We start from the raw sequence: 239,239 nt of genomic DNA on the forward strand, positions 1-239,239 counted from the left end.
TCACTGACACTGTCATGATCCTGAGGTGTTTTAGGGGGGTGGTATTTTAAGATTTCCTTGCTGTTCATTGTGTTCTTCATTCTTTTCTGCTTCGTTTCTGGTTTATTATTGTGTTCTATTCTTTATATATTTAGTAGGCTATTTATGTCTGTTACATCCTTGTTTACCCTCTCCCCTTGTTTATCTCTGTATGCCAACTCAGCTTTCTGTTAATCAGTCTCAATCTCCTTCAGCTGCTCTCACTGTCTCTCGTCAGCTGCAGCTCATTCCATCTGATTAGTTCTTCTGGTTTCCTTACCGTTTCTCCTCAGTATATTTAAGCTCCCAGTTTGCCTTTGTTAACTGCTGGATTTTACTGTTTGCCTGCCTGCTCCATGCTTGTACGTTTGCACATGCGTTCGGTCCTGGACCTTGTGTGTTTTCTTTGTAGGTTTGCTGTGTTAGTTATTAATAAAATACATTCTTCTCACCATGTTGCTTCTGAGCTCCTGTATGTGCTTTGGTCCTATAAACAACTCACACTTTATGACAGACACCCATTACAAGGCGGGTTTAGCCACAAGAGGTCATTGCTGAAGAAGCTGGCTTTTCACAGACTGCTGAACTCAATAAACACCAGAGATCAGCTGATCGCCCTGAAGCTGGAAACTGATGAAATCCCCATTTAAATATCTACAGAATGCCGGTGCAAGACACAAGGGGATGCAGGGCAAATGAAAACCAATGGAGGAAAAGGGTGGCTTTGAAACAGTGGTGGCTCATAGAGGGGGGTTTTAAGCCGAGGCTCCCCGCCATCGTCACGGGCAAAGTAAGATCACTAGAAATCAAAATGGACAAACTGATGGTACTGTTGCACAGTCAAAATAAATGAGTGTAGTTTAATGTGCCTTACTGAAACATGGCTACACCTGGACATACCAGATTACAACGCTTCAGCGGTGGGGTTCCACATGATCCTAGCAGACGGAGACTGTTGCTGGAGCGACAAGAGCAAGGGAAAAGGGCTTGCCATTCTTGTTAACAACTGGTGGCACAATCCAGCTTACATTAATGTGAGGGAGTGCGTACTGTATGTGAACCAGAAACAGTGTGCTTTTGGGTTACACCCATATTATCCGTGGAGGGAGTTCTCATATGTTGTCTAGTTGCTGGTATACGTTCCCCTCAAACTCAGGGATGGCATGTAATATCAATTATTCTGCAACAATACCCGATGGCTCGTGAGGCAGCTGTCAGGCACCGTGAGGCCAGGTGCAACTCGCCCAGTCGGTTGCAGAGACAAAAACTCGGAGCGAGAGTTTGGTGAGGCAATGGAGAAGAGCTATCAGTCGGCCTCGAAGTGATTCTGTCAAACTGCCCTGTGATGGCCAAACCCATGGACACATTCCATTAATGTCGGTAACTCCCTTATTATTCATTCAAACACAACACCACTTTAGTTTGCAATAAAATGTTTATTAGTTGGTTTAAATACATTTGTTCTATTTGTAAGCGCGCACATTTAGTTTACTTATATATTTTTCTCAACCCATGGTTCATCTTTGTTTGTGCTTCTGATTAATTCTTGTTTCTTTTACCGGTACTTACCTGCTGTGATCCCTGGGAGTTGCCTGATAAAAAATGCTGGCCAGAGCTGAGCACACTTAAATACAATGGACTGATTGGACAGCAAAAAACAGTTCCTGCTGGAGAGGGGGTACTTGGAGTTTTATAGTTAAACAAGCTTTTCCATTTAAGTAAATATTTGTATTTGAAGTTTAAGACTTTTTGCTTTCTATTTTTTGGTGTTTAGTTTATTAACAAACTTAGCTGTACTGTGTATTCTGTGGATTGTATTCTCTTTAGTTACCCCTGTTGTGTGTTAATGGTCTGATCAGCCAGCATATATACCTTTGTGTGTCATTCCTTTGTTAGGTCAGTTATGTTTTGTTTGTGCAGCTAGTCTGTTTGTTCACATTTTTGCCTGAGTTCAGCTTTGTTTCCTTGACATCTTTTATGAGCTCAGCATTTTGTAATTTCAATTTTTGGTTTAAAATAAAAACCCAATTTTTCGAATAATTCCTGTGACTCCTGTTTTCAACTCGGTCCCCCACACGCCCTGTGTCTCAGGGTGGGCAGCTACTGACCTTGATGGTTAGACAGTTATTGTACGGTGGAAGGAGTACTTTGAGGATCTCCTCACTCCCACTGTTGTGCTTTACGGGGTGGAAGCAGCTCGGGTTTGGGGTTCATTGAATTTTACTGCTTTTTGCAGAAGACATGGTTCGTCTGGCTTCCTCTCGCCGGGATCTACAGCATGTGCTGGAGTGGTTTGGACCCAAATGTGAAGACAAAGGAACGAAGATCAGCTCGAGACCATTTCAACCAGAAAAATGTGGTTTGCCCTCTCTGGGTTGGAGAAGAGTCCTTGCCTCAAGTGGAGGAGATTAAGTATATTGGGGTCTTGTTCACGAGTGTGGGGATAATGGAGCAAGAGATTGACAGACGGATCGATGCAACCTCCGCAGTTATGCGAACTCTGCACAGGTTCGTTGTGGTGAAGAGACACCTGAGCTGAAAGGCAAAACCCTGGATTTACTGGTCAGTCTACGTTCCCACCCCCACTTATGGCCATGAACGTTGGGTCATGACTGAATGAACGAGGCCCCGGATACAAGAGGCTGAAATGAGCTTTCTCTGCAGGGGGATCGGGCACTCCCTAAGAGATAGAGTGAGCTCCTCCTGGCCATCCAGGAGGAGCTCAGAGTAGAACAGCTCCTCCACATCGACAGGAGGCAGTGAGCGGTCCCACTAGAGAGGGCAGAATGATAGACTGTACTTTAATGCAAGGGATATGTACAACCAGTTGGAAAGTAGGATTATAACCTGGTTCACCTTTACCCCTGATAACTGCCTTTGGTAAAGCGCTTGCTTAAAAACTATGAGGAGGTAGAAAGATGGGCTCATGAAGACACTGAGGGACCGCTTTGAGGTGACAGACTGGTCAGCACTCTGTGAGCTCCCTGCGAGGACATTGATAGGTTCACAGAGTGCATCACTAAATACATCAACAAGGACCGTTACATTTTACCCCAATAACAAGACTTGGGTGACTATACATTAAAACATTATTTAACAAAAAGAAGAGGTTCTTCAGTGCAGGAAACAAGGAGGAGGTGAAAGGTACTCAGTGAGAGCTGAAAACTAAGATCAGGGAGGCCAAAGAGAAGTATGGGAGGAAGCTGCAGTGGAAACTGCAGCACAACAACACTAGGAATGTCTGGTGGGGCAAGAACCACAGCAGCTACACCATCTACAGGCCGAAGAAGAAGAGTTAATGGTAATGTTAAGCAGACAAATGATTTGAATCAGTTTTTCAACAGACTTGACACTGTGACCCCATAACAACCCTTGTTAACAACTCTTCTGCTTCACGGCAGGTTGCGGCCACTCCACACCCACCCAGCTACTGGTGACAATCTAAATTGTGCCATACTCTTAAGTTTATTAAGGCATTGTGGTTTTTGTATAGGGACTATTTATCTTAAAAGAGAAGTAGAAGAGTGTAACAACAGGAATTTCCCCTGGAGGATTAACAATTCTAATTAAAACAACTTTTAGTATTAGTTTTATTTGATTGCTATATGAAATAAAGGCATTTTAAATATCTGAACAAGGTCCGATTACTCTTTCTTTTTGCTGGTTTGCCCATGGTTTAAGTCTGCTTCATGTTTCCCTCCTGTGTTGTAAGTGTGCCTCCATCCAGCAGTTTTCAGTTTGATTCTGTTGTCCTTCTGCCTGTGTCCAACTTGACAACAAACCATGACACAAACTTGAGAAGATTATGGGGCAAAGCTTGCCCTATTGTTTAGGGGAAGATTCACAGGACGTGGACTGTGGCTGGGGTCATTGCACACAGATGCATCCAGGACATGGGCTATAACTGACACATTTAATGTGCTAAGTGCTCCTGAATCAGACACAATGTCAGAAGTGTCTTACCTGGGACAGTGACTGGGCTGCTTTTCATTGGTCCAAAATCCTATTTTAAGATTAAGATACGAATTTGCCCTGCATTTGGAAATAAAGATGGCACAATCTGGGTCAGAATGTTCCCAGAAGTCTTAAATGGGATTTTCAATCTTCTTAATGCAGTTTTAATTTTCAGTTATTATGCTTGGATACATTACTCTGGGAACAGCCAGTCTATTTAGTAATAACCTTTTGTGACTCCAACTTTCTTGCATTTTTCTAACTTAATTACTGAAATAAATTTACTATTAGATGAGATTCAAATTTATTGAGATGTGCCTGCAATTTATGATTAAGTCTGAAAATCCTATATCCAGGAGCTGTACTATAAAACTTTTATTCAGGTGAAACTGGGACTGAGTCATAAGAGGCAAAACAAAACCACATAGATAAATAACTTCAAAATAAAGATAACTTCTCTTTGAAATGTTTCGTTTGATTTCTTATATATTCATATCAAAATAAGTTTAGCAGAATAGGTGGGGGTAGGACATTTATAAAGATAGCATTTGGTACTGCCTTCCCTGCCCACTTGGTGGGGTTATTGAGTTAACATTCAATAAAATATTCATAGTTGAACGATGATTCAGTTCAAGTTCACGATCAATTTACAGTACACATCAGTCCTATTGCGGTAAAATAAAACTATCTCAGTTCAGTGCATGCAATAAATAAACAAAACAAGACAGGTCATAAAAACTGTCTTTGGATCTATTCACCATGTTTTCAGTTTGTACCCCTTTGTCGAAATCACACATTGGTCTTTTGGTCTGAGGACCGGTAAACAAACTCTTTCATTCCTACAGTGCCATGAAGTATTTGCACCCTTACACATTTTTCAGTTTTTGTTTTTTGTGAAATTTAAATGTTTCAGATTATAAAACTAATTTTATAACTTAACCTGAAGAAAATATAAAAACCAGTTTAGGAAAAAGCTGCCCAAAACAACTTTGCCCTATGTGAAAATATAACTGCACCCTACACTTAAAAAACTGTGACAATTTTGGTCCACTCTTTTTTGCAGAATTACTTTAATTCAGCTACATTTTAGGGTTTTTCCAGAATGAACAGCTGGGTTATAATTATGCCGCAGCATCTCATTCGTGTGTAAGTTTAGGCTTAGACTAGGCCACTCCAATGCCATCATAATGTTCTTTTTTAAGCAGTTAAGAGGCAGACTGTGTGCTTGAAACGTTGCCCTGTTGCACAACCCAAAGGTGTGTGAGCTCACCAACTAATGTCTGGACACTTACTTTTAGGTTTTTCTGCTAGAAAGCACAAATAATGGTTTTATAAAACATGGCAAAGTAGCCCCAGACCATTACAATACCACCACCTTGTATGAGTGTTGGAATATGTTTCTGAAATGCCATGCTAAATAACAAATCTCTAGTTTCTCTAAATGCCCAAGCTAGTGTTAGCACAACAGGAAGGCAATTTGCTACTTTGATGAAGTAACAGTTTAAAACACAATTGGCCTTTGCTAGAAATATATAGTTAGCACCCTTAAAACAGACAGAAATGAATATAATGCAGCTAACACTAAATCTCCAGTTCCTGTTAATGCATGTTAATCCTGTTAAAGCTAGTGGTTCACTGCACAGTTAGATGCTACAGGAATTTACAAAGGTTTTAAACTTCACTGATGCCTTATTTTATGAAAACTTATGCTAACTAAAAGCCTTTAGCTGTGAAGAAGAGGACAAAAATAGAAATAAAATGTTAAAATTTAATCCTCCTATCATATTTTTCAATTTGATTCAAATTCAGAATGGCAGTGTATATATGGGCATGGCACAGGAGAAGCAGTGAGACTGATTGGCATGGTGCAGGTGGAGGAAATAAGACTGATTAACACAGTGTGGCAGGAGTGAACAAAAACATGGCTGGAACTAAACAATAATAAAAGGACACTATCAAGCCTAAGGAACCTCTTACAGACAATGATCAGAAGCAGGATCCAAACACTTTACAGAACATATTCAGAGAAAAACCTTAAACAAAAAACATCCTCAAATCATGACAGTTTGATCATTAAAGGCTTTATTTGTGAGAAGGAGAATTTTAAATTCTATTTTTGATTTAACAGGGAGCCAATGAAGGGAAGCTAAAATAGGAAAAATATTATCTCTCTTTTTTAATTTTTATCAGAACTCTTGCTGCAGCATTTTGGATCAGCTGAAGGCTTTTAACTGCATTTTGTGGACATTCTGATAGTAAAGAATTACAATAGTCCAGCCTTGAAGTAATAAATGCATGGACTAGTTTATCAGCGTCACTCCTCGATAGGATATTTCTAATTTTGGCAATATTTCGGAGGTGAAAGAAAGAAATCATAGAAACCTGCAATTAAATGACATGTTCTGGTCAAAAAATAACACCGAGGTTTTTTACTTTTATTGACGGAGGTTAATTTAATCCCATCCACATTAATTGATTAATTAAACAGTTTCTTTTTCAAATACTCCTGTCCAAAGACGATAACTTCATTCTTGTCTGAATTTAGAAGCAGACAATTTTAAGTCATACAAGTTTTTTATGTCTTCAAGACATAAAATCAGGTGGACTCATCAGGATTTATGGATAAATAAAGCTGAATATCATCAGCAGAACAGAGGAAATTTAACCCATGCAACACATACATATATATATACATACACGTACAGACAAACATGTACCTCCACATATGTACATGTAACTGCACACATGCATACCTACACACACAGAAACACACCACACATCAGGCCTAAATCCACATTAACACTCATGTATATCGGCAGTCAGAGACCCCCCCCCCAAACCCCCAATCATCAGAGCCACAATCCAACACCACAGCTCCACCACCAGCTCCCCCCACCAATCCCAGCCCTACACCCCACAGTGCAAAGAGGCAGACAAGATCCCCGGAACACCCCTGAACTACCAAGCTGTCCACAAGAGTCCCCTGAACCCCGACCTGTTCCCCACCACCACGAGGCACAGAGCGAGGAGCAGCGAGAGAAGCCAGGCTTCAACAACTGCAGCGTCAGGCTGCAGCCACAGAGGACCACAAGCAGAGAAGAAGAGGGCCCAGCACCCCCCATGCACCCCATGCAGACACACAGTTTTAGTCTTTTTTTAAACAGACTCATGCTTGGACATTGCTTCAACTCTTTTTTGGAGTTTATTCCAGACCTTCACACCACTGACTGAAATGCACATTCTCTTCATGGTGGTTCGAACCCTCAAGGTTCTGAAATTGAGATTGTCCCTATAGTCATAACCCCCCACTCTATCAGTGAACAGCTTTTGAATATTTTCTGGTAGTTGTTTATTTCTAACTTTATACATCAGCTGAGCTGTTTGAAATTCTATCAGATCTGGGAGTTTGAGGAGGCAGGACTCTATAAATAGTATGTTAGTATGGTCGTGGAATCCTGCCTTATGAACCATTCTGATGGCCCTTTTTTGTAATGTGCATAACGGTCGCAGTGAGGTTTTATAGGTGTTTCCCCATATTTCCACACAATAACTCAAGTAAGGTAATATAAGTGAACAATACAGAATATGAAGAGCAGCATGATTTAGAAAATATTTAGCTTTGCTGAGAACAGCAATACGTCTGGATATTTTTGTTTGAATGTATTTAATGAGGTCTCCAGCAGATCTTATTGTCTATCATTACTCCCAAAAACTTAATATATATATATAGATTTATATATAGATATATATATATATTTCAATTGTTAAAGAACTGCCATGTATGAAACAATGATAAACCATTTTCTGATGCATAACTTTTCATCTTCAGCTTCCGTCTTTTCTTTTGAACAAATAAGTTATTGTTCTCTGCATTGTAGTCAAGTTTTGTTTTCATTTAAATAAAAACTTTGACAGTTCGGTTGTTTTTGCGGTTTTTATTTAAAAGTCTGTAGATGGTAAGTGATTTATTGTTCGTCCTGTCCTAATGCAAGCAGCGGTTTTTTGTGTCTGTGCACCACCTATGTAAAATCTCCCAGTCCATTAAATCGAACGCACCGATCTCCTTGGCAACCGTTCTGTTTTGGAGGTAAGCGCGTATGCGCTCTCGTGTAGTGTGTGTGACATCTCGGGTCGTAAGCGGTGTTTTCGAGCTGTACTGTGTTGTTGTAATTCAGCAAAATAACATGAACCACAACTAGTTTCTCTCCCTTTGCTTTTAACGTGGGTATTTAGCAGCGAGCAGACAAACATTAAACGTAACGGTGCTTGTTTTAAAGGCTGGCCATTCACAAAATCCTCGAGCTCCGAGGTGAGAGAAGCAAAGCAAGAGCATTGAGGCTCCAGCATAACAAAACAGTTCAGAAACTATTTGGAATGAGGGGAAAAAAGCTATATTTATAAACAGATTAAGTCATGTTTTCGACTGCCTATTGGTAGCGGATCGGATCTTTGTGTGCTAGTGAATTTTCGCAGCGGTAACTGGTTCATAGCAGACAGCCGTTCTTCCATCCTCCCGGTAATGCGTACCAGCACAGAATCTTTTAGTGGTACACAGTACCGGACCGAACTGGCTCATATTCACCCCTGGGTACTCCACAATTAACCCTGAAGTTTGAAGATGATTTATCATTTACATAAACAAACTGGAATCTGTCAGAGAAATAAGATTTAAACCAGCCTAGTGCTGTTCCCCTAATCCTTACAGAATGTTCCAGCCTTTTTCTAAGAATACTGTAATCGACTGATCGACAAATGCAACACTAAGATATTACAGAACAAGTACAGACACAAGTCCAGTATCTCAGGCCTTGAGAATATCATTAATGACTTTCACCAGTACTGTTTCTGTCACGGTGGGGTTTTGGGGTGGACCGAAGCGCAGACAGGAGCTTGGAAGCAGCATCTTAAATAAATCCTTATTTTATTTGAAAGATCAAAAAACGTAACAAAATCACTGCAGGGACAACACAGAACCGGAATCCAAAAACTTACAAAGCTGCGACACTGCAGGAACAAGGCAAGGACGAGGGTAGGCAGAACAGAGTGTAAACAAACAGAGGAACCAGCAGGGAACAATGAAACAAAACCAACTAATATACAGAGGGAGAACAAAGGCAGGTAATCAAAGGAACTAAGAACAGGTGAGAAAAGGAGGCAGAGGGAGCAGGTGAACCCGATAAAACCAAAGCATGAGGAAAGGGACTAAAGACAACACAGTAAGCAGACCTAAATGAAACTATAAGCCAAGATAAAAATAAAGCATAAGAATCAAGGATAAACATGAACTGAAGGAAACTGAGAAACTGGAGGGAACACAACAACCTAAGCACTTAGCAAAACAGAAACCATAAGGAAACCCTGACTACAAAGTAAAGAAACCTAAGTAAACAATAACTAAAGCTAACCTATAAAGGAGAGGGTGAAAAACAAAGATGAACTGGAGGAACAAAGCTAAGAAGAACTGGAGAATAAAGGGAACTTAAACTGAGTAATAACTAAAAGGGGAAAACAAATGACGAGAGGAGTAACAGAAAATAAACTAATAAATGAGAGTGCCAGAGAACTCTGATAAATAATAATAATAATCACAAGGAAACCATTCTAAGAAAATAAACAGGAAAGCAACACCAAGGGAACTAGGAGAGCACACTGGGGGGCAGAAGATAACCCAAAACAGAAAACCACAACTAACATGAATACAAAACACAAGTAAGAAACATCTAGCTAAAAGGTAAACAAAAACACAAAACCACAAAGTCCAAAATGTCACACCCTGACAGTTTCAGTCTTACGATGAACTCTGAAACCTGACTGAAACTCTTCAAACAGATTATTGTTGTGTAAATGCTCACACACTTGATTACAAACTATTTTCTCAAGAATTTTAGATAAGAACAGAGGATTGGATATAGGTCTGTAATTTATTAAGTCATCTTGATCAAGTGAAGGCTTCTTAGGTAAAGGTTTAATTACAGCTACCTTAAAGGCATTTGGTACATATCTATTTACTAAGGATATATTAATCATATCTAAAATGGGGTTGGTAAAAGGAAACACTTCCTTAAATAATTTGGTTGGGATTGGGTATAGATCAAGTTTAGATGAAGCTAATATTTTTGATAACTCAGGAAGCTCCACTGGATCAAAGCCGTCCAAACATAGATCAGTTTCTACAATTATTTCCAATAGTGCCTCACTTAGTGAGGATGAAGTAATCATGTTTGGCAGTATGCCAATGATTTTGTTTTTCATAGAATCAATTTTATTTAAAAAAGAATCCCATAAAGTCATGACTGCTGAGAGCTAAGGGAATGGATGGCTCAACAGAGCTATGACTCTGCGTAAGTTTAGCAACTGTTCTAAAAACCTAGAATTATTTCTGTTGTCTTCTATTAATGATAAGAAATAAGCTGTTATAGCTTGGTGAAGTGTCTTTTTATACAACAGTAGACTATTTTTTCCAGATTCAGTAGGAGTCCTCTAGGTGTGCAGAGTGCCATTTTTTCTACAATTTTCTAACATTGCGCTTTTAAGTATGCAGCTCTGAATTAAACCAGGGAGCCTGACTCCAATGGATAATTGCCTTCTTTTTCAAGAGGGCTGATTGTCTGATTTTACCACACAGTGAGGAAGTAACACTATGAACAATTTATTTCTGTTTTTTTGGCAGTAAACAAAATGATTGCCCTCCACTGTGTTTTTCTGTGATAAAGGGCAAATGAAAATAGAACAGATTCTTTAAAGGTTGTAACAGCATTGCCTGATAATGATCTACTATAATGAAATTTTCTTTTAGGCGTGGAGTACTCAGTTAAATTAAACCCAAAGGCTATTAAAAAGTTGTCAGACAGGACAGGGTTATGAGGAAATATTATTTATTTACACTCAATGCCATATGTCAGCACAAGGTCCAGAGGATGAAGACAAAGGTGGGTAGGTTTGCTAATGCTTTGAGCAAAGTCAAATGAGTTTCAGATAGCATTGAAGGCTATATGAAGGCTATCACTTTCAGTGTCAACATGAATGTTAAAATACCCCACTATAATGACCTTATCTGTATTTAACACTAAATGAGATAAGTAGTCTGAAAACTGATCCAAAAATTTGAGAATAAGGGCCTTGTTTATGAACAAGCTAGTGTTAGCATTACAGCAAAGCTACAGCAACAAAAAGTAGCAGTTTGAAACTAGGGTGACTAGGGTGATTTAAAAAAACAATCTACAAAACATGTGTGTATACTTGTGCATAAAAAAACAACAGACTATTTACAAGAAAAAAAAAAAACTTTGCAAATAACGGCAGGGATGTAAACCCTTACTGTTGGGAGCCGTGCTGGTATAGTCAAAAACAGCTGCTGGGAGGAAGGATCTGGAAGGAAGGATCTGTGATAATGCTCCTTTGTGTATCTAGGATGCAACAGTCTGAGACATTGTCCAACGGTAATTTTTGCCAGAGTTCTTCTGTCTCCCGCTACCTGCACTGAGTTGAGGGGGCATCCGCACAAAGTCCTGTGTTCACTCTCTGTACTCTGAGTCTTCCTCACCTATGATAATGTCAACTACGGCGGAGTCATCAAATAACTTTTGTAGATGGCAGCCAGGAGAGTTAATGGAGAAATATGCAGTGTAGAGGATAACAAGAAAATGTGCCAGTATCAGTCCCTGCAAAGCTGCCCTACTGCAGACTAGCATGCTAGAGACGCAGCCCTGTGACCTCACATACAAATAGTGTCTTACTTCCCACTTTTTGACTAATGAAATTCGAAGAGTTATTGGTCAAAATTACAACCAAAGACCATTAATATGCAATCAATGAGAGAAGCAGACTGTTAATCTGCTTTGAATGATTTCAGCTTCAGATTAAAGGTGCTTAAACCTTCCTCTGCGATCTGTTACTCACATTAAAGAGGCTGAAAGGTATTTCATGCTGGATTCCTCTCTAATCCATGTTTCTGTGTGCCTGTTTTAGCCATTCAACATAAGCTCCTGGTTGCAACATTTATCATTTTTACTGTTTAATTAAACATCCATCTTGTGCAGATTGTTTTTTTTTTTTGGCATATAAGATGTTTGTGGGGATTTATGGTAACTGATGCTGTACCAAGATGCATTTCAAGGAGAATTAAATTTAATAAAAAGAAGGTAACAAAATAAAAACCAAGATGAAAAGTCTAATCTTTTATCAATGAACATTTTACTTTGCTCATGGGGCATTTTATTCAAGCATAAGATGGAAATGTTTTTTTTTTTTTGGAAAAAAAATATGAAAGTATGGAAAAGAAGAGGCTGAAGGAAATCCAGGAAATGAAGCATGAAGTACAGGTGGAATATACTGCAAACAGCAAAACTAAGTTGTTTCAGCAGTTATGTATTCTGCTATTTTACTCGTTTTAAATCGAGTTCTTGATTGGCCACAGATTCTTAGCTGGAATCAGGTCTGAACTTTGACTGAGTCATTCTAAAACATAAATATAGTTTATAGTAGCCTGACCTACACTTCCTTGTAGGTCAGGCTGTTTGTTAAGGGTGTTCATCCTGCTGGAAGGTGAACCTTCATATAAGTCTCAAGTATTCTGCAGCTTCCAAGTTTTCCTCCAGGATCGTCCTGTATTTAGCTCTGTCCATCTTCCCTCCAACTCTTATCAGTTTCCCTGTCCCTGATGAAGAAAAGTATCACACCATGCAGCCACAACCATGTTTCACTGTGGGGTGCTGTGCTCAGGGTAAAATCTGGTGTTGGTTTTCTTCCATACACAGTATTTTGCATGTAGGCCACAAAGTTCAATCTTTGTCTCATATGACCAGAGCACCTCATTCTAAATGTTTGTTGTGTCCCCTACATGGCATAGCAAGCAGGACTTCTTTTGGTCTTTTCTTAACAATGATTTTTTTATCTTGCCCCTCTTCCATAAAGGCCAGATTTGTGGAGTGCATAAGTACTATTTGTCCAGTTGGTAGATGTTCCCACCTTAAAACGATTAAGTCTATTTTTTCCAGTATTTAGCTTTAGGTTGTCGGCCATGTTTGAGCAGGTTTGCAGTTGTGCCATACTCTTTTCATTTTCAGATGATGGACTGAACGGTGCTCTCTGCTTAATAAATTGTTTTATAATCTAACCTTGCTTTAAATATCTCCTCAACTTTCTTCCTGGCCTGTCTGCTGTGTACGTTGATCTTCATTATGCTGTTCTCTAATGTTTTCTAACAATTCCCTGAGGCCTTCGAAGAATAGCTGGATTTATACTGAGATTAGATTAAATACAAATTACCTCTTTTTACGAATTAGGTGACTTCTGAAGGCAACTGGTGGGAATGGACGTTATTTAGGGGCATCAGAGTAAAGTGGCCTAATTACAAATGCACACCACACTTTTTTTATGTAAAGATGTTTGCTAACCATGTACACTTTTCCTTCCACCTCTTAGTTTTGCACTACTTTGTGCTGGCCTGTTATATAAACTGCTTGTAACATGACAAAATGGTCAAAAAGTTTTAAGGAGAGACACTTCTTTTGTCCTTCACGTGTATAGTTTCCTTATTTTTTAAAACACACTGAACCACCACCACATAGTAAACAACATGGTGCCTCAGTCATGGTAGAACACTGTACCAAAGAACAGCCAAAATCAGAAGAAATAGCCTTTGGAAGTCTGAAGAACAACTGCTGAAAACCACTATAAAAGATTGTAATAAAGACTGACTGCTTGGAGTGAGAACAAAAATGAAATTGGGATGACTCAAGACTGTTGCACAGCCCAGTGGATGTGAAACTCTGCATAACTGAATCATAAATGTGCACAGAACGTTGAGCTGGAACACAAAAGATCAACAATGTTGCAATACATTTTGCATTGTGAATCAAAATAGAACCATTGTCTTTGTCCTGCTGGGATGGGGTTTTATTCAAAACATCAGAAAGAGATTTGACTCAGACCCTGGACTAATGTTAACTTTTTACTGGCAATCGATGCTAAAAAAAAAACCATTTCATTCTGTGTTGCTGGACAGACATTAAATCTTGAGCCAACAACATGTTTTGCTTTCAATAATATGTTTGCTTAGTCATGACGGCTGACTATAACTTGTGTTTATTTTGGAGTTGCAATCTGCATCTGATCTATGTACTTCAGTCAGTGTTTCAATTGAAGCTGATGTTTACAGATTTAAGATGCAATGATAAAAACTGATAAAATGGGTTTCTTTAATAACAAGCTGGTTTTGATTTGTTTGTTGTATGTAACTTTGTTTAAATTTGAGGACATCAGGTCCAGATGATTGTATTTTCCCTGTGTGGTCTCGTAACTCTGTGAAATCTTTGACCCATGATCTCAGCTCCCTTTCTATCCAACCCTCCCAGCATAACTCCAGTACGTCCTGTTTGCCATCCAGGTCTGGAACAATGTGTGCCTTTGGCTTAAGAAATGGTATTAAACAATATCCAACAGCAAATTTTATTTTAAAGTGTGGGCAGCAGTGGTTCTGCAGTGGGTGTGTAGTAAGAGGGAAAAAGCTCGACTCGTTAGTACAGAGATTAAAGTGACTAAGCAGTGCGGTTGGTATGAGAAACGGATGAATTTATGTTATGTGTTGCTTGGCATGTAGGAAACTAGGAGAGAAGCATGACTTGATAAATTTGTTTTGAGGTTTTATCTCTGGAGACACTGCAGCGGGTCCATACAATGCTGAATCCCAGAGTTTTTTTAAACCAAGGTTAAAAACCCACTTTTTTGAGTTGCTTTTGATTGTTCAATTTCAACAATTAACAATCATTAACATCATTAATTTCAGCCTATAGTCAAACTTTTCTTTCCTTTCCTTTAGCATGCCACTGCAGCATGTAAAGCACCTTGAATTGTCTAGTTGCTGAAATGTGCGATATAAATAAACTTGCCTTGCTTATAAACATTACCAGTGCTACTGTTTGGTAATGATGCAGCTCATGATGTCCAAAAGCTAAAGTAGAACATTTAAACTTAGCATGTAATTACATTCAGAACATTAACAATGCACTATTTCTCCTCACAAATGCAATACAAATAAAATTTACAGGAAGAAAATCACAATTATCCACATCGAAAACAGGTGTGATGTGAAGTTGTAAAAAGGTTACAACACAAGCAAACAGAGTGCCAAAACCACTATAAACTGAATGAAAATCAGCATTATAGTTCTGCACAAAAGTACCGAGCCATTCCTTGGGGTTAAATTTAGGCTTTCTTGCAATTGTTTACAGTCCAGATAAGTCAGAAAAAAACTGTTTTACTGCAACTTGTGGACAATTTAATTTCATTCATATTTTCTAAATATGGCTAAAATTCTCACCAGGTAGACAAATGGGAATTGGAAGCCATTATGTGAAAAGACTTTCTAATTTCACTATTCCTTAGCACAGTTCAGTCTTTGTTTTACTCAACGATTAAGATTAAATTAAGCTCTAACAAAATCTATCATTATTTTGTAATCCATTTAATTGCTTCACCAAGAAAATGGGTTTTGAAAGATTTTACAGGCAAAATAAATTACAGCTGCTGCTGACTTGTATTTAATAACAGCATGGAGAAATGTCTGGATTCTTTGAAACCTGAACCTATGATTAAGTGTTTTCTATACATACATTCATCAGTACCCAGATAAGGACACAGCCTAAATAATAACTTCTTGAAATAGGCCCTCACACTGTCTTCAGTGCTCAGACTGCTGGGGTTATAGAAGCCCCTTCCCTCAAACAATCAGGTGTTGTTCTCCTTCACTGCTGTTTTTCCTTCTTTTCACCAATTAAAGCTGGGAAAGCAATAAAACTGAAACAAGGCTTGTATTCAGGGTTAGAGCACAATTATTTAGGAATAAGAAATCCCATGATACACAGCACAGCTTACCAAAAGGAAGACATTTTTCTACAAAACTGTTGGTAAAAAGAAGGATTAACAGGGGTCTAATTGATCAACCTGTTTATTTACATTCTAGTTGTCAGTTTATGTTAAATGTCATCTGAAATTACAAGACGTCCATGTTTTATACTCATGTTCATTAAAAGAAATCCAATTCTTACTGATAAAGGTTTGTATTTGGTCCATTCAATTTTTGGGTCTCAAACTTTGCAAAGTACAAAAATGGGAAAAACAATAATACAAACACAAAATGGTAAACTTTGAAGTTTGATTTTTATTGTCATACCAGCTCACATTTACATGTTAAGGTTCGAAATTGGTGACTCAGGTCACGGTTAAGAAGCCTAATACTAAAAAAAAAAGAATTAAGGAGACTGTTCAACCTGATGATCCCTTTTAAGGGCTTAAGGATTGGGGTGACAGGGAGTTTTTTACTGTCAGTACCCCCACTGTGTAATCAACTTAGCTCAACCACTGACAGATGCATCTTTACATCTAAACTTAGACTTATTTATTTCAGGCACGCTTTTAATACCAAGTAGCATGGCGGCATATTAGCTATGATTCCTATTTTCCTGTTATCTGTTTTTATGGTTGTATATTTTTTATGTTGTAGTGATTTTCAGTTTGATTTTGTGATGTTAATGTTAAGAGCGTTGGTCACCTTAGTTAGTTGTTTTATATAAATCAATAAATCAATGATTTAATGATTAAGATCTCAACTTAAACACCTCATGTATTATCTTTATAGGATTACAATAAAGTAATATATATATAAGTTGCAGAAATAATTCCTTGTTCATAAAAACTACCTCTGTTGCCTTTGTCCGGTCTAAGGGCAATTGTTGGGTTATTCCAGTGAACCTTAATTAGTGTCAATATGAAATTTCTGTTTTTTAAGACTCTCAGTCTGTTTTTCATATCGCTTACAACCTCAATACCTCTGAGGAGTTTCATCAGGAGTGTGATGAGGAACAGCTTGTGAAAGGTTGGCATTCATAAATCCTCTCCTGGGCAGCAGCAAAGACAATTTTCCACAGAGAAGTCTCTGCAGAGCTCATGGTTAGTAGAAGAACATCTGTCAGAGGGAAGAAGTCTCTCAGCTTGAGTTGATTCAAATTCCTTTTGACAGGAGGTGGCCATGAACGAGGGCAGTGAATTAGATTTACTTTAGATCTTTCAACATGTTTCTTATTCAGCAAATAAATATGACAGTTTGAAAAGGATTAGGTGCACTAACACTAGGAATCTTTGTATCTTTGATTTAAAAACAGCTGGATACAAATTCTGGGAAAGTTTTTATGCTTAAAGTTGGAAGAAACAAAATACAAAAACAAGCAGTGGACACAAACTCGATGGATAAAACTGATTTTATTAAGTTCAAAAAGGTAATTTTGATGTGTGAGCTTTTAATACCTGCATCCCACAACTCTTTTATATATAAAACCATTTAAGTCAAATGAAAATAAATACATCATTGCATTGAGGACAGCTGCAGAGGCAAACACAGCTACCCAGCGGTTTTCCTTAATCAACACAGTGAGGAAGAATCCTGTTCCTGCAATAATTAATAAAAATGCAAGGGTTTAAAGTTCCTTGCATCCTTCCTTTAAAGTTTACAGCGCAAGTCATGAACGTTTCTACCAGCTTTGCATATCTACAAACATTTTCTCACCCATTGTATTTTGTAAAACAGCTCAAGCTTATTCACAATGAATGGAGATCATCAAAAAAGGTTTTTGCATCCTTTACTAGGTTTTCTTTCCTGTTGTCCTGGATTTAGTGTCTTCTGTATTCCAATAAGCACTGACCAGATTCCCGGTTCCTGCTGAAGAAAAGGATCCCCACCACATGATGCTGTTAGTGCCATGCTCACATGGCGTGTTAGTTTCTGCCACACATTGCAATTTACGCCAAAAAGTTTAACTTTGGTCTCATCTGAACAGATCACTTTCTCCTGTATGTACATTGTGTTCTTGACATGGTTTGTGGTAAACCACAGAAAACACTTCTTATGACTTTCTTTCAATAATGGCTTTAATCTTTCCACTCCATAAAAGCCAACTTTGTGGTGTGCAAATTATTATTCGTCCAGTTGACAGATTCTCCCACATGTGCAGTGGATCTCTGGAGCTTCTCCAGAGTTACCATAGTTTTGCAGTTGTGCCTTCCTCTTTCCATATTCAGATGATGGATTATACTTAAAATGTTGTTTTATAACTTGACTCTTTGGTAAACAGCTTTATTCATGACCTGTTTGCTATGCTCAGTGGTCCTTATGTTGCAGTTTGTTCTCTAATGTCGACTTTCCAACCCCTGAGGCCTTTACAGAACAGTTGGATTTACATAGAGATTCTGAAGGTACTCGGTTGCAATGGATTTTACTAAGGCGCATCAGAGTAAAAGGGGCTGAATATAAATGCATGGCACCGGGGTTAGTGGGAATTAACCGTTCCCCCTTTCCTCATTCAATTTAACTACAGCACATCTGCATACAAACAAATACAGACACACATGCAAACACCAGATGAACACATGGCAGCAGGCGCAATCACAAAATTATATGCACACACAAGCATGCAGCATGTAAGAAACTGGCTAGATACTGCTGTATCTCTGAGTGCAGTAGACACATTAGGATCTTAAATCTTTTATTCTGATGATCATTGTTTTTGTTGTTTCAATATGATTTTTTTGGTTTTTATTCAGTTTTGTTTGTCTTTTTGTTATAGTCATGGCCTGTCCAATTTGCTGCGTGAACCAGATACATTCCCTTGTTCTATTAATTGAATAAAGACATCTGTGTAAAAGAGAAAATATTCTGCTTTTCCTATTTTGTAGCATCTCTTACTCAGAGAGCTTTGTAGCCATTTTAAGGCTGATGGATGTCAAAGGCATTTGTTCTTGAATTTCTTGATATGCTGTTTTTTAAAATCTTTTAGCCTACTTCAAGCTGTCACACAAGTTTTTCTTAAGTCTGGGAGTAGTCAGGCCTGGGTGCAGCTAGTGAAATCCAACCAAAAAATGTGGTTAATCATAATTAATTGGTGATTTATTTTTGGGGACCAGGTTGGTTTGGATAACAATTTTTTACCTGAATAAAGGTGGTAACCCTTTTTCATTTCTAAGGATATCTTTGTGAGGTAAAACATTGTTAGCTGATCTGAAAGATTTATGTGTGAAAAAAAAACAAATTTGTAAAAAGGCCAAAAATATTTTTTCACAGCACTGAGAAACAAAGCTGGAAACCTAAAAAGAATCCCCTATGTCCTTTTCATGCTTTGTAAAAACTATTTCCTATATTTCCTTCAGAGAGACGTATCGTGATCCAAATACAATTAAAATATTTTGAGAATTGAGCCTTTTACCTGAACTTCACTACAAACCTTAACAAGGATCTTTTAGCCTACTTCATGCTGACCGACAGGTTCTTGTTAAGTGTTTTCTTGATTCAGCAGATCAGGCCCTCATCAGGCTGGATGAGGCTAGTAAATCAGGTTAAAAAAATAGTTAATTAAAAATAACTCACTTATTATTATTATTATTATTATTATTTATTAAACTGAAACTTTTAAGTGTAACAAAACAACAAGGGAAAATACTTTTCACAGCAGTGTAAGACAACCTTTTACTTCAACACTGGATTTTGTGCATTAATACAATGTACCTTTACTGACATGCATCTGTTGTTTTTGTCTTAGTAGCTTAATATTTAACCTTTGATGAATACTTGTGCTAATATACGAACAGAAAAGTATTTACCAACTGTTTTGCAGTAATTTGGAACCAATTCTGTCAATTTAAAGATTACTTGCCGCCTTTTTGTGGTTCTGCTGGCCTTTCTTTAAGTGTTGCTATTCAGCTATATGAAAGCAACCAAAGAGAGAAGGGGAAGAGGAGCATCAAATGGGTTGGGAGTTCGACCTTGTAACGCTGCATTATGGGACTTTCCCAGATAGAGCCAATATAAATCAAGCCCATACGTGAGAATAAGACTAAACCTTTTCAGAATTCTTTAAATGTTGGATGCAGACCTGAATTAAATCATTAAAGGGTGGACAGAAGTGGCATATGGGAGGGCAGACTGGGATGAGAGAGCTGCTCTTTTTTTGTCAGCTAATTTTTCTCTTAATTTCCCAGGATGACTGAAGTTCTGAACAGAAGAGCTGATTAATGGAGCTGGGAAAGAAAGAATGAGTGCACTTCTCGATCAGCTTAATTTAAAGCTGGTTCTATCAGAACTAAAGATCTGTCTTCAGAACAGATGACAGATTATTAATATTAATTTGTACAGTACCTTTAAAGAGACCCAAACATGCTTCACAAAACAAACTGAAATGAAAAGGAGAGCAGAGGGAAAAACTAAACTGAATTAAATGTCTTGGTGCAAAAGAGGAGGGAGAACATTATACTAAGTAGAGGCTGGCACACTGAATGCTCCATCACCGAAAGCATAATGTTGTGTCAGATGATGAGGGTGTACATTTATACAGAAAAACAAAGCTTTTCATGATTATCAATTCAGTTGGGTGCAAAACTAAATACACCATTGCTGCTTACAATGGATTTTAGAAGGAAAGTATTGGGAGTGGCAGTGATGCAGTGGTAAAGTGTGCGACCCATGTACAGAGGCTACAGTCCTTGGCGCAGCCGTCATGGGCTTGAGTCCCAGGTCATTGACTTTTGCTGCATGTCTTCCCCTCTCTCTCCCCACCCCATTTACTGTCGATCAACTTATAAAATAAAGGCCATGTGTGCCACAGAAATAAAAAAAACTAAAAGAAGAAAGAAACATTAGTACATTAGTACATTAGATGCCACAAATCAAATTTTCTAAATTAACTGATCATAATCACTGTGAGAACCTCTGTAAACCTGGCCTCTGGATGTTTCTTCTTTTCCTGCTCTCGGTGGAGGTGGACTCTTTTCCTCTGTCTCCCGCACCCCTCCCATATCTGCCCTGCTTCAGCTCTGTGTCTTGTCTTTTTGGAGCCTCTTTTTGCACATCTTCCAAATTCTTCCAAAATATGGATTTGGTCAGCTGGTCTCTCAATGCAATTGATCAAATTTTCTCGACGAGAAGACAGGGGTCGGGAGAGCCCGCTTGCCCGGACGGGACATTTTTCTCCGGATACACGATGGACTCCTGGCAGAAGTGGAGGATTGTGTGTTTGTCGATAATGTCAGTCGAGGATGTGGATGATGTGTATATAATTGGATGTTTGATATCAGGATTTCTGCTTTTTGGAGTCAGCGGTTACCTGGCATATTGAGAAATTCGGAGAATGTCAGCAGCTGTTCTGGCAATTGTAAGGCTGCCTGGCATGTGTGATGGGATCTTCAGAGCGATCAGCACTCAGACTGAGATGTTAGCTGAATCGCAGACTGGATGTGATCCTTATACAGGATCGCAGGCAGGTTGCGGTTCCTGGACTCAGGGGTGAAATGGGATAAATCTTGGAGAAAGTTGTTCGCTTGGATCTGGCAGAAAGACCAGGAATTTGGCTGTTTAGATTCGCCTTTGTGAAGCACCAGCAAGACTCTCAAGGCTGACGGAAAATTAAGAGTCAGCCTAACCCAAATAATTATTGTTTTTCTGAATCTGGCTCCCCTGCACGGCCTTGATGGCTGGCTATCTTCAACCTCTCCTGGAAGTTATGTAAACATGACGCTCTGCTCCCTCTGCCCCCTCCCTTCCCTGAGAACATCTGTGGACCTGCTCAGAACTTTGTGGCCGGTTGATGAACATTCCAACGAACCATCAAGGACAATGGCCTCTGTGACAGTGCTTCGTGGACTTACTTGCACACACTCACTTGCACACACACACATGCTCAAGATAAACATATGCACCCCTCACACCACCTTCACCGTTCCCGGCATGATGTTGTTTTGTCAACTGTTGCTTCTTTGTGCTGAGGTTTTTTTGCAATCTCAAACTGTATCCTGCTAAGGATAAAGTGTGAAATATGATTTTTTCCCTCTACTTACCTAATGTGGCCTCTTTTCTCATCTAGCAAGGGCAGCGCCTGTGAGTGGGCAGCAAAGCCTCGGTGACCCGTCTCCCTTGTCTTGTGTCATGATGTATGTTTGGATGGGTTGTACTGGAATTCTAATTTCCCCTCGGGGATCAATAAAGTATCTTTGAATTTGAATTGAATTGAATTGTTTGGTGCTTTGGAGCATGCATGTCCATGGTAATACAATGACCACACAGTGGAGACCCCAGAGAAGCAACTGTTGCTCATCAATATGGGAAGTATTATAAGGCCATTTCGGTCCACCCTTCAACTGAAAGAGAGATTATCACCAAGTGGAAACATTCAAGAGAGCCAAAACCCAAAGCTCTCTTCTGACTCTATGGACCTCATTTGGCTTAGCTATCAAACTTGAAGTTTGGCTTGCTTGGATAGGTTAAAGAAGAAAACCTCTTATCTCTAAAAATAATATAGCAGCACAACTTATGTTTGCAAAGTTACGTCTAAACGAACCAAAAAACCTCTGCAACAAGGTCCCTTGGACACATCCGACAAGAGATGTTTATCCATTATGCATAGCACCATGTTTGGAGAAACAAAACATGTCAAGTCAAGTTTATTTATATAGCGCTTTTCAGCAACAAGCCACTCAAGGCGCTGTACATAAGAAAAAACATTACAATAATACAGAAAATCAAACAACAGAGGTAATAAAAAAAAATAAAGAGAATAGAATGATGGACAAGAAAATGAAAGGAAAATTGGACTGAAAACTTAACTAATAATGTTTAGATAACACGGTCAAAGGCCACTCTAAACAAATAAGTTTTTAATCTTGAGTTAAAGCAACATAGGGTTTCGGCGCTATTACAGTTTTCTGGCAGTTTATTCCAGATTAGTGGAGCATAAGAACTAAAAGCTGCTTCTCCATGTTTGGTTCTGGTTCTGGGTATGCAGAGTAGATTTGAGCCAGATGACCTGAGAGGTCTGGGTGGTTGATCCATTGACAACAAGTCTATAATGTACTTTGGTGCTAAGCCATTCAGTGATTTATAGACTAACGGAAGTATTTTCAAGTCTATTCTGTGAGCTACAGGGAGCCAGTGTAGGGACTTTAGAACCGGGGTGATGTGCTCCACTTTCTTAGTTCTAGTGAGGACGCGGGCAGCAGCGTTCTGGATCAACTGCAGCTGTCTGATTGACTTTTTAGGAAGACCTGTGAAGACACTGTTGCAGTAATCTATTCTACTAAAGATGAACGCATAAATTAGTTTTTCAAGGTCCCGCTGAGACATTAGTGCTTTAATCCTGGAGATGTTCTTTAGGTGATAGAAGGCCGACCTAGTTACTACCTTTATGTGCCTCTGAAGGTTCAGGTCTGAGTCCATCACTACACCCAGGTTTCGAGCCTGACTGGTGGTTTCTAGCTGTATTAACTGAAGCTGTGTGCTAACTTTTAACCACTCTTCCTTTGGTCCAAATATTATAACTTGTTTTGTTTTGATTCAGCTGAAGAAAATTTTGGCACATCCAAGCATTGATTTCTTCTAAGCATTTACCCAGCGCTTGAATGGGTTCATTGTCACCTGGTGACATCGTAACGTATAGCTGTGTGTCGTCTGCATAGTTATGATAACTTACGTTGTTGTTTATTAAAATCAAAGTTAGGGGGAGCATGTAGATATTGAATAGGAGGGGCCCTAAGTTGGACCCTTGGGGAATGCCACCTGTGATTTTTGTGGTCTCTGATTTAAAGTTACCTACTGACACAAAAAAGTCCCTGTCCTTCAGGCAGGATTTAAACCAGTTGAGTGCTGTACCAGAAAGGCCGACCCAGTTTTATAGGCGCTCTAATAAAATGGAGTGATCAACAGTATCGAATGCCGCACTAAGGTCCAACAATACCAGCACTGTGGTTCTTCCACAGTCTGCATTTATACAGATGTCATTGAACACCTTGACAAGAGCAGTCTCTGTACTGTGGTGAGCAGGACGCCTGACTGGAAGACATCGAAGCGGTTGGTCGTTGTTAAGAAGTCGTTTAACTGTTGAAACACAGCTTTTTCAATAATCTTACTGATGAAGGGGAGGTTTGATATAGGCCTGTAGTTCTGTAGTAGAAGCTTGTCCAAGTTGTTCTTTTTCAATAAGAGGTTTGATAATTGCTGTTTTCACAGCCTGGGAGAAAACACCTGACAAAAGGGATGTGTTTATTATTTGTGTTAAATCAAATGTTATTATGGGCAAAGCTTTCTTAAGGAAAGCTGTGGGTAAAACATCGAGATGCTTTCAAAAATAACAGACAAGTGGTTAGATAGGGCAATATCAGTTACAGACACCTTGGAAATATTTAGACCCTTAGTGATAATCAAGTCCAAAATATGTCCCTGTTTGTGCGTTTGTTGTTTAACATGTTGAGTCAAACCAACATTTCTAAGAGTGTCACATAAATCTATTGCACTTCTGTCTTCAGGATTGTCCATGTGAATGTTGAAGTCTCCCACAATAATTAAACAGTCATAATCAACACATATCACAGATAAAAGCTCATTAAAATCACTGAAAAAGTTTGTCTTGCACTTAGGAGGCCTGTAAATATTCAAGAACATGGTTCGGACCGGGCTCTTTACCTGGAGAGCCAAATATTCAAAAGAGTCAAATTTGCCCAGAAATACTTTTTAACACTCTAATAAATCTTTAAACAAAGTGGCCACCCCTCCACCTTTTCTTTGCTGTCGGCTCTCACAAAGAAAATTGTAGTTTGGAGGCATCGCCTCTATCAGAATGGGAGCTTCATTAAATTCATGTAACCATGTTTCTGTTAAAAACATAACTTCAAGATCGTGGTCAGTAATGTAGTCATTGATTAAAAAACATTTTCCTGACAGAGATCTAATGTTCAGTAAAGCCAGTTTATATGACTTAGTTGCTGTTAATAACTCTGTGTCTGGTTGTACCTGACAGTTTTTGGCTTTTGTTGATTGTTTATTACTGTCTCTTATCCTTTTGGCTTTGTTCTTTCTGTTTTAAGCACAGAGATTTTACAACTATCTCCTATTAGGGGCCCAGGTTTTTCCTGGTCATGCTCTTTTCTGATAGGTACCACTGGGACCCAGACTGTATCACAGAGAAGTGATTTGAAGGTCCTGATTAGGAGGAGATAGATTAGGAGGTGGTGGGAATGTGCGGCATTTGGAAGATGTTGTTTCAGTAGCAGGGCCTCGGCCACGGGGGGTGTTGAATGGAGAAGAGGTCAGAGACAATAGTTGAGCTCCTTTCATGTTATCAGAATCCAGTAAAGCAAAAAGCGGGCTCAGTGGAGAGATGGGAGAGTTTTGTGCGGTCTGGGTCGGGGTATGGGGTGAGGGGGGTATAACGGGGGTGTCCACCTCTCCTGTGGATTTCAACGGGGAGACCTTTTGTGATGACCTCTCTTTCTCAGCCGACTGGCCGATTGTTTCTGCTGGAGCTGTTGGAGGCAGCGTTATCATTGTTGTTGATACTCCATGTTCTCTGCTGAAGGTCGAAGCTGCTGGCAGATTATTTACTGAATAGAAGATATTAGATGTGAGACGTCTGGCTCCCGGCTTGTTCAAACAGAAACCATCTTGCTTGAAGAGTTGTCTTTTTTCCCAAAAAATATTAAAGTTATCAATGAAGTTCACAGATGTAGTAGCACATGCAGATTTATTATAGTTTTTTTTTAAATCTGACTCTGGAGGGTGCAACAACAAAAGGCACTGGGAAAGTTTAAAAAAGTTTATTTTCAGGCGACATGAACACAGCTGATTCTTCCGGGTCTCGGCCGGGCCCAAATACGTCACTGAGGGCGAGAGAGAATGTCAGTGTGGAGTTCTGATGATTAATGTGATGAAGATGACCAGATTAGGAAAGGAGAAGTTGTTAGCTTACTGTCAGAGAGAGCTTGAAGAGATCAGAGGGGAATGAGCAGACTCACAAAGGCTAAGACCAGCAGGTGAGTGTGTCTGGTGGCAGAGGTCAGTATTAAATCTGTGGGAATGCTTCCACCAGAGTCGGGTAAGTTCAAAGGGTGGACAGGCAGGTGATGGATGGTGGATAGCAGCTTGGACTGAGTTCAGGAGGAGGTTCTGTGGAGCTGGGAGCAGATCAATGGTAAGGAGTGAGGACTTCCTCAGCCGTCTGGGAGGATCGTGTCGCACACCACGTCAGCAGCTCCTCAGACAGACACTCGGAGTGAGTCCTAAAAAGAGGGAGGACATGACTCTGGTAAGTTCAGGGTAGAAGACATGAAAGGAGAGCAAAGGGAGCCCTGATTACCACACAGTGAACATGAACAGTCTGGTGTCTACCTTTAGAATCCAGCTCTTCTAAATACTCCTCCTGATTACTCCAACAAGCTGCAGCTCCAAACACAAGCCTGCCAAACACCCCTCACAGAGGAAGAGAGAGAGGCCAAACCACAAAACACCTGCACACATCTCTATGAGTGTGACAGAAATGTGTAAATGCATGATTCAAAGAAAAAGGAGCAGTCCAAAGACATGGAGGATGTACAGAAGAAACCAATCTTGTTATGCGACAGGTTAAACTTGAATAACAACTCCATAACCTCAACCAGAAAACAATCTTGTCAAATAACTGTTTATTTTGAAGAGAAAACCTGCCCTGGCAACCATCTGCTCCATCTGGTATGCTTGAAATGCCACACCAGGACATGTAAACAAAACAAACCAAAACAAAACAAAAAAAAATTTCTTGACTGCATGAACAGATATGGCCACAATGTAGTCTACCACTGTCAGTGTGTTAATGTGTGTATGGATGGGTGGATGACTGATTGTCGTGTAAAACACTTTGTAATCCTCGAACTACATAAAGAGCTACAGGTTCTTCTCAAAATATTAGCATATTGTGATAAAGTTCATTATTTTCCATAATGTCATGATGAAAATTTAACATTCATATATTTTAGATTCATTGCACACTAACTGAAATATTTCAGGTCTTTTATTGTCTTAATACGGATGATTTTGGCATACAGCTCATGAAAACCCAAAATTCCTATCTCACATAATTAGCATATTTCATCCGACCAATAAAAGAAAAGTGTTTTTAATACAAAAAACATCAACCTTCAAACAATCATGTACAGTTATGCACTCAATACTTGGTCGGGAATCCTTTGGCAGAAATGACTGCTTCAATGTGGCGTGGCATGGAGGCAATCAGCCTGTGGCACTGCTGAGGTCTTATGGAGGCCCAGGATGCTTGGATAGCGGCCTTTAGCTCATCCAGAGTGTTGGGTCTTGAGTCTCTCAATGTTCTCTTCACAATATCCCACAGATTCTCTATGGGGTTCAGGTCAGGAGAGTTGGCAGGCCAATTGAGCACAGTGATACCATGGTCAGTAAACCATTTACCTGTGGTTTTGGCACTGTGAGCAGGTGCCAGGTCGTGCTGAAAAATGAAATCTTCATCTCCATAAAGCTTTTTAGCAGAAGGAAGCATGAAGTGCTCCAAAATCTCCTGATAGCTAGCTGCATTGACCCTGCCCTTGATAAAACACAGTGGACCAACACTAGCAGCTGACATGGCACCCCAGACCATCGCTGACTGTGGGTACTTGACACTGGACTTCTGGCATTTTGGCATTTCTTTCTCCCCAGTCTTCCTCCAGACTCTGGCACCTTGATTTCCGAATGACATGCAGAATTTGCTTTCATCCGAAAAAAGTACTTTGGACCACTGAGCAACAGTCCAGTGCTGCTTCTCTGTAGCCCAGGTCAGGCGCTTCTGCCGCTGTTTCTGGTTCAAAAGTGGCTTGACCTGGGGAATGCGGCACCTGTAGCCCATTTCCTGCACACGCCTGTGCACGGTGGCTCTGGATGTTTCTACTCCAGACTCAGTCCACTGCTTCCGCAGGTCCCCCAAGGTCTGGAATCGGCCCTTCTCCACAATCTTCCTCAGGGTCCGGTCACCTCTTCTCGTTGTGCAGCGTTTCTGCCACACTTTTTCCTTCCCACAGACTTCCCACTGAGGTGCCTTGATACAGCACTCTGGGAACAGCCTATTCGTTCAGAAATTTCTTTCTGTGTCTTACCCTCTTGCTTGAGGGTGTCAATAGTGGCCTTCTGGACAGCAGTCAGGTTGGCAGTCTTACCCATGATTGGGGTTTTGAGTGATGAACCAGGCTGGGAGTTTTAAAGGCCTCAGGAATCTTTTGCAGGTGTTTAGAGTTAACTCGTTGATTCAGATGATTAGGTTCATAGCTCGTTTAGAGACCCTTTTAATGATATGCTAATTTTGTGAGATAGGAATTTTGGGTTTTCATGAGCTGTATGCCAAAATCATCCGTATTAAGACAATAAAAGACCTGAAATATTTCAGTTAGTGTGCAATGAATCTAAAATATATGCATGTTAAATTTTCATCATGACATTATGGAAAATAATGAACTTTATCACAATATGCTAATATTTTGAGAAGGACCTGTACATAAGTACAGGCTATTTACTAACTGCCTTAGTAAGATCGGAAATAGCAAGAGGCCTCTCAAGGTTATGAGCCACCTCCTGATCAGGTATGTCCAAGTCGCAAAAAAAGTTATTAAAGTTGGATATAGAAGGAGTACATTCCAAGGAGTACAATGCAATTAAAAGTCTTTGAAGGCCAGATTAAATTTAGCCAGGTCAGTGTTGTTCAGAAATCCGACTCAATGATGATCAAGCCAGCAGTTAAAATCTATGCCCACGATTAGATGATATGGTGACATGTCTGGGAGTAGACAAAAAAGTCATTTGAAAAAGTTTTTGTCATCACAATTGGAAACATACATATTAAAAATTCCTGTTTTCCTTCATAGAGTATTAGAAATGACTCACGAGCCTTGTGAAGAATATCGTACTTGAAACAGGTTGACCTGGACAACGAATGGGCACAGGGGGTTCCCCCTTTTATAGCTTGGCCATAACGATGAGTCGGGTGGATGACAGGTTTAGCATCAAGGTTGAGTAAGCCCTGAAGTAGACCGGCCACAAACTCAGTAGGATGAGGACCTTCAAATAACTCTGGTATTCCCACCAAAAGTTTATTGTTTAATCTGGAGCAACTCTCAAGGTCATTGCAATTCTATGAAAACGAGGCAACTAAGTCATTTTGCAAGCTGACTAAGGCCTGCAGGCTAGTCAGCCTCGCGTCTTGATCAGTAGCTGCACGCTCTATATCCGGAATAGCATTCCCAAACAAGGCAATTTTAGCGTCTAGTGGTGTCACGGACACTGTTCTCTCCCTCCAAATCACATCCTTAACAAGGTTCTCAATCCTGCTGATGAGATTGGTGTTTGACTTGTCCAAAATCACGGAGTCCCCATTTTTAAGGCTGGTACTTTCAAGATGGATATCAATCAAGTGTCAAGATTCACGACTAATCAGTTGATCCATCCATTAATTTTCTAAAACTGCTTCTTCCATATAGGGTCACAGGGAAGCTAGTGCCTATCTCCACCGGTCTGCGGGCGAGAGGCAGGGTACACCCTGGACAGATTGCTGGTCCACTGCAGGGCAACACATAGATACACAGGACAGACAACCATGCACACACCCATTCATACCTAAGGGCAATTTAGAGAGACTAATTAACACTCATGTTTTTTAACTGTGGGAGGAAGCAGGAGTACCCGGAGATGAAGCATGCATGCACAGGGAGAACATGCAAACTCCATGCAGAATGGCCAGGGAGTCGAACCCGGGACCTTCTCGCTGCAAGGCACCAATGGTCCAATCCGGGTTAGACCGGTCTTTTTTGCCACTTAACACTTGTGTCATTTAACGTTGTATTGTTGCAAAAAAGCATGGACATTTTTCTCTTTTATGTTTTAAAAAAACAATGAATATTTCATAAATCTCAAAGTTTGTTTAAAAAAATCTCTTTCAGCATATAACAATTTGATTGAGATTTGACCAGCAAAGGTTCATTAGATTTTGAACTATTGCTGACTAAACACAGTATAGACCCCCTAAAAATAAGTGAAATAGCCCTTTAATTTAGCACTTAAAAGTCATTTTGAAAAACATACCAACTTCGATAGTCAGTTTTGGCCAGATTTTCCTACAGTGTTTACCCAGGATACAATAAAGGGTTGCACCCATTCCCTATTGACATGAATTGATGATTAGCAATAGACAAACTGCACAGGGTTCAACTGATAACTTTTTTATTTCCCTAAGTACTCACCCTCTGACAGAATGGCACCTTGGGCAGTGAGCCATGTCAGCCATATAGCAAAAACAGCAGTGCTTGAAGTAGTTAGTTGACATTAAAGATAAAGCTTTTTTATTTGTTTTTACAAGGGACAAACAGAGAAACCTCACTGGTCAGCCATAAAATGTCTGGTTAAAAAAGAAGATTTTTTTACAAGAAAAACTAATACTTGAAAAATAATTATGATCTTTTTAAGGTAAAAAAAAAACCGGTTTGTAAATAACTTTACTCTTTGGAAGGGAAGAGGTTATGTTTCTTTCACTTTTTTTAGAATCACACAGTCCAAAACTCCTATCAACTAGTTTTCCAATCTGCAATCATTTTTAAAATAATTACAAATGTCTGGATATGTACATGGGAGTTTGCATGTTTAACATAAGGAGCTGTAGGATTTTTGAACCTCACAGCTGCTGGTATGCTCTAATCCACCAGTAGGGGTCAAAAGAGAGCTGAAGACGAATGTTTTGTGCTGAATGTCACCTTTGTCAAACTGCATTTGGTCTAAATACACTCTTTGAATCATATGTCATATGAGATTAGTGCAACATGCCATCAAGTAAAGGGAGATAACACACCAAACTATTACTGCATTTCATCTTTATTTGTGGAGTCATGATTACAGAGGTATGTAGGGCCTGATTAATGCTGTGGAGTTAGATGTAACCAAAACCAGACTTTTAATGGCATACTTACACCTGTTTATGATTTCCTTATAATCTGCATGATTTATTTTGTGGTTTCCTACATCCTTTGTTATTTTAAATTGTAAGACCATCTGCCAACATATTGACTGAATTTGAAGAAATGTTTTCAGTATTGTTTTTCCTGCAAATTTGAAAAAAAATGTTTTTTATTTTTCCTGCAACACTTCTTTTTTGCTCATTGCAAAAAATAAATGTCCTGCTTTTACTTTTTCTGTTAGTTTAGGCTTTTTCTCATAAAAAAATTATGAAATATAGCTGCAAATAGTACATTAAAGTTCAGCTGGGGAGAAAAATCAAAAAGGTAAAATTTTCCTGCAACTTCCAATACCACATATAAAAAGGAAGCTTTTTAAAGATTCAAATTTTCATAAGGTTTATACAGTACAGAACAAAAGTTTGGACACACCTTCTCATTCAAAGAGTTGTCTTTATTTTCATGACTATGAATATTGTAGCTTCACACTGAAGGCATCAAAACTATGAATTAACACATGTGGAATTATATACTGAACAAAAAAGTGTGAAACAACTGAAAATATGTCTTATATTCTGGGTTCTTCAAAGTAGCCACCTTTTGCTTTGATTACTGCTACGCACATTCTTGGCATTCTGTTGATGAGCTTCAAGAGGTAGTCACCTGAAATGGTTTTCACTTCACAGGTGTGCCCTGTCAGGTCTGATAAGTGGGATTTCAAGCCTCATAAATGGGGTTGGGACCATCAGTTGTGTTGTGCAGGAGGTGGATACAGTACACAACTGATAGTCCTACTGAATAGACTGTTAGAATTTGTATTATGGCAAGACAAAAGCAGCTAAGTAAAGAAAAACGAGTGGCCATCTTTACTTTAAGAAATAAAGGTCAGTCAGTCCGAACAATTGGGAAAACTTTGAAAGTGTCCCCAAGTGCAGTCGCAAAAACCATCAAGCGCTACAAAGAAACTGGCTCACATGAGGACTGCCCCAGGAAAGGAAGACCAAGAGTCACCTCTGCTGCAGACGATAGGTTCATCCGAGTCACCAGCCTCAGAAATCGCAGGTTAACAGCAGCTCAGATTAGAGAACAGGACAATGCCACACAGAGTTCTAGCAGCAGACACATCTCTAGAACAACTGTTAAGAGGAGACTGTGTGAATCAGGCCTTCATGGTAAAATAGCTGCTAGGAAACCACTGCTGAGGACAGGCAACAAGCAGAAGAGACTTGTTTGGGCTAAAGAACACAAAGAATGGACATTAGACCAGTGGAAATCTGTGCTTTGGTCTGATGAGTCCAAGTTTGAGATCTTTGGTTCCAACCACCGTGTCTTTGTGCGGAGCAGAAGAGGTGAACGGATGGACTCTACATGCCTGGTTCCCACCGTGAAGCATAGAGGAGGAGGTGTGATGGTGTGGGGGTGCTTTGCTGGTGACACTGTTGGGGATTTATTCAAAATTGAAGACATACTGAACCAGCATGGCTGCCACAGCATCTTGCAGCGGCATGCTATTCCATCTGGTTTGCGTTTAGTTGGACCATCATTTATTTTTCAACAGGACAATGACCCCAAACACACCTCCAGGCTGTGTAAGGGCTATTTGACCAAGAAGGAGAGTGATGGGGTGCTGCGCCAGATGACCTGGCCTCCACAGTCACCGGACCTGAACCCAATCGAGATGGTTTGGGGTGAGCTGGACCGCAGAGTGAAGGCAAAAGGGCCAACAAGTGCTAAGCATCTCTGGGAAATCCTTCAAGACTGTTGGAAAACCATTTCAGGTGACTACCTCTTGAAGCTCATCAACAGAATGCCAAGAGTGTGTGGAGCAGTAATCAAAGCAAAGGGTGGCTACTTTTAAGAACCTAGAATATAAGACATATTTTCAGTTGTTTCACACTTTTTTGTTCACCTGACCATGAAACTGGCCTCCACAATTAAATGTGCCTCACTTATTACCCTATACATTTTCTTTACGGCTGCACTGTGGAGCAGTGTATTTAACTGCATACAGGTTGACCATGATTTGCAAATTATTGTATTCTCTTTTAGTTATGTTTTATACAACGTCCCAACTTCATTGGAATTGGGGTTGTAAACTGGTAAATGCAAACAGGGTAACAGACAAACAGGGAACCTAAAGTCAACAAAAGGATCCAATGGAGAACAATAAGAAAAACAGAGCTCATATACCGAGACAGGGTGGGAGAAATGACAGTCAAAGCAGCAGAGCTCATCAGGAGCAGTAAGTTGCAAATGAGGGAGAGGGAAGGCAGAGCAGCTGAAGGAGGGAGAGTAATTGGCCAGATCAGAGAAAAAACAGAAATACAAAGAAACCCAGGGGGAATTATTTAACTGACATCTAAAAGAAAATAACTCAAGAATAAACTAAATACAAAGAATGAACTAATAAGAAAAACACCTAACAAAATGAGCACAGAGAAATAAACTAAGAAAGCAAGACCTAAAGAACAAAATAAACAGCAAAGAAAAAGTCAAAATACACACAGGTCCGACTTAGTGCCGGCAATGCGAACCAAACTCCTGCTTCGCTTGTACAGAGACCGGATGGCCCCTAGTAAAGGGCCCCCGATTCCATACTCCTGGAGCACCCCCCACAGGGCATCACGAGGGACACAGTCGAATGCTTTCTCCAAGTCCACAAAACACATGTGGACCAGTTGGGCAAACTCCCATGAACCCTCGAGTACCCTGTAGAGGGTATAGAGCTGGTCCGGTGTTCCACGGTCGGGACGAAAACCACACTGCTCCTCCTAAAGCCGAGGTTCGACTATTGGCCGGACTCTCCTCTCCAATACCCTGGCGTAGGCCTTACCAGGGAGGCTGAGGAGTGTGATCTCCCTGTAGTTGGAACACACCCTCTGGTCAACCTTCTTACGAAGGGGGACCACCACCCCAGTCTGCCAGTCCAGAGGCACTGTCCCCAACCGCCACGCAATGTTGAAGAGGCGTGTCAACCATGACAGCCCCACAACATCCAGAGACTTGAGGTACTCAAGGCAGATCTCATCCGCCCCCGAAGCCCTGCCACCGCGGAGCTTTTTAACCACCTCTGTGACTTCAGCCTGGGTGATGAAAGAGTCCAACCCCGAGTCCCCAGCCTCTGTTTCCACCAGGGAATGCGGGATGGCAGGATTGAGGAGAGCCTCGAAGTACTTCTTCCACCGCACGATAATGTCCCCAGTCGAGATCAGCAGCTCCCCACCCCTGCTGTAAACAGTGTTGGCGAAGCACTGCTTCCCCCTCCTGAAGCGCCGGACGGTTTGCCAGAATCGTTTCGAGGACAACCGATAGTCCTTCTCCATGGCCTCACCGAACTCCTCCCAGGCCCGAGTTTTTGCCTCTGCCACAGCCCGGGCCGTGGTACGCTTGGCCTCACGGTACCCGTCAGCCGCCTCAGGAGTCCCACAAGCCAACCACAACCGATAGGACTCCTGCTTCAGCTTGACAGCCTCCCTTACTGCCGGTGTCCACCACCAGGATTGGGGATTGCCACCGCGACAGGCACCACAGATCTTACGGCCACAGCTACGGGCAACAGCATACACAATAGATGCGGAGAACATGGTCCACTCGGACTCTGTGTCTCTGTGTGAAGCGGCCGGGATGAGGATCAGCTCCTCCAAGTCCGAGGCCATGGTTCTCCACCGGAAAAGGGTGGCTTGTCCTCTTCAGGTTGGAGGGGAGTTCCTGCCTCAAGTGGAGGAGTTTAAGTATCTCGGGGTCTTGTTCACGAGTGGGGGAAGAATGGAGCGGAAAGACGGATCAGTGCGGCTGGCGCAGTAATGGGGTCGCCGTGCCGGTCCATTGTGGTGAAGAGAGAGCTTAGCCGAAAAGCGAAGCTTTCTATTTACCGGTCGGTCTACGTTCCTACCCTCACCTATGACCATGAACTTTCTTCTTTAGAGATAGGGTGAGGAGCTCGGCCATCCGGGAGGGGCTCGGAGTAGAGCCGCTGCTCCTCCACATCGAGAGGAGCCAGTTGAGGTGGCTCGGGCATCTATACCGGATGCCTCCTGGACGCCTTCCTCGGGAGGTGTTCCAGGCACGTCCCACCGGGAGGAGGCCCAGGGGACGGCCCAGGATACGCTGGAGGGTCTATGTCTCTCGGCTGGCTTGGGAACACCTTGGGCTCCCCCCGGAGGAGCTGGAGGAGGTGTCTGGGGAGAAGGACGTCTGGGCGTCTCTGCTGAGTCTGCTGCCCCCATGACCCGGTCCCGGATAAAGCGGAAGACGACGAGACAAAACGAAATGAAACGAAACAAGGATATTTTATTTTATCTTTTAGTGACAAAAGTTGTAGATCATCAGACAGATCATATCAGACAAAGATGCCTTGAGTAAATAAAAATAAAGAAACACTTTTCAAATGATGAGAATAGGTATAGAAATCGAAATTACTGTTTGTTTTTCTCAGGTTTTGTGACAATAATTAAACAAAAACAAGAAATCAACAGGGGGCAAATACTTTTTCACAGCACACATCCCGTGCCCTTTCATTTTTTTGTTTTTTTTTGTTTAACATTGTTCCTTCAAACAACCATATTCATTAAATTAGACTGTTATTGAAAAGTTAACTTATTTCAGTAACTCAGTTCACTACTGAAACACATTATGTAGATTAATTACACACAGTTTTCAAGCCTTTATGTTTAATATTTATGATTTTAGAATATTACACCAGACCAATACAAAACATTGTAGTACAGAAATGTGGGTTTAATGAAAAGTATTTTTGATATCTGCTAAAAGGTTATTATTTTCAAAAAGTACTTTTAATCTGACAAACAAGCCTCATTGGGACACATATTCTGATTAACTGAATATGACTGTATATGAAGTTATTAAAGTAGCATATTGACAAACATTCAAATGATTTTAGTTGGTTTTGACTGTGCTTTCTTGTAAAAGTGTTATGATACAGCATTAGCTTCATGTACATGTAGCATGTGGTTGCTTTTAGCTCTACATAGGTTGAAAATCTTGTACCTTATGTTTAACAGTTGAAAAAACTTTAAACTTTGATTTGTATTGATCTATGAACTCTTATTCATGTTTCAGGTTTGTGGTTTTATTGGCATGAAGGCATTTTTGTTTTATTTATTTTTGTTAGTGGTTTTAGGGGAAACATCTGTCTTTGTCATTGGTACAGCACCTTAAGTCCAAAAAATAGTTATATTTCACATTTGTAATTGTGTTTATCCTTTAATTATTAACATACTGAAAAGGAATAACAAGGTTTCATGGCTAAATTGGACCAGCCTGGTAGCCAGTCTTCATTGATTGCACATTGCACCAGTAAGAGCAGAGTGTGAAGGTTCAATTAGCAGGGTAAGAGCACAGTTTTGCTCAAAATATTGAAATGCACACAACATTATGGGTGACATACCAGAGTTCAAAAGAGGACAAATTGTTGGTGCACGTCTTGCTGGCGCATCTGTGACCAAGACAGCAAGTCTTTGTGATGTATCAAGAGCCACGGTATCCAGGGTAATGTCAGCATACCAAGCAGAGTGTGAAGGTTCAATTAGCAGGGTAAGAGCACAGTTTTGCTCAAAATATTGAAATGCACACAACATTATGGGTGACATACCAGAGTTCAAAAGAGGACAAATTGTTGGTGCACGTCTTGCTGGCGCATCTGTGACCAAGACAGCAAGTCTTTGTGATGTATCAAGAGCCACGGTATCCAGGGTAATGTCAGCATACCACCAAGAAGGACGAACTACATCCAACAGGATTAACTGTGGACGCAAGAAGAAGCTGTCTGAAAGGGATGTTCGGGTGCTAACCCGGATTGTATCCAAAAAACATAAAACCACGGGTGCCCAAATCACGTCAGAATTAAATGTGCACCTCAACACTCCTGTTTCCACCAGAACTGTCCGTCGGGAGCTCCACAGGGTCAATATACACGGCCGGGCTGCTATAGCCAAACCTTTGGTCACTCATGCCAATGCCAAACGTCGGTTTCAATGGTGCAAGGAGCGCAAATCTTGGGCTGTGGACAATGTGAAACATGTATTGTTCTCTGATGAGTCCACCTTTACTGTTTTCCCTACATCCGGGAGAGTTACGGTGCGGAGAAGCCCCAAAGAAACGTACCACCCAGACTGTTGCATGCCCAGAGTGAAGCATGGGGGTGGATCAGTGATGGTTTGGGCTGGCATATCATGGCATTCCCTTGGTCCAATACTTGTGCTAGATGGGCGCGTCACTGCCAAGCACTACCGAACCATTCTTGAGGACCATGTGCATCCAATGGTTCAAACATTGTATCCTGAAGGCAGTGCCGTGTATCAGGATGACAATGCACCAATACACACAGCAAGACTGGTGAAAGATTGGTTTGATGAACATGAAAGTGAAGTTGAACATCTCCCATGGCCTGCACAGTCACCAGATCTAAATATTATTGAGCCACTTTGGGGTGTTTTGGAGGAGCGAGTCAGGAAACGTTTTCCTCCACCAGTATCACGTAGTGACTTGGCCACTATCCTGCAAGAAGAATGGCTTAAAATCCCTCTGACCACTGTGCAGGACTTGCATATGTCATTCCCAAGACGAATTGACGCTGTATTGGCCGCAAGAGGAGGCCCTACACCATACTAATAAATTATTGTGGTCTAAAACCAGGTGTTTCAGTTTCATTGTCCAACCCCTGTATTTAACGTGTATTAGGCTCCTTTTAACATGTGCCAATGGCCATTCTGAGAGGATTAAAAGGGAGTTACTTTGCTTCGTTGCTGGTTACTGAATTTGAGTATGACTGTTTTGACAGAAAAAATGTATGACAAGACTGAATGAATGGAATTACATGATTCATGTCTGATAAGTCAAAATATTTCTTCCTCATTGTAATGGAAATTCTTTTAAGTGCTCCAAAGTGTATGACCTTTAGGTTACCTCACTCCTCAGAACATCTGTGTTAGAGGAGGAAGCTGTAAAGCCATTATCAGAAGTTTAATGGTTAAAACCCATCATTTAGGGTGATGTCTCGGGAATAGCAGATGGGTCTGTTCCTAGATAACTTTGTCACCTCTGAGTTTAGAAACATGTAATCTTGTACTAAGCTTTTTCGGATCACTAAACATCAGACCCAATTTATATTGCTGTACCAACTCAGGATGAGTGTTGCTGATGATGTTAAAATGTCTGTGCCACTCGAGTGTCTTCTATGTTTTTGATAAATCCCCGCATAGCCTGTCTGCTCAAAAATTAGCATATCCAGGCCGATCTCAGTGGAACTTAGCATCTGCTTCCTTGCATGACAGATTAGGTGTGAAGATAGGAGAGAGAGCCAAAACATCTCTCTGTTTGGGGCTTTAATAAAAAGTTGCAGCAATGCTGGGATTAGTTTAACATTTTGCAAAATTATATCAGCTGGTTTTAACCAAAAACAGATTTATACTGTATGCATTACAGGCTGTATGTTGATGGCAAGGATGATAGAAGGCTTAAACATTAATATAATGTGAATGCCTGCCAGCTGGAAGGGTCAGGTAGTACATAACCTTCATCATAGATGATCTGGATCCAAACATCCATAATAGCAAAAGTTTTTGTAATATTCAGAGCTTAACAGATAATAAGTTACGTCTTCCCACAAAGTTGGCAAGATGCAATGTTCTTCTTAAAAACAGAAGTATTTGTCTTCCTTTAATCTTTTCCCTAAATCCTTACAGATTTACAGTCAGCTGGTGATTATATTATTTTGCTGTTAGTGTGTGTATGTGCGTGTGTGTGTTCCTGTTTTGGCATCACAGTAAGAACCAATTTTCCGATTTCACCATCAAATTGAGGACCAGTTGTACCACTTTGCTGGTCCTCACGACCTATTTTGTTCATGGTTAGGTTAAGAACTAAGGTGTGAATTGAGTTTAGGTTAAGGTTAGGGCTAGGCATGGACTGGTAATGGCTAGGTTTAGGTGAGTTTAGTGTCAGGGTTAAGGCATAGAAAGGGTTGAAAATGACTGAAAATCAATGGAAGTCAATGGGAGTCAACACATGGTCCTCACTACATATAGCAAAAAAGAGTGTGTGTGGGTGTGTGTGTGTGCATGATTGTGTTGTCTCTGTCTTGGTCCTGTTATAGACTGATGATGTGTTTAACATCTTGCTCCATGACTGCTGGGATAAGCTCCAGTAGGAGAACATATGTTTTATTCAAATGTATTTATTTTTTCTATTGCGCTTGTGCAGGTAAATCTAAATAATCTAGAATATTATTTAAAAGTTAATAGATTTCAGCAATTTAGGTCAAAAATTGGAACCTAGATATAAAGATTATAAAGACAGCTGGAAGCCCTCTATCTTGCTTTGACACATACAAAGACATCCAGCACCTATGTAAGGATGTTAATTGTGTACTTCAGGATTTAACACTGTGATCCCTCACAAGCTGGTCTCCAAACTCCATGACTTGGGCCTTAGTTCCTCACTATAGTAATGGACCATAGACCTCTTCTTGGAATGCCCATAGCTGGTCAGATTGGGAAAGTATCCCTTCTCCACCCTTACTCCCAGGACCGGTACTCCTTAGGGCTGTGTGCTGTCCACTACTTTTCACACTATTCCCATCTCTGTTTACCCCTTACATTACCATAATTAAATTCGCTGATGATACTACAATTGTGAATATGATTTCAGAAAAGATCAGATGGCCTACAGAAGTGAAGTGTATCACCTCACACAGTGGTGTGCCTACAATGACATCATCCTCAATACCTTCAACACTAAGGAAATAATCAGGGACTAAGGCCAGATCACACACCCCTCTACATTCTAGGAGGATGGTGGAAGAAATGTATAACTTGAAGCTTCTGGGAATTACACTGACAAACAGGCTGATCAACAGCAGAGCAACTGGTCAGGAAAGACCTGCAGAGACGTTTTTCCTGAGGAAACCAAGATGGACTAACCTACAACCAAAACTATTCCAGAACTTCTACAGAAGTATAAAGTTCATCCTGACCAACAGCACAACAGTCTGGTATGCCAGCTGCACAGCAGCAGAAAGCCACAACCTTTATCGGGTGGTGAAGGCAGCACAGTGGTTCATCAAGTTGGAGCTCCCTGAATTGGACATTCTGTAGCTACATCATCAAACTTCAAAAGAAAGCACACATCATCCTCAAGGACACCACACACCCTGACCTATTCATGTTGGAATTGTTTCTTTCTGGTAGAAGGTTTTGGAGAATCAGAACAAAGACAAACAGACTGAGAAACAGTTTCTAACCAAAAGCTGTAGCCTCCATCCACCCTGAAATAGAAAATGTGTTTATGTTTTATGTTTTTATCCTTGTCTGCAGTCTTGTTACTGCATCTATTTCAATATACCACTGCTCCCACATCTTCTGTTTTTCTTTACAACTTCTGTTTTTCTGTTTTTAAGAGATGTCAATGAAAGTTTCATTTTACTTTGTATACTGACAATAGTCAATTATTTTTACACTCATTGGAAAGACTGTTGACTTGAAAATTGTAAAGCAGACAATCATGTACATGATCCACAGGGAAGGTAAGCCATTAAAAAGCAATTTTGAATTAACCTGATTCTTCAGATTGCTGTATCCAATCATATTGATGAAAAGTTAAGTGGAATGAAAAAAATGTGCCAGAAAAAGGGATACCCACAGCCTTGCTAGGATTATTAAGCAAATCCCATTCATGAGTTTTTTTGTGAGATTCACTTGGTGTGGACTGCTGCTGGACTTAGAGCTTCAAGAGCCATAACACTAAAACATATGCAGAGGTTGGTCTAAAATTGTCCCATTTCTTGTGTTAGGACATGCCTGATCCAGAGGCAGCTTCATAAGTGTTTTATCCAGGCTAGGGAGGGAAAGGCCTCAACTGTTGCTCAGTGAAACAAAGGCCTCTTTTCAGATTAAATGAATTTTGTATTTCACTTGAAAATCAAAGATCCAGAGTTTGAAGGAAGAGTGGAGAGGCACAGAAACGAAGTTACTTGAAGTCAAGTGTGAAGTTTCTATACAGTTATGATTTAATGAGAAATGGCATTTGCTGGTGTTGGTCCACTGTGTTTTATGAAGTCCAACGTGCCACTGTCTGCCAGTAAAATTTAAAGCACTTCATGCTCTGCCCTGCTGATGAGCTTTAGGGAGTTGTTGATTTCATTCTAGCAGAACTTGGCACCTGTCCACATTGCCACACGCATTAATATCAGTTTTAATCAATGTAATAGGAATGGCTTTGACTGGGTAGCAGTCTAGCCAGACCTAAAGCCCAATGAGAAAGTATGGAATGTTGTCAAGAGGAAGATAAGACACTAGACTGAACAATGCAGACAAGTTGAAGGTCGCTATTAAGGCAACCTGGGCTTCCTTAACACCTCAGCAGAAACACAGGCTGATCTTCTCAATGGCATGCTGCACTGATGCAGTAAATAATGTAAAATGAGCCTTGACCTCTCTGCTTACATGTGATTTAAGATGGCACTGTACGTAGTTCAAATGTCTGATGAAGAGCAAAGTGACTGAAATGTCACCTTGCTGCTATAAATGGTGCCAAAAAGGTGTCCAGAATGGATCTCTGCAGTGTGTAAACATTTGTCCTCAGGTCAGACAGATCTTCATCTGCATTTCGGCTGAGCACCATGTGTTTCTTTTTCATCTGTGTATCATAAAGATCTAACAGAACTGACAGAAGAAGATTTGTCACAATGTTTTGTTCAGGATTTGTGCGTGACAGTCAGTAAAATCCTTACCCTAACCAGAATTTTAACAGAAAATATGATTTGCTTTGCATGCTTACAAAAAAGAAACAAATATGGGTGCACTGGTATGTAGCTGTCATTGATTAAATCCTTCTTGTTACTTGTCCGTTGGTCCAGTTTTAGGTTTCTCAACACACAGAGGGCTTAATTTACTAAGATCCAAAAACAAGGGCCGCTAAATTGCATGTAAAAAAAACAATAATTGCATGTGCAGTTAGTGGGTGTGTTGTGCGTGATCTACAAAGATTGCTTGCACAAATAAGAGGTGCTAAAGTATTGCAGACCACCCTATTTAAATTAGAATTTTACATATGCTACTGGTTGCCAACATGGACAGTTTGGAGAGTGGTTGTATAAGAAACATGAAGTTCGAAGACATGGAGTTGGAGCTCATAATAATAATAATAATAATAAAAATAAGAAGAAGAAGAAGAAGAAAAAGTTTGATGTAATTAACTTTTTAAAAACATTTGAAAAGATGAAAATGACAGCTGAAGCTAAAGTTAAAGCTGAAGTTAAAAGATTAAATATCAATTACTAAACCTGACTTTGTCAGCCCCCCCACCCCGATTCATATTAAGGGATATGACTCGTTAGACCCAATGCAATCAAAGGTAGGCCCATAATAACGTTGTTTACATTAAACATGAATGTACTTGTCACCCAGTCTGTGAAGGAACAATTAGGGAAAAAAAAATCTCTCTTGTGCACAAGATTTGAATGTCCAATTTCGGGAGTGCCCAGGACAGTTTTTTTTAAACAGTTTTTTCCTTCAATGTCACTTTCCTGGTCTATGATGGCTATTCATGTTCAGATTTGTTTGTTTATAACACACCACAATATTTAGGTTAGGTCATGTTGTTTTTCATTTTGTTTCAATTTTATAAAGATTATCTGCTGTCCTTCTGGAAACATACAGCAGACAACTATAATCTGCGCCACATTTTCTGGACTACGTAGAAGCGCTCCTTTAGTACATCCAGACATGATGGTGTCCCATAACGTGATGGTCCACTGTAACTATAACACTGTAGCTCCAAAATGGCATTGCTGTATAGATATCTCTACCATTTTTTAAATTTCTGACAGATAAAATATGTTGGCATGTGCACAGAAGGTTCTATTTCTCTGTTGTCTGTCATTGTACCTATGCCTCCTTCTTGCCACAACGACCACAGATATTTTTCCATGCTGTTTGCACCTGCCTTTCAAACGTGCTAATATAGATGCAGGAACTACACTCGCAATGCGTTTCAGGTTTGATAAATCGTATTATGGGTGGGAACCAAATGCATTTGCATATCTTCCTTCCACTATTTTGTACATTGTGATGATCAGCCTATGTTCTGCATATTCATTAAGGCAAATCCATCAGGGCAAATATGCTAAATGGATTGCGTCTTCCATTTTGCTCATTTCACAGATGCAATCCTTGTTGCTCCTGGTTAGTAGATCAGCGTTGCGCGATCAAGTTTGCACATGTTTTTACACACACAAACCTTTAGTAAATCAGGTACTTATTCTCATTCTTGTTGTTTGATAACCAGCCTTGCTCAGCATCTATGGTTGTTATTTGTTAAATTAAAGCTTATAACCTGTGTTTGTTGTGATTTGGGGTTGTTTGGTTTCTGTTTTTTCTTACATGTTTCTCACAGTTTTTGAATCATGCTTCTGTTTTTTATTTTCCTGGTCATGCTTTAGTTTTTGTCTTCCAGTTCATGTTTTGTCAAGTTTGGTTTCTGGATGTGGTTATGCTTTAGTTTCATGTTTTTCTAGTTTCTATTAGTTTGTATTCAAGAGTCTCTGTTTTGCTCCGGTCAAATTTTGTTCTCTCCTGTCTGTTAGTCAACTTTATTCGGTTCACCTGCACTAAGCAAATCTGTCTCCTCGCTTCACCTGGTTCACACTCCATATGTACACCTCCGTTCTGTTTATTCCGCGCGGAAAAATTTTCTGGGTCATGCTCATGTCTTGTTTTCTCGATCATGCTCATGTCTTGTTGTTCAAATCATGCTATGCCTGTCTTGCCTGCCCATTTTTTGTTTTGTTCACGCCAAGCCTGTTTTTCCCTGACCGTCCATGTCTGCTTCTGCCTCCACCTGTAGGTGAGTTTTTGTGTTTTTCAAAATATTAAATCAATTCACTTACCATCATGCATCTGCTCGTCTGCATTCTGGGATCCTACTCTGCACTCAGCCTAACAGTCTTTCTCTAAAAAGTTTTTAATTAGGTGCTTATTGTAAACATCAGAATCAGAATCAGAAAAGCTTTTATTGCCAAGTACGTTTTTGGACATACAAGGAATTTGTTTTGGCGTAGTCGGTGCAATACAGTACAAATTAAACAGTATAAACATATCTACAATATAATATAAATATATGTGCACAGTTTTAAGTGAGTGAGAGTAAATATAGAGCAGTATAAGATGCAAGAGCAATACAACAGTGCAGGTGATCATTGTGCAAGTAAAGCAGTGCAAGTAAAGCAGGAGTCCAAGCTGAGCGTTAATGTAACACATAGAGTTACAAGTTACAAGTGTCCTGTCAGCAAAAAAAGGGGGGGTGTGGGGGAAAGGGACAGTGTCAGGGTGGTTTCCGGGCTTTGTTAACCAGGCTGGTGGCAGATGGGAAAAAACTGTTCTTGTGGCGTGAGGTTTTGGTCCGGATGGACCGCAGCCTCCTGCCAGAGGGGAGAGTCTCAAAGAGTCTGTGACCGGGGTGGGAGGGATCAGCCAGAATCTTCCCTGCCCGCTTCAGGGTCCTGGAGGTGTACAGTTCCTGGAGCGACAGTAGACTGCAGCCAATCACCTTCTCAGCAGACCGAATGACACGCTGCAGCCTGCCCTTATCCTTGGCTGTAGCAGCGGCGTACCAGATGATGATGGAGGAGGTGAGGATGGACTCAATGATGGCTGTGTAGAAGTGCACCATCATAGTCTTTGGCAGGTTGAATTTCTTCAGCTGCCGCAGGAAGAACATCCTCTGCTGGGCTTTCTTGATGAGGGAGCTGATGTTTGGCTCCCACTTGAGATCCTGGGAGATGATGGTTCCCAGGAAGCGGAAAGATTCCACAGTGTCAATTGTGGAGTCACAGAGGGTGATGGGGGCAGGTGGGGCTGGGTTCTGCCTGAAGTTCACAACCATCTCCACTGTCTTTAGAGCGTTGAGCTCAAGGTTGTTCTGGCTGCACCTGTCCAACATGACAGATGATAGACATAAAGTTTTTAAGTGTTAAAAAGGTAGGGGACAGGGTGCGGCGCGGTGCGTGGTGGTAGAGCGTGCAACCCATATATGGACACTTCAGTCCTCAACTCAGCCATCTCAGGTTCCCTAGAAGCCTGTGCTGCATGTCTTCAACCTCTCTCCACCCCGCTTACTGTCTGCTTACCTTGAAAAAAATAACAAAAATAAAAGTGCTGGAAAAAACAATTTAAAAAGGAAATAAATAGAAAAAAAAGAAGGTAGGGGCATGTAAACATAAACAATTCCCCTTTTGTAAATTTATGTTTTTATATGGAGCCCGTAATGAATTAATCTATTCCAAATTTGTGCTGAAGTTCTATTAAAGGGTCACAGTGGTGAAAAGTTTAAAATGTTATTTGGTGCACTAAACAATATTTCTTCGGCAAATGTCAGAAGAAATTATCTTAGCAAATCATAAATGGGATTTGTTGTAATTATGAATATGAATATATTATTTAATATTAATACTTTAATATTTATTAAATAATATTCTGGTCTGTTAAGGGTTGTCCTGTGAATACCAGCCTAATGGTGCGTTCACACCGAACGCGGATTCTGTGATAGGAGCCGCTGATTTACACGTTATCCCTATGTAGAGGCGCGTTCAGAAGTGGAGCGGCGCGAGGCGGTGCGAAGGAGACGAAGGACGCGGTGCGGAAGGCGCGCCGAGCGAAGCGGGAGTGGAGCCAAAGCGATGGACGAGTTGAAAAATCGGAACTTTTTCCTAAATTCACCTTGCGTCAACCAATCAGGGACTGGATGTGGCTGTGATGTAGGGTGAAAGACCGCAGTGGAGAAGAAGCGGTTGTCAGTGAAGATGGAGGACCAGATCATAGTGGCGGTGTGCAGCAAGCCAGAGTTGTATGACTCAACTAATTACTTTTACCGAGACAAGTACAGAAAGGACCTGGCCTAGTTATGTTTAGGCACAAATATCTTATATTTCGGAGATGTGGACATTAAAAGTTTTTATTGAGCGGAGATTTATTTACTCACCGAAGACAGATGGACAGGTGTTCAGTAGCGGGGATACAGCACTGGTAGTTGATGTCCCGGAGGCCGATTCGTCTCCCAAAGTGGGACAGCAGATCTTCGAACTGGGACCTGGATAGACGCAAGTACCGCTGCAATCGACCGTCATCCAGACCCAGCTCCTGGAGTAGGTGGTGGTAATCTCCAAACTGTTCCCGTCCCTGAACAATCTGGTGAACTCAGGGCCGTCGAAATCGGCGGCGTTTTTCGGCTCTCCACAGGTAAAACACCGTAATTAGGTCCGTGAAATCCATGTCCGCCATGTTCAATTGAAACCAGCAGGCAGCAGATAGAAGCTCCTCCTATTTGATGACGTGGCGAAGCGTTGCCGTTTGTTTCCATTTAGCAACGCGGAGTTCACGCAGAATGTGAAGCGAGCAACAGCATACAAATGACGCAAGATATTCGCAGAATCCGCTTTCGGTGTGAACGCACCATAATAAGGCGGTGGTATTAGAACAAAGTTGAAAGGGTGAGCCAAGCTCTGAAATTATTGAACAGTAAAACTCTGCACACACATAAAATGAATTCACACAATTTCTTAAAATAGAAGAATTTATTAACAAAAATAAGTCAACTCAAAGTCAAACATATTTCAATCAACAAACTCTTCACCATGCTAAAACAATCCAACTAAACTACCAAGCAGAATTAAAGAATAAGGAAGACTAATGGGCTATGTACAATATGAACAAATTGATCAAGATGGTTGAAAACCCTGACCTGAAGAGTGATGCAACATAACCATGCAATCTTATATATGTTTGAGAACCAAGGATTATCTTGAAGAATCTGTAAATGAAGTTAAGTTAGTCTTGGAACTAACTTAGGCATTAACTGGTATACCTTTAAACAACCATTCACAATGCAAGATCAGATAAAATATTATTTTAATAAAATAATATTTTAAGAATGATTTGCTGAATAAAACCATCTTTCTGAATGACCAATTCTCAACGGTGTTTAATTAGCTGCCTTTATTTAGTAAAATAATGTTTAAAGAAATATTATTTTGAATAAGAACCAAATTTTTCTGGAGAAATGGGCTTAATGGTGTTTACTTAGTTTTCGAGTTTGGTAAAATAATATTTAGGGAAATATTATTTTACTGGATTGAAAACCAACAACCTTTTTGGTTAAATGATCAGCACTTTGATTGTCTCGTTGATGAAAAGCGCTATATAAATAAACTTACCTTACCTTACCTAGCAGGCAAGCATGTGTTCTTAGCTGTTAGAAGTTAAAGCTAACAAAAGAAGCGTATAGCTTATCAGAATCACACATCTACCTTTAAAATACCACTAATAAAAGGGGTTAAAATGCATAAGCATGGACAGCACGTTATGGCTGACCTGTGTTCAAAATCACCCTTTAAAAAAGTTTTCTTAACTTTTAAAACAAGCACAAACACAGAACACACAAACTGAGCACGTGTGCTGAGCAGATAATCTGCTAGCACTAAGATGGCTGAGTTTCAACACAAACAAAACCAAATTCATAAAATGAAAAAAATATTTAGATTATTTCATTCTAAATTACTTCTCTCTCTCCGCCCAAACCCAACCTCTCAGGTGAACCATGCTGAGGAAAAGTTGTCTGGGCGTTAAATAAAGCATCCACAGTGAAGAAAAGGGTTAGCTGCAGCTAACCTCCGTAGCTGTGGGGGGGTGGCTCATTCTGTCGGCCGGCCAAACTGCATGTTACTGCTGTAACCTCGGTGATGCGGTCCCGTTGTCCTTCCTTCAGACCGGGAAAACTGCTTCACTCGGCGTCATAGAGACAGGGTTTCTGCTGGGAACTTTCTATAACACAGTTTGATCTGTAGGCCTCAGAGAGAAAAGTCAATTAAGCCACGCTTGTACCTTAATTACCCCGTTCATGAATGAATACTGGATATACAAACAGCAATTCATTCGTACTTAACTCAGTGCATATGGTCGCGTGATCGTATGACACTCTTGGATCCCGTTTGAAGATTTATGTCTGTTTCCCAGCAAAGAGACATTAGCCTCTCTCATTAGCCTTTGTCTCTCTTTGTCCAGACCCCTGGAGAACCCGCGTAGAAGAGACAGAATGTAGTAAAAGCAGTGCTTTTATTTGGACAGTGACGTCACGGGAAGTCCGCGGTTACCCCTTTTTCCTGGCTGTGCTGGAAATAGGTTAATGCGATTTATTTTGAAAGTTCCAGAAACGTTTGTACCAGACTTTCATGTTGTAACCATGCCTGGGGTCCCAACAGATTAAAGGAGGTCTTCTAGACATGTTACTGCTGTTGTTTTCTGATGATGTACAGCATTTCAGATTGCAACCACAGTACTGATTTTTTTTTTTCAAGTTTTTGCCTTTTTCCACTCTTACATTTTTTATAATAAACAAAATTTTAAAACCTGTTCACATGATGGTTCTTTAGTGAAAATGTAAATGTTTTGTTGTGTTTCTACTGTTTGTGTACACGACAAAGACGCGTGTTTTCTGTGAAAATGCCACGACTGGAAAACGAGTTTCAGAGTGTAACCTTTTAACAGAAAAAACAGAATGTTCCAGTATGGGAAAGCCCTGGCATATGCACTGTAGGACTACAGTCAGTAGAAATAATGGTCACATGAACAGTTTAAAATCCACAGAAGAAGAATATCAGAATATATCAACAATAACAATGAGAACTGCAGAGTACAGTTTGTGCTGCTGACTCTTTTCAGCATAACGATGGTTCGTCAACAAAGTGCTCATTTTCTATCCTGTTTTTTAAGCAGGGAGTGTTTGTAAGCATGCACATGAAAAACAATCCCAGTTTCAATGGATTCTCATGTGCGAAGGGCCAAAATGTTTTCTAATTATCATTTCCTTTATTATGAGAAAAAAGCTATTCAAACCAACCTGGCTGGTAAAGTAACTGCGGTTCACCACATTTTAGTTTGATGTGATTAGCCTGATAACTGCCTGATCTGTAGAAGAAAAACCTGTCTGACAACATGAAGTATGATCTAAAAACATTTAAGAAGACATGAGAAACAAAGTCATTGGCATCTATCAGTCTGGAAAGGGTTACTGCAGAACATTGATGATAGGTTTTGCTGCCAGTGGTGGCAACCAGTTATTTTAGCTTTAGGGGGGGCAATTACTTTTCCACATAGGGCCTGGTTGGTCTAGATAGTTTGTTTCCCTTTATAAATGAAACTTTCATTGGAAAAAGGCTTTTTGCTTTTACTTGGGATATCTTTGTCTCATATTAAATTGCTTGATGCTTGATGATCTGAAACCTTTAAGTCTGCTTAAAAAGCAGAGGCAAAAGCCATCTATAAGGGTGCATATACTCTTCCCTGCTTTGTATATTATTTTTAATTATATGGCATTTAAGTATTTTTATTTGTATGGTATTATCTTTCATTGTATTTTTGTGATGCTTAAACCTTTCCTTTTGTGGTTTATTGGTTCTTAATTTTTTACTGTATATGCATCATGAGGCAGTTTTATAGGAGAATCAGTACTACACTATAAATTCATGAAATGGATACAGCCTCAGTCCCATTAGTGAGTTCCCAGCATTGTTACTCACATGTATCTGCAACCCTTTATATCTCAAATCTGTCACTTTTTTCACGGCTAGTGATTCCCCCTGTCATTCTAGGCCTGAGTTCAGCTTTGAGGGTTACTGCGACGTGTTCTGCCACACTAGCAGTTTCCTCACAAAAGCCCTGTCCGGCTGACATTTATGCAGAACAACAGCCCCGGTGTGTATGCGTGATAATTAAAATGTGTACACTACAGAGCCTTTTCACATCTCCTTGAGTCTCTGGGTGTGCTGCCTGCTGGGGGGACTGTTATATTTAGCTCCTTGGTCTTTGATTAAAATATGACTCTCCTGATGACCTTCACACCTGCCGCAGCTCTGCCAGGTCCTCAGGAACACGATCGGTTGATAAATACACGGCTGTTGGGGCCACTAGAACCGCTGACAAAGACATAATCAATCCTTCACAAATTGCGCCTGTTCCTCACTATGCAGTATATGTGTAAAGCTCTGTTACTGTGTAACACTGGCAGCGTCAGCCTGTGTACTGGACCGTTGCTGTGGTTCAGCACATAGATAGATATAGAATTCTCTATGTGCATCCATGTTCCCAAGCGTTGCAAGGATTGGCATTTTATTTATCTCTGCAATTTTCTGTCAGCACCACTGTAAACATTTAGTGATTCATTTATTTGGATGTCTTGAAGGGATTACTCTCCGTATCCCTTATCCATCCATATTCCTCAGGGTGTTAATATATTTCTTATTCTGATGAACCACTGCATTTTCTTTCAAGGTTTTAAAATGCTTAATATGTCTCACTTGCCTTGACTAAAATCATATTTTGGGATTATACATATTAATGCTGCTTCCCATACAGTGCGGTGAAAAAATATTTTCTATCTTTTCTTGTTTTTGCCTTTTTATGATTGGCTCACTGGAGGTTTTTGCATGAATGGCACCCTGGGCATGGTCTTAATATTGCTGCACCAATTATGCGTCTCGATAATGGGGTAAGATTCCTTTTTAAACTGGTCAACGTCTGAATCACGTGCCAGAGACTTCCTGGTGCTTTGTACCTTCCTACTAACTTCTTCTAGGAGACCCCAGGTCAGCAATGTCTGTCATGGAGGGATCTTTTACAGTGAATTGCTTTACGGCTTTAGGTGGAAAATCCTAATTAACCTTTGTTCCCAGTAGAAGCTCTCACCAATATGTTTTAATTAACTGTTTAAATACAAGAATAAAATCCCATGATGAGAGGGGTGAAAAATCCTCCACCTCAAAAGAAGATGGCAAAACTACCATGGTCATTCTGCTTGCTCTTCATATTTCAATATGTCAAATTAAGCTACCTGCCTCTTTCCCTCATCCTCCTGACCCCCTCTGCTCATCCCCTCAGTGTCTCTTGGCACTGCCCACTTTGACGGAATTTTTCAAAATGTGTCTGTGGCGGTGTTATGCTTTTACATTAGGTTTAGTTGAACTTTAAGGTCTTTTTTTTTCTGAGATACAGGCAGCCACATTAAGGACTAGGACTGGGAAGATGTACTCTTCTTTCTTACTTTTAGTGAGGACACGGGCAGCATCGTTCTGGATCAGCTGCAGCTGTCTGACTTTTTAGGCAGAACTGTGAAGACACTGTTGCAGTAATCAATTTGACCAAAGATAAATGCAAGGATGAGTTTTCAATATCCTGCTGGGACATCAATCTTTTAATTCTGGAAATGTTCTTCAGGTGATAGAAGGCTGGCATAGAGATTGCCTTTATGTGCCTCTGAAGGTTCAGGTCTGATTCCATCACTACACCCGGACTTTGGGTCTGATCGGTGCTTTTTAACTGTATTAACTTAAGCTGAGTGCTGACTCTTAATCCATCCTCTTTTGGTCCAAAAATAATTACTTCAGTATTATTTTTATTCAACTGAAGAAAATTATGGCACATCTACGCATTGATTTCTATGCATCCAGCCAATGTTTGAATAGGCCTCATAATCACCTGGTGGCATTTTAATGTAAAGCTGTGTAAAATCTGTGTATGGTAACTTATTTTGTTGTTTGTTATGATCTGAGCTAGGGGCAACATGTAGAAATTCAATAGGAGGGGTCCCAGGATGGAACCTTGGGGAACCCTGCTTGTGATTTTTTTGTTAGCTCTGACAAAAGTTACCTATTGACAAAAAAAAGTCCTTGTCCTTCAACTAAGACTCAAAGTGCTGCACCACAGTTCTCCAGTCGCTCTAGTAATATACTGTGATAGCGTAATATAGAGATCATGACTCTAACTCCAAAACTGGGAAACAAAAAAAAATACCTCAATTTCTAATAATGAACTCACATCCATCAATTGAATTGAATAACATAACCAAAAATCTAAGACTTTACATAAATACGTGGAGTAATGAATGTTCAGTTCCACATAAAGGACACTTGTTCAATCTCTGGTAGGATTTTGGTATTGTGGGATCCCTCTGCACACTGACATTTTGTAAGCCTCCTGATTACGTCTGCAAGTCTGTTTCCTTGGATTTTTATTATCTCTTCAATCTTCCTAAACTATTTTTCCATCTTTTTATGTCGATAATAACAGATATCAGTTGTCGTGGGAATTTATTTTTGTCTGGGGCTATAATTGATTGATGCAGGGGGACACATCAGTATAAAGCTGGTGCTCATGGGTTACATTAAATATGAAAGTAAAGTCAGGGAAACTGCACATAGATTTTTATTCTGGTGTCCACATTTCGAAATTTAACCCCAGGATTTTCAACATATTCTGTCTTGAGAATTTAAATACAGTTTTAATTTAAATAAATAATGCTTATGTTGACTTACAATCAGTGGTGCAACTGAATATTAAGACATTAAAGTGATACTTCACAGGCCCGTTCTGCATGCAAGTGTCAGTGGTCCATCGACCCTTTATCTGATATCTGCTGTAAGTTTGCTTTTTCAACACATACAGTGTTGAACAGTGATTCCCCTGACCTTCAACTGAACTTTGTTTTTGGTTCAAATAAGCAAATGTAATGTCATGATAACAGGCCAATTAGTAAATAGAGTAAAGGACAGGGCCATAACTATACTGACATTTATCCTCTCTGTGCCTGTTAAATCATTGTTTACAGAGCAGTCTTCCATCTATTTTTCTCTGCTAATAATTTATTACAGTGTGAAATTCTGTGATCATTCATTCAATGAAAGCATATATTTCAACAGGAACATTGATTCAGGGTTGTTATCCAGACTTTAGACAGATATACTGATTTGCTCAGACACAAAAATTCAATGGATTCAATGGAGCAGATAATTGAATGGCAAATATTAAAGCACTTCAACCTGCGGCATTATAACGTTCACTTACTAAAGGTTTTGTCACAGTATGTAGGACACAGACACACTTCTGATGTCCATATGTATTAGGGACACTAGCATCAATTCACCAGGGATTACAACTGCTTGATATCTTTACTTATTTATTAATTTACATGTGTGTCTCTTGTCGTGTTTAGTATTAATGAATAAAGAGAGATCTGATGCAGATGTTAAATCAATTTCAACAATCTGGTGATTTAAAAAAGCATTATTCACAAAGATTTGGAAAGTTGTATAAAAGCTTTATAATATAATGTACTAAATACATATATTGCACTGTAGATGTTTAGACTTTGTTTAATTTTAACATCATTCTTCTTCAATTACACATTACCTACTATTGTATGAAGCTTCACAATATTTTAATAATTAAAACTTTGTTTAATGTGCTGATGGTGTAGGGGTTAAATGCTCGACCCATGTACAAGAGGCTTTAGTCCTCGACGATTCAGTCCAGGGTTTGAGCCGTCATTTGCCACATGTCTTGCCCCCAATTCCAGTCTACTGTCAAAAGACTCTGGGGGAAAAAAAAGCCACTAGTGATGCAAAAAAAATCTTAAAACAAAAAACTTGTTTAATTTGCTGTTGCAAAATTTCAGCTTGTTTAGTTTGTTTATATATCTATATTTTCTGTTCATGTTAAAAACTTTCCCAAATCTTAAATCACATTCCAGAGCTCACAGATTAGCTTCCAGGAATTTTAAAGGTTATTTTTATTGAATTTAGGATTTATGAGTTACTTTCTCATAACACACAGGTTATTATCGTGGAATCAATTGCTATCCCAATGGCTGCAAGTTGCTTACTCAAAAATGTACATGTTAGTTTTCAGAACTTACAGGTCTCTTTTGGGAACTTGACCTGTACATTCTGAAAAGTACCAGGTCTAATTTGACAGCCTGGGTCTTGAAAGTAACCTGTAAATTCTAAAAAGTAATAAATTAGTTCCATAAAGTACTCTGTAACACCCCTTTTCCATTAGCACCTACTCAGCGTGGTTTGTCTCGGGTCATCTCTACCCAAGTCAATTGCAAGACCGCCCACAGTCCTAAAAATAACATGATGAGATGTGACAATGCAACAATGGAAGACATGCTGTATGGCTTTTGTCAGACTCAGAGGAATGAAGAGACAGAGAAGCCTGTGGATAAGCACAGGTGAGAGAGGGAAGCCATGGAGTGGTTCAAGATAGAGGATGTGTGTAGGTAAGCTGATGTTACCTAATGCTAGCTTGCTATAGTTGTAATATACACTATACAAATACACTACAGATAAAAAATCCCCCACTCTGAACATTCCAGGAAACACATAATTTCGAGGAAGTAACCTGTCATGTCTTGAAACTTTAATCTTTATGATAAAGAAATTACCCTGTAAGTCCTAGAAAAGGAGTAGCTTGTAAGTTCTAGAAAAGCAAATATGTGAAGTCATGAAAGTACTCTGTAGATCCAGGAAAGTAACCTGTAAATTCTATAAAATATAATCTAAATGGTCAAGAAAGTACCTTGTAAATTTCAGAAAAGTAACCTTCAAGTTCTTGAAAAAGTGATATGTTCAATCAAAAAAATACTCTGTAAATACAGAAAAGCACCCTGTAAGGTCTAAGAAAGTATCCTGTAGATTTCAGAAAATACCTGTAAGTTCCTGTAAAGTAAACTACAAAAACGTAACCTGCAGGAATGTAGCCTGTAAATTTCAGAAGCTCAGGGACCATATTATGTGTTTCCTCCACAATAAATTCCTTTAATTAATTTGGTTTATGTACATTTTACATACATATATCCAAATGTATTATAAAGTCACTGAGAGAGTAATTAACTATAATCAGTGGATCCACTCCAAAGTCTGCAACACCAGAAAGCTTTATAAAAATGAAAATAAATTCCTAAAATATACGTATATTATTATCATCATAAATGATGTATCTCACTCGCTTTACAAAAACAAAAATGTGTTCAATCTTAGATGTTTTAAGTTGTATTTTATACTGACTTATCTTTTTTGTTTTTGTTCTTCACTCCTCATAATACCGTCGGTTATGTCTGACCCAGTTCGGTGTCCTTTTATGGCTAAATGGGCAGTTTCAGCACAATGACAGCTATCAGAGTGCAGAGGCTGCAATTTTCATACAGATTGTTATCATCTTACACAACCACCACTCCTGTCTCTGTAATTTCACCACTGTTAAATGATGCCAGTAAAAATGCAGGAATGAAGTACATTTTATCCCAACATGACAGTTGGGAAGTAATCCCCAGAATACATTGGAAATGAAATGCCGTCTCTGGCGGAGAACTGTTTTATTTGCAATCAGGTGATGATAGTCCATAGCTCTGTTACAGTACCTCTCCTTCACAGTCGAGATCAAGGTCTGCACATACCGTAAATGTCATGGCTGCCGGATGAGAAATGCTAAAAAGGCTACTCATGTACTTTAACAAAATAATAGGCAGCATGGTTTTAATGAAGCTACTTGCGTCCTACAAAGGTTATTGGTGCTTGTGAGCACAAAGGCCACCTTTGTTAGGTGACCTTATTAACATTCACAGAGGTGTGTCACAATTGGAGGGTGCTACTACATCCATCCCTGTCAGAAAATCGATACACCATCTTCCGAAGGCTTTTCCGATAACTCATCCTGGCTTTGTCACAACTCTAGTTCAAGGACCGGCTCTTGAGGTTGTTTACCTCATTAAATGTGTCTGATTGTGGGGGGATGGAGCAGTTGGAAACATTGCTCATCACTAATATAAAGTGTGTTGTTCTCACTTAGAGCAATATGCAGGGCTATCTTTCTTTCCTCATCGCAAACCCTTCCTGCCTGCAGATTGTTTGAGTGTGTTTTACACCGCTTTGTGTTTGTTTTCATTGGAAGAGCTCCTGAAGTGTCGCTCTGAATGTACTAGTAAGACACAGTGCACAGATGCGGCAAAAACTCAAAACAAGAAACAGCAAGAGCGAACAAGCCCACAGACGCACAGCGACTCTTTAAATAAGAAGCCGATGCCTTTTTCTAGGTCACCATCTGAATGACTTGACAAGTTTTCTTCACTCCAAGAGCTTTTTGAAGTTTCTGCTGTGACTGCATGAATGAAATTAGGATTTACTGACAAATGGGGTACTTACAGAATCCAACCAAATTATTCAATCTAAATGTCCGGGACCTCATTTGCTTTGAAGCTTTTAACTCAATCACATATTCACAAATTACGCTTTTGGACATCTTTGTTATTTTAATGAATATTACTTTAGAATGAGGATTAAGAGACATCAGAAATGGCAGAAACACAGTAGTTAATGCAAATTTGGCCTTTTCTTCAGCTGATTCAGTGTCCTGAAAATGTCAGTAATTAGTTTTCTTAAGTTTTTGCTTTTGGTTTAATCAACATTAAGGAGAGAGGTTGAAAATAAAGATGGACCGGCAGGGGATTCTGATGATAGAAGTCTCAGAGTGGGGTTTTTCTCAGTTTTCAAATGACCTGGCCTACTTAAGACCCAACCAACAGGTACATAAGGAAAAATGACAGTAGAAATTTAAATATAGGGAGGACCATGCAGGTCATTGATTATTTTTTGTCAAATCTTAGTAAAATTAAACTGCCTGAGTTTGCCACAATTAAATAGCTTTGGAAACATTATACTGTACATAACATCAGGATGGCTAGGGGCAGCAGATCCTTCCAAAAGGTCAGATATTTTTTTATTGTTTGAATTTGGCAATCTCTTTTAGTGTAGGGCCCTCTTATTTTTCCTATACTTGAAAACAAAGCACACAGTCTTCAGTAGCTTAGTATCCTATATTTTTGCTAGCGGGTTTATTTGCTTTATTTGCTTTCCTGCCTGGTTGGAACTGTAGCTGATGAAGCAAATGTGATGCCCATCTCTTCTAAAGCTTATAGTGCCTCTTATGAACTCAGTTGCCAGTAATATAGGACACTCAAGCTTTACGTTTAGTGTTCAAAATTTGCCTCCACTTGAGTTATGACTAATTTGGTCATATTATGACCTGGTTCAGTCAGTTTACTTGACAGCTTGGTTAAAACCAATTAAAATTGAATACAAAGCAAATAATTTGGTTTGGAAAGGATTCTAATGATTGCTGTTTTCAGTTTTAAAAGACTGACCGTGGGTGCGGGTATTTATAAAACCTGTATATCTCAGGTAAAGATTTGTTTACATAAGATATCCATCACACTGCATTTTCATAAAGAAAACTTTCAGATGAATAAACTGAACCACAAGGTGTGCAATGTTTTGAAGCTTTCAGACTTATCACAGTGGCTTCAAATCTTTGCAGTATTCTGTATTTAATCCAACATGAAAGCAAAACAACAATGTTTATGAAGTCAAGTTTTATTCAAGGTTTTATTTCGCGGGGACTTTGAATTATATTTCAAAGCAAATGTTGCCTTGTTAAATCTTCATCTTTTCAGTCCAGACTCCCGTGTTAATTTTGAATAAATACTTGCAATACTTGCACGTGCAACGTGTACCGATCCACCTAAAGCCATCCCTGCATAGAAACCTTAAGCAGACTTTTTGTGATGATGCATCTTAACTTGGTGAAAAAAAATATTTATAACAAAATAAAAAAGGGCACACCAAATAATTACTGGATGGAGAGGGTTGTAGCAGTTCAGATTCAGAATAAAGGTTAACAGCTGATTAACGTCCAAAGTGGAAATATTCAATATTTGCTCCATATTTTAAGCGAGAAGCTTTTTGGTTAGGTGCAATCACTAAAAATGGCTTTGGAATTAGGCTCTGTACGGTATATGGGTTGGATGGCTAACACTGTCTATAAAACGCAGTTAAAACTTCACATACATATTAAATGCAAATGTTTTGCTTGTTTTCTACTAGTACTGGCAAAAATAACTAAACTACAGAATATTCTCTGGGCAGTCTTTTGATACCTTTAACCACTGAAATTTCGTTCATCTAGCCTTTAATTTTTGTTTTTTCACCAGAGCAGTTTGAGTTGTTTGCTGGACCCAGAAAGCCACCCTAGAACCACATTTTTCTGTCACTAAAAGTAAGTCTGACAACCAAATGTTTGATCCCACTCAGTGGTATTCTGGATTTTGTGTAGAGGATCACAGTGCAGGGAGACCGTTGTTTCACTGAAATAACATTATTTGACCTAATTTACAATAACAAAAACTAAATGTTTGCTGACCATTTTACAGTGGTCTTTAGTATTAATCAGTGTTAACAGCCTTTGAAATGGTTATTTCTTTCCTTACTACAGCACACCTGAGAGAAGGTCTTTGATTTTCAACTGCATCAGCCCTAAAGTAGCATTGCCCATTTTGTGCATTCCTGAAAGATTGGTTTATTGATTTATTTTCTACAATCATACTTCATCTATAATTTCATGCTTTCAGCAGCATTTCTTTGCTGCATACCAAATTATTTTACTTTTGCAGCTTTTCCTGTTTCAATTAAACTATAAAATATTATCTCAAAGCAGGTTTAAACTCTTTTAGATGACAGACAGACAGACAGACAGACAGACAGACAGACAGACAGACAGACAGACAGACAGACAGACAGACAGACAGACAGACAGACAGACAGACAGACAGACAGACAGATAGACAGATAGATAGATAGATAGATAGATAGATAGATAGATAGATAGATAGATAGATAGATAGATAGATAGATAGATAGATAGATAGATAGATAGATAGATAGATAGATAGATAGATAGATAGATAGATAGATAGATACAAACTAAGTGATCTTGACAAAATCCAGAGCAAAAGCCTCAATTGAAGCAGTTTTGAGGCATCAATCACCTCACAGCTAGAGCGTGTACATAATACAGATTCAGAGTCAACCAGATGCACTCTAAATGTCTAATTATTACCTTGATTGTTATTGTACCGCCCCATCCTTATTCCTGGTGTCACTCATTAGATTTTTATTCAAGCGTACATATTAGGAGTCGATTGGATATCTGAACTCTGAATGACTGGAAACTCTTTGAAAGCTTTGAGTCTTTTTCACAAAAATGAAAGCTGGTTGTTTTAAATCCATCACAGCTGACGTGAATGCATTCAAGTAGGAGAACAAGTGAGAGACGATTACTTTGTGAGCTTTTTTGAAGGTGCAGAAGGAACTTCGATGCTATTCAAATGCTGGGGGAATTTTCTTTTATTTAAAGTAATGTTTACTGGTTGAATATAAAAGTTTGTTTCTTTAATATGCATAAAAGTAATGAAGAAGCCCCTCACTACACAGAAACAAATCTTATTTCTGTCATGTGCCAGTTTTTAAGTTTAATTCAAAAACATATCTTTAGCATGTTTGTAAGGATGGGATGACCAAAATTTGGAGTGCAGTTTCAGTGCATGTTTTCTTAATTCATCTATAAAATCCTGCAGCTCAGTTGGAGGAGAGGAGATGATTTACAGTCCAGATTTTAGTGGGATCCAGTTTAAAAAATGTAGATAATTAGCCAATTCAGCTATTTAATTCAGGTGTGTTGGAGCAAGGACGCATTCAAAGGTTGCAGCATAGAAGCTCTTGAGGACTGGAGATAGGAAGCCCTGATCTAAACATGGTTGTAACATTTCTGTATCTATGTTTTATTATGTAATATTCAAATTTTCTAAGAAGTTTTCATTAGCTGTAAGCCCAGTGGCGATTGCTCTAAGACTTCAATGGAAGCTCAGCTTCCCCTAAAATGTCAAAAAATAAGTGATCAAATATATACTATTGTGTGTACATGTCATTGACTAAATATGCGCTACAATGCGCTCAACTTTTGTTCAGAATCAGCTTATCACTGGTAATGACGCTGCTTTCCTCTCACTCATTCCCGCAGCTTCACATCGCTTTAAACATTGAGTTCAACAGCGAAGCAAAAATGCTGGGTTTTGTCCCGCCCATCAGACGCTCAGCATCTCTGGGGGTCTATGGGGCCGTGGGCTGCCCTCGGCTGGCCCGGACACTTAGCTTCTGCATGATGATTGGATGATCTGTCTGAGGCTGAATCCCTTTTTGATTGACAGCGAAATGAGCGAATCAGCGAATCAGCAATCTTGAAATTGAGCCAAGATAGACCTAACAAAATCAAAGACAGAAGACACTCAGCTAAATCTGGGTGTCCAATTTTCTTAAAATAAAGCCAATAGAAATGCAGAAAATCCTCATTTTATTAAGAGCCTCTCTACAATTTTGCTATCTGCAACTAGAGTATTATTTCCATCATTGTACTCATCAATCAATCATTTAATTTTGCTCCCACCACAATATCTTCATGCATCAGGTTTGTCTGTGCATCCCTGAGAACCCTTGGAGAGAAAAGCGTTCATCTGAACCTTTGTAGGGACTGATCATATGTTGATTACATAAATGCGGGGCGAGCAGTGACTGCTTGCTTTCTCATCCCGTGTGATTGAAGATAAATTGTGTTTCAGATTAGACCAGGAAGAGGAGGGGAACCCCTCCAGCTGCAGGAAAAAGGGATTAAAAAATGTCTTACACAACCGTCTTGAGTTAATCCAGGCGGCCGCTCAGAAAATTCTGACCAGGACCGAAGCAAATGGTTCTGATAGAGCGAGTCAGGCACCTGTCAGGTTAGGAGGATACTTTTCAGCACCTCCAAAGGAGGTCTTACAGACGGGTGTGAATATTGTAGGAATACTGTGTCCTACAATGAACAGGCTTGTACTAAGTTGAAACAGTATCCTAAGCATAAAACCCAGTTTGCCATGGGTTCCCTGTAGCTTCTCCTGACACTTTATGAGATGGCACACTCAGGGGAAGAAACCGTCACCTTGAATTAAAGCTGCTTTTTAATAATGCCCCCATGCACGTCACTGAGTCTAAAGAAAGCTGTGCATAAAGCATTTGTGTGCTGAAAGCCTTAGTGGTGCACACATTAGCATCCATGGTGTGTGACTGTCACATCAGATAATTTAACGTTTAAAACTAATTTGGATTAAAATAATAGCCACAGGAGCCCTATGGGGAAAGGCTCTCCAATGGTTTCATACTTGAACTGGGCCAGCAATTGTAATAATTTAAATCTGGAAAAAACGTTTGAGCTAATAAAGTGAAATAAATTTTGTTTTCAAGACTTTCATTTTTAGATTTAAAACCAACCGACTAAAAAGGAAAAACTGGGACAGACAATATGTGCCACTTTTATACAAATGATACTTAAACCTGTGCTTTCACCTTGTTTTAGCTTGTGACATTTTTAAAAGGGGCTGCATGGTGGCGCAGTTGGTAGCACTGTTGCCGTGCAGCAAGAAGGTCCTGTGTTCAACTCCTGGCCTGGGGTCTTGTTGTTTTTCCATTGACTCGCTGAGGGCTAGAGCTACGGCTTGCCCTGCCTCCAGGTGTCAATGTAGTGTGCTGTCCCGCACACTACATGGGGGGGCAGAAGAAGTGGAGAGGAGAGACGCTGCTGTCTGGACTGGTAATGCTCCAAAGGTTGCCTGAAGAAGTTACAGTTTTGGCAATAAGGAGGATAACCTTTGACCACAGTGAAGTTAGTTTTAGATTGGATATTGGAGTTTCGTGCTTCGCAAATTGAGTGGGGTCTTCCTCCAGTTTGACCTGATGCAGCCAGTGTACTCTCTGCCTGCTCCCTCTGACACTGGTTTGCTTAAGGACCATCAATACATTTCCTAACCAAACACGCTGTTTCATTCTATTATATTTCGATTTGACCTGCTCCAGCCATTGTGATCCTTAATATTATTGTAGTCACTCTTGAGTTCTATTAACTTTTCCCTCCACTACCTCTTCAAAAACCTTCTAATTCTCCTTATCCCATGGCCAAACAGTGAACATCTGACTGTTTATGTCACATGCTGATGGTACCTGCTCAGGAGCAGGGATGAAAAAAGGAGGTACCGGTACGGATAAAACTGTATTGGAAACTCTCACAAAATGGGCCGAGTGGAGTGGAGCCGACCTAAATAGAGCCAATGGAGAAGGGGAATAAGTAACTCCAGACTCAGGTAAAGCAGCAGGGGTGGAACTGCAGCAATGCTTACAAGTAATTTTTTCTGAGACCAAGTCAGGTCTCATGTCTGAAGAGAAACCATGAATGGGGGTTTCAGAAAGCACAAAATAAGCAGTATTTACACAGGTCTAACACCAAAAACAATGAGTGATACTTGATAAATATTTACATAAATAAAAATCCTTAAAGCTAGGCAAATTTAAGGTCACTCAAAACAATAAATAAAATTTAACATTATTATTTTAAGCACTACCTTCCTAATCTCATTGGTTTGCTCCAAGAGCTTTCAAGCAGCACCTGGAGCATGTCTCTCCCTTTTGCTGCCCCTACATTGTCTTTGTACAGGAAGGATGGCCAGTCGCTCTGCTTCTCAAGAATATCTCCCCAAATGTCCAAACACAACAACAATAAAGAACTTTAATAACCAAGGTTTTAACACAATCATAATCACACAATTTCAGTAATCACATTTCATGAAGTAGTTGAACCCCTAGTCTACATTGCAGACATATTAATAATGTGCTTTTATATATTTATTTTCGATATTATCTACATATTTTGAAATAACATGTTATACATTATCTTTACATATAAGCAACAATACTACTACGTTTAAAAGCAACAACAACAACAGCAGTAAGAATAATAATGTTTTATGCATGATATTCATTAATAATCCTTTTTTATACCGTGATTTAAACAGTTTAATGTTTGGGCATTGCTTGAGGTACAAATTCATTCAAGCTTCACCCCACACACAGAAATGCAGAAAGTTTTCTTTGTTGTTTTGGTGATGTTGATTTAAAGCTCTTCAATTACAAACTCCTTCTCTGTCCTTCTTTTTTTTTTTTTATGTTTTCTGGTAGTCTATTATTTTTAGCTTTGAACATAATTAGTGCTGATTCTAGTTCAACTATATCCTTACATTTAATTGTTTAAATAGTGGTTTAGTGTGTTCTAGGTACCCAGTCTTGTTAATTATTCTTATCGCTCTTTATTGAAGTATGATTAATGACTCTGTTGTAGTCTTGTAATTGTTTACCCCCACTCTCTGCAGAGTAATTAAAATAGGGTAAAACTAAAGAACAGTACAGAATCTGAAGTGCTCTGTGATCAAATACATGTCTGGTTTTGTGCAATACAGAAATGCCTTTTGAACATGCCGTTTATTTTGAACATACCCGATGTGAGGTTTCCAGTTTAGTTTGTCATTAATAATAAAACCAAGCAATTTGTTTTTATGTATCATTTCAAAATTCACCTTATTTTTTCTGTATTTTATACTCAATGATGGGTCTACAGTTCCCAAGTAATATTATTTTGCTTTTGTTCAGATTTAAAGGCCATTTATTACACTCAAACCACTTTTTAATGTGTTTGTTTAAGCAATTAATTTCTGTAACAGTTGTTCCAAGTTATTTCCAAAACAGAAAATTATTGTGCCATTGACAAATAATAAAAGTTTCATTATTTCAGATATTTTGCATATGTCAATTACATTTATTATGAAGAACGTACGACCCAGTACTGGTCCCTGAGGAATGTCCAAACACTCAGAGCACACATCTCCCGCTTTTACATACTTTCTCTGTGTACTTGGAGTTTCAGTTTGGAAATATGAAATTCTGACTCGGGATGGCGACCTACGACTTTCCCAGTTGAACGTGTATGTTGCTTTGTTGCTTTGACAACCATGATAACATAAATGTCATAGCTGATGAAATTATTACATAAAGAAAGTTATACAAATTATTAAAAATACAAAAACAAAAAAAACGGAATGGATTCTGGGAATTTTCACTGGAATGGTCCCTGTTCTGTACTGCTTTTAGCTTCACTTCACAGGTAAGATATTGCCTTCTTATCACTACAACACAAGACCCATTTTAGAAAAATGAATGGTCCCTTTCAGAACAAGAAGCTTTTCCATGTACAACTTTCCTATTAGGATTTATAGCTAAGATGGTTTTCATGTTTTCATATTTAATGCTGTTGGGAATTTGCAGATGTGGATGTTTAGACCTGTTTTGGGTAAGCGGTTTTTGACTTCGGGGTCTATGATTTTATACACCAGATGGAGATAACGTGTCAGTCTGTGGCCTCACTGAAGAAGAAGTATTTTTTATTTCTCATTACAAAGTTGACATTTTTCACATCTGTGGGATCTCTGGGAGATCATTTTTTCAATCAGTGTTTATCTAAAAGCACTGTAGACTGACATCTTTAAAATGAGAGTGTAATTCTCACCTATGCAGTCATTGCACACTTGGAAGGAGGATTACTTTGGTCTTTTTCATCAGAAGGATTCTCAGAGGCATAAGAATCTATTGTTGCTACATTAAAAGGCTTCATGTAATATTTAAATGTTATTAATATTCATGGCATAAAAAGAAGAGCTGGTTGTAACAAGAATATGTAGAGAATGTTGAAAATTTGCTACATTTTACTGCCTGTACCTGTTCAGGTTCGCAATAATTGAAGTTACAAATACAGTAACCTTCTATAATTTCTATAGAAGACTTGTTGCTAAAAAATTTTCTCTTAGGTTTTTCTCATTTTATAGTTTTATTTTAAATGTAATGATACTTTAATGTGCTTTATTCTGTTTGCAAGGATAAAATGTCAGGGTAGCATAGCCCTGTTCCCAAATTACTGAGATCTCCAGAACCAACGTATTACCAAACGGGTTTCCAAATCTGACACAAGCCCTAAGAAGTTGAAGATTTCAGAGAAAGATCTAGTTTGTCTTGAATTGTACAGCTCTATTTTTTTCATGCACAAGGACATACAAATTGCTCCTTCCTTGGAGCTGCCATGACACGAGCTCTAACCAGTTTAATATATACAGATGTTTGAGGCAGCCAGTTATTTCCTTCTATTAATCTCTTACCTGGCAGTGACCCATGTGTGGGACTTCTTTGCTTAGTTTTAATACAAGGCCATATGACTTTTTCTAGGGGCAACAAAATTCAATACTACACCATTATGGACACCTAGCAATTGCATAGTCCAAAGGGTTTATGATCAGCATCTAATTTGGGTATGCTTTTTTAAAGGCATTTTATGCATTTTGGGGTTGACTTGTGCGGTGTTAACTCCAGCACAGGATTTAGAAAAATGTAGGCCCCCGGAGATAGAGACAGTTTTGGTTTCCTACCTACACAGGTTTTTTTTTTTGGTTGGTTTTTTTTTTAACAAATGCAAATCACAATAGATCCTCAAGTGCGCACTGAATTCAAATTTTCTAAGTGTTCTGTCATAGTGGCAAACCAGGAGACTCTAGTGTGAGCAACACTTACAGAGGCAGAGTTCAATTAAACTGGGTCATTGATAAACAGGAAAATGCAACGGAGTCGTCAGGGAATCCGGGTTCTGCTGGTTGGTGCACTGAGGAAGAGCGGTAAGTGAGTACAGATGGCTGGAGGTAATGTGAAGTGTTTGTAGGACAGGTCTTACTGTTAGGAAGAAGTGGAGTTTCCAGGGGAAGCTGAGTAATGACACGTAGAACGAGTTTGACAAGTGAGGCTGTGGTGAGGTGGTGATTTTTCCTTTGGGTTTCCTTCCAGATGGTGTATGTGAAGTTGGAGCGTGGACAGGCAGGAGTCTTGCAAGCAGATGATCCAGAGGAAAGGTTAGTGCCTTCTTTGGGTTTGCAGGTTCCAGGAAGCTGAAGGAGCCTTTCGATTGGGGAAGCACAGTGAAGTGTCTTCGCCAAATGCGAACTGGGGCTCGGAACATGGACGAAGAGAAACCAGGTCTGGGTCTTCAGAGTCCCTTTCCACTTTACAGAGGGGAGTGTGAATGTGAGAAAAATGTGTAAATGTAAGAAACAAGGTCACAGAGAATGAGAGCCAGAGCCAGAGCTTAGTCTGCTGGTCTGATTACCACTCAGGTGAGTTAACAATCTGACGCCTCCTTCACGGTTCCTGCTGCTTAAAAAGCTACTCTTGATTAGCCCTGATGATCTTCAGCTGTGTGGCTGCACCAGCTTGTCGCACTCTGCAGGATGAGGTGAGAGAGAAACCACACACACACACACACAACACAAACCTGTGCTCAGCTCCGTGGCATGACATTCTTCTCCTGAAAAGTGTTCTGCTGAAATGATTTTTGTACTTTTTCCCTTCTAAAAAGTTTCTCATAAACATGGAAACATTTCAAGAAATATGTTTTCTTTCATCCTTTTAAAAAATAAAATCAACCAAAATGTTAGATTATAGCAGGCTGGTAGTGCTGACAATATAATTGCCCTTTAAAACATTTTGTTTTTCATTTCACACTTGAATGTTTCAGATCACATAATAGAACCTGTCTGACAACATGAAGCAAGCTACAATGTCTGAAGAAGCAAATATAATTCCTATCTAAAGAGATTCAACTACAGATGAGAAACAAATCAATTTGTAAGAGTTTGGGAATCTAGTCAATCGCAGAGAGTGACATAATCCACAAATTAAGAAAATATGAAAGAGTGATGAATATTCCCAGAAATACCAAAGTTACTTCAAGAGCGCATCGACGACTAATCCAGGAGGTCCCAAAGGTATCTAGAACGTCTAAAGCACTGCAGTCCTCACCTGCTAGTTAATCTCAGTGTTCATGATTCAATATGAGAAAGAGACTGTTATGAGATGCTGAGTTAAATGTCATGGCATAACCCAAACAGACCATTCATACTCGAAAACCATCCAATGTGGCTGAATTAAACCAATTCTTGAAGGACGGTGGGCCCAATATCCTCCACAGTGATTTAAAAGTCTCACTGCAAAAGCCTTGGTATTTTTATTCAAGTTATCTTTGCCTGAAATTAAAATTAGTTTGATTTTCAACACCTGTCCAGGGTGTACCCTGCCTCTCGCCCATAGGCTGCTGAAGAAAGGCACCAGCTCCCCCGTGTCCCACTATGGAATAAGCGGTAGAAAATGACTGACTGACTGATTTTTAACATTCAAATGTTAGAAATAAGCAAAAAAAGACACCAAAAAGAAACCTGTAAGTGGACTTTTCCATTGTGCTGTGTGTGGTTATGTTATGCACTTTAATATGCTAAACAAAACAATAAAGAGAGTATGGAAAATGCATGTAAAGCTTTCTGTCGTTAAATGTAACATGTTGGATTGAGGGAGAAGGTGGGGCTGTGACATCATCATTTTTAATTGTTAACAGTTTATTGGTAATATAATCAGAAATCCAATGAATAAAAACACTTAACAGTGATTTAAGCATGCACTTTCAATACTTCAAAATAAGTATCCTGGAGCCCCACACAACTGTCCCTGTAAGTCCTTACTAAGTCTGGCCCAGATAAACTCATGCTTTTCACACTGTTTCCCCGTATGAAAATGTATATGTTTTAAGACATTATTATTTGTTTTAAAAACAGACAGTCTGACATAATCCAAAATCTTTTGCAGTTTTACCTGATTTAGGATGAAGAACCTTTATCTTATAGAAACACATATAATCTCCATGCAGGAGAAGAAAAATGGCATTTTGTGTCTGTCAAAAGATTACATTTCTTGTTTTACCACATTTACTTGCTACAAACAAACTGATTTTTTAAGCCTTTTGCATTATTAGTTATATTAGCTGTAATTACTTAACTAAGAGAAGAGCAGATTTGTGTGGTCTGAGTGATCTGGCGTGAATTTTTAGCTCTTCAAGTTCTTTACTTTAAAACTATTATGTGTTACATCTAAACACAGTTTAAGCAGTCTTCTACAGCAGGTAGGATGTTAACTACTCGTAGGTTTGTCGCAGAAACCCATGTAATACAATTTGAACTATCCCTTTGATGTAAATCATAATATTGGCTCAATTTCCCCACAGCCTTAAACCTTCTTTGGAGGGTAGCATCAGGCCAGTCATGCTGTGCTCTTTTTTAGTTCCTGTTATTATGACTTTATATTTTTCAAATAAGGCCAGGTTGGAATGGTTAACTTTTTCCATTAATAAACAAAATCATGATTTGAAAACTGGATTTCAAATTTGAAGATCTAAAACCTTTAAATTTGACTTGGCAAATTTCTCTATAAAGATTTTTTCCCCACTTTTTCTGATTCAAAACCATTGGGCAGTTGTGCTTGTGCCATCTTCTTTTCCTTGCTGATCTCACAAGTTTTGCTTTTAATAAATACATAAAAAGATGTAAACATTGTTTTAAATGTTTTTACTGTGATTTTAGGTCTTGCTTTAATTTCCCTATTGTATTATGTAATTAGTGAGCCAAAGATAGATTATCCACCTATAAATATTCATCAACGATTTTATTGTATTCTGTTCTACTGAACAAAAAATGACATTTAAGTTGATATCCAAACATTTTCCTAAAAATCTGCTTCACACGAGTGAATTTTTGGTAGCATTTATTCTACTCAAATGTGAGGTGTAGGTTACTTCTGTTGCCCTCTACCGGCCAACACAACAAGTTCTTTATTTTTATTTTTTATGTTATGACACTGATTAAAATTAAATCAGGACACACTTATAACAAAAATGTAATCGGGACACATTTTTTAATTGTATGCGCTTTTTATGTGCTCTGAACCGGCAGAGTTTAGATTCATTTGGGATATCTGTTGGACTTCCTTTAAAAAGATCCCGGGGGATTCCTCTTAACTCTACTGAAAATCCGGACCATCTGTCCATCTAAACTCACAGCCAAATCTGTTAACTGGGCTCTTTTAGATAAACTCTGGGACACAGTTTACATTTTTTTTTCTTTTAAACAGACCCCTAGCAGGTTAATCGCTTATTTTAAATTAAACCAGGGGTTATTTCCCTTCAGAAATTAGCTCAGATTCTTAGTTTTTATTCCTCGCAGCGGAGTCGGGGTTGCAGATGGATTAAAGATTAGGAGCAGCGGAGGAATCCAGCGTTTCCTCTCCGGATAGAGCCACTCCACACAAAGTGACACAACGTGGGCGGCGCGTCGAGGAGCAGATGCAGCAGCGGCGCGGCGGCTCCACGCAGTAGTCAGGGGCTGGGTGTGAAGCTTAGTGGAGGTGACGGCATGGTCCTTTCAATTTGGTGACCTACGGAATAAAACATCCGTGTAGGTAGAGTTGGAGTCGGGTTAAGGCTGAACGGTTTTTCTGGTGGAGCGCGTCTTACCAAACTGGATCCTACTTTATTAGAAAAAGGAAACAACCAGGGCTATGCTGTTTTTATCCGTTTTCAATCTGAGCATTTGAAATATTCCCGCTCATGTGCCGCGGATGATAAACTGGATATAATCTCTGCAGAAATAATTTTTTTGAAGACGCGATTTGCGCCGCCTTCGCGTATTTTCTTTTTGATTTCCAGCCACGACGCGTCTTTGGCACTCCAATAAATCAAATAAATGTGTTGCTGCGAATTTCTTTTGCCAAATTGAACTCAAAGGAGTGCGACCAAGAGCCCAGAGGTGGATAAAGGTTTTCTTTTTTTATGAAGTGATAAGAAGACATTTATGGCCACATGAAAATTAGGTAAAAAGATCTGGAGATGCGGCCCAAATACTTTTATCTGCTTCAGGTAAGTTTTGTTTATTTAAATTGTGCGCTTACATTTAATTTCACTGCTTTTGGGTGTTTAATTAAAACTCGCCCGTCCTGATGAACTGCTGGTGAGTTTAATCATGATGCAAAGCGATTGAAAGTTCCCACCAACATGTCAGGGAATTGTCACCATAATGTCAAGGAAAACCCTTACAATACTCGGAGATGGGGGTTTATGGAAGTAAAATAGTCTCATTAGAATCATATTTTTCAGACACTGACATTTTATCCTGTGCAATTATGTGTGATTTTTTTGTACTTAAAATTTGCCAGCAAAAATTCACCTGCAGAAATTCGCCTGCAAAAATTCACCTGCAGAAATTCACCTGCAGAAATTCGCCTGCAAAAATTCACCTGCAGAAATTCACCAGCAAAAATTCGCCTGCAAAAATTCGCCTGCAGAAATTCGCCTGCAGAAATTCGCCTGCAAAAATTCACCTGCAGAAATTCGCCTGCAAAAATTCACCTGCAGAAATTCGCCTGCAGAAATTCGCCTGCAAAAATTCACCTGCAGAAATTCGCCTGCAAAAATTCACCTGCAGAAATTTCGCCTGCAAATGAGTTGACTTTCTGGTGACTCAAGCCAAAGCAATCAGCACTCGATCGAGTCGAGTGTCTTTTAGCCAATCAGATTACGCTTATTTGATCACGTGACACACAATTGCCTTGGGCAGAGGGGAGTCTCTTAACAGTTTGCTGGATAGTGGCTTAATGAAGATCAGTGATGAGATTCAAATGGGTATTAATTACCTGGGGTTTTGTAATAATATATTTTTGGCAGAAAATGATCTTCATTAAGCCACTATCCAGCAAACTGTTAAGAGGCTCGCCTCTGCCCAAGGCAATGGTGTGTCACCTGATCAAATAAGCGTAATCTGATTGGCTATAAGACACTCGACTCGATCGAGTGCTAATTGCTTTGGCTTGAGTCACGAGAAGGTCAACACAATTGCAGGTGAATTTTTGCAGGCGAATTTCTGCAGGTGAATTTTTGCTGGCAAATTTTAAGTACACAAAAAAAATTTACATACATAATTGCACAGGATAAAAATTCAGTGTTATAAATTCAGTGTCTAAAAAATTTCTGATTCTAATGAGACTATTTTACTCCCATAAAACCCAGACATTTCTGACAAAGTTTGGCCATTTTTATGTCCTAAACGAGGCACAGTTTCCATTAAAGCGCCGAGGCAGAGTTTACTTGAAAACATTGAAACTTGAACTTGGATTTTCGGATCATAAACCATCCCAAGAGGCGTGATTCGGTATCAGACGATGATGCTGAGAAATACAAATCTGGCAAGTGCACACCTCTATATTTCATTCACATTTCTCTCCTCTCTGACAGTGCGCCCTTGAAACGAGTTATCTGATATAACCACGTTTTGCTCCTAAACGAAGCCTGCAGAGGTAACAATAAGGACACGTGATGTGTTGACCTCATATAAGAGAAATACTGATGTTGGAGACGCCTGAGGTGCAAGGTCGGAATTAGGTGGATGTGGGAAGCTGGGATGCGGGCTTCTGGTCTAGAGTTGTTTTTAGTGCCCTACCAAACCACAAGTTTCTCTTAGCAAAAAGGTGCAACTCAGTTATTTCAAATATTATATAAGAATTATAGAATCATTACACACAGTCAAATATTTTAAGCTTTTACGCTGGTAATTGTGACGATTGTGGCTTACAGTTAGTAAAAACCTAAAATCCAGTTTATCAGAAAATTAGAATATTAAGTAAAACCAAATTTTAAAAGCATGTTTAATGCTTGAATACTAAGTTATGGCCAACACATTCATGGGTGCTGTTATTGACATTCTCACATAGGCGGGTAAATCAACAAATGTCATTGCGAAAGAAGCAGGCTATTTGCAGTGCTGTATCTAAGTATATTAATGGTAAGTTGAGTGGAAGGAAAAAGTGTGGTACGATAACATGCACAACAGAGGTTATCACACCCTTGAGAGGATTGTGAAGCAAAGGTCAGTGTTTCAAAAGTCACCACAAACAAGTGTTTGCAGGGCAGGGGCTACAATATTTTTTGTGTTAAGCCACCGCTGAACCAAAGACAACATCTTCACATTTCATTTGGTCCTAGAGTCTGGGGGAAGATTGAATAGTGTTAGAAAAACGTTTCTTGAAGTTTCCACATTTAGCAATGTTTTGGGGAGCATGTGTCGTCTCCTGGTGTTGGTCCACTGTGTTTTATCAAGTTCAGAGTCAGTGCAGTCATCTACCAGGAAGTTTTAGATCCCTTTATGGTTCTCTCTGCTGACAAACCTTATGAAGATGCTGATTTTATTTTCCAGCAGGACTTGGCACCAGCCCACACTGCTAAAAGTAACAATACCTGCTTTAATGACCATGGTGTTTCTGTGCTTGACTAGCCAGAAAACTGGCCTGACTTAGATCCCACAGAAAATCCAGAGTACTGTCAAGAGGAAGATGAGACACCAGAGCCATCAATGCAGACAAGCTGAAGGCCCCCTTAAAGCAACCTGGCTTCCTTATTATAGCAGAGCAGTCACAGACTCATTGACTCTATGCCACGTTGCATTGATTTATTAATTCATGCTAAATAAATCTCAACCAAGTATTCAACCCGTACTTTACAGCAGCCTGGCATTTCTGTAAATTAGGCTTTTTTTGGCCTTATAAATAGTTAAGTACACATGAATGTCAGACTCTTGGACAAAATATAAGCCTTGTCCCAGTGATCTTTTAAAAAAAATAATAGTTAACTATTTGTCCTTTCTAGAAAGTTCATCATAAACCAAGAATCCTTCCAGCAAAAAAATATAAAAAGTATCTAATTTTCTCCCACAAATGTAATTCTAGTCATTATGGCCAAACCTTTACGTTTAATGTCATAAGACCACAGGACATGTCTCCAAAAATTAAGGTACTTGTCCCAGATTATATTTGCAAACTGCATTCTGCCTTTTTATGTTACTTCTGGAGTAATGGCTTCATCCTCTCTGAGCGCCCTTTCAGTCCATGTTTTTTACAGGACTCTATTCATTGTGGATAATAATACTCTCTCACCAGCTTCAGCCAGCATCTTCACACGGTCTTTTGCTTTTGTTCAGGGGTTGATTCGCATATTTCATTCCATAACATGTTCTTCTCTGGGAGACAGAACCCGTATCCCTACTAAATGGTGGATTGCTGGACATTCCCAGCTGTGTACTTGTGTATAATTGTTAGAATGAATGTGGGACCTTCAGGGACACAATGTCACACAAGAAAGCAGCATGCTTGAGGAGTTGCCTTTAAATACATTCACGTTAGCCTCCAATTAAATCAGTTGTTGTGAATTAACCTATCCAAAGCTTTCAAAAACCATGGTATCATCATCTGGGCTCTGCCAAATTGTTTAAAGGCATATATTATTTAAATGAGTTATATTTTTGACTAAAGGAAAGTAATTAAAAGATCTCCAAAATATTACCTCTCATTATTGTCACATTTTGCAAATAGAATTAATTTTGGTAATGCTAACTGACAGGAGAAAAATATGTTTATTTTTATACAGTAAAATATGGGGTTTCAGCTGCATAAAATGCTGTTTGCAAATCATCAATTTCTTCTTAAAGGAAAAGCTATTTTAAAACCTCAGGCACCTGAACTACTGCCCAGGTAAGCCTTGCAAACGTCCGATCCAGCTGATGTGAACTTCTTCATGCACCTCCTTCTATTTGTGAGAGGAGAGTTGCTGCACTAAAAATAGTCAAGAATCTTCTGTACAATCCCTTCCCTGCTTTCTATTTGTGTACCCTTCTCTGATGATTTAAGGCCCCTCACTCACAAACAGACACACATACCACATGTCTGTAAAGGTCACAAAACAGCTAATCATCATAAAGATGTGAAGCTTTCAATGAGATCAAAATGTTGTATAACAAATAATAAAGACATTCATATTTTACTTAAAAAACCTAAAAATATAGTTAAAACTAAAAACGGGCTTGATAGACATTTTTATTGCATTTTGTTGCATTAATTGTGGATTAGCAAATCAAAGCATTAACTAATTTTACTCAGCTAATTTGTTCAGGTTCATTGTGAGTTTTAGCCCAAACTCTTTCATATTTTAAACCCTTATTTGAGAAGTATTGTATTGGTTTGTTTGTCATATACAGGTAGACACACAGTCAATTCAATGAAATGCTGGGAATAAGAAGAACTATTTAACTCAATATGAAAACAAAAATACTAATGCCCTGCAATAAAAAAAAGTATACACATGAAAGTATACAAGTGTCACAAACGTGTTTTTATTTTTGGTATTCGTGAAGTGCTCTTTCTATACAAGAAGACAGGATATAATATCATACCAGAGGTGCCACACCTATTGGTGTTCTTTGTACAAAAAGAAAGACAATCCCTTTGAGTTTGATCATTTGAGACAAGTCACTTTGTAACCAGGGACACTTGTATCAAGAACATTATGTTGACGTCATACCATATTGAATCCTGAGTAACTTGGGGTCATTGTTTTGTTTACATGACTGGTGAGGATCTGATATGCATATATAAAGCCTGAATTCCACATAGCCCACAAATAACATTCTGAGGTGAACTGTAATAAATTCCTGAATTTGTAACTAATTCGAATTTTATCCTTAATCAGTTCTTGCAATTTTTGAGTCATCTGGAATTCATGTCAAAAGTTTTGAGCTGAACTCCCGAATCCAAAGAAACCTCACTAAATTGTTAACAAATTCCTAGGTAATTCTTAGGTATCGTAACCGATTTCTAATTGATTCCTAGGCATTCTTATGCATTCTTAACTCAATCGGGGAATCGTGAAACATTGTCTTGACAGTCAAGACTTGACCACTCAGTGTTATGGAGTGGTGGTTTCTTGCAGGACCAAAATGCAAACAGGAGTTGTAAGCAGAAACGTTTTATGAAAACGGAACTGGTTCAAGAGTTCAACTTGGGATGCTGGTTGACCAATTGACCATTGCATCATTTCCTGCTGCAATTCTATTGGCAGATTAGTAGACATAGGTCATAACAGCTGTCACACTGTTAGATGGTCATTCTAAATATCTGATATTGTTAGATATTTATTGTTGGGTATTTTTGGTCGCAAGATGCTAACAACAGCCAACCTTAACCTGTCTCACAGTGCGACGTAAGATTGAGAGCCAGGACCATTGGCTCTAAATTGTAGCATTCTCTACAATTTTCCTACAATCCTCATCTTTTGTCTGTGACGGCCCAAAATCGCACAGTGTATACAAGTGAGGATAATGTTTTTTTTTTTATTTCTCCAGTGCGTTTAACAAAATTCAACCTAATTTGGTTTGTCAGAAACTCCAGAAGACTCAGGTGGAGGCCTCAACAATCTCCTGGATCAAAGACTACCTGACAAACACACCACAGTTTGTGAGAATGAAGGGTTGTGAGTCTAACCAGGTAGTCAGCAGCACAGGAGCACCACAGGGGACTGTACTCTCACCATTCCTTTTCACTCTGTACACCTCAGACTTCCAGTACAAGACAGATTCCTGTCATCTGCAGAAATACTCGGATGATTCTGCAGTCGTAGGGTGGACCAGAGATGGACAAGAAGCTGAGTACAGGAAGGTGGTGGACCGCTTTGTGGCATGGTGTGGAAACCAATCATCTCATTTTGAACGTGACTAAAACAAAGGAGATGATTGTATTTCTATCATGGGAGAAGACGTGGAGGTGGTGGAGGAGTATAAATACCTTGGTGTTCACCTGGACAACAGACTAGAGTGGAGATGCAACTGTGAAGCCATCTACAAGAAGGGACAGAGCAGACTGTACTTCTTGAGGAAGCTTAGGTCCTTTGGTGTTTGCTGCAAGATGCTGCATATCTTCTTTAAGTCTGTTGTGGAAAGTGTGATCTTTTCTGCCATCATCTGCTGGGTAAGCAGAGCCAGGGACTTAATAAAGCTCAACAAGCTGATAAAAAAGGCTGGTTCTGTTCTGGGGACTCCTCTGGAACGTTTGGAGATCATTGTTCAAAGAAGGATTCTTCATAAAATGAAGCACATTATGGAGAACCCTGAGCATCCTCTTCATCAGACTGTTGTACAACAGAGTGTCTTCAGTCCGAAGCTTCTTCAGATCTGCTGTAAGACAGACCACTACAGGAGATCCTTCCTGCCCACAGCCATCAGCATCTACAACAGCTTTTTAAAGAAGCCTGTATAAAATTAGCTACAACAACAAATAATTTCCCTTGTCAAGAAATAAAGTATTTTTGAATTGAATTAAATATACATTCCAATTACGACTAATTAGAAAACAGTGCAGTCAGATTCAGTTTATTATTCAAATTGGTTAAAAAGTTTTTCTATCTGAGGAAACCCAGCAGATTGTATCAAGTCAGTGACTCGTAGCAGCTGGATCAGCATGTAGAGACAGTGGACAGTCACTGGCGTTGACTTTGCAGCAATCCCTCATACTGAGCATGCATGTAGCGACAGTGGAGAGGAAAACTCCCTTTTAACAGGAAGAAACCTCCAGCAGAACTAGGTTCAGTGTGAACGGATATCTGCCACAATCGACTGCGAGTTTGAAAGAACAGAGCAGAGACACAAAAAGAACACAAAGGCACTGATCTAGCAGTACTTTCTATGGGAAAGAAAAGTAAAACGTTAATGGGTGTAGCTCCTTTAATGGCTTAATCTAGGAGGGAAAGACAGTTAAGAAGATGAACTCTGAGCCAGTTTTCAAGTCTAGAGTATGAAAGAGAGCACACACAGTTAGTCACAGTAGAAGCTCAGCCAGTAGCTATGTCTAGGAGAGACGGGGTTAAATACTGAAAGACGGAGCCAAGTGTATCATTGGTACAAGGTGAGCATGAAGTTGTTGGCAGCAGAAGCTTGGCCAATGTCCCTCTCCGGGAAGGTGTCACAGCTTAACAGAGTCAGGCCAGTTGTAGCTTCTAGAAAGAGAAAAAACAGAGTGAACAGTTAAAAGCTGAAATAACTGCAAATAACATAAAATTGGAGAGGAGTATGATAATGTAGCATAGAGAGTGAAAGTCGTCATTATGTCCTCCAGCAGCCTAAGCCTATAGCAGCATAACTACAGAGATAGCTCAAGATAACCTAAGCCACTCTAACTATAAGCTTTACCAAAAAGGAAAGTTTTAAGCCTAGCCTTAAAAGTAGACAGGGTGTCTGCCTCACGAACTAAAACTGGCTGCTGGTTCCACAGGAGAGGAGCCTGATAACTATCTGCCTCCCAGTCTACTTCTAGAGACTCTAGGAACCAGCAGTAAACCTGCAGTCTGAGAACGAAGTGCTCTGTTAGGAATATATGGAACAAGGGGGAACAGGGAAAAAGGGAAGCTAAAATAGGAGAAATATGATTTCTCTTTTAATTTTCATCAGAACTCTTGCTGTAGCATTTTGGATCAGCTGAAGGCTTTTAACTGCATTTTGTAGACATCCTGATAGTACAGAAGTACAATAATCCAGCCTTGAAGTAACAAATGCATGGACTAGTTTTTCAGCATCACTTCTGAATAGGATATTTCTAATATTGGCAATGTTCCGGAGGTGAAAAAAGGAAATCCCAGAAATCTGTTTAATATGGGATTTAAATCACAGGTCCTGGTGAAAAATAACACCAAAGTTTTTTTCTATTATTACCAGAGGTGAATTTAATGCCTTCCACATTGATTGAGTAATCAGTTTGTTTTTTCTCCGGTCCAAAGACGACAACGTCTGTCTTGGCTGATTTTAGAAGCAGAAAATTTTAAGTCACACAAGTTTTTATGTCTTCAAGACATGCTTGTAGTTGATCTAACTGGTTGGATTCATCAGGATTTATGGATAAATAAAGCTGAGTATCATCAGTATAACAGTGAAAATGTATCCCATGCTGTCTGATAATTTTACCTATTGAAAGCATATATATAGTGAAGAGAATTGGCCAAAGCACTGAACCTTGTGGTACTCCACAATTAACCCTGGAGTTTGAAAATGATTTATTATTTACTTGAACAAACTGGAATCTGACAAATAAGATTTAAACCAGCCTAGTGCTGTTCCATTGATCCCTACAGCATGTTCCAGCCTTTCTAAGAGAATATTGTGATCGACTGTATCAAATGCAGCACTGAGATCTAAGAAGACAAGTACAGACACAAGTCCATTATCTGAGGCCGTAAGAATATCATTAGTGACTTTCAGCAGAGCTGTTTCAGTGTTATGTTGAAAACTGAAACCTGACTGAAACTCTTCAAACAGATCAATGCTGTGTAAATGTTCATACACTTGATTAGCAACTATTTTCTTAGGAATTTTAGATAAAAACGGAAGGTTGAATATAGGTCTGTAATTTATTAAGTCATCTTGATCAATCAAGGGCTTCTTAAGTAAAGGTTTAATAACAGCTACCTTAAAGGCCCGTGGTACATATTCATTTACTAAAGATAGATTAATCATATCTAAAATGGCGCTGGTAATCAGAGGGAACACTTCCTTAAATAATTTGTTTGGAATTGGGTCTAACATACAAATGAAAGTTTTAGATGAAGCTAATATTTTGATAAGTCAGGAAGCTCCACAGGATCAAAACAGTCCAAACAAATCAGGTTCTACAATTATTTCCAATGTTGTCTCATTTGGTGCAGATGAAGTTATCATGTTTGGGAGTATGCCAATGATTTTGTTTTTACATAACCAATTTTATTTAAAAAGAATCGCATAAAGGCATTACTGATGAGAGCTAGGGCAATGGATGGCTCAACAGAGTCAAAAGTCTGAAAATTCAAGATCAGAGCTGAAAGAAAACTGGACATTGTATTGACCAGTAAAAGCCTGATGGATATATTGTATTCTGATGCATGTACACTGTGGGGAAAAACTAATACTGGCTATGTAAATCTTTTTTTGCTTTGTGGATTTTTTTTACTTTTCTAGACCCTCTGGTGGCACATGGTATTGGGACTTTTCGTGACTCATGAAATGTCAATAAATTTGTGTGTTTTGGGGGAAATGTTTGTGCGTCTAAACAACTGATTTTATGTGTGAGCTGATGGTTTAGGATGTTATTAAATACTGCCTGCGTGTAATTCTGGAGTCCTTTTTCTTTTCTTTCAGCCTTCGGGCATGGTTTATAATTTGTTAATAGTAAAATCAGTGAACAGCAGTCCGTTCACGGTACATGTAGTCCTTTTTCACCCCCGACGTACCTGCTCCTGAGCAGGGACCAAGAAAGGAGGTACTGGGCCAGAAAAAAACAGTAATGGAAATGCTCGCAAAATGGGCTGAGTGGAGTTGAGCTGTGCTAAGCAGAGCCCGTGGACAAAGGGCATTAGTGTCCCTGGGTGGAATAATTAGGACAGAAAACTACCTCCAAATTGAAGAACTTCACGTTAATTATATTTTTGCATGTTCCAACAAGACACTGATCCGAAACACTTATCAGGATTGGCTCTTGAATGGATAAAGTAGGATAACATTAAGCTTTTTGTGTGACCCTGACATCAGATTAGATAAAAAACATAAGTGAACTATGCTAATTCTGGTTAGAAGAGTGATCAAATATTCAACCAGAATTGTTTCAGTAGCTTGGCTACAGGAGCTTGGTGGTGGCTACAGAAAGCATATGGTTTTTCTACAGTTTGCTAAAGGAAATTTACACTGGTAATGAGGACTGAGCGTATAATTGAGCCTGTATGTATGATTTCTATCCCTTGAAGATTGGAGAAATACATTCATACATACACTCATCTTGTAAAGTTCTGACTGGCAAAACAAAATCTTTTAAAAAGAGTTGTATTAGCTGTAATCTGACTGCTAACTGTATCTGCCAAATGAGCTGCTGGTTTAACATGACCCTTTGGTTGTGTCTGGAAGTAGTGACCCAGTTTAAAAACAGCCTGCAGAAGCTCACAGAGCTGCTCATGGGTAAAGAGGACTGGTATATGCACTGTCTTAAGTGTAATTAGTCCAAGCAGCCAGGCACATCAGTTCAGAAAAGGCAGTGAAGGTTAATGGAAACAACATAGATATATTATTATCTCTCTCATGCAATCACAGGACAGTTTAATGAAGCATTGATCAGACACCAGTTGAAGTACTTGGGCCTAATGGAGCATCTCAGAGTGAGAGGTCTTGCATGTCGTCAAAAAGACTTGTTAAAGAGACACCTAAAAACGTGTTTTTCTCCTTGAAATTGTGCTTGACAAAAAGGATATCTGAAGATGAAATCGTAATTGCGTGATTACCTTTATTAAATCAAGACTGGATCCAGCATCAAAGTAGGCAGGCCATGTTGATTTAATAGTATAATGGTAACTTGTATGTGAATGACCTTGAACCATTTGGATTATCTGTGTCGGTGGGTGGGTGTGGATATGCGTGTGGGTGATTGTTTGTGTAGAAAGAAGTGTTTGTGTTGAGCGGGTGTGAGTGAGTTGGTCACTTAGAGTTGCACAGTTGTTAGAACGATGACAACGGTAGAAGGATTGCAACACACAAGAGTAGCAAAGGACAGGTGGAAACGACCCTGGAAGGCTGCAGCATAGGGGAGTCAACCATATTAGGACCATATGCATTCGTGATACAGGTCTTTGTTGTTTATGGTTATGTTATGTTATGTTAATAATTACCACTCCCTTCTGGATGAGATGTGTCTTTGCATGTAAACTGTATTCTTTAATTAATTAAAGTAGCTACCCTTCTCTGTTTGGGATTATAGTTAGCAAACAAAAAAAAATTATAATGAAATTCTGGTGTACTTAGTGCATCTAGGCCAGATTTGTATATGTGGGTTTCCTGAAGTAAGACACCAGCTGCTTCAAGTTTTTCTAGTTGATCTATTGTTATACTTTTTAATATTATTTCCAATTCCATGTACATTCCATGTGACAAATCGGATTGCATTCCAATGACTAAGTGTAAGGTACAAAATAAATTTGTATTGTCTCTTCCTGTGTGTGTGTGTGTGTGTGTGTGTGTGTGTGTGTGTGTGTGTGTGTGTGCATGTATGACAGAGAAAGGGGGAGAGATTGTGTGTGTCTGTGAAGAAGAGAAAGAAAAGAAAACGACACATTAATCCAGTCGTGATCTAGATGTGATCTATACCCCTAAATATTAGTGTGTAAGATTGTCAGTCAGTCAGTCATTTTCTACCGCTTCTTCTTCTATAGTGGGTTGTGGGGAAGCTGGTGCCTATCTCCAGCAGTCAATGGTGGGAGGCGGGGTACCTCCTGGACAGGTTGCCAGTCCATCGCAGGGCAACATAGACACGCACAGGACAAACAACCATGCACACACTCAGTCGCACCTAAGGGCAGTTTAGAGAGACCAATTAACCTAACAGTCAAGTGTTTGGACTGTGGGAGGAAGCCGGAGTACCCGGAGAGAGCCCACGCATGCACGGGGAAAACATGCAAACTCCATGCAGAAAGAACCCAGGACCTTCTTGCTGCATGGCAACAGTGCTACCAGCGCCACCGTGCAGCCAGTCCAATCCAATTTTATTCCTAAATTACTTTTAAAAGCCATCAAAGGGAACAAAGTGCTGTACAGTACAAGTAGGAATAAAACTCATAAATATAAGAATAAAACTAAACATAACAAATTAAAAGGTAGAGAAAGCCATAGTAAAAAGATAAGTTTTAAGTGAAGATTTAGAAGCAGCTAATGAGGAGGCCTGTCTGATAGGTAATGGCAGGTTATTCCATAACTTCGGCCCCAACACAGCAAAAGCTATGGAGGAGCAATAAAATCACAATCACAATGATTAACTGTTTAATCTTACCAGCAGGTGTAGTTAGTAAAGCCACGAGTAAATCTCCTGATCCAAGAACAGCTGTCCATTTACATAAAAACCATCAACCGTGACACCAGCACGTAATCCCTTCGCAATGGGCATCTTCCTCCCAGGAAAAAGAGTGTAACAGCAGTCAAGAATCTCCTTTGAAAATTGATCGTTCACACTAGTTCGTACCATGCAGTTCCCTACCGCAGCGTTTGACTTGTCCTTTGTGTTTACAATGTTCGAACTTTGCTGTAATGGATCTTGCCTGGGGTTGTTGGGCTGCTTTGCTCCCAGGCAATGCACACAATGGAATGTTATGGACTTTACGGTGGTGCTCGGTATCTTAAACTGGAGGAAATCTGTCATGCTCAGGAATGACGGGTCAAACAAGGTTGTCCAGCATGCTCCCCGCTTGGACATCCTTAATAGATGTCGCTGTCAAGCTGGGTCATCCCATTTTAGTACATTTTCACTTGGCATCTTACTCTCAGTCACCAGCGTAGCCAGTTGTTCCAGGCTGTACTCCAGTGATTCCCTCAGGGCCTGGAATTTGTTTGTGCAGAACCTCTACCAGGGCCAGCCTGGCATCAAGGCTGGTATGCTTCTGGTCAATGGGGTTTAAAATGTCTGTGTAGCTCTTATCTGATATGGTGGTGATACTGCGGGAGCATTCAAACTGGGCCTGCTTTGATGTTGGGGTGGCCGTCGCTTTGTGTGGTTTTTCCATTACGACTCTCTAAAAAGGCTTGCCAATGTAGCTTTGCAGACTGTCAACAGTTTCCTCTTTCTGTTTGTTGTTCATGGGGAAAAGAACACAATGCTTAACATTTTAAATTGCATTTGATATTTGGCTCTGTTTTATTGGCTTGTTTTGGACAGATGTTTGTTTGTTAGTGCGGCGACATGATGTATACTTACGCACCAGTTTGAATTGTGATGCAAACTGGTGAATGAAAAGATTATCGAGCACAGAAAGAAAGTTCTCATCCTAACTACCTTTGTTTTGTCTGCAATTAGCAGGGAAAGACGACAGTGGAATGAGCATTGTATTTTGCAGATGAGCCACACCTGTAACCTGCAGCTATTTTGTCAAACACTTCTGCAGTTTGTTCATGCTGAGGTTAACAAGTGTCTGACTGACTTGTTCTGCAACACTTGCAGGTCACAGGATGCTATGCCAAAACAATAATCAGCTGCGAACAGATCTAAACTGAGTGCAGTAAATGAGTCAAAAATAGATATACTGTGATTTTATTAAAGAGGATTGCGCATCAAAGAGACTCATGAGAGACACAAGACCCGCCACCTCAATCATGCTTAACTCTGGAAATCAAACCCTACATAAGTCAAAGCAGGGAGTAAAAAAAAGAGAAGGGAACTGTAAGCTAAAAAAATAACCACTTAATAAGCTCAAAGTGTGCAAGAAGTGAGGCACAAAATGCTTGCAATAGAAAAAGATTTGGATCAGCAGCTCCTATGGACAATAGCATGTTTTAATACTTGGCTTCAGGCAGCTTTCTGAGTGTTTTAACGTATCCACTTGGGAAGGTTTTTCCTCCTCTTTGCTTCACTGCTTTTTCATGAAATCCTCATATGGCAGAAACATGCGAAAACACACCTCTGTTGCATGAGAGCCAGCAGATATTCTGCTGTAGTTTTATCACTATCTGCCATTAGTTTTTTTTACATGTTTTAATGTTGTATTTCAAACGTAAAAATGTTTTTGATAAGATTACTTATTTAACTTTTATCAGCAGACATAATTACATTTTATGCAGGTAGCACACTCAAATGTTTTGAGGGAGGTGTGTTTGCTGTTATCCTGTGTAACCTGTTCTTTTCCAGGTTGGTGAATAAGAAAATCAAGTGTTGCAGTTTTACAAATGAAATCTGATTATCCCTGTTGAATCAGTCTGTGGTTGTATAAGCTGTCTGATTATCCTCTGCATTATTCTCAAAATATTTTTTTTTTATTGTAGAGCCGGACCTCAGGGCATTCAGACACTTTTCATAAGCCATGCTCCTGGATGCTATGCAGCCTGAGGCCTTGCATTGTCCTGCTTAAATAACCCCACCTCGTGGGAAAAAGCATAGATGCTTTTGCATCAATGGTATCTTCAAAAATATGCAGGTCAGCTGGGCAGTGGATTCTGATGCCAAGGCAGATGCTAGCTTTCGCACCTTTTCCTGATAACAAGCTCGATTGTCTTTGTCTTTTATCTTTCACTTGCTGGACCTGATGCCCATTGATGCCAGTTTTTAAAAATAAATCCAAATCTAAAATGTCCATCTCAGACGAGCTCATGCCCAGAGAACTAAGTGGTGTTTCTGTGCAGACTTACCTGTTTTGCAATACAGTTTTAGGGTACATTTCTCAATGAAGCAACAAACTGTGAGGAGTGACATTAATTTTCCAAGGTTCTCCTAAGCCCATGTGGCTAAATTGGTCTCAGAGATGGTTTCTCTTGCAATGAGCTCGAAGAAAGAACAAATATATCAGGATACCGAAAAGGCTCTTGTGCAAGATTTACTGTGATGTTTGCTCTGTGTCTTGGACACGGCAAGCTTTTTCAGTCTACTAAGTTCTTTTGGACTGAGCCTCCTTCTTTGAATACTCACAAGTTGTCAACCTATATAAAAGAATGCATCTGTTCATGAGCGTGAAACAGGCATAGGACCACTTGAGGTCTTGAAAGTCACCCAACATTGTCTTGAGGTCTTTACACGGTGAAATTAGCCCTTTATTCCATACTTTGTAAATATTGAAAGTTTGGGTATGCTTTAATGTGCCATTTCATATTTTCCAGAAGGAAAAAAAAAACGTATTGTATAACTAAAACGTCTTCTGGGAATATATTTTGGTTTTCTGAAGCATTTTTAGTTCCTTTCACTGGAGCTATAGAGCCAAACCTAACTCCTGGAAAACAGCCCCACACCCTAATCCCTTCTGCATCAAACTTTACACAATGCAGTTAGGGAAATGCCCTTCTCCTGGCATCAACCCAACCTAAACTCATCCATTGGATTGCCAGACAGAGAGCGATGATTTGTTCCTGCAGAGATGATGTCTCCACTGCTCTAGAGTCTAATGGTGGCATGCTTTAGACAACTACATGTTATGCTTTGCACTCAGTAATATAAAGTTTCGAGGTAGCTACTCAGCCATAGAAACCTCTTGCTTGATGCTCTCTGTGGATCTTATCTATAAGACCCATGAGGTTCAAAGATCTGTAGCTATTGGCTCTGCAGAATGTCTATGCCTCAGCAGCTGCTGACCTTGCTCTGCATGTTATACATGGACTTCAACTTCGTGGATGAGTTTTTGTTTTCCCAATTCCTTCCACTTTGTTATAAAACTACTACGGAAACTGTTGACTGTGGAATATTTAGTAAGGAGGGAATTTATTGACTGTACTTCTTTCTCAGGTGGGATCCTTTCATGGTACCAGGCTAAGAGTAGTGTTTTAGTAACGATTGCCTCAACTGAGATAGAAACCTTTCTGTCTATGTGGTTTGTATATTGTTCTGTTACAAGTTGGAGTTGAGGATTCTTTTGTTTTATAAAATTAAGCCTTGTTTTGAATGTGGAACTTCTGCTTTTTAGTGTCAATGCAGCACCTCTGTTACCTCGGTCTGCATCATTCCCTGAGTGATGCAGAATTATAAAGTGATCCGTTACTCATATAGACCTGATGTCATTATCCTATTGTGAGGGTATAGTAAAATCAGCCAATTTATTTTACATTGAAGGATTTCCCACTGTGCCTGGGTCCTGTCCCGCAGAGTAGCTCTGAGAATTATTGTCCCAATGAGTCCCAAGAAGAAGCCCAACAGATTTACTTACAAGTGAAGCATTACACCATTCGCTAAAATGCTCTGCTTGATGTATATCAAAACTTTATTAGAAATTACTTTGGGGTTATTTCAAATGCAGTGGACACGGAGATGGAAATGAAAGGGAAAGAAAGTTGAAAGAAAGGGAGAGAGGTGTGGCAAAAAGTTTAAAGAAAGAGAATACGATCGGAATAGAGGAGAGAAAGAAGGATAAAGAGAATACATAATGACACCCTAGAAGTCTGCTTCTATGCCTGCAGAAAGAGAGAGAGAAGGAAGAAAAAAACATGGGGACAACAACAAATGTGTATATATAACAACAATAACGTTACAGAAAATTACACGGTACTAATTACTACAAGATGTATTTAGTGGGAATAGAAGCTCGAAATAGAGTATATCAGTATATCTATGTATCTGTAAACACCTGAATCCAAACACTTGGATGTATGTGGGAGTGTGCTTGTGTATTTATTTCTCCATAAGAATATTTGATAGCAGACGTGAGGAGCCACAGACCTTCCCCCCAGGACCAGACATGGAGAAGGACCCTAAGAGCACAGGAGCCCCTGGGAGAACTACCACCAAGAGTATCCCCCTCCCCCCCCAAGAACACCATTGAGAACCACCAACACACCGGTTGGCAGAAGCACCGGCCACCGACAGGGGGAAAACAGGCCCCGCATTTTAGTCCCCGAACCCAGGAGGTGGTCCCCTTCACTCTGGGGTGGAGACAGACAGACTGCACGAGCCACTAGTCCACACTAGGGCAGGGAAGCAATACCCGGATGACCCTGGCCCTGACCCTAGTGACCCCCTCACCCATCCAGAGACGGGTCAAAAAACAAAAAAAAAAAAAGATAAGGGCTCCACCTGGTCCAAATGAGCCAACCAGAGCAGCCCCAGGATAAAACAGTCCCAACCCCCCAGTTAATTTCAATCTTAACCCCATGACACTCCCACCCCCATGAATCACAACATGAACCTCATCACAGGACCACCCCCAACAAGGACACAGATATTTAATACATGCCCTGAACAGAAAGCCATCAATCCCCTCCCCACAGGGGCACAGCCCACAAGAGACCCAGACGGTCCTAATCAAGATTTTTTTTTTTTGTCCTCTTGTTATTTTCCTTACTAGGACATTCATTTCTCTAGGGCCTATTAATTAAGAGATACGTATGAAATGGTTTTTTTGTATTTTATTTTAATTCTCATAGTATTTTAGGGGTCTTAATTTTGCAGTTTAATTGTTCTTTTTCTGGGGTGAAATGATTATACAACAAACAATTTCAACAATTCCTAAAAACAAGAAGTGTTTGAATTTATTGTGAATTTTCTCTAATCCATACATGGTTAAAATTATACATAAAGACTGAAATTTATACTTAGTCCAAGTAATACTTAAATGCCTCTTAGGAAGTTAAACTTCAACCACATGCTTTTTGTAGCCATTGATGAGCTGCTGGCATCATTGAGGTGACAACTCTTCCTGGCAGAATTGGTAGAAATCATTTAAACTGATTGGTTTCCTGGCATGGAACTCACTTTAAGTGTAGTCCACATGTATAAGTTCGGAAGCAGTGGTGGGGTCATACCAGGAGCTTCAAGGTTCTTTTCAAAGCTATATTTAACTATAGAACAAATATAAATAACCAGGAACAAATCAAATAAACACATATTGAGAATTCTGATGCTTTTGGATTATAAAAAGGATGGAATAAACACATTTCTCCTTGCATTTTAAGATGCATCTTTAGCCAGATGGTAAAACGCCTCACCTTACTATTTATGGAAAATTACATCACCAGAGGGCAAAACCTACAGGTACGTCTCATAAAATTTGAATATTGCATAAAAGTGCAATATATTTTGCCGGTCATCTCAGAAACTGGCATTCATATATTATATAAAATCATTACATATAGAGTGAAATATTCCAAGCCTTTGTTTCTTGTAATTTTGATGTTTATGTTACACAGGTAAAGAAAATCCAATATTCAGTGTCTCAGAAAATTAGAATACTGTGAAAAAATTAAGTATTGGGCACTCATGGTATCACACCCTAATTAGCTAATTAACTCAAAACATCTGCAAAGGTTTCCTGAGCCTTTAAACGGTTTCTCACTCTGGGTCGTAGGCTACAAAATCATGGGGAATGCGGCTGATGTGACAGATGTCCAGAAGACAGTCATTGACACCCCTCACAAGGAGGATAAGCCACAAAAGGACATTGCTGAAGAAGCTGGATGTTCACAGAGTTATGTATGCAAGCATATTAACAGAAAATGAAGTTGGAGCAAAAGGAAAAGGTGCACCAGCAACAGGGAGAACCACAGCCTTGAGCAGATTGTCAAGTGAAATCTATTCAAGATTTTGGGGGAACTTCACAGGGAGTGGACTTAGGCTGGAGTCAGTGCATCAAGAGCCACCAAACATAGACGAATACTGGACATGGGTTACAAATGTCACATTCCTCCTGTCAAGCCACTTCTGAACCAGAGACAACGTCAGAACTGTCTTACGTGGGGTAAGGAGAAAAGGAACTGAACTGTTGCTCAGTGGTCCAAAGTCCTGTTTTCAGTAAGTTCAGTAAATTCTGCATTTCATTTGGAAGTCAAGGTCCCAGAGTCTGGAGGAGTGGAGAGGCACAGAATCCACGTTGCTCTAAGTTCAGTGTAAAGTTTCCAGAGTCAAAGATTGGTCAGGGTGCCATGTCATCTGCTGTTGTTGGTCCACTGTGTTTTCTGAAGTCCACAGTCAATGCAGTCATCTACAAGGAAATTCTACAGCACTCCATGCTTCCCTCTGCTAACAAGCTGTATGGATGCTAATTTTATTTTCCAGTAGGACTTGGCACCTGCCCACACTGCCAAAGGTACCAACAACTGGTTCAATGACCATGGTGTTCCTGTTCTTGATTGGCCAGCAACTCCCCTGACCTTAATTCCATAGAAGATATATGGGCTGTTGTCATGCAGAAGATGAGAGACACCAGACCCAACAAGGCAGAAGACCTGAAGGCAGCTATCAAAGCAATCTGGGCTTCCATTACACCTCAGCAGAACTATAGGCTGATTGTCTCTCTGCCATGACACATTGATGCAGTAATTCATGCAAGAGGAGGCCCAACCAAGCATTGTGTGCATTGAAATGGGCATGCTTTTCAGAGGCCTGACACTTGTGCTTTAAACATCGTTTGTTAAATGGTCTAATGTGATATTCTACTTTTCTGGGACACTGGATTTTGGGTTTTCTTTACCTCTAAGCCATAATCATTAAAATTACAAGGAATAAAAGCTTGAAATATTTTACTCTGTGGAACGAATCTCTATAAAATAACCGTTTCATTTCTGAAATGGCTGGCAAAAAATATTGCACTTTTACGCAATATTAAAGTTTTTTTAGATGTACCTGTCTGTTGTTAGCACAGTAAGCTGTGTGGAGGGCTTGTGATTTTTTTTTCCATTTTCATTATTTTCATTAACATATGTTTTAGTGTGGTCATCGTAAAATTAGTTTGCCCTGAAAGAAAGAACAATTCAAATAAATCATAAAAAATATCCAAATTTCATATGATTTTCCTTATGTTACTGTTAAAATTTTATGCTACTTCCTGTATCTTCTACCCTGATTTTCTGTCGTCCATCGTGTTATTTATTCTTCTCAGTTTAAGTTTTAACTATGTTAATACACAGCTTTTGTAGCTTAATTAGGTGGAATGGCGTAATATGATTTTTTGTGATTCCTCTGCTGTCTGCAGTATGCTGCAAACAAATGAAAAAGATTTTGTGCATATTTTGTATTTTACAATGGGACTTCGCTGCATTTTTCCATACACACCAAACTATACCTTTAAAAGGTGTTATTGTGGCTTGACTGCAGCTCCGTGCGAAGAGTAGTTGTCTTACAATCCAAATGTTTTGGGTTTGATTCCAGCTTCCTCCTACCACATGCCGGTGTGCCCCTGGTCAAGGCACTTCATCTCAAGTTTCTTACCAATCAGTATATTAATGTGAGTGCAACTGGGTCAATGTGACTTTGGTGTAAAGCACTTTGAATGGTCGTATGACTGGAAGGGCGCTTTATAAGTTCAGTCTCTTTGCCATTTATTAACCACAAAGCTGTTATGAAAGTTTAAAATAGTGAAATCAGGATGCCTTCTCCTGCTCAGAATGGCGTATGTCCAAGGTTATTCACTGGTTATAGATATTTTTGAAATATTGAATTCTGTATGTTTGCGATGCCTGTCTGGATTCACGGAGCGTGAAAACAGATGTAACAAGCCATTATGAACCCTGCTCTGAAATCTGGGGCACTCCAGCATTTTTCTATGATTTGACCTGACAAACTTCTGGTATTTCACACCATTGTGACTGCTGTTATGAACGCAACCCTGATCAAAGGATGGCACATTTAAATAAAAATAAGTGGTGAATCGTGAGGAATGTAAAGTTACATTTCCCACCATGTTCTCTTTTAAAAAGGTTTTGCATGATAAATTATCGATGGGAATGTTTTATTTAAGAAGTGAAACATGGGCTCTATAGGTAATTGTAGCTGACAGGTTGTGTGTTCAGGAAACTGTTCAATTAAGGAAAGCTGTACTTAAGTGTAATGCAGTGTAAAGTTAGTTGGAGAGGGAAAAAAGGCCAAACTGAAATCTATCTTTTTTTGTTATGAAGCACCCCAACATGAGCCGTGTGTGTGCTGGCTGTGAATCACTGACTTCCAGATGTCTCCAGTGCGACACGTAACACAATCCCCCTCCTTTCTTGTCGCCAGGCTTCCTGGATTGAACAGTTTCCAGCACGGCCCCATGTCCAAAGCAAAGGAAACCCATTTAGGATCAAAGCGTGTGGATACAATATTAATCAAAACACCAGATTCCTCTTCGCTGTCATTCAGTAAAACCACAAATACAGATTTTGTTGTTTTTTTGTCGTGTGTGAAAGAGAAGGGCTGTTTATCTGATGTTGCTGTCGTGGTGGAAACACAACTCTGTCACACGAGACACAGCTAACAGAGGATGCTGCAGTTTTTTAATTGTGTATTTTTTAAGGTTTTTTCCCATCTGCAGATGCAAATTCTCCTGATGCCAAAACAATTTACAAAGAGACTTGAATTTACCAGTACACCCTTGTAAGATCGAATTTCCTTGTTTCTAAAAACATGAAAGTGGTAAAGATTGGGAGTGATTGCAATTAAAACAGATTCATGTTTTGTTTTTTTTTATTTAACCTTATGTTGGTAAGAAAACAAGGAACAAAATTATCAGAGTTTAAGAATACAATGAAAGAAAATAATACAATCATCCATTGTCTATACCTTCACATCCACTTAGGGTCGCTGGGGGGCTGGTGCCTATCTCCAGTAGTTATCAGGCAAGAGGCGAGGTACACCTAGGAGAGGTCACCAGTCCCACACAGGGCAACACAGAGAGACACAGGACAAACAACCAAACCTAGCGGCAATTTAGAGAGACCGATTAACCTAAAGGTCATGGAAAGAACATGCAAACTCCACGCAGAAAGACCCCAGGCTGGAATTTGATCCCAGAACCTTCTTGCTGCAAGTCAAGCAGTTAATAACAGTGCCTACTGTGCAAATCTTAAAACAACCAAAAGGCAGCTCTGTACAAATATCAATTAATAAAACAATTTCCGTTTTTATTTACATTGCTTAAAAATGAATGGCTTCAAGAAAATTATGTCAACCCTTCACAATCAAAGGCAAAATCTTTATTGGGATTACAGCAGTCAAACCCTGTTTATAATTGCTGACCAGCGATTTTGCATGCTTTCACTTTTGTTGATTTATCTTTGATTATGCTCTCCAAGTCTTTGAGGTCGGAAGGCATCCTAACCAACCTAATCTTTAGCTCCCACCACAAATTCTCTATCATATTGAAGTCCGGACACAATAATAATAATAATTTAAGTGTAGTATAACAAGAAAGAGGGGCAAGAGGAGCTTTTAAAACGTGCATATGTTCCTTTTAAGGGCACTAAAGGTCAGTGGCCCTGATTTACCTGAAGTTTATCTCTAATAAAGGAATTAAAGATTCATAGAGCTGGTCAACGAGAAGACATGTTAATATTTGATTCTGTGATTAAGCCTGACCTCTATCGCTTTTCTCTCCTCTGCTTGCAGGTGTTCACCTTTGTGAGCATCCTCCCCTCGGCCTCCTTAGCGGATCTGACATGTGAAGCTCTGCTCATGCTGGCAGGGAACGTCTCGCGTAAGTCAAAAACAAGCATTAACTCAATGCTTATTACAACATTGCAGTCTTTTTTTACAAGCAGTTATTTCCCAGAGCTGTCAGACCCAAGTGTGTGAGCTGCTTGCCGAGCTGCTTGCCTGTTAGCGCACTTGTAAGATTAAATTGATTTTCAGTCTTTTCTTCTTCATGTCCATAACCTCTAAATGCCAAAGCCTCGTCTTTAGTCTCAACTTTGGCCTAGTGAATATTGGCAAACTGTCTTTTTATATTATTTAATTTCCATGTAGAGCTCACAAGTAAAAACAGACTAGGAAAAAAACAGAAAATGTTAAAGAAAGATTTTTTCCCCTGATCAGTTTAACAAATATGCCCCAGGTTCTTCCTAATGGTTTGATTTTATCACTCCATTTCCTAATACTGGAGAACAACTAATTGCTTATATTTCAAAACAGAAATGAGACTATTACAAGTCAGATACTGAAAAATCTGATTTTCTTTCTCCTATTTATAAAATGTATCAGGACTAAGCAGATCCACCATTTGACGACTATAAAATGAATGAACTAATAATATACTTTAATGCAGATTTAAAAACATTTTTTTTTTTATAAATCTTGATAAATGTTAGAAACATATGCTTTCATGTACAGCCTAAATGGAGGTTGTCTTGTGAGGCCATCATTTTCAAAACTACCTCAAAGAACCTGCTGCAAGTTGATTTTACTATTATTTTGATTTCGATGCGCAAATAAACGTACATAGACCAGAAGAACAGGGGTGTGTTACCAGTCACTGTTTGAAAGCAGTCATCTATTCAAGGACTCATGAGAGACTGCTTTTAATCAGTACTGGCTTAAATATTTTGATCATCAAAATTGAAAACCTGCAATAAAACTTTAACTCACTGTCGGCTAATGCACTGGAAAGCCAGTCAGTCATTTCTGTATATATCATGGTTTATTTTAAACAACTGCAATCATCAGAAATATTGATCAATAAATCTAAAACACAGCTGAATATACAGCAGACATGTTTATTGTGATGAATATTATTTGTTGTGCAAATCTGCTATTTTTAAAGTAGAACTGGGAGCCTGACAAGTTGATGGGGCTGCTGTGGTTAAATTTATATATCAACAATCTTGTTTACCTGTCCAGGGTGTACCGGTCTCCCGCCCATAGACTCCTGGTGATAGGCACCAGTTCCCCCGCGACCCACTATGGAAGAAGCGGTAGAAAATTACTGACTGACTGACAATCTTGTTTGACAAGTATGGGACACTAATATTTCTGGGTATGGAAAAAACTTCTAGATCACAATACAGAAAGATACTGGATAGGAGGTTTGCGATAGTAAGAACAGATTTAAGCAACATTTTAGGGAGAACTAAATATTTTTCAGTGAAAGTAAGTATTCCATCGCTGTGAATTCCACATCCTTGATCCCAATAGAAATGCTGTATTCAGGCTGGGAAACTATCAAAACAACACATACTAAAATGATGAAATGATGTTACACAACATCCTCTTAATTTCCAGACATTTAGGTCTAATTACATTTTTTACTACACCTTCATGCATTGCAAGATCGGAAGGAGTGAGCAAGCAACTTGAGTGTTTTAGATTCAGAAGTAGCATGGATTAAAAGCATTTTTTTTCTCATTAAATGCTGACCAGCTCTTTAGTGTACTACCAATAGAACGCTATGAAGCACATACCAAAATGTTGGCTTACTTTCAGAACTGGTAGCTGACAAGTAGTTGGGATTCCTTTTTGTAAATCAATAGAATTGGTCTAATTTTTTTCACACAAATAAAGGTTTTAAAAAAAAATCACACCTACTGGAATCTGCTCGGTTTTAAATTATCCAATCTGATAACCCCGTCAAATTATTGCCCTCTGTTTCAATGGTATTGGAAGGCACAATATTCATCCATCTATGCATTGTCTTCCACTTATCCAAGATCGGGTCGCGGGGGGGAACAGGTCCAGGAAGCAATCCCAGACACCCTTCTCCCCAGCGACATCCTCCAGCTCATTCTGGGGGATTCCAAGGCATTCCCAGGCTACACAGCAAAATCTGTAGTGTTGTTTTTTCAGTGTTAATAATTTTGAGTTGGTGGGTGTTGATTTAGGAGTTGTTTTAACACTTGTAGCAATCTAAAAGCTCTACAAGCGTTGTCAATCAGGCGAGTTAAATGTTAACACCTGTGACTGAGTTAAATTCACTCCAGGTGGAGTTGATCACAACATCCGGTTTGGACGTGCGCGCCTTTTCACTTACATTGGTTGATGAAAGAAGAAGACGGAAGACAGCGAAGAACTTATGTGAATTTTTCGGCTTAAACAAGGTAAGAACCGAATATATTTACTTTTACAGGTTGGTAATCACTGTACGAAGTTGTGATAACATACCATGGAGTGTGAAGCGACTAAATTGTCATTGATGCTGGTTGAGGCAAGTGTGGTAGGCCTGCATCCAAAATATGTAACCACATTTTATATAACAGTATAATTATTATTACATATCCAATTAATACTATAATTACTATTACAAATTCATTTAGTAGAAATTATAACAATATTGTAGAGAAGCAGAACCTTTTTTACTATTGTGGTCTAGCTCTCCCGCCTGCATAGAGCGGTTAGACTGTCCGCATGTTTTACAGGGGGAAAGGAAATAAAATCGTTGTCGTGGTCCCTGAGTAATTTGGGACCCGTAACACAACCTGTTAATTACGTTCATGTTTGAGTGGCAACTTATTTATCTGGCCAAATATCAAGTGTTAAGGTAAAATAAAGTTGTTTAAGAGTAGGCCTTACACCTGAGGTGGATTAACTAAAGTTATTTTTATTTAAATGGTTGTTTTGTAAAATTTAAAACTGCTTGAAAATGGGATGTTGTTGCGCTGATGTTAAATGAACGAGTCTCAAATAGATCGGTTCCCCTCGTTCATAAAGAGCTGAATCGGGTCGTTGGTTAACGTTACATCACAAGCAGGATGCAAAAATACTGTTAACATCTTGCCGCCTGCTCCGTTTTGGAGGTCAGAACACGTTACAATTCCTAAAAGAGACGGTTTGTTCTTTGCTTCAGTGGAGCACAATGGGCCCATCTCGGTCTCAGAAATGAATTCCTTGCATCTGATAAAGTTTAACAGCCATGTTTCTCCACCTTTTCCACAAGCTGCAGTATAAAGATGTGGCAATGTTGTTCAAGGTGAAGTACCAGAATACCAAGAAGTACATCCGGCTACTGTCAGGCTTCACCTTTTTGGATTTCATCGCTCAAGGTAAGTAGCCATCTCAAAGTTGCCCTCTTAAAAAATGAACACAAGGATTTATGTATTTAGGATGACTAAATACATAAAGTTTTCGTTTTCAATTTGAGTATCGACTGGCCAAAAAAATCCTTATTGTATTTGTATTATATTACTGGTGTTGTTAATGACCTAAATTTAAAAAGTAGAGCTATTCAAACTTTATATTCAGAAATGCAAATCGCTTACTGCACCTTAAGATCAGCATAATGTATTTCATTTTTTTTCCGTTTTCATAATTGTCTTCCAGTCAGATACAAGTTTGGCCTTCCTGATGCCACTGAGCTTGATGGTTTTGATGAAACCAACACAGTAGTTGAAGAAGATATATTTTCTGAACCGATAGAGGCCAGTCCAGATATATGCCTGACACTGAATTCCTGATACGGGTAGGTATATTTCTGTTATCTATAAATTGATAGAAAAAAAAATAAAATCAGATATTGGTTGTCACAGTCAGTGAAAAGTGAGGAGTAATCTACTTTGATATTCATTAGAACATAATTGTCATAATTTAGAATTGGCCAAATCAATCAGGTACGGAAAATAAAAAATAAACTTCCAGCATAAGTCTGATTATGCCATTTCATTTCTTGACAATAGCTGTTTTATAGACTTTAGTGCAGTCCTTTTATAATCTAACTGTATTCTTTACTCCATTTTATATCTGATAAAAAGTGTGTAGTTATTTTTTGTAACCCGATTCTGATCGCATGACATCTATTGACCACCTAGTTGTCTTTATTTTCATGACTATGACTATTGTAGCTTCACACTGAAGGCATCAAAACTATAAATTAACACGTGTGGAATTATATACTGAACAAAAAAGTGTGAAACAACTGAAAATATGTCTTATATTCTAGGTTCTTCAAAGTAGCCACCTTTTAATTTGATTACTGCTCCACACACTCTTGGCATTCTGTTGATGAGCTTCAAGAGGTAGTGAGCTGAAATGGTTTTTACTTCACAGGTGTGTCCTGTCAGGTTTAATAAGTGGGATTTCAAGCCTTATAAATGGGGTCAATGAGAAAACCACTGTTGAGGACAGGCAACAAGCAGAAGAGACTTGTTTGGGCTAAAGAACACAAGGAATGGACATTAGACCAGTGGCAATCTGTGCTTTGGTCTGATGAGTCTTGGGACTTTAGTTAAAAAATGTCCTGCTTCAGATACTTATCAAAATAGATATGACATCCCTATATTCTTATATTTGTAAAAAAAAAAAAAAAATAGTTGACACCACCTACATCTAGCAAAATAGTTGAAACTTGAATATGCTAGAAAGTTCAACTCTGCCATAAGGATTGTCATTAGGATGCAAAATGAGTGAAAATGGTCTCTTGCAATTTGAATGACTTTGGTCAATGGGGTACTACACATGAATTAGAAATTGGCAAACCTACTTTAAAGTGATTATCCTTTTATTAATACCGTTACCACATTTTCTGTAAAACCATTTAAGACTTTTGTAATGTTTTATAAATATCTTAACAGGAGCACTTCTATGATGCAGAGAAAGGCACTGGATATTTAGCATGGCGCCTTAAGACTATGTCCAGAAATGCCGAAGATTGGAAGCCACTTTGCCTGAGCAGCTTGATGGAGATGCCTGCAGGGAAGCCATATCATTTCTCATTCATTCTCAGGATAAGGCAAGTGTGTTTCAGAAGATGACCTTTCAATATCACCAAGACCTTGTGCATGACCCACAGAGAACCACAAATGTCTTTAAAACATTTCCACGTTTTTTAGATTTCAAAGGGCTGGTGAGCTGACCTTTTCATTTATATGCACTCCATTGTTTTGTTGCTTGAATGTACACTACTCTGACCACTTGGAATTTTGTGTATTTATATGATTATGATCAACAGCTGAAAGAAGACTTCCTTCTGCTGTTTGGAGTTGAAACAACCTCCAAGATGCTTGAAAAGTGGGACACAACTTTCAGGCCCAAGGTTATCAATGAGGCAAAACACCTGACTCAGTCAACTGAGCTATGCCGACCTCTAAAAGCTGCTGAGAAACTGACAGAGAACGATGACACCAGGGGGCTAATCAACATGATTTTGTTTTGGGATTTTTTTTTTATGACGATAATGGCTTGTTTCACCTCATTGTCCTCCTGAGAGGCTGGGACAGTGACATGGCGTCTCTGCTGCTACTCTTCCATCTCCTGCAACCCACAACTGGATGGAAGAGGACCAAGATAAACACCAGTGATGCAGTGGACAAAAGCATACTTTCCCAAGGTATGCTGGTCTTATTTATATCCAATTAGCCAGTACTTTTATATGTATAAAATCAATTTAAAATTACTTGAGAAGGCATTGGCAAACAAAGGACCGAACATCTTCATGTTGGCTACAATTCCAACAAGTCTTCAACAGCGAGGACTTCTTTGACTGACACACGCACACAGTTTGCCAGAAAACATCTAAACTTTTCTGGTGTACAGACCTAAGTGGCCAGTTAAACTTCAGTGTAAGGTGTTATCCTTCTGTTTTCAGTCATGCTGCAGCTTGGATGAACACCTTCAGAGAACAGATGGTAGACAACCATATATCCTTGCTGTTGGTCGAATCAGGAACAGGATTGACACTTTCTACATTGTTTTGGACAAACAGCTCATCCCCTGCCAAGCCACTAGCTCGCTGGGTGCATTTGATGAACTGTTTAAATCCCACTACGTGTTCAATCTGTCATACGATGAGTACCTGGGCCAGCTCTTCACCTTCATGAAAACCACAGTCTACAATACCGATGTAGCAACAACAAATGAATCTCCCAGAGTTCGTGAGTTTTGAGCTAAAGTCTTCAACTAAAGTACTTAAATGTTGTAAGTGTTTCATTTGTCAAGCTTTGGATGTTCCTTGCCAGACCATGATCTCTCATTAAAGACTTGACCACAGTTTTTATCCTAGCACCAGGTTTAAGTTGGTTTGTGCACAAGATTGTTGTAGGTATCAGTTTTTTATCCTATTCAGGTTTCAAAAAACATTTAATTCGTTCTCATAAGAAGGTTTCTTCTAATGATGGAGATGCAGCAAGGCCAGGGTCATTTGAAACTAATTTCCACATGCTCCAAGATACCTCAGAGGTTGCTGGAACAAGTGTCATGCAGAACACAGTCTTTTGATGACAATGGATCAGGCAAAAGAAACAAAAGACAGAAAATATTTGTGCTTCAATTATTGCTAAACTACAAGGAAGTGACATGCAAATAGTGTTGTTCCATCAGTTGTTGGTGATTTCGAAGATCTTTCTACTGAACTGCACTCTCAGGTGCAGTTCAGGTTAAAGATTTCTAGGAATTCGATTTGATAGGCGAAATAAACAAACAGGTACTTATGATCAAGTCCCAGTGAACATTACATTTGTTTACATACCAATTTTGGAAACTATAAAATTCATTAGCCAAAACACTGATATTTGTAATCTGCTAGGGGAAACTTGTACATCAAAACCAGACAGATACGAAGACTTTTGTGATGGAAGTTATTCTAAGACACATCCATTGTTCTCTAAACACCAGAATTCTTTACAAATCCAGTTGTTCTATGATGACTTGGAGACTGCTAACCCACTGGGTTCAAAACGCGGTGTTCACAAAATAGGTGCTTTGAATTTTGTCCTCAAAAATCTGCCACCAAAGTTCAACTCTGCTCTGATCAATATTCATTTGGTTGCACTGTTTCACACTAAAGATTTTAAAAAATATGTCTTTTATCCTATTCTAGAGCCACTGATTAATGACATCAAAACACTTGAGAGTTGTGGCCTTGATTTGCAATTTTCTGCATAAAAAGTCCTTGGCAATATATACAAGGTAACTGGGGACAACTTGGGGCTGCACACAAATCTAGGATTTACAGAATTTTCAGTGGATGCAATTTTTGTTGTTTATGTTTGATAGAAAAGATGATGCCAAGAATGTTTACAATGAGGATGACCCCAAAATAATCTTGCCTGGATAGGAACTTTTTGAAATGCACTGCAATGAATTGCAGTCAGACCCACATAAGCAATCTGTATTTGGTTTAAAAAAGAAGTCGTCTCTTAACAACATACAGTTCTTTCATGTTTGTCATAATTTTTCTTTGGACATTATGCATGACATTCTTGAAGGTGTGGCTCAGTATGAGCTGAAATTACTGCTGTAATATCTCTCAGAAACTGTTTTGTTGAAACCTGATCTGTTGTCTAGAATTTATGCCTTTGACCATGGGTATGTGGAGCGTAAAAAATCAACCTACAGGGATTAACTTGGACAGTAGTGGCAATAATATAGGGCTCAATTCCATTCAGACTCTTTTTCTTGTAATAAACGTTCCTCTACTTTTTGGTGACATTGTGCCAGAAGGAAACCAAAACTGGGTTTTGCTGCTGCTTTTACAGCAGATAATGTACATTATTTTTTTCTCCATCTGTAACATTTGGCATGACTCTGCTTCTTAAGCATTTGATAATGGAACATCATGAGTTGTTTAAAGAGCTGTATCCCGATAAATACCTGATCCCGAAACATCACTTCATGATACACTACCCATCTTGTATCTGAAAAATTGGACCACTAATACATATGTGGAGCATGAGATTTGAGGCAAAACCGGGACTTTTAAAAATACTTTAAAAAAACTTAGAAAACATCACAAAATCTCTTGCAAAAAACATCAAATGTCTATTGCATGTCATTGGGAGACATCATGTTCAAAATGTATGGAGTTTGGACCAATGAAATCTATTTATGTTGACAATGAGGACTATGGCGATCTGTTGCTCAAGCTTTGCATGTTGAGTCTGTATTACAAGACATCCATGCAACTAACTGGGTTACAATCAGTTGGACAGAGTACAGAGCAGGACTAATAATTTGCAGTGAGACTGAACATGAAATGCCTGTGTTTTGCAGAATAGAAAAAAATTATTGTTGTTGATGGTGTTATCTGCTACCTTGTAAACAAGCTTGTGGTTGACCATTTCTGTGAACATTTTCATGTGTACAAAGTATTTGAAAGTAATTACAAAGATGTTGTTAAAGCAGATAGTCTTGTGATTTATAAGCCCTTTAATTTACAAAGTGCTTATGGTGGAGATGAGAGCCAATATATTGTGCCATTATTTTGTTTGTAAATAGTTGTCATGTCTGATCTTATTTTGCTAATTCCTATGGTGCTGCAAAAGTGATTTACTCTTTTCATTAAAAAAAAAAGTTTTTTTTTTTTTACTTGCCTACTGTTGCTGGTCAACACACTTGAATTTATGATGTAACTGTAAAGAGTGTGTTGTGTATGTTCTGTAACCTTGCAGGTGACTACTGAATTTTCAGATTTGGTGACCTTTGTTAGGGTAGACCACACAGAATGCACTCTTAATGTATTGTAAAACAATGAATGTTAACATATTAGTGAAAGGAAATGACACCATTTTTGTGTGAAAATACACTTCAGTGTGTCATAAAATAACACAATGTATGTTAGTTTTTTTTAACACAGTGAAAAAGAATAACACAATTTTGAGTTAAACGTGCACTTATGTGGTGTCATAATCCTACTTTATTGTCATTAGCAGCTAACAGTTTGCTGTGTTTTATAGTGTTCTCATCATAGGCCACAGACTGAAAGCTTGTAGCAACAGGTAGGAAACAAAACACACAACTGTCTTTAGCACCTCATTATAAACAATTTAAATTGCAGGCCATTTATCAGACAGGATTTCATTTGTGTTAATACCATGGATTTTTAATATCTTCATAAGATAAGATAAGCTTTGTCTGAAGGAAATTTATCTTGAATACAAACACTGGCTACTGCTTAAATATAAAATCTAATAAATAAATACAATGAAAACATAAATTTTAAATTCTATACTTCTGCAATCACAGTTTAATGGGCGTGATGCCATTTAAGGCTTTTATGGAGAGTGGAACAAATGAGTTCTGGTAGCGGTTCAATCTGCATGCAGGAACTCTGACACCGACCAATGGGAAGATGCTGATATTCTGAAGGATTAAGTGGGGTCTTAGATAATATCCTTTACTTGTCTGGTTATTGCTTCCTTAAAAATGGCCAAAGTAAAGGAAACTGCTTGACTCCCATCAACCTTATTGCTCTTTGAGTGAGCCAGGTGAGCTTGGCCTTCGTTTGGACTGAACCAGGGTGAAATGCTGTACCTATGATGCTCTCCATTACGGCATTGTAAAAGAGCAGCATCACCTTCTGACTGAAACCAAAGGTCCTCAGCCTGTGGATGACGTATAGTCGCTGCTGGACCCTGTTGCAGACTTGGTCAACCAGGAAAGCATGCACCCAGGTCACCAGCAGAGCAGCGCCACCATGTATCATAAACTTTGCCTATTCATGCGAAAAAGATTTGGACTTAAGGTGAATCAAGTGAAAAAAACTCACACAGTTATGCAGATTTTAATGATGTAATTAGAAATCAGTTAACGTATTAGCAGTTGTTTACAAAATGTCTTCCACAGATAAAATTTAAGGTGGGTGTCTTTTTTGCTAGCTCTAAACACATACATTTACAAATTCTTGCACTAGGGAATCCTAATTTTGACTGGCTCTTATTTTGTTTGTCCAGCCATCCATTTTCAATACCCGTTTTTTTTTTTTTTTTTTGGTATAGGGTCACGGGGGAGCTGGTGCCTATCTCCCGCGGTCTATGGGCGAGAGGCGGGGTATAGCCTCGACATGTTGCCAGTCCATCGCAGGGCAACACAGAGACACACAGGAAAAACAACCAAGCTCACACCTTAGAGCAATTTAGAGAGACCATTTAACCTAACAGCCATGTTTTTGGACAGTAGGAGGAAGCCGGAGAACCTGGAAAGAACCCACACATGCACGGGGAGAACGTGCAAACTCCATGCAGAAAGACCCCCCACTGGGAGTCAAACCCAGGACCTTCTGCTGGAAAGCAATAGTGCTACCAACTTCATCACCATGCAGCTCTTATTCTTGTTTCTTGTTTGTTTAAACCCTAAATAAGTTTGCCAATAAAAATGAAAAATGCCCTTTTTTGCTATAAAACGCTGCAGTGTTAGGTTTATGTGCTTACTTTTAAAGGTGATTTTAAATGAAAGAAATGCTTTTTATTCACCTTTTGCTTTGTTATGTGGGTACAGACAATTGATACACGATGAACAAACCGATAATTCCTGCAAACTAAATTGCTGGGTGGTTGTTTAGCAGTGCTTTCCTCAATGATCCATTTTCTGGTCCAACACCCACATTGGCAGGATTACAAGGACATCCAATCCTCTAAATTAAACCACACAATACATCCCACTGTGCAGCAGAATGATGCTAAGGCACGATGGCATAGCTCTCATACAGCCCTAAATATCTCCACTTGAAATGACTTGCATTCCCAATTTATATTACCGTATAATATGAGGCACAGCTGAACTCCAATTATGAAACTTCAATAACTTTAGACAAGAATGTTCAGACAGTAGTTATTCACTATTTATTTTTCTAAATTATACCATCAGTTTAACCAACTTTTCCTTTTCAGCTGTGTTCCGCTTGTCGCACATGACAATTCATTGTCATGTCATAAATCAAGAAATATAAAAAAACAAATGGTGAAAGAAGATAGTGGCCGTTGTATATGGAATGGCGAACTTGGGCATTATTGCAAAATACACACAGATCACACCAGATGAACTCCGTTCATAAAGTGAGGATTTGTATGTCATTTTAATCAGTGAGGAGAAGGATGTCTGGAGAAATGTTCTCTGAAAGCAGGAACTTCGAGACCAAACAAAGTGGCACCCTTTGGAGGGATTCAAAGTGCAGCGAGGCTTGTATTTTACTGCAATGAAGAAGGAACGCTTTTGATAAAAAATATAACTAGCAAGCCATGCAGTGGTTGTGCAACATTTCTCCACATAACCAGTCCTCATCTTATATGTTAGAGCTTAATTGTACACTAATGTAGGTGTGGAAACATCTTTCTTAAGCTATACAAGTCTGTCTACAGACTGGATAGAAGAAGAGTTAAAGCACAGATGCACTCATATTTTCTCCTTCATTTGGCTCAGATGCAGTGGAAGAAAAAGATGCTTTTAATGAAGACTTATTAGTTTTTACGCAATCTGTAGATATCAGCAGATATTTGTGGTAACTGAGCAGACATGCTTTAAAGAAAGCTTTTTCTTACCTGGTAAATTTGCTCACAAAAAATAATCAGTCACATAGGTGGTCTGGCTGTTGATAACCCGAGCAAGCTAGGTGTTCAATTGCGACATAAATTGTTTAATTGTAATCCCTTGGCTTTGGGTTGTTCTTTCTTTTAAAACATAATTGTTTCATGATTGTGGGGCAAAAAATATTTCCAACAGATAGAAATCAATGTTTCCTTTGTGGATCATTTTTGTAGCAAACGGGCTGTCTATTCTTCTGTCACCGATAAGCAGCCCCACATATTTTTGACATATTAGTAGAATGTTTTTTTTTTTTGGAGAAAATGGTCTGTTTATAGTAATTGAGTGACAGACTTCAAGATGATGTGAATAAAAACATTACTTTATGTTCAAGATATGGACGCGCTTTCTCTTTTACAGGGCGTGATTTAAAAGGCTCCTTTTGTTTGAGACGATGTATTAAGAATTGTGAAAAGGCAGATTGTGATTTCTTTTATGTTTCTTCTTTTTTGCTTTTTCTGGCTTTTAAAGTTAGAACACTAGAATCAGATGGAAATTGTCCCTTTGAGAGTTTGAAGTTATATTATACTACTTTTGAAATTGTAAAAAAACGTTTCAGGCAACAACTTGTTTTGTTTTTAGTCTCTTTAGGACATTTTTTTCATGTTTTTTGCACCACACACGTGCGAAAACACCGGTTACAGGAAAAGGTGATGAAAGCTCAATATTGAGTACCACCTTTGCCACAGGGGAGCGCTCCTTATTTCCGGATGTTTTTTTTCCAAATCCTGTGGAGCTATTACAGAAATAATGGCCTTGACCTTGAGGGCACATCTAGTTTCATGTTTGCAGATGGTGTCCTGGTAATGCTCCAAGAAAGGTCTGTTAGTGATATTTAAGTTGCCCTTTAATCCTTCTCTCTCTGGCTGTAAAAAACTATTTAATAAGATTTTCATAACCTTGAATAAAATGTGCAAATGAAGACTGAGTGTGCTGATACAGCTGTTTCCCTTTTGATTGCAGTGCAGTCCCTGTTCGCCTCCTGGAACCAAACCTTGAGCAACACCACGAGCCATTGGAGCGGTAAGTTGGACACGTTGCACCCCTCAGATGTGCTAAACTGATTCCCCATCAATTCACTACAAAGCAGAGTCGCTGTGGAATACCACACAGGGGAAACAAGTTAGACACAAACCGAGATTATTAAAACTAACATCAAAGACAAGAGCAGTGCTGGAAATAGATCAGGCACCAGAGACGACGTTCTCAGCTCAGCGAAACAAAGCACAGGAGTAATCATTAAAACCTGTTCACACGCAAGCAGGATATTCAACACCACGGTTTATTTCCAACAGGATTGCTGCATTGTCAGAATTTCATGATGTCTATTTGTAGTCGGAGATGTATGCACAACTGCAGCTGACAGTTTTTTCTCATCATTCAGGCTTGGGAATCTACTGTGAAACCTCCATTGATGGCATCGGCACCTGCTGGCCCAGGAGCAGTGCCGGCCATATGGTGTCCCGGCCCTGCCCCGAGATGTTTTACGGCGTCAGATATAACACCACGAGTAAGTCCTGGCTGTCATACTGTCCCAGTAAAAATCTGACATTGAGGAATATATTGAAAATTTACAGTGCTGTGAAGAGGTCTATACCTCCTTACAGATTTCTCCTGTTTTTTGTTGCACTTAAACATGTTAGATGATCAAAATCATTTTAATATCAGACAAAAATACCCAGAGTAAATGAAAAATACAATTTTTAAATGATTTTATTGATTAAGGGAAATAAGCTATCCAAACCAACCGGTGGCTGTGTGAAAAAGTCAATGCCCCATAAACCTCATAATTGATTGTGCTACATGTGGCAGTAAACATTGCCATCAAAGGTTTGTGATAACTGGTGATGATTATTTTATATCACTATATTCTTCTTTGCAGAATTGTTTTAATTCAGTAATATTGGAGGGGGATTTCAAGCATGAACTGCCTGCTTAAAATTATGCTACAGCATCTAAACTGAATTTAAAGTCCATACTTTGACTAGAACACTCTAAAACTATCAATCAGAGGTGGTTTTGAGGGTGGTCTTTAGATCATTGTCCTTCTGCATAACTTAAGTGCGCTTAAGCTTAAGGTCATATGATGCCTAAATATTCTCTTTCAGGATTTTCTGGTAGAAAATTCATGGTTCTTTAAATTACGGTGAATCATTCAAGTGCTGAAGCAGCAAAGCAGCCCCAGACCATCACACTACCACCTTGCTGTCTGCATGATGTTCTTTTTCTTCATGGGAGGTTAACCAGTGTTCCATTTTTTCCATCTGTGAATATTGTCTCTCACTGTGTTCCACTGGAGTCCCAAAGACATTTACAGACTGATAGATGTCAAGGTGTTTGTTTCTCATATATATATTGTATCTTCTTAGTAAAGAAGCTTAGTAAAGAAGTCCAAGAACAGATTAATATGGGTTTTATGTGTTATCTTCCCACCTACTTCATGCTGTCAGACAAGTTATGTTTGGTTAATTCTGACAGTAATAGGCATGGTTGTGACTAATAAAATTTCACTCAGCTTTTCAAAAACAGTGGGGAATTCATTAAGACATGATTTAACAAAGGGGTGATACATTTTTCCCGTAGGACCTGTTTGGTTTGGATGACTTTTTTTTAATCTAATAAATTAAATCATTATTTGAAAACTGCTTTTTGTTTTACTTGGGTTATCCTGCTCTGATATTGCAATGTGTTTGTTGATCTAAAACACCTAAGTATGACAAAAAATCAAAAACAGAAGATAAACTGTAAGGGGCCAAATTTAACAGCACTGTAAACCGGCCTCTCTCACACCCAATTCCTTCTCTCAACTTTTACCCCTCTGGGCAAATCCTGTTTGTGGTTGCAGAAATTACCATGAGCACACAAATTAGCAAGAAGACATGGAAAATTTTAAACAGATGAAGGAAAAATGTCATGGATGCACAAAATATTAGAGAGCAGGACTGGAAGATTAAAAAAATGAGGTAGAATAAAATGTTTCTGTCAGGCCTAAATGGTAAAAAGAGGAAAAGACTGTATCTTAAAATGAAAGCTAAATTACTGACGTCTGAAACACTTAAGCCAGATAAGTCTGTTGTTTGTGTTTGTTATTGTGTCAAAGAACGAAAATAAAGTTAAGAATTAAAAATCTAATTACTTCTGAAGAAATTACATTTGTTTGTTGCACAAAAACCATGGATGGCTTATTTCATTACTGTACTTTATTGTGACAAGAGATTTGAGGTAGCAGCAGAATACGGAGTAAAAGTTGAATAGTTTATTCCTTTTTTATTGTTTTCAGTAAGATCTACACTAACCAATTTAAAATCCTAGTGCCGAATAGTCCAATTTACATTTATTCTTGGAGCCTCTGGGGCTGAACTTTTTTTTTTACTTTCTTGTAAAAATGTTTCGACTAAATTCTTTCTAACCGACGCTACCGTGCTGTATCAACTCTGCAAATTTCATTTAATCCTCTCTAAGGGAAAAATTCATTTCAAAATTAATAATTCAGAGATACATGTACCATCTGTGACAAGCTGTTTTGTCTCACCTCGTGTCTCTGTGTCATCATGACAAATTGTGCTCCTGAATGGGATGTACAGGAGTTGGACAATGAAACTGAAACACCTGTCATTTTAGTGTGGGAGGTTTCATGGCTAAATTGGACCAGCCTGGTAGCCAGTCTTCATTGATTGCACATTGCACCAGTAAGAGCAGAGTGTGAAGGTTCAATTAGCAGGGTAAGAGCACAGTTTTGCTCAAAATATTGAAATGCATACAACATTATGGGTGACATACCAGAGTTCAAAAGAGGACAAATTGTTGGTGCACGTCTTGCTGGCGCATCTGTGACCAAGAGGAAGCTGTCTGAAAGGGATGTTCGGGTGCTAACCCAGATTGTATCCAAAAAACACAAAACCACGGCTGCCCAAATCACAGCAGAATTAAATGTGCACCTCAACTCTCCTGTTTCCACCAGAACTGTCCGTCGGGAGCTCCACAGGGTAAATATACAGGGCCGGGCTGCTATAGCCAAACCTTTGGTCACTCATGCAAATGCCAAACGTCGGTTTCAATGGTGCAAGGAGCGCAAATCTTGGGCTGTGGACAATGTGAAACATGTATTGTTCTCTGATGAGTCCACCTTTACTGTTTTCCCCACATCCGGGAGAGTTACGGTGTGAAGAAGCCCCAAAGAAGCTGTTGAAGTGTCCCTTTAACGGGGCCTTCTGCGCGTTCGTTTATTCACCATAACCTAGAGGAATTCACAACACATTAGAATAAATCACACTCAGACACCGTTGTATTCAATTTAAATACCTGGGCCCAGGGGAAGACAGAGCTCATGTGTTCAGGACACACCGAGATTTCTTCTGTCTCTCTCTCACTGGGCTCATTTCTTTTATTAAAACACACACGAAACTGGGCAGCGCCCTTGTTTACAATATTTTCTACACATAGTCACGTACACACTTTTCCGGCTTACCATATTTAGACAGGTATTGTCCCACAGCTGCATCCCATATCTACTGATGTAAGCAGGGAGTAACTCAGTCAGTTGTACTATCTCAAATTTTCACACACATGCAGTTCTCAGTAATTTTCCACTTTCACCATACCCCTGAGAGAAATACTTCTGCAGGCCACACAATGTCTTATACTAACACATGTTACACATTTTATTTCCCACACTGGTTTTGAACATTGTAAGGATGCACACACATAATATATTTCCACAATTTCCCCCTTTTGAAGTCTCCTAAGACTTCACCCTTATTTGAAGAGGCTTCATAAAAGATTTTAACAGTCATTACAACCTGTGGAGCAGAAGGAAATGTTTGTCATCATGCTTTTTGACCCTGCCTCCAATGCCATGCCATGTGCCCAGGGACTATTGCCTGTCCGGCCTTTGTAGTCCCAAGGATGCTTACAACCTTCTAAGTCTTGACAGGGAGTATTGACCCCTCTAACTGGAGGGTGTCTATCCGTGCTTTATTCCATAGTCTGTCCAAATATGCCAATGTAATATTCTGCCATCCTTCTGCTCCCTAGACAGACATATCAGACGCCCTGTCAATTTCAAAGGTACCTGCAAAGGAAGATAAGGATTAACAATATGGTGAAACACAAAAGACCTTTTGTTCAAGTTAAGAGTGTTCAGTTCAGTTCTTCGGTGGGAGAGCAGCTACGACCACCAGTGAAAGAGAGGAAAGCTCAATCACATCCGCCTCTTCTGTGTGATGTTCTGGTCTTCACTCACAGGTGTAGACTGACCTGGAGCTAAGTGGTCACACCAGGGGATTATTCTGCCCCTATTGGTGGGTCCACTGATCTGACGGTGCACCTAAGGTGTAGACTAACCTTTAGGTGTAAATGAACGCTTTCTCACCCTTGAATTGGGTGAGAAGGGTCTTCTGGTGTGCTCGTGTTGTCCCTCAGGTTCTGCTGGACCTCTGGCAGTGATCTCTGTGGTGCCTCTTCTGCTGCACACTGGCTCCAATGATACCACGTGTCTCCTTTGCCCTTGACCCTCACCGCATGTGAGGTTCTCTCTGTGACCTGGAATGGACCCGTCCACCTGGGCTCTGACCACTTCCGTTTGATGACTTTCAGAAGGATCCACTCCGCGTCTGAGGTGGTGGTTCGAGCCTCGGATGGTTGGGCGGCCACCTGTTTTGAGAATGCTGCAACCAAGCTGTGGAGAGATCTATAGTAATCACGGTGAGATATAGATTGTTCACATTCAGTCAGAAATGGCAACCTGGTATGTGGGCGTGGAAAAGGTCTTCCAGTCTGTAGTTCATGGGGCATCAACCCATGTCTTTGGCTGACTGAGCTCCTTACTGACATCAAGGCTAAAGGTAATGCTGTGACCCAATTCATTTTAGTCTGTGCACAGATTTTAGCCAATTTGGTTTTGATTGTCTGGTTCATCCTTTCCACCTTCCCTTGGGATTGGGGATGGTACACTGTTCCAAAGGAATGCCTCAGTCCCAAGAACTTTTCAACCTCTCTAAGTTCTTCATTTTTGAAGTGTGTGCCGTTATCTGACCTGATTTTCGCAGGAAAACCGTGCCTGGGGATGTAGTGATTAATCAGACACTTCACCACTGTTTTGCTGTCTTCCTTTTTTGCTGGCCCGACCTCTGGCCAATCGGTGAACGCATCCACACACACCAAAAGATATCTGAACCCATTCACTCTCAGTCATGTCTGTGTAGTCTATGATGATTTCCTCACCTGCTACCGGTTCCACAGGGAACTTACCTGGTGCAGGCTTCAGAGTGGGTCTCACATTGAATTGTTGGCAGGTGCTACACGAGCTTATCCAATGACCTACCGTCTGTTTCAGGTATGGATGCCACCAGTGCTCAAGACTCTTCATCATTTGTGCAGTTCCTGCATATCCCGGTCCATGTGCTTCTTCCAGCGCTGGTGTGGTCAACCCTGGGGGTAGGATGGGACGTCCGTCTGGACTTCTCCATAGTTCATCCTGGTCTTTTCTTCCCCCTCTTGCCTTCCAGACTGATTTCTCTTCCGGTGAGGCCCCCTTTTGCAGTCTACTCACCTCCTCCAGAGTCGGTTCTGGTGTCCATTCAACTTCAGAGTTCATCAAGATGTGTATGGGCAGATATCCAGCTTTGGTTTTGGCTGCTTGGTCTGCAGCTTGATTTCCTTGAGCCACCCTAGTGTAGCTGTTATCATGTCCTTTGCATTTTATGACCGCTACTTCTTGGGGAAGTAGTAGGGCCTCAGCTAATCTTTTCATTTCTTGCTCATGTTTAATGGGTTTTTGTCCTGCTGTTCTAAACCCTGCTCTCATCCATTGCTTTAGTTCCACGTGCACTGCTCCCGTGGCATAAGCTGAGTCTGTGTAGATGTTCACTTTCTGTCCTTCCCCTAGTTCTAGGGCTGCTATTACTGCTAGCACCTCTGCTCTCTGTGCTGATTGGGTGTGTGTCAGCCCTTCTGCCTTAAGAGTCACAAAGTTCGTTCCTGTGACTTCCACCACCGCATAGGCTGCTTTCAGACCCTCTGTGTCATGTCTAAAACAACAGCCATCTGTGTACAGGTTTCTTGCTTCTGTCAGTGGTTCTCCTTGTAGGTCTGGTCTGATTTTCTCACTTACCTCAACTTTTTTGGCGCATACGTGGGACTCTCCTTCTGTCATTCTGTCTGCCATGTTGATCCCTTCATGGCTGTAGATGATATTTGGAGCCTCCAGCACCTTACTCAATCTCTGTTGTCTCAATGGTGTGAGTGTGAAAGTTTTGGAATTGACAAATGCCACTACTCCATGTGATGTTAGAACATGTAGTGGATGTCCCATCACTACGTGGGCTGTTTTTTTTATTATTTTTGCCAACCCTGCTGCATGTCTGGTACATTCATGGTGTCTTTGTTCCATGTTGTCAAGCATCACGCTAATATACATTAGCACTGTTCTTACTCCCCCTTTTTTTTGAAACAGCACTCCGTTCGCGGTGTGTGCTGTTACAGAAACATCCAGGTGAAAGGGCAATGTGTAGTCTGGATGTGCCAAGTGAGCAGCTTGGGAAAGGCTGGTTTTAAGAGCAATAAATGCTTCCTTTGCTTCTGTTGTCCATTCTAGAGGCGCTGTCAAATGGCGCATGCCCTGTTTCTTCACTAAGTCGCGGAGTGGGGCAGTTAGGTCAGTGTATCCTGGAATAAATGACCTGCTGTATACGGTGAGTCCCAAGAAGGAAAGCATGTCCTTCACCCGCACCGGTTTTGGATGAGAAAGGACAGCAGATTGATGTGAAGGGGACATTCCTGTCCCGGGCTGAGAGATTACCCTACCCAAGAAATCCACCTGTTTCTGGCAAATTTGTAGTTTGGCTTTGCTGACCTTGTACCCAGCTTTTGCTAGGTGTGATAGTACCACAGCCGTGGCCTCCAAGCATTCAGAAACAGTGGGTGTTGCCAAAAGAATGTCATCCACGTATTGGATCAATGTGGTGTTTGGTGGGAGGGGACAATCTTGGAGGGAGTCCTTAAGGACCTGATTAAATATCCCGGGTGACAGAGCAAAACCCTGCGGCAAATGTGTGTACCGGTATCTGTAGGATTTGTATGTGAAGGCAAAGATGTCTCTGCATTCTTCCGCTAGAGGCAGGCAGAAGAAGGCATTGGCAAGGTTGATGCAGGTGAACCATGCATGTTCGGGGTTTAGATTGGTAAGAGCAACATAAGGATTGGGCACTGGAACTGTAGGAGTGGAAAGTACTGCATTTACAGCTCTCAAGTCGTGGACCATTCTTCATTTCCCAGTGCCCTTCTTTTCTACTTGTAAGATGGGTGTATTCCAAGAAGAGCCATCAGCTGGTTCCAGCACCCCAGCGTTCCACAGCCCTTCTATGGTGTCAGAAATTCCACTTTCGGCTGCTGGTTTGTGAGGGTACTGGGATTTCCAAATGGGTCGGTCAGTGTCAAACTGGAAAGTGATGGGAGAGCACTGAATGAGTCCCACGTCCGTGGGGCCCTCAGCCCAAAGTGAAGATGGCATGCTCTGAACTACAGCTGCAGCCATTGGATGATCTGTTTTTTCTCTCCCATGATGTCTTTCAAGTTGCACATGTTCCAAGGTGCCAACGTCTGTGGACATGTTAGTAATGCGATAGGTGTTACATGAGGGGGAATAAGATAGATTGGGTGTGGATGAAGAATGCCAGTCAGTGAGAGCTAGGGAGCGTTTTAACACTCCTCCCAGCTCGCGGGCTTCGTGAGCAAGGTGGAGCACCAGTAAAACATGGGGTACACCATCAGACCAAATTTTAAACCAGTTCTCCTGTTCTGTAGACAGCTGCATGGAGGCTACGACACCTTCAGGAGCTACATAAATGTCTGCGGTGGCGATCTCCCAGGAAATCCCCTCCAGCTCCTCAGCAAAGCTTTCCTGATAACACTCACAGTTATTCCTGTCATAGAAGAGGGTGACATGTGGCGGGTCAGGGCAAGGGACGTAGGGCGCCAGGGTCGAGATCCAGGATTTCCATCGATGGAAGGACGAGAGGATGCCTCCGCCCGCTTTGGTTTCTGGATGCAGGAGGACCCAATATATGTCAGCCATAGGGTCAGCCAGGGGTTGTATGAGATACTGTCCATGAGAGAGGCAGGAATTGTTGCCACAGGCTAGTTGAGTTCCATTGGGCAGATGCACAGACAGTCCATCAGGTCCACATAAAATGGTGGCTCCCATTTTAATCAACATGTCTCTGCCCAATAAGTTGACAGGACTGTCCGCTGACACCAAATAGCTGTGGTTCAAAGTCTGTTCCCCTAACTCGGTTTTTAGGGGTTTGGTGTAAGGTAGGACCTGTTTAGCCCCAGAAAACCCCATGACAGTGGTAGTCCTTGTGGAGAGGGTGGTAAGAGGGGCTCGTTGAATAGTTGAGCATGTGGCCCCAGTGTCCACCAAAAAAGGAAGAGTTTGTCCATACACTGTCACGGACTGCAAGGGGTCCTCAGTCCCTCTGTCCGGGGGGTTCTGTGGGGGCCCTCAGTAGTGGTCTGGCCCAAAGCTGGGTTCATCCCAGGCTGGCAGCTGAAGTGAAGGTTGCCGCTGTTGACCTCCACGTAGTGGACCACCCCGTCCTCGATAAGGGCGTCACCCTGGGCCTCCTCTGGGTCCATACCCACGCCCATATGCCTCAAGGTTAATTTTAGGGTCCCATTCAAACTTAGGAATGGTGCGTCTCCTGGTTACAGGGTATGCTGTTCTCAATGCATCACCTAGCCAGTGGACATGCTGGGTGAAGAGGTCAGAATCCGGGGCTCCTGAGGTGTAAGCAGCAGTCTCAATCTCTCTACATGTGTGGTGTGGCATGCACCGTCCTGCCACTGCTCTATAATCTCCCAATGCTAGCGTGGTGCCTGCCATCAGGGTGTCTAAAGTCTGGAGCCACACTGCTGCTCCTTCAGTTATGGGGGGCAACTTGTCACAGAGAGCCGTAATGTCGCCCAGAGAGAAAGGTTTATACCTAGGGGGGGCTCCAGAGCCTTGTTGCTGTAAAAGGGGATAATTGGCTTTTGGGGCATAACTAAAGCCTTCTGGTTTAGCTGCTGCTTTGCGGGCTAAATGTTCCCTTAACTGTACAACTGTCTGACTGTGTATTGGGGGTCCGTCCTCAGGATGGTTTTGCTGCAGATCTGCTCTGTCTTCTCCATCTTCCTGTGGTGGGCTGTGCCTGTTTTCCTGCAGCTCTACAGCTGGGGTAGAGGTGTAACAAGGTGTGGGTGTGAGAAAAGGATTGGGACACAAAACCCTATCTGGCCTCCAGGATCCACTTAGCAATAAAGCCACTGATCCCACCGGATCAGTCCCTGCTCCTTCTAAGCCAGAGCTTGGGCCGGGTGTCCCGGGTGGGCCCCGTGCCCCAGCCTCTGAAATTAGAGAAGCTGGTTGGGAGGATTGTTGTGGGGGTGAGCGAAAGAGATTTGTTAGACTGATGCCTCCTTGTTGTTGTTGTTCTTTTCTTTCTCTTACCTCTCTGTCCTGAAAGGCTGCTTTTTCTGCATCCTGAAATGAGCCAGCAGATGCTGACATAGATAATCCGGAACTTCCACTGACAGATCCAGCCCCCCCTTCTGGAATGTATATATAAATTCAATCGGAGAGTTTAATAAAATAGGCTCTACCTTACCTTGGATGATTTATGGGCGCCCTAGATGTCAGGAGGTTCGGATGTCACAGTCTCTTTTTATCCGAATTCCCTGATTCAGCCGTGAATCACGTCGGGGATCACCAAATTGTTGAAGTGTCCCTTTAACGGGGCCTTCTGCGCATTCGTTTATTCACCGTAACCTAGAGGAATTCACAACACATTAGAATAAATCACACTCAGACACCGTTGTATTCAATTTAAATACCTGGGCCCAGGGGAAGAGAGAGCTCATGTGTTCAGGACACACCGAGATTTCTTCTGGCTCTCTCTCACTGGGCTCATTTCTTTTATTAAAACACACACGAAACTGGGCAGTGCCCTTGTTTACAATATTTTCTACACATAGTCACGTACACACTTTTCCGGCTTACCATATTTAGACAGGTATTGTCCCACAGCTGCATCCCGTATCTACTGATATTAGCAGGGAGTAACTCAGTCAGTTGTACTATCTCTAATTTTCACACACATGCAGTTCTCAGTAATTTTCCACTTTCACCAAACCCTGAGAGAAATACTTCTGCAGGCCACACAATGTCTTATACTAACATATGTTACACATTTTATTTCCCACCTTGGTTTTGAACATAGTAAGGATGCACACACATAATATATTTCCACAAAGCGTACCACCCAGACTGTTGCATGCCCAGAGTGAAGCATGGGGGTGGATCAGTGATGGTTTGGGCTGCCATATCATGGCATTCCGTTGGCCCAATACTTGTGCTAGATTGGCGCATCACTGCCAAGGACTACCGGACCATTCTTGAGGACCATGTGTATCCAATGGTTCAAACATTGTATCCTGAAGGTGGTGCCGTGTATCAGGATGACAATGCACCAATACACACAGCAAGACTGGTGAAAGATTGGTTTGATGAACATGAAAGTGAAGTTGAACATCTCCCATGGCCTGCACAGTCACCAGATCTAAATATTATTGAGTCACTTTGGGGTGTTTTGGAGGAGCGAGTCAGGAAACGTTTTCCTCCACCAGTATCACGTTGTGACCTGGTCACTATCCTGCAAGAAGAATAGCTTAAAATCCCTCTGACCACTGTGCAGGACTTGTATATGTCATTCCCAAGACGAATTGACGCTGTATTGGCCGCAAAAGGAGGCCCTACACCATACTAATACATTATTGTGGTCTAAAACCAGGTGTTTCAGTTTCATTGTCCAACCCCTGTACCTTCTGTAAAACCAAAACCACTGCATGCACTGTTTTCACTGCTTTTCCTATATGTACAGTGCTGTGAAAATGTTTGTGCCCCCTTACAGATTTGTTCTGTTTTTGCTTTTTTGTGATGATTCAAATCATCAAACTAATTTTATAAAAAATAAGCTGAGTAAATACAAAATGCAGTTTTCAGATAATGATTTCCTTTATTAAGGGAAAAAAGCTATCCAGATCCACCTGGCCAAATGTGGAAATGTAATTGCGCCGTACACCTAAAAAATGGTCGTTTTGCCACCATGGCAAGCACTTAACTAAGATAACGGAGGAGGTCACAGTGGAGGATGTTTGGACCACTGTTTTTTGTTAAATTTCTTTAAATTAACCTCATCAGGGACTATTTAAGGTCATGCCACAGCATCATCATCAGATTTATGTCAAGACTTTCACTAGGCCATTCCAAAACCACAATTAAGAGGTAAACTTGTTGGTTTGCATCAGAATCACAAATGACAGCCAAACTTTTTATCATATAGGATTTTCTGCTAGAGAGCAGAATTTATGGTTCCATCAATTGGGGAGAGAAATCCAGGTCTTGAAACTGCAAAGCAGCACCAGACTATCACACTCCCACCACCATATTTGACTGTTCGTATGATGTTCTTTTTCATATCAGAAAAAGAACATCTCAACATGATTTAGAAAAGTATGAAGTGTAAAACAGCTGGTTTTGTTGCCATTGCACCTAAGTAATTATAGCATGACTTCAAATATTTTTATTTCAGTAAAAGTCAAAAGTAGTCATCCAAAAAAAACTACTCAAGTACAAGTAAAATGTATTTGGTAAAAAGGATACTAAAGTACTAACTTTGATCTTAAGAGCTTGTTTAATTTGCTTGCTTGTTTAATTTAAATGATATAATCAGACAGACAAAGATAAACTTATGTATGAAGGCTGGCATTTTAAACAATGCTATAAAAATAGAAAAAAATTTATATCATTATATAATAACTAATTAAGGCAGAAAAGACACAATTTTTCACAACATAACGTTTTTGAAACCAATACTTACAGTATGTAATGTATAGAACAGTGCAAAATACTTGCACTGACAGTATCTACTGTTTATTGTATATTCACCAGAGCTCTATATAGCTTAGATGGCTCAGCAGATAGAAAATCCAATTAGAACACTGAAGCTTGTGCACAAACAATAAGTCTCGCTTTAACATATACTGTGTAGGTTGGTATGTGTCTGGTGCATCTTTTGTTAAAACCTGCTTGTTCTTCATTCAGTGAAGTAACCAGAGCTGGGTAAAGCAGCCTGAAATTGTAAGAGTAGTGTAACCTCAAAATAATATCACTCAAGTAGAATTTAAAACATGGTGCAGTAAAACTACTCCTAGAAGTATTGCAAAAGGTTACTCAAGTAAATGTAACGGAGTAAATGGAACTAGTTACTACACACCTCTGGCCATAAGACATCTAGAATATAACTAGGTCTGGATCTGTATGGGTGGATGAACCACAGAATAAAAGCAAAACCACAACATTCTAGTTTCCACTAAATCGAGGCAGAAATTGTTAAATATAATAATCCAAATTATATGTCTACATATTGATTCATTCAATCACAGTGTATCGTAATTTAAAAACTATCCAAATAGAACTTTATATATTTATATTTGATAAAAATGTGATTAATTAGGATGAATTCATTTTAAATCCTCATTTGATACACTGATGATTTTGTAGATTTTCCCACTTGCAAAGCATGTAGAAGTCTTTAATGTTTATGATGGGTGCTCTTCAACTGAGTGACGGAATATAAAACAAAAATCCAGAATTGCTTGACTTTTAAATAATTACTTTGCATTTTATTGCATGGTATAAGTATTTGATCACCTAACAACCAGTAAGAATCCCAGCTCACACAGGTCTGTTAGTTCTTCTTTAAGAACCCTCCTGCTCTCCACTCATTATCTGTATTAACTGCTCCTGTTTGAACTTATCTGTATAAAAGAGACCTGTCCAAACATTAAAACTCCAACTGCTCCTAAAATGCAAATGAATTACTTTTTGTTCTTTATTCTGTCACTCACAGTTGAAGAGTACCTATGATAAAAATTTAAACACTTCTACATGCTTTGCAAGTGGGAAAACCTGTGAAATTGGCAGTGTATCAAATACTTGTTCTCCCCCACTCTAAATAGATCTATTGTTTTTAATCATGTCCCATATATATATATATATATATATCGACCAAGTTTCAGCAAGTATTTTCACAAGTTAGTTTGCATCTGTTCTGGGGTGGTTACGCACCAAAACATTTTCATCTCTGGGACACAGAACCTGTCTTCTTCCTTAAATATATGATGGCTAGACATTCCTGTGCTGTTTGTACTTGCATATAATTGTTTGAACAGATAAAAGGGGAACCATTTAGGTGTCTGGAAATTGTTCCCAAGGATAACATCAGACTTGTGGAGGTCAACAGTGCTCTTCCTTATGTCTTTATTTATTCCTTTTTTCCATTAGGTAATGAAAAATAAGTTCTGCTTAGATGTTGAAATCACCCCTGTTGCTCAATGAGAATATACAGGCAAAATAGATGTCTTTTAGATTTGCTCTCTACCACTTTCTAAAGGACATGTTGATCCTATAGTTCATAGGTGATTTACACTCATCTCTTCTCTGTGTGATGTTAAACCGAATTGACTTTTTTTTATCCTTTTTTTCTTTGAAAATCGGCCAGCTGTGGTGTAAAACAAAGCTGTGAGGGTGCAAAGGGTGAAGTAAAACAAAGAAGTTGAGTCTCAGGTGGATAAACAATGACTTGATTGTAACTATGAATCTCTCCAGATGCATAAAGTGGAAGACTTTGCAAACCACTGACTGACAAACTATTTCCATAAAATAGTGTGAAACCCTAAATAATAGAGTATATAGCATACAACAAAAATGTTTTACATATCAACAAAGAAAAACTGTTATATGGGTCTTTCCTGCAGCTAGATTTTGTTAAAGGAAAACCATAACATGTTGCATTATGTTCCTGCTCATTTAAGAAAATCTGATCCCCAAAACTAAAATGTGGGTCAAGCAGCAGCTAAGTGCAGCTGGTCAAACACATTTAATTTACTGATTATCAGGACCGGTGAGCAACTCCATAAAAGTAGAAGTTTGGTCTGTGTGGAGAAAAATACAGCCTCAGCTGCTGGAAAAGAAAATTACAATCTGCAGCTCAACAATCCGTTCATTCTATTTTGTTCTATGAAAATTAAAATGTATTCTAAGAATGTCTTAATGCAGTGTTCAAACATCAGTTAGCACAGCTGCCTCATATGTTTCAGCAGCTGAAAACATTTTTCCATTTTATATATTTCATAATGTTTTTTCTATGACTCTAAAACATTTACTGAAACAAAGGAAAGAAAACACATTCACATTCCTTACAGAAGAATACATTGCAGCATCAAAAGCTCCTTACTTGGAAATGTAAATGGTAAGGAACATTTTTCATTTCAACCTGTTTTGTATCTGGATGAACATATTTACAAAGCACAATGTTTAGCCTTTGTAAAAGGTAGAAGTCTTTGACACAGCACATCACAGGAGGAGTTTGCCCATGAAATGTTATAAACAGGAATAAAACTGATGTTAGAATAGAGACTTATGCAACTTCAATGAATGCAACAGTTTAAACCCTTCCAAACCCTAAATCCCTAAATACTTGAACAAAATAAAAATGTGGACAGCACACTCAATATCCCCTTTTCCACCAAATGTCCCTGGATTTAAATACGTGGGATTTTTTTTTTTACCTGAGTAAAGGGAATCCAGGGTAATTTGTGTGTTTTCTATTAACACTGCTCTGAAAGGCTGCAAAAATGTATTTAAATCAGCCTAATGATATATGGGGGAAGTTGGGAAGAAAACTGCACTACACCTCCAGTCCAGCGGGTGGCGGTAATAAGAACCTTAAGGCCAAGCAAGCAAAGACCATCCATATAGTCTCTGGACCTCATCATCTGTCCACCTATCTTACCTATCTTAGCTTCCTTTGGTCTTAATCACAAAAAGTATCTTGTATAAAGAGGAAAACAACAACAACAACACGCAGGTTTTAAAATGGTGGTTGAGTGGTAGTCACAACACTGCAAGAAAGAGTACACCAATCATCGCTGCTCAGACATAACCCGTCCCCTCAACAATCTCAGGGTAATCTGAAAATCCCACCCCTAGACCAGGACCTTTTATACAGGAAAGTGTGGACCCGGTAAATTTAAATTACCCGAGTAAAATTGTGTCGAAAAGCCCAGAGGGCTTTCAAAATCCCAGGTAATGGCTGAAGGTCCAAGCAATGGAAAAGGGGAAATTGAGAGTGTTATGGCTTCTGTTGAAGACTTTAAGAAAGGTAACAGAATTTTCTTGTCTACGTTTTCCTACAGAGCATTCACAAACTGAAACTTTGATGCAAAATCTGCATTTATAAAGTAGCTTTATGGTTTCAAGACATCTGTTTGCAGGGCTAACATCTCCAACACAGGTCGTTTGCCGGGGTTTTATAGAAAGCATTTACCACTACTGTATCTGTGGCACAAAAAAAACACAAAATTACGTAAATGAGATGAAAGCAAACATTTCTTTGCATTTTTAAAGTGTGAACTCCTGAAACTTGAGGAGGCTCTTTAGAGAGAAAGTTAGCCATGCTCTATGTAAGTTGCAGCACATCAGTAATTTGACTCTGTGACGTTTGTTGCACTTTCAGAATTAAAATAATCTCCACTCATGCATGGCCTAAAAGCCTAAAAAATGCCCAATAGTTAACTTTAGCGGTGAAGGTCAGTAGTTGATGTTTCTTTGCTTCAAAACGTTCCAGTGCACATGATTAAGCATCTGTGGTTCCAATGCTCAAACTCTTTGTGGCATAAATAAATTAAAGAGATAAAATGAAGTATCCCTGTAGCAACTGTAGTGTTTAATTCAAGCAACATCTTGACAATTTGTGACTCCAGTCAGTAATGTGGGCATACATTGTTTTTGCTCAAGGTCACCTGTTCCTTTCCTTAAGCTGAAGGTTGGAATCTTTTAAAATCATGAACACCTAACAAAAGGCAGCAAAACTTCGCCATGACATTGACGTTACTCAGTAAACACTCAAGTGCATAAATTTCAAAAGGGAACAGGTAAAAATCGGGGCTTTCAGTGGTGTAGTCATGCAAAAGGTTTTAGATTTAAATGCTAGAAGAAATAACCACAGGTTCATAGTCGTAGTTGTATAAGTTAAAATAGGTTTAATTACTAGAATTGTGTTGTTAACACAATAAATCTTGAACTTGATGGATTTGTTTGCAGGGTAATTATAAAAAAAGGATCATCCTTCAGTTTGATGCTATCATAGCTGAATAATAGTATTGATTTAAAATGAATAACACTACTTACAAAAAGTTAGGGATATTTGGCTTTTGGGTGAAATTTATGGAAAATGTAAAAGTTCACGCTGCAGTAATTTATCATAAAAGTAGAACATTTAAGTAGAAGCACTGTCTCAATAATGTGTCATGTGCTCTTGAGCATCAACTACAGCTTGACTGAATGATGCGAGATCAATGAGCTGGAACATTGTTGTCCATGTAGAGGAAATTACAATTGAGGACAAACTTACAGTATTGGTCCCCATCTAAAAATCTTGTTTTAAATGTGTTTTTCAAGTGCTTTTAAACAAAGTCTATATTTTACACAGCTTTTCCAAACATCCTAGGTTTGGTATGGACATACAGACTCACTACTTGGGTTGAAATTAATATGCCTTTAAAGAACTGCCCTTTTTATTTAGCAGTACCACAAACCACTGTTGTACAGTGATGTGCTTTCACTTTCAAACCTTGTATGGCCAAGTTGAAAACTGAGAATCACACAGCACAGAACAAGCCTGGCAGAGGTAGGACACAGAAGATTTTAACGATCCCATATAGAAAACTAGTGAGATATACTTCATCTCTAAAGACCCTACTGTACCCATGGTAAAACATGGTGGCCTTTTGTCAAGATGGAAAGAAACTTGACCAAAGCAGGATATTGTCATGATCTCAGGGCAAAATGAAATTCAGAACAATTATAAATTTCAATGAGTCCTGAATTTCATAATTGAGAATCAAAGTGAAGAGGGAACACTGTACAACAAGGGAAGCTTCTGTAATCGTGGTTCAGCAGCTTCTGGGGGAAGAGAGTAACAAGTTGCGGTGAAACTGACCACAACTGAGTCAGATAAACTGAGAGGAAATGGAAGCGCTTACTGTTTTGGAGTGAGTGGTGAGCGTTGAGGGGAAGGAGAGCCTGTTGGCTTGTGAAGTGTGGCTTGGCAGCAAGGATTTATAGTTGCAGAGGGTGTTGCCGATAAGCGGAATAGGTGAAGGTGGGAGATCCTGACAGGTTGAACAGAGTGCTGGAGAGCAGGCAGGCAGGTGACGGCGGGAGAAAGCAGAGCGGCAGTGGATGACCGTTTGAGGAGAGCTGGAGACACGAGTTTGGTGTGGGAACTGATCAGATGTTTAACCTGAAAGGCACAGAAGACACAGGACTAGGGCTGAAACAATTAATCGGAATTATCATGATTAATCGATTATTGTAATAATTGTCAGCTAATTCAGTAATCGAATAATTGTTAACTGGAGTATAGAGACTCTAAAACTTGCCATTTGCTGACAGAACAACCCACTCAGAGATGTAACTAGGCCAAAACTGTACAAAGAAATATACATTTGGCATTTAAGATGAAAAAACATCTTTGTCTGTAAATTTCAAATTCTGTAAAATAAATTTCCTCTTAAGCGATTTTGCTTTATATGATTATTAATGAATTAAATGAAAAAATTGTCTATTAGATTAATCAATTAGCAAAATAGTCATTTAGTTGCAGGCCTGCACAGGACGTGAGCTCTAGACGAAGTAAGCAAACAAACATGAGAGGTCCATTTCTTGGATCTTGGCATGACTACCAGGCTTGACTAAGAGGAAAGGTTTGAGCATCAGGCAAAGTCTGGTTGTCCAACAGCTCCACCCCCCTGCAGCAAAATCGAAGATTGCTGGCAGGTGTGCAGCAGACCCCCACCTGTTGAGTTAATCTGTTTCAAGAAGATCTGACACACGTACACAAAACCACACTCACACACCAAGATCATGACAGATATGTGACGGTTTTTTAGGAAAATCTGAGGCAATCTGACTCCAAGCTACAGTAGTCAATTTGTCTTCCAACATGACGGTGAACCAAAACATACATTGTCTCTGGTAAAGAAATACCACCAGAAGACCAACGTGGATGTTATTTATTGACCTGCAACAACGCCATTGAAAATCTGTGGGGTGAATGGAAGATGGAGGCCATCACATCTAAAGAAACTTGAAATGTCAGCATACAATAATAATTAATGCTGCTTTCCCTGATGACACTGCACAATGGAAACATATAATGTTTTAAAGGTGTTAGACCTAAAATTGTACCCTGCTGAACACCACAGCTTCAGCACTGAGTCATGAGTCATTACCTATAATCAGAAAAAAAAACCATTTTGTCCACATTTAGACAACAATATCGTCTTTTCTGTTTTTACTGTTAATAAGATGTAAATGTGCAAATGTGGGCATTTGCACGTTGTATTTTCTACTAAATTTAGCTCAGGGGACAAAGAGAAAATCTCAGTAAATATAATTAAAATGGTATATTCAGAAAAAAAAAAACAGTTTGAAAGGTTTCGTAATATATTCATGTTTGGAGAGTCATTTAGGAGCCAGAAGATTCGGTTGCTGTTGTTGGTTTATTAAACCAAACAAAGCGGACTCCAGAATAGAGTCATAATTTCCATCACTATAGATATTGATGGTATTCAACACCCAGGAAGTTGTTTTTAGTGAAAACAGCCAGAAGTCATACAGTTACACTCCGTAAATAAACATAGTTGTTAGAAGATTGTAATGTTTACTGGAAGCGTTCTTCAGTGGCAGGATTTTGGAAAGAAACTCCTTTTTTTACGCCTTTATCTCAGATATTTTAAATGGACTTAAAGCAACAAATAAACAGATCTGGGTAATTTTTAAGTAGTGACTGAAATCGAATATTTAACTAATGTTTATTTATTTTGATTACATGACTTGTCAATCTATGATAGTTGTTCTGCCTGTACATATTTACACAATTTAAGCTATGTACCACAACATCATTAATTACTGTCTTTTCTCACGGAGAGCACCAACAAGCTTTTCTGCCTGAATCTCAATGTTCAGATGTTTAAAGCAGAAACATCTTATTTATCTTCATCGAGACACTGGATAGGTTTTGGAAGCTTTATAAGGTATTGCCTAAAATTAAAGAGAGATTTGCAGCAACCAAAATAGTCACTAAGGAATGCAGAGAAGCACACAGGGTGTATCTAATTTAATTTTAGTTGCAGCTGAGAATGTTCTCTTACTCACCAATGTGATTTTTGCACAATCCTTGCTATAATATTTACACTATATTTCCAAAGTATTGGGTCAATCCACCGAATCAATAAATGTCAGTGTTACTATTACCTCCATGGCTGCAGGTGAATAAAGTTTGGTGTGGAGAAACTTGACTGACCTGCACAGTCAAGCTGAGTCCTGTTCTCAACCTTTTTGAACACCTTTGGGATAAATTAGAGTGGAGGCTGCAACTCTGGTTTTCTCTATGTTTACGGATGTTTACAGAATAGTTAAAGATGCTGGCAACTGGGGGTCCATCAACAAATTGGACCTTATAGATAAAGAATAGGAGAAATACTTTTGGCAAAATAATGTAGATGTAAACACAAAACAGTTTCTTTGATGAGGGGAAACTCTGGAAATTGACACACAGTTGAAGCCATATTTGTTCATAAGAATCCAATCTATGGGCGTGTATGGTCCAGTGAAGCTGCAATGGCTCTGCAGAGTTCATGGCTGTTTACGTGGAGCTGAGGGAGAATTCATGTCCTGATCTAGCTCAAACTGAAGCAGAAGACAGATTTGTTGTACCAGAACATACTTCAGTGTGTCTGTGCTCCACAAAGAAAAACACAGAAGCTGCAAAACACAGAAAAGGGGGCCAAAATGTTGCATGCAGAGATACCGGATCGCCTTTCTTGTATAACCTTCATGGTGCCTTTTTAGATCAGAAACTTAACTTTTAGGGTTAAACCAGAGTCTCAAGTAATTTATCTTGAAAGTGTTTTGGTATGAATGCAACTGCGAACATAATAGATGGAAGACATACAGATTCATCTCATTCATCATTGATTAGGAGAAATAACGAATGGTGCCCTGTAAATGCATTCCTACTTCTTTAATATTTCCACAAAGGAAAACTTCCAAGGAATTTTATCTGGATTTATTGTGGTAGACCTGCTCAAAGTAGAGCATAATTGTGAAGGGAATTTAAAATTATGTATATTCAACACAAAATCTGGGGTGCGTGTGTATTAGCCCCCTTTACTGTGATACTCCTAAATAAAATCCAGCGTCTGCCTTCTGAAGTTAGCTGATTAGTTAATAGAGTTCCCCTGTGTGTAATTTAATCCCAGTTGAAGGCCTGAGGTTGGTTAGGAAACATGGTGGTGACAACATCATGCTTTAGGGACGCTTTTCCTCAACAATGACAGGGGCTCGTCAAAGTTGATAGGAAGATGGATGGCGATGAATACCAAGCAGTCCTTTAATAAATCCTGTTAGTGGCTGCAAAAAAGTTGAGGCAAGATTGGAGATTTACCATCTAGATCTTGGTAAAAATATACTCCAAAGGATTTGCACCTGTAATTGCATTGCAAACGTTCTCATAATTATTAACTGGGAAAATAATGCTTTAAAAAATATACAGATTTAACTAAATTAATTATTATATATAAAAGAGGTATTCATACTTTTTGTCTTCCAGGGATTTTTCATTTTGATTTTTTGAGATAATGATTGGTGTGGTGCAATTACAATTTTTTCATTATAATCATTTAATAAAAAATATAATTTAAAATCATAATTAATACTTTATAATTCTTAAGATAATCCACAATAATTAGATATTAAAAGTACACTATGGGATTGTGATTATTGGGTAACTAGTAACAGTTATAATTATAATAATTTATAATGACTGTAATTAAAAATGAATAACTCTTAGCCAAAATCACAATAAATGTAACAGTAGTATCAGACAAAAGTAATGACACAAGCACTAGCCTTGCTGACAGCAAATCCCTCCAATATAAAAATCTGCATAAACACATTTCTCTTTATCTATGTGAAAATGTATTAAACAAAATAGTCCCCTCTTACAGTCAAACTATTCAGGTTTAACAAACTCTTCAATAAAAGTATTGTTAAGAGTAAACATGCAAAAATTGATCATTTTATAAGGAATGCACACTGAGCAAAAATGTAAATCAAACCAGCAAATTATGGGCAAAGGTGGAAATAATCAAACAACAATGTGGAAAGCTACCATGGGCATATATCCACGTGGATGAGAGTGTTTGGACCAGCAGCCGCCAGCCGACAAAGAGGGAACCCGGCCAACCTAGCAACTAGTTGGCGCACAAGCAGGCTAGCTCCCACTGGTTCAAACAACAGAATAAAACTCATGCGAGAAACCAGTGGCGAGAGTAACAGGTATGAGACAAAGAAATGATCAGACACAGCAGCCCAAGACTCAGCTACGGGATTACTGTAAATTACTTCTATAGTAACTCGCAGCTGACTTTAAATTGGCCGGTTTAAAACACAAATTAACTTTCAAAAACACAGTGACAACATCAACATTCAATAGAAACGTGCACAAAAGCATTCAGCTCGAGGTCTGTGCTCAAAGTCTAAGGCACATCAAATTAAAACAGTGACAACCCTGGCTCATCTTACTTACTAACCTACTTTATTCTGCCCAAGCTACGAAAAGTTACAAAAGAAAGATTTAATTTGAGTGACATCTTCTCTCTGTCAGGACCAGAGGTTTTGAGCATCTGTGATGCAGCTATAAGAATGGTCAACTTCTCCTCCTTCAGCAAAAGGTGTGTTTCACCACCTCTGCTGTTGGATGAACCATGTGTCAGAGTTGCAATGAATGGGAGGTGTAGTTACATTCCTTTTCTTCTGTTAAGGCCCAACAATTGCGAATAAAACTGTTTTAATATTTCTAATAATGAGATCATCAAATAGGGCTTGAACTCCTGGAAATTAGTTTTGCCCAAAATAAAATGTTTCTGTGTGTGTATGAGAACATTAGATGGCAGTGAGGATTTTAATATCATGCTTGAAAAAAAGGGAGAAGTAGCAGACCGGAAATACAATAAATATCTGATATAGTTTGTTGTTTTGATGAACACAACAAAATATAAGAAGCCACATGTGCAAAGTATTTTTTTTTGCTTGAAAATGTTTTTCTTATAACTGTAAGACTAAATGAGAGGATATTAAATTATTCAAATGCAAATGCGAAGGAGCCTCTTTTACTCCAACACCCCAAGAAACAGAACAGAGATGACTCTTTATCAATCTTCAAGTTTATTTTTGCTTTAACAACTGGTTCTCATCAGCATACATTTAAAGAAATAATACTTACAAAGGGACACAGTAATATGCAAGCAATTGCATTTATTTCATTAACCCTGAATGTCTACACATCCTGTATAAATCCATGTTGCAGCAACATTAAAGTGCTGTTTATTTCCCTTCGCAGAACAGTATTTTTTCTTCCCTCAAAATCCCATCATACCTTGTCCTCATTCCTAGTTAAGATGAAAGGAAGTGTTCAGAAACAGTTAAAGGTAATTTTTTCCATGTTATATTGTACCCAGGGGTGCTAAAGTGACTTCAACAGTAAATTTAACATAATAAGCAAGAGAGTGGGGAAGATGGCCTGTGTATGGTGCCTGCCATCTCCTGCTGTCTACTTTTTGTACATTCAAGTTGATTCTTATATGTATCATCATGTCCGTTCCATTCTGTCATTTGGTTGCAAGAGACTCATGGAGCTTCGCCTATCTGCAGACTTACTGGTGTGGTTTGGTAATAATGGACAAAGATTTGTGTTTCCGCTTCTGGCTGAGGTATCAGCTCACCTACTCCGTATTCCAGCCCCACCTCTCTGGAGGAAGTGATGCAGACGCCAGCGTACGCGCTGCTTGTGTTTTACCAGCTGAAGGACTGGCTGTCCTGCTCTCCCAGAGAATGTCAGGCTTTTTGCAGGTCTTTTTCCTCAGGACAGGAACCAGCATGCCATGGGGCAAGTAGCTGAGTTAGGTGTCTCAACCTTTGCGTTTTCCTCTTTGATTCCTGCGCTGGCAAGGAGCAAACCGGCAGAATTTGCACACTGTGCCCGATACTGAACCCGTGAGCCAGTGTCCATAAGGATGGTTTTCGGAAACGTCAGGTCAGTGTCAAATAAGGTTTTATTTCTTAAGGACTTGTGTTCCTCTCGTGGTCTGGATTTCTTTTTAACTGAGACCTGGATTTCCCCCAGTGAGTAGAGTATTTTTGCTGAACTGCTGCTGGGCAATTGAGCATATTTTAATTCTCTAAGATCTTCTGGTCCTGGTGGGGGTGTAGCAGCTGTTTCTATAGATCAAACTTTAACTGGAAGCAGCTTCTCTTGCCTGCCCACAATCCAAGCTTTGCGCTTGTTTAAGCTAGCAGAGCCATGGTTAAATGACAACACTCGAGTTATCAGAAGGGAGTGCAGGAGGAAAGAAAGCGAGTGAAAAAAAGACAGAATTCAAGTCTCATTTTAAATGTTATAGAAAAGCTGGAGTTCTTATTAGAGAGCAGTAACTTGTTAATTTATTTACATTTTTGTGCTAGTGGCCTTTATTTTGAAAATGAACCCTCAAGTCAGCTGACCAAAAGCTGCTGGTGGTTCCTATGTCACAGAGGAAATTGAGAGGTGCTCAAACATTTTGACAAGCTACCTCAGTTTATGTTGGTAAATCTCACTTAAAAACACAATTTTACTCTTTGGCTTTTAGCACAATGTGAGTCTGACATCAATTTTACTTTTTAATTTGATTTTAATAAACGTTTAACACTTCCTTGTTTTTACTTGTTGTGCAGCACTTTGGTCAACTATGTCTTGTTTTTTTAAAGTGCTATATAAATAAACATGATTTGTATGGTATGGTAAATATATAATGTTTGTCTACATATGCTGCTAACAGCATTTAGTTTGGCTAATAGTGTTTGCACTTACCAAGCACTGCACAGAAGTCACAAAAGATGAGTCATAGAAAAGCCAAAAACTTTTTTTTCTCTCTGCTTTGTATGTATGTATGTATATATATATATATATATATTTATATATATGTATATATTTATATTGTAATTGGAGGTTTTTAAGTACAAAGCACCTAACCCAGGATTTATTTTTGTCACATGTCCAAAACCAGTTAAATTCTTTTAATTCTTATAACAGAACAGACATCAGCAAGCATGTTTCACGGCAGACTGTATCTGGGTCGGAGATGGAGTCGAAAGTGGCATTGCGACCGTAATGAGTGGCTTCAGGTGAAGACAAGGACAGATCACTGAGACTTGAGTGGGCTCTTAAAAACCTGAGTGGAAGTAGCTGCTTGCATCAGATCCAGAGGGAGCTTATTCCAGAGTTCAGGTCTTAAAGTGCAGAAGTCAACTTTTTTATTCATCTGAAGTGTAGTTACAGGAATGGAGCTGAAGATCTGAAAGACGTTTCAGCCGCAGATCTGATCTTGAGCAACAAATCAAAGATTTAAAGCGTACAAACTCACTCCTTATATTTGATATGGAAAGTCACTTAAAACAATAGTGGGATAATAAAACTTATCTCTTCTCCTGTAACAGATAACATGAATCAAATTAAAAACTAAACATAATTTTGCTAATAAACTTGCCCTCATCTTGACTCACAACAGGATATTAGTGACAGATAAACAGGTCCCCACTCCGCTGAAATAAATATTAACATCCATTCTAATGGAGCTATAAACAGGCTCCCTGTTGTGAATAGCTGCACTTCCATGAATCAGGACTTTGTGGCACCAGGCTGGAGTTCCAAAATTAGATCCAGATAAATCCTCTGTTTGCTGCAGAGCCAGACAGGAGCAGCAGGTCTGCATGACTCCCATCATCAGATCTTTTGAAACCAATCAGTCCAAAGGTATAAGAAAACTTAGCTGATGCTTGAAGACTTTTTTACAGATGCTGTAAAAGAGACATCGTTTTTTTTTAATAGGCTCTTTTTGAAGTAGCTGCCACTGACATCATTTTTGACACTGATCTGACCCACATGCAGAAAGAACACAAGTAGAAAGCATCAAACGGTGAAAAGAAGTTTATTATTTCTAAATTCTAAACGGGGATGACAGGGATCTGGTCTCTCCAACTGTGCGAGAAAAAAGAACTGATAAGAAAACAAGACGGCAATGTATATATAAATATATAAATACAGGTCCTTCTCAAAATATTAGCATATTGTGATAAAGTTCATTATTTTCCATAATGTCATGATGAAAATTTAACATTCATATATTTTAGATTCATTGCACACTAACTGAAATATTTCAGGTCTTTTATTGACTTAATGCGGATGATTTTGGCATACAGCTCATGAAAACCCAACATTCCTATCTCACAAAATTAGCATATCATTAAAAGGGCCTCTAAACGAGCTATGAACCTAATCATCTGAATCAACGAGTTAACTCTAAACACCTGCAAAAGATTCCTGAGGCCTTTAAAACTCCCAGCCTGGTTCATCACTCAAAACCCCAATCATGGGTAAGACTGCCGACCTGACTGCTGTCCAGAAGGCCACTATTGACACCCTCAAGCAAGAGGGTAAGACACAGAAAGAAATTTCTGAACAAATAGGCTGTTCCCAGAGTGCTGTATCAAGGCACCTCAGTGGGATGTCTGTGGGAAGGAAAAAGTGTGGCAGAAAACGCTGCACAACGAGAAGAGGTGACCGGACCCTGAGGAAGATTGTGGAGAAGGGCCAATTCCAGACCTTGGGGGACCTGCGGAAGCAGTGGACTGAGTCTGGAGTAGAAACATCCAGAGCCACCATGCACAGGCGTGTGCAGGAAATGGGCTACAGGTGTCGCATTCCCCAGGTCAAGCCACTTTTGAACCAGAAACAGCGGCAGAAGCGCCTGACCTGGGCTACAGAGAAGCAGCACTGGACTGTTGCTCAGTGGTCCAAAGTACTTTTTTCAGATGAAAGCAAATTCTGCATGTCATTCAGAAATCAAGGTGCCAGAGTCTGGAAGAAGACTGGGGAGAAGGAAATGCCAAAATGCCAGAAGTCCAGTGTCAAGTACCCACAGTCAGTGATGGTCTGGGGTGCCGTGTCAGCTGCTGGTGTTGGTCCACTGTGTTTTATCAAGGGCAGGGTCAATGCAGCTAGCTATCAGGAGATTTTGGAGCACTTCATGCTTCCATCTGCTGAAAAGCTTTATGGAGATGAAGATTTCACTTTTCAGCACGACCTGGCACCTGCTCAGTGTCAAAACCACTGGTAAATGGTTTACCGACCATGGTATCACTGTGCTCAATTGGCCTGCCAACTCTCCTGATCTGAACCCCATAGAGAATCTGTGGGATATTGTGAAGAGAACATTGAGAGACTCAAGACCCAACACTCTGGATGAGCTAAAGGCCGCTATCGAAGCATCCTGGGCCTCCATAAAACCTCAGCAGTGCCACAGGCTGATTGCCTCCATGCCACGCCGCATTGAAGCAGTCATTTCTGCCAAAGGATTCCTGACCAAGTATTGAGTGCATAACTGTACATGATTATTTGAAGGTTGACGTTTTTTGTATTAAAAACACTTTTCTTTTATTGGTTGGATGAAATATGCTAATTTTGTGAGATAGGAATTTTGGGTTTTCATGAGCTGTATGCCACAATCATCCGCATTAAGACAATAAAAGACCTGAAATATTTCAGTTAGTGCAATGAATCTAAAATATATGAATGTTAAATTTTCATCATGACATTATGGAAAATAATGAACTTTATCACAATATGCTAATATTTTGAGAAGGACCTGTATAAATATAATGAATAATGATAAATGCTCTTACTAGAGAGTGAACGGAATCCGCCAGGGGAGACGGGGTTTAGGAGAACTGAAGTAGAGCTCACAGCGAAACGTGCTTTCTGTGGAAAGCGAGCGGAAGGTGAAGCAGGAGTTACGTAGGAGGGTGGACAGGTCTGCAGGAGAAGTACGCTTGTCGTAATGTAGCACAGATCCAGTAAAAGGTGAAGATTGCTCAGTCCAGAAGTGTACGTAGAATTCCAGACAAGTAATCCAAAAGGCTCCAAGCGCTCGAGGAATAGTTAGAGGATCGATGCACATCGAGGTTACTGATACCTAAGGCGAAAACACAAATGTCAGAAAAGAACAGAGCAGATCAAAACCCAAAAACTGGCTCGAGATGGTTACCACATAGGCTCAACACTCAGGCGACGAGTAGCAGGCAGCCACGGCTTAAGTAGCGTACACGGCGATCAGAAGATGGGAAACACCTGTCCACATTCCTCCTGTAGCTCAACACCCTCTGCTGGACGAATAAGGTTAGCAGCAAGCAGAAAACAGACAGGCTCCCAGAACCCGACAGCCACTGTTTAAGTTAGAAATAAAACAGTAGGTTGTATGTGTTTTTGATTTTTTAGATTTTACAAATTTTAAAGCGTTTTAGTCAATAGCCAGACTAGATTAAAAGATCAAAGATTTTTGCTTTGGTTAAGCAAAGTGGGGATTTTATTTTGTGAATGTAAGTGCATTTTTGCAGATGGAAATTTCTGAGAGATGCTCATGAGCATTTGTTTAGGAGGACAAAAATTAAGTGATTGGTGGCATAATCAGAGCTGAAAATAATCTCTATCTACAATGAAAGAGATGTTTAATTATCCATCTAAGAAAAAAACACCAGTGATACATATTTTCTTCACAAAACTACAGTATATAAATACACTTAGCAAACGGCCCTTTTTTAGTCGACTTAATTGTAGGTAAAAATACAACTGAATAGTCTTAACAGTGAAGCATGGCAGTGGGAATGTGATGACACAGTACGGCATGAATAACCTGCAAACTGCAAGGGTTAATACTGTATGGATGGACCTTTAGTCGCACTAAAAGCAAGAAGATCTTCAGTCTGTAAAAGCTTGAAACAGGAGGATTACTAACTGAGCCACAACATCAGAAGCAAACTATGTTCTACAGAAAAAAATATAAAATAATCTGTTTAACAAGTGACTTGGCTCTAGTTAGAAAATAATGTAACCTCTACAACGTCATAACATCTAAGATGTCATTTTTTAATCTTTTATATGTCCCTGCTACTTTATTGTATCGTACTTTTTATGATCCATGTTATTATGACCCACATGATCTGAGCTCCAAAAGCAATTCAAAATGTGAACCCATATGTTTGGTCTAGACTGATGAGCTTGACCTGATTTTAAACATATATAACACACAACACTGTAAGTCTTCATTGTTGTCAGGGCCCTAAAGGTGATTGTGTCACACTGTGATATCTCTATTTCTTATGGAAAACCCTAAAAACAACTACAATCCCAATCTCTGCGCCACTTATTTAAATCTCTTTTAAGGATTTTTTGTTTTTTAAATAAAGTTATTGTTGCTTCCCTGATCAGGTCACTGGAATTAACTCTTACTACCCTAAAAAAACTGTAATGAAATGACTTGACATCCTGAAAAGCTTTCCTTCTCCCTCCCTATCACAAAACAGCTATGACATTTCTGGCATGAACATGAACCTCTTTTTGTTTTGTTTACTTGCAAAAGTAATAATCCTTAAATGTTCTTGTTTAGTTATGTTACAACCACAAACGTCAATGTATTTTATTAGGATTTTAAATGAGAGACCAACAAAATGTAATGCATAATTGTGAAGTGAAAGGAAAAAGATATATTTGTTTTAAATATTGTTACAAACAGTCAGTCATTTTCCACCGCTTATTCCATTGTGGGTCGCGGGGGAGCTGGTGCCTATCTCTAGCAGTCTATGGGCGAGAGGCGGGGTTCACCCTGGACAGGTTTGCTACAAACAATTAATGGGAATTTAGGTTCAGCTTTCCATTGAGTACTTGTAGAACAAACCTTTGCTGCAATTGATCAAACTGAGATTTTATCCAGTTATTTGCAATATGGCTGAAGTTTAGTCAAATACCCTTTATTTTCATTTGGATTGAGGTCAGACTCCACATAAATACGATTTGATCTGAACCATTACACTTTAGCTTTGGCCGGGAAGGTGAACCTCCAAGACAGTCTCGAGTCTTTTGAAGCCTCTAATAAATTTTCTTCTGTACTTAGCTCCATTCTATCATAAATTGCTTAGATAGTCGAAGTAGAACAAAACCAGAGGATGAAACAGACTCAGCACACAGGATGAGACGGTAAATGAGGTTTATTTCTACTGTAGACTTTGTTTAAAGAATCTTGAGTTGGAGTTGTCCAGAAGCCAGAGGAGGAGGAGGTAAACCCAGGAATCCAAGGAGAGAGAGAGAGAGTACTGGTGATGATAATATTTACAGTGCAGTCCTTAGGAGGGAGTATTACCAGATGTTGGCAGGCAGGTAGGCCGATAGGCAGGTCGACAGGCAGACAGGCAGGCAGACAGATAGGCAGACAGACAGGAGTCCACATAACTGAGGTTATGTTCCAGCAAAGGTCTGTATCAGCAGCTACCTTAAGAAGCCCATGAGCTCATTAGGAGAATGCGCTGCAGCTGCAGACAATGAGCTGCCAGAACCAAACAGAAGGGGAGGAGCAGAGATCCTACAGTACCCTCCCCTCAACGATTGCCTACAGGCAATCCAGAACGCTTTTCAGGATGGCGTTTGTAAAAGGACGTGATGAGAGCAGGGTCCAGGATGTGAGAACAGGGAACCCAGGTTCTCTCTTCAGGTCCATATCCTGCCCAATCCACAAGATATTGAAAACCACACCCCCTACGCCGAACATCCAGGATACGATTGACCGTATATGCAGGGTGGTCATCAATGAGTCGAGCAGGAGGAGGGGGCTTGGTGGGAGGACTCAGGGGACTTTCCGAGACTGGCTTGATCTGGGAAACATGGAAAGTAGGGTGAATGTGCATGGAAGATGGTAGTTTGAGTCTCACCGCAGATGGGTTGATGATCCTCTCGATGAGAAAAGGGCCAATGAAACAGGGGGCCAACTTTCTAGAAGTATCTTTTAATTTAATATTCCTGGTGGAAAGCCAGACTCTCTGATTGATGCGGTAGATAGGTGCAGCAGAACGGTGACGGTTAGCGAACCTCTTATTTTGTTCCAGGGTGCGTAGGAGGGTCCTCCTGGTCTGTTGCCAGATCCTACGACACCTGGAAACATAATGCTGAACAGAGGGGACCAGGATGTCAAATTCAACACTGGGAAACAGCGGGGGTAGATAGCCCAGTGAAGCCTCAAAGGGGGACAAACCAGTAGCAGAGGAAGTATGTGTGTTGTGAGCATATTCGATCCATGTGAGATGTTTGCACCAAGAAGAAGGGTTGTCATTTATTACGCACCTCAAGGCGACTTCAAGTTCCTGGTTGCATCTTTCTGTCTGTCCATTAGATTGGGGGTGGTATCCAGATGAAAGACTTACGGAGGCACCACGAGCTTTGCAAAACTCCTTCCAAACTTGCGAGATGAACTGCGGGCCTCGGTCAGAAACAATGTCCGAAGGTATGCCATGGATGCGGAAAACGTGGAGAACCAGGAGTTGGGCTCCAATGCAGACGGAAGCTTGGGTAAAGGAACAAAATGGGCTGTTTTAGAGAATCTGTCAACAACAGTAAGGATGACTGTGTTACCGTCAGATGGCGGGAGACCAGTGATGAAATCAACGGAAATGTGGGACCAGGGGCGGCTAGGGGTGGGCAGAGGTTGAAGAAGACCAGCAGGGGGTTGTTCTTGTTTCGAGCACATATGGGACAAGCTGCAACAAAATCTTTAATGTTGAGGGTCATAGTCGGCCACCAGAAATACCTTTTGGTAAATGTGATTATACGAGTCACCCCAGGATGACAAGTCAATTTATTGTTGTGCACCCAATCCAGAACTTTATTGACGACACAGTTGGGAATGAACAGCTTGCCCACTGGGCCAGTACCTGGGTCAGGTTCGGACCTCTGTGTCTCCCTGATGTCCTTTTCAATGGCCCAGGTGAGGGCGCCCACAATACAAGAATCTGGTAGGATGGAAGCTTCAGTCTTGAGTTGGTCAGAATGAAAGAACTGGCGAAAGAGAGCGTCAAGCTTAATGTTCTTGGAACCGGGTCTGTAGGAGATAGAAAAATGAAAACGAGCAAAAAACAGAGACCAACCGGCTTGTCTGGGGTTAAGTCTCTTGGCATTTTGAATGTTGGAGAGGTTCTTATGATCAGTCCAAATGAGAAAAGGAACTTCAGTACCCTCTAACCAATGCCGCCATTCCTCAAGCGCCAACTTGATGGCTAAAAGTTCACGGTTGCCCACATCATAATTTTGCTCTGCTGGAGACAAGCGACGAGAAAAATAGGCACATGGATGTACCTTATCATCCAGAGGAGACCGTTGAGAAAGAATAACCCCTACTCCAATGTCAGAAGCATCAACCTCTACAATAAATTGTGCACATGGATCAGGATGGGTCAATATGGGTGCTGAGGAAAATAGAGTCTTTAATTCCCCAAATGCCCTTTCTGCCTCAGGAGTCCAACGGAATGTTTTCACAGAGGAGGTGAGTTGAGTGAGAGGTGCAGTGACCTGACTGTAGTTCCTTATAAACCTCCTATAAAAATTTGCAAATCCCAAGAACCTTTGAAGTTGCCTGCGATCAGTTGGAGTAGGCCACTCTGCCAATGCCTTGGTTTTCTCAGGATCAGTTCTGTACCTGCCTGCCTCAAAAATAAAACAGAAAAAAGACACAGATGTGACACTGAATTCGCACTTTTCGGCTTTAACAAAGAGTTGATTCTCAAAAAGCCTCTGGAGAACTGTTCTGACATGCTGGCGATGTTGTTCTATGTCCTGGGAAAAAATCTAAATGTCATCCAGATAAACGAAAACAAAGAGGTTGAGAAAGTCACGAAGAACATAATTAATAAGAGCCTGGAAAACAGCGGGTGCATTAGTCAACCCGAAAGGCATAACCAAATATTCAAAATGTCCTAGGGGGTTTTGAAAGCTCTTTTCCACTTATCACCCTCTCGGATCCGGACCAAATGGTAAGCATTGCGCAGGTCGAGTTTAGTGAAGATCTTGGCAGAATGTAATTGTTCATGTATGGAATCAATAAGTGGTAATGAGTATTTATTTTTAATAGTGATTTGATTCAATCCTCTATAATCAATACAGGGTCTTAATGTGCCGTCCTTCTTACCCACGAAGAAGAATCCGGCGCCAACAGGGGAGGTAGACGGACGAATGATCCCAGATGCTAAAGAATCCCCAATGTACTCTTTCATGACCTTTCTCTCGGGTCCGGAGAGATTAAAGAGTCTGCTGGATGGTAGCGGAGCGCCTGGGAGTAGATCAATAGAGCAGTCATAGGGGCGATGCAGAGGTAAAGAAAGAGCCCCTTGTTTGCTAAACACAGGTGCGATATTGTGGTATTCAGGTGGAACTTTGGACAGATCAACAGGCTCAGAAGGTTTGAGTTGTTTGATAGAGTGAGAGACAGCAGTTCTTAAGCAGTTCTGGAGGCAGAGATTACTCCATCTCTCTACTCTGCCCTCCACCCAATTAATAGCAGGATTATGTTTCTGCAACCAGGGAAACCCCAAAACTAATTGTGGAGAGATGGAAGAGACAACAAAGAACTCACCCCATTCATGATGGTTACCAGAGGTGATGATGTGAAGCTGAGGCAATTTAAATCTCACTTGAGACATGGTTTGACCAGTGATGCCAGTGACAGAAAGGCAATGGTTGAGAGGCTGAGAGGGTATTTGAAGTTTATCAACCAGATCCGAGGAAATAAGATTCTGTTCAGCACCAGAATCAATAAAAGCGTCAACAGGAAACTTCTCTTGGCCAACAATAATAGTGACTGGAAAACACAGACGAGAGACAGGGGAAGGATGGGATATGCTCATCAAAGTCCCCTGGCCTATTGACGAGCCCTCTCTTTTCCCTTCTTGGGGTATCTTGTGATAAAATGTCCTCCTTGTCCACAATATAGGCAAAGACCACCCTCAAAGCGACGTTGTCGTTCCTCTGAGGAGAGTCAAGTGTGACCAATCTGCATCGGTTCCAGTTCCGCAAATCCCTCTGAAGAGGAAGTGGGTGCGTCGAGGAAAGTGGTTCGAGGCGCCAGAGAGTGCTGCCACTGTGAATTGTAGTTCCTTTCTGTTTGTCTCTCTCTTAGATGGTTGTCAATGCGGATCGATAGGTTGATTAATTCATCCAGTCTTTCGGGTTCATCTCTCAAAACCAACTGGTCCTTTACTTAATCTGCAAAGGAATTAACAAAAATACCCTTGAGTGCCGCTTCATCCCAACCCACCTCCTGCGCTGCCACCCGGAAGTCGATGGCGAACTCAGCCAACGCTCTCCTTCCCTGTTTGAGGGTGAGTATCTTCTTAGCCGCTGCCTCCTGCTGGAGTGGTTGATCGAAGACTCTCTTGAAGTGACTGAAAAAAATGGCATAACTAAGAGACTCAACAGGGTTGGATGCCAAATAGGCGTGCGCCCAGCGCAGAGCAGATCCCTTTAGTGAGGTAACAATATAAGTAATCTTGGAGGCAGCAGTAGGGAAAAGGGAGGGGGAACGACTAAATGCTAATTCACACTGGAGAGAAAAACCACCAAAGTTATTAGGATTACCATCAAACAGTTCAGACGGACGGAAGTCAGTCTCTCGGATCCCAGAAGATAGAATTGTGGGTGGCTGAGGATTCTCTAAACGAGCTGGAGGATTGGAAGAGGCAGGTGAGAATTTGGTTATGATTTCGCTTAAAGCATGAACCATACCACCAAGTTCTGTGAGATGAGAATCCGTAGTCCTTTGTTGTTGCAGTAGCTGTTGAAGCATGGTTTCAGTAGATTGTAGGCGTTCCTTTAAGGAAGTCTGTTCATCATCTGAATTGTTCTTCGACATGTTAGATGGCTGGAATATACTATCATGAATTGCTTAGATAGTCGAAGTAGAACAAAACCAGAGGATGAAACAGACTCAGCACACAGGATAAGACGGTAAATGAGGTTTATTTCTACTGTAGACTTCTTTGTTTAAGGAATCTTGAGCTGGAGTTGTCCAGAAGCCAGAGGAGGAGGAGGTAAACCCAGGAATCCAAGGAGAGAGAGAGAGAGTACTAGTGATGAGAATATTTACAGTGCAGTCCTTAGGAGGGAGTATTACCAGATGTTGGCAGGCAGGTAGGCCGATAGGCAGGTCGACAGGCAGACAGGCAGGCAGACGGATAGGCAGACAGACAGGAGTCAACATAACTGAGGTTATGTTCCAGCAAAGGTCTGTATCAGCAGCTACCTTAAGAAGCCCATGAGCTCATTAGGAGAATGCGTTGCAGCTGCAGATAATGAGCTGCCAGAACCAACCAGAAGGGGAGGAGCAGAGATCCTACACATTCATCCTTCCACTAACTCTTCTTCACTGTTCCTGCTGAAGAAAAATATCCCCACAGCATTATACTGCCACCACCATATTTTATGGTAGGAATTGTGTGTCATGGGTGTTAGTTTTCTTTTTTAACTCAACTCAGTAATTTAACAGATTTACTATGCACAACAGTTGTCATATTGTAAGGTTCACTACTTTTCTCTACTATGTGATGGTCCATCACATCCCAACATACCCTTGTTTGTGGTTGTAACGAGACAAAGTGTGAAAAGCGGGTAGAAACAGCTACCTTTTCAAGGCATCTTTTATGCTGCCTTACTGTTCCCTTTAGAGGTCTGTTACTAATAAGACGTTTTAATCTTCTGTAACTGTGATTTATTTTCAAAGCAGAAAAAACACATTTAGCATCAATATTTTTCTGTTTGTCGTCATACCATACATGTACCCTAATTAACATGTTTAAACCTGAGCTGAAATTATATTTCTGCCCAATCTAACACAAGCAATAGGAGAAAAAAAGGAAAATCACACATGATATGCAGAAAAAATTAGGCCAAAAAAGGCTAAATGTTTTTGTTAACCTTCCTCCTGAGACTCTGCGCCTGAAAAGAAATTTAATTGGAGCGATCAACACATGCTAATCATTACTGGCTCCTGAACATATCTGCTCCTGATCCTAGACTTGAAGCATCTTGTCAAACATATGCACGGAGGGTATGACAGACATCCAGCGGGTGTTGTCCAGACCGCTCAGCCACTGTGCTTTGACAGGTGCCCGTGGTGCTGCACGCCCGTTCGTGACTCAGCTTGGAACAGCTATCTTTGCCGCTGCCCATCCTGCCCCTCCCGCAAACTTTTGCACCATTTATTGCCAGGCTTGACTTTCCCCCTAATGGTCCCCCAGAGGGAGGCTGGTGGATTTTCATATGTGTGCCTGAAAGTGTTAGAGCTCCTGTTTGTTTGTGTGGATGCCCATTTTACTGAGTGGCTGTGAGTCTCCGGGTGTGTGCCAGTCAGAAGAGGAGGAGGAGGAGAAGGGGGGTAGGTTTATTTAGAGAAGTGCTGGCCGTCAGCAGGATGGCTGAGCCCTCGCTCCAGCTCACCATCCCGCGCACTAACAAGGAATGCAATCTATCTTTTTGTTGAATGGGCTTCAGAGCAGAAGAGCATTTGTTGAATAGTAATTCCTTTAATGTCAGTCGGTGCATAGATGGCGAACATTAGACGTTATGTAGAGAAAAGCAGGCGAAGGCTGCTGTTCTCTCCTACCACAATCGTGCTGTCAGTGAGACACGAAAAGTAAATTATTACCTGAAAGTGGACTGTTCAGCTCCCTGCAGACCATTCAGGTGTGTCGTGCTGCAGGAACAAACAGCTGTTGGCCAAAAAACACAGTCATCTAGAAAACTGGAATCAGTTACCACTTCACCTGGAAGTGAGCCCAGGGTGTGGAAATTTGCTGTAATTTATGAGCTGTTAGAAAAAAAGATTTGCTTCTGAAAGCAGTATTTGTTTCATGACAATGAATCCTTTTTTTTGCCTGTAGTTGGACTTCTTTTCAAGCAATAATTCTAACATGATGTCATGGTTGGAACAATTGGTTAGCACTGTTGCCCTGCAGCAAGAGTGGGTTCAAATTCCAACCTGGAGGTCTTGCATTAAGTTTGCATATTTACGCCGTGCATGCATTGGTTCTCTCTGGGTCCTCCGGCTTCCTCCCACAGTTCAAAAACATAAGTGTTAGGATAGTTGGTTACTCTTATTTTACCTGAGGTATGAGTGTTAGTCCTGTGTGTATCTGTGTTGCCCTGTGATAGATTGCGGTGTACCTTGCCACCTGCCCAAATGACCACTGGAGAGAGGCACCACCCTCCTCGTGACACTGTGGGTATAGATGATGAATGAATGAATGGATAACTCTAACATTAAATTATCAAAACTAAATTTAAATTGTTGGAATAAGTAAGACAATCCCCTTTTTTTCCTTCCTGCATGTGATGCATTTAAATGCAGCAACAATGTTCAGATGATCATTAGGTCAGTGTCAAAATTAAAATAATCAAAACAAAATAAGGCCTACAGACTTCTAAAGTTTTTTCTGCACATAAACACTCTAGAATGTAAAACAGCTGTTGGTCTGAGATCTGCAGCCAGCTCTACTGATGCACAATGCTTGTATACATATAAGCATACTCTAACAACAGCCCTGCCGAAAGATTGTCCACGTCCAATGTTGGTACAGCTATACTTCAGAACAGAGTTTCTCTGCAAGTCTGGAGGCTGCTCTTCTTTGCAAAGTTTTGATGTTTTTCTGCTTAAACGTCCCTGTTTTCAACTGATGGATCATTAAAAGGCATCTGCTCAGCTTGATGACCTGCTAAGGAAGTAATAAATCAGTTGAATTGTGTTTGTTGGAACATGGGCACATCTGAGGCCATTGCTACATTTCTCCTTAAATTTTATTTCTTGGATATTCTTCCTTTGCTTTGTTAAATGGTGTCTCCAAGTAAATAACATTTTGAATGTGACAATTAAATGAATGGCTTGTTTGTCCGTCTTCCTTAATTATTTTTCTGCACATAGATGCATTGTAATGCTGGCAGGAAACGCTGTTTGTCAGGTACACTGTGGTTCACTGAAGCCTATTTCAAAGACTGTTTTTGATGACATATGCAGTTTGGTCAGAGAAATCTTAAATTGTTTTCCGTTTTTTTTTCAAACAATCTCGTTTTTCAAACCTATTTATTTTTATGTGGTTGGCAAATTAAAAATGAGGTTCAAAGTGGACCAGCAGCGCATCCTAAGTCTGTTGCAAAAGAACATTTCTAAATACATACATACTTTACATACATACTAGAATCAAAATAAAATAGAGCTTTTCTCTCTGATCTTTTTAGCCACAGTGTTTTTGAGGAGTTTTTATCTTCTTTCCGACTTTCCTTCTTTGAGGTTTGCAGCCACAGCATTTTAAGTCTGGACTCTTGCACAGGCCATTGCAATACCTCGATTGTTTTGTTTTTCAGTCATTCTTTTGTAGATGTGCTGCTCTATTTGGGATCACCGTCCTTCTGATGGTCCAATTCAGGCCAAGCTTCAACTGTCGGTCGGCCTCACATTTGACTCTAGAATATTTATTACACAGAGAATTTAATGGATGACATTGTTTCAGAAGTCTCGTGGTGCATTCGGTTGAAGCTTTGTGAATTTGATTTGTGCTGCAATATTCTTTTAGAGAGAAGACACTTGCACCTTCCACCCAGCCAAACCAGATATACTTGATCAGACTTTATGTTATTTGTATGAGCTTTAAGATATAACATGCTAACTGAGGCCTGTAGAGTATGAGATAAAGCTCTTGGCTTTTTTGGAACCTTTTTTGGAGTAAATTTGCTGGAACATGGCCTTACAATGCTTCTCCAGTTGATCAGTTGCATCTCTATGGTCATTATTATTCAATTGTTGTATTTTTTCCTCAAGGTTATCATTCCGCAAGAATCTCTGACCCATGCCCACTAAGCACAGATACATCAACAAGCTTTTCAAAAAAGAAAAGCAAATATTGCAGTTGAGAAAAAAGTATAAATAAAAGTTGTTTAATTGTCTACCCACAGAACACAAAGTTTTCTCTAAAATTACTACTGATCTTGGATTCTAATTTGACTTTATGGAGAGCAGAAACTGATTTGTTTTTTTAAGGTTTGAGAAAAGATAGCTATGAGCTTCAGTTTAATTAGTCATCTTTTTGTGTGTTTTCAAGACCCTCGTTATTATTGTTGTGGCTCTTTTTGACAAACACTGTGTCACTTTATAAATGTAAGGTTATTACGTGAAGTAATCCATGACATTGCGTACACTGATTAGTTTGCATTTTAAGCTTAAGAAATTAAATAAAACAAATATATGTTTCAGGAATAAAAATATATGAAAAAATCCAATAATTGAAGTTTAAAACACAATACCAATATATATATATATTCATTCGTTCGTTCGTCGTCTTCCGCTTATCCAGGACCGGGTCGCGGGGGCAGCAGACTCAGCAGAGACGCCCAGACGTCCCTCTCTCCAGACACCTCCTCCAGTTCCTCCAGGGGGAGCCCAAGGCGTTCCCAGGCCAGCCGAGAGACATAGTCCCTCCAGCGTGTCCTGGGCCGTCCCCTGGGCCTCCTCCCGGTGGGACGTGCCTGGAACACCTCCCGAGGAAGGTGTCCAGGAGGCATCCGGTATAGATGCCCGAGCCACCTCAACTGGCTCCTCTCGATGTGGAGGAGCAGCGGCTCTACTCTACTCTACTCTTAAAGATCCAAGATGGTGCCGCAGATGGTCGCCTCGGCGTGTTGGTGCGCATTGTTTTGTTTTGTTTTTTGCTTTAAAACGGTCTTCTGTGATGGTACCCGGAGCTCTCTCACCAGAGAAGAACTCATGAACATCAGGGCTACTACACCAGAGGAGTTATTTCCAACTTTTCTGCCTACTGCTCTGGAATTTTTGGACATTCTGGTCAAAGGTGCGCTCACCTTTGTTCACGCGGTGAAACGCCGGAAGAGAGGGAAACGGGCTGGGGTGCTGGTACGTCTTCGCCAGCGTGGACTACGAACACCGTTACCTGGAATATTTCTCTCTAACGTGCTCTCACTTCCCAACAAAATGGAGGAACTACAACTGTTGTTGGGGAAAAACAGGGACTTTTATTCATCAGCAGTTTTGTGCTTCACGGAGACGTGGCTGTGTGGATTAATACCGGACTCTGCGCTGCAGCTGGCAGGATTCCAGCTCTACAGAGCGGACAGAGACACAGAACTCTCCGGCAAAGCGAAAGGTGGAGGAATCTGTTTTTACCTCAACAGTGGTTGGTGCAACGACGTGACAGTGATTCAGCAGCACTGTTCTCCAGACCTGGAATCCTTCATCATAAACTGTAAGCCTTTCTATTCCCCCCGTGAGTTCGCTTCGTTCATCCTGGTCGGTGTTTACATCCCGCCGCAAGCTAACGTGCAGGTCACACGGCGCATGCTCGCCGACCAGATACTGAGTGTGGAGCGGACCAACCCGGACTCCTTAGTAATCGTCGTTGGTGACTTTAACAAAGGTAATCTCACCCACGAACTCCCCAAATATAGACAGTTTATAAAATGTCCGACCAGAGAGGACAACATTCTGGATCACTGTTACACCACCATCAGAGATGCTTATCATGCCGTCCCACGTGCTGCACTGGGCCAATCCGACCACATCATGGTCCACCTGATTCCTGCATACAGGCAGAAACTAAAGCTCTGCAAACCTGTTGTGAGGACGACAAGGAAGTGGAGCAGTGAGGCTGTGGAGAATCTCCAGGCGTGTTTAGGCTGTACAGACTGGGATGTGTTCAGGACTACTACCAACAGTCTGGACGAGTACACAGAGGCTGTGACTTCCTACATCAGCTTCTGTGAGGACAGCTGTGTACCATCATGCACCAGGGTGAGTTACAACAACGACAAACCCTGGTTCACAGCTAAACTCAGAAGGTTAAGACTGGATAAGGAAGAGGCCTTCAGGAGTGGGGACAAAGACATATACAGAGAGGCAAAGTACAAGTTTGGCAAGGCAGTGAAAGAGGCCAAACAACTGTACTCTGAGAAGCTCCAAAACCAGTTCTCAGCCAACGACTCTGCGTCTGTGTGGAAAGGGCTCAAGCAAATCACCAACTACAAGCCGAAAGCCCCCCACTCCATCAACGACCGACGCCTCGCCAAGGACCTGAACGAGTTCTACTGCCGCTTTGAAAGACAAAGGGACAGTCCTGCAACCATCCCCCACGACGCCCCCCAACAGCTGCAGCCACAATCCACCACCCCCACCTCCCCAACCTCAAGAGGGGCCTTGGCACCTCCAACCCCCACCCTGAAGTTCCCCCCCACCAGCCCCCTACCCACGCCGAGGACGGCTCTTTCCATCCAGGAGAGGGACGTCAACAAACTCTTCAGGAGACAGAACGCCCGGAAAGCTGCTGGTCCGGATTCTGTCTCACCAGCCAGCCTGAAGCACTGCACTGATCAGCTGTCTCCAGTCTTCACAGACATTTTTAACACCTCACTGGAGACATGTCATGTGCCAGCCTGCTTCAAGTCCTCCACCATCGTCCCTGTTCCCAAGAAGCCAAGGACCACAGGGCTTAATGACTTCAGACCCGTCGCCCTGACCTCTGTGGTGAGTCCTTTGAGCGCCTTGTGCTCTCACACCTAAAAGACATCACCGACCCCCTCCTGGACCCCCTGCAATTTGCCTACAGAGCCAACAGGTCTGTAGATGATGCAGTCAACCTAGCCCTTCACTTCATCCTCCGGCACCTGGACTCCACAGGAACCTATGCCAGGATCCTGTTTGTGGATTTCAGCTCTGCCTTCAACACCATCATACCAGCTCTGCTCCAGGAGAAGCTCTCCCATCTGAGTGTGCCCGACTCCACCTGCAGGTGGATCACTGACTTCCTGTCTGACAGGAAGCAGCGCGTGAGGCTGGGGAAGCACGTCTCTGACTCCCTGACCATCAGCACCGGTTCCCCCCAAGGCTGTGTTCTCTCTCCTCTGCTCTTCTCCCTGTACACCAACAGCTGCACCTCCAGTCATCAGTCTGTCAAGCTTCTGAAGTTTGCGGACGACACCACCCTGATCGGACTCATCTCTGATGGTGACGAGTCCGCGTATAGATGGGAGGTGGACCATCTGTTGGACTGGTGCAGCCAGAACAACCTTGAGCTCAACGCTCTAAAGACAGTGGAGATGGTTGTGGACTTCAGGCAGAACCCAGCCCCACCTGCCCCCATCACCCTCTGTGACTCCACAATTGACACTGTGGAATCTTTCCGCTTCCTGGGAACCATCATCTCCCAGGATCTCAAGTGGGAGCCAAACATCAGCTCCCTCATCAAGAAAGCCCAGCAGAGGATGTTCTTCCTGCAGCAGTTGAAGAAATTCAACCTGCCAAAGACTATGATGGTGCACTTCTACACAGCCATCATTGAGTCCATCCTCACCTCCTCCATCACCATCTGGTACGCCGCTGCTACAGCCAAGGATAAGGGCAGGCTGCAGCGTGTCATTCGGTCTGCTGAGAAGGTGATTGGCTGCAGTCTACTGTCGCTCCAGGAACTGTACACCTCCAGGACCCTGAAGCGGGCAGGGAAGATTCTGGTTGATCCCTCCCACCCTGGTCACAGACTCTTTGAGACTCTCCCCTCTGGCAGGAGGCTGCGGTCCATCCGGACCAAAACCTCACGCCACAAGAACAGTTTTTTCCCATCTGCCACCAGCCTGGTTAACAAAGCCCGGAAACCACCCTGACACTCTCCCTTTCCCCCACACCCCCCCTGTTTTTGCTGACAGGACACCTGTAACCTGCAACTCTATGCGTTACATTAACGTTCAGCATGGACTCCTGCTTTACTTGCACTGCCATACTTGCACAATGATCACCTGCACTGTTGTATTGCTCTTGCATCTTATACTGCTCTATACTTACTCTCACTCACTTAAAACTGTGCACATATATTTATATTATATTGTAGATATGTTTATACTGTTTAATTTGTATTGTATTGCACCGACTACGCCAAAACAAATTCCTTGTATGTCCAAAAACGTACTTGGCAATAAAGCTTTTCTGATTCTGATTCTGATTCTGATTCTGAGCCCCTCCCGGATGGCCGAGCTCCTCACCCTATCTCTAAGAGAGTGCCCGGCCACCCTACGGTGGAAGCTCATTTCAGCCGCTTGTATCCGTGATCTCGTTCTTTCGGTCATGACCCAAAGTTCATGGCCATAGGTGAGGGTAGGAACGTAGACCGACCAGTAAATTGAGAGCTTTGCTTTTCGGCTCAGCTCTCTCTTCACCACAATGGACCGGCACAGCGCCCCCATTACTGTGGCAGCCGCACCGATCCATCTGTCAATCTCCCGCTCCATTCTTCCCTCACTCGTGAACAAGACCCCAAGATACTTAAACTCCTCCACTTGAGGCAGGAACTCCCCTCCAACCTGAAGAGGACAAGTCACCCTTTTCCGGTCGAGTACCATGGCCTCGGACTTGGAGGAGCTGATCCTCATCCCAGCCGCTTCACACTCGGCTGCGAACCGCCACAGCGCATGCTGTAGGTCTTGGCTAGAGGGGGCCAGCAGGACCACGTAATCCGCAAAAAGAAGAGACGAAATCCACTGGTCCCCAAAACAGACCCCCTCCGGCCCTTGGCTGCGTCTAGAAATCCTGTCCATAAAAGTTATGAACAGGACCGGCGACAAAGGGCAGCCCTGCCGGAGTCCAACATGCACTGGGAACAGGTCCGACTTAGTGCCGGCAATGTGGACCAAACTCCTGCTCCGCTCGTACAGGGAACGGATGGCCCCTAATGAAGGGCCCCCGATTCCATACTCCTGGAGCACCCCCCACAGGGCATCACGAGGGACACAGTCGAATGCCTTCTCCAGGTCCACAAAACACATGTGAACCGGTTGGGCAAACTCCCATGAACCCTCGAGCACCCTGTAGAGGGTATAGAGCTGGTCCAGTGTTCCACGGCTGGGACGAAAACCACACTGTTCCTCCTGAAGCCGAGGTTCGACTATTGGTCGGACTCTCCTCTCCAATACCCTGGCGTAGGCCTTACCAGGGAGGCTGAGGAGTGTGATCCCCCTGTAGTTGGAACACACCCTCTGGTCCCCTTTCTTATGAAGGGGGACCACCACCCCAGTCTGCCAGTCCAGAGGCACTGTCCCCGACCGCCACACAATGTTGAAGAGGCGTGTCAACCATGACAGCCCTACAACATCCAGAAACTTGAGGTACTCAGGGCGGATCTCATCCACCCCCGAAGCCTTGCCACCGCGGAGCTTTTTAACCACCTCAGTGACTTCAGCCTGGGTGATGAAAGAGTCCAACCCTGAGTCCCCAGCCTCTGTTTCCACCACGGAATGCGTGATGGCAGGATTGAGGATCTTTTTGTAATTCATAAGAATATTTCTAAAAGTCTACATACACTGTAAAAAAGACATACATTTTTTTTCTCATTTATTTTTATAATATTACCAAAATGGTTCTATCTGTGAAATGCCAGAACAAAGAGTGAGTGGATTTGTTTAGAGATTGTTTTTATCACTTTTTTCAAATTCAGAAGGTTAACATTTTACTTAGTTTTTGCCAGGTTTGATTTGAACTGTATGACTTGGGTCAGTGGTCTTTGGTATCCTTCCTCAAGCTTCTCACCATAGTTTGCTGGAATTTGGGCCCATTGCTCCTGATAGATCTGGAGTCACACACATTTTCGGCTCTTTTGACAGATTTTCTCTGTGACTGAGCTCAGGGCTTTGTGATGGCAACTAAAAAATACATTGTCCTTTATCCACTTTGTAACTTATTTGGTGGTAGTATGTGTACGGTCATTGTCAATTTGGAGGACCCATTTGTGCTCTACCTTTAACTTCCTATTGTTTTGATATGTTGCTTCAGTAACACATAATGGTATATTCCTAAGATGCCGTCTATTTTATGAAATGCACTCTTCTGTAGGAAAACACCCAGACAACATGATGTTAACAACTTTGTACGTTAAAGCTGGGATGGTGTTTTCAGTGTTGCAAGCTTCCCACCAGAAGACATGTCTCCAAAAATTAAGTATTTGTTTTTTGATTGCTGTTGCAAACAGTAATCTTGTTTTATATGTAGCTTTTGGAGTAATGGTTTCTTCTTCGCTAAGATGCTTTTTGGCCCATGTTGGTACAGGACTCGTTTTCTAATGGAAAATGACACTCTTACCAGCTTTGACCAGCATCTTCACATTGTCTTTTTCTTTTGTTTTGGGATTGATTGGCACATTTCACACTGAAACTTTGTTTTAACTGATGAATGTAGCATCGTAATGCTTCTAGAAATTGAATCCAAGGATATAGAATTAGTTTTTTCATGATGTCACATGAGGAAGCCTTTTGTTTGTGGTGTTGCATTTAAATACATCAGAACATTGCAAAGCTATAATATTGTCATCTGCACTTTTATAAATTGTTTACAGGCATAATAATCTTATTCTGTATCCAAAAATTCTTAAAAAATCTCTCTCATTTATTGTCATTATAAAAATATAAAAAATGTTTGTTATCCTAAATTACCTAAACTTGGTAAAGTTTAGTCTGATTTAATTTCCAACAGCAGGGCAAGTTATTGAATAGAAAAACATCCTTAAAACCTCTTTAACCTTGCTTGTCATTTATCTATTTTTCTCAGTTTTCTCTGACATTTGTATCTATGTTTGCTGACTCCTCAGGCTTTGTTTGATGATCATTTGTTTGACTCATATGAAACATCCTTTCTGCCAGTGTAAACAGCTTTGATTTGTATAGTTTGTTTTGCTCCCATAGTTGTGCAAGAAACTCAGCAGTTTGCTCTCAATTAGTGCAGATAACATTTCCTTTCCTATGCACTGATCTGGGCTTTAATTAGACCCCTGCTTCAGATGCACAGTGGAAGGCGATGCTTCTTAGCCGAAGCCATTGATCCAGTAATATTGAAGCACTAAGCCACTGTGACTAAATTTGGGTCAGCATATTTGCTTGCAAGGGGTGTAAAAATGCATCCACATTTCTGCTCTGTTCTGTGTTTTATAGCAGCAGAAATAACCCTCTGTGTGAGATGATGTTTGTTACCGCGCAGCTTGGTTGTTTGGCTGACATAATGTTTGGAATTAAAATGCAAAGAGAATAAATTGGCCTCAGCTTGGAGGGGGGAGCCTATGCTCATGTAGGATTTGTAACCGGGCTCTTGCTATACAAATTTTCATACAATAGCTGATAAGAAAGCGAATATAAATCCTATTTACTGTTTAGTTTACATCTCCTCAAAGAATAAATTGCAGTGTGAGCCTTCTAAGATTCCCTGGAGAGATTTTGGGCTATTATGATTGAAACCACTGGCAGTCCAGTTTGACAGCAGCCTCCACATAAAATCAGTAGTTATTTTAGGGACCTTGAGCTTGTGACCCCTTGTGAAGGCACTTTACGATGCTGTCAGTGGCTCACATCCTCAGAGCACTGCAGGAGAATGTTAATAAAGAGTTGTTGCTGCTGACACCGTCTCAGCAAAATGCACAGTAAGAATCTTATTTCATCCATGGTCCGCGGGCCGCTGAGAGTACACCATGTAAATTTCATATAGTGAGACCAAGGGATGGACTTTGGGGATGGACTTCCTTCTGGACTCTAACACTTAATGACATTATCATTTGGCTACCTACTGGAGATAAACATTGTTATAACTGGCTAGTTATGTGCTTTCGGGTATAAAACTTGTTTGCAATCTAGCAAGTATCACACTAAAAGTAAGGATGAATAACCTAGCTCATCTGAGTTTAGCATAGCTTAGAGACAGTTTAGCTTAGTGTAGTGAAGATACAATTTGCCTTAGCATAGCAGAGTCAAAAAAGAAAAAGCTATCCAGGCTTATTTTCATTTTAGTTATAAAAATTTACTAAATGCCTCAAAGGTTCAGAGAGATTCGGGCTCACTATAAAGCTGTTATTTCCCTCTTTCATCTCTTTGTACAATATGACCTGGGCATTTTAAGGCCCAAAGACCACATCTGATCCTTCCATCCCTGTTAAGTCCGGATTGAAATCTTACCTTTTTATTTTGCATTCCCAGTGTAATTTCCTTTTTACTTTTAATGGTATGCTTTATGTGTTCTTGTTGTATAATTGAATTACATTTTATTTATATATTTTTTTATTTTGTGGATGGTTGACTTAAAGTACTTTGGACCGAGCGAACTCTGTCAAAATGTGTTATATAAATAAAATGCACATACAGGCCAGCATGGAGTAGAGAATTAAACATGAAAAAATTATTAATGTTTCACTCAAATTGACAAACACTGCTTTCAGAAAAAGACTTTTATTTTTAATACCACTGCTGTTTTTGTTTTTGGTTTTTTTTCTGTGTGTGCAACAATGTAACCTAAAGCTAAAAGAAAGGAGAGAGTGGTATAGTTTTTATCAAAAAACAACTTCTAAGTAAGGGCTGCTCAATTTATTATCCTTTCATCATCATTACTGTCTGGGATTGTTAGGAAATTATTATTTGTTGGTTACTTCCTATTTTCAGGTGTACACACTTTGCCCACCAGTATGATATTCTGCCTTTGGATGTAGTCACAACTGACAAAGATATTAGAGAGTGACTAAAGCAAAAAAAACATTGCTATCCCATTTCGTAATATAATAGTATAATAATTAGGAATTATTATATCATAATCTTAGTATATATGTCATGATCCTTAAGTGTTTGGGTTTTGTCTGTTTTTCTTCACTTGTTTATAGTCTCTAGTTGCTGTTATTTAAGTTAATTCATTGTGTCTTGTAATATTTAGATATTTCTTATGAGATTTCTGTTAGTTCCCTGGACTCCTCAGTGTTAATCATCTATGTTAATTAGCCTCCCTCCTTCAGTTGCTCCCCACCACTGCTTCTCCACATTTCATCTGTTTGTTGGTCATTTCTCCACCCTGCTTCTGTATTTAAACTCACTGGTTTCCATTGCCCGTTGCTGTATTCATTTGCCTGCCTGTTTCATGTTTGCTACGCTGCTCCATGCGATATGTTGCATGTCATCGCCTGGTTCACTGTTCCGTGTCCTGTTCTCCCTTTAAGTTCCTTTTAAATATTAAAGACTTTAGTTACTTCTACTTCGCTCTGCACTAGGTCCTTGCTCTTCCTAAACATGACAGTTTATTCAGTGAAGTCTAAAGTAAAGTGGTTCTGTTTGTGGAGAACAGACTGTTATTTTTTAGAAATTTATTCATCTTAGACTAAACATATAGTGAAATACAAGAACATGTTCAGTTTTTACATTAAAACAAAGTTTTAACTCTCAGTTTGACATGTCACATGTTATTGTTCAGCTGCAACGACCACTGTTACCAGCATATAAGAGTCATATTTATAGTTTATTATCACATATATTTTGGGGATAATTGAGTTCAGCCAATGATCTGACCCTCAAAAGCATTCATAGTTACATATGTGGCCCTTTGGGAAAATGAATTCCCCACTTCTGGTGTACAGACTGTTACATATTTGATAGGGTGCAGATGCCTGAAAATTTGTCTTAATCAAAGAGTGGCAGGGATTCACAGAGTGTATGGAGAAGGACTTTTATTTGGCCTTAATAATATTCTGACAAGGTGATCGTTGAAGGAAGCCCTTTGAGAATCTCCTTAACCTGGTCACAATGTCCCATATTGAACCATCTAAGGACTCTGGAGAAGGCTGGTTAATCACTGTGGCAGAGGTCACCGGATAGTTAAAAACCTCTCAACTGACATTGGATAGGTGGCAGGGCTTGCCCTGAGATGTTAAAGGCTTTGAAAACTGTGGGGCTGTCATGATTGACGCACCTTTTCAATCTCGCGTGCAGTGCCAACAACAACTGTTCCATGGTAGACCAGAGTGGTGTTTTTATTAGGAGCTTTTTTAAGAGGACAACTGGAAAGGAGCATTTCCCTCGTCAATAGAAAAGTTTTCTCATAAAAAGGAAACTACAACTGACATTCAAAGCTTAAGATTTGTGTGGTTTTTGCCCAAGCTGTGGAACAGACCCTTATCATTGCAGCATTGATGAGTGGGTCATGGAAAATTGATAGCTCAGTCCACATGTGCTAAATGGATTTGAAGAATGCTAATGACCATGCTCCCTTGAGGCATTCTTTAGGGGTTTCTGCAGGAGTTTGGACTGCTGGGGTCCCTTTACAAGCTTTCTGGTCCCCAAAGCACCAAATCCAGAGCTATATAAGTATTCTTTGTAAAAAGCTGAGTTTGTTCCTATTGCATAGTGGGCTCCATTGGGGTTAGATCTTGTATTTGCTGTTTGCAGCTGTAATGGAACTGATGGCATTATTAAGCTATGACCTTCAGAGTGCTTAGAAACAGTTTGCAGTCGACTGACATAATTGTCTGTTTTACTAGTTAAATGGTTTAATACATTAAACATTTTCAGTTTTACTTTTGGGTTAGGAAGCCAGGCTTACTAACATTGCTGGAACAGTAACAATAGTACTACTGTTCTCAGAGTTCTTTTTAAATCCACCTAATTTGCTTCAGCTGTTATACTCACTAGAACACAAACACCAAATTGTCTTAGAAATGATGATGACGACACAGAGAGAAGTTTCTTCAATAACATAGGTTGGGTCTGTATAAGGTTATAAAGCAGTTTATACACTACTATATTATATATACTGTATGTAGGGAAGTCGGTCTCGGGCAAAATGTATCTAGAGGTTTGAGTTTAAAAGAATAGCTTTAAAAATTCACCTATAGAGAAAAGAAGTTAAATGATCAGATTTGGAAAAGAATCATTGACGGGTATGTAAATTATTTGATCTTAAAACAGGCACCAGCATGCATAGGTTGTGACATTAAATTGTGACTATAAGCTGTGGAGTGATGTGTTAATGGCTATGTGGGTGGACCCGTGTTATGGCTGCCCAAGACAGACCACACCAAGGGAGTAGTATTATATTTTTACCAATCAGTAAAGAACCCTATAACATTTGCATCTATCATCCAGATACAGGTATTGGATTCTTCAAAACAACCAGGGTCATCTGTCACTGTATCTCAATGACTGGCATTAAGTGGACTATAGATTCACTGCCGCATGTGTGGTGCTATAACTGGGAGGCATGGACTGATATCAAGTGACATCAAATTAGGTTCAATACTGAATCTTGATTTTGCAAACCACAGATGGCCATTGTGTGAGCGTATACATATGGGGTGAAATATGGTTTGGTGAAATACACTACTGTTACTTTTTTATCATGATGTAGGTCACCTCTGGTCATGATTTGAGGGACCCTGACAGCACAGCCCTACATCAGTGACACCCTTCATCCGCATGTCTTACTCCACCTGTAACAGCACCCAAGTGCAGTCTTTTAACAAGGCAAAACCAGCAAGGTCCCCCAATCCGTCTTTCTTCAAACACTTGTGCGATCAGCTCAGATCTCAACTCTAACCCATCAGCCCTCTACTGGATCATTTACAAAAGCTGTGGGATACAATGGTTGTATGATACCAATCTGCATTAAATAATGTTTTATGTTCAGCCCTTAGATGCTGCCACATTACTGACTACTGATACAAATTTGTTCAATTTAAAAATACTTTATACATTAAACTTAAAGGCAAAAAAATGTTGTACCTCTTATTAGAGCCGTTTTTAGATGGTGATTGCTGTGGGCAAGAACAAACTCCTGTAACGCTTAGTATTACAGTTAATCTTAAGAAGCCTCTCACTGAAAACACTCTGTTATATGACAGTAAAGAGGATAATACTTTGAATTGTCTATATTCTTCATGTTCTTGTTTTCTTCTTAAGAGTCCTTCTTTGCATAATCATCTCCTGAGGTTCCAGAGCAGTCCCCAGAACAGAACCGACCTTCTTCATCAGCTTGTTGAGCTTCTCTAAGTCCCTGGCTCCGGTACTTCTAGCCCAACAGATGATTGAAGAAGAGAGCTATGGGGCTAAATTAGGGCCATAAAGTTTGTTCAAATGAAAAAAATTTGAACCTGAAAAATAAGTTTGTTCAAAAGAAAAAAAAACGTATCTGAAAAATAAAGGTTTGTTCTAAAGAAATAAATTTGAACCTGAAAAATAAAAGTTTGTTCAAAAGAAAAACATTTGAACCTGAAAAATAATTTTGAACCTCTCCCCAAAAAAAGTGAAAACTGGAAAAAAAAAGTTTTGCAACTGAAAAAAAAAACGACTGTGAAACTGGAAAAAAAAAGTTCAAAACTACTTTTCAGATTCAAGTTTTTTTTTCGAACTTGTAGATTTTTTTTTTGGCTTCAAACTTTTGGCCTTGTTTTGGCGTGGGTGGCGGGGCCTCTGATCACGGGGTGCAGAATCATGACTGACAGCTCAACACAGCGGCTGCACAACATATTCCCAGCTGTTGCATTCAGGGATCGTGGGAACTGGGATTATCTGTAATACATTATCAATATTCTATATATATGTGATCGGTTTTGAATGATAACATGCTTCATCGATAGAAGCAGCTTACATGAATACACGACGCGCATCTCAGAGAAGAAAATATGATCTTGATAGATTTGCACAGCATTTTAAGTTCGTGTTGGAGATTTCCCATGCTCACAACATAAAGCAAATGAATCGCTAAGCGGCAGGAATGAAACCAGATGCAAAACGAGCCGGTATTTTCCGAATATCCTTGCATAATTAAGCCTGGGCTTTTTTTCTGATCTCCGCTCTTCATTGTCAGCTCAGCTGGCCGCCCTGCAGCGCATGTTATGTGTTATAGATCAGCTGTTCACCAGCGCGCAGCAGAGCTGAACTGCCTGACTGGAGCAGAGGAGAGGTTTGTCCCAGCTACCACACCCTGTTGGTGGTCAGACCTCTCGAGAGTCTCTCCAGTCCCTGGTTCCCAGAGGCGATCAGACTCTATCTAACACTGACTCTGAAAGGAACGAGTCTCAAACAGTTTCTAACTTTCAGCTCCTTTAATCTAAATTAGGCAGAGGAATGATTACAGAGATCAGCGCCGAGGCTCCCGTCTCGGATCGTCGCGTCTGCGAAAGGATGACGAAGAGCCCCGAAAGAAGGTCACATGTCGTTTTATATATGGTTCTCCGATGCAATGGATGTGCTCTCCCTCAGTGTTTATCAGAAGACTATGTGTCACCATTGTGGTGTCTATCTGGTAGGTTGTGTAGTAGCGGGTGTCCATCCTTAATCTAAGTGTGCTGTGGCTTTCTAATTCAACCAGTTACAGCCTGCTCCACCATCAAACCCAGTGCCCCAGCCACAGGTCATTCATGACAAACTTTGGGTCATTGATCTTTGTAATGTGTGTCGATGAGCATTCTTTTCTAACAAAAAGGAAACATTAGAATTTATGGTTAATATCATTATGGTATAAGTGGGAAAAACAGCTATGAGTCATAAATAAAGGTTATCCCTGACAGGTTGATATGGCCCATTAAAAACTAACCCTTGTCCCTACACACACGCATGCGCACACACACACATACACATATATATATATATATATATATATATATATATAGCAGAGAGATGCACTGCGGACCTCTCTGCAGGATTAATGTTTTTAACACCACTACTTAAAATTGGTACAGTTTTATTGGTGATGTAGGTGATAATATCAACATGCTTCATTGTTGTTAATTCCTGGTTAAATGTAGTCAGTAGAACAACATTAAGATGGTAGTTTAGGGTTAAAATAGACCATTATTGATGGTAAAATACACCTTGTCATCATGCTTCTTCTTAAGTGCTACTATTTTAATGGGTTCTGTTTTATTGGTTGCATTTGTGGACAATCAACTGCTACACTTTGACCACTTCTATAGGACTTAGGGTTACAAAAGATCATGATTGATGTTGAAACAACCTTACAAATAACTTCTTTCTTTTTTACAATCCTACTATGTTAATGTATGTAATGTTATTGGTTATTTTTGGAAACATAACACTCTCTCCTCTGTAGCTTAAGTTTAAGCTTAGGTTTAGCCATTAATGCATTAATACTTTAATCCATAACTGAAGATAATTTTCTTTCTAGTGGATTCAAAACAATTCTTTTGATCAGGGAACCAGGGACATTCTTTCTTTCAGTGTCAATGATTGTTATAATTATTTGGTAAATAAAAAGATAATTTATACAAATTAGTTTTATGGTCATGTTATTGTCTAGTTCCTCAAAAATGGAATTAGCAGGTAAAATATCAAAGAAAACCTAAAATAACTAGTAAATTACCAGAAAATGCCTTATTGGTGCATCTGAAGCTTGTATATTCTTAAAATGCATAATTCCCCACATAAACAAGAGACCTGGCTTATTATAGGAAGGAGAACGGCATTAATGAAGCTTCCACATATGTGAAAGTTACCCATGCAATGTATATCCTTCACCTCTCTACCTTTACCAGTGGTGATTCTGAATTCAGATAATGAGCTTTCTCTTTTTCAGCCAAGAGAGCTCAAAGTGTTAGTATAATCTTACACTCTGAGTGGCCTGTATTCTGAATAACTTTTTGTTTCACCTCAATGCTTGAACTTAAACTAACTCAGACCCAGAAAGCATTTAAGCATTTATAGGTCTGGTTTAAATATTGCTTCCGTGTTTGATAGAGGTTTAATTCAATTTTATGGGTACAGTACTGAGCTTTTTTTCTCTGACGATGGTTTTCGGAAGTCTTACTGGTCCCATGCGATGATATCTACAACAGATATGTGTCTGTTTCTAATGTGGTGCTGCCTGAAGGCTTCATGATGGTTGACATTCAGTATGTGTTTTCAGGCTTTTCCCATGAGCCCAGTAACAACGGTTCTTTTAATTAATTTATTAAGCAAAACATGATGAAATCAGTTTTCATTGGGATCCATTTGTTCACACAAACCTTTACAGGGATATAAAATCCTCCCCATCTATCTCTTTATACGACTTAGCCTTTGCTCCATGTTGTTTTTACAAGCAATCCTGTGACTGTCCTGATACCAGTTAATATGATTACCAGTAAGATTTTCCGTGAGATGTTTTTAATTGTATAACAAAGCTCTGCAGTTTTTTGTCCCTGTTTCAAATATATGTTTATTTATTTATCATTTATATCTTGCACAAACTCAACTTTTTTATAAAGACAAAGTGCAGCTTCAATCCTTTTGTCCAAAGCCTTTCATCATCATGGCTTATTATTTTGTTTTGTTTCTTTAGTTTTTAGTTTTTGTTGTTTGTTGCATCCTCAGTGTTTCCTTGTTTTGCAAAGGTAATCAGTTTTTGATAGTGAAACCTGTAAAGATGTACTACTAGGCTTGAGAAGTGTTTGCTTATTACTTTCTTTGCTTGCTGTGTCCCCCTGCTTCCTTCTGTTTTGCTCAGCTCAGCCAAAGATGTTGTAATCAGCACTTGACATACACACAACACTGTGATATAAATCTTCTGCCTAATTTTCCTCTATGAAGGTACGAAGATTTCCCAATCACACAGCTCAGATCTTTCACATCTGCAGCAGCAGGAAGCAACACTAATTGTATAAGTATCAAATTAAATTGTTGCCCTTGTCGTTAAATCAATCTTAATTAGCTGCTGCTATTAAGCCCTTCTCCTTTCCTTAGATGCAAGCTGTCAGACGTCAATAAAAAAAAGCAAGACCACTTCATTACCTTATTCCATATGAGCTGTATAGGGGAACAGACTGCATATGTTTAACTGCAATAAATCATTCTGAGAACAGTGCCAGGAAGAATTAATTCAAGGACCCACTGCTTCCTTCGAAAGCTCCAACATTTATTCCTCAAAGCTTCTTGCTGCTCATGACAGGGATTCCTTCTCGCCTTTTTAAAATGTATCTCTGGAGAAGAATGTGTACACAACAAATGTCATGTTGTTCCATTCATTAAGCAAAAGATGCCAATAAAAGGCATAGCTGAGGAAAAGGTAAGGACACCATATCCCCTAATTTTACCCCTTTCGCTGAACTAACCCCAATGAGATTGTTCATTTAGCCATCTACCAGTCTCTGACACTGGTATAATACAAAGTGTCAGAAACGTTTGTCCCATTCCAGTAGCAGCAAAGCATCACCAAATTATGACCCTTATACCTCCATGCTGCACAACTGGTATGAGGTTATTTTCCTGGAATGCTTACTTAGGTTTATGCCAGACATTTTCACTGGTCTGGAGTCCAGATAATTAAATGAATCTGTCCAAAGACCATCTCAGCATTCCTGATTTGTTTCTACATATTCTCTGGCAAACGTCAGTCTGGCCTTCATATTGTTCTTTGAGAGGAAAGGTTTCTTTTTGGTACACCTCTTGTGCAGCTTTGTTTTGATTGCACAGTCATGCACTTTCATAGCAGTAAAAGTAACAGCCGACTGTAGCTCCTGTGATGACATTTTAGGGGTTTTGGAGACTTCCTTTAGCATCTTGCAGTCTGCTTACAGATTGAATTTGCTTAAATGCCCAGACCTGGGCAAATAGTCTGCCAGTCCTCTACTTGTGGACTAGTTTCTGGACACTAGTTTCTGGAGACTTAAACAGGGCAAACCTCCTTCTAAATGCTGACAAATTTTTTACATGTTCACCTAATGTGATTTTAGCCATTTTAAGTGGGAGTAAATGTTGCAGTGTTTTATTCCTTACCCGAAATTGATTTTTGTACATTTACATCAGTTTTTATTGTTTGTTTATATTACAAAATTTTTTCAGGGTTGGTAAACTTGATTTTTGTTTGCATCTCCAATTATCTTAGAAAACACAAATGTTGTCGTAGGATGTCCTAATTCTTTTCACACTACTACATTTTACACATATAGAACTCTGAAAAGCATGCCATGGATTTGATTTCAGCCCTCCTGCAGCAATGTATTGTAAAACCGCTTTTTGCTGCAATTATAGCTGCAAATATTTTTGACGCTAACATCTTTGTACATTTAGAGGCAGAAATTTCTGCCACTTTTTCTTTGCAAAATAGCTCAAGGTCAGTCAGTCTGGGCAAAGAGCAACTATAAACAGCATTTCTTTTTTTACTTAACACACGTTATCTATTGGATTTAGGTTTGGACTTTGGCTTGGCCACTCTGACACATGAATATGCTTTGATATAAACCGTTCGATTGTAGCTCCTGCTGTTTGTTTAGGGTCATTGTTCTGCTGGAAGGTGAACCTCCACCCCAATCTCAAGTCTTCTGCAATCTCTATGCGTTTTTTTCCCCAGATCGTCCTTTATTTAGCTCCATCCATCATCTCTGACTAGTTTCCCACTCCCTGCTAAAGAAAAGCATCTCCACAGCACAAATCATCCACCACAATATTTCACTGTGCAACATTACAAAAAGGCTTTTTGCAATTGTTTTAATAATCTTGCCTTTACCAGGTTTTAAAAGTATTAAAATATACCCTCAAGATAAGAACACATTCCACCATGTTATTCTCTGAAACAAAGATACAGGCAAAATAGAAATATTTGCAAACAAAATTTCATATAAAGAATTAAGTGTAGCCAAGCATACGACCCAGATAGGTCCAAAATATTTTTTGAAAGCTGGAATTTAAAGGTATGTACATCTATTTAAGAAATAAACTTCAATAAACACAAACAAAAAGCTTTTAGACTAAACGTTACGTACATTTATAGTTTTCAATTAAATGTGCCTTATGCACAGAATGTCTTTTCTGCCATTCTGATCTATAGAGAGCCAGCTGACCTAATTTAATCTGCTGGTGAGGAAACCTGCTTTAGGCTGCATGTTTACTCGTAGGGGTAACTCTCAAAATTGAATTACTGTCATGTTTGGTTTAAAGGAACCAAGTGCAGAGTCTGAAGGTGAATAATAATCCTTTGATGATAAAAGATAACTTTCAAGGTGGTATGAACAATACAAGGCATGAAAACTGGCAGAGAAACAGGAAACATGAAGACAATGGAAGAATCCAGCAAAGAATAATGGTTACCAGGGAGCTTAAATGCAGGCAGAAGTGTGGAGAAAGGTGTGGCAATCAGGTGAGAATGAGAAACAGCTGAGGAGAACAAAGCCAAGGAGCTGAGGGAGAGGGAGAACAATTACTACAGGAGCTGAACGGTGAAAAACAGAAACATTAAAAACACACTGACTACGTTCCGTGTCTGTTCTGACATCTGTCTCAAACTGTGCCGTGCGGCAATTCACTCTGGATACAATTTAAGATCCTTTCATGCATCCGACAACAGCAGAGTCAACTGGGCTCTCAAAATCACAGGAGAGTAGCAAGTTCACATGGGAAGCTGAGAGTTCACGTGTAACAGATATTAGAGAGCCACAAATAAATAAAAAAGACCTTCTGGAGGAGAGCTCTCCGTCATACAGCAGCACCATGGAGCCAGTGTGACTTACCACATTGACTAGAATGGAACAGGAAAAACCCAGAAAATATATAGCATAATAAACCACTGGAACATAATGAAAATGTGCATAAATAAGAACCTAAATCTAACACCAAAGGGTCCTAACAATTACCTTAACAAATTTCAGTTTTTGGGGAAATTCCCTTCCCTTAAACTGTTGACTTGGAGCTACTAGCAGCCAGAGGCTGAGGGGAGCCTAACTCTTGTTTTGGGTAAAAACAACAAGCCCCCTTTAAAAATTCAGACAGCAGGAATGGTGTAACTATATTTTTAGTGGGTTTGAAAACATGTTTTATTTTTGTTTGCTTTGTTTTTTTAATAAGCACTATAGATTTAAACCATTTCCAGAACCATGCCTTGATGACTTCATTGTTGCTTTTTAAAAATATTTGCTTCTAGACAATAGCTTTGCGAGCGATCTTTGTTTTTCTAAATGGGACACAATGTGACTTTATTGCTTGGACTACAATTTATTTGCATGAAGTGTGAGCAACAGCCCTGAGGGAAGTTGTGTACTCAATGTTATGTAAATGTGGCTTGAATAAAAGGTGAAAATTATGGATTTTATGGAGAACTTGTCCACAGAGAAAATGAAAGCTCTGCTGTCTTCCCCAAGGCAGGTATGGGACAACAATTGTCCCGGAATAAAGAGTCAACAGCAACTCAAGTAACATAAATATTATTTTATTTGCAAAAAAAGTAACTTTACAGAAAAAGGGTACCTGTAAGAAAATAGTTTCATTGAAATCAGATTTTAAGAAAACTGTCCTCTGGCAAACCGCAATAGAAAAGGCCATGGTCTTAAAGGGATCCACAAAGGACAACCACTTAATCTCCCTTTCCAGTTCCACAGTTGAGCAGCACGCTACAAATCAAGCCCTTTAAAGTTAGGACTAGCTTCCCTACAACCCTAACAAAAAACCTCTGTCTTAGTCCACTTCACCACTCAAGCAATAGACAAACCACACCTTCACAAAGCTCAAGCAGCACACATGCTGCAAATGGCCAACTGGTAGTGAAACCAGCGCCTCTCCCATGTTTATACTCTGCACGTCAAGGGCAGAGTGGAATCAGCCATGCCCTCCTGGCTGCAGAAACCTTAGAGCAGCAGAAAACAAAAACACTCACAAATCATATTAACTTTCCAGTACATACAGGTAAATGAGAGGCGAGGCATCAAACAAAAACTGAAGAAAGAATGGCAGAAATGGTAGGATGATGAAAGAAAAAGGAAGATGGTTTTATACGATCAAAAAGGCAGTAGCGGAAATGAGAACTGGAAGAAGGAGCAGAAAGGAGAATAGATTATTAAGACTAAGATTTGGACATACAGGACCTAATTATACATTCTTTAAAATGCAAAAGCATAATACAGGGAAATGTGACCACTGTGGGAAGGATGAAACAATAGAACATGTTATATTGGAAGGTCAGAAATATGAGCATGAAAGAAAATATATGAGGATAGAATATGAAAGGATTTCAGAAAGGTTTAATAGACACATTCCAAAGGAATTAAGGGAGCGCATTAATACAAATTACTATTCAGGTTTTTTTAAGAAGAGGAAGAAGGAAAAAAAGGAAGAAAAATATGTTTTTTGTCTCTGGGAAATAAAGAGGTTACAAATTGAAATTATAGATTAAAAAACAAGGTTGTGAACTTCTTCAGTGCACTTTAATCTTTTAAGATACCCTTAAAAATATTTTTAAAATTTACTTTCTGAATTGAGAGGTTGTATTTTTTAGACCGTTCAGTAGACAACATCATTCTGACTTTGACTTAATGCTCCACAGGCAGATTTTAAAGCTCTCTAGGATATTGCATATGTGGTTTAGGGAATATCACAAGCCAGGTAATCTTGATTGGGTCTGACAGTCGCTTTACAGTGTCAACCTGCTATTTTTACCCAGCTCATTGAACATTAATGCCTTCAGGCAACCCAATCCCATTTTATCTCCTGCTCGCCCCAAACATTTCTAGTTATTAAAACATGCATTCAGGGTCATCAGCTTCCATCTCAGGTATCCACCTTCATTCTGATGGGATTTTTCATATATACTCCCAAAGAGCTTTACTCTAAAGGGGATGCTGTTATAATGCTTGAGGGTATAGCAAAAAGATTCTATTATTTTCTGATTTTGATATATTTGAAACTTCCTTTCCACCCCCCCAAAAAAAGAAAAAGGCTGACTGTCACCAGAAAGACATTTGACGACGCATGGAGACGACCGGCCATAAGATCAGGGTCCGAACTGTCTATTAAACCTCTGTGAAAAATGTCCCTCTGCAGGACAAGGCGTCAACCAGCTGACACATGTGTACGTGCTCTTACTGCTCACTGGCTAATAAAGCACCTGACCTGAAAATGAATCATCTGTCAAACCCTTGCTGAATATGTTATGCTGCAGCTGCCTAACATTATTATGGCAGAAGTAATGTATCACATGAAGATCGGATGTAACATTCCTGTTCAAACCCCTCTAAGCCCAAGAGGAATATTTGCTCCCTAGCAGCATGACATTTATGACTGTTTCTGAAAAAGAGAGATTAGTATGAGAAAAAAGGAAATGATTTACGATAAAATCTAAAGGTTTAAATCTTTAATGTCATCTTTTATGTCATTTCTATATCTGCTTTAAAGAAGAGCAATGGTTTTAGTGCATTCTAGGAATTCATTCTGGGTTTTAAACCACTTTATTCAAAGGACACTTTACAGTGCAGTGCAGTAAAGTATACACCCCCTTTACAGATTTATTCTGGTTTTGCTATTTTGTCAGGAACAATTAAATATCAGACCAGGATAACCTTAGTAAATGCAAAAGCAGTTTTCATATTATTAATTCAAGTTATCCATTCCAACCTCGCCCTATGTGTTAAGTAATTACTGCCGTTGTTTAATCATAAATTACCTGTTATTCTTAGAATCATTAAATTAATTAAAAAGAACCTGAATGAAGCCAGAAGCAGGCTAAAAGATCTAAAATATTAACATATCATGCCCTGATTTTAGATAGAAGCAAAGTCACTGACATGTATCAGGTTGGAAAGGGTTAAAAAGACATTTTCAAAGCTTTCCAGTGAATCACAGTGGAAACCCTAATCTTCAATTGGAGAAAACATGGGACAGAAGAGAACTTTAACAGGAGAAGCCGGCCAACCAAAACTACCCCAAGAGTGCATCACAGACTCATCCAGGAGTATCACAAAAAACCCTAGAACAGGACTAGCAAACCTGCGGCTCTCAAGCCACATGCGGCTCTTTTTTCTTTTTAAAACATTGGTGTATAAAAAAATTATTCTGTGACGATACTGAAATTTCCCACACTCCTTAAAGGTAGAACTGGCAAAAGCAGTGTAACATGCGTAATGCGCAGGTTGAATTCAGTTAAGCTAGCGGTACTGCTGAACGGGTCATTATGGTTGAGTTGGGAAAACAAAAAGCAAAACGTAAATATGAAGAGGAGAACAGAACATTTCCACCGGAATGGGAATAGTTAAATTTTTTTATTGAAAAAAATGGGAGACCGATTTGCTTACTTTGCCAGACTTCAATATCTCACTTTAAAGCATCAAACCTAGAGCGTCATTTTACCTCCATCCATCCAAACACAGCCAAAGAGTTACCCAAAGGATCAACAATTTGTAAGCACAAGGTAAACTGCTTGAATAATCAAGTAGAGAAACAGACAAAATGTTTCCAGAAACTAATGAAACACTCGGAGACTGTTACATTTGCATCATATCAGGCGGCGTGGAACATTGCTCGTGCTAAGAAGCCACACAGCAAAGGGGAGTTTGTGAAGACGTGCCTTACTGATCTTATTGCTATCCTAGCTCCAGAAAATAAGAATTTGAAACGTTCTGTTTCAGGCCTGCATCTTTCAAGACATACAGTGGAGCAAAGGATGTTGGCCATTAACACGTCATTAGAGTCACAGTTTGGAGATCTCGAAAGATCTCTATTTTAGCATTGCTTTAGATTAATCGACTGACATTCAAGACAAGCCACAGTTGGCGGTATTTGTAAGGACTGTTTGTATCATTATTTGTGGGTGTTTTTGGATTGTCACTCTCATTTCATGTCTTGTCCTTTTGCTCATGCCAAGCCTGCCTTGCCAGCCTGCCCATGTTTATTTTTGCCATCACCCAGTAAGTTTTGTTCATTAAATCATTTCACCTACCGTCATGCTGCCTGCTCGTTTGCATTCCAGGGTCCTCCGCTACACAAACCTTGACAGTTTCAAAGGATTGCACAATTAGAGAAGAGTCGCTTGACATTGTGCAGTTAAAAGAAAGGACTCGGGGCATTGACCTGAAAGACACACTCATGACTGTTGAAAAATCTAATTTGCATTTATCAAAATTTACTGCAATAACCACACATAGTGCACCAGCTATGCTGGGATCTTCACATGGCCTTGTAGGGGTGTGCAAAGCTGATGATCGATTCCCAGATTTTTGGACATTCCACTTCATCATCCACCAAGAGCACCTGGTATCTAAGAAGTTGAATGTGGAACATATCATGAAACCTGTGCTGGAAATTGTGAATTTTATTCGCACTCATGCTCTGAACCACAGACAGTTCCAAAACTTAATTGCTGATGTTGAAGACCTTTCCAGTGATCTGCCTTTCCAGTGCTCTGTCAGATGGCTATCAAGAGGTGACATGCTTTCTCGTTTTTTTGAACTGTTGAAACCAGTAACATTGTTCCTTGAGGAGAAAGAGAAGAACTATGCTGAGCTTTGTGACCCCAGTGGAATTCAGATTTGGTGTTTCTAGTCGACATGTTGAATCATCTGAACAAGCTGAACTTAGATCTTCAAAGAAAGCTTAAAATGCTGCCTGACCTGGTTCAAAGTGTGTTCACGTTTATCAGCAAACTCAAGCTTTTCTCTACCCATCTTCAGAAGGGAGACCTGACTCATTTTCCATCCTTGTTAAAGGCAACTGCATCATCAGAGGTGAAAACAGCCTGCTATGCAACACTAACTAAACATCTGCAGAAATGTTTTGAGGAAAGGTTTTATGACCTGAAACAAAAATGACCTCAGATAACATTTCTCATCAACCCATTTACTGCAGACTCAGACTGTTTAAAGGCCCCTTTGGTGACAGATGAAGCAGCCTCCCAGTTGGAGATGATTGAACTTTGTGAGGATGACAGACTGAAATGTGCTTTGAGAGAAGGAACCACAGAGTTTTGGAAAATTATGCCCACAGACAAATACCCCAACATAAAACCGGCTGCACTCAAGCCAATGTCAATGTTTGCATCAACATATGTCTGTGAATCAGCTTTTTTCTACACTTAAGCAAGTGAAGTCCAAACATTGTTCTGTTCTTACTGACACACACGTGAAAGAGTTGCTTCGAGTGGCCACAACACAGTACAAACCAAACTTAAAGACAACTTGTTAAAAATAAAGACTGTCAGGTGTCCCACTAAGACATAAGGGACTAAGAAAAAGACTTAAGGATAAAGAAAAAAAAAACAGTTTGAGCAAGCAATGTGTTATGTAACTAATATTAAAATTGCTGTTTGGCTCTTTAAGGTGATGATAGGCTTTATTTGGCTCTTAATGCTGAACTGGTTTGCCACCCCTGCCCTAGAACAACATCTAAAGCGCAGCGGACCACACTTGTCTCACTTAAGGTGCTTCAATAATAAGAGAGAAACTGGCCAAAACGTGCATCCATGGGAGAGTTGAGAGTGCTGACCAAAGAGAAAACACTCATTTCACATTTGCTTAAAACCATATTGATGGTCTTTTGATAAAATATTCTGTGGACTGACAAAACAAAAGTGGAACTTTAGATGTGTGGTGTGAGTACTTTTATGTCTATCATAAATCTACATCATTTGAGAAAAAGAACATTATATCAACCGTCGAGCATGGTAGTAGAGATGGTCTGGGGCAGCTTTATTGCTTCAGGTCCTGGACCTGGACTAGTTGGTGTAATTTATGGGACCATGAATTCTTCCCTCTAGCAGACAATCCTGAAGGAGAATGCAGAGTCCATTAGTTTGTGACCTTAAACTCAAGCCTGCTTAAGTTATGCAACAAGACAGAGATCCAACTCACACAAGCAAGTCTATCTCTGAATGACTCATAAAACAATTAAGATTCAGGTGGGATCTAGTTAAAGTTTGGATTCAAATCTGACTGAGATGCAGTTAATGCTCAAAAGCTCACCAATGTGGCTAAAATAAAAAAATCTGCAAAGACAAATAAGCCAAAATTTCTCAACAGTGATGTTAAAGACTCATTGTCAGTTATAAACGCTTGATGGCAGTTGTAACTTTTTACCTCTTAATATATGAAATCATCATATGAAAACTGCTTTTTTTATTTACATAGGTTATATATATATATTGATATAAGATTTTCTTCTGAAACATTTAAGTGTAAGAAAATAGCAAAAGCAGGAAAAAAATCTGCAAGGGACATTTTTTTTTCAGAGCAGTGTAGGACCTTCATTCACAAAACATTAGATCCAGGAATTTACTGGTTTACATTACTGGTTACATTTAAAAAAAAGTTGTCTTCCTATTTAACTATAGATTACTTCTTTCCATGCCTTTCATTTCCACAATGTCCTCTTTCAGTTCTTTTATGTAATGCCAATCCTAAAATATGATCCAGCAAGCCTGCTTGAAAAATAAAATTTTTCTCATCCTTTGTTACTCCATCATTCTAACTTATTCCAATATTCAGGTTGATGTATCCAGCAATGCTGGGCATTTGTTTCTTTTTGTGCCAGAAAACAAATAAAACGTAAGCTTGTTAATTGTCTTCAAGCCTTTCTTCAAATTTAAATGTTAAGATGTTTTGGGAATAGGTTAACAGTAATTGAGGCTCAAATGATGCAAATATGCCGGCTTAATGCAGGTTGTTTGTGAATAAATCAGGGCTAAATGTACAGTTTAATGGCAGAGTTGAGGCACAGAGCGGTTCACTGCCCTGACAGCAAATGTGTTAAAATCCACAGCTTTTACAAATACCTCTAATGACATCTCTTCTTATTAATATCAAAAGCATAAAAAGGTCACAGTGACACAAATAGAGCAACATTGAACTTATTGGAAAAGAGTTGTAAAAACCTTAAATAAATTCACCATTTATTGCAACACCACCTGGATTTTATGCAGAACGGGTGCACAGAGAAAATACATGCTGAATAAAATCGATATTTCTCTGGGAAATGAAAGTCTGTTTAAAATGATGGTCATACTACAAGGGAAAGGATCCAAATTTCAAAAAATTTTGCTTTTAACAAAATTACCAGTAGCTAGGCTGGATGAGGACTCATTTCCATCTTGCCACCACACACATTAGGAGAATGGTAAGAGAAGTAAAAATCTGCAAAGTGTATAGTTATATCCTACCACACTATAACTAGCTCATTAAAGGTATAGGATAGGCTTCCTTAGATTAAATAAAACTATAGTATCCCTTCTATCTTCACACTCATACCCAAATGTAATCAAATTAAAGATTCAACTTTTCTGTATCTTTGAGTGTGAGATTATGCTGCTGGAATTAAAGATTAATTTATTCCAAGGATTTTTACACATCTTTACTAAGTGTGTCATTAAATGTGTCTCTTGGTGTAAGTTACATTTCTAAACTAGATGCTAAAATATTAGTCAAACAGAAAACAAGTCACTTCAGCCCGTATTAATAATCTCTTCTATGTTCTTGTCTCGCTCTCTGTGCAGACAACGTTTATAGGAAATGTCTTGCAAATGGTACGTGGGCACTGAAGGGGAACTACTCCATGTGTAAGGCCATACTTCACGAGGAGGTAAGACTTGACAGTGTGCTATTTGTATGTATGTTTCCTGATTAATGGGGCTTTTTGGAGTGTATCTTCAAAGCAGGGACCTGCAACTAATCAGAAAAAAAACCTCCACAACAACAAAAGCAAGGTTAAGATTGGAAGAAGTTTGGCTTCAGGCTTATTTATAGTAAATATGGACTCAGGGTTTGGTTTCTCAAAGTGCATCCTTAGAAACTCTCGAGGGGAGAATATCTAAAAATAAAACCATTGGCCGTGTATCGCCCATGAGCATCACTGGAAGGAATCCGCTTCAAAGCACAATGAGTGTGTTTGAATGTGCATTGGATGATTTTAGTGTCATCTTGCCTAAGGTTGTAGATGCATGCTTGTTTCATGTGTTTGTGGGAGCTCAACGCCCTTTTAATCAACATTTTCTCCTCTTTAAAACAAACAAAAATGTTTTATGCCTAAATTTCTTAAAATGAACAGCAGGAGCGATTAATTTTCTCTAAAGCATTTCCCCTGGAGAGGTGCATGAATTCTCTTGTTCTGATCCTGTTCTGCTCCAGATTTTTATCCCTGCACATGTTGGTGTTATCTATTTGCATATTTTGTTTTGTCTCAGGCTCCACCTGGATGGTTCATTGTTATTATGTGATGAGTGCTTATTTTAATTAGGACTGAGCTGCAGACTGAACACTCTGACCTAAATCAGGCAGTGACAATAAGACATCAGATGGATTTATACTGCATTTAAAAGAAAGAATTACATGATGGAAACATGTGACTCAGCGTGTTTGCTTTGGCCATCTGCTGAATCGAAATGTTGCACAGACAAGCTCAGCAAATAGTGTATGTTCACTGATCATTATTCCTAGACAACTCCATCTAGTGTTCAGTTGCATCAAGTGACAGTGGCGAATGCATCCGTAAATGGAAACAGGCCCCAACCCAAACCAATGTTTAGTAGTCTCTGAAGTTAACTGTGTCCAGTAAATGATTTAAAAATATTTAACCAGCTCAACCTTAAGGATGTACCCTTTGTGCTGCAGCACAATTGTGTGAGAAAGGGATAGAGAGCCTGTGTGGGTCTTGTCATAGTAAATCTTTCCTCACAAAAAGACCTTAATCAGCAGTGGATGCATCTGTCAAACTGATAAAACCCATATTCTTTGTTTCAGAGCGGCAAACTGACAAACTCCTGTTTCTAGAGGTACTCATACTGATGCTATTTAGCAGCACCTGGCTGCTGCGTTCACTCGAAGTCCTGTGAAATAGCAAGGGTGTGCTTTGTTTTTTTGTTTTTTAACGTTTAGATTATTTCTAATTTTGTTTAATAGATACAAACAGTGTGGAATTCTTGTGTCCTTTCGGTTAGATTTGAATAATGTTAGAACCTGGTAAAGATCAGATCAGTTTTATCTCCAGAAGTTACATTTTTCGGTCAGTTCTCAGCTATCAGACGTTGTTGTTTGATTCACTCATCCACAGAATATCAGCCCTTCTTTTGGCTGCACACAAGTTAAACTTCTGAAATCTGAACCAGAGTCTCAACAGACAGGACAGGAGATCAGAAACTCAATGGATTATTTTTATGGTCAGAAGATGGTATCTGAGCAGAAGGAAGAGTCACTCTTCTTTCCAGTTGTAAGAAACCCCACGAATCAACCCTCTGAACAGAAGATACTCTACACTAGAAGTCCAGTCCAGCTTGGAGCACCTCCAGAAAACGTGGTAAATATTAGCTATAATCTGTCATGGGAACCCTGTGGCATTCCAAGATGTGAGCTGAGAGATTTGTTTCAATATAGCAACAGTTCTGAAGAGAAAAGAGAGCAAATGCCAACTTTACAGGCAGGAAGTAATGGATGTGAAACAAAATGACTATATTAAATTAACTCAAAACAAAAGGAGCTGTCACAGTGGTAAATCCAAGGAACAAAACTTGAGGGATAAAATATTACAGTGGGAAAACTGAGAAAAAAGTGACAAAATATGTTGAGAGATTTAAAGACTAACAAAGGATACGTGCTAATTAGTAACCGAGACATCTGTGAGGAGATCGAAAAGCAGGAAAACAGACATAAAAGAGCAAAGAAAGTAGAATTTAATCAAAAACATAAAATAATACAAAGGTCCAGAAACAACCAGAACAAGTTTCTCTGTTGCCACCACAGCCGAGCATTAGAAAAGGAGTAAAATACAGGACTAAACTTAAAATGGCCTCTGTCTTATCTCCACTAATCTCAGATTTTACTGTTGCCATTTCTCCGGCTTTAACAATTCACCATTCACTGTCTTAAATTCACATCGGCTGTTTTTTCCTCCAGCAAAAACGACTTTAATGAGCACAGTGCTGCTTTTATTAAAATCACAGGAGAAAATCAGATGTTCGCTGCGAGGTTCAGAGGTCGGATGAAAAGGTGATTGTTCTCCAGTCCTCATCTGATTTAAAATATTCCTTTGAGAAAGTTGCAGTAGGCACGGTCATCCAAAGAATATTGATCAAATGTTGATTTAATGGCACTTTCCCAAAACATGAATTGTGAGCTCTTTAACCTCACAGCTACCTCTGTGACCATAAATCAATGATGAATTAACAGCTTCGGGTATCTGGAGCACGGCTGTGGAGGTGCACAGAATGTGAATCTAATTCAGAGCAAAATCTTACTGGGTTTATGTTTTTCAGCATATTTAACGCTCTATAGCTAACAATACTGACAAAAATAAAAGATTGCTGCTCTTGGTGGATGTTCTTTTTGTCCTTTTCTTTTGTAAAAGGAAATAATCATACAGTAAGCATCACTGCCATCCACTAAACTTTGTGGCTTTGATGAGAAAGAATTGGAATCTTGAACCAAAAATCATTAAACTTAGTATTTTGTCGCATCTTCTTTGGCCCTTCTGATAGTTTGAATTTTTCGAGGCATGGGCTTTACTAATCCAAAATAATATTCCTAATAAGCCCAATTCTAATATAACCATATGGCAGATGACAGAACAGCTTTGACGCTTGTAGTGTGACATTTGTTTTTCTCCAAATTTCCATCCAAAAATTCCAGTAGATTGAGATCCATACTGTATCTGATCACCTCAATGAGCTGATCTGATCATGGGCTTGTTTGTGGAGAAACCTTTTTTGGCAAGCACAACAGTGGCACGGAAACTTCTTTGAATCCTTTGGTTTTCTTGTCTGCTACTCAAAAGATTTTTGCCAAGCACTGAGATCTGGAGACGAACTAGGCCACTATAACCTTTATTTAATTCCCTGGTCACTATTTTCTTGTCTTCGCAGAGCATCACAAGTAATTGTCATACTGGAAGACTGGTTCATGACCCACCTATAGTGTTTTTCATCCTAGATTTCACAGTTTACTGGACATTCACTTTCGATTGAAGTCAATCAGTTCACCTAGCAAAAAAATAACTCCAAAGCATAATCGTTCCTCTTCTATGCTGGACAGTGGATATAGTCTCCTTTAGGTCATACTAATGCATATTTTTTCTTCCAAACAGGGTTGTTACAGCTACTCTTAAGATCATTATCAAGCTCCTCCTAAGCAGCTGATCCTTCATCTGTCTCATGATCATCCTCACCCCATGGGCCAAGACATTGCATAGAGCTTCCAATCAAGGGCAAATTAGGTTTTTTTAAATATTTGTTGACATGTCCAAATGATTGCTTCTACAAATGGTAAATGGACTGAACTTATATAGCGCTTTTCCAGTCATACAGACCGCTCAAAGCGCTTTACACTAGAGCCACATTCACCCAATTGCACTCACTAACGCTCACACATTCATACGCAGATCGGTAGGCAACTTGAGGTTAAGTGCCTTGCCAGGGGCACATTGACCTATGGCTGGAGGAAGCTGGAATCAAACCCACAACCTTCTGATTGCAAGACGACTACTCTTCCTACTGAGCCACTGAGCCACAGTTGCCTCTGTGATTGTCTCACTTTTCTCCACATAATCACTCTATCTCTTAATTGTCAGGACTTAACTGCGCTACAGTTAGCTGTCAAAAGGTTATTTGGAGGACTCTGTTAATAAAAGTCTATCGGTCCCAAAACAAAATGTGGTTTAGCCCTGAAATGTCACTTCAAGCTAATGCTACACATGTGGGCGGATAGAAGGGAAGTTAAAACACTGATTTATAATCATACTGCAGCTGCAATCAATCATAATTTCCTTCATTTGGTTCAGACACAAAGAAAAAGGAATGCTGCAAAAAAAACAAATTTTTGTGGCTAAACATGCAGGAGGGTCATTTGAAGAGTGTTAATTTAATGCGTTCTGCTGATCGCATGAAATTGAGTTTATCTGTTTTTTTCTTCCTAGATGAAACCACTAAAGGAGCTACATCCATTAACATTTTACTGTTCTTTCCCATAGAAAGTACTCCTGGATCAGTGCTTCTGTGTTCTCTTTGTGTCTCTGATCTGTTCTCTCAAACCCCCAGTCAGTCGTGGCCGATGGCTGCTTACACTGAGCCTGGATTTGCTGGAGGTTTCTTCCTGTTAAAAGGGAGTTTTTCCTCTCCACTGTCGCTACATGCATGCTCAGTATGAGGGATTGCTGCAAAGTCAACACCAGTGACTGTCCACTGTCTCTACATGCTCATCCAGGAGGAGTGAATGCTACAAGTCTTTGACTCGATGCAATCTGCTGGGTTTCTTTAGATAGAAAAACTTTTAAACCACCTTAACGTGGTGGAGGGTTTGAGTGCTCAAATTATCCTAGAGGCTATGTTGTCTGGGGCCTAAATGCCCCTGGTAGGGTCTCCCATGGCAAACAGGCTCTAGGTGATGGGTCAGACAAAGAGTGGTTCAAGAATCCCTCATGAAGAATAAAATATCGAGGCACGTGACGTCGCCCGGTACGGCGGAGCCGGGGTCCCACCCTGGAGCCAGGCCTGGGGTCGGGACTCGTCGGAGAGCGCCTGGTGGCCGGGTTGCTCCTCGCGGGACCCGGCCGGGCCAAGCCCGAACGAGAGATGCGAGGCCATCCCCCAGTGGGCCCACCACCTGCAGGGGGAACCGTGAGGGACCGGTGCAAAGAGGATTGGGTGGCGGACGAAGGTGGAGACCTCAGCGGCCCGATCCCTGGATGCTTAGGCTGGCTCTAGGGACGTGGAATGTCACCTCGCTGGGTTGGAAGGAGCCTGAGCTTGTGCGGGAGGTCGAGAGATATCGACTAGAAATAGTCGGGCTCGCCTCCACGCACAGCTTGAGCTCTGGAACCCATCTCCTTGAGAGGGGTTGGACTCTGTTCTACTCTGGAGTGGCCCACGGGGAGAAGCGGCGGGCTGGTGTGGGTTTGCTTGTTGCCCCCCAGCTCAGCCGTCTCGTGTTGGGGTTTACCCCAGTGGATGAGAGGGTCGTATCCCTGCGCCTTCGGGTTGGGGAGAGGTCTCTGACTATCATTTCAGCCTACGGGCCGAGTGGCAGTGCAGAGTACCCGGCCTTCTTGGCGTCCCTGTCGGGGGTGCTGGACAGTGCCCCTCCCGGGGACTCCATTATTCTGCTGGGGGACTTCAACGCCCACGTGGGGAACGACAGTGACACCTGGAGAGGCGTGATCGGGAGGAATGGCCTCCCCGATCTGAATCCGAGTGGTGTTTTGTAATTGGACTTCTGTGCTAGTCACGGATTGTCCATAATGAACACCATGTTCAAACATAAGGGTGTCCATCAGTGGACTTGGCACCAGGACACCCTAGGCAGGAGGTCGATGATCGACTTTGTTGTCGTATCATCAGACCTTCGGCCGCATGTTTTGGACACTCGGGTGAAGAGAGGGGCTGAGCTGTCCACTGATCATCACCTGGTGGTGAGTTGGATCTGCTGGAGGAGGAGAAAGTCGGACAGACTTGGCAGGCCCAAGCGCATAGTGAGGGTCTGCTGTGAACGCCTGGCAGAGCCCTCGGCCAGGGATGTATTCAACTCCCACCTCCGGGAGAGCTTCGACCAGATCCCGGGGGATGTTGGAGACATAGAGTCCGAGTGGACCATGTTCTCCGCATCTATTGTCGATGCTGCTGCCCGTAGCTGTGGCCGTAAGGTCTGCGGTGCCTGTCGCGGCGGCAATCCCAGAACCCGGTGGTGGACACCGGCAGTAAGGGATGCTGTTAAGCTGAAGAAGGAGTCCTATCGGCTGTGGTTGGCTTGTGGGACTCCTGAGGCGGCTGACGGGTACCGTGAGGCCAAGCGTGCTGCGGCCCGGGCTGTGGCAGAGGCAAAAACTCGGACCTGGGAGGAGTTTGGTGAGGCCATGGAGAAGGACTACCGGTTGGCCTCGAAGCGATTCTGGCAAACCATCCGTCGCCTCGGGAGGGGGAAGCAGTGCTTCGTCAACACTGTTTATAGTGGGGGCGGGTGACTGCTGACCTCGACTGAGGACATTATCGGGCGGTGGAAGGAGTACTTCGAGGATCTCCTCATTCCTGCCATCACGCATTCCGTGGTGGAAACAGAGGCTGGGGACTCGGGGTTGAACTCTTTCATCAACCAGGCTGAAGTCACCGAGGTGGTTAAAAAGCTCCGAGGTGGCAAGGCTTCGGGGGTGGATGAGTACCTCAAGTCTCTGGATGTTGTAGGGTTGTCATGGTTGACACGTCTCTTCAACATTGCGTGGTCGGGGACAGTGCCTTTGGACTGGCAGACTGGGGTGGTGGTCCCCCTTCATAAGAAGGGGGACCAGAGGGTGTGTTCCAACTACAGGGGGATCACACTCCTCAGCCTCCCTGGTAAGGCCTACGCCAGGGTATTGGAGAGGAGAGTCCGACCGATAGTCGAACCTCGGCTTCAGGAGGAGCAGTGTGGTTTTCGTCCCGGCCGTGGAACACTGGACCAGCTCTATACCCTCTACAGGGTGCTCGAGGGTTCATGGGAGTTTGCCCAACCGGTTCACATGTGTTTTGTGGACTTGGAGAAGGCATTTGACTGTGTCCCTCGTGATGCCCTGTGGGGGGTGCTCCAGGAGTATGGAATCGGGGGCCTTTTACTAGGGGCCATCCGGTCCCTGTACGAGCAGAGCAGGAGTTTGGTCCGCATTGCCGGCACTAAGTCGGACCTGTTCCCAGTGCATGTTGGACTCCGGCAGGGCTGCCCTTTGTCACCGGTCCTGTTCATAACTTTTATGGACAGGATTTCTAGACGCAGCCAAGGGCCGGAGGGGGTCGGGTTTGGGGACCAGTGGATTTCGTCTCTTCTTTTTGCGGATGACGTGGTCCTGCTGGCCCCCTCTAGCCAAGACCTACAGCATGTGCTGTGGCGGTTCGCAGCCGAGTGTGAAGCGGCTGGGATGAGGATCAGCTCCTCCAAGTCCGAGGCCATGGTACTCGACCGGAAAAGGGTGGCTTGTCCTCTTCAGGTTGGAGGGGAGTTCCTGCCTCAAGTGGAGGAGTTTAAGTATCTCGGGGTCTTGTTCACGAATGAGGGAAGAATGGAGCGGGAGATCGACAGACGGATCGGTGTGGCTGCCACAGTAATGGGGGCGCTGTGCCAGTCCGTTGTGGTGAAGAGAGAGCTGAGCCGAAAAGCAAAGCTCTCAATTTACTGGTCGGTCTACGTTCCTACCCTCACCTATGGCCATGAACTTTGGGTCATGACCGAAAGAACGAGATCCCGGATACAAGGGGCTGAAATGAGTTTCCTCAGTAGGGTGGCCGGGCACTCCCTTAGAGATAGGGTGAGGAGCTCCGCCATCCGGGAGGGGCTCGGAGTAGAGCCGCTGCTCCTCCACATCGAGAGGAGCCAGTTGAGGTGGCTCGGGCATCTATACCGGATGCCTCCTGGACGCCTTCCTCGGGAGGTGTTCCAGGCACGTCCCACCGGGAGGAGGCCCAGGGGACGACCCAGGACACGCTGGAGGGACTATGTCTCTCGGCTGGCCTGGGAACGCCTTGGGCTCCCCCTGGAGGAACTGGAGGAGCCTCAATATTCACCATATAACTTAATTTTAGTGATTCTTCCTCTAAGAGTGGGGACTTCATATTTTCTGTCAGGGGTTGTGGATCAGTACAAATTGGAGCCTAAGACTGTGCTGGTTTCCATCTGCTGGTTTATTGACAGTAAAAAGCATATAAAATATCGCCTCGTTCCTTTGATATTTTTATCCTCACACTGCAGGCATGTCCTTTGGTTGCAGTCATCAAAGATTTGTGGAGATGTGGAATTGCTGTTGGTACTGAAACCCGTCAGTTAGTGCTTTTTCAAAAAAGTCAGACTGATGTTCAATCGATCCAGACAGAAGATGGATATAGAGTGTCTGACCTTTTAAAATTGTTTGTTTTTTCTTGCTTTTGTAGCCGTGAAATAAATCACCAGCTGGCAGCTGCAGAGTGACTGACGCCAGGGGAAAGGAAGGGGAAGTAGCTTCTCTGTGAAGGTTTAGGATTCAACATTTTTAAATGGCTGAATATCAGGGGCATCTTAGATCTGAAAAAACAGAACCAAAAACAGTCAGAGGACGACACAGTGTTGACTTTGATCCCTCTTTTTATTAGAGGAGGAAGAAGATGGCTCTGTGTGTGGCAGAAATCTCAGCTGCACTTGGAACCTTTAATAACGTTGTCAATTGTTTCACATGCACAAATAAAGCTACCAATGCAACTATAAGCTTGTTGGTGCTGAACTGCAGAAATATGTTCTAAAGGAGGCAAATATTCAAAGATCCTTCTAGGCAGACAAAGTGAGTGAATCAAACGCTTATTAGGAAGTTTGTTTGAGGAGAATATGAAACTATCTTTCCCTTTTTGGGTGCTGCTCGAGGTTATTTTCTCAGTGTCTTTGTTGTAGATAGAAAGTGTGTCAGGTTTAGTTTTGGCTCTTGTGGCCCACATATTTTGTGAGTCTTGAGGCTGGTGGTAAGATGGTCTTATATTATCCTCTTGTCATCCCACTCCTCCTCTTCTCTCAGGCTCATCTCTGCTCTCTGCTATGCATTTTAAAGTTCCCTGTTTTCTTGAGTTATGCCCTGAAGGGTTGGCCAGCCCAGCATGAAGCGGTGTCTGTTACCGGCCTATTTGGTGTTCTCCAGTCTTTAGGAGAGAGGGAGAGGAGGAGACAACCCAATCTAACTTCTGTTTTTATACCATGACAATGCAGGAGCAAACTGTGCTTCACAATGTCCTTCTTGCGATAAAAACAGCAACCTCCTGAGAATAATTACTAGAGACCAAATAAATACAGAAATTGAACATACAGTGGAAAAGGATGTTCCCCCTTAGAGATCTCCACTGGTTTTGTTTTTTGTCATGCATGTTTCAGACCATCAGACTAACCACAATTTCAGTCAAAGACAGCCTGATTAAATGCTAAAAGCAGTTTTTAAATAATGATTTCGTTCATTAAGAAATAAAACCTATCCAAACCAATCTGTCCCTATGTGAAAAGTAATTGCCCCCAATCCAGATAACTGCCTGTGCTAATTTGAAGGCAACAGCTGACATTTAGTCTTTTACATCACTGTGGAGGCAGTGTTTTAATTCAGGCATGAATCGGATTAGATGTAGAGCCTTCGTGAGCTTTGATTTAAAGTCTCAGCATAGATTCTCTATTAAACTTAGGCACACGCTTTGACTGGACTGTATGAATATGCTTTCATTTAAACCATTCTACTGTGGCTCTGTCTGGATGTTTAGGGTTGTTGACCTGCTAAAAGATGAACCTGCACCCCATTCTCAAGTCTTTTCCTTAAACAGGGTTTCTTCCCTTACTGCCTTGCATTTAGCTAGATTCAGCCTCCCATCAAGTCTGACCTGCTCCTCTCTCCCTGCTGAAGAAAAACATCACCATAGAATGATGCTGTCACCACTATGTTTCTTGTTGGGGATTGTGTGTTCAAGGTGATAGTTTTCCTCTGCTTATAGAGTTTTCAATGTAGGCCATAATGCTCAGTTTTAGTCTCAATCAGAGCACTAGGTTCCACGTGTTTGTTGTGTCCCATACATGGCTCATGTTGAACTGCAAACGGGACTTTTTATTGTTTTCTTTTAACAGTGGATTTCTAATTGCCTCTCTTCAAAATTACCAGATTTGAGGACTGCTACGCTAATGGCTGAGCTAATAGGTCCTCCCACCTGAGCTGTACATTCCTGCAGCTCCCCCAGATTTACCTTGGGATTCCTGGCTGCTTCTCTAATTAGTTATTTGTGAAACATTTAAAAAAACTTCCACTTCACAATTATGCTCTACTTTTGTTGATTTATCACATACAAATTGAATAAAACCCATTGTAATTTCTCGCTGTAACATCAGCCAAATATGCAAAGAGTACTGCAAACCTTTGCGAGGTCACTGGCTATCAGTTACATCTATATTAAACCATGCACTGCAATTGATCACATTTGCCAGGTCAATTCAAAAAGGTTCAGCTGGAAGAAATCAATAGCCTGGGTAAAACAAGCAGAAGTTTATACACTAAGGTACTTAGGGTGCTACTTCTAACCTGGTACCAGGTTTTATTTCTCTGTACGCAAATCCATTCTTGCAGCTCCAGGAACAAAGGTCTGGTACAACAGCAGCCCCAAGTCTCTTCTGGGACAAAGACACTGCTTACATCAGAGCTGAGGACATGGTCACAAAGATTAAACAGTTTAATTGAAATGTTTTGACCCTGTTTATTGGTATGGCAACTTCTCCCCTTAACTCAAAAGAAAATTACTAATAAATAGTCCAGGAAGAAATCAAACTTAAATCTTTCTGCTCTTTCTAAACTATGATTTTGAGCTGCATGACGAGTTTATTTGTTAATTAAATTTGGAAAACAATAATTATAGTTTTTAGCTGCTTTTACAAATATTTCTGAGTGTTTGGATATAACCGCCTAGTTCTTAGATGCTGCTAAAAATAAGCTCCATGAATCCCATTTGGAACATTATCCATAAATGTTGTTCAGTGTTCTGAAAATGCCAGTTTCCATTGCACATTTGTAATCTATTGATATCGAAGCATCTGTTTTCAGGCATAGTAAGGCAAAAACACTGAGAAACTATTCTGCCCTGCCATACTCTAATGAGGCTCAGAATTCACTAGAGAGGCTAAAGAGTGTGTGGGAATGGATATTAAATGGATAAATGATGTGGCTATGTATTGGACATCTGACTGTGGAAAATCAAACCAGTTCTTTGCTAGTTTTTCATTAAACCAAGCTACAAACTGGCACTTGACCTTAACAAGCACTGGAAATACTGCAGCAGTCAAACCAGAGGGAATATACATTTTATGAAAGCACAAACTGATTATCAGTCTGAACTGCACGTGACGTGAGTTTTGGATTATAATATATTTGAAATTAATTCAAACCTATCATTTCTTGTTCATCCTGCTCCAAGAGGATTTGTCTGCATTTATCAGGAAACTAACAGTGTTCACAATGACGGTGATCTCTCCCTGACCCCGATAGTATTATAATCCGATGATACATTCAAGAAGAGCTTCATTTTCACAACTCCTCCTACATTGATTATTAAAGCATCAGGGATGATTTCGAATCAGAAAGAAAAGAGCTGTTGACATCTTGCTCTGTGTCCACAACTGACTTAGGAGTCACAGTTTTGAGCTAGGGAACCAAAACACAATGAAACAGATGATTTGCTTCAGAGTGGATGGGGTAGGGATTAAACATGCCCACATTTAATCCCAGGATAGACACCAGCAGGTTACGTAAATTCTTTCACAGCACAGATTACTGCTGGCAGTGTTGGGCCAAATCCGATCACAATGGATATCTAAGTTGCAGACAGTAGTCTTAGGCTCCAATTTACAGGAAGATGTGAATGTCTTCTGTTTAAACTCCTATAAATTGGTCTTGGATGGATTTTGCAGATGAGTGTCTGTCTGTATTCTGTTTTTAACTCCACATCTTAAAAATCTGATCTTTTCTCAGTGGTGGCTAGGAGGATCATGTGTGGATTAATGATTGGGCCTATCATTTGTTCAAAGTTAGTGTTTGCATTCTCTGTTGGAGGGTTTTATTCTTTCAGAACTATAACATGCAAACAGAAAAGAACCAAGAACCACAAAAAGCGACCAAAAAATCAGCTAAATAAAAATAGAAGCAGGTTTAACAAGGTACAGCAGCTTTGAGACTTTAAAATAGCAAAAATTACACTCCACCATACAGAAAACTTAAAAACAGAAAACCCAACAACAAATCTGACCAAAATGGCAAATTTATTTAAAGAATGGTGAATTCAGCATCTTAAAAATGGAAAAATGCAAGGATTAAAAAAAAATGCAAAGTTTTGAAAATAAGTTTTTCTAGGTTTGTCTAACAATAGTTTCTCAGTGTTTTTCAATATTTAATATTTTTTTGTGAAATAGAACAACTCTAAGAAAAAAGTGAAATTAAAAATGCAACATTTTGAAGAACATAGTAAAACAGAAGGTACACGGTTGTAGTTTCTCTTCTTTTTCACTGTTTTCCATTCTTTTTCTTGTGTTTTTCTGGTTTCGTATGTTTTTCCTATTCTTACATTTTTTTATATCACAATATTTTCTAAAATGTCACATTTTCTGCTTATAGCAAAATTCTGCATTTAGTAAAAACTGTGAAATGTAAAGGTTTGGTTTGAAAGATGAAAACAAATTACGCGAGGCAGCACAGTCGAATAATAAAAAGCAAAATAGCTTTTATTCAGAAAGCACTACACTCTTTATTACAACTTGTTCCTAAAAGGTTGTATTTTCATCTGCTTTTTATGACTCAGCGTTTTCTTTGTGAAACTTTGCTGCACTTATATTTGACTTTGTTCTGTCCCTGGTTGTGCTCTGTTTTTAATCAGAATGCCTCTTTAACAAGAAATTGCAAATAGGCTATACCAAAATAACCACATTGATTGCAAAACTGCTGAAACTGATTCCTAAATTTGAAAAGCACCATGTGGATTTAGCCACCCAATTATATCAAAACAATGCTGAGGCAGAATTTGGCCAAAGAGAGACAACAAACAACTCCAAAACTCTGCCAGACATAAATAGAAAGAAAAATATGGCTGTATAAGTTTGTAAGTGTAGATTCATCTAATAATAATGCCCAAGTTTGGAGTTTAATTTGAGAGTGAGTCCTGGCACTTCTGCTGTGCACTCATGTTCAGAATCACAGCAGTAGGCAGAACCCAAAAACTGAAAAAAATAGTTGGTTTTTTTTTCATCTTTTTTCCCTCCATCTGTAAATGCAAACGCTGTCAATCATAAAGACGTGAAAGATTCACCTTTCATTTCTCCTTGTTCTGCAGAAAAAAGGCAAGATGCACTACCAAATTGCTGTCATCATAAACTTCCTGGGTCATTGCATCTCCATGGTGGCTCTGCTCATCGCATTCTTCCTCTTCTTATGCTTGAGGTAAGTGTTGGTGCTGATAATCCTGAAGGCATCCTTGATGTGACAGAAGCGTCAGAATTCTCCACATCCTGGGAGATTCAAAGACTCTCACGTTCTTATTCAATACCCATTTGGCCATGGGATGAAACCTTCACTATCTCAAACCAGCAGATGTAAAGGGGTTTAGACACCCGCAAAAACTAGGGCACACTTCCCCACAAATGGGAATAATAGACCCATCCTGAAAAGGGATGAAAATCAAAACAGTCCTGTGAATGCCTACTGGGATGAGGTGGGCAGGCTTTCTTGTAACTAAAATAAGACGTGTGTTAACGAGAGAAAGGTCTTAGCACCCTCAATAGCTGGGGCCGTTATCGATCCTAGAAAGAGCACCGGGGAGTGAGAAAAGCGTGAAAGGGCACACAGTGGCATAATAAGTAGAAGCTCTGCAGGACTGCATTGATGCTCGCCGTGTGTTTGTTGGCCAGTGTGGGAGAACAACTGTCGGCCATCTAAAAACGGCATTAAGCTGGAGACGTACGTGGCATTTATTACTCACCTCTGTGACTTCGTAATGAAACCAATAACAATTTAAGGGAAGGCTTTCACTTGACAGTTTGACAGGGAGAAAGCGTTGACACTAAGGTGCAATGCTGTGGAACGAGAAGGAGAGAAAACCGAAGCAAAGAGAAGAGCAGGGTGCACATTACATTTTAAATGGCAGTTAGAGCATTTTCAGCTGGCACCGTGTGACTTTTTTCTGTGTGGAGTCCAACCATAAATGGCCAGTTTTATGTTGATCTTTTAGCGGTATGCTGTATGTGCCTCAAGAAACACGTCGCTCTTCTGGATAACAGTGCTGGGCATTCATGATGAGCTTTCAAAAAAATTTTAAATGTTCCTGAGAAGCCAATTTTGGTCAGATGGATTCAGTTAGAAATGATCTGCATTTTTATTGCATTTTTTCCAATTCTCCTCACTCATCTGAACACGAAATGGCCAAATTATGGCAAGCAACTTAGGATTTAATGTTCTCATCTCGAAAGTACAAGAAAGGTCTGACATCAAATTTCAATAAACGGCTGATTAGAAAGAGAACAACCAGTTCCTATTTGGGCTGTCCTGAGGGTTGTTCAATCCAGTCCAATTGATTTGATGGGAACCTATTCGGGGAAAAACATGTTTCATGTGAGGGAGAACATGCAGTTGAAACCATATATTTACATACACTGAAAACAAGAGGTAAACTCAGTTAAGATCAAATAATTCCCTACATGCCAGAATAATGTGAAGAATTTTTTTTGCTCACACAGGACTATACTGAAGATATATCCTAATTTTTGCTATGTTTTAAGTTTCTTAAGTTTGTGTTTTTATTTTTCTGATTACATATTTGACCTATGATGCAAATATTTTAAGAGTGCATTCAATGCATGGTATCATATGTTATATGCATTCTAAACTAAAACTATATTTCAAACTCTTACTTTTTTAGAACTTTAGAAAAAATGACCATTGCATGTTTCTCTATGTTTTTGTATATTAGTTTTTAAATTTTCCAGGTTTTTTTCCTGGGCCTTACCAATCAGAGCTTTTATATTTGGTTTTGACCAAATAATCGTATCCCTTTCATAACTATAGATTCTGATGCAATATGTCCCAGACATTAACATCTCCTAAAATCTTTATCTTGAAAACAATAACAACTCGCTTTGTACCAGATGCAGCACTTATCATCAGGCATTATTCCTAGAACCCTCATATTTGTTATATTTAAGTTTTGCAGTTCTTTGCTGCCAATTTGTTGCTAGCAAGTAATTATGTAGCATTCATTTATGTTCTATCAGTTAGGAATTTATCAATATATGATAAAGGTTTTAATCTCTTGGGAACTAAATATTGCAATAAGGATATCAGTTGCGATATATACCTAGTTTGGTCTTTCCTCTTTTTCTCATCATTGCTTGTTACACTCTGTGACCTTTAGCATTTTTAGCAACGTCATTTGTGCCCACTGTAATCATCTTTGGCTGTGAGACTCTTTCTAACTAGTCTAATATTAGCATGAAAAATGCAAGCTCATAACACTTTGAATATATTGGCCATCAAATAGTCCTTTGCGATATCAATATTGCACACACCGATATTGCAATGACAATATATTCAGGATATATTATGCAGCCCTAGCTTAAACCAAGAGTATCAAACTTTGACGCCTCTTTTCCGTTCACGGTTCTAGCACCGTACGGTTACAGTCCACTCGACTTCACTCGGCACGAAACCTGTTGTGTTTCCATTGACAGCTGGAGTTGGGGCTTCCTGTGCTGTGCAGAGTAAAATAAACACTCACTTCACACATCTTGTCCTCCAACAGTGTCTCCCCATCGAATTGCCACCTAATATTGCACTCAGACTCATACAGTTGACTACGCCCATGGTCAATCGGTGAACAGCAATCTGTTTACTTCACATTTTGCACCTGCTTTGAGGAATGTTTTTTTTTTTTGCTTTGAATTTAGAAGACTTTGTGTAATTTTTTTGCTAGTGAACCATCCTTTTCCTCGATTTAATGTATTTATGATTTTCTTGGTCACTGTATGTGTGGAAGTTTAGTTGGTATGTGTTTTAAGTCTCATGCTTATTTTGAATGATGCATGCTGGGAGTTTTGTAATGACCCCAATTAATGTCATAAGCTGAAACAGGTTGGTGTTAGTGGACCCTTCAGTGCTTCATTTTTATCCACCCTATTCCTTGATCCTGTTGTACATTGCGAGAATTCTGTTGGCAACTTTCAAATCTAAAGAAATGGAGCAAAAATGAATAACTAATTGGTGACACATTACTTTAGTTCCTAAACGGGATATTATTGTCTCTTGTTTTGAAGTTTGGGAGCTGATAAAATTGCCTGTAATTACAATAACCACCATATTTCTCTACATTGTTAAACCCATTGCTAGAGCAGAGGTGAAGAGATCATTTCATTTGGTATTCATGAGGTGTTTACTATGCTTTATATCAATAAGAGCATATTAGTTGTGTATTTGACCATTCTTTTTTTGTAATTTTCTGTTGTTGGTTGAGAATGTGGTCAGGTAAGGAAACAATGGGATGCACTACTTTATCTGGCATCACAGATTAAGCCTTGTCTGATGAAAAGTGCAGCAGTAAAACGCATTACCAGTAGGCATGTCCTTAAATGTATGAATATCATAACAGACAAAAATAAGTTATTTTTTTTGTTCCAGAATCTCTTTTCACATGCAAGGGGTATTCTTCCACCTCTATTAATTTGGACCATCCAAGTTCCCCTGCCTCTGTTGTAAGGGATGCTGTCCCATTTTGCTTCTTGTGAAAAGTAAATTTTTTTTATGTTGTCATTAATAAACTAAATTGTGACTTATGTGCTTGTATTAAGATTTATCCCTTATGATTGAATAAACCAAAAGTGATTTATCCAAATGTTGGATTATTTTTAGTATTCTTCTTTTAGCATTTTATTTGTCAAAATCTTTGTAAGTCAGTTTGTTGTACAGGAAGCTAAACATTTGTTCAGACATCCTGAAGTTCTACAACCACTGAATATTTGTGAAACCGTGGAACAATAACATGCCACCACTTGGTTAAAGATCTAGACTGACTGTCTGTTGTGACAAATGTACAACAGGACAGCCATCTGAGAGACACAGACATCATGCATACTACAATAACAAATATCTTCAACTATTAAATTGCTGTATGCTGAGCTTATTGTGTATATGACCACTATAGCAAGCAAACATTGGATACCACACATGTCGACTACCATATGACGTCGTCTAGCTCGTACCCTTCGGTTGTCATACCTGCTTGTGCTTTGAGTTCTTGAGTTTGTGTTTTGTTTTATTACCTGGTCTAGTCCTTTGTTTTCTGTCTCCCTGCACCCCAAGCCCACACCTGTTCTGTCTTTTCCCCTGATTGTCTGGTCACGTGTGTCATTAGTTCCCCCTGCTGTCCAGGTTTGTATTTAAGCCCCTTTGTTTCCTTTGTTCCCCGCTGGTTCCTTATGTGTTGTTTGTGTTTTGTGCTTGCCTGGTACCTTGTCCGTGTCCAGCCATGAACAATAAAGTGTCGTCTTACCTCAAAACTTCGAGCTTCAGGAGTTCTTCCCCGCATATTGGTCCAACAGAAACCGACATTATGACATCGGTTTGATATGGCTTCCCACACGCTCCTCTACTTTTCCAGACTGTTTGGTTTTGCCACCCACAGCTTTCTCTGGCTCTCTTCTTTCATGTTGAGTCTGACAAAAAGCCATAGACTGAGCAGCAGGTTTATCATTGTTTCCTGGTCCTCCATTGTTGCTTTGTGCTTGTGTCGTATACAAATGACATCAAGTTACTTTTCACACTCTGGGACTGGCTTGCTATGACTCAGGTGGTACACAATTGTAATGTGAAACGACCCAAACTGTGTTGAGTCAAGTAGAGCTGAGATGAGTTGAACTTAATAGGTACTAATGAAAAAGGGGCATTGGTGTGTCATCTTTCTAAAAAAGAGCAGGGTTTATCTCATTGAGATTAGATGTGAATAGTTACCCCATTAAAAGTTTTTTTTTACATATAACAGAACTATCCATTCTTTCTTCAAAAGTAACAGGCTAATGCGATATTGGTACAAGTCATTGATGTAAATACCTTGACAAAATAAAGTGACATTTTTAAGGTAGTGTTGTCTTTAAACACAAGGGGAGTGGTGGCCTAGTGGTTAGAACAGGAGGTCTGTGTTCTGGAGGGGACACAAGGGGCCGCACAATGGCAGCCCACTGCTCCCTGTAAGGGATGGGTTAAATGCAGAGGACAAATTTCGTTGTAATGCATATGTGCAATGACCAATAAAGATGATTATTATTATTATAATAAACACAGAATCACAACTGCCCACAACAGACACTATGCCGTTCAGTTAAACAAACTCTTCTGCTGGGTTGTTGTTTGAGATGCATAACCTGGATAATTAGGAGGCCAACAATATTTTGTTACCTTTAAACAAATGTATGATACTAGCTACAAAAACCACAGTTTTTTTCAGTAAAATCAACACTCTAATACGGTCTTGGTACCCAATACTTAAGCAGACACCTCGGCTAATAATTTTGGCAAATTTGTGGCCTTTTTTAAGGTCACTCTGTCTTTAAACAATTGTATCAACCTGCAATTAAAATAGCCTGCCATAAGCTTTGTACAGAATTTTAAATAAGCTGAATAATTAGGTTGGCAACACTTCTTTCCTCCTTTTTTAAGGTAGTACTGACTTTAAACCAACTGCAGCCTGCTAGAGTTACCATGTCTACATGTCTACAATGTCTACTGCATGGAGGAAGATGGCAAAGCTTTTAAACTTCTGATAGGTTAACTCACAAAATTTAAGTTAATTAGAGCACACCTATTGATGTATTTTAAGGCAAACCCTCAAATGTAATTCTTCCTTGTGTGACATCATGGGAAAATCAAAAGAAATAAAAAGAACTGTGGACCTTTTAAAATTTTGTTTGTCCTGAAGGCTAGTTGTCAGATGTCTGAAGGTGCCAAGTTTGTCAGTTCAAGCAATTGAATGCAGGTATAAACAGCATGTCATTACAGGTATGTTCAGTCGTTACAACGTTCCGGAAGGAGAGCGGTGAGCATGTTTTTGGTGCTTAATGTGCATATAAACTTCACAACACAAGGGAAAGACCTTGTGAAGATGCTGCCTGAAGCTGGTATGACAGTGACATTGTACCTTTGTCTACACTGCATGCAAATATATTGTTTCAAATATGTACACACATCTGTCATCTCTTACACAGTAGTACATTTTGTGTTTTGTTTTTTATAGTTTTGATTTGTCTCAAACCTGGTATTTGAATGTTTTTTTTTATTATTATTAGAGCAGGGTTCCCACATGTAAGAACTTATAATTTACAATGAATCCTCAAGCTTAATTGACATGGCTCTTCACTTTGAAAAGCTTTACTGGGGACACAGAGTGATGTATGAGCTTCTAGTTAAATGATTACTATGCAATACCATGACTCTATTGAACATAAGCCCATGCAGGACTTTCAGATCATCAGGAACTTATCTGCTTGCAGTCACTGTCCTCAGTGCTTAGAGCAGACAGCAGAAGAATCAATACTGTCTCCCAGTTAATGAGAGACTGTGCACAGATTACTTATAAGCAACGGCAGGACGTAATTTTAATGATCTTAATCCTCTGTGTGGGTGCAATATATATCTGAGAATTAGCTTTTACATAGTAATTAAATAATTTGAAGTCTTTTGAATTTACACATTTTCATTCAGTTACTATTTTGGACAAAATATTTATAATTTCCTGAAAATCTTGCATGAATTATTTGACTTATTACCAAGATTTTTCCCTTTTGTAATAATGTCTGTCACAGTGGCAGTCATAGTTGTTATTGAACAACAGTGTTGAGATCATTGTCTGCTGTAATTGTAGCTGGAGTTGATATTTGCTGCCTAATTTTACAAATGCTGCAAACATACAGAGAAAAAGTGATGATTAAAACAGGAGAAAGCCATCACATATAAAGTAAAGAGTTTTGCACTTCATAAATGTGCAGGGGTTCAGCGAAATCTACTTGTACTTAAGAAGTACTCTTTAATAAGTTCCAGTTAAGACACAGTTCCATTATATATATATATACTAACTTTAACTTTAGCTTAAAAATAAATATCTTCTATGAATGAGAGCACAATAAGCTGTAAAAATGATATCTTCAGTGCACTTAAAAAATGTCTGCTTGGCACATATCCTTCTACATACCATTTACAGTCCTCCTGACGCTGCACATGAATCATCTATAACCAAATGACCCAAATATTTAATTTTTTTCACGATATTTGAGATGCACTTTGTAAAATCATCAAAAATTCAGCTAGACCTTCTGCCAATAAGTGCCAGCCAACATGTTTACGTGGGCCACACATTGGGTTTTCTAAGGTGGGGTGGGTCTGGGCTCTCAATGTACTGTGCATATTGGGCCCACTGGAATTGACGAAATATAACTAATTCGGGCAAACTCAGCTGGGCACCAAATAAGGGTCTTAGCTGGGTCTCAGATGGATAATGAGTAAACCATTTAATTATTCAAAAGGTAAAACTCATATTACCAAGGTTGATTACACAGAGTGAAATATTAAGGGTGTTCATTGTGACAATTATGGTTTACAGCTAATAAAACCCCAAAATTCAGTGTATTTGATAATTATGTTACATACATACTAAAATGTTGGCCTACTGAAAATGATTTTCATGTATATACTACTTAGTCAGGGCTCCTTTTGCATTCATTTGAAAGAAAAACAATAGTAAAAGATGAACACCTATTAATGTTGAATTTGTGTGCCTTTTATTTTGGGTTTTTAGTCATTTTGGGAACACTTGACACGACTCCTTCACTATCAAGAAATTATGTTTGGAGGGTTTCTTTCTCCTCACTGAGTCAGAGGATTTTTTTCTATCATTGGGAAAGTATGTTCTAAATCTAAATTTAAAACCTTTGTTGTCAAGTCTAAACACTAAAAATGTTTCAAGGCATATTATAAATTACAGTGCAGTGAGAAAGGCGCTATGTGGTGAGCAGTACTTCTAAATAAAATCCAGTGCTTGTAACTTCAGCAAATGTTAAAAACTTCAAGAGGTGTAAATATTATTTCAGGGACTGTAAATTAATGCAAAAAGCATTGTTGATGACTCTTACGGTTTTTTTCTAGAGCAATGGTGCCCAAATCCAGTCCTTGAAGGCTTCCATGATGCAACTTTTAGATGCATTCCCACACACTTGAATCAAATTAATGGGTCATTACCAGGTCTCTGCAATCTGATGGACATGCTGTGGAGGAAATTCAGCCATTCAATTCAGGTGTATTGGAGAAGGGATGCATCTAGCTGTTGCAGGATAGTAGCTGTTGAGGAGTGAACCTGCTCTAGATGCTGTACTATTATCGGTGCAAGGATATAATTCGTTATGTCCAACAGAATACTCTCAACAGCCCAGGGATATTAATTTCCAGGATATCACCAAACCCAAGGAAATGCAATTTTTATTTAGGACTGATTTAGCTTACAATCTAATACAAAATTGGTTTAATTACTGTAATACAGGCACAGTAAGTGTAATCTTATGCTGCAGAAAGTGGTGTGACTGCTGCGTACAAAGATCAAGTAAAACAATAAATGCACAATACAGTGTATCAATACGTTTTGTATGAAGAAGAATTCAGCGTTTCCCTACAATTAACACCCAGCAGCCTCCACTGGCACATTGGCACAGGAAGTGAGGTCATGCATCATAATTAATATGACCTTTTGAATAAAAAGCCCCCATAGTTTTGGCACAGCAGTCTCACTAATCCTCAGAGCAGAATCAAAGAGAAATAAGCCACCTAATTGTCAAACAACACAATGAAGCCATAAATCTGCTTATTTTTAGCCTTCTAAACGTTTATGTTAATAAAGTTACAGTGAGGCATTTTTTTTCTGGAGTATTGAGAAGGTGTTTTTTCCTGATTACTTAATAGAAACCAGTCCAGCTAACTGGAAAATGCATTGCCATGCTTACCTACACAGTCAGCACAAAGCCTGCGCAAGTGACACCTATTATAAATGTATGTGTGCTAAAAAATAAATCATGTTGCTCGCGCTCAGCCAAAGAGAGAGCAGCCTTGACCGGCTGATAATGCCGTGACGACAAATGAGGCTGTCACAACAATGACTGTGGTTGGCTTGTTCTGTCCATTCAGCTGTGTGTTTCTATTTTGGAGCACTCGCTTGGAGGCACTTAGGCAAATTCTCTAATTGCAACCCAGGGTAGGTTTATTTACATCATTAAAAAAAACATTGCACTTTAAGCACATGACACAAGAGTGAAAACAGTAGGATTTAGATGTTACTTCAGATATTATTATTCTATCAGAAGGATTGGGGAAATAATGTCAAATTTTCAAATTTTTCTCTCAAAATTTAAAGTATTTTTATAAATTCTAATTTTTTCTTTTCAGATAGTGATCCAAATGGTGATGTTTTAATTGGTTAATTTTTGATTATACATATGGTCCCAGTTTTCCTTTATATAGAAATCTGCTTTTAAATATGATATTGTAAATATCTCAGGACCTGAGTTTATCGTCCTGTCTTCGTCTTTCAGGAGTATTCGATGCCTCAGAAACATTATCCACTGGAACCTCATCACTGCCTTCATCCTGAGGAACGCCACTTGGTTCATCGTCCAGCTGACCATGAGCCCAGAGGTGCACGAAAGTAACGTGGTGAGTGGTGGTTAACGCAAACACCGGGGCAGCAAATTTTCTAAATTTGCTCTCGTTTCCATATTTTATTTAACTTTTTACCTTGACGACAAGAAGTAATTGAAGTAGTTTTTAGGAAGAAACTTTTAGCCTCATACTCGTACTCGTCCTCTTCTGCTTTGTCCGGGACCGGGTTGCGGGGGCAGCAGACTCAGCAGAGACGCCTAGACGTCCCTCTCCCCAGACACCTTATCCAGCTCCTCCGGGGGGAGCCCAAAGGCATTCCCAGGCCAGCCGAGAGACATAGTCCCTCCAGGGTGTCCTGAGCCGTCTCCTGGGCTTCCTCACGGTGGGACGTGCCTGGAACACCTCCTGAGGAAGGCGTCCAGGAGGCATCCGGTTTAGATGCCCGAGCCACCTAAACTGGCTCCTCTCGATGTGGAGGAGCAGCGGCTCTACTCCGAGCCCCTCCCTTTTAGCCTGAAAAGCATAAATATAACATAAAAAAATGACCAAAGTTTAACATCCTAGCTTTTTAAGATTATGATTGTATCAAGTCTGTCTACAAGAAAATCTTTGTTGTGACTGAAAAGTCACCTTTAAGAAAAAACTCCAATTAGGTTCATTGGAAACATGCTGAAACAAATCAAACCACATTTGTCAGATAGGAGGTTTGGCTTTCATCTCAATAGAAACATAAATTAAAAACAATAGGAAGCTGTGTGTCTTGAAAAAAGGAAAAACCCTGGTAGGATCAAGATCTTAAGACAAAGCCAATTTAACAAATGCTACTTAAACTCGTATTTATTGCCCATCTGCAATCACACACGTGAACTTGAGTGACCTCCCATTCTTAATCCACTGGGTTTAATATCTAAGAATTAATATATAAGAATTAAGAGTTATTTTAACTGTAACTAAGGGGTGAAGCCCAACTTCTGGAAAAACAACAACACTTGTTGTGCAATTACGATTGTTTGGCTATTAACAATTATTAATAGATGTAATCAAAATGTATACATTTTTAACAAAGTTACCAGTTAGGTTGAAATAAAGAATTTGAGTCAAACATACTAACCAGGGCACCACCTTATCAGGAGTCATTAAACAAACAACTTTCAGTCTGCTGTTCATCGCGGATGTCTGAGTGGACTCATAGGGGATATCCGGCATACATGTCCATGCAAAAATCTATTTTTACAAATGCCTATGCAGTGTCACAAAATAAATAAATAAATCCTGCTCGGCAGGAAAAAGTCTCCACAACGAACCATTTTATATGTGAAACACAGAACCGGTCGTGAGGACGGACTGTGTCACTATTGCTCTCTGCATCCCACTGACAGGTTGTATTCCCTTTCTTCGTCCCTAGTGTTGTTAGCTCTATATCCCATCTTCTTTTCTTTTTGTTTTTCCAAAGCTACAAGGCAAATTAGTTCTTACTCCTTGTCCAATGACGCCATGACAGAAATGGGGGAAATGTAGGAATTTGTCTCCAAAAATGTAGGAAATTAGTATGCTCGACTATGTGGGAGCCTTTAGAGACTTGTTCACATTAGCTCAGTAGGTAGCCTGCTTCCACTCAAATGGCTTAGCTTTTATCACCAGAAACAAAGCAAAACAACATGAAATAACCATTATTTAGATTGTTTCATCCTAAACTAATTTTCTCTACTCAGACACCACTTCGTCCGTGAACCGTTGTGATGAACAGGAATGAAAAAGGTCCAAAGGGTTTTGGGTTGTGTGGCGAATGTGATGAACAACACTGTCCTCTCTCAGGGCAGTGGAAGAAGAAAGCCAGCTTACTTGACTTGATTAGAGACACTGTCTCATCTGGGGGAATGTCTAGTTCAGATTCTTTTCTGCAGAAGCTCGGAGAGAAAGGTTTAAGACAGATTGTCTTAATTACACTGTGGCATGAACACTGGGTACACGAACAGCAGATCATAACTTAACCTTTGGTTGTTCTTTGATCAGTGGATACACGAACCTCAGATTGTAGTCTACTTTGGATCTAAGGATTCTTTAAAGTGAATTCTTACTCACTGGCAACTTTCAGAGACATTCAGGTTGTCACACACTGCTGTTTTGTTAGCAGATGTCCACAACAACACAGGATGCCCGCTGTGACACTTCCTTCCTGGGCTGTACTAAAAGTGGGTCATGGCAGTGCTTTTAGTGTTTTCTCATTGTTTATGTACATGGGCACAACACACCATAATCCCCTCTTCACCAACATTTAGACTTGACAAAATGTAGCCAGGCAAGTTGCATTCTTCTGGCAACTGCCAAACCCAGATTATCCATTGGACTCCATACAGAAAGGCCTGATTCATCACTCCAGTGAACATCTCTCCAGTCCAGTGGTGGCGTCTTTTACACTTCATTTGAAGCATAACACTTGGTGACTTGGATGGAGGAGCTCATCCTTGTACTTTAGCAATATAGAAGGTATGAGACCAGAAATCTTTTTGCTTTGGTTTTTCAGTTTCGAGGAGATGTTTTAATATATGGATGGTCCTTTTTATTTTATTCTTTTAAGGTTTGACCCAATATGGACAAGCTGCATTGTCATTGTCAATTGCTTAAGTTGAACCACTCCAACAAACACATTTAAACAGTTCATCTTTGACAAAGAGCTACTTAAAACAACATCAAAAGATTGTCTATAATGCTAAAGATAATTAAAAATATTTGGTTAAATATTTGGGATCTGTATAGCATGGTAATTAAATATCCTAAAAGATTGATATTATGATTATATACCAAATTTAAGCTATACTGTATGAAGTGAAAAAGTGAATGGAAAGTTGGTTTTACTATTAGTTAGAAGAATAATTGGATTGGTCAAAGTTACCCCTGAGTGAATAAATGTTTTAAGTAAGACCTTAATAATGTAATGCAGAGATATGTTGGTTAACAGACATGGAAGAATAAAATAAGCAAAGTTTGTAATTATTCAAAAGCAAATAAACTCCTCTCCAGATTTAGGTTTACTTATCACAATTTTTTATTTTGTCAGATTTGGTGTCGCCTTGTCACTGCCTCATTCAACTATTTCCACTCCACCAACTTCTTTTGGATGTTTGGAGAAGGATGCTACCTCCACACTGCAATTGTCCTCACATACTCCACTGACAAGCTCCGCAAGTGGATGTTCATCTGCATCGGCTGGTGTATGTACTCATGTGTGAAATGCTCAAATATAGTTGTATGAAAAATGTTGTTACTGTCACTCAAACATTTGGCAAATACACTCAATTATTTTCTTACAGGAAGTTAAATCAGGCTAATTGTGACAACCAATATTGTAATAATTTATTACACTATTAGCAAAATCGTATCGTGTCATTGACTCAAAAATCTTATTACATTATAGGAAAGTTATTAAATTACTGTCTATATTACTTTAAATTGCCAATATTAAATAATTATCAGCAAGTATTATATTCCTGGACATTACTACATTATTGTTTAACTGTTATGTTGGTGTGTGTTGGAATGGGAAATGCCTGGATTGTCTAGAAGTTGGCAAGACAAGTAGAGGTATAAGCCTGAGAGTATTCACACCCTTGGTAAAATAATCTTTTAATTTTACCAACATGTTTTGTTTTGGAGTCCCAACTTGAATATGATAGAGATTCTGTAGAGGGAGCTAAAGATTAGGGTGATGGAAAGGAGGCCTTCCAACCACAGAGACTTGGAGCTCATCAGTAAAGCTTTTGTTGGTAAAGTTATGTAAATTGTTGCTTATTTAATAAGACTCAAATATTGTTTCATGTAGTTACATAAAACTAAGATTAAATATCCAGGTAAGTGATAATACATAACAAAAATAAGCTTATTTGTAGACATAATAATGTGTAAATGCTTTCAGATTGATCTGTAAACATACCTTATTAGAAACACATGTGAAATAAATATGTGAACTATCAGCACGAAACATGGAACATGTTTGCAAGCTACAGGCTGACTTCATTTGGTCCATCTGTTAGCACTCCTAAAATACATCTGACTTTGTACTAAATATATAGACAAACTGCAATGAGACAACAAATGACTTTGCTCTTTGTGATGAGATCATAGCTACTTGGTTTTAGCTAATAGAGTTGTGCAATTATGATTATATAATAATGGATATTTATAAAATTATTTAAACTCATAAGTCATAATTTGTCATTTCTAACCAAAATCATCCACAAAAAATATACATTAGAAGTACACCATGGGATTGTGATTATTGGGCTAGTAGCACATAACAATAATTATAATTAAATAATTATAATCACCCAAAACATTTGTATATTCAAAATGTTGTGCAATTGAGATTGTTTAGCCACTAGTAACCATTAATTACCAACTGGAGCTTATTACTAATAAGTATTTGCCAAAATCACGCTTAATGTAACCAAAAGAGTGATATGAGCTCTAACCTTATTGACAGCAAAACATTTCATATTAAATAAACACAAACACCTTCTCTTTATCTACGTGAACATGTATTAATCAAAATAGTTTCCTCTTATAATCAAACTATTCAGGTCTAACAAAGTTTCACCTACTAGGACACTCACCAACCACTGAAAGGATAAAATTCCCCAACAATAGTTAGCTAATCATGAAAAATCTAAAAATATAAGTAAAATCTAAAGACATAGCTTAAAAGTTACTCCCTGTCGGGAAAAACTATACAGAAACCTGTAGGAAATGTTACTGAATATAGAAAAACACAATATCATATTTAAAGTAATAATCAGACATATTAGTGTGATCTTGAGGCCTTTTCAACAACATGTTGTCCAGAGATGATTATTGTTAGTATTCCTATACAGATACTAACATTCATATTAAATCATAAAAAACGAATAATATTAAGCATGTAACACTGTTTTAGTCTGTGTTCAGTCTTAAAAAACAACAACAAATAAATACAGTTAAAAATACAATTAATTTGGAATGATTTTTAGATTTTGGGGATGTGAAAAATCTTAACACCACTCGTAAAAGGCAAGGTTTTTATGATGAAAAAACTAAATGCAAGACAATATACAATCCCAATTCCAATGAAGTTAGGACGTGTTGTAAAACATAAATGAAAACAGAATACAATGAGTTGTGAATACTGTTCATCTTATATGCAATTGAATACACTGCCAATACAAGATATTTAATGTTTAAACTGATAAATTCTTTAGTTTTTTGCAAATATTCACTAATTTTGAATTTATTGCTTGCAAAATGTTCATAAAAAGCCGGGACAGGGGCTACAAAAGTTGAGCAATGCTCAAGAACATCTGTTTGGAGCATTTCACAGGTGAACAGGTGAATTAGAAACAGGTTTCCATTGTTCACAAGCATGGACGGGGCACGGTTCAACATTTTCTAAACAACTGCGTGAGCAAATTGACCAATAGTTTAGAACAACGTTTATCAATGTACCATAGCAAAAAATGTAGGGATTTCATCATTGACAGTCCATAATATCATCCAAAGATTCAAAGAATCTGGAGACATCTCTGCACTTAAGCAGCAAGGCAGAAAACCAACATTAATTGCCTGTGACCTTTGATCCGTCAGGAGGAACTGCTTTAAAAACTGACATAATTCTGTAACGGATATTACCATGTGGGCTCAGGAACCCTTCAAAAAACGTTGTTTGTTAACACAATTCATCACTACGTCTACAAGTGCAAGTTAAAACTACCATGTAAAGCGAGAGCCACATATCCAGAACACCCAGAAATGCTGCTGCCTTCTCTGGGCCCGAGCTCATCTGAGATGGACTGGCGCAAAGTGGAAAAGTGTGCTGTCATCTGAAGTCCACATTTCAAATTGTTTTTGGATATCATGGACATCGCGTTCTCTAGGCCAAAGAGGAAAAGACTACCAGATTGTTATCAGTAAAAGTTAAAAAGCCAGCAACTGTGATGGTATGGGGCTGTGTTAGTGCCCATGGCATGGGTAACTTGCACATCTGTGAAGGCACCATTAATGCTGAAAGGTACATACAGGTGTTTGAGCAGCATATGCTGCCATTCTTGCAACATCTTTTTCAGAGACGTCCCTGCTTATTTCAGTAAGACAATGCCAAGCCACATTCTGCTCGTGGTACAATAGCGTGGCTTCATAGTAAAAGAGTGCGGGTACTAGACTGGCCTGCCTGCAATCCAGACCATTGAAAATGTGTGGCGCATTATGAAGCTGAAAATATGTCAACAGAGACACTGGATTGTTGAGCAACTAAAGTGGTACATCAAGCAAAAATGGGAAAGAATTCCAACAATTAGTGTCCTCAGTTCCCATAGGATTATTAAGTGTTTAAGGAAAGGTGATGCAACACAGTGGTAAACATACCCCTGTCCCAGCTTTTTTGGAACGTCTTCCATCATATTCAAAATGAGTGAATACTTGCAAAAAACAACACATGTTATCAGTTTGAATATTAAATGTCTTGTCTTTGTAATATATTCAATTTTATCTTGGTTGAACATGATTTACAAATCATTGTATTATGTTTTTATTTACGTTTTAAACAACGTCCCAACTTCATTGGAATTGGGGTGTAATTTCAGAACTTGTTCCACGTTTAATATGAACTAAACCATGTAGAACTTAATTGAAAGCCAAGCGCAAAAGATATATTTAGATTTTAATAATATTTGATCAAAGCAAAAATATTTAAAAAGAATAAAATTCATCCTCCGATTAACCTCGGAATCATCCTTTGCATTTTAGTAAGCTTGACCCCACTCATCTGACATGAAAGAAAATATTCTTGTTTTTTATTTGTTTTAATCTTTACTGGGGGAAATTGTGTACCATGTCAAATGGTTTAAATGCTCATCTGTTCATCGTCACTTTGTGTTCATTTAATCCCAAAAAACGTAACTGAAGATCAGATTAAATGTTTGCCAACAATGGGAGAGTTAACTGGATGGAGACACTGGGATTTTGTGTGGCAGCTGGGAAATGTATCGTGAAAAATTCACAAGCTCCCCATTTCAAACTGTCAAACCAGACTCGGTACTTCTGAGATTAGGTGTATTGTGTGCTGGCTGAATTATATTAGCTGCAGGAAACTTCTGCATGATGAGATGATGGCAGTGCATTCCAGAGCTACTGTGAAAACAATAAGTAAAATCAACTTTTTTCTAGCCTTAAGTAACTTTCTGGCTTCAAGAACCCAAGGTTTTGTCACAAAAATGAAGTTAATTTGTTTTGGAGATGCTTTGTGAGTAAATCTTCCCTAGGTTTAGCATTTCACTGCTGAGGTAAGTGACTAATGAGGCAGAATGTTTCTAAAGATTAGGAAACTTGAGACTCGAATGTGTGACGTTAGGGCTTGTAAAGCCATTTGATGCATCTGTTAGTGTCATTTAGATGTCAGTATTTGCTGTTTGTGTGCCTTATTAAACTTCTATAAATCCATAAATCTTCGCATCACTCTGGATTATCATCTGCTCTTTAGTCATACACACAGAAACAGTCAGATGGTGACAACTCTTGGCATGCATCTATGGATAACAGCACACTAACAGCAATTCCTTTTGACAGAGCTTGTCAGGCGTTGATGCTCTGCCTGGAAAAAGAGAACATACATTTCATTTTTCAGTAGAATATTCCCTGGAAAGTTGTGTGATTTGATTAGCAGTGAAGGGTGAGGAAGAATCTATCATTGTGTGTCTGTTTTTTCACCTATCAGGTATACCATTCCCTATAATAGTGGCATGGGCCATCGGGAAGCTGTACTACGACAATGAGAAGTAAGTTGTTCCCTCCAAGATTGTTTTTGACATTCGAGACTGAACTACTCTGGTAATAAAAGGAAAAGGGCAACTCCAAACCAAATTACATTAAGCAAATGAATGTGTATTAGTTATCTGTTGTAATTAAATTAGCATTGTAGAACCAGCTGCATTATTTATCTGCGCAGGCACAATTTTCATTTTGATTGGGAGCAGTTGTTCTCCTTTTCCGCGTATTGCCAGGGTAGGAATTGCCTCAGATCCTCAGCAGTGAGTCACTGAATTAATAAGTCTGTTGACTTCTTTTATTATATTGGCAAATCTGATAAAAAAAAAAGACAGCAGATTCAGAGTCTGATAGATAGATCCTATTTCTCTGAAACCATTAGGTTGTGAGGGACACGTTCCTTCATTACCATGAAGTTATACACTGCAGATGATTATGATTCACTCCCACATGGACCATCCTGCTGCCAGAAAAACTCGCTGGAGCACCAGATGTTTTAGAATCAACTTTAATGGCCATGTGTGTTGACACATACTAGAGAGTTGGTTTGTTTGCCCATTAGCTGCAAAGAACAAGTCCACAGGGGAATGCAAATACAGACACAGAGCGAAAAATTGTAAAGCTGGAATATGAGCTTATTTTTGGCTTCACATATCGACATTAATCAACCCAGCATAAAAAAAACTGTAGACCAAACTTAGGAATACATACAGTGCCCACTTTTAGCATCCCTGAAATAATTTCATCTTTGCCTGCATTAGCACAATCTCATAGTGAAAAATGTATAATACAAACATTAAATCGTAAAATTCTGAAAAATCAAACCTTTTATTTGAGTAGTTTATTCGGTGGGAGAATTCTCGCTTGAACAAATAATTGTTTTTACAAATGGAAAGGTGCTACCATTGCCCTAACAATTTCACTAAAGCCTTTTAGTAATTGATCAGAATGTCTAGGATCTTTTAATAAGTAACACATGACTTCTTGATTCTCTGGGGTGTAAATTTGGCATGGAACAGTGGCTTAAAGGGTTCCTACACAGCCTGGAAAAGTCTGGATAAGTATGAAATTTGATTTTTCAGTTCTGGAAAGGGTAAATTTGGAAAAAGGTAACATAGTGTGGGAAAACATTTTTATTTCCACTCTGTATTCATTATACAAATGTCAGAAAGCTGTAATTCTCCATCCATCAGAGATGCAGAGAAATGCCTCTTTTATTGTAGGTTCTTGAAGTGGACCTTATGAAAGATTGAAAAGCTGTAAATGTTCCTTCATTTGTCTCATTTTCTTTCAAACCCACATCCCAAACGACCTGTACAACAGTTCATTTTATTTTTATTTCCCTTCCAAATATCCTTAAAGCTTTCTGCAGGAGGTCTCTCAAAGTGTTTTTTTTTTTTTTTTTTGCGCTTTGTTTTTTTTCCCCTTATATTCAGTACAGGCCTTGTATTTTATTAAAACAGCAACCCATATTTTTACACAAAATAATTTAAATGTAGAGACATTTTTAAAACAGAAAACTCCCATCAAGATCCTGGGAACTACAAATTTTCTTCATATGTGCAATCTCCCTCATATTGGCAAAATGTGGGAACCAGCAAAAATCTCAGAGTGCATGAGGTTAGATGATCAAAGCCTACAAAATCCCAATATAACAGCTAAAGTATCAGCTAAAGTATCTGCTAAATTAAATCACTCTGTGGGTAGACATTTTGGGTGTATTTTGTGTTTTACTCTGAGCTTGTGCTGACCTTTTTACATGTTTATTTCTCATAAACGTTTGATTAACCATTTTTAGGCAAAACATTTTACTTAAACATGAGTGACAAGAAAGAGTTCAACAGTATAAATACATGCTGAACATGAAGTAATAGAAGTCAGTCTAATTTCTCCTGTTTAGTCGTATATAATCCTGACTGAAGGTTTCTGTTGGTTTCCCAGGTGCTGGTTTGGGAAGCAACCCGGCGTGTACACTGACTACATCTACCAAGGTCCAATGATCCTTGTGTTAGTGGTAAGATCCTTTTCTGTCCTTCAGTAGTAGCGTGAACCTGCCTAACGCAACCTGCTTAGACAATTAGTCTTTCTTATGTTTCTGAGGTGTCTGGCAGCCATGAGGACCTGGAAAGTACAACACATTCTTCATGTTAACTATTAGTAGTGTGTGTGTTCAGGGAAAAACTATTCCATAGATTGTTAGGCAACCACTGCATATTTTTATCTGGGTGTTTGTATGTCTATGAGGAATTGGCTGGTTTACTGTGCTCACATAGGCGTAATGGGACTAGATCAAGCTAACAAAAAACAGAGGGAAAGCCAGTTTAAAGAAAACAAGATCTGAACAACAGTCATAGAAAAAAAAAAATGTTAATGCATTACTTAAATAGGGATAAACTATTCCATATGAGTTATGAGCAGCCACTGCACAAACAAAAGATTAAGCCAAAATTAAAAAAAGGCTGTGCCTGAAAACCTAGGTACACCCCATGATTCAACAGCTTGTGGAACTATGTTCAGCAGCAGTAGCTCTCAGTAGTCATGTTCTGTCTGTCATTTTAGAGAAATTTACTTTACAGTGTTACGACGTCTGGACTTTGACTGGACCACAGTTACACATTTATTCCTGTCTTTAGCGGCCATTCTGTTGTAGATTTTCTATTGTGTTTGCGATCATTGCCCTGCCTATGATCCACTTTGGGTCAAGTTTCAGCTGTTGGAGAGATGGCTTCAGATTTGACTCTAGAATACTTTGATATACAAAGGAGTCCAAATCCTGCAGCTTTAAAACAGACCTAATTCAATAGCCCTCAGCCACCGTGCTTGACATTTGGTTTTGGGTGTTTCTGCTGAATTTTATTTTGGTTTTCTTGACACATGTTGCTGGGGATTATGGCCAAATATTGCTACTCAGGTCTCATCTTTTCGAAGGTTATTGTTCCAGAAGTCTTATGGTTGATCGGGTGCAACTTTTCAAACTTAATCATTTTTAGAGAGAAGAAGCTCTCTTGGATTTATTCCAAATAATCCATACTTGTTTTGATTTTCTTTTGTGTGTATTTTGATCATCTCTTTATTACATTCTTTAGGTCATGCCTTCCTCAGTTTGTTTCCCTGTGCTCATTATTGTTAGGTGTTTTCATTCTTTTGGTTGTGAAATACAATACAACTCTTTCCAGATTGGTGGCAGCAACAACTGCTTTTCTAAGGTCATTGCTGATGTCTCTCCTGCATGGCATTATGTTCAGCATTTGATCAGGAGCACCTTGTTTCTACTTTCCCCCTTAACTCTTTTTGGGTCCGTGGCCCGCACAGGGTTCAAAAGTGAGTTTGATTTCAGAAAATCACTTTTTTTAAAATAAAAATCAAATTACTAACACTGTTGAGCCAAAATGGCAGCCAGTTTGTCTTTTTTTGATTGACACCTATTTCGGACAATTGTGTCAACCTATAGTCTCTTCGGATACAGTCATTTCCACCGTATGTCATCACATGTGATACAAGTCCAAACTACTTTCACGCATACAGCTCTGGCACTGTGCGAGCCCTTCCTTTAGGGGTTTTAACATCTGTGCTTGTGGCCTCCAAGAGAGACTACTCTCTGTGCCAGAATTTGTCTGACTGCGACTGTTTGGTTATGTCCCTGCTGAATTTCAGTTAGAGTGTCCCTGCTAGCGATCTACTGGTGGAGTGACCTTCCCAGATCTTCTCTCCTTAACTGAAAAATAAAAGAAATCATCTCTTTAAGGGGTACTTCTCTGAACAGTTTCTGTCTCTCCTCAGGCAAACATCTGCCTCATTCAATCTCTCGTCCTGTCGCTTTGCTTGGAAAATCTCCAGTCTTGCTTACAATAGTGTTTTCTCTCGGGCTTTTTGGGTGTTTACCAAGTGCTTGATACCTCAGGATCATCACCGGGTCACCAGAATATTTGTGGTTGCTCCTGTGAGGCGGTTGTGAACTCTGAAAGCTTAAATTATCAGCACTAAAATGAGGTCCTGCTACAATGAATTAATTAAGGATGTTATTAATATTGTTCACATTACCAGCCTTGCATCAGGCTAATAGAGTGTTTGGTTCTGGAAAGAGCTCCATACATCTGTTCCAGTCAAGGTCGGGTCATCTGGCACTGGAAAGTATTCCTGTGGCTATTTTTGCCTCTGTGTTACATCATCCCCACTTCTTGCATGTACTATGGATTTTGTCATTCATCACATACTGGAAGATAATCTCAAATAACACTTCAGATTCACAGTGTAGCCACCTTTTTCATCTTTTATCATAATGTACTGCATGCATTATTTCAATTTGTCCCGCTGCCAGTAAATCATCCGAAGCCATAAGAGCTCAGCACCTTATTGTGATGCAGAACATGTTAACACTAGGTGACAGGCACCTCAACAATTTGATCCTACACACTTTAATAATTCTGAGGGAACACCATCCTGAAGCCCTGAAGAGTGCTGGATGGTCAGATTATTCACTTTATTGCAGGTATTCTGCAGAATTAACTCATTAAGGTGTTTTACTGCTAAAACCACAGTAAGATGTTAGAACATGGATGGTCTTTGCAGCGTCTTGGTGAGGTCCACAAGGTCATGTTGGGGTCCCCATTACTCCCAATTATTGGACTTTCCAAAACAATTTTTCAGTGTGTATCCTATGTCATAATGAGATTGTGGTGTTTTTTATTGTTGTGGTAGCAAGGTCATGGTGGTGCATCATTTAAGAATGTTTACCTGTGTGGATTGGTCATCAGAGAATTTAAAGCAGAATTGGCCATGGTTAGCCCCACGTCAGGTTTCATCCTACAGTCGAATTTACTGTAATGGTCTTTGTACCACGCCTGTGATGCACATGAGGTCCCACAACTGCTGAGGCTTCACCTGTGCAGAAGCAACAAACACTCCATGCAAACATACTCCACTAGACATGGCCTGGTTACTGGTATCAAGGTCATCCACACTTTTAGGAAGTAACTTTTTCAAAATCACTAAAATTTTCCTGTGGTCCTGTTCCTATAGTTCTCACAGAAATAAATTACCAGAGTTTTCTCTGCATAGAGTAATGCAGAGCTGCCCTCTCCCACCACTTGCTGCTCACTGCCGGTCAGCTGACTGAAAGAAGGTTACTACACTTTTCCTTCACTTGCAAGAAAGAAAAGTTTGACTGTTTGACTGAAATATTTACAGACAGTCATGGTGTGGAAACAAAAGAAGTGCCAATCATCACTCCAACTAAAGTAACACACTTATAACAACATTGAATTTCCCTTTGGGATTAATAAAGTATTTTTGAATTGAATTGAATTGAATTATAAAACTACAGTTACCAGACTATAAGCTTGTTATTTTACTCAGTTTTACTCTTTGGAGAGCAGAACTGCAAAAGGTCTAATATTCTTTGCATTAAGCCATTAAAAACTGCTACACAATTTAGTAGGTTTATAGTCAAAAACTTTGCACGTGTCTGTTTTAAAGGAAAATAACAATAAATTATTGTAATATGTTAGATTATAACTTCAAACATCAAGTCACTGACTGGATGCAATCTGCTGGGCTTCCTTATATAGAAAAACTTTTTATCCAATTTGAATAAATAACTGAATCTGACTGCACTGTTCAATGATTAGGATTAATTGGAATGTATGTAAATGACTTTTGTGAAGTGCCTTGAGGCGACATGTGTTGTGAATTGGCGCTATATAAATAAACTGATTTGAATTGAATAGAATCAATCTGTTGTTGCATTTCCATTTCTGAAATAAGAAATATTTATGTTTTTGTTTGAAATGTTGTGCTAACACAGTAAAACTGTGAAACAGTGGATTTTTTTTCTGGCTCAAGATTTTATAGTGAGAATCTCATACCAGCCCCAGCTGACTCTTCACATGAATAAATTGTGTGCCATGTTCAGCCCACTTGCACATAGAAATCAATATGGTTTGCACTACTCACAGCACTAACAACTGAGGACAAGTGCACACACCTCCCAATTGCCCATAGGCTTGACTTTGCTGGTCACTAGAACTGTGTAAGCTCTGTACTTTTCAGACTGCAGTTTAAATGTGAAATTTGCATGTTGGGGATAAAGTTAAAACTCCCAAGCACATCACTTACCCCTCTTTCCTTGTCCTGTGTCAAAAATGCATCACCAGCTTTCAGTGGATGGTAGTTTTTCCCTGAGTCTGCATTGCAGAAACAGTTATGGTGTTAAAGAATGATTCCCTTTTCTGCCCGTAATTGAAATAAATATATATTTAATAATAAAATGAAAATAAGACCTTTCCACAAAAGGTGCATGCCTATTGCCCTATAGTTGTTATCTGGAAAACTAGTGTCAGAGCAGAGCAGGGCTTTACTGACATTGTATGGGGCCTTAGGTAGAATTTGATTTCTTCCTGTTGAGAAAATTCCCTCCACTAGATTGTTACTATGTTAACACAACACTCAAACGATGAAGATTATTCTTTGTACATTTACAAAGTAAGCTTTCCTATTCCTGTAAATATTAAAATAAAATTTTAAACACAACAAATTCGATGATATTCTAATTCGTAATAAACAAATATAAGAAGTTTAGATTTATGGTCTGTGTCTAAATTCAAGCATTTATGAGAGGGTCCTGATGGTTTAGGGGCCCAAAGCAGCAGCTTAGTCTGCTTATGCCTCGGGCCGCCAGAGAGACCTTAATTGGCCAGTAGAGTATTTGAAAGAATCAGATTTTCTGCTGCATTCAGTTTCAGAATTAGGACATGTAAACTCAAATGTGCATTCACATACAGCTTTGTGAATTTTGCCTTGAGAGTGGCTTGATTCTACCTTTTTGAACCATGAACTGGCTCAAAAACAGAGGTCAGAAGAGGTACGGTACTGTATATTTGTTCTTAACGGTGATCGGGTTGAGGCCCTAGTAGACTATACAATGTCTAAGTGAACAATCTTTCTTGGCTATAAAAAGGAACCCAAGGGAGAAGTGGAATGACAAAAGATGCCAGCAGGCAACGATTCATTTATATACTTCTCCATGCTGTCTCTTTCGGTTTGGATAGATTGTACAGGTGGCTTGACGGTAAAGGAGGCCCAGGATAGAGTTCAATGGCACAATAATATGGTGTTTGAGGTGGTAAAGAAAGTGCCCTGAAATTGCTAAATACCTGCTGGAGATCATGATATTCCTCTGGTATATGGTGTCCCCTCTCGATCAGGCGTGATGGGCCCAGACATACCTAGGGCTGAATAAGGACAGGTGGAGAGACAGTGAGTGCTCCAGGATTCCACCTTGCCTTTTTGCCAGTTCAACTGGGGGTTATGCAGGGTGAGTTTGGAGTGTCCAAGGACAAGAGGTGACTGAGAAAAAGGAAACACAAAAAAGTGAGTTTAATTTGATGGGTTCAGTCTTGTATGTTATTGTAGGCAGAGAATTACCATAAAGAGCTGTAATGTTAACTAAAATGACAAAACGGTGGGAATTCTGATTTGAGTCACTAAGTTCCTGTTGATAAGGCTTTGTTCACAGTCTGAGTTTATTAATGCCTGGAGCTGAAATGAATTGGAAAAGGAGTGAAATGAAAAAGGAGTGTGCATGGTAGAATTAAACAAGAAAAGTTGTTATTGAATCCGCCAACCAGTATTCCTGTCATTACTTTTGGGTTCCCCTGTTTGGGTGAACCGGGCAGGCGGCAATGAATTGAAACTTTCTGCTGCAGTAGAAACACTTACTAGCCTCAAAGCAACACTGCAGTTATGGGGATTAATGTTGTACGGCCAATTTGCCGGGGCTCTTCTAGGGGTTTACTTGGAGGAATAGGCATAGGGGGACTTCTGGTCGATGGGACAAATGGTACAAAATAATTTTTCTGTTTCTTCTTTTTACTTCTCTCATATATTCTGTTATCAGTGCTGATGGGTAGAGACACTAAATCCTCAAGCTCCGAGGTTGGTCTCTGCAGGCTAGTTTGTCTTTTAACTGTTCATTTAGGGCCTGAATAAAAGCTCCTTTAAGAGCTATTGAGCTCCAGCAAGAGGAGGCTGCTATAGTGCAGAAGTCGATGGCTATAAGTTGAAAGGGATATTTTGTTACTTAATTCAAAGATCAGGGCACTTAAATGCACAGGATAGCTCTGTTTTTCACATAAGGATTGCAATGTTATTTTGTGTTTTGCTACCAGGGAATGTTGTTTGGGCATATAGTTGCTAAGTGATTGTGCTGGTTCAGACTGGCGCTTCCGTCATGTTTCTGGAAAGTTTCCTGACCCACATGCAGACTCAGGACTCAAAATCTTAGATTAAAATTATTTTTTTTACAGAAATGATGATAATCAGAGCAATATTGAAGGCTTATGTGAAGTGGCTTCAGCGGTGTGTGGAGGGAGAGAGGTGCAGTTAGATGGAGCAGGAGCAAGACTGAGAAATTATCTTTGAACTGGATGATAAAACCAAGCTGACTTACTGTGCTGTTGGCCATGACCCTGGGGACATATCCTGGTGGCTGTCCGAAGGTGAGAACTTCTCCACGTGGGTCTGACTTTCAGGAAGGTTTCCTGACGTGAGTGGAGCAGATAGAGGGTTGAGATCCAGACAGAGTTGGAACAAGGAGGCTTAGGGAGCGGACAGGCAGGTGATGTCTGAGGATGCTGGAGCTACAGTAGACGACCGCGAGAGAATTTCCAGGGGATTTATCACAATGAGGTTTGTAGGCTAGACTAGAGAATATGCGTAGAAACCACCAGCAAAGATTCAACCTTTAAGGCACAGGGGACACAAGGAATGATCTCAAGGGATGTAAGCTATAAGAAATGAATTCAATCTTAGAATAATTTCTCAGAGAGTATGTGGCTTGATCCTACCAAAAAAAAGGCTGAGCATCAGGCAAAGACTGTTCACACAACAGCACCTTAAATCAATAGAAGCCCGATGAGGGAATTGCACTCGCACACCAGGATTATTACAGTCAGGATTTGTTTCTACATCTGCTCTAAACTGATTAATTTAAAATATTTTTCAAATCATTTCTGAAGTTTTGTATTTTTTTTACTTTTTATTTATGTCTTCAGTTTTCAATGAAGCATAAACTTAAAAAAATTCTAATACTGATGTCTTTTTACCATATTGAGAAATCTCAATTTGAGAACAAGAATAAAATGCTAAATTTCTTTTTGACATTCACAGAGCTGTCTTTTATTCCCTCACAGATTAATTTCATCTTCCTCTTCAACATTGTGAGAATTCTGATGACTAAACTGCGAGCTTCTACAACATCCGAGACAATCCAGTACAGGTACATTTCCTGAAAACCTGCTGCTGAAGCTGCAATAAACAGGCTTAAGAGATGAGCATGCCTTGAATTATTCATGTTTTGTCGTCCATCGATGAAGTCTGGACCCTAAAGGGCCTTTTAGCATTAAATGAAACACTGAGCTGAGTCTCTCTATCACGGCTGTCTGATCTACGTTCTTCTCATCTGCAGGAAAGCCGTGAAGGCGACGCTGGTACTCCTTCCCCTCCTGGGAATCACCTACATGCTGTTTTTTGTCAACCCAGGGGAGGATGAGATTTCTCAAATTGTCTTCATATATTTCAACTCATTTTTGGAGTCTTTCCAGGTAGGATTTATTCAGGATTTAACAGACATCTCTGTGTGGGTGGATGTATCATTTGTATGATTCATTTAAATGTAATTATAATGAGTGCAGAGAAACAAAACACTGCTGAGATTATTAAATGAGCGACATAATCAGCTGTATAAGCGATTTAACCAGGATCAGGGCATTGATGACGATGGTTTGTTTTCACTTTATCTCCCCCTTTCTCTCTGCAGGGCTTCTTCGTGTCAGTGTTTTACTGCTTCCTAAACAGTGAGGTAAGCAGATTTACACTGGCTTATTGATTTAACATTTCAGTGTTTTAAACCCCTTCCCCGATGTGGATGCTTAATCATATTCCCTCTCCTCTGGTGCCTACACTCAGCTTTTGGTGGCTGCTTGCTGCATGTTTTCACAGCTTGAGGAAAGTGTATTTAGGGCACAATTAAGCCTTGTGATATGCCGACATAAGTGACATCACTTTCTACACTGTATGACACCGTCAACCCTAATTTGGTCCCAGGAGAAAATCAGGTCTCAAACTGTCTCAGAGTAGAGCTGGAATGTGCATGCAGGAAGAAGAGCTGCTTTATTTTTTAACGTTGTTTGAATAATTAGCAGCAGTTTACTTTTTTACAGTATGCAGCTCAGTAAACAGATTAGTTTTCTGAGTGTTGAAATTAAACCAAACTATAACAATGTCATGGGATGCAGTGGAAGAATTAGATTTAGTAGTTATCAGAGGCTCTTACAAGCTAACTAGGGGTGTGCAATTATTTGTTTTTCAAATGTTTTTATGAGTAATTATATTATCATACGTTCATGGTCTGATTATTGGTTGAAAAACTATTAGCAATCCTGTTTAACACAAATAGTGAATAAGCCAAACAAATGGCGGCCCCTCAGTGCATTTAAGCATAGACAGAAATTTAAACAGAGCATCAAAAAGGAGAAGAAATTAGATTGAATATGTCATGGCTGCTGGAGCAAAATGAACTGGTCTTGCAAGTCTACCATAAACTGCTGACCCTCCTGGGATTTTCACACAAAACCATCTCTCAGGTTTACAGGGAATGGTTTGAAAACTAGAAAATATCCAGTGGGCTACAATTGTCTGGACCAAAAACCCTTGTTGGTATAAGAGAACAATGGGTTGAGATGAAAGGCAACAGTAGCTTAAATAACCACGCATTACAACCAAAGTAGGAATACTGAGCTTGAATGTACAAGTTGAACTCTGGATGGGCTACAGAAGAAGGTCACACCAAGTGCCACTTCTGTCAGCTAAGAGTAGCACAACAAGATATAATTCACACAGGCTCACTTAAATTAGACAATAACAGCTGTTTCGCTTGATCTGATGAGTCTGGATTTCAGTTGTGACATTCAGATGGTACTGGTGTCCAAAATCAAAATTTTATTGCTTAAAATGCAATAACATAGCATGTCTTTTTTGGACACTGGAACATTTGTAGCAAGGGATGCACCAGCAGCTAAAGCAAAAGTTCTAACATGTCAAAAGCTCGGCTCCATACTAGCTGCCTCTGTAGTAAAAATGGTCACAAACAAAAAGATGCCTAAAGTGTTACTTGTATATTTCATTCTAGATTCTTAAAGAATTGTTTTACATCAAAAATGCATAATGTTATCCAGGTAAAATAGTCATTGTATGTGCAAAGTTACACTTTCTTGTTTTTGGTGCACAAACAGACAAGAAACAAAAATTACACATATCAAAAAGTAAACAGCTAATTTAAATTAAGGCATAATAGGCACTGCATTTTTTATATCATCATTTACATCATTTTCAGTTTCCTTGTGAATTATTACATGTCTCAGAATAGGTCACATCGGTCTTAACAAAACAGTTACTGGAAAGCATACACAGGGTTATGTGATCATTGCAGTTTGTCTGAATCTGTACAGTATGTTTTGAAGGAATGCAATGCATATGAACCCAAAAGGAGACAGCTGAAAGTGTCGGAGGAGGACTGTGGGTCGGACCAAAGCGCAGACAAGAGCTCGGTAGCCGCATCTTAGTACTTCCTTGTTTATTCAAAAAATATCCAAAACGTAACAAAAACAGTGCAGGGATGAATCATAAGTACAGTCCAAAACTTACATGAACTCTGCAGGTCACTTAAAGCAAAAACGTAGCAAAAACGTAGCATAGTCTCCAAACGAAGCATAGACAAAGCATAGACATGGTAGGGAACGGGGTAGTAACAGAATGAACCATCGAGGAACTAAGCAAACAGAACAACTAATATACACAGAGCACAGAGAGGGGAACAAAAGGCAGGTAATCAAAGAAACAGGGAACAGGTGTGACATGGACGCAGGGAGACAGAGGGAGCAGGTGAACCTAATAAGACTAAGACATGAGGAAAGGGACTGATTAACAAAACAGTGAAACAGACCTAAACGAAAACTACAGACCAAGATAAAACAGAATCAAGAATAAACACGAACTAAAGGAAACTGAGAACTGGAGGTAGCACAACAACCTAAGATCTAAGGACTAGCAAAAGAAACCATAAAGTCCAAAAATGTCACTCCATGACAGAAAGAGGCACTGAAAAAGCTAAATGTTAACTACACAATTGAAAATCTTTTTGGAGTTAATAGAATTAAAATAAAAGCTCAAATCACTTCATTTTTGAAAAACCCAAACCTATTAGAAAGAATACAGGGGTTTTTATCTTAATTTCTTGTCTACACTCCAGTCCAGTTGGCGGTGGTAATGCACCTTTTATAGCTGGTTTGTCAACCACCATGAAACATTATAAGAAGAAGAGGAAATTTTCTTGTGCACACAAGTGGTCTCATTTTGCAGACATCTGTTGTTTACGGAAGTGTTCCAAAGTGTTTTTGGTGTGCATTCGAAGCTTGAGTTGATAATAAACCCGTCACAAGCCGACATGTTGGGGGAGTGGGGGTGTCATCCCATGGACAGGAGGCGGGGGTCCACCTCTGCTGCGGATGTTTCCTGATCAGGTGTGGCAGCATCGAGGACGTGCTATTGTGGAACATACACTCCCCTGTGCTTTCTCTTCTGTCAAGTTTAATGAATCCCACACCTTTGATACTTTCAGTCGTTTTGTCTGCACTTTTTGCCACTTGCTGCCTCCATCTATAACTGATAACTGCACATAGCATCCACATCAGCAGCATAGGCTATCATTAGCAGAGGTGAGAGCGTTGTGGAACCTGACCAGAACACGGTGCGCTGAATAGTTAAACAGACTTTACTTGAATCATTTGAGGAATCGCTTCAGTCCTAGAGCTAATGTTTCCCATGAAAGTTAAACATGTGCTTTCACTTTCATACAAACAGTAGCAAGAGCTTGTGGCAGGTCCTTTCATGACGTTTTAGGGTTTTTGGAAACTTCTTTTAGCATCTTGCGGCCTGACCTCAGGGTGAATTTGTTTGGACAGCCAGGCCTGGGCTTGTTTCTAATTTTCTCCTCTTGCAGACTGTTGTCTGTAAAGTTGACTGGTTTATTTCAAATAGTTTTGAGACCTCTTTAAATCCCTCCTTACTTCTTTTTCTGCCTCAGACATTTTTTTTAGTCTCAACTTGTTGTTTACTGTCACTTCAACAGTCTGAGGTTTAAACAGAGCAAACCTGCTCCAAAATTTATAATAATGAGCTAATCACTTCAGGTAATATGTCTTTGTTTAATTTTAGCCGTTTGAAATGTTAAAACAATGTGGGAATGTTATTGCTCATCAGCACTAACATTTGTTGTTACTTTAGAGAAAATCTTAGAGGGTCTTCAGTTTGTATTGTTCAATATTGTTTTTATTTGTTGAAATTGGCTTTATTTACCTTAACTGTGTGTGCTCTTAAGTTATTTAATACCCGCAAAAGCAATGTAAAGAAAATTACATACAGCGTTTTAAATTTATATTACATGCCCATATATTCAGATATATTAAAAAAGCACACAGGCTGCTGTAGGGTTTTCTGCTTTTTTAACTTGACTATGCAATTTTAAAATTAAATACTAAACTAAATAAACTTTTATTTAAACAGTTAACTTACTGATGTAGATAATCTTTTCATATTCAAAATGTTTTAAAAAGTATTCAAACTATTTTCGGATATTAAGGTTCCTCACAACAGAAAGTTGATGAATCAAATACATTTCAGAGTTAGGGTTTCTAATGGATTTAAATCAAAAGAGGCAGCTTGATATGACAGATCCAACTGTGCTCTCCAAAGTTACCCTCATAGCTAACTAGACCTTAATACCTGTGGCTGAGCCACAAACAAGCCATGGAGGTAAATGTTAGTCAAAAAGATCCAGCTTGGTCTGACCTTGGAGCTCAAAAAAAAATTTATCATCACGAGTTATTTATTTAGCCGCATGCGGATGTAATATCTGCTTCCCTTCACTTACTGAGCCCCACTGTGTGATAGACGCCTGGATGATGAAGGAATATATCTTTGTGAACTTCCACGTAACTCCCAAACAAAGGGCTTAACCAGCATGTGTAGCTTACAGAGGATATTGATTCAGTATTTTGTTACAGGCTAAGGCTTGCAGGGAAGGCAGTGGGGAGAAGTGGAAGAGATGAACAAAGGATGCCTGCAGTCACATTCAGGAGAAAAGGAAAACATTTAGCTGAAAAATATGCAGAGGATTAAATTATCTTATTTCAGGCCCAAAGCCAATTGTTATTTTAGATTGATGTACTCATGTGGAGAGCTGTAAAATATCCCGTTTCTGATAGAATTAAACATGTTTTATTTATGTAGAGATGTGAAAAACATGAAGCATCACACAATGCAATGGAACAAGTTAATCAGAAAAACAACACCTTTGGAAAGGTTTCTCTGTACCTGGGAGTTTAAAGCGTTCAAGAAAAAAATGTGGGGAAAAAAAGGCTCAATAATGCATTCCATGATCTCATTTTAGGGTTTTAGTTATAATATTTAGAGAACAATTAAGAGGGTTTCCCACCAACCTTGTACCAGTGACAAACTGGTACCGGTGCTTCCTTATCGCAAGTTTTTTTTGTTTGTTTTTATCATTTCAAGGCACCGTTCTATGTCAGCATCAACTCTTAGCTAGGCCAGAGGAAAGAACCTCTTTCATTGGGAGTTACGCCATTGGGCTCATGGAGACCAGCAATCATTCAAAAGGTTCTGGAAACCTAGTAAAACCTCATAAGACAAAGAACACCAGACTAAATAATGTTTTGAAATGACAATTCATTTATTAAGTAAAACAGCTATTCAAAACAACCTAACTATGTAAAAACGTATTGCCCCCTGTCGTTAAGTCGTGACTAAACAGTTATAAAGCACTTTTGATGGGATGCTGACATAAACTTCACCAGCTGCATTGATGCCTGGTTACTGACAGACCTGTAGAATGAAGAAATCACTTAAGTACATATCTGACAACATGAAGTAGGCTAAAACATCTCAGAAAGCAACAGATCAGGTGTGATCTAAAGAGGTCAAAACAAGATGAGAACTGTAATCACTGACATTTATCAGTATGGAAAGGTTTACAACGCCATTTCTAAGGGTTAAAGACTCCAATGAAGCACAGTCAGAGCCATTGTCAAAAAATGGAGAAAACAGAACAGTGGTGAGCATTCAGAGGAGTGGTTGGCTTACCAAAATAACTTCAGTAGTAGATCAACGACTAAACAAGCAGATCACAAAAGAACCCAAACGCTCTGCAGGCCTAACTTGCCTCAGTTACGATCGGCATTCATGATTCAACATTAACAAAGAGAATGGACAACAATGGCACCCACTGAAGAGCTTCAAGGCCAGAACCACTCAAAAGCAGCTTGATAATCCCTAAAACGTTTTGAAAAATATTCTGTGGATTGACAAGATAAATGTGGATTTGTAATGTGTACATATTGATACATCTGGTGTAAAACAATTTCTGAAAAAGAACAAGGTGGTGGTATTGCAATGGTCTGGGTCTGTTTTGTGTCCTCACAACATGCACAACTTAGTGTAATTAATAGAACCATGAATTCTGCTTTCTGCTAGAACATCCTGAATGAGAATGTGAGGCCATCTGTTTGTGACCTTAAACTCAAGCCCACTTGGGTTAGGAAGCAAAGCACATGATCCAAAGCACAGCAGTAAGGCCACTTCTGAATGGGTCAAAAAAACCAAGTGAGCTATTGATTTTTCACATATAGGGCCATGTTGGTTTGAATATCTTCTTTATCTTAATGGTGTGTTCAGACCAACCGTGAATGACGCGACAAGAGTGAGTGATTTACAAATTAACAAATTAACCTCGAATTGCTGGCGAAATGTCAGGCGAGCGACAGCATGCGAATGATGCAAAAAAATTGCTGGAATCACAGTCGGTCTGAACGCGCCATGATAAATGAAATCTTAATTTGAGGACTGCTTTTTAGTTTTCAGGCTATTATTGTCTTATTTGAAAATGTGTTTAATGATCTAAAACCAATTAGTGAGACAAAAAAGCAAAGCATATTTGGGGGCAAATATCTTTTATCACAACAGTGTATCGGGTTGCCTGAAGAGACACATAAAAAGAAAGCAGCACATGTCCAAAAATAGACCCTTGAGGGATCCCATATTGATTTCACATTGTTCATTGTTTTTGCATCAAATTGGCAGCTAATTGCAGTTTAATTGTTTTGATGTTGTTCACAGGTCCGCTCAGCTGTAAGGAAGCGATTCCACCGGTGGCAGGAGCAGCACTCTATCCGGGCCAGGATGACTCAGGCTATGTCCATCCCAACTTCACCTTCACGTGTCAGCTTTCACAGCATCAAGCAGTCCACATCGCTATGAAACAGGAAACCAGATTTATCCTGCATACTGGGACTAAACCTCCAACTGTCATTGTCATCATTTCCCACCACCTCAGCAAAGTACACAAAAAAAACTGTCTGAGCAGGGACAAGGAGACACTGCATTGGTGTCCTATACCTCAGGGGGGACATTACACAGACTTTCTGGAGAAAATGGATGGGGACTATGGGAAAAGGACATTGCAGACTCTGCATTATTGAAGGTTAGTGGATCAAAAGACCAACAATCTGATCTGCATGATCCGGAGTTCCATTGTGAATGTACAGCACACCTTTCAGTTTGATATTGACTTGCTGTAGAAAAAGTGTATTTCTGCCCGCATAATTAAATTTTGCTGTCATCATCTGTTAAATCTTGTGGCGCTAATGGAAAATCCATCTCAGTGGACACGTGCTCCTGCACCCTAAAGGCAGAGACAGAGTTGTTAAATGTTCAGAAATTTGTTGATATTTTTGTTTTTACAGTGTTTTTTTATGTTGTACTGTTGTCTCATGTTCCCAGTTCAGTGTAGTTGTGCTTCCTTCAACTTACCGGGAAGGTTAAATACACTGCTCAAAAAAATAAAGGGAACACTCAAACAACACATCCTTGAGCTGAATGAATGAAATATTCTCATTGAATACTTTGTTCTGTACAAAGTTGAATGTGCTGACAACAAAATCACACAAAAATCATCAATGGAAATCAAATTTATTAACCAATAAAGGCCTGGATTTGGAGTCACACACAAAATTAAAGTGGAAAAACACTACAGGCTGATCCAACTTTGATGTAATGTCCTTAAAACAAGTCAAAATGAGGCTCAGTATTGTGTGTAGCCTCCACGTGCCTGTATGACCTCCCTACAACGCCTGGGCATGCTCCTGATGAGACGACAGATGGTCTCCTGGGGGATCTCCTCCCAGGCCTGGACTAAAGCATCCGCCAACTCCTGGACAGTCTGTGGTGCAACGTGACGTTGGTGGATGGAGCGAGATATGATGTCCCAGATGTGCTCAATCGGATTCAGGTCTGGGGAACAGCTTCAATGCTTCAATGTCTTCATCTTGCAGGAACTGCTGACACACTCCAGCCACATGAGGTCTAGCATTGTCCTGCATTAGGAGGAACCCAGGGCCAACCGCACCAGCATATGGTCTCATAAGGAGTCTGAGGATCTCATCTCAGTACCTAATGGCAGTCAGGCGAGCACATGGAGGGCCGTGTGGCCCTCCAAAGAAATGCCACCCCACACCATTGCTGACCCACTGCCAAACCAGTCATGCTGAAGGACGTTGCAGGCAGCAGATCGCTCTCCACAGTGTCTCCAGACTCTGTCACATCTGTCACATGTGCTCAGTGTGAACCTGCTTTCATCTGTGAAGAGCACAGGGCGCCAGTGGCGAATTTGCCAATCCTGGTGTTCTCTGGCAAATGCCAAGCGTCCTGCACGGTGTTGGGCTGTGAGCACAACCCCCATTTGTGGACGTCGGGCCCTCATACCATCCTCACGGAGTCAGTTTCTAACCGTTTGTGCAGACACATGTACATTTGTGGCCTTCTGGAGGTCATTTTGCAGGGCTCTGGCAGTGCTCCTCCTGTTCCTCCTTGCACAAAGGTGGAGGTAGCGGTCCTGCTGCTGGGTTGTTGCCCTCCTACGGCCTCCTCCACTCCTTCTGGTAGCACCTCCAGGCTCTGGACACTATGCTGACAGACACAGCAAACCTTCTTGCCACAGCTTGCATTGATGTGCCATCCTGGATGAGGTGCACTACCTGAGCCACTTGTGTGGATTGTAGAGTCCGTCTCATGCTACCACGAGTGTGAAAGCACCACCAACATTCAAAAGTGACCAAAACATCAGCCAGAAAGCAGAGGTACTGAGAAGGGGTCTGTGGTCCCCACCTGCAGAACCACTCCTTTATTGAGTGTGTCTTGCTAATCGCCAAATATTTCCCCCTGTTGTCTATTCCATTTGCACAGCATGTGAAATTGATTGTCAATCAGTGTTGCTTCCTAAGTGGACAGTTTGATTTCACAGAAATTTGATTTACTTGGAGTTATATTGTGTTGTTTAAGTGTTCCCTTTATTTTTTTGAGCAGTGTACATCCCGTACTTCTACCTGAAGGGTTTTGTTCCACAGCAATCAATTAATGCTGATAAATAATAATTTGATACAGCTCTTATTGACGTCAAGCAAACAGAAAGTGCGAAAGTAGTTTTTTTTTTGTCTGTTTAGAGAAAAACAGCTTATGGTAGAAAAGGAAAGATACATCTGAATACATCTGATAATTATTACCACAAAACACTTTTTTTGTTGATTAATCAACAAATAGGTACTGATTAGTAGGTTTCAGGGTAGCCGTGTCTCCGAGGTTGATGAAGTCGTCGCCTAATGGCAGATATGACTCCTCATGGGAAAAGACAGGGGGCTAATAATGAAAAAAGTAACATATTAGTGTAGTCCTTCAAACGCTGATAGATGGTTTTTCTTAATAGTCTGCTGCCCCGTGCCCCAGATAGTTTGCCAAGTAATACTAATCACTTCCAGGCTCCTGATACAAACTGGCCATTAAGTGCTTGCCCTTTTATTGTGGCCAAGTTTCTAATGGTGTGTGCTCATGCATGCAAGGTTTGGGCCATTTTGTGGCACGAATCTGCACAAAACAAAAAGTTGTGGTTATTATCAGCCCTGGATTTGTTCATTTTTTTAGACTATGAGAGAGTAAAATGTTTCTCTTTTATACAAGAACTGGCCTTTATATGGTAATTACCTTTCCAATTTCCATTTTTTTTTAAATGCAGAGCCATTTAGGTAGAAATCTTTTCATGCTGGGATCATGATTATCTTGAAAACTAATGAAAAATATATCTTTCTTTGCATTCAATTTTGATTGTCAGGATGATAGAAGTACTTTAAAATCTGCACTAAGTCTCTTTCAGTTCTCAGCAGCAACCTGACAAACTGTAAACTCCAGTGCCATGCTAATCACAGTTGGGGCTTGTCTACCCTAACAATACACTACCCAGTACTGGCCAATTCTATGCGCTTCAGGGCTTTTGGCTTATGACACTTCTTGTGTTTCAGCTTAATTAAACGAGAAGCGTTTTCCAATTCCAAACAAACTTCTCGGTCCAAACACAATTCTTTCCAAGAAGCAGATCTTCCAGTTGCCAACCAGAAAGCAACAAACCCAGGCTTTTTCTGATAGTCAATTTTTTATTGTCCAGTTGTTGTGGCTTCGGAGTCAATCCACTCCTTTGCCACTTTATACCCAGCCGTTACCTTTTGTTGGGACCTACTTCCATTTCAAACCCTTCACCATACAGTCAGTCAGTCATTTTCTACCGCTTATTTCATAGTGGGTCGCAGGGAAGCTGGTGCCTATGTCCAGCAGTCTATGGGCAAGAGGCAGGGTACACTGTTTTTTGTAAATGTATTCATCTGCTGCATATTTGGTTTATTTCTCTTGTTTGAAATATGTCAATAATCATAAAAGATTATTGATTCTGTGTTATAATTTCAACTATTTATGATTTTAGCAATAATTTTACTTTGTTCTGTATTTCACTTTATTGTGGTTCTGAGCCATGTTTGAGCAAGCTGACAGTGATTGTGGGATTCTGGAGATTTTATTCCATAATCTACCCATGTTTTACTGTTAGGAAATATGTCTGTGTGACTAGTGTATTAATCTCTCAACTTTTATGAGAATTGAGTGGTCTGAACAGGGATTAGAACCACAATCAAGTTTTATAATTATTTATCTTCTTAATTCATCAATTTATACCAGGAGAAATAAAAGGATTTTCCATGGTTAATGACATGGGTATGAATTGATTTATGGGAACAAAATGGAAGTAGGAAGGAACAAAATGGCAACGTGTTGGTGTGAAAAAAGGGTACCAATGTGCAAACGCATGGGATTATCAGCAAATTAAAAATGTATCAAAAAAATGTCCTATCAAATTGAAAATTAAATCAGGTTCTCTTAGCAAGGAGTTCATTTTAGCACCAAAAAAAGTTAGGTACAAAAAGAGAAAAGCTGTAAATGGTCAAACTGCCCAAGGGGCAAAATTACCATCAACATTTGTCAAAAAAAAGGGGACCAATTATTATCTGTTACATTATTAGATTTACTTCTGGCATTGTCAGTTTTGCTTATGGTCTTTGAATGTCTCTTTGTCCTTATGGAAATAGTCAACCGCTGCACCAGAATGCCAGGTGACCCAGACGAAGAGAACAGCCACTGGCTACATTGATTCAAAATACCCAACAGATGGACAAACCCCAGGCAAACACTTGACATGCAGTTGTGCTGGTACAACTTGCCTGTGATGCTTCATCTGAAGAAGGAAAAATAAAGCTAAAACTTAGTCTGCATAGACATAAAATGGACATTTAAATGTTTGTAAATAAAATGTATATAGGTTATGTCACTCTGAACACAAGTATCTTGCCCCAAAGAACTACAGAAGTTGTTAACAATTACAAAAAAATCCCAGTAAACAATGTTGCCATCTTGTTTTGCACTCAGGGGCACTTTTTACTTTTTAATCCAAATAAAATCCATTATTCAAATATCACAGTTTACCAGATCTGCACAGTAATTTGCTGCAAGCTTTTAGGCTACTGGAGGTGACCAATCAGAGCAGGACAAGCTTATTTATTGTTTGGCTAAATGTGGGAAGGGATCGATCTCTATAGCAACAGGGAGCAACTGTTTGTGTTTATATTTGTGTTGGCAAATCATTTTATGGGAACTTTAAATGTTTTTGTCTCCCCCTGATGAATGTAGAAAAGCAATATTTAGTGAACAACAAATAAATAATGTAAATTAATTATTACTGTATATAAAATGTGTTGTATATTACTGTATATAAAATATTATTTTAAGATTAACAGATTGATATATGATGTGATTTTCTTTTTCAAGAGCAGAGAGCCGTATATGTTTGGTTTCTTTTGACAAAACCTTTCAGGAGTATTTCTGAACAGTTTTTGAGGAAATGCTTTTTTAATTCTATAAAAAAAATGTGTCCAGTCCTTAAGAGGTGGAAAACTAGATATTCGAGTTTCTCTTGGATCTTACCTCTAGGCTGCAATACAGTCGAGGTAAAAATAAATCACAACCTCTTTTATTTCTTAATATTTGCATGATACTTTCAAACTAAAATCTAGTCTTTCCAAGGTTCTATTATCATTTATCTGGCCACAAGTGGACAAAAAGTTATTTAATAAACAAAAAGTTAACACTTCCATGGGATTTAAGAAGGAAAGTAGAGGTAAGGTGCCACTTATCAAATGCCCTTAAATAATTGGTCATTATACCCTCTGGGCATGACAAGGCAGAGAACTATCAACAATGACCCTAGAGAAGTAATGGTTGCTTGTTTGGCCCATATGCAAACCGCCATGTTTAGGGAAAACCAAAAATCTCATATCAACTTCCAAGCACGGTGGTGGAGGGGTGATGATTCAGGCTTGCTTTGCAGCCACAGTTATTGAGTTGCCCATGAACTCCTCTGTATGCTATAGTATTCAAGTCAAATCGAGTGAGTCAATCCAGTAAAGATAAGAAGGGTACATTCCTCCGCAATGATGTAAGACAAAGTGAGACAGAAAACATCGACTTATTGTTACCAAAAGTGGTTCTAAAAGCTGCTGAATCATATGGTGTACTTAATTTTTCACCAGAGCTTCCCATGTTGCCTTTATCTTAAATAAACTATGGCAAATGTGGTATCTGAAGTGTGTTTTATACACTTGAACATTTTAAATAATTTTAGAATCCAGTAATAACCATATAATTTTCATTGTGTCCTGATATGTATAAACCTAAAATTGAAAAGGGGTATTCTTTCTTTTTATCTGTACTGTAGATATTTTTTCTACCATCTACGCTTTAGTTGCGTCCACGTCTTGTTTGCTAAAGAAAGCAGAAACACAGAATGAAACCATTCAGATTAGTAGGCAGAAAAACCAAATAATAGGAGCTGAAAGTCACCAAACTCAGGGAAAGTATGAGTTAGGGTATTTTGTCTCAGTTTTGACTAAAAACATTACGTTTTGAGACTAATTTGATAAGTGATAGATGGTTGTGTTTGGACAGTGTTTTGGAACAAAACTCCTCAGCCCAACAAAGAGACTTAAAATTGTTGCTTGTACATCAGCAAAATGAGAAAGACGTTTATTCTTGTCCATACAAAGTGACGTTCCATGACATTTGGACCAGATGAAATGTGAGACACACTGTGTGTCACACACTGTGTTTACTGTAAATATAGAAATTGCAGAGCTGGTTGATAAAATCCAGGGAAAGCAGTCATGAATATAAACCAAAAACACAAACCACGCACTGTAAGTCATCGAGGCACATCAACAGTTCACAATCCACATTCCTATGATACCAGTATGCCTAGCACCTGTGCATTCTTACGAACTGATGTTGTATTGTCAAAATGTAAACAAAACTCCTTGTTTTTGTCATCTTGTTTTTTTTTTTTTTTTAATTCTCTTTCAAGTGAGCAATGGCTGTGAAATGTCCAATTATTTATAATGTTCAGACTTTCTGATGCTGTCATGATGCCTGTTTTTCTGAAAATTGTCATCTGTTGTAGTTAGGCACCCATTTTGCATTTTTGGGGATAAAAATAGATTTACTCAAAAGTTATTGCAGTGGGGGAAACAATTATTTAATCTGTTAATTTTGTAATTTGGCACACTGTCAAAGAAATTAACAGACTTTAGTTGTTATGTGAGTCTCTAGAAGTATTTTCACACAATCCAATGTTTCCTGGTTGCAGCTTGACTGCTCAAAGCTTCAGCTCCCCCCACAGATTTTTTTGCAAAACTGAAGTCTGGAGACTAGCTGTACCTATACCTATGCCTTCATGGTAAGTTTTGGGTCTTTTGTTGCGCTGCAAGGCACTATCTTGAACTATCTTTTTGTTCTGGCTGATAGAGAAAGTCACTATTCTAAAATGTTACAGTAAATTCCAATGGCCTCTCAGTTCATGAGTGTTAATTCTCTGGTGTCATTTAATTTGGTTTTAGTCATACTTTTGTCTAAAATGTAATGAAATTTTAGTCATCTGTTGTTTTTTTTTTTTTTGCTGAAATTCCCTGCAACCTAAATATTGAAATCATAGAAAAATACCTCTATAATAACATTTTAAAGGACAATCATTTCATTACACCTAAAAGAAATATGTATCCTGACTGTGGTCCTAACTCCCTACAAGTAATCAGCGTGCTCCTTCTCTGTAGTTTTGATCTATCAACTTTCTTAAAATCATCCTCTCCCCAAGTTACAAGTTTTTGCATGGAGCCCCAGACCACAGGTGATTGATGGTCATTTTATGTTTCTTCCATTTCCAGACGATTGCAATTCTTTCTGGAATATTTTTTCTCCTTTTCGTTTTTCACATTAGATTTTACAAAATTTTAGATTAAAAACTTATCAAAACAATTGTTTCTTCCACTGTATGCATTACTGATATATATATGGAAAGTAAGCTGTTAAAAGAAATCTCAAAAATTGTTTTTTTAAACCCCAGAATGGTTAACACCTGTAATTGAACTGGGATGCCATGGTTCCTTCGGGATGGTCTCTCAAATTCTGGATCCAGTTCAACACATAGATCCAAGAGCAATGATCTAGGGCAGGGGTCTCCAACTCCAGTCCTTGAGAGCTACTGCCCTGAACCTTTTAAATACATCCCTGATCCAGCTGTTGATTGAATTACCTCTTCAGCGTGCCAAGTTTGGCAGAGGCCTGATAATAAGCCATTTGTTTTATTCAGGTGTGTTGGTGAGGGCATCTGTCTAAAAGCTGCAGGACAATAGCTCTCAACTGGAGTTGGAGAGTCCTTCTCCAGGGAGTCTAAATCGTCATATTAGCCAGTTATCATCATTGGCCAGGAAATAGTGGTGATCCCTGAAAACAAATTCCCTTCCCCTTCTCCCAATTGTAAGGTTTTCCAGCAGTTCCAGATCATCCATCATGAAGCATTACGCACGAGTGTCACCACGGTATTTAAATGCTTACAACAATCAGTGTTTTTGTCTCACTCCTTGTCACACTTTATGTGTTAATCTGTGGTACACTTCACCCTGGTGATCATCGGGGAGAGGAATGTATTGGTGAGAAAACTTTGATGAAATGTTGATGTTTGATTTAAGATTTAAGTTGGCTTATCGGCCTTTTTTAAATTTATGTAAAAGATCCTTATGTATAGTTATGGCTCACCAACGCAAGCATAAAGAACACTGCTTTTTTAAATGCTTTTCACGAAGTTGATCTATGATTAAAGTTTGATATGGAATGAAATTGAATGTCTGAAGGGAATCATGATGCAGTGTGGCTTCAGTTCCCCACCTCTCCATCTGCCTCGCCAGTTTCCCGTGTCCAAAATGAGCATACAAATGGGTCAGAGTTTGCATGAGGGACCACATATTCTCCCGTCAAGTTTGTTTTTTTTATAGTTCACAACCCTTGCGTGGAAAGTGACGTACGCCAGTTTCTGGCCTTCCGTTTTGTGCGTACGCAACATTTATAAATGAGACCCCAGAGGTTTGAAAAATGAGCAGGAATTAGCAGCATATTGTAGATGTTGTAATTCCAGACAGGAAAGAGAGGAAGATGGTCATAATGGCAATCCATGTTATTATTTATTGTTATTTATTTCAAATTGTACTATTTTCATTCTTAAAAAGATGTCAAGAGATAATAAACTGTGTTGGATTCAACTAGATGTCCTTTTCATTTCTGGTACACAAAAACACAAAACTGTGCTCAGGTTATCGCACCTGTTTTGTCTCCACCGTCTCCTGAGAGAAAAGCAAACAAAAGGCATACTTTCAGTGAGGTTGTCTCAAGCTTTATGTGTGTTCGACTCCCTGAGGGGGAACATCAACTTTTAGATAAGATCTTTCCGCCCAGCTGCACAGTTACCATTTTCTCCCGTAACTGGGAACAAGAGATGACTATTTGCTGCTTTTAATCCATGCTGCAACATAGGAAAAAACAAAAGAAGGGGAAAGAAATTGAAGAAAAAATTGAGTATGACAGTTTTCATGACTCTTTTCTGTGGGGTTTTTGGCTGTTGGCCTTGTATAATGCTTAATTGGGCGTGAACTTCCATGTGAACATTTAAGGAGGACAATAGGGTTAGTCATTGCTGGCGGAGCAGCTTCAGGGTGGGCTGTTACTGTCTCGATACACTTTCATGTTTAAAAGAAACAAACAGGGTTTTACAGCATTGGGAGCTCATCTTTACATTTTACAGTCATGATGATTCAGTTCTTTTTCTTATTAGTGGTTTTGATGATTATATAATGATGGTTTTAGCAGAGCAGAACATAAGTTATTATTACTGTAGTAAAGACACTTTGTCCCATTCATTTATTCAAACACTATTTTTGTCATGATTTAGAACTTGCCACCATAGATAAGGGAATGTAGATGGCCCAGTAACTTCAAAATGATGTTGTACTGGATGGATGGATGGATGGATGGATGGAAGCAAGGAAGGAAGGAAGGAAGGAGTCACAACCAGTCAAACCTTTGTACCAGTTTAAGTTTTTTTTCCAGCCTTCTTGGACTAACTGTGGAGAGAACCATATTAAATCCATAGTTTTCTTTAAGTTGAAAAGCATCATATCTAGAATCTATCATCAGATGTTTACACCCAGACTGGATTGATGGAAAAGCAGCAGTTTCAGGGCGTTGTGCTGGAAATATGTAAGTCCATTTTTCAATTTTGCCTGAAACTGTCCAAACAAATCAGTGTTTTCTGCAACTGCGTATTCACCCACAGTCAAACTAAAATCAATTTGGGAAAAACCCAAACATGAGTTTGTGTTTCAAAATTAACTCAATAAACTAACACAGATATTGGTTTTATAGCCCCTCAGGTTAAAGCATCAGAAGGAGACTGCTAAAATCATTCTGTCCCACAGGGAAAGACGTGAACTGTGACCAGGAAGCAAAGGGAAGGAAAACTGCAGCTTATGACCTGAACTCTGAACCTGGACGATACGGATAAATTGTGCAGCAGAGAGAGGCGGAAAAACAAATGCATGGATCTTGAATAGCCTAGACTTTATTGTAAAACATACAAGGTATTTAAACTCCTACCTCCTTGTTTGGATATTCAATTGTTCAATTGATATTCAATTCAACAACTTTTCTTTCAAAGAAACCAGAATTTCTTGTGGTCTTTGAAAGTGGACTGGAATAACCATTCTCTAGGCTTTTCAGAGTTTTACTTTGAACAACATGTAAATTGTTCCACCTTATGTAGCCACAGCAACACTGACAGCTGCAGAGTGCTGTCATGAGGTTCAGTGTGTGCATGTGGCTTTGCAAACATTTCTGAGTATTGGTGACTGTCAGGGGAGAACATTTCTGCTGACTAATGCATCATCACTGCAAGAGCTGGAAGAACAGAATCTGAGGTTGACGACGCCTGTCTAAATGTACAAGGTGGTTCAAAGTATGCACATCAAATGTAGTACCTTTTAATGTGAATATTCCTGGACTATGAGGTTTAAACCTGGATGGGTTCCTTTGGAAAGAACCGGAGCACTTGACTGTACAAATGCACCAATAAGACATGTTTTTATTGCTGTCTTTTTATAAAAACTTTAAGTATTAAACCAAACACTTTCCACAAGGAATTAACGAGGTTCTATTGAGCCAGAGGTGCAGAATAATAGAAATGCATGCGATGCTTGTTTTGGGTTTTCATTTGTAAAAGAAACTGAAAACCATGTATTGTCATGGCATCTGTTTTCAGGGCTGCTGCTTGCTACAGAAACCCATCCATGTAAACATCGTGCCCCTTATTCCAGTAAGTTTAATACTAAGCAACTTAATGTTGGCTGTAAACACTGTGGGCCATAGGGGAGTTAGACAGGTATCGTCTCATCATATTTTTTTTAATGTGAACAGATTCTGTCCTTTATTCCCATGCCATGCTGGGTGGACACATCAACCCGCAAAGAGTTATTCTCCCATTAAAAGACGTAATACTACCAAAGAAATGCTTTTAACATAAAGGCCGTACGTTCACACCCGTGATACTCTGTAGCCTCGTACCAGAGTGACCATGGATTTCCAAAAAACAATGATTAAAGCAACTACAACGTTATTCATTTATGAAAAAGTCTTACATTGTGACATTCCTTGGGATTCACTCCTCTCTATTCTGATACCCTGGAGTAAAATCAAGGCCATAAAATATCTGTTTTGTTCTTCTATTTGTAATCAAAAATGATTTTATAAGGTAATATAATCAGTATAGATCACAAAGCACTGCTTGCATGCATTAGGGAGGATAAAACATTTCAAGAGCTATGCAAGCAAATTCTACAGGCCAGTAATATATTTAGTCTGTTGCATTTTCACAGTTGTCGGCGCACACACTTGAATTATACCTTTAGTGGCTACTAAACCTCTTAGAGTGGTGGGGATATTGTGACAAAAAAGTAAGTAAACAGTTAGAAAAGGTGTGTTAAGTATAATCTCATACTCAGCAGCGGCATTATAATGTTTATTTACTGACATTGGGCCCTATTTTGACTTGACTTGGACTTTAACACCGATCAGCATGTCTTCAGTTGGACTTGAAAATGCTTCACTAAACAGAGAGAGTGCTACAATAGCACTGTATCTGGCAATGATAGAACATAGAACAAAGCATGTTACAACATTATTCAAGCACTTTTAGTAACATTTTAAATACATACCAAAGTAAGAGTATTAGGACTGATTTCTATCAAATTGCAAGCCTGAAAGAGTAATGCTCACATTGGTTGTATTAACACCGTGCATGGGATGGGCATGACTGGGGATAATGGATCAGGGAGCAGTTCATGATGTTTTCTCCAAAGTCACAAGGGAGGTGGGTTTCCTAAAACAAAAGGAAAAAACAACAAATAAAACAAAAATATTCACCACCTTTTATTTGTTTTTGTTTTTTTATTTATAGTTTCATAATTATGCCATCAATGGGCTTCTAGTCATGTTATTTTGTAGGTTTAATGACTTTTATGCTTATGATTTTTATTGCTATGCAGCTTTGGGTGGCTTTGTGGTTCGGGGTTGGACACAATTCTTTGAAAAATCGTTCCATGTGCAAATCTTCAAGAGATAAATTGGCTGTTCAAATGAAATAAAAATTGTATTAAGAGGTTCTACTGCAATTAACAAATTGTGTTATTTGTACATTTGTTATAATATCAGATCTAATCTTTTCGAATTCTAAACCAATTTATAGTAATTTCCCATAATCCCCAGTTTTAAGGCAACATCCAATGAAGTTGCAGAACAAAAACATGAAGAAATACAGTGATGTTACTGAGTACCAAACAGAGAAAAGTGGTTTATCGTTTTATTTGCTCTCCCAAATTACAAGGTGATAAAAAAGAAATTTAATTTAGTTCGGAAAACGTTGGCTGTAGCTAGAGAGGTAACAACGTGCAACTTCCTTTCAACACTGAGACATTCCTCTGGTCGTAATGTGTTGAATGTCTCTATGCGGTGAGCTTGCTCCAAATCAGTCATTGCATCAAGCTGGTAGACAGCAGCACCATAATCATGTCTTAAAAAAATCAACCAGATCGGTAGGTTCACTTTTATACAACCTTGAAATTGATTTGATTTTAATTATCTTATTTCACTTATGTATTTTTATTAAAAAGTAGGTTTGTACTGTTGTCATATCAAGGCCCAACAGTGCCCTAAATGTGTAATTAATTAAATACAATTAGAAATAAATACATTAAATAGGTAAATTCATAAATTATTAACTAACTAAATTGATTAGTTTGTTAAATGTATAATTCAGCTGTTTCAGCATTATGCAAACCCCAAAAAGACATCATTAGGAGAAAGAACAAAGAAGATAGGTGAGGAGAAGCTGTTTACTGACCAGGTTTTATCACTTAGTTTGTTGTTGTGTCATGAGCTAGCTGCTAGCTAAAGACTTTGCGTTAACAACAGCTGTCACTCAACAGTATTACCATAAAATTGGTAGAAAAGCTACTTTGAGGGGATGTGTGATGATGAGATGCATCTGTTTATGTATAATTAACCAATGGAAATGCAGTTATTTACAGTCAGGTCCATAAATATTGGGACATCGACTCAATTCTTATCTTTTTGGCTTTATAAACCACCACAATAGATTTGAAATAAAACATGATGTGCTTAAACTGCAGACTTTCAGCTATAATTTGAGTGTATTTGCATCCTAATCAGGTGAACGGTGTAGGAACTACAATCGTTGGAATGTGTGCCTCGTGCTTTTAAAGGAACCAAAAGTAATGGGACAATTGGCTGCTCAGCTGTTCCATGGCCAGGTGTGTGCTCTTCCCTTATTATCCCATTCATAAGGAACAGATGAAACGTCCAGAGTCCATTTCAAGTGTAATATTTGCATTTTTTCAAACTGTTGCTGTTAATTCTCAATATGAGATCCAAAGAGCTATCACCATCAGTGAAGCGAGCCATCATTAGGCTGAGAAATGAAAACAAACCCATCAGAAAGATCGCAAAAATATTAGGCATGGCCAAATCAACAGTTTGGAACATCATCAAAAAGAAAGAACAAACCGGTGAGCTCAACAACACCAAAAGACTCAGAAGACCACGAAAGACACATGTGATGGAGGACCGAAGAATTCTTTCCCTGGTAAAGAAAAACCCCTTCACAACAATAGGCCAGATCAAGAACACTCTCCAGGAAGTAGGTGTATGTGTGTCGAAGTCAGCAATCAACAGAAGACTTCACCAGAGAGAATACAGAGGATTCACCACAAGATGTAAACCATTGGTGAGCCTCAAAAACAGGAGGGCCAGATTAGTTTGCCAAAACACATCTAAAAAACCTTTGCAGTTTTGGAACAACATCCTATGGACAGATGAGACTGTAATGGTATGACATCCTTGGGCTTGGTTTGTGTTTTTGTATTAACCCTTCTTAGGTCTATGGTTTCCTTTATTGTTAATTAGTTCCACCTGTCCCTTATGCCTCCATGTCTCCTTGCCACACCTGTTCTTAGTTCCTGTGATTACCTGCCTTTGTTTTCTCCTTGTATATTAGTTGGTCTGTGTTCTCTGTTCCCCGCTGGTTCCTCCGTCACTATTCCTCGTCACACCCTGGTTTAGTCTTGTGTTTTTCTACGTGCCTGCAGTAGTGAACACTTATGTGAGTTTTTTGTCTGGACTTTTGTGATACCTGAAGTGACTTTTTGCTTAACCTGGAAATTGCTAAATAAACCTCTTAACTCATTTAATCATGCGGCTCCCAAGCTCTTGTATGCGTATTGGTCCAATCCAAACCCAGAACGTGACAGAGACAAAGATCAACTTGTACCAAAGTAATGGGAGAAGAAGAGTATGGGCAAAGAAAAAAAAATGTCATGAGTGGAAATATACCACCTCATCAATAAAGCATGGTGAAAAAACGCCATGGCATGGGCTTGTATGGCTGCCAATGTAAATGGTTCCCTTGTATTTATTGATGATGTGACTGTTGACAAAACCAGCAGGATGAATTCCTAAGTGTTCCAGGCAATATTATCAGCTCATACTCAGCCAAATGCCTCTGAACTCATTGGACGCCGCTTCACCGTGCAGATGGACAACGACTGAAGCATACTGCGAAAGCCACCAAAGAGCCTTTTAAGGCAAAGAAGTGAAATGTTATTGAATGGCCAAGTCAATCTCCTGATCAGAATCTGACCAAGCATGCATTTCACTTGCTGAAAACAAAACTGAAGGAAAAATGTCCCAAGAACAAGCAGGAACTGAAGACATTTGCAGTAGAGGCCTGGCAGAGCATCACCAGGGATGAAACCCAGCGTCTGGTGACATTCTAGACTTCAGGCTGGGATTGACTGTGAAGGATTTGCATTGGAAAGAGAAAATTTGATTTAAAATTGTTACATTGTCCCATTACTATTGGTCACTTGAAAAGCGGGAGGCACACATTCAAACGGTTGTAATTCCTACACCGTTCACCTGATTTGGATGTAAATACCCTCAAATTAAAGCTGAAAGTCTGCAGTTTAAGCACATCTTGTTGTTTTATTTCATATCTATTGTGGTGATTTATAAAGCCAAAAAGATAAGAATTGAGTCAATGTCCCAATATTTAGGAACTTGACTGTATTTAAAAAAATAAAACTTTACTGTCAAAATGTGTCCCCTCAAATAACAATATGGGTTTTTATGTTTCAATTTAATAAGATATGATTTTATAAAACATGTTTTTATTTTATTTTTATTTTTTACTTGTTTAGATAGTAGCGGGTGAATTTTACATTTCTTGTCTTTTCTGCATTGATTAAATACTGTTAGTCTGTCTCTGAAAACGTTTCTACATTGAAGCTGCACAACCTGATTTCGAGAAACTGAAAATAAATGTATAAGTTTGAATGATGTGAGCCTCTATCACTGTCTCACACATGAAGGCTGATGGAGCACACACTGCCTTGTAAATAAACAACCAGAAAGCATCAGAATAACAAGCAGGATTTGGCTTTTAATTGTTTGGACTGAAAAATAAAAATAGCTGCAAATGAGCTGTGAATTCTGAAATAAAACATTGCATTCAAGATTCTTTATTGTCAGTATGTCACCATAATAAAATTCAGCAGAGACCCTGCCCAAAAAATACATGTCTATGTTATAGACACTTACAAATTTGAAAACATTTATAGAAAAAGCGAACAACTGTTTATGGAATGAGGCATGTAGTATTTAGTATTTACAAAAATGCAGCTTGAGCTGAAACAGTCTGAGATGGGCTGGTGGTTTGATTGTCAGCAGGGATGTTTAGTGTCTGCCTGCAGGGGGACAATTGCCTTTAGAGCTTTGGGAAATAAACTGTTTCTGAGTATTTATTTTTGATGTGATGTTCCTAAATCGTGGTTGTGATCGGTAGCAATGTGTCTGGCCTTTTTCTGGACTTGTGCAGCATAAATCAAGTCCAGATACTTTAGACGACATCTCACAATCCCCTATGTTGTCCTCACCATCTGTGCTAACTCCTTTCTCTCCTGTGCCATGCAGTTCCCATACCACACTATCACACTGAGGCACAGGATGTTTTCAAGCATGGCCCTGTTAAGGTTTGTGAGCAGCTGAGTAGAGAGTCCAGTCCATTTCAGCTTTCTGAGAAAGACGAGCCGTTGTTGGGCCTTCTTTCCCAGGTGGGAGGTGTTCTCAGTCCAGGAGAGGTCAGGAGAAATGTGAATGCCCTGGAACTTTGTGCTGTCCACATGCTCCACCACCTTCCCCTGTATGCAGTGAGGAGCATGTTCAGTCCTCCTGGACCTCCTGTGATCCACTATCACTTCCTTGGTCTTGCAGGTGTTCAGGATGAGGTTGTTCCTGAAGCACCTCTGAGTCAGATTCTAGACCTCCTGTCTGATGTGGGTCTCATCATTGTTAAATATGAGACCCACCACAGTGGTCTCGTCCGCAAACTTCACAACCATGTTTATTTTGTGAATAGCAGAGTTGTATGTGAATAGGGTAAAGAGGGCAGGGCTGAGAACGCAACCCTGTGGTGTGCTGGTCTTGAGGATCAGTGGGGCAGATGTGAGTTTCTCTATCCTCACCACCTGGGGCCTGTTGGTGAGGACGTCGCTGATAGAGGAGCAAAGTGGTGCATATGTGTGGTGCAAATTCTAGAATTGCGCCGCTCAAGGTGGCAGCAGGTTGGAGTAGCTCTGTTACTTTTGATTCTGATTTATTCTTTTTTGGGAACTATTCCTCTTGTGGTGGATACAGTTGATTTTTTTTGTATGAGTGTCCACTCCAGTGTCGGATGCTGCGCAGCTTGGAGGATTTTTCTTAATACTTTCTATTTTTGGACATTTGTTATTATGCATTGCCATGGCAACGGGGTTGTTTCTTACAACCGGGAGCAGCTGATTAATATCTCAAAAGCTCAAATAATACTTCAGCTACAACCCCAAATCCCTGATGAGTTGAAAAGGAGACGCCGTGGATGCAGAGCAGGAGCTAAGGGAAGAGAGAGAAGGAGGAAGTTCAAACCATCTCTTCCGTCGATTTTGATGGGCAATGTGAGATCATTGGGAAACAAGTTGGATGAACTCCAAGCCCTACAAAGGACCCAGCCAGAGTACCGAGCATGCAGTATCATGTGTTTTACTGAGACATGGCTGCAGGATCATATCCCCGACTCCAGCGTCTCTCTGCTGGGCTTTTTAACTATACGAGCAGACAGAGATTTAAAGAGGAGCGGCAAATGTAAAGGAGGTGGACTGGCAGTACTTGTGAACAACAGATGGTGTAATCCAGGACATATAACTGTGAAGTGTTATCTCTGCAGTCCAGATATTGAACTGTTGGCAGTAAGTTTTCATCCATATTATTTACCCAGAGAGTTCACCAGTGTTATTTTGGCAACAGTTTACGTTCCACCTTCCGCTGTTGCTGACACTGCATGTGATGCCATCAGCTCAGTTGTTGCTAAGCCACAGACACAAAACCCCAATGCTTTTGTGGCAATTTCTGGTGATTTTAACCATGCTTCACTCTCTGCTACACTTCCAACGTTTCAACAATTTGTCAGCTGCTCTACCAGAGAAAACAAAACATTGGATTTGTTTTATGCAAATGTCAAGGACTCATACATCTCTACAGCAAGACCTCCTCTAGGCAAATCAGATCACAATCTTGTTTTTCTCTGCTCGAAATATAAGCCCCTTGTTCAGAGGCAACCTGTAATAAAGAGGACTGTGAGAAAATGGTCACAGGAAGCTGAAGAAGCTCTGCAAGGTTGCTTTGAGGTTACAGACTGGGACGCACTGTGCCAGCCACATGGAAAGGACATCAATGCCATGACTGAGTGTGTAACCGACTATATAAACCTCTGTGTGGATAACATCATCCCCACCAGAACCGTGAGATGCTTCCCCAATAACAAACCTTGGATCACCAGTGACCTGAAGGACCTGCTTAACAAGAAAAAAAGAGCCTTCAGAGAGGGAGACAGAGAATTATTGAGGATTATACAGAAGCAACTTAAAGTCAAGATAAGAGACAGCAAGGAGGTGTACAAGAAGAAGCTGGAGAGCAAGCTCCAGCAAAACAATATCAGAGATGTGTGGACAGGGATGAAGAAGATCACCGGCTTCAAGCAGAAGGATGATCAGACCGATGGAGGTCTGGACAGAGCCAATGAACTGAACACATTCTTCAATAGGTTCAGTTCAGAAACAAGCTCAGCATCCTCCTCTCCTGCTCACAGCCAAACACACACCCCACCCCCCTTTGACCCACAGCGTTTCTGTCACACCTCAAATGTTTTATCTTCCACCTCAGCCCTAGACCCTTCTGCTTCTACATGTTTGCCTTCAACCATATCAGAAGATGCTGATGCTTCCTTTGCTTCCCCCTTCCACCTGTGTGTCTCAAGAAGTCAGGTGAAGAGACAACTGGAGAGACTGAATAGGAATAAGGTTGCAGGTCCAGATCATGTCAGCCCTAGAGTCCTGAAGGCCTGTGCAGAGCAGCCCTGTGGGATTCTGTAGCACCTCTTCAACCTTAGCCTGGACCAGAAGAAGGTTCCGGTGTTGTGGAAGACCTCCTGTCTTGTTCCAGTACCAAAGAAAACTCACCCATCAGTCCTCAATGACTATAGACCTGTTGCCCTGACATCTCACATCATGAAGGTCCTAGTGAGACTCCTGTTGGTCCACCTGAGTAAGCAAACAGTAAACCATCAGGACCCCCTTCAGTTTGCTTATCGCTGTGGAGTTGGAGTTGAAGATGCCATCATACACCTGCTTCAACAAACCCACTGTCATCTGGACAAAACCAGTAGCACTGTGAGGATCATGTTCTTTGATTTCTCCAGTGCATTTAATACAATCAAACCTGATTTTCTTTGTCAGAAACTCCAGAAGACTCAGGTGGAGGCCTCAACAATCTCCTGGATCAAAGACTACCTGACAAACAGACCACAGTTTGTGAGACTGAAGGGTTGGGTGTCTAACCAGGTAGTCAGCAGCACAGGAGCACCACAGGGGACTGTACTCTCACCATACCTTTTCACTCTGTACACCTCAGATTTCCATTACAAGACAGACTCCTGTCATCTGCAGAAATACTCGGATTATTCTGCAGTCGTGGGGTGGATCAGAGATGGACAAGAAGCTGAGTACAGGAAAGTGGTGGACCGCTTTGTGGCATGGTGTGGAAACAATCATCTCATTTTGAACGTGACTAAAACAAAAGAGATGATTGTAGATTTTAAGAGAAACAGGAATAAGTCAAAAACTATTTCTATCATGGGAGAAGAAGTGGAGGTGGTGGAGGAGTATAAATACCTCGGTGTTCACCTGGACAACAGACTAGAGTGGAGATGCAACTGCGAAGCCATCTACAAGAAGGGACAGAGCAGACTACTTCTTGAGGAAGCTTAGGTCCTTTGGTGTTTGCAGCAAGATGCTGCATATCTTCTATAAGTCTGTTGTGGAGAGTGTGATCTCTTCTGCCATCATCTGCTGGGGAAGCAGCATCAGAGCCAGGGACTTAAAAAAGCTCAACAAGCTGATAAAAAAGGCTGGCTCTGTTCTGGGGACTCCTCTGGAACCTCTGGAGATCATTGTGGAAAGATGGATTCTTCATAAAATGAAGAACATTATGGAGAACCCTGAGCATCCTCTTCATGAGATTGTCCTACAACAACAGAGTGTCTTCAATCAGAGGCTTCTTCAGATCTGCTGTAAGACGGAGCGCTACAGAGCGCTACAACGGCTCTTTGAGGAAACCTTCATAATATGAGCTATAACAACATTTAATTTCCCTTTGGGATTAATAAAGTATTTTTGAATTTGAATTGAATGAACCAAGTTTGTGGAGCTTCATGGCCAGCATGTCAGGAAGGACAGTGCTGAATGCTGAGCTGAAGTTCATAATAGCATCCTAACATAGGTGTTAGGGCGCTACAGATGAGTCGGGGCCGTGTGAAGTGCTAACGAGACAGTATCCTATGTGGAGCGATTCTCCCTGTAGACGAACTGCAGGCTGGCCAGGCTAGTTGGGAGAGCATCCTTGATGTACTTCAGGAGGATATTTTCAGAGCACTTCATGATGACCGGGGTCAGAGCAACAGGACGGTAATCATTAAGGCAGATGATGGTTGATTTTTTTTTGGGGGGGGGTGGCACAGGCACAATAGTGGAGGAGTTCAGGCATGCGGGGACCATGGAAAGCTGCAGGGAGAGGTTAAGGATGTCCAAAAAAACCCTGGAAGCTGGTCGGCATATGATTTGAGCGTCTGACCTGACACCATGTCTGGACCTGCAGCTTTGTTGATGTTGATCTTCCTCATAATGGACGTCACTTGGTGCAGCTGCAGGATGAGAGGCGGCTGCTGTACCTCCAGCTGAGCTGGGTGTTTAGTCCTTCTGCCTCTTGGAGTGTCAAAGCCTGCACAGAAGCTGTTAAAGGTGTCAAGGAGAGCTGAGTCATTGTTGAGCAGCTGGCCATTCTGCTTATACAGGTCCTTCTCAAAATATTAGCATATTGTGATAAAGTTCATTATTTTCCATAATGTAATGATGAAAATTTAACATTCATATATTTTAGATTCATTGCACACTAACTGAAATATTTCAGGTCTTTTATTGTCTTAATACGGATGATTTTGGCATACAGCTCATGAAAACCCAAAATTCCTATCTCACAAAATTAGCATATCATTAAAAGGGTCTCTAAACGAGCTATGAACCTAATCATCTGAATCAACGAGTTAACTCTAAACACCTGGCAAAGATTCCTGAGGCCTTTAAAACTCCCAGCCTGGTTCATCACTCAAAACACCAATCATGGGTAAGACTGCCGACCTGACTGCTGTCCAGAAGGCCACTATTGACACCCACAAGCAAGAGGGTAAGACACAGAAAGAAATTGCTGAACGAATAGGCTGTTCCCAGAGTGCGGTATCAAGGCACCTCAGTGGGAAGTCTGTGGGAAGGAAAAAGTGTGGCAGAAAACGCTGCACAACGAGAAGAGGTGACCGGACCCTGAGGAAGATTGTGGAGAAGGGCCGATTCCAGACCTTGGGGGACCTGCGGAAGCAGTGGACTGAGTCTGGAGTAGAAACATCCAGAGCCACCGTGCACAGGCGTGTGCAGGAAATGGGCTACAGGTGCCGCATTCCCCAGGTCAAGCCACTTTTGAACCAGAAACAGCGGCAGAAGCGCCTGACCTGGGCTACAGAGAAGCAGCACTGGACTGTTGCTCAGTGGTCCAAAGTACATTTTTCGGATGAAAGCAAATTCTGCATGTCATTCGGAAATCAAAGTGCCAGAGTCTGGAGGAAGACCTGGGAGAAGGAAATGCCAAAATGCCAGAAGTCCAGTGTCAAGTACCCACAGTCAGTGATGGTCTGGGGTGCTGTGTCAGCTGCTGGTGTTGGTCCACTGTGTTTTATCAAGGGCAGGGTCAATGCAGCTAGCTATCAGGAGATTTTGGAGCACTTTATGCTTCCATCTGCTGAAAAGCTTTATGGAGATGAAGATGTTATTTTTCAGCACGACCTGGCACCTGCTCACAGTGCCAAAACCACTGGTAAATGGTTTACTGACCATGGTATCACTGTGCTCAATTGGCCTGCCAACTCTCCTGACCTGAACCCCATAGAGAATCTGTGGGATATTGTGAAGAGAACGTTGAGAGACTCAAGACCCAACACTCTGGATGAGCTAAAGGCCGCTATCGAAGCATCCTGGGCCTCCATAAGACCTCAGCAGTGCCACAGGCTGATTGCCTCCATGCCACGCCGCATTGAAGCAGTCATTTCTGCCAAAGGATTCCTGACCAAGTATTGAGTGCATAACTGTACATGATTATTTGAAGGTTGACGTTTTTTTGTATTAAAAACACTTTTCTTTTATTGGTCAGATGAAATGTGCTAATTTTGTGAGATAGGAATTTTGGGTTTTCATGAACTGTATGCCAAAATCATCCGTATTAAGACAATAAAAGACCTGAAATATTTCAGTTAGTGTGCAATGAATCTAAAATAAATTTTCATCATTACATTATGGAAAATAATGAACTTTATCACAATGTGCTAATATTTTGAGAAGGACCTGTAGGCTGTGATGGATCTGATGTCTCTCCACATAGTGCATGGGTTGTTGTTGTTGTTGAAGTGCTCCTCGATGTGCTGCTTAGCCTGCTCTTAGCAGGGTGCCGTCTAACCCCGATTGTTTTTGTGGGTAGGACAGCACAGATGATGTGATTCCTCCAGATCAGCGTCCTCTTTGAAGACTCCCCAGTCTGTGTGCTCAAAGCAGTCCTGTAAGGCTGAGCAGACATCTTCAGTCCAAACCTGGACGGTTCTGATGGTGGGTTTGGTTCTGCTGATCGGGTCCACAAAGATGTGATCCAACATGAGGAGCTGCTGCAGCTTGGTATGCTCCAGGGATGTTGCAGTAGACCTGGTCTAAAGGTTGGAAACGTTATAAATTTGTGGAATTTGGGAAGCACAGCTTTTAATTCCACATGATTGAAGCCTCCAGCGAAAACCACAGCTGCCTCTGGATTATCGTTCATTTGGCTGATGAGGCTATACAGCTCCTATTATTATAACAGAGTTAAGTTCTCTAATCAGTTTAAATGGTCTGCATTCACTGCCAGATATTTGAATCCGGGTAGCAGAAGGTTCTGATAGTTTTTGTAGCTGTGCACCAAGAGTTGACAATGTACAGTCCCATTCCTCCACCTTGGAACGTCCCTGCAGCTGTAGTTCTATCAGCCCGGAACAGGTGCGGCCCGCCAGCTCCACCGCAGCATCAGGGGTGTTATTGTTCAACCAAGTCTCGGTGAATATCACCACACAGCTGTTCATCTAACAAGAGACGATCCTCACATTATTCCTGATAGATTATATATATTCTGGATAGATAATGTATGTCTTGACCAATGAAAGCGCTCTGATCCCATGAAAGAGTGTGATTTAGTAAAAAGAAAAACAAAAATCCTTAGAATACAGCCCACAGAGGCTCTCAGTGTCTTAGCTGCTCTCAAATAACGTTTGTTCTGTTGTGCTATTGACTGAATAATCATTTTTGTTTAATAAAAAGAGAAAAAACTGGCTACTGCTGTTATGGTTTGCAAGATATAGGACCCCAGAATACAGACCAGAAGGCAGCATGACGGTAAGTGCAAAAGATTTAATAACAAAAAACTCACTCACTACAGGAGGCATGAACAAAACAAATGGGCAGGCAAGACAGGCATGGCATGATCAAAAAACAAGACCTGAGCATGAAAACAAGACATGAGAATGAGAGCAAGACATGAGAAATGTTTCCACGACGACTAACAGAACAGGTGTGTATATATGGAGTGAAAACCAGGTGGAGCAAGGAGACAGATTAACTTGGACAGGTGAACCGAATAAACTTAATTGACAGAACACAAAGTGACAGGAGCAAAACATGGCTTGAACAGAACGCAAATCCAAGGAAACAAACTAACAGAAATATAACTAGAAAAACATGAAACAAAAGCATAAACAGGAAAATAATAACAAAAGAACGAGTCAAAACCTTAACTGTGAACAACATAAGAAAAAACAAGAAACCAAAAACCAAACAACCCCAAATCATAACAACTGCATTGTAAAATAAATTTGTTTTGTTTTAGTTCAAAGATGCCTTGTAAAGAAAGACGTCTGAAACAAAAGTGGAAGGAGCTACATGACGCAGCCATAGGTAATGGACTATCAACCAACTGGTAAGAAAATAATAGTTAACATATAGCTTGTTAAATTTTGTGTCAAGTAACACTAAGGTAAATATGTCAACAACTTCTTTTTATGTTTGGTTCAATCTCCAGCTGACAGCTCAATACCAATTCCTCCAGACAAGCGAGCCCTGCTCACCTTCCACCAATTGTTCACCACAGACTCGCCAGGTAATTTGTCTCAAGTTTATTGATACGGAAATCCCATTGTCTATTCTCACCGAAGCCTCTGCAGAAGTACTCACCGTCATCCTGGATATTCACCGGTTCCGCAGCAGCGTCAACTCAGTCCTCCCAGGCTCCGCATCATTCTTCCACACTAACCTCTATTCATCAAAACCATAAGCTCAGATCTTGCTCCAATTCCCAGTACCCCTTTGTCTTCAGAGATCTTACCTGTCCTCCTTTCCCATACAGTGCTGTGCCTCCCATCCAACTTCCATTACCTGTCAAATAAACTTGTTAAATCTTTCTCCTGCCTCCTGAGTGTCATTCTGTATGTGGGTCAAATCTGTAAAGAAGACTAGGACAGCTGTGGCCTTGTAAGGTAAAATCACTGGTTGTTAAAGTGTTGACTCTTTAAAAAATTATAATAAAAATAATTTCACCATGTTTATTTACTACTAATGTTGCCACCCAGTGTTTGTTTTTTAAGAATTGTAATTTGAACGTCATGTTAAAGATCTATGGATAAATATGACGTCTGTAAACACCTGTTTACAATGAAAGGCTTTTACTTAGGAGTTGAATCAAAGAGGGCTCCAACCTGTTAGTTTAAATAAAAGTGAAAAATGCTAAGTGATAACATTCTGCTCCTTCTGCAAACATCTAGTCTCTTTAAATTTAAGTTGCTGCATCCAGAAGCAGACAGCTGACTTACTGGGAAACCCAGGCCTGATATCTGCAA

The 239,239-nt window shown here is 39.9% G+C and overlaps 1 protein-coding gene and 1 long non-coding RNA gene across 2 annotated transcripts; both read left to right on the forward strand.

Annotated features, from left to right (window-relative positions):
• The first annotated feature begins 68,605 nt into the window (after nucleotides 1-68,605).
• On the forward strand, nucleotides 68,606-215,205 carry LOC124874700 (corticotropin-releasing factor receptor 1-like). Its single transcript, XM_047376174.1, has 14 exons — nucleotides 68,606-69,176; nucleotides 90,953-91,040; nucleotides 103,523-103,582; nucleotides 103,944-104,069; nucleotides 167,699-167,784; nucleotides 181,007-181,113; nucleotides 190,284-190,404; nucleotides 193,409-193,562; nucleotides 198,089-198,149; nucleotides 200,080-200,152; nucleotides 207,327-207,412; nucleotides 207,602-207,737; nucleotides 207,953-207,994; nucleotides 214,384-215,205. Exons 1-14 carry the CDS (start codon nucleotides 69,147-69,149, stop codon nucleotides 214,522-214,524), a joined length of 1,311 nt encoding a protein of 436 aa, XP_047232130.1. The 5' UTR covers nucleotides 68,606-69,146; the 3' UTR covers nucleotides 214,525-215,205.
• LOC124874701 lies at nucleotides 93,354-100,196 on the forward strand. Its single transcript, XR_007039871.1, has 5 exons — nucleotides 93,354-94,314; nucleotides 94,592-94,730; nucleotides 95,839-96,110; nucleotides 96,216-96,593; nucleotides 96,852-100,196. It is a non-coding gene; the product is annotated as an uncharacterized LOC124874701 (long non-coding RNA).
• Nucleotides 215,206-239,239: the final 24,034 nt, after the last annotated feature.

The sequence above is a fragment of the Girardinichthys multiradiatus genome, chromosome 10, assembly GCF_021462225.1.
Source record: "Girardinichthys multiradiatus isolate DD_20200921_A chromosome 10, DD_fGirMul_XY1, whole genome shotgun sequence".
NCBI lineage: Eukaryota > Metazoa > Chordata > Actinopteri > Cyprinodontiformes > Goodeidae > Girardinichthys > Girardinichthys multiradiatus.

Bases quoted from the DNA above. Each gene is read 5' to 3' on its own strand.
- LOC124874700 (XM_047376174.1), top strand. From the start codon at position 69,147: ATGCGGCCCAAATACTTTTATCTGCTTCAG. The intron at 193,563-198,088 runs GTATGTACTCAT...TTCACCTATCAG, and splicing joins GTTCATCTGCATCGGCTGGT to GTATACCATTCCCTATAATA. The intron at 200,153-207,326 runs GTAAGATCCTTT...ATTCCCTCACAG, and splicing joins CAATGATCCTTGTGTTAGTG to ATTAATTTCATCTTCCTCTT.